The sequence below is a fragment of the Corvus kubaryi genome, unplaced genomic scaffold (assembly GCF_017639235.1).
Source record: "Corvus kubaryi isolate FWS band 111438036 unplaced genomic scaffold, C.kubaryi_AGA036_p1.0 37387, whole genome shotgun sequence".
NCBI classification, from domain to species: domain Eukaryota; kingdom Metazoa; phylum Chordata; class Aves; order Passeriformes; family Corvidae; genus Corvus; species Corvus kubaryi.
The window spans coordinates 2,814,280-3,065,675 of record NW_024581129.1 but is presented as its reverse complement, the minus strand read 5'-3'; the positions used below and the strand labels follow the sequence as shown (position 1 = coordinate 3,065,675).

Here is a 251,396-nt window from a genome sequence, read left to right as displayed (position 1 = left end):
ACAAGGAAATTACAGCAGCATGGGTATGGTCTATGTCTACATTAGTAAAATGAGAAACTCCAATTTCCCTTTGGGGAATTTAAAATTATGGTTTTCCTACTGTCATAGAAACTGTCAAAAATAAGAAGTAATTCATGCAGAAACCAAATGTTTTGATACATGCAAAGCAAATATTTCCTCAAAAAATTTCTCTCGCCAGGAATTTTGAAATGTTGGCCTAATGTGGAAGAGAAATTCATCTGAACATATCCTCCATGAAACAGGATGTCCAGTTGTGACCCAGGGCTGCACTGAAATGCTCTTACTGATAAAATTCCAGTGGTCTGAGCACCATCAAGGATTTAGTGGATGTGGCCTTAAATCCTTTTATTATCATAGGCTTTATGTTATATTTAAATAGTTCAGTCTTTCTGCACCTCGTATCTATGCAGAAATTGTCAGGACTCTGCAGATCATAGAGCTGTAGATGAAAATCATGAGAGGATCTAAAGATTTCAGGTAGGGCTGAATTGCCAATGAAACAAAAACTCTACAAGAAGTAGGGTGAATTCTCTGCTCTGGGAAGCAAGGCTGGACGTGGGATTTGGGGTTTGTGGCTCAGCACAGGTAGCAAAATATTCAATAGTCTTCTGGGTGTCTTTATCTCAACTGCAAAAATTGTGGAGAGGGGGAAAGTGCACGGCACTAAGAAAAGCCCATCTGTCTAAAACATACGCTGAATAAAATCCTAATCTGCCTTGTTGATTGGTATGAACACGTCTTCTTGTTTTTCTTTCATCTGCATTGAAAAAAGATGCAAGCAGAGATGCATCCTGCCCTTCAACCAGCATATACAGCAATCAGGATTATGTTGTTTTCATACAAGTATGGAAATTAAACAAAGTACTGCTCTTCTCTGTCCTGTTTCTGCAAGTAAGAAAAAGCAGACCCGGCTGTAAGATCTTCTGTGTAGTGCCTGCCATGTTCAAATGCTCTTGGCAAGTGTGTGAAGTGTCTGTATCACTTCCACAGGTAAAGGCAATTCCTGGTGTTTATTCCCTGATTTAGAGCTGTGTGTGATCTCCAGGCCCACAACTGGGCTCTGATCCTTCACCCCCCAAGTCAATGGGAATGCAGACAGCTGGAAATTTGCTTTCTTTCTGAGACCAGTGTTTTTGAGCATCTCTGCCCTCCTTGGAAGAGGGAAGCTGTGTCTGGGAGTTGGCTCCAGCTGAGACATCCACAGGTACATCCCTCCAGCTGAGCACTGCTGGCACATGCCCCAGAGGAGCCCAGCAGTGACTCAGTTCCTTTCTTTCTCTGAAGTTCCTTCATGAAAAGGTGTGTGTGTTAAACTTGTGATCTTCTAGCCTTAAGTTGTCCCTTCCAGTGGTGATTTTCCACAGCAAATATCTGGACCCAGTAAGCCAGAGATAATATTTAACCACATTGTTCCAGATTTGATTATGATGTGATCTATTCTGGGAACAAGGACCATCGTTTCAGTACATATTTATGAGGGTGGCGAGGTGCCCAACAGGAAGCATGATGTGAATCTCCAAAGCAGGGCAGCCCTCCAAGGTGGTTTAGATTAACTTGTGTGCACCATGCAGTGGAACAGGGGGCAGCAGCTGGGAGGCTGAATAGGTACACATGGGCAAGAGGTATTTTTCCACTCCTGCTGCTGAGCCCGTGCTGGCTCGAGGCGAGCGCTCAGCAGCCCTGTTAGTCCAGACACGTCCCACGCTGGGTGTTTGAGTGTGAGCAGCAGCACAGGGAGCCCCTCAGTGCTGGCAGGGCATCCTGTGCCTGCAGTGGAGGCACTGACCCTTCTGTCACCACAGGGACTGGCCTGGTGCCTGTTGTGGGTGCCCTCTGCACCCTGACCTGTGTGTGTGCTGTACCCAAACACCATGAGTTTGTTAGGGTCTTTCTCTCAGAAATGCTGTGTGGCAGTAGGGCTGTTATGGCTCAAAGCCCGTGGCTCTCCCAGGTGTCCCATGTGCCACAGGCAGGTGGCTCAGCTGAGCTGCGGGGTCCAGCCCCTGCTGTGGTCACACACTGCTCTGCACCACCTGGCTGATAGAAGGGACATTCCAGCCTGAATCCAGCTCTTCAGGAGCTTCATTAGTAGATTCCTACTGTGCTGTCATAGCCTTCAAACTGCCAGGAGTGGTGATCGCTGCTGGCGGCGCAGGTAGGGACAGGCAAGGGCTGAGTTGTTTCATCTCCCCAGCAATCCCAGGGGCAGCCGTGATCCCAAGGAACACGTCGGTGCCTGCAGGGAGAGCACTGATCTGCACAACGCCCAGAACCAGGCTCTGGATCTTGTTCAGAGAAGTTTTGGAGGGCTGTGTTTGCTGAACAGAGTGCTTAGAAAATCTGTGGCAAAATTAGGCAGAGCATCATGGAGATGTCTGCCAGGGTCTGGGAAATGTCACAGTTTCAGGGGCAGTTTTACGACTCCTTTCAGTGGTGTTATTTCATTTTGTAGTAGAAGCAGGGTTACAGTGTTAGTTTATGAAATAAATAGATGCATCAGTAGATATTAAACAAAGGACAGATGGATTTTACTGGTGCAGATATGTCTTGGATCTCAAAGAGGAAACAATATTCATTCTCAGAGCTATAATTAAGCAAGTGCTATGGGTGCAAAGTTGCACTTAGTTTTATCAAGTACCAATGCAGCCTTTTAAAGGCAATCCCAAGAAAATGCTACCTGGGAATTCCCATGTGCCTGAATTAAGAGGAAACAGAGTTAAGTATGGTAAAGATGTGGGAAACACCCTGAGGCCCATTTGAGAAGGAGAAACCACATGCTATGGTTATTGTCTGTGCTGAGAGGTTCTGCCCTTTTTTTACTGCACTATCCAGATTAAAATGTTTGTGCTGACCTGCAGCACTGTGCATCTGATTCTGCTCTTGCTGATGTCTGTGGCAAGAGTATATTAGTAAAGTTTGGCTCCTTGCCACTGGTGTGATCTTCCAAGCATTCACTTCTCTATGAAAGGCAGGGAGAAGCAGAGTAGCCTCATAGGCTCCAATGACCATTTCCAGCACAAAACCTGATGCAATTAGGCTCTACTTGAGTCTGTTATAGTGAAATTTTACTGCCAATATTGTGCTGGGAATGTACTATGGGCAGTGGGAATGCCTGGCTTGTCCTGCTGACTTGGAAAGAGGACAAAGGGTGTTCAGGATGTGTCTGTGCTGTGGGATGCAGCTTCCCACATGGCCAGGGCAAACAGAAGTGGCTTTAAGGTAATGAAATGAGTTGCTGCACTCATAGGGATGGCTCAAAGAAGTTTTCAAGGACTTTTGGCAAACAGCATGTCCAGTATGGACTACTGTACCTATGGCTGTGTGTGACAGCAAGGTGAAATCCAGCTGGGGCACAGTGTGGTGCTGGGACCTTCCTCTGCACCAGAGGCACCCAGAGAAGTGCCACATGGATAGGCTGGAAGGGTCAATGGTCTGTGCCAGCCATGAACATGTTTTCCCCCCGGCTCTCAGATGTTTTTCTGATCCTCCCCAGATCGTTGTTCATGCTCCAAAATCCTGCTGGAGCCACCAGAGGAAAACAAGTCTTAGGGAAAGGCCTCCAACAGTGACACAAATTATGTGAGGATTCAAACAAGTCCTAACCTGACATTTTTCAAAGTGAAATGCAGGACCTGCCGCTCGCTGATTGCTTCTGGCCTGTAACAGCAGCTGAAGCGCAAACAACATCATTTGCCATGAATGATGACAAGGAGAGAAAAGAGAGGAATGGGGAAGAAGTGAGGAAAAAAAGTAGTATTGAATCAAATTATGGAGGAAAACCAGCTTCTTCATGGACAGTTTTGATGAAACTATTAATTTTGTGTGTATGCTTAAAAATTATCGTGATACATCCACTGCCCATGCTAGAGCTAGAAAGCTCCTTATAACAATTACAGAGGATGCAGGAATTCTCTTCCCTTCCTCAGCAGGGCTCGTGGCTGCCACTGGAGCAGGGAGACATGAGGGCTTCCTGCAGTCCATGCCAATGGAGAAGGTTGACAGGAGTTCCCCCAGGATGCTCAAGGCTGGGGTGCCCAGGGCTGCCATCTGAGAGGGCTTTGGGCAAACAGAGCCCATTTTGTGCAGCCCATCATGGAGATTTTCCCTCTTCCCCCAGCAAACCAGCCAGCAGGCTCTTCCTCATGAGATTGAAACTCTCTGTGATTGCAGGGGGAGCTCTCACAGAGAGGGGAGGTTAGGTGCCACACCTCCAAGCATTACTCAAACCTTGCAGAACTAACTTCTGCAGGAAACCTATAAAAATAGGGAGAGAGGAATAAAAACTATATTGCATTCCAGTGGAGCCAAAGACCACGGTCTCTTTAAATGTTATTAAGTCAATAATTAAGTGAATTTGGAGTGTGAACTGTGTATCCACTTTAAATGGATTAATGATATGAGAATTCATACAAAATTGCTGTGTTGATTTTATGTTAATGGCTTTTTTGAATATAAGCTGAACTATTAACCAAGGATAAGTGGAACTAATGTGCCAGCATTACTATAGAAATATAATTGAAAGGATGGTCTGCAATTTGTAAAGGGCCTTGTTTCTCTGGAGTGGGTCGGGAGAACAAAGGCTCCCTTGGACGGATTGGAAGGATGTCAGTGGGGGCGGGAGGGCTTTACATGGAGGGATGCTCAAAGGAACTCTGAATGGCTTAAATAAAAGCTCGGGGGAGGGGTGTAATTCAGATATCAATAGTGACACTGGAGACACCCAGCAGAGCAGGGTATCTAGTTTAAGATCACCAGTTTGCGCTTTAAGTCTCTCAGGACATTCCCAGGATAGCTGTGCTTTATGCCAGCAGCCAAGGAGCAAATATTCCTAAGATCTTGAGGATAAATTTGTGCCTAAAGCTGTGTTTCACACGAGTCAGCCTTTCCCTTCACTTCATCCCATCCTGAGTGCAGCATGGCAGGGACAGGGCAAGCACAGGAAAAATTTGTGTTGGTTGGTAGAAGGAGTAGGAATGGCAGGAAAAATGAGCAGAAGGAAATGTAAGCTGGCTGTCAGTGTGTTTTTCCAAACAGCAAAGTCCGGTCGCTTGTGGAATCCCCATTACTTGAATCATTTAAATATAAACTGGATAAAAGCCCTCAAGAAAACACTACGGAGAGTTGACTAGGGTGACCCATTCAGTCTTTCTGGCTCTTAGTTCCTGGGGGTGTGGTTAAAATATAGGATTGAAACAGCTGCTGAATGACCTTCTTTGTTCTCAGCCTTTGATCTTTTCCCCTCCCCTCTCAGAGGCAGCATCCAAGGTGCTGAGTGGACAGCCTGGGTGCAGCCCACAAAGGCAGGAGAAATTTGGGGTACCCAGGGATCCTGAAGCCTTGAATCTCCCCTCACTTACGGCTCTTTCCTTGCTCCAGCGTGGTTCCTCTTGATTTCTGTTGGGTTAAGATCAGGCTCAAGGCATTTGATGGAGATAATTTTACATTATGTTGTGGTAATATCGTGGCAGTCCTTGGCAGTAAATTGGCTTTGGGGGTGCAGAAGTGAGGGTTTAAGGTAACTGTGGCAAACTTGCTAACTGGGTGGAAAATGTGGACAGTTTTCTGCTGGATTAGTGGGTTGAAGTGGCCCAGTGGGATGTCCCATAAGGGAGGAGGTGGGAGCAGTGCAGGCAGGGGCTGAGGGGAGGAGGGAGCAGAGTTCCCACATTTTCCAATGGCAGCCAGTGGATCTGCTCACATCCACCATGTAACTGCACGCCGTATTCGCCTGTCTGAAATTTAGGGATAAAATGTGCATGGATTTCAGGGCTACTGCTAAAAAGCCACCCACAAGAGGAGATCTGCTCTTTGTAAAAGCGAGTGCATTCACCTCTGCCTCTCCAAGGACTGGCTTTAAACCACAGACTTTATATTTTGAGGTGAAGCTGTAAGTTCTCTGTTGCTCTTGTGTTCTTGCCAGTGATTGAAAAAGTACTGATGGGACCTGGTTGAATGCCCAGATGTCTGTGAGAGCCATTGATTCTTTAATGAGGGGTAGATCAGGCTCCAGAGGTCTGTACATAAAAGCAGCAAAGTTTTGTCAAAAACGACCAAATCAGTGCTCTGAATTTATGGGCATTATCAACACAGAATTGGGTGGGTGATTAGAAGTGTCATTTATAATATAATGCTGCTGATAGTTAAAGAAAATGTAAATAAATCCTTAGTCATGTTGTGCATCCTTGTAAAGCCTGTCTGCCAGAACTACAAACAAACAAACAATAGCAGCATATGGGTGTTTGGAAAATAAACTGCCTGATTAGCTAATCTCATCTCACTGAGGTTCAGTGATAAACTGGAGTGTACGTATTTTGTCGTTTGTTACTATAAATATGATTGCATTTCAAGGTCAGAATTTTTATTCCTCTAACTCCATAAAGAAGCACGCTTCAAAGAACTCAAAGTTATTTTGTGTTATGGATTAAAAATACAAGATATCTAAGTTTTGGGTGAAATTCTTCCATTATTGGTTTGAGTCTGACTATTAGTACACTAAATCTTGATTTTTAAATTTTTTTTTTTACTCAGAGTCAAATGTCCACATTTCCAAAATATTCAGTGCACTTGGAAATCTACATCTTTGTGTACAAATTTACATTTGCAAATTTACAAATGCATATTTGCATATTTAAACGTTCAATTTGTCAGAACTCTTCTCCCATTTATATTAACATATATATTATCAGGCTCAGTGCTTCGGGTCCCTTTCCTTCTCTCTCTGGGGCAAAGCTCAGTGCAGCTGAGCATAATTCTCCATTTGAGGTGGGATGAATGCTTCCTTAGTGCTGCATTTTGATACATTTGCTCATCTTCGTTGAATATCACTTTATTTCACCAGCAGCCCAGTCGAGTAATGGACATTCCAGTCTTCTATTTTGCACTTAGGGAGTCATGCAGTTCTTAACAGATGGGAAGATGTGTGAGTAGCTATTCATAAAGGGGAGGAGGAATGACTGCAGGTCAGCCCAGGAGCAGGAGTGTGGCAGGGTGGGATTGCCAGAGGCTGGGAATAGCTTTGATTTTTTCACAGTACCAGGGCTATGTATCCTTTCACTGCCAGACATATGGGAAGCCCCTAATGAGGCTTACATTACTGCTACTTAATATGCAAGTTGTTCCAAAGGAAGTGAAACTTGCAGTGGTAATGAACACTTAAGCAAAACACATTTTTCTTCACTGGCCCATTACTATCCAGAGATAGTTAATATCTGCTAAATGATTTTTCTCTCAAAGATAATGCCCAGAGAAGCTGTTAATGCCTCCTCCCATGCAAAACTTATGTCAGGTTCTCTAAAAGTAGGAGGTTGACTTTACAACCACAGTATCTGAAAGCAAAATGCAAAGTCTGGCAACCTTTCCACTTGCCTTTGGTGCCTACAGGGAATGCCTGGGTTATGTTTTTGAGGTTTTCTCCAAAGTCATCAGAGCTAAACAGTTGTGTTCTGTTTTGTTTGTTTTGATGGTTAAAATTATCAGTTAATTAAATGCTTCCAGTAGGTAACACTTTTATAAAGATGCCAAGCATCACAGGAGTGCTGTTGTGGCCGCCAGTGCTTGACCACGCCACGGCTCAGCGAGGGAGCACACACCCGCAGCCTATCTGCCACGATGCTTTTGGGCAGAGGCACTTCCTCCATGAGCAGTGATAGCCATTGTCTGACTGCTGTCAAAGCAGCTCTTCTTAGAGAGGCACAGACAACTTGTGCACAACCTCCTGCCTGCCCCCGAAACACGGCGGTGCTGATGGTCATGTGCCTCCTCAGCGTCACAACAGTTGGCCCTAACAAAGAGCCCCTTTATGGGAGCTTGGCTGCTGTATGAGCAACACAGAGATCTTGGCACTGTCAGCAGCATCACTTGGCCACAGCAGACTTCAGCAAACCCTTTCTGAATGCTTGAGGAGGGAATGGGAGCCCTCTCTTCATTGGCAAGCCTGGATGCTTTGAAGAGCAGTGACACTGTGGATGCACCCACTGCGTGCACGGCCCCTGGCACCTGGACAGGCAGAGGAGAAGCCCAGCTTGGAAGCTGGGCAACTGCAAGAATTTCATCATATGTACGTTTAACTTGCCCCTCTGGGTTCAAAGCTGGTTAAATACAGGCTGCTCTTTGCCCCAAAACAGCATTTCCTTGGCTCAGAGCTGGCTCTGCAGTCTTGTGGAAACCAGAGGAGAAGCAGATAAGCTGTGTGCTTTGGGACATGCTCTGCAGAAGATGTCCTTGCTTCTTGCAGCCTATCTCATCCTGAGAAGAGCAGCCAAAGATGCTGTTCTTCCTCTGGGAGGCTCCATGGAGGGGAATTTCCTTAAGGAAAGAAAACTCTTCTTTCTCTTCTCTGCCTTTCCAGTTAGGACCTATCTCCTTCCCGTCTTCTCCCTACCATCCTCGTGGCTCTTTCTCATTCAGTGCCAACAAGTCTTTTCCACCTGAAAAAAATTACTCAGGTTGCTGTTCTGCCTCCAGATAGAGAGAGTTTGTATTCCCAATTTCTTTAATAATCTAGACAGTTAAATTAGAATAATATTAAAGGGCAGTTTAGAAAGGATGAAAAGCAAATAGTGCTGCCAACTTCAATAGAAAAATATATTGAGTCAGGTTTTCATGAATTACACAGTAATCTTAAAAATCACAGTTAAAATGACTAAATTGGTCCCTTTTTCATTTTGTGTTCTGATTTCTGGGTCTTTAGGGTATAACCATAAAGTCTAGAAAATTACTGTTAATAAGAATTAAGAGAGGAGCTCGTGGAGTTTCTCATGTCATTGCACGCCTCTGGCAGCCAAGGCTGGAGAACACTCAGAAATCATAAGATTCAAGATAAAAATCATGTGAGTTGGCAACACTGCTCCAAGACTCCCCAGAGACTCTGTACCTTCTTCAGGGAGCATAGCTGTGCTTTTAAAACTGCAGCATTGCCAAATTAATCAGGGGAGAGGATCAGATGGGATAAATGGGAGGGAGTTTTGCAATGACTCGGGTTTGTGGCTGGAGGAGGCTGACTCATGGCTCGCTGCAGCTCTGGTGCATGTCCTGTCATGCTGCTCATTCAGGGCCCCAGACACGTCTGAGATGAGATGAAGGCACATTGTACATCCTCCTTCCTTTGGAGAATCAGCAGAATTGGTGTTTCCTGGGTCAGGGAGATTAAACAGCTTCTTATCAGGAGAGCAGCCTGGCAGCAGGGAGTTGAAATCTCTACATGATCACGGCATAGGAAAGCCTTGTTTTCTTCCCTCAGTAAAGGGAAAGGCCAATTTTCATCTTCATCCAGCCTAAGCCATATTTCTGAAGTTAGTTAAACTCCTGTTTGTGACCACAGAGTTATACTTAGTCTGTCAGACCCTATTGATTTCCAAGTGTCAAAATTTTATTGCAATATTATTAAGTACATTATAGCTGTTTGAATAGTACTTTCAAGGCTCTGTTCCCTGTTTGATCTGTGAATGATTTACAAACTGCTGCTGGTTTCTGAGCGTACCATTAGTTTCTGGACCTTGTAGTTATTTGGAAATGTGTATAATTCAAGTGAATCATTGACAGCACGCAAAGTGTTCCCATACAAAGGGAGATGCTCTAAAGCACAGAGGTGCTACACGAGTGACAAACAAACACTGAAAGACTGGGAAAGCTCAGCTTCCATGTCCTAAATGTAAAACCTTTCAGGGGACTTATTTACTATTTGTGGAGTGTAATCAGCCACCTTGCTTTTGACTTTGTGATTTGATGGTTACAGCAGGAAAATGATGTGAAGGGAAGAGCAGATGGTGAGTCCGACCACCACCAGCCAGGCAAAGCCTGCATCTTGCTCCTTGGGGTCCCAGATTGATTTTCCCCATAACTATAACTGATGCTTTGGTCAGGAACGTGGAAGGAATTTTGACTGTCATCGGCAGAACCAAGGTGCTGTGAGCTCCCCATGGGTGGAGGAGGAGATGTTTCCAGGTGTTTTCAGTGCTTGTTCACATGCCTGTAGCAAAGGGGTTGAATTAGATGTAGCTATTTGACAAACTATGGTCTCAAAGTTGGTAGCTGTGGAAAATCTAGGGAAGGTGCCCGAGTTTACTCCAAACTGAGTCCACCTGAGTCCTCCACTTCACTTGGAGGAAGGCTGGTGTGCAGTGTGCAGCTCTGACTGAGACTGCCATGTGCTTGCTTCAAATATCCCTTAAATGTGTGTAGCAGGATTTAATTTTTTTGCTTTGTGACTATAGTGCTAGAAAGATAAGGGGAATAGCTGTAAACACCTGGCATGGGTTGGAGATGGATGGAAGACATGTTGGTACTTGTTAGAGACCAGTTCTGGAAACAGAGTTCTAATTCTCCTTTCATTGATATCGTACAATTTAGGGATAACTCCATGACAATCAGTACAACGCTGAGAGGAAAACAGAGTGAAAAATGTCTTCCCACCCAAAAGGAGGTGTTTCTTGGCAGATGCATTCTGGCTGTGGCCTGTAGGTTGCAGCAGTGTATGCTTTTCATTAGGACTCTCCACTTCATCCTTTGTTTTCCCAAAGTGGAATTCCCCAATGAGATAAACCAACTCGTATTTGGCTGTATCACTTAAAAAAAAAAAAAATAACCAGCCTCGATCTTGCTGGTGAGACAAAAGGATGTTGTTTCTTCAGCTTTTTGATGTGTGGGTGGGAGCTATGCTGAACCTTTTGGACCAAGTGAATCAGCAGCATGAGGTCCAGCAGCACAGGGGGGCCTTCCCAGCATGGTAGGAAAACAGTGGGAAAAAGTAGGACACACCATGAGAAATGCCAGGAAAAGCTGGGCCTGGAGGTCACATCCCATTAGGTCAATTAAAGTTCTGTGTTTTCTGTTATTTTTGGATCCAAAGTTTGCACAAATCCATGGGCAATGGATTTGTTAATGTCTGCGAATCCAATGTATCGTGCAGCAATGGAGGTGTGCAAATAATGTCGCACCACACACAGGACTGCAGTGAGAAACTGCTCCACTTGAACATGATCCTATCATGTGCTACAGAAATGAAAAACTTTAGCAGATGGCACTGATGTAACTCAGCTGCAAAGATAGGAATAAACAACAACGTCACATGTCAAGTTCATTCACTTCGTTGATTACTCACAAAATATTAATTATTTTTTGCTTTGTGACTGTAGAGCTAGAAAGATAAAGAGAATAGTTGGAAGAATGATGGCTAGTAGGAAAGAAAAATAGTACAAACCAAAATTGTGTGCATGTTTAAATGACAAAATGTTCTGTTTTGCACCAAGAAATGCTGAGAGGAATCCAGCACTTTGTAAAGCCAGTCATAAACATATAGGAATATACGAATGCCAATGGAAATTATTGACTGAACAGTCTCCTTTTTGGTGGGAAATGTTTTATCAATATTTATGCTGCTCTGCTTGAAATACTAAGGGCAGAATGGAAAAAACAGTCAAAACTCTGAAAAATTTAGAGCATGTTGTCAACTGGCTAAAAACCAGAAGTCACCATGTGATTTTTTTTTTTTTTTTTAAGAAAAAGCAGTCTCTGTTTCTTCAGATTCATTTGGCTTAGGGCCAGAAGGACCCTTTAGATCATTTACTCTGGCATTTTGTTTAATGAAGGCTAGTTACTCCTATATTTAGCCTGAAAACTTATATTTGGCTAACTTTTTTTTCCAGAAATGCAAATAGCGTCTAGTTTTGACTTGTATATACTGAGGACTGCAGAACCCACCATTTCTCCTGTATTTTCTGCAAGCAATTTATAACTTTCCCAATTCAAATGTGTTCTTGATTGCTCCCTTAAAACTGTGTCTTCACATTTCAGACCTTGCTTCTTGTCATGCTTTGCTGCTTTAGATGAAAGGTCCTCCAATGTTTTCTCCTTTTGTATGTATAAACACACTGTAGTTACCTTTCCGTTGTTTTGCTGCTTGGCCAGATTGATTGAATTCCATAGAAATATATATAAGACATTTTACTAAATTATTTTAGACTTGCTCCTTATTCAAGATTTCAACAGTCTTAAAAAAATGTAAGTGCTAAAACAGGACAGTTTTGCTGGTGCTGTGTGCAGAGGTAAGAATCCACCCCCAATTCTCTTCTTTTAGAATATCCAAAGGTCAAATTTGCTTATTTGCCTTTTTTTTTTATTCTTTCCTAGAATGAGGGCTCATATTCAGCTGCTTAACTCTTTCCCAACCCTCTGCTTCATGTAGTCCTCCTTGCTGTCTGTATGACCTACATTCTTCACTGATAGCTGTGAAACTTTGGATTTGGTTGAATTAAGCACACCTTGCTTTCAGTGCCCAAAATTGCTAAAGAATGCATATTGATCTCCATGATTAACCCCTTATTTTCTGAAGTTGGTCCTGCCTGTCAGATTACTGAGGCTTTGTAACCATTGGCTGTGGTTGCTTTGCAACCATATCATGCTACAAACAACCTCTCTTCTACAGATGTTTCATAATGTTTTTATTACCAGCATGTTGTGTTCTGCTGAGTCCTGTGACTCACCAAACTCCGTGTGTTGCATCTCTGCGGTCGTCTTTATCAAGCAAATTTGTAATCTCATCAGAGAGTGACATCGGATTTGTGTGATGAAGCCTGCTTGCCATAAAACCATGATTACCAGCGTTAATTATATTTCTATACTTGATTATTTTAATTAATTATCTTTATTAATTGGTGTTTTTATCAGCTTTGCCTTGGCCAGCTGGCTCAAACTTGAGCTCCACTTGACTCTTGGCACCACGCGAGCTGTCGTCCACTTTTCAGGAACTCCCTCTGTGTTAGCATATTTATTAAAAACCAGTTTCAGCAGGCTCAGTCTTTGTGGCTCAGACACTTCATGTCACTGGTATTCTCTGTGCCCTTCCTCTCCAGAGGCAATAGCTTTCCTAATAAGTGTTGGAGCAGGAACTCTCATCACAGACTGTCACCCAGGAATTGCTCTATGTCATGGCAGCTTCCACGTTAAATTGGCAGATGTTATCACGTCTGGGCTTTTCTGTCATTACTGGGCAATGTTTTAGTTCTGCTTCTTATTGTGTGGATAAAATGAGATGGTAGAAGCATTTCACCTAAAACTTCAGGACAGATATGTGAGATATATGAGCTTTAGCAACCACCAGTCTCCAGAAGTCTTCTCTTGTGTACAGATTTCTGTAGCTCTGCCATAGTCAGAGGCAGTGAATCACTTGAATCTGTCCCATACTGAAGCTAGCATTACCCCAGAGAGCTCAGCCACCAGGAATCTCCCAATGATCCATGCAGGCTTGCATCCATTTCTCCACCAGCACAGGCCATGACTTTGTTCCTGGGGAGCAATATCGGCCTTGTGTGGGCTGCAGTGGAGACTTGTGCTGTGACGTTTCCATGTGAGCAGCACTAAAAACAGCCTCAGGCGCTCTGTGAGTCTTTCAAACAGAGCTTCTATTTAATTTGGTGTGTTACGGAAAACTCTGGGCAAGTTTTCCACTCAGAGACATTATATTTTAAGGGCACTCTGTGAAGTACGGTGTTCTTTTTTTATCATTTATCTCTAGGAAAATAAATAGAAGTCCTTATAACAATTAAATATCCATCTGTTACTCTCAGGAAGCCAGGGGGATAATGCCAGAAAAGTAAACCAATCTTCTCATTAGTTGTTGGGTATTTAGAGTCAGTGATCAAGAAGACGTATCAATGAAACACATATTTTAGTTCCTTTGACTAAGGGAGAAGGAAAACCATGACAGAAGAACCATTTAGGTCCAAACCCTGGACATGATGGAAAAGAAATTAAATGCAAAATTGTCCAGATTCACCATGGAACCACCCATCAACAGATTCTCTTCCTTCTTGGAAGTGCCAGTGGCACTGTAGTAGAATTGCAAATGGATCTGTAGCACAGAATGTGTGATCAAAACCAGATTTGTGAGCGAGAGTGAAGAATTCTGCCAAAGAATCTGGGTAATTTAGTACAGGTTTAAAAATCTCTGCCTCAGCAATAAGTAGCAGTCTCATTAGCAGTGCCTCCCACCACTACACATCCCTGCCACCCGTTGTTCTGGGAAGAATCTCATGCACAAGCAATGGGTGCTCTGATTTGGGCTGTATTCACAGAATCGTTTCAAATCTGGCTAACAAATGCCCAAATCTTGACAGAAAAGTTGTGATATAAGAAGCACTTGTTAAAGCTGCCTGCAAACATATCTCTCATCATCCCCATTTTGCATACCCAGAGGTTAGCTCAAATAACTGACAATAATGCCAAGCATATCGTATTTATGCTATAATTATCTTCACTCACATATGTCACCAAACATAATGGTTTTCTCAGTGTTTTAAGAGTCTTTTAGAGATAAGGAGATGTGGAAATGTCTTCCTAACATGAGTTTAGGAGCATCTGAAAGAAGCTGCAGCTGAAGAGAGGCTGGGATATGCACAGCTGTTTGTGCTTCCAGCTGGTTTTTGTATATTCTCCGGGTGGAGCAGACGTTGATAGCTGCTCCCTTATAAAATATGTAACAGTACTTTATGACCTAATATATTTTCCAGTCCTAGGGCCTGATCCAGAGTCCACTTGGCTCCCTGAGCAGGCTTCCAGTGCCACCAGTAGAGCTCTATCAAAGTCTTAATAGACTAAGGCTAGTGAGGGGTAATTTGGGGCCATTAGCTTTGTAGGGTTGCATATGGTTCGGTGATGCTCCAACATTTGCCTTCAGAGCTCTAGACTCCCTGCTGCTTCCCTTGCTTGCATGAGCTGTTTTCCACCACCCTTCAGAGATTTATATGGGCCTCTTACGCTGTCTGAGGCCACTTGCCACCGAGTTGCAGCCGTGGTGCTCTCTTGCCTCCTTGGCAGCCTTCCCCAGGAGAGCTCCAGGCCCCACGGTGGTTGATAATGCCTGGTGACATTTTGTGGCTCTCCTTCAGCCTTGTCAGCCTTGTCATCCTTCCCTGTGTCACGCATCGTCAACTGCAGACTCCTAATTGCAACTTGATATTTAAGTTCATTGGCAAGGGTTGCTTATGGGTCAGTCTGTGCTTCCAAAGCCTCGGAGAGTGGAGCGACACTGGAGCTTTTTGTCAGGGGAGAGCTCTGCAGAGCCCTTCGCAAGGGACTCGTTTCCACATGCAGGGTGTAGCCTGAATTTGGGACACAGGGAATGTGAGCGAAGGCAGGAAGCAGACTGCTGGAAACAGACTAAAAACAGCCAGAGGGAAGGGGAAGATTCTGTGCTTGCTCGTGGGCTTGGAACTCAGTGCCCTGGTTGAAACCCATCTCTGCCTTCTTCAGGTCACAAAAAGTACGGCTCCAAAGCCAGGATCCAGCCCTTCTGCCAGCAAATTCTGTGTGCTTTGCTCATTATGAGCACGGGCTGCTTGAACAAACAAGCATTGCTTTGCCTCTTCTGCAGAAGAGTAGGCTCTGCTGGCTTTCCCCCACTTTGGATGTGATCCAAAAGGGCTAAAGCAATTTCAAAGCTAGTACGGGTGTGCCAAGTACATATACATCTCACTGGCTTGATGTGGTCGTGCTGGGGAATCCAAATATTTCACACCTACTGAATGTTTCTGGGAAATGTTGTTTCCACTCCTGCAGTTCCTGGTTTTTGCTCTTGTTTGTGCTTGTCCTTAGATCAAATGAGGCTAATGACTGAGGGATAACCATGCTTCCCAGGGATTTGAGAACTTAAAGGGTTGAAAGCTATTAAGAGACGTGCTTTGCTGTTGAATACACTGAAGCCTTTTGCTGCAGGGGATCATCCTAAAGGCTGTAAGAAAACAACAGCTCAGTATTTTGACAACGTCAACTCACAACTTTGTTTCAGAACAGTCTTTTTCTCATCCTAATGTAGGTCATGGCTGCAAGTTAATTTGTTCCATGTGCCATTATGATGTAGAATACATTCAGAAAAACAGTTTTTTCCCAGGGTGAGAAAAAATTATGTTTACTAAGCAGTTATAGTCCGGTTTATTTTTTATTTTCTCCCCTGTGCCTTCCCATGCTTTACTTCTCCCTCCTATCTTCTTGTTTTCCTCCATTAGTAGCCTGATACACACGACTGGGGTAACCAATTTGACTCCCTGTGCTCTCCAGACCTCTGGATGTGCAGGCAGAGTGAACCCATCCCAGTCTCAGAAGGGCTCCTCTGAACCCCCCTTGGGCTTTAGACAGTGCATAAACTGAGGCAGTGCCTTATTTCAATAAACCATATATTTGATTAATAGATTTTAAGGCTTGGTTGGTGATGATAGAGAGGGGCTTTACATGTGGCCTCTCCAGTGCTATTGCAGTGACTTTGCCCTGGGATCACAAATTCGTGCAGAAGATGAAAATCCTAATTGCTGTCACCTGAGATGAAAGCCCTGTAATCATGACTGCCTTCCTGGGACGATCAATCCTACTGGAGGTCACCAGACTCATTTTTTCTACTTGGTTTCTAAGTTCTCTTGCATATTTGAAAGAACTGCTGGAGCAAGGGAGATGTGGGGTTTGGGGTCTCATCCCAGTGGGAGCACCAGCACAGAGGGGTTTTAACAACTTTTGTCCCAGTCCCTTTCTGCCATCGCTCAAAACTTCACCCACTGCTGCACAGGCTCTCTGTGTGCCTGGAAAGGTATTTCTGGCCACTTCAACTAAACTAATTCAGGCCCTTTGAAGACTGCAGAGCCTGGAGAAAGAATAATTTTCTCATACATATATGTATATGTTGAACTTCTGTCTCGGTTTTTCAATTTTGTTTTAGAGTGGAAAAAATATTGAAATATAGTGAAACTATATGATAGATGTCCAAGTTGACAGTTTAAGCCTTTTTCCTGGAGTGTCTTTGTCAGCTGCTAAGTCAGCCACATGAAGAGTGAGGGTCACCATGATGTTGGGAGCCCTGTGCATGGCCTGTGCAATAAAAAAGGCAGTGAAAGATCACATTTTCCCTGTTTAGCTTTTAAGTTCTTTGTACTGCATTGCCAGGAAAACTTGATTTTCACAGCACATTAGAGGGCAGGTCTTCTGCTGTTAGAATGGTGTAGCTCTACCGAGGTCAGTAGATCTCAGATGGTTTGTGGTAATTAAGGGTGGCACTGAGCCTCAGCACTCTGTCAGAGAAAGCAAAATGTTTAGTTCCTTTAAAGAAGAATAGATGTGTATTAGCTGTTAAAATCTGGGGAAAAAAAATCTTGAATTAATATGCTCCACACCAGCAAAAGGGGAATTTTATCCCTTTCACCCTGCGTGTGAAAATGTTGTGCAGTTTGACAAGCAGTGGAAGTGTGATCAACAGTGAGACAGAGCCCGTGTGCCTTACAGAAAAGAAACAGCTCAATGAGAGAATGTAAATATTTATGAAAAGACAAAATAATGTATGCAAAATTATCTTACAATTGAGCCATATAGATGCTGTCACCAAGGATAATATAAAAAGAGGGAGACAAAAAAATAAATGCCACTTAGAGGGATTTTGGCATAATCTAGTAAAATGCATGTGGCTGCACAATAGAGTTTGGCTCTGCAGTTTTAAATTCAGGAAAATACCTCTCAGGATGATATTGGTGACAGCATCTCATACCTGTGCCCAGCAAGGTGCTGCTTTCCTCCCTCAGATCTGTCTCATGTTGTGCCACAACTTCCATTTCTTGTTAAGACAAACTCTCATCATTCTCATGGTGCTAAATTCTCTTCTCATTTGCATGGAAATGGAAGGACCGAAGGATGCTGTTCACAGGTCACAATGTCAGATTTCCAATCAGATCATCAAAATTAAAAAGCAGTTTGATAAGCCAAATTTTCCAGCTGAAAACACAGTATTTATAATAGTTGTAATCTTTGTAAATTATTTCTGACCCAGTTTTCATGTATTAATGTCCTTGCAGCACTGGCATTTTTTCTTTCTTTCTCTTTTCAGTGCCTATTTGCAGTTTCTTGCTGAGACATAAAACATTATCATGGAAATGGTAGTTTCCTTAGAAAGCAAATCCACTGGGATTTTTAATTAGAATATCTTTGTGAACATCCAAACCAAACTGCAGCACGCTGTGAAGTCTTGAAGTGATGCTGAGCAGTACTGCTCATGTTGTTATTTCACATTTGCTGTTAGAACTATTTGGCAAAGATTAGATTTCAAAATACACAGCTCAGTCACATAAAAGTTCTTGCAACTGTGGTGGAGTGAGGGAGCTTGAAATATATACAAAAACCTTCTTTGGTAGAAGGAGCAGGGCAAAATGTGCAATGAGAAATTATATTAGTAATGTTTAATTTATTATGAGGGCAATTTTCAGAATGCAATGTCAAGGTCCTTCATGTTTATGAACATTTTCTGCGCTCACCTAATAACTTGAGAGTCAAAGAGAATTTATCAAATTAATTTTAGTTTTGGCTGGAGAGTTAGACTTTTTAAAGAATGCTAATTATTTTGCCCAGACATTAATAAATCTGCAGTAAGGCCCAGCATGCAAAAGAAAAATGAAGGGACATTTTTGTCCTTCATTCCCTTTCTCTTGGAAGGCTGGAAATGCTATTTGTCTTTGCTGATGGTGCTGGGGACGGATTTTGGAGTGTGTGGGACTGGGTCCAAATGGCAGTGCAGGTTAGAGGGACAACTCTAACAAAGGTCAGTGTTATCCTTTGTCTGTGGGGAGACGCCATTGTCCCATGGCTGGAAATTTGAGGGAACAGCATCACCTTCAGAAAGCAGAAGCAGAGCTCTGGATGGCAGTGAACGTGTATCTGACACGGGTGGGTCTGCACAGATCGGCATTTTTAGCTTTTTCCTGAGCATCTTTTGATGAGCATTGCTGGGAACAGGTACTCCTGGTATGCTGTTCTAGTGCAGTCTGGCTCTTTTCAGGAGCTTTTCCTTAATTGCACAGCCACCTCAGCCACTGGTGTCCCCCAGGAATGGATATTACAGCCCAGAGGCTGTGTCCAGGCAGAAATCCATTTAACTAAAGTGAGAACCTGAGCATCTCCGACTCCCGTTTGCCTCACGGGCAGCTGAAGACATTAATCATCTTGCACAGGACCCTGAACATCTTTCATAATCCTAAATGAGGATAAACAATGAAGCTGATTTTATTTTTTGCAGAAAAGTGGATGTTACTGAATGTGAAGCTGAGAACACAGTTTAGTCTTTTGCTGCCACCTCTGCAGGGAAAAATGTAATTATATTGAGCTCTAAGTAACTTTGTTTGGGACAACTTATTTAGTCTTTGTGAAAGTACCAGTCCATTCCCCAGAGCATTTAAAAATGAGTGCTGGTGTCCAGCCTATTGCCATGGCAGCCCTGTGAGGGTTTATGTGATACACAGCACACCAGAACCTTCCAATAATTCCTCTCGAGGTTAATATTGAAAACAGAGCTCTGCAATCCAGGGTAATACAATATGCAGAGGTACAGCAAAGCCTGGGCAGACATTTAAAGTGAAGGAAAGTAGTGGACAGAAGCCAAAAGCTCAGCTTTTCTCCATTTTTATTTCCTAATAAATACAAATACTCAACATCCATTGCTCTCTCCTGGAGTGTCACATGCTTGGATTGAATGCTGTGAGTGTCTGTTTCTGCTATCAGTGATGGATAAATTCCCAATGAACTACTTCTAGACAGCATGTAGACTTTTCCTAGGTGGCATCATTCAAAAAGCTTCTTGCAAACTCATTTTAAGTGACTAAAGGATTAACAGAGTGAGACACAGCGAGGAAAGCAAGCCCTGGGATTTGAAAGCAGCCAAAGCAAACACACTCTGGAAAATAGGCCTGAGGATCCTTGATACCTTTGAGTAGTTTGGGGGTTTTTTTAAGAGCTGGAGTGCTAGTCCTCCTAAAATAGGTTATGGGTGGGGCTCAGGAATCTTTCTCAGCCCTCCAGCTTTCTGTATCGTGCATTTTCTCCCCATAGGGACAGCAAATTCTCTCTTTCCTGAGCAGAGTCAGTGAGGGGTATAGGCTCAGGGTGAAATCTCTCCTGCATTACCTGATATCAAATAGGCATCTGGATTGACTCCCAGGTCCATTCTCATCTCTTTCAACTTGCAAAGCCATGGGAAGTGTTGGGGAAGATGAAACAGGAAAACCTTGTAAATATGATTGCCTGACAAAAGATTTTGGGAATATGAAAACTACAGGCAACATCGAAGTGAAAGCCACTTTTGAAATACCAGGTCTTAGTTACTGAACAACTAGAAAACAATGGTATGGCCGACTGAAGGTAAAATCCCCTCTTGATGGAACAATACCCTCTGCTTGCAAGCAGGTCCAAGGGTCAGAGCAGACCCTACTAGCTCAGCAGAAGGGGTCCAAAGAGTAGTTTTTAGAAGTTAAGATGTAACACTCTATGGTAATATAAGAACTCTTATAGGCTGTATGTAAATGCTATAGGATTTGTATCTTGTATTAGATTGGTTAGTGACAATTAGAATATTCAGTACAGAAGATGATTTATTGTATTGTAACCAGGACTTCAGACACTTCTTTTCTCTCTTCTATTCACTCCTTTCCTCTATTCCTTACTTCCACTTCATTCCTTTCCTTCCTTACTTCCACTCTTGCTCTTACACCCTCTCTCTCTCTCTCACCTGCTTACTCTCTTGGGCCTGCTCAGAGCTGAGTCTGGCAGCTCTGAGCAGTGCCCCTATACCCACGCCTTTACAATAAACCGACTGTGTCCCAAGACCTGCCTATAGAGATCTCTCCGTCTCCATCCGTCCGGCCGTCTCCGTCCCGGCTGGACCCCGCTGCCCCATAACCTACAGGGAAGAATCCAGGAAAGAGGTGGAACACCCTGTAAAAATTCAGAGTGCTCACTACACCCAGATACTTAAGATCTGAAGGCATTGCCTAAGGAGTTTGCTGTGCAAAGGAATTATGGTTTAGAAGGCAACAAAAAGACAAACAAATTTAAGTTGATGGACAGAGGCATTTGTAAAACCACCTCCTTTCTATCTTGGCATAAATTCTCTCTGCTCCTCAGTTGATGTTATGGGCCTCAATGGAGCAAAATGCTTAGATCATGTTCTTTCACAAGATGTAAATGAAAACTCAAAAATACCAGGTGAGGCCTTGATTCTGCAAAGAAATGACACACATGGAGCTGTCTGCTGGTGTGCAGTCCCCAGGGGTTGGTGCAGCTCTGTGCAAGAGACGCTGCAGAAGGAGGTTCTGCCCTCGAGGGATGTTATCACACACCATGACAGAATTCACGCTGCTCTTTCTGCTCCTATGAGCTAGGAAGAGCTGAGTTGGAATTTTCCATCAAGATCCTTTTTTCTAAAGAAAATACAATTTCTGAAGGCGGCGGAGATGGTGCCTTTTTGCAGTTTTAATTGGAAAAAAAATTTGCCTTGGAAGTTACAGGCTCATGCTGCCTTGATAAACACAAATATATTCTGGCAAATGGAACAACACTGACGTGTCATTTCCTTGTGAGTAAGTAGCAGATCTCTGAGTATTGGTGAGAAGAATCAGATTATTCTTTTTTGGCTACCTCACACTAGAGAAAATTTCCCTACTAGAGCATCTTTAATAGGCACCTCAATGCTTGCACATAAATCATTTAGAGTTTAAAGGGTTTTCTGAATGCTCTGAGAAAAAGCATAGAGGAAAGGAGTCCTTATCTGGTACTTGTTGATATTGCAAGATTTTTGCCCTACTTGATAACGGGGAACAGACCCAAAGTGTCTGATCTCTGGGTCTTTACATGAGAGAACCAGCACTCAGTGTGCCAAAGTACACATCTGGCCAGCAGGTTAACACATTTGTGGGAAAAGGCATGTTCCATTCCAATTTATAATACACAACAAATGCTTGTTGGTTTAAAAAAAAAACCCCACAGCCCAAAACACAAAGATTTGCTATTCGAAAAGTAAATTGTATGAGGAAAGAAAGGGGGGGGAAAAAAAAAAAGGAAAACTTTGTTTTATTTTTCTATGGCAGCCATATTCCCACACAATGGAAACGGTAAAAAATCAAGCTCATAAGGATTTCTGATGATGGGATAACCATAGGTTCTTTGTTCTGAATATTAATTGCTGCATTAAAATGGACTCATAAGAATGGCAGCTTCAGTGTGAGTAGCCAGGAATAAGAAACTCAGCTTCCTAAAATGACACCTAATGTGAAAGCTGTCCAAAGGACATTATTCCATATATACTCCAGAAAAGGCCCATTTGCTTTTGAAGCAAAAGAATGGGTAAAAAATGCAGAGTGCCCAGAAACTTGTTCAGGAGTGGGCTTGTAAATAGGTTTGGAAGTTGGTGCTTCTTTTTTTAAGAGCCTTTATAAACCAGTCAAGCCAGTTCCATGAAAATTAGCTTTTGCTGGTTTCATTTCCCTTTGTGGAAGAATGTGGATCATGAAAAAACCCCTCTAAGCTGCTGGAATCATTCTTTCCTGCTCCAGAGAAAAGTCAAGGTGGAGTTTTTGCCCTGTGCATACAACCACGGTGTTGGCACCAGGCTTTTGCCCACTTTCCCTAGATATGGATGCATTTGCAGATTTGCTTTCAGTCCCATGAGCACATGGGGAGTAGTTCTACCAGCTGTAGGGAGAATACTCAGCATCTACCCTTTATGCTGGAGTGAAGCCAAGATTTTGATAAACAAAATTTAAATGATATAGATTAAATTTCCATTAACTGATTCTCACTTAACTTATGCTGATTTGATGTCAGTGTACTTCCAGGGATATACAAACAGAATTTGAAATGATGAAAGCCCTTTGGGAGATGAGAACTGAAAGCAGTGTAATTTTTTTTTCCAATGTAAGTAAAGCTGGCTTGAAACTAATTGTATTAGGCTTTATACCCTTTCTGCTAGAGCAGCTGAGGGTATGAATGTTTTAAATTAGTGAGAGGGCAGTTTCTTAGTGGAAATGAGCCTTGGTGGCTGCTTAGACAGACAGGTAGGGAGAATAAATTCAGCACATTTCATGAATGCAGGCGTCCAGGTAAAGAGGAGAAATCCTATTAGTGCCCAGTTAAGAGAATGGCTGTATCATGAATTCAGTGCCTATTAGAGGATCCAGAGGGACTCCCAGCATGCAGATGCAAATCCACAGGAAATTAGGTCCCTGAATTCTAGTGCTCAAGGAAATCACTGTTTTTGTGGAGGTGCTCTTAAATATGAATGGTGAGAAATTGGTCTCATTTATATTTCTGTAAATCAAGAATAACTGCAGAGGAAGGAGATGGAGTCATCATTCTTAGATATTTCGACAGCTCCCATGGCCTCAGAATCTGAGTGTTTCTATATCTACGTGGATCAATTGCTGCCTGTGAGCTGGGGAGGTGCTGATATCCTCATTGCACAGACTGCACTGAGACAGAGAGAGACTGGAGCCTAGATCTGTAACAAGATTTAAATATATAATTTCTGTTGGTTTCACTACAAATCAGGGGACTTTAGATGCTCTGTAGCAGGCAGGTTTTTTTTCAAGAAAATAAGTGTTGGAGGATGGAACTGAGCTGACATGTTTTGCATTCATGGTTACCTCTTTAATCACAGAGCCCACTTCCCCAGCTGAGGAAGACTGTGGCTCTTCCTCACTGTGTAGTAGCCTGCAGGAGGCAAAGGGGAAGGAAGGGGAGAAGGATGTTATTGTTTTCCCGTCATCATTTTTGGAGGTGATCAGATGCAGCATTCTGCACGAACGGGGTAAATAACAGAATCCATCGTCTGATGGCAGCTGCTCATTTGCACTGTCTCACTTCAGGGTGTTGTTTCTTGCTTGTGTTTCCAGAGAAATTTCCTCCTTGGGTAATGATGAAAAACTAGTCACAAATCAACACAATTCAGAATATATGAGAATCATAAAATACTGCAAAATAAAGCAAACAATACAAAAGCTCAGTGCTTTCATCGTGCAGGGAAAGGCCTCCAGAACACCAAGGAATTTTGGAACTGTTTCAGAGACTCAGAAATCATGAAACTTGGATATTTTTCATCTCAAGGCTTTTCCTTCTCTCTTTCCTCTCTCCTCCCCAATGAATCACTCAGTAAAAGAGTACATTACCTGGAAACTCAGCAGGAGTCTTGGCCTTAGTAAAAGAGAGCAGATTATAATGAGTATCATACTAAAGAAGAAGGAATAAAGAGCACTAGCAGCCAAAAAAGATAGGCAATTTGAGGGATATGATGTAACTCAGACAAGATGTCAGTGATGGGCTGGAAATAAAACAATGTCAGTCACTGTGAATTAATTATTCTTCTATAAAAACAAATCAGGGGAGCAACATAGCACACAGCTGTACTGAGTCATGAGGTTTGGCTGTCAGACAGGGAAATGGTCACTTCACACTGCCCCAGGGCATGTGGGAGAGGCCGGTGGGTACTGAGAGTCCCGTTGTAGGGTAGGCAGGTTGGCAGAGTAGTGGAAAAATTGCAGTTTCCATTATAATCCCTTTGTATAGGAGAGCTTATAAACCCAGCCAGAAAATTTTGCTTTAGGCTGTAACTGAGCTGACAAGGTCTCAGCACAAGAGTGAGTGTATCCAGTGCGGAATGCTCTTCACTGTGGAGAACGAGGTTTGATTTAATGAATGAGAGAAGGTAAGGCCATAATTATTCTCTTGGAGGGAAGGAGAACAAGCAAAAGATTTAAACACACACAATACCCATTCACAGGACTATTGGGAAGTGCAGGTATATGTTACATCAGTCACAGATGGACCTGCAAGACCACAGAACTGCTGCCCTGCTTCATGGCAGAGTTTGGCTTCAGGCGTTGCTTGGCACTTTCAAATATCTGAGAAAAAGTCCTGAATGTGCCCAGGCCTGAACTTTGTCTCCTCCTTCAAAGCAGGACTCATTTCACCTTTCTGTTGCAGCCTTGACTGTGATAATCTCACCCTCCTCAGATGGGGAAAGGTGGAGGTGAAGAATCCCACCCGAGTGTCCACAGAGCAGAATCTGCCATCACATCTTGCTGCCACTGTCCTCCTCTGGGCAGCTGTAGCACAACAGCCTGTAAGTGGTGTTGGAGATTGAATTGCCCAAAGCCCTTGGGGGTTTGTAATGATGCTCCAGCGTTTTTTACAGATAATTCGGAAACAAATCTGTGCTCTTAATCATGCCCTTTATTCCATGCTGACAGTGCTTCCTATCCTAACAGTCAGCATTCATTAAAAAGCAACCATTAACTGCAGAGGAGTTGAAACAGGGACAGGGGCATGTATTCAGCTGGGTGGGCAGGATGGGTGTGAAGTTTCTATCTGCATCTTTTCTAAGAAGAAAAATTTCACATTTTTCCCCTCCAAGCCAAGATTTAGCTGAAGAGGTGGGTTCAGAGTCACACTGTCAATTCCCTTGTTGAGCATTTGGCTTGTGCTGCTAGTGAACACTTGGGGCTTCTGAGGGCTTCTAAAGTGAACTGCTGCAGGCACAGATATAATATTTTACAGCAAAAAAAAAAGAAACCAAAACCCCCTTTTTTAGTGTTACCATCTTCTGGGCTTACATTGTATATATATGGAGTAGCTGATAGCCAAAGGAGATGACTTTTTTTGGCTGGGATTTTCAGAGAGACTCAGAGGAGCACCATTAGCAGTTATCAGTGATGACAAATTCCGTTGGAGCTGTAACTTTCTCACAGAACAAGGAGGAGTTTAACAAGTCACTGCAGGGGGAACGAAGCACTGAAGTTGCAGCTCTTTGAGTGCCCCTAAGAGCTGCTCCTTCCCAGCTACCCAGTAAGAGAGCAAAGCTTCAGTTAAGAAGTGAGCTTTCTTGTATGCAGGAAATGCTGTAGCAGCTAGAAACAGGCAATTACTGTCAAATAATCGAGGGCCCAGAGGTTCATGCTGAGGGTAATCCCTCAGTAACCCCTGCCCACACCCTTTGAAGATCCCAGGCTCCGACTGCTGCACAGGCACAGGGGCTCAGCAGTACACAGAGCTCCCAGAGCCTGCAGTGAGCACATCTTATTCTTTCACCAAAAGCTTCCTGTGAAATTTTTAAGCAGAGGCAGATGGTGACATCAACGTGTACATCACCACTTTGTAGCATTCGGGGGTTTTGTTGTATTCACGAGTGTGAGACCAAGTGAGTCACTCGTGCCTTCCTTGGATGAGTGCACAAGCACAAGTTCAAAGTAGTGGTGGAACCTGGTTTCTCCAGTCCCCTGTTGTGCTTGGACTTGAAAGAAGAGCTTTCTCTAACTCCCTAACTTGCAGGTGTAAGGGAATCCCTTTCTGCTTGTGCATAGCTTGAGCAGATCATGCATTTACCTGCTGCATGTATTTTTACACATATTTTGGAGTCCTGTGTGAAATGTGCTCCAGTATTTGCCACTGAGTAACCTAAAACCATCTTGGAACCCTTTCAAAGGATCACTAGCAAAAAAGCTTGTTTTATCTATGTACATATGTTAGTCTGTGATTTCGAAATGTCTGCTTTATGGATTTGATCCATCTAGATATCCTTAAACAGCTTTTCTCTCAAGGGGTCCCTGCAGTCTGCCAGCAGCTCTGTCATGCTGGGATTTATCCCTGTGGATTATTATAACCCAGAGTGGGATAGGGTGATACTAATGGCGCTCAGAAGTGCCCCTGCACTGGTAATTGCACAAAATGCATGGGGCAAAGGGGCAGCAGAGCTGCCCACTTGAAGGTATTCACATCCCTGTGGGTGATATTTAAATTTATTTAATTTATTTAGCCAGGGTACACCTTAGGTTAATGCTGAAACCAAGGGCAGTAAAGGTCAGACCCCTTCAGTGGTGTGTCCAATGAAAGTACTGGGTTTAAATGGAGCATCAGTTTCCCTGTCTTAGGTGAGGACAGAGAATAAATATGTTTGTGAATGATGAGTGGCCTGAAGTGCTATCAAAGGTTCCTTTCAGGCAGATGTGCAAAATCCCTCTATTCTCTGCCCCCCTCCCCTGGCTCCAAACACAGATATTTCAAGGTTATAAATGGGGAGAAAATCTCTGGAGAGGAAGATATTGCAAATAAAATCTAATCTATAAATGTCTCTCCTTAAAGGCACAGCCCAAGCTCTCCATTTTATCTTCTTGACAAAGCAAAACAACTCAATTTTGAACTTGCTCACATTGATTTTATATCAGGGAATTCCACCACTTTCTGGGAGTTTATTGATCTAAGTGAGATCAAAATCCATGCTTTTTCTTTCTTTTCCTTCAAAATTCTTTTTCATCTATTGATTATGGTTGTGTGATGTGGCTTATTGGCTCTGAGCTAATAATGACCAAGTGCTTTGGGACAAACCAAATTGCTTAATGGGCCACAACACCACAACTGATCCCTATAATGACCCAGAAATTAATTAAAGTAACCATTCTCATGCAGTCACGTACCAGGCAGTCTCTAGGACTGTCACCCACCTGGCTACAGTATTTAAGACTATGCAAGTCCAGGTGTTGAAAATTTGAAGGGATCATCCATGTCTTACATCTCTAAGTGGGGTCAGCAGGCCGTGACCCTCAACACCACCCTGATGGGCCAGGCCTCTGTAGCACAGTGAGGATCAAGCCAACTCTAAGCAATAGCAGTTTCTTGCCCTCGTTTCTTCTTTTTTTTTTTCTTTTTTTTGGGGGTCAGATGGTTCACATTTATGAAAAGACATATTTCTTCTTGATCATTGAGAGATAGTAATCATTTCTTGCAGTGTTTACAAGTCTTGGTGTTTTTTAAAATATATTTACAGCTCTTGGCTTCCTTAGTGAGCAGATCCAGATGTAGGGTAAAAGCTGCAGCCCAGGGAGGGTGTGTGCCGAGTGGAATTGTAGCTTGTTCTTCCCAGCCCAAAGGGAGAAGGCCATGGATTAATTGTGTATAATGACATAAACCCTTGTCAAATGGCATGCAGGAGCTTGCAGGGCAAACCAGAGTCCAGGCTCAGATCTGGAATGTGCCAATGGCAGGAGCAGCTCTGTCTTGGTGGGAGAGTGGAGGAGTCCTGAGGCCACATGAAGTGAGTGTGTGGCAGCTGGGGGCACTGATGGGGTGCTAGACCCCCCTCCTTAATGCCTTTGGAGAAATCCACAAGCACATACTGGTCTTTGAGGATAAAATGTCTGATTTCTTCTCTGCTCTGACTGTCCATTGAACTTTGCTTGTTGACCAAGTTGCCCCTGGTTCACAGAGGCTGCAGTGAGCAGCAGGCTGGGCCCCATGTTTTTGTAAGAATGTTGGGTTTTTTTTCAGTATCCTTCTTCTGTAATTCCACATGGGCCTCTTTGTCCTTTCAGTAAAACCACTGCAAACCAGTGAATCCCTCCCATGTCCAGGGGTGTGGTGCAGAATGAGACATGGTTCTTAAAGGAGTCAGGCCAGGAGGCTTAGAAGTGAACATGGGTGTGGGAAATATTGAGGCTGAGGGAGCAAAATGCTTTCACAGAAGATGAGGAATACACATTCATGGACAAATCCCCTTTCCATCTTCCAGCCTGCATGTTAATCTGATCAAAGAGCATGGTCCATTCCACATCCATACCTATCCCCTCTTCCTCTACCCCCAGGTTTCTGTGATTACTGGCAATACTCCTGCTGTTAGGTGATGTTTTCCTCTGGCATACAGAGTAATACTTCTAAAGTTACCCAAGCAATCCAATTCCCAAGCCCCTACTGCTCCCTGTGGGGTGAACCAAATCTGGGGCCCTTTGGGACATTGGCCTTAAAGTGTCTCTGTAATTTGAACTATCACACTGATGCAAAATCACCATCTGCTGTCTCTGCTCTGTGTGGTGCAGATCCTCTGAGCTCAGAGTCATTCAGGAACCTCTGGAGACTGTTTCATTGCCAGGTGCTGAAATCCCAGAAAAGAAGAAATTAGAAATCAAAAGGGGGAACCAGAATGGCATGTGGTGTGGTCAGGGTGCAGGGGAGGAGCAAAGTCAGGCAGCTGTTTCTGTTTGGAAAATTAATTTGTTTCAGCTGTAAAGTTGATAGTTATCACCTGCACAAGGCTTCATCAAGAGCCATCAGTCGCATTCCCCTTCTGTCGGCTCTGTAGCCTTCATTTTGGGTTGGCAGGGAAGGGGTTAAGTGTTGCTCTTTAGCAGAAGAGAGGCCTCAGCTGTGTGCCCCGAGTGCATGGGGTGCCAGGGCAGGGACAGCTGTCCTGAGTGAAGGGATTCCCTCACATGTGAAATTAATTTGCTCCAGCAAACTTGCTTGACTGAATTCGGTCTGTGTGGAGGTTGGAGTTTGTGCAGGTTTGGGGTAGGGTGAAAATTGTGCTTTCTTCCTCTCCTGTTTATTTTTCTCTTATGCAGGTTGTTGGGTTGAATAGCAGAGTTTTTGGAAGCTGGCTTTTCTGCAGTGCTCTAAACCTAGGATTTTTTTGGGGGGTGGGTACTGTTTGGATGCTGATTCTGTGAAGCTGTTTTCTTACTCTCTCTGCACCTTTTCTATGGAAGAAAAATATCAAATGGGGAGGAGATGTCTCAGGAAATTAAACCAAAGAAGGGAATAGGAAGGAAAGAAACAAATACTGATGAAACAACACAATAGATCTGAGATTAGTTAAAATGTCTTAATACAAAGATTTCTACCAAAATGTCCCCAGATTTCTGTATTTGAGCAAGCGGTCCTTGTTGGTATCTAAACCTTTAAGCACAGAGTTACTTTCCCCAGAGCAGACTCAGTCCTGGTAGTGGGAATCCACTGCAACCCTTCTGTGCTTTATCTGTCCTGCAGGGAACGAGGCTGATGTCACCTGGCTGTTTATTTCTGCAAGCAGAGAGAGGATTTTCAACAGTATCCTGGAATCACAGAGCTTTATAAGGTATGGATAAATCCTCTGAATTGCTGGGAGAAGGGCTTTATTTTAACTCCTCTGGCCGGATATGGTCTCTGCCTTGAAAACACTGCACAGTGTGAATGAAGAGTGAGTGATCTTGGGTTCTCTGTCTCTTGGAAGGAGCAGTTGACTGTATAGGGCTCATTAATTATTGATGCACACGTGTAAGAGGGAAATAGGGAGACTCCTCACCCTGTGCAGAACAGCTCTACAGAAGGAAACAGATGCTGGATGTGTCTGTTTAATCACTCTGGGGCAGATGCCCGAGGAATGGGCTGAGCCTTGTGTCTGTCTCTCTGTCTGGAGTGCTGTAGGCACAGGCCAGATGTGGATTAGCCTTGCCAAAGAAATAGAAGGATAATTGGGCTTTGGATGGCCTTTTAATTCCAAGACCACCCTTGCCTTACATTTCATTCAACGATAAAATGGGAAGGTACTTTGGTGGCTGCAGAGTTTTAAAATCAGCAGCCTATCATCAAGCAAACACTGGGGTGCTGCTGGGGACCCTGGAACTGTCAGGGCAGCAGTAGAACCAGTCTGCTCTGTCCTGGTGGGTTGTGTAATGTGCTCAGACAAAGAATTACACACTCAGGCAGCCTCCGTCCATGAAGGTGGCTGAGGGCTGCTCATTAGGCAGCAAAGATGAAAGTGCTGTTGCATCCCTTAATTCAAGGGCAGTAGATGAGACTGGAATCGATTGTTCAATAGTGCTGGAGATAATAAAGTTGAGATTTCATAGTGCCTGCCTGGGCTGGTCTGGGGACACAGACCAGTGCAGAGCTTTAACTGTGCTCACAGGGAAGAAAACTCTGTAATTCCCTGGGAGCTTCAGTAAGTTCAGCTGGTCCCTGAGTGCTGCTCCGTTCCTTGGTGTGTCTATCTGCAAGCAGACACCTCTCATGTCCAAGGGGGTGTAAATAACTTTAGATGGGATTTTCTTCTCAGAAAAGTTAGGCAGGACAAGGACTCAGGGTGGATAACCCTGGAGAAATTAAATGCAAAGGTTTGGCATGTTTCCCTTTTCAAGTATATCTGAACTCTCCTGCCATGAACAAAGACCTATTTTAATTTTCTTGCTCATAAACATGACTCATTTTTATAAACAAGAAGAGAAAGCTTATTTCTACTTCTAAGTCTTAAAGTGCAATTAGCAAAGGCAATTCAAGGACTTGCCCAGCACTCAGGGATAGCAGGCACTGACCAATTAAATCCCTTTAGCTTTGAAAATCTGATTCCTTAAACACAAAGGAAAACTGTTACTGCTGTCTTTTCACCCTATTTAAAAAAAATTAGAAAATATTTAGTTTAATTTGGCACTAATAAATTTTCAGCCAATTTTATATAAGCCATTTTCATCTTCAAAGTCTCCTTTTTGATCTATCACAGCTGTTGTAGTGACACACACCATGATCAATTTATGTCCCATCTTTCCGTGCCCAGCAAAGGCCATTGTGGTGCTGTCTGTGCATTGTGGGCATAAATTACTGTATGAAAAGCTTGTTTTATTGATGTTGCTGTTTACTAATGTTACTTTTCTCCAGGGGGGTGTGTGTGTTTCTGTGTAAAAACACAGCAGTATTATATCCAAGAGATGGGTTTGGGTGTAATGAGAAAATGACCCAAGATTTAAGCCAAAGCCAAGAGACCGAAGCTTGTGACTTGTGGCTTTGATTAAAATGCTGTTTGTGCAGCGTTAGCACACATGGCTCCTCTGCCAAGCCACTTCTTGCTGCCAGCTTTGCAGTGCTGCTCACTGTGCTGGTGTCACTGAGCTGTGCTTAATTAGCTGAACTCCTACGTACGTGCAAACTTCTGATTGCACGGTGGCGTTCTGCAGAACGGTTCGAGCCTGTTCTGAATTTATACCCTTTTCTAGCTGGATTCAGATCACTTCTCTGGGAAATGCAAGCGCTGCATGTCCAAGCCCTTGGGTTTCTGAGTGATTAATTCAAATGTGAACCAGTTGGTAACAGGAGTGGCTCAGTGGTCAATAGAACAACACTCAGCAGTCATATTCATGAACCACCAAATAGTTTTTCAGGAAATGCTCAAGCATGTAGTTAACAGGTGCCAAGGAGAAGGAACGCCTTGTTTGATGTGCTATACTGAGCAGGAGAGTTATTTGTCCTGCTAAAATGGTGAACAGTCTTCCTGTCCCATCAAAGTGGCTCTGCTGTCCTAGGTGGCCTAATTTCATCAGAGAGAGAAGTTTATAGGACAGTGTGTCACATGCAACTCTGATGTGTTTTTTCCTGGGAGTAGCTGAGATGATGACCCTGGAAGAAGATCCTAGAGAGTATTCTGGGTCATCAGGTTCTGTTTGGTGCAATTTCACTTCACTTTCTGCAATACTCTCCTTTAAAGCTGAGTTGAGCCTGAAGGAAGATTTTTGAGAGGAGGGGGTGAGAAAGGTAGAACAGGTTGGGTTAAAGATATCACTGTAGGATGTAGCTGGTCTCCATACAAAAATACCAGTTTTCCCCTGAAAGTTACACTCCTTGTTGCCAGTTCTAGAGCAGGGTAAGTGGCCAGGGGCTGCTCCTGGGCTGGAGAAGGGCTCAGGAACCACCACATGACTGAGCTGCCTGGCTGCTGCTGCTGCACGTCACCCTCTGAGATCCACCACAAAATAGCCAGCAAGGAGTTAAACACAATGCAAAAAATAATGCTGCCCTTATTCTCTCCTTTCCCCTCCTCCTCCCATGTGCTTTTATTTTTGTCTTGAGCTAAGTAGAAATGCTGGTTTGGTTTTTTGTTTGGTTTTTTTGTTTTTTTTTTTTTTACTTTGGCTTAACTTCTGTTGTTATTTGATTTTTACACAATCCTCAGGTACCTAATGAAATTGCCACATGCTCAAGGGAAAACAAGTTTCATAACAGAATGACAGTAAAACGTTGCTAAAATCCTCTAGGATAGAGGAAGGATTAGAAGAAGAAAATGCAGAATAATGTAGATATTAGTTTAAAGGCAACAAAGGGTTCCTAGGCCACTGACATACCAGAATCCACCAGAAGTATTCATAATTACTAATAACAAAAGGCTGCTCTATTATGGCTATTCCATTCAAACTAAAACACATGTAAAGCTTGTGTGCTGGTGAGTGTATTTTGATGATAGGTCTGGTTTAAACCTAATCTGCTGAAATGCAGACAGGATAGGAGCAATGCTTTCTCTAGGGATCAACAACTTTGTCCCTGAACAGACTGCCTTATGTAAACACCCATAATTCTGTTAAAATTCATGCAGACAGCTCGGATTAAAAAGAAACAAATATCAAGCAAATAAACAAAAGTCATGAGCAACAGGGGCTGGTAAAGTCATTGTGGGAAAAAGTGCTCTTTGAAACATATGCCAGTGTATACTAAATCAAGAAAATTAATATTAAACACTACAGGTCACAATATTGAACATATGTTCCACCTTCTGATAAAGTATCTAGAAATCCTCCTTCCAACAGTGGGCATCTTTTTTAGTGTGTTTTTTAGCCTTAAAAAACCCAGCCCTGAACTGATAACTGAGGTGTTCACCACTACTTTGGCCTTGACTTTTCATAGCACTGTACAGAGTAACGGTTCTGGCTTGGAGCTTGCAGCTGGCACTAATTTGTTCAGCTGGGAATAAAGGTGGTTTACCCAGAAGATTTGGATAGCTGTGGTTACATGGGTAATATTTTAACTCAGTAAGGATAGAAATGAAATTTCTCAAGTATTTTTTCCCCTTCCAGCGTCTTTTAGTTCATCAAAAGGGACAAAAATGTTGTGTCTTGGAGCTGGCACAATCACCTGGGGAAATCTTGGACTCTGCTTTAACTGTTGACATAGGGAGAAAATTCCTTCTCCATCGGTTTTTTTGTTTGGTTTTGGAGGGGCTGTTTGGGGATTTTTGCTGTGGGGTGGGTCCTTTTGGTTTTTTTCCCTCTTTTCCTTGTACTCTCACACTTAAATAGATGATGGGGGCCTGTGGAGAGACTGAGGTTCCACGTGTTCCCAGTGAATATGGTAACATTGGATGTTACTTAAAATTTCTGGTGTTTCTGCTTCTGCCACTTGCCAGGTTTTTATCCCTGTTAAACGTTCTGGGAAAGGTTGTGTGTGAGATGTTCTGGAGATTCAACAGGACTGACTTCAGCCTTCTATTTTTAGGGTAGGCTTCAAGACTTTGGGCATCCTACTTGGGTTGCCTTTGCCACAAGACAGGTCATCTTTAATGTGGGCATTTCAAGAAATATTCTCTACCTTTAGACGAAGGGACGGGGAGGAAATCTGTGGGAAGCTTTCCAAGCTGGCGGAAGAACATGGGAAAAAATGACTGTGGTGCTGGAATCCAGCATGTGGCCAGGGACCTTGGGCTGAGGAACGTGCTGAGGGCAGGCTCTGGGATTCCTGAGCCAAGAAGTTGTTTGTTTTTCTGGCTGTGTTCAGAGAAACCAAACCCTGTATGTTTACAAGTAAATGAGGTTATACCACAGGTGCATCTGACAGGATTCTGTAACAGAGAAGAAAAATAAAAGCTTACAAGGTCTGGTTAATTGTGGTAGTTCAGATAATACACTTCAAAAGAGGAAAGTTTAATAACTGTTTAAGCAACTTCTTGTTCAAGGTGCTTTCTCTTTCAAAATTTCTGTTCAGTGGATTTTCATGGATTTTCTTACTTGGGACCACTGAAAGTTGACTACCCCTGAAGTAAAAGCCCTTCAGTGGGGGTGCCATCTTTTCCTAGTTCATGACCTTATCTCCAGGTCCTACCTGTGACCTCAGGACAGGACTCTACTGTGACCATGATTTACATCTTATATGAGAGCTCTCTGGGATAAGACTGAGAGGAAAAATTGGCAAATCTTGCATTCAAAAAGCATTTTCTGAGGGCTTGGTATTTAGCTCGGTTCTCAATTTCAGCACTGCTTACTTGTGTTGGAAAAGTTATTTTTGGTTGCTTTCTGCGCTTCATTATAATTCTGAAAATGACTAATTTGATGTGACATTTACTAATGTAGTATGATCAGACATAATTTGATCTTATTAACTTAGATCGTACCGTATTAGCAAACATCGGATTCTACTTGAGAAATTTACACATGCTGCAAATGTGGGTACACCTTGAAATCATACTGTATTAGTATAATTTGTCTCCTTAATGTTGTACTTGGTAAAGAATGTCAGGAGATATTGCAATTTATAGCTGCCTACTTACAGATCTGCAAAGATTCAGATTGGCTCTGCTGTTGTCATATTGTTCTATCACTTAACAAAAACCCCCTTTCTCAATGATACAAGACCACTGCAGTTCAAATACTTGATGTCTTCCTTTCCTTTGGAAATGCTTTCATTGCCTTGCATTTTGGTGTCTGAAATTGAATAAATGAGTGGAATAAAGAGCTCATCTTGTGGAATAAAGAGTTTATCTTCCTATCCGTGTGTGATGATGGCCAGTATGGCCTGAGAAGGTTGCATGAACTGGACAGCAATAGATACTGAAGTGTGGTGCAGCTGTATCAGCTCTAAATCAGCCCCTTAACCTGTGTGCTGCTGCCTTTTGCTTTCCTGCTGGGCACCAACCAAGTTTTTAAAAAGACTAAATATTTGTTGATATTGTTTATGAAGGAATGGAAAGGCCAGTTGCCTTTTATAACCTTGTGTAGTTGAGACAGTAACTCTCGTGTTCAGCTCTCCCATTCTGCTCTAGAGCTGTGATTTCTCTTTGCCAGCTCAGGCTGTAACTCGAAGTTTATCTCCTGTGTTCCTATGTGAGATTCTGTATCCTTTCCTTGGTGGTGGTTTGTTTTTTGGGGTTTGTTGTTGTTGTTGGTTTTTGTTGTTGTCTTGGTATTTTTTGAGGGGGAAAGGAGAGCTTTTTTCCCTGATCTTGAGGAGTACTGGGAGCATTGTGCATTCCCATCTGAGCAAGCTGGCTGTAACTGGTAAAAAGACTGGGACTGGGATAATTTTGCAGTGGGCTGCCCATCCCCACAAAGGAAGTGCTTCCACTTGAAAAGTGAAAAAGGCAGGAGCAATGTCTGAGCAGCCCTGCAGCTCCTTTCCCAATGGTTTTCCCCCACTCTAGGGGCATTATGGTGTCATTACAGCAGAAAAGAGGGTTTCTAGCAGAGAGAGGAAGGCTGAACACCTGAATTTTACACAACTGCCCCAGTGAGTGCTGGGATTGTGTGTGTGGCTGGACAGGAGGGATTGGGGTATGGGATGAGCACCAAAGCAGCTGGTAATCCAGGATGTCTGATGAAAAGTGCAAATTGCTTCCCATCTGCAGTGGAAAGAATTAAAAAAAAAAAAAAAAAAAGGTTAAAAATAGAATTAAAAGGAGCAGTTAAAAACTTGCTGTAAAGGCTCCAGTTCTGACTGCCATGATCCACTGGCAATCTGCTGTGCTGGGATGAGCCAGAATGGGCTGTGCATGCACTAAACCCCAAACCTCCAGGCTGAGCCTGGCTGAATTCAAAGGGAGCTGCTGGGACACACCTGGCTGTGTGAGCAAGGCAGGGTGAAGGCTGAAGCTTAAGCCTTAAACTTCAGACTGCAGGGCATGAGTGATATGGGGTATTTGACTTCTTTTTGTCTGTCAAAACAGAAGCTGTCAAAAGAACTTTTATTTTTCCATATTCCAAAATCTTTTTGATTTAGATGTCAGGTTACCCCTTTGATGTTACTTTTGCAAAACCCCTCAATAAGGTTATTAGAAAATCCTCACTGAACCTGTACAATTTTACTGAACAAAAACCTGAGCAGAGAACCTACAACAAAAAGGGTGTTTGAGCTCTTTTCATTGACCATGAGTTTGAAATAATATATTTAGTTTTAGCCATACTACGACTTTGATCCAAAACTGATAATGTTGCATCTTTCCCAGTGGATTTTTCTCTTTTGTGTTATTTTTTCATGCTCTATTTGGAAAATAACAATCAAGGCAATTCCAGGCTCTTAATTCCTTTTATTTCCACCCCATTGTTCTGAACACTGAGCAAATCCAGCTAGTTGCCAGCCTGAGTTCCTGTTACTCTGATGTTTTACATCCCTGAAGACAATGCTTTTGTCAGGTGATTCCTGTGTTTCCAGGTGTACCCCAAAATAAGTAAGATGCCTTGAAACTAAACAGCCTTCACTTCACTGTTCAGTGATGCAGACATGCTAAGGAGCTGCTGCTCCAGAATACCTTCCTCATCCCATCACACAGGGGGTTTTGCCCATAATGAATTCCACAGATGGACAGAAATTGGCAAAAACTTGCCTCAGAGTTCCACCAGTTCTCTCAATTTTCATTTCAGAAGAACCTTGGCTTTATTCTTTCTGACTTTGCCATATCTATCTATCCATCCATCCATCCATCTACAGTCTTTACAGGTATTGTGTTTGCATGACAATTTGATCTTCTTGTGTGTTTTAACTGGATTGGCTATTTCAATTTAAATTGAAATTCACTGTTTTGATGAGGTGCTTTGTTGAGGTTAAGTTTTATCCACTTCTTGCATTATTTTTTAAGGTAAGTGCTGGTATATGTCTAAGTATGGACAAACATTCCATGTGTCAGCTCCAGCATAAGTAACAGAAACTAACAGGGACAGAAGTTGGGGAAATGTCATCAGGTTTTTGTTTTAGATGTTCTTCCTCCGGTGTGGTGGATTATAATTTCATTTATATGTATACAGATAAATACAATAACAATTTCTAAATACAATGCATCGTTTTGTCTGTGAATTTATCATTTCATTGAGGGGGTGATTATTTCCAATCACTTGGATTCAGCATTTCTCAGAGTGTCAGAAGAGTGAGGGGCTGTAAGATGTGTCAAATCTCAAGGTTAGGTTGATCCTTTGGGTTCCAGTACCTGCCAGGACAAAAAACTCTACAGTGTCCTTCTCTCACACACCAGGACACTCACTCTGGAGGGTTAGTCAAGACTAAGTCATTCTCCTGTCCTTGAGTTAATGAGTGACTAAAGCAACCAGAAACCAAATTAATTTTCCCCATTCTTTAATGTGCTCTGGTGTTGGCTCTCCAAGTTTATATGGCAATTTCCATGAGATCTATAAAACTCTAGTGGAAACTTTTTTTCAGGAAAATTCACTATTAAGGGAATAAATGGTCCAGATGTTACAAAGGTTGTTTGGGGGTTGAGTAGTATCAGATCAAGTCAAGACACAAAATAATTCTGCACTGTTAATGAAATGTAAAAGAAAGCAAATTATGGACATAAAGAAAAGGCCATTTGGAGGGGGGTTTTGGTAAAATTATAGAAGTGCCCCATTAATTTCATCTGCTAGTAGCTCAATGGAGGGAGAATATTCACACAGTATTTTGTTTTATGCTGGTATTACATCAACCTTTGTGGCTGTGACCTGCTGTTAAATACAAAACAGGTGTTGGGATGGAATTGGGCCTTCAGATTACACAGACATGTGGACTATTAATTGAACTTTGCATAACCAAGCTTCTGTAGATTCATATTTAAATGCTGCTCGTGACCATTTAAATAAAATTTCAAATTAAATCCAACCCATACAAGGAAAAAAGTGAGCAAGAGGGGCTGAGATTTGATGATGAATTATATGTATTGAATGGGCAGCCATGTGGAACAGTTCTAAATTATAAAACCCCTAACTGGGGCTGTGATTCCTTGTCTTGTGCTGCACACAGAAGTAACTTCAACTAAAATTCACACTCTCAAAAATAAATACAAGAGGGTGGGCTAGAATATCTCTTTTCAATCCAGTGTCTGCTTTTGAGCAATGGTGTAATGTTAGGTGCCTCACACAGTAAAATCTTATTTATCATCTATATGGAAAGGTGTGAGCGGTGTAATAAAAAACCTCCTGGAAAAATCTTGTTGGGTTGTTTGGATGGACCTTCAGTCTTCAGGAACTGAGATTCCTTTTAACTTCATGCTATGGTGGAGCAGAGCCCTCCTCCCCCACAACTACACCCTCAAGTCCAAGTGCTGTGCTATCACCCAGCAGAGCGTTGGTCACTGGTGGCAGCAGCAGCAATGATGCAAGGGTTGGGAGGATTTGTGTGGTGTCACACCCAGCTGACTATTCCTGACTGGCTTCTTCTTGAAAGTCATGACTGGCAAGGAAAGAGGGGCAGGAACTCCAATTCCTTTTGATGCAATTAATTAATTCCACCTCTACAGACAAGTCAACAGGACTTTATGGGCTTATTTCTACTTTTGAAGATGCATTTGCTGAGATAAATTCTGTATTCCTCCTGCCAGACAAAGCACTGGAAGGTCCTGTTCCCTTTGTAGTGCTGGAATCTTTGAACAGTTCTCCATTGCCTTAAGTATTTTGAAAATTAATTACTTTAGCTCTCTATTTTTCTGGGCAAAAGAAATCAGAATATTTGTTTGAAAACTGCAGTTTTTGTTACAATAAAGGTACTGCTTTGCCCCAGTAGACCTCTGGTTACACAGAGCTGCTGGTAAGGAGAAAGCAATGAATAAGCATGGAGCTATTACAAGTGATTAGAGCAAGATTAGGCAAAAGAAAAGCATCCCTTGCAGGGAGGGTTTGCCAGGGGCAGTCCTGAGTGAAGTTGTGGAGCCTCTCTCCTTGGAAATGGTTAACATTAGATCACAGATGACACCTGTGATTGATGCGGTATCTGTACAACCCCTGTGACCTCTCCACGTTCCTTATGGTCCTATAATTCTGTGTTCTAGCAGTGAAGCAGAAACGTGGATGAAATACCAGTTTTAGAGCAGCTCCAATATTGACTTTTACCTCCAAGGTCAGGGGCAATGAAATATGGAGCACTGGACCAAAAGTGATCCCCTACATCAATGTGTCAAGTCACCTGCTGTTGAAAAGCTGGGTTATTTAATCCCTTTTGTGATCTTTATAGAGTTGATCTCTAAATATAGTTAGTGTCTGTGATGGATATGTTTAAGACAGATGGTTGTTGAGGTAGTAGAGATGTGTATAATGCCTATTCAGAGGTCACTGGGCTGGCAATCACAGAATTACTGGCATAAGTAAGAGCATTCCTCTGCAGAACTTTTCACATGCAAATGTCTCATTCCTGGCTTTATCACAGGAGCTTTAAAATACAGTGAACCAGTCAGTGTATTCTCCCTTCAGAAAGGTGCATGATGATAAATGCTATCACTTGAAATTATTTTTTTAAAAATCACTACAGTTGGAAAGAATGAAATTTGATTCCACCTAATCACAGATGTTTAATATTATGCAAGTGAGGCTTTTCATCGGTGCAGGCTTTTTATTTTTATGGTGTACTTTTATTAAAATATACCTAATATAGATATTGGAAATGCATTTTTCAGATGTAGATTTTCTTACAGGAAGGTATTAAAAGATGAGGCAGTTTTGGATTTACTGGAGCAAAGGCGTCATTACTTATGTCACACCATACTGCTGGATGGAAACATGTTTAGGATTTTTGGATGCTTTGATTTCAGTGAATTCTTTTCAGCTAGAGCATCTTGTTTGTTGAAGTTGAATGAAGGAAGGAGGATTGTGGGAAGGCTGTTCTACCAAGAACAAGGTAAAGATCATTGTGGCACTCTCCATGGATTAATCCATTAGTCTCTATTCTTTGTGTTTCCAGAACATGAATGCTACAATCCATTTTAATGAGAATTGTGTTTCAAGTACTATCTATCTGACACAAATTTTTGGCATGGTGAGAGTCCACATGTCTCTTGTGGGCAGCAGGATCTCTTCCATTTTAGCAGTAACTACATTCAGAATCTGTGGCCTATCTTAATTTGAATTCAAAGCTGAGGGGTAGGTCCTGATCAAAATTAAATTGCTTTTCTGAATGAATGACAATTGTAACCATATTATTTAGTCCTGAAATTGGCTCCTTTGTTCAGAGAAATTAAGGCTTAAAGAGGCATCTGTAGAATCACTCCAGGAAACTGAACATCCTCCCTCTGGGGAAAAAAAATAGTTAAAGCATTGATGGCAAGATAATGAAATAAATATAAAAGCCATTTCTGATTTGAAATTAGATTTGCTTGTTTTGATCTAGAAAGCTGGTTTGTCTTACACCCTTTTCTACATGAACACTGTCTTGAGCTATTTTTCTGCTTACGTAGACCAGCTCAATAATATCCAGGCAATTAAAATGTTATTCATTTATTTTTAGTTATATATCTTGAAAATTAGCTTCCTTCTCATATGTGGCAAACTGAGTCATAGAGAAATAAAATGTCCTGGTCACAGCTGTATCAGATTTGCAGAAGAACTGGAAATTGAGTGCAGATCTCCTGAAGCCTGGTGTGTGAATCTTGATGTGTGAAAAATAAAACATAATTCAAAGCCAAGGGGGCTGCTAAAAAAGAAAATTGGATTGTAACCTCTGTCCTGACTTCTTCCACTTGCTGCTCCTAATCCTAATTTCCACTCTTTGCCCCTAATCCAGGACTCTGCATGAACACAAGAAGGGCCAGCATTTTTGTTGAGGTGTTTTGAGCACCATAAATAATTCAGAACTTTATTTCTATGTTGCTCATGCACAGTCATCACTTGGGATCCACTAAAAATAATAGTGAGGGTGATGATTAGCTTCTGGCGTGACTGCATGAATTATGATGAGGTTTGACTGGGTTCTAGATGCCAGAAAATGTTGACAAATGTAGCCCTTGAACTGTGTTTTTCCCATGTGGTTATTTTCCAGTATATCCTGAACTCCTGCCCACATAATGGTTGTATTGTCTTTAAAGGATGGAATTCTCCCCTGCTGTGCCATGGCTGCAGTGAGACAAGTACAGGACTGTTCTCCACCCTGCTTCTTCTGTCTGATTGTAGTTGCATTGGTTCAGAAAAGTGAGGGGTTTTTAACAGACAATCCTATGGGATGCGGCTGTGCTTGGATGAAACACCCAATTGAAGGCACTGGGGAAGGACTGGAAAGGGATGCATGATTCGTGTCTGCAGCACTGCTTTGAAGGGTGCTCTCTGTCAGGATAAACTGAACACAGGTTGGGGTGTTCTGCCCTGGCTGAGAGCAGAGCCATTGCTGTTGTCTAACAATTAGTGCTGATGCACTTGGCACAGCCTGTGTGGCTGCCCAGGGATGGGGTAGCACAGCCTCTGGGCATGACCCCTGGGCTCTTGTTTTCCCTCTTCAAAGTGGTGCTTTTGCATCTCAGACCATGGAAAGCATTCTCAGAAAGAGCTCTAATGCAGGAGAAAAGGCCTTTGGGGGGGCCAGGGCAACTATGTGAGGACTGTAAAACTTGGTGTGTTTGGTAACTAACAGCACATAGTCTGAGGGAGGCTTGTGGAAGGAAATTGAGAAACGCCTTGCAGATGGTGAACTTCAGCCAAGCCAATTCCCAAAACTAGGCTGCTGCAGAATGACAGTCCTCGAGGTCATGTCAAAGATGTGAAACTGCACGGGAATAAACCCAAACTGCAGTCTGAAAGGTTGTGTAGGAAGCTCCAGTTGTGTAAGAAACCCGAGATGATGCGATACTTTCCATAAAGGAGAAAACCCTTGTTACTGAGAGCAAAGCTGCTGAAATTCTCTCTTCCTCTCCGCCTTTCTTGTCCTTTCTGCTCTCATTTCAATAGCCATTAGGTGATATGTTAGCCACTGGCTTCAAACTACTGCAGGGATCCCCGTGAGGAATGGCAGACTTTCCCACAGCAATTCCAGAGGGCTTAGCAGAGCTTGTTCACCCTGGTGCTTTTCCTCAAGCCTTTCTCTCTTTCCCTATGGCAGTCTTTTGCCTGGTGCTCTTGCAGAGACAGACTGCTCTTAGTATGTTTACTGATTTGCAGCTTTTCCACTGGCAGCACATATTCAATCAGAATTTCATATTAGTTTAGCAACCCAGAGCAAAAGTGAAGGCCAATATTACTGGAATATGATTACTGGAATGCACAGGCTTGCAACACTTGCTGTAGCAGCTTGCATGCTGCTACTTAAAATCTCTAAACTTTTATGTATAGCCTAACCAAGAAGGATGATAAATGCTTCCATCCTCAGAGCTTTTAAAGGCTGGGTTGGAGAAACCTCTGCTAGGAATAGATGTGATGTTGATTTGGGCATTGAGGACATGTATTGGGTGACTTCTCAAGCACTGGTGTTCCAGGATTTCTTGCCCCTTCAGAGGGGAACAAAGGAAGGACAGTGGTGTGGGTGGTGTAAATAGGTTTCTCTCACCTTCTTGTATGACTGTGGCTGTTTCCAATCACTGTGCAAAGGAGAGAATCCATTCTCTCTGCTCCTATTGCACATCAGCTCCCAGCTTTTCTCCCATGCCCTGACTGAAGGTGCAAATAAATCCAAGCAATCTCCTGATTACCAAAGTCAGCCTTTCACCAAGGGAGAGCAGTGTCATGCTGTCTGCACACTGTTGCACCTTTGTGTCTGCTGGCACTTCCCCAATCACCCTGGTCCCTCTGGCAAAACCGGTTGTGTTTGTCCAGAACTGCTCCTCTCCTCCTCAGCAGATCCTCTCCCTGCCAAAGAGGAGGTTGGGCAGCTGCCCTCCTTCATTCCCCAGCTCTTCTGTGAGAGAGCAGCTCAGATGCAGACTCAGGTGATGACACACAGTATACAGCCTGCAGCAAATGTAAAACTGGCTCGAGGAGCCTCCAGACATGTGGAACAGGTTGTGGGGCTGGTGGAGCAGTCAGATGTCCTCCGTGATGTCTGCCGGAGTCCTGCTGCTGGGAAGGAGCAGAGGCTTGGAAGGGTGAATGAACTGGGAGCAGAGGAATTAGGAATATCCTTTCATGGGTGTGAGGAAATTAAAGGCAGCAGTGTCTTAGCCAAAATAAACGGAGGATGGGGCAAGTGAAAGCTGTGCAGGATGCCCAGGGACACGAGAACCAGGTGTAGTTACCATCCTGCTGAAACCAGCAGCAGGTACAGCCCCTTCTGGATGCGTGCTGGGATGGGCTGGTGGCACTTCAGAGACCAGGGCATGGCTGTGTGAGACCACAGGGAGGCAGGGACAATGGGCCCTGTTAGCTTTCGTGCTTTGATAATGGTCCATCCTAAGCAAAACTGGGATGTCAGACTGGGATGGGAAATGGAATCCTGCAAGTATTGGCAGAAAAGATCTTCTGTGCTTGCCCTGGTGCCCCGAGTCATCTGGATGTTAGTGTTGCTGTGCTCAGCTGTGGTTCTCTTGGAGTTTAGGGCTCTGTGAATGCAGCACAGTTTATCCCAGGAGGAAAAATGTGTTATTCTTAGCCTATTATTGACCTTGTTAATTACAGTAACTGATCTACTATTAACTTTGCATTGGAGCTGTAACTTGGGAGTTTGCAGCTAGAGAAAATGCTGACTCAAAATCACAACCATGCAAAACACTAATAATTGGATGGGGTTTTTATTTCTTGAGTTCACCAGTGATTTGAATATTGGTGACAAGTAACTGTTTCACCTGGCTGTGTTTGTGGAACAGCTGAAAAACTAAAGCTACTCTATAAAGCAAAGGGATTTTCCCATAATGAATATTTTAGCAATTCATGTGTAATTATTTGAACTTCCTAAACTGTAAATTATACTGCTACAAATTCATCCTTTCTAGTTATACAGGAGTTTCATGTCGTGGTGGTTTAGAGTGCATTAACTCCCTTGAAAATCCCTCACTCATTCCTGTGCCATTTATTCTCCTGCTCTCTGTAATGAGTTAATCTATTTTGAATGAAGTTGAGTTGCTTGCTGTATGACTATGCTGTAAAAGCTGCTTCCAGGTCCCATATCAGCTGGCTGGCACAGCCCCACAGCCATTTCCACAGGTTATTGCTGCTTCGTGCGCAGGCTGCACAGGAATTTGTGTGTAGGTTTTACCTCCCTGGGATTGTTAACAACAAAGACAAACCTGACAGTTGGTCTTCAAAGCTGTGCCAGCTTGGGGAATACCTGAGTGTATAATTGCCTTTAAAATCCTTGCCATTTACCTCTACCCAGCCACAGAGCAGCTCCCACCACAGACCCAGAAGGAGGACCTGCTCTATGGATTCTACATGATTCAAGTCTAAGAAAATCTTTCCTATTGACATTTGGGGGTAGAGGGGAGTTACTCAGAGGTCCCTGTCTAAAGCAAATCCAGACTCCTAGGCAGGTGATGTATGTGCTGCATCCTTGATGTTCTTGTTATTGGAAAATGATGAGAAAGGGAGGTAAATGACACAGACCCTGCTGTCCTACCTGTGAGGCATGTAGGGTGCTCAGAATATCTAAGGGTTTCTGCTAATGATAAGCCGTCATTCTAAATGCTGCAAACAGCTGCAGGTGCTTTATTATTCAAGACAAATCATTGCCTTCATTTGTTTCCATCAGAAACTGACTTAGAGAGCACACCTCGGAGGAAGGGAAATGAAATAAGTGACTCTTTTGACAAGAATTACATATTACTGTAGCTTTGGCATTATCAAGATCTGGTTTATCAGTATAACAAGATCATGTGTTTTTAATATAAGACTGAGATATATTTAGTTCAGAGGGAGAATTTTTGAGAAACATGAAGAGGGAAAAGACAGTGATACAGGCAAAAAAAAAATGGAAAAGTTTACAGCAGGAAACTTTATGTATGAAGAAGTCTCCTTGCTTTTGAAACTAGAAAATCAAATAATGGGCACATATTTTGCTACCAGATGCTTAAACTAGCACTTGGTCTGACATATCTTCCAGAGTTTCTAAAACACAATTCCAGGTCAACAGTTTGCAGAATTTATGTTCAGCTCAGCCCTCATTCATGTGCTGAAGTGTTTTGCTCAGCCCTGGCCTGCAGATTGATTTCTAGCTCCCATCTTTACCAGGTACCAAGTGCCTTGAATACCCTGGTGAATAGCAATTAATGACACTCAGCTACTTCAAATGCTGGGATAAATTGCAGCAGCTCCCAAAAGTGGCTATTAGAGCTAATCAGAAAATGCTGTACTTCCTGCAGAAAATGTCAACTTCTTGTTTTTGTAAACGAAAAGCAATCAGGAAAAGTTCTCTCTGCAAGGAAAGCTCCTTTAAAAGAAAACTGCACACGTCTCATAAATATTTGCTCTGGTCAAAACCCCAGATTTCTGTCAGAATGTTTTGGGCTGGGTTTAATGGTTATTGCTGATACTGCCAAATACTGTGATCCAGTTGCAAGGAATTTTAATAGGGGCTCATTTTAAGAACGGCATCCCCTCGAACTGACTCTGTGGCCAGGGATATTATGGCTTGTGAGATTTTGGGGTAAAGTATTGCAAAGCAGAATATCAGTGTTTAAAAAGGATGACACTGTAAAAGCCTCCTGAGGCTTAAAATTTATGACTATCTGCAGCACAAGAGAGTTGAGTCAAAGGCAATATTTCAGTGCAAACAAATCAAATGTGATTGTTTCTCTGAACTTGAACCAGATTTAGATGTTTTTTTTCAGGTCTGGCATGAGTTCAGCCCTTATTTTGTTAAAATTGTGACGTTAAATGAGTTTAAAGATTTCCTGCCTAAGACTTTGGCATACAGAAGTGAAGTGCACTGGCAGGTGCTGCTGTCGAACTCTGGTTTTGAAAAATGCTGCAGTTTTTATTTTATTTTAAAGGCATTAAAATAAATGTTGTTATTGTGTTAACAAATCTCTTCAGCTATTTCTGCAAACCAGCAATTTGCCATATTCTATTTCTATGGCATATTTTTATTGGTGCAGACTGGACTTCCAGAAAGTATAACTGCACTTGGTTTTGTTATCATTAATATTGATAATTACTTCTGGGACAATATTTAATTGCTTTTGAGTTTTGCCTCTCAGTGAAATTTCTAGAGCAAGTTAGGTTAAATTTGCAAAAGGTGTAGTTGATAATAATTCACCATCCTGGTAATGCTATTTTACAACATTAAACAATATTACATTGTATGCTATTGCAGAAATAAAACTTTACACTTCAAAAATTAATCTGAATAAGCCAGGTATTCATGCTGCTTTGTGGAGTTATGTAAGAATGAAGGTATCAAGATGTTTATTCAACCATTTTATCTGACTATTTTCTAGGGATAAAACCAACACCTAAATGTTCATTTCAGCCAGTAAACAAATCCAGAAGTCTCAGATTTCACCTCTGGCTTAAGCTACAAGAGGAGTAGCACTAGTGTAAATAGGAATAAAGTTCCACCTGTATTCTGTTGAACTATTTGATATCTGATGTTTGACTAAGTCCCTGTGCAATAAAAGCTTGAAAGGTTGGTTTTTCAAAACAACCGCCTCCCCCAGTGACCCTACCCTCACACACAGATCTGCTTGGCAGAAGGGCAGTAGCTTTAGTCCAAGTTTTTAATGACTATGCTCAAAACTCACAAAAGCCTGAAGCTCTGAAAAGCAGTTGCCCGTGGAGAACGACCCCATAAAGTGCGTGAGGAAAGGAGAGGGTCCGTGTGGGGGTTCCAGCTCCAGGCAGCCACACTCCCACATCCCCTCAGCAGCTTGGGAGAGCATTTCTATGGAATTAGAATGCTTTTGTGGGAGGCAATTACCAGCCATTTTGGACATGGCAGGGCAAGGCAGTGTGATTCTTTGCTGCCAGTGCTGGGCACTGGTTGCTTGCAGCCCTCTGGATGTTGTTTTATATAACATTGCTGTTTATTTGGGGTTTATGTTCTTCCTATGCTTCCAGGTGTCAAAGTGGAAGCTCTGCTGTGTTTTCCTTTTAGCAATGTTCTGGGGGAAAAAAAGGAATTTTTGTGAGAAGGGAAGAAATGGAGATGGAACAGCTTTTTAAAGCTTAGATTCCCCTGTCCAAAACCTACTTATTTCCTGCAGTGCCATAAAATAAACCTAAGCAAACAAACTTCTGTCCAGCCAGTTTCTGGCTAAACCATGCAATGAAAATTTATTCACTCCCAATTGTGTCTTAGTTTTCTGTCCCTCTGATGTGTGAGTTGACCCTGATTGCAGCACAGGGATTATATACTCTTTGGTGTTGACTGCATAGATCTTGTAAATAAAGCTTGTAAATTGTTTGCTTTGACTCTTTGTTCCTTGTGAGATGTGGATGTATTTTTGTGTTTAATCAGAGCATGCTCAGATGCAGAAGCATGTTTCATGAATAATGGCTTTATTCAAATATAATGAATACAATTCTTATGAATTCTGTGAGTTTTGCATTAGGAGAAATAAATGGCACATAGAAAGCATTGGCGAAAATCTATTTCAGTGTGTGCATTTCTCATTTCTTATTCACCTCAAGTTATTGTGATATCTTGCACCTTCTCAGAACCAGGCACATCTGTAACTGTGCTACTGGCTTTCAAATATAACCGAGAAGTCAAATTACTCAAAAATTTAGAGTACAGAATTTAATATGGAAAGGCTGCTTCTTAATAGCAGTGCCTGTTTTGGGGCACTTTTGCCTGAATCGTCAGATGGGTAAATGCATAATACTGAGAAATATTTAGAGGGGGTTTCTTAAAATACATAAATTAGCATCCTAGGCAGGATGGGATGAGTGACCTTGGTCAGCCACAAAGAGTACTGTGCACCCTGTTTTCAGTTGCTTGAGATTTTGGCAGACTTCTCTAGCTGGAGAAAGGTAATAAGTTGTCTTCCTGGATTAAAGTTTCCTGTGGAAGTTACCCAGAAATCCCAGTGAGAAACAGCATTTTTTCTAAAAGTCCAAACTGAATGCTCCTATGAAGGTCTGGTGGAGCCCTTTTGTTTGACCAGTATTGTGTCCTCATTCCAATGATGCTGTGGTCTCATGGAGAATAAGGGGGTGTGGTTCTACCATAAATATTTTCAGACCTAGGAGGATAGGACAGGGATTTCTGGCCATTTCTTTGAGTGTGGTGGTGGAGTACATGAGCTTCAGCAATAAAATCCAGCCTAAAGTACTTCCAACTAGATTAAAATCTGGTGGAATATGCTTTAGCATATTATTACTTTCAGCAGCACATGCAGCATCCCTGTTAGCAGTTATTAATTTTGAAACAGTCAGTTTAGCTTCACAGGAATTAAACTCTCTTGAAGTACTGCTGCCTGGTGTTCAGGATATGAAACACTGTTCTGTACAATGTATTTTATTTCATTCCTGTTGGTCCCTAAGGAAACAGCTCAGAAATCACTGCCTCTTCCCAGGTAGTGGTTTCCTATTTGAAGCAGACATATTTGGAAATAGGCAGGATCTTGGTGTCCATGAGGTCTGTTTGAAATGGCAGCTCAGAATAGTGAGTTCATCCGTGGTGTATGATGTCTGCAGAGGTGGTAAATCCATCACCTCCCACCACGTGGGGTATGAGGAGCTTGCTCCATCTTCTGGTGCTCCAGTTCTCCCCTGCGTTGTGCTGGCTAAATTTTATTCTTTGTATTTCTCATACCTTTGGGTCTTAACAATTTCTCTAAACAAGTGGACTTATTCCCAGCATATACATTGCATGAAACTACTGTTTTGCTTTCTCAACAAAGAGTAGGCCAATGTTCTGAATTTAGCAAATAAAGCAGCTTTTTAATGTGAAGAGTGTAGAGCTACCCCAAGATTCCATATGTGAACGGAAAGGAAGCCTTGATCTCCCTTCCAAGGGCAACACATACTCCTTTTTTTTTTTTTAGGAAATTACCACAGCTGCAGTAAACCTGATCCCACTGAAATCAATGGAAGTTTTGCTATTGGATTTGCCAGCAACTCCTTCCTTTTCTTTATTTTACATCTAGGACACGGTAGACAGAAAACTTTGGGGTATTGATACTCTGATTTTTTCCCTTTTGCTAGGGAGATTCTGCATTTACTTATGCCACAGATTAAAAATGTCATGGCAGAGCACTATCTCAATCAACACTTCTAATGATATGCGATTATTCATAGCTTTTTGAAAATGTCATAAGTAGTTCCACTTCACATGCTAACATATGCTTTCCAAACAAATACTAATGAGTTATCTTGGTTCTCAGTTTCTTACAGTAGAGTTACAGGTTCCTGAGTAAAGAAGGAAACAATATTTAAGATATGGAGAAAAGTGTAAGTGTAAAGAGATTAATCAGTAAATAAATGCAGATGTCTGGTGTTCAAAGCTGTCGTCCCAGGGTTTTATCTATACTGCTTAAACTGATCTGAAAAATGTCTATTTGCCTTGCAGGATGAAATGCAGTATAGATTTTTAAGCGTAACACATCTCCCTCTTTAAACGTGCAACAGACTGAACACTGGCAAAAATGCTGTATTACAATAAATGATACCCCAAATAAATGTAGGGTCTGAAGGGAAGGTGTATTTCTCACTGGCAGTGGTATGAGTTACCTCAAGCTGTGTGCCAGTGATGTCAAGTAATACTGCTTACATCATTCTCAGATTTTTAGAAAACAAACTGTCATCTCTGAACTGAAGATTACTCCTGTCATCTGCTATATATAATAAAGGAGGGTGACAGCAGCCAGGCTGCTACAGAATGATGAGCTGGGAGGGAGAGATACTGCTGGAAATCATCTGTGTGGCAGTGACACTTTAACCCTTTTTGTCTGAAAGATGCCCCGCTGGAGATGGAGACAAGAGGGTGGGAGGGACTCAGGGCTGTGCGGTCACTTCTGAAGAGCTCCATAATTCCACCTCCTGGGAGCTGAGGATGATGAATTAAATGTCACCAATTGCATGAATAGGCAGTCAGGAGGGCCAAAAAGAGCTGCTGAATGAGCTAATCACTCTCAAGGTGCCAAGGGAGCCTGAGCACCAAACTGCACCCTGGGCTGGACCATGTCGAGATCACCTCTTGCTAAATGTGTAGGAGGGAAAATTTAATCTCTTACTTGGTCAAATATTTTGCTGCATGCTTCAGGGAGCATCAGCATTTCTAAACAGCCTAGTTTGGACCAGAATTATTCCTGGTTGCTATACATACAGAGTCATCTTCACATGCTTGATTCTCACAGTACCTTCTTCCTTGTGGGATTGAAACTTGCTGTGTTTAGCAATGATAAAGCTGAAATGCTTTTTTGTGTAGCACAAATAATAAACACAAAACCAGCCTCAACAGCCTTTAGGGCAGTTGTACTGTATCACAGCTATATTGTTTATATTAAAATCTGAGTGCTTACTGCAGGGATAACATCCCAGAACAACCCTGTGGAAAATACCTCTCCTCGTCTCTCATCACAGTAAATTGTAGTAAGAGAATGTGTCTCTATTTGATGAAAAAATATCTTGCAAGCCTAAGGAAGAGGTAAAAATACACTACCAGCAGTTGCATAGACTCCAACTAGATTTTCTGGGGAAAAAGTATAGGTGAGAGTGCACTGGCATTTGGAGAGCAGGATTTTGCATATGCCAGCTCATTACTCAGTACTGTTGTAAAGCACGGACAGTTTGTTGCTGGAAAGCTACCGGGAGAAAAGCATCACTGATATTCAGGGTGTTTATAAACAGTGTGACTACCTGCAGTTGATGTACCCAGCTCCTGAGAATTACTCTGTGTGTTTCAGCCTAATTAAATGCAATGCTGTCTTTTTTATATTTTCAGTGGAGGTTCTGCTAAGGAGTCTTGTGACAAGTATTGTGGTGTAAGGGTTAGATGTCTAGATGGTGGATAAACACAGATGCAAGCTTTAGTTACATAAGCCTTTAGAAAGGTTATGTTTCATTGCTTTTCACATTTCATCTAGTTCTTACTGGGGAAATGCTGTACTATAGAAAGATCATTATGCAGATCAAGAAACATGAGCGTGTTGCTATCACGGGAGGAAAAATATAAATAATTAAATCCTGTGCCACCTCTTTCACAGCCCTAATCTCATTAATATAAAGCAATTTTAGAGATGGAGAAGAGCTGATAACAGCATTGGACTCATGAGATATTTCTGTTTTCCATCCATCAGGCAGGTAATTGTGGGAGTTATGACTTTGTTAGGCAGAAATGTACAGCTCTAAAGAACCGATAACTGAGCATCTCTGCTCAGCAGACAATGGAGCAGCATCCAGTAATTGAATACATCAATAAGCTTTCACATCTCGTATAACTTCAGTGCCCTGGACAGGATAGCATTAGACATAATCATATTTTGATCAGGAGAAAATAGAAGTTGGATGAAATAATATCAATTTTATTTACAGGGCAGAGAAGAAGCCATCCAGTCTGTGACAGAAAAATGATTTTTTTTTTTTTTTTTTATCTGGCTTTGATCTGGCTCTGGGCTTTGAGTTGGTGGTAAATGGGTCTATAACTCATTTACGCCAGCTGCCAGGCTTTTTCAAAGCACAGAACATTAAGCAGAATCCTGCTTCAAGGAATAAATACACAATCAACATAATAAATGGTGACAAAAGAGCCCCAGCTCATTCTTTACAGTTTTAAGTTGCTACAGCCTACATGAAACACTACAGATACCCAGCGCAAACAGTGCTTATTGATTTGTGGCATTCTTGGGCCAAAGAGCATTTTTTGTGTAAAATATTAGAATGAGAGTTTAAGGGGGCTCGATGGGGTTGGGGAGTGTCTTTGTGTGAATTTTGTTTGCAGTAACACTTGCAGAGTGTGGCAGAAGAGGAGAGATTATTGTGGAAAGGCGAGGGGAGGGCAGAAGAGGGGTTTTTTATGGTCACAGCGAGGCTGCAGCCTGCGAGCCTGGCCAGGGCTGTCAGGGGGAAGCCCACAGCTCCTGTGTTCCAGTGGGATTAGGGCTGGAACAGAGCAGGAGAGCTGCTCTCTGCCCGCAGAAAGCCCCGAGTGCTGTCTCCCTTGCAGGAGGAAGGGAGCAGAGCAGCCCAGTCCGGATCCTCCTTGCCAGAGCCTGCATTTTGGGGAGCTGGGCTTTTGCTCCCTGCTAGCCTGGGGTGCAGTGATTGCAGAAGGCTTTGAATTCCTTATTCCATGTAGAGCTGTGGTCTTTGAGCTGCATTTTGTGTGGAAAACTGTGTTTTTGAGCCCAGACTACCCTTCAGGTCTCTTTGTTTTCCCTGCCCCCTGCTCAGAGAGGTGCGTGCCCTCTTCAAGACTCTTGTAATCTCCTTCTTACATAATGCTGCACTTCACTGAGGCTGCATTGTGTACTTCTGTGTGGATAAAACAAGCACTGTCATGATGCTGCTTTACAGGGGCTGACAGCCATGCCTGCTCTGCTGGGGAGTAAAAGGCTGGGGTTTGGCTGTGGACGGCATCAAAGGCTCCAGAAGGAGTTTACAGGCTGGGAGAGAGTTACTGAGCAAAGCTTTTTCTGACATGGTCAGGGGATGTGCATTTTATTCATGAATTACAGAATTCTTTTTCCATTTTTTTCTGTCTCTATTTTATTCTGTGGCAAAACGAAGCAGTGGGGTTTGCAGGAGGCAGTAGCTGAAAGATGGGATCAGGCAAATGCTAAGAAGAAAGCACACTTTCAATCTGAGTTGGAATATCCTTGATAATGAGCTTTCAAGTGAAACAATAGAATTCTGTGGCTTCCAGTCAAAGCAGAGCCAAAAAGGTTTTATCCTAGCACAGGTTGTGCCCTTAAAATCAGAGCGCTTTGTTAGAATCATAAGCAAGAATTCAAAGTGAAGTTTGATGGCTTATGTTACATAGGTGTGACCAGAGGATCCTCTTAAAACATGGTTTTCTACATTAAAGCATATTTAATGATGCAAATATAATATCATGCTTATTTGTTCCTCTTCTTAAGAGCTATAATAATAGGACTGTATCCATTTTCTCTCTTTTCTGCTCTCATCTCAGTTTCATTCCAGTCTGAAATGTGAATCATTATCCTATGGTACAGACTATTTGCCTTGGAAGATTCTAGGAAGAAAATAGTTCAATTACTTGAGCTGTTTTGGATAGGCAGGATAAGTTACTATGAAATCTTTTTCACAGTCGCTGATTTTTTGCAATAAGGAGCTTGCTTTGAAATAGTTGGCAAGAGACAAATCAGGATTTAAATTTGGGAAAAATAATGGAGATTCTTCTGCACCAAGTGAAAGTATTCAAGCAATGTATTTTTTAGCATGGCTGTTCCTTTCATTTCTGTGAATTAGGAGTCTGGTGGGTGACAAGCTTTGGAGGTGGAGTTTGCTGTCCCTACAGCCAGCTTGACCACTTCAGAGAAAACTCTCACTCACTATGTAAAAGGTCCAAAAATGCAATGTAAGGCTCCTATGAGCTGCTGAGTGGTAGGAGAATTACTTTTCCTAGTTTTACAGGAAACGTTGAGGTTTCCTGTCTCTTTTGGGCTAGATTGTGGCCTTCTGTTATATAAGAGGTGGAAAATGATGTTTTTACACACACACACACACGTGCACACACACAGAGCCCCATTTGAAAGAAAATTACTCCAAACTGTTTTCCTGGAGCCCCAAGGCAATTGCAAAACTAAGAGAGCACTTCATTTCAGTGAGCACCAGCAAAAAATATCTTGGATACCGTCCTATGATCTGTAAAAGCACTCATTCAAACAGGTAAAATGTATCAAGTCCATTGAGACCAATGGGTCTGAGATGTCCTTCCTCCTGCTGGTGGGTGTTCTAAAGCAAGAATCATTGATCAGATTCCTAATCTGATGTGTTACTGCTTAAATCATAATGTATGAGCTACCACAAGCTGCTGAGGTCGCATCAACAGAGGTGGTATCATGAAACAATCAGATTTTTGCAAGCACAGTGTGAGTAGGTGAGAAAAACTTGGCTTTCGAGAGTCTTACTAGCAGGAGTGCATTTTAGCTGTGCATGCTCAAGTGCAATGTGCCATCACACCAGGGATTCTGGATTCAGTCATTATTCATCTAAAATTTTGCTTTTATCAATAAAATTTTTCTCAACACTGTATGTTCACTCCTTGCATTTAAAATACAAAGATACAGCAAAATCATTGTTTCAGGTTTTCTACCTGTCAGGATGTTGCTTCATCTCTCATTAATCTGTGCAACAGGTTGATTGGCTTCAAAATGTCCTGGGGAATAAAAGAGAAATGTCTGCTGTGTTATTTTGTGCTGGGTGAGGGAGAGCTGCCTGGTGAGAGACAGATCACAGTGATTTATCCCAGATTTGTGTTCCCACAGTTCCCTCACACTGCAGTGTGCTGGTGAGCTCTGAGCTCCCACAAAAGTGAAAGACTTTATCTCAGCCATAACTCCTATGCCTTACTTGAAGCAAAATGTTTGGCTTTACTTTGGGGATTCTTAAAAATTATCTTTCACCGCATGCATTTGAGTTTGGAAAAAAAAATCCGGGTGGTTTGGGTGCTGTAAACCAGCAGAGACAAAGCGCTCTGTGCGTGGCATTGGCTGCTGCGAGCAGAAGGAATTGGTCATTCCAAAACTGCCCATCGGGGTGGGTTTTCTCATTGCCACATTGGCCTCTCACAGCAAGAAGTAGGAATTCCTTTGAGAGGTGACTTTGAAACTGGGGGAACAGGTCCTGAAGACTCACTGGGAGTAACTTCAGCCTGGGTACAACTGCAAGTGCCATTGCTGAGTTTGAAGCATGAGCAGGGGAAGGTGTCTGTGAGGGTCTGTGACAGTGTCCTCAGCCCTGGTGGGGTTCTTGGGGTGTCCTGAGAACGGCCAAGAGTTGGACTTGGGAGTTCTTTGTGGGTCCCTTCCAGCTCAGGATATTTTGAGTCTTCTTTTCCCTGAGTCATCAGCCAAGTCATGCTCAGCCATCAGTGACTGAGAACGCCAGACACTTATATTTAATATTCATCCATGGAGAATACCCTGGAGCTTGTAATAGCCAAAATTAATAATATCAACTTAAATAAGGCAAACAATCCCTGTGAAAAAAATTACCTTTAAGTAAACTTCAGAGGCTTTTTCTATTTTTTTTTCATTTATGTGCTTTTCTTAAATAATGGGAAAATCAGGGTGTGTGGTTGAAAAGCTGGATTGTAGCTCAGATAATGACAAAATTTCTGATCATTTCTATAATGTAATGAACATGCTTTCCGAACTGACAGTTTATATGCTGAGTTCAAAATGGCTTGAAATTAAAATTTAAAATAGGACATTAAGCCAGGAAATAAATCTGAACAATGGTAATAGCCAAACTGTAGTGAAACTGGTTAAGAAATCACATAGCTGTGGAGCTAATTAATAGTTCTAATAGCTGCATCAATAGAGGTTTCATGCTAAATATTACACTGATGTTTATTTTCTCACATCTCTAGCAATGTGCATCATTAAGGCAGTGGCCTTTATTCTGGTTTTAGGTAATTCAGTGCAAAAATCAGCACAACTTAAAATTCATTTTGGTTGGAATGATAATAATACGGCAGTTCAATGACCAGCTTTGCTTAGAGATTTATTCTCTTAGATTAGTTTCATGTTCTGGTTTTCTCTGTAGTGGCTAAAAATTTTTCCCAATGAAGTAAATAAGCTTGAATGAACTGGGTAGGTTTTTAGTTTGATGGGAACTTTAATCTCATTTCTGTCTGCACTAGATGACAGAAGTGCACTTAAAACACTGGTTCAATTTAGTCTACAAGTGCTTTAGACTGGAGAATAATCTGTAATTAACTGAGTATTTACTAACTTTCTACTTAGCTGTTAGTTTAAAGGCTTCATTTTAGTAAACTGAAGAATATAAGTATCCTTGTAAATAAAAATCCACTTAAAATATTCTTCTAGAACTACCCTTATTGCTCATTTCCACAATGGCTTTGTTTGAGCATTTTTTCCTTTTCATCTCTTCTTTTTATCCTTGTTGACTGCAGAAAATAAAAAATGACAAAAATACAGAGCCTTTTAGGAGAAAGCAGGCAAAACCCCTTTTTTTTGAAAGAGCAGACCTTTCAGCTTTTCAAACTTCCTATGATTTGGAATCTTGAAAGATATGTGTTTATACACATTTATTTATTTATTTATACAAGTGACAGGCAAACTGGGGGCACCTGCTGACAGGGGTTGTGCTCTGTTCTCTATAAGCAAAGGGCACTAGGACTTGGCAAAATCCGGGGAAGATTTTCAAAAGGAATGTCACCTGGGATTTTAGAAGCCACAGAATTCTTGAGGAGGGTTTAGAACAGGAAAAAAAATAGAATTCTGTGCTTACTTCTTAAGTATTTGCTGGAGAAGAAAAGAAACAAAGTTAAATAGGGGTTATAATCTCCCTTATTGCTCTGTAAGCGGTCAAGTAAACACCAGTCACAGAAATGCAGGAGTTACCAGAGGGAAGCTTTTGCTAAGGCACCCCTGGGAAATGAGCCTCTTCTGCCTAGGAGACAAGTCAGTTCCCCCCAAGCTGCTAAAACATACTAATGAATTTCTATGTATCACCGAGTCACAGAATCATTAAGGTTGGAAAAGACCTCCAAGGTCTTAAAGCCCAACTTCTGACCGAGTGCCTCCATGGCAATTAAACCATCTTGTGAAGTCTTGCATCTGCTTGGGGGATGTTGGGGTTTTTTTAACACTTCCAGGCATGATATCTATTATCTTGTGCCACTTGAGAGGGAAAAGTGCTTTCCAGCTCCCATGTGCAGATTCACTTTTCGAGGCATCAATACTGTAACTTCCTTCCAGTTTAACTGCCATTTATGCACACAGTTAAAATATAAAAGCAAGCACCTGTCTATTATTTTTAATTACATTTTTCCAGACCTGGAACAGAAAAGTAAAATATCCAACCATTTTAACCCTGATGTTAATTGTTTTGAATAAAAAAGTGTACCACCTGTCAACTGTAGCAGAAAACATATGCTCAGTACAATAATGTGCAAACCAAGTGCTACACAGCTCATCTTCAAAAGTTACTCCCTTATGATTAATCTTCCTCTAATGGACATGGAGCAAACATTGCCACAGAGTATGGTTTGAGTTTTCAGAAGAACATATTTGCTATCTCGTGTGAAAAGCGCATTTTCCATACACAAGCAGTCCTCAAATTATTTCTGTGTGTGCGAGATGGGAAATGAAAAGTTGTCTTGTTTTGGTGGTGAAAGCTTGTTTGCTGGGATTTAAAACTTTGCCTCTTCCCATAAGTGGGAATAATTGGCAAGGGTATCTGTGAAGCCATGATTTCAGTCCTCTCCGAAATCCCTCTAAAGTGGTTCCCTTTATTCACCTTTGTACCCAGAGGCTTGGAATAAATCTTCGTTACATTCATGTAAATAGATAATATCTAGAAGCGTGTGAGCCGGGTGGGTTACCTGCCTCTGGATGGAAAAAGCAGGGTTCTGTTCCCACATGCACAGCAAGGGAGTTTTGGCCAGAGGTAAATAACTTCAGACATGTCTTTCTCCTTCACCAGCAAGGGTGAAACCTGACAGAGAAACTGCCTTTCCTGAAGTGCATTAAATACAAGATCATCTCTTCAAGAAATTAAACCCTTGCAGCATAAAGACATTTTTCTTGGTCTTTATTGTCCCAGTTTGTGAGGCTGAGTAGAGAAAGGGCAAACAAGGAACAGCAGTAATGGAAGAAGTAGAATAGCAAAACAAGTACATTAAAAAAAAAAAGCTCCTAGATTGTCTGGTCTCAAAGACTGCACTAACATATATATATATATATATAATTTTAGTATAGCACTGAGTGCATTGGGATTTAGGTGTTGATTTAAGGGATCTTTTGATTCCTGAATGGTCTGATGATAACTTGGCATTTAAAATTCCTTCTGCTCGTGTTGCCATCAGTAACAGACGTGTCCTTTGTAGTGATGCTCTGAGAGTGTATTTGAGCATTTTCAGAAGCACCCAGCCCCAATAGACACAATTGTGGCTGGGAAAAGGGGCTTTGCTGCTCTGTAAGAGGGGATTTTGTGTCATTCCAGTGGGGGTCAGTGGAGGTGGGCTGCAGGGGCAGCCTCTGGCTTTGGTGAATCGTAGCCCTGGTGGCTGAAACCTGAACGGCCTCTTGCAGCAGCGTAAGGGGGCTGTGTGTGACAGTAATCAGCTGAGCTGCACTCCCAGAGATTATTTTTCAACAACACCGAGTGAATGTTTCATTGGTAGTAAACAGTTCTACTGCCTGTCAGACCCTGGGAAGTGTTGTTTTGATTAGGGAATGAAACCAAGAGTTTGTCTGGCAAATACGCCTGAATTCTGAACACCGATGCAACGTGCATTCCCAAATTCATGTTTTTTGATTAGTGAAGAAGATTTTGAGTAGCATTTGTTGATGGACACCAGCAGCACGTGCAGAAATAACATTGTGTGGGGAAAGACATCTTAGTTTGGTATTGATCAAGGTACACCTTGTGTAACAAATACTGAAACATAAGGTGTTATTCAAGCTTCAAAGCAAACACCAGCCAAGTTCATGCTTTATTCAGCATCATAAGCTACATTTTTCAAAGTCCTAATTATGTTTCTTGTGGTATTTCTTACGCTGAAGCTTTGGAAGGAGCTGACTCCAGGTACTCACAGCTGTCACCACAGCTCAGTTCTAATGCGATGATCTGCATCCTGGTAATGGCATGATCTGAAGTGATCTCACGCTGCTGTATTTTAAAGCTCAGTTAAAGTGCCCACTAAGAAATTCATAAAGCATGTTGTCCACATTTACTCTCAGGTTAATGGAAATTTCTCTGTAATGCAGCAGAAACCCTGTATCTTATCCTTTACTTAACACATTCCCTGCAGGGATGTTCTCTAGGTGTTAATGCGTGTGAGCCAAGAGGAGGTAAATTTGGTTTCTGTAGACATCAGCTAATTTGCCTTTTTTTCTTTCTCCACCTTTTTTTTCTTGTGTTTCTCATAGATTTTTCCAAGAGAGAAATACTGAGTTTGCAATGCCCCTTGGTCCCCCTTGTCCCAGCCCATCTACCTTGAGAGCCCTGCATGCACACAGTTTATATTCCACTAATGGCTTTACAACAAGGGGTGCTTAAAGGCTTGGATCAGTCAATCTATGCCTTTATTGCAAAACCAGAACAAAAATCCAGGCAGAGGTAGATACATATTGCTGTGCATAACTGTGTGATCTGTTTGACTGTGATGTTGTTTGAGGCAAACTAGTTCCCTCTTCTAAGGTTTAACCCCAGAAGATGCCTCACGATACTGGGACAAGTTATCTTCTGTTTATGGCATAGAATTAAAGGAGGCATGACTTCAATTGTCCTTGTTTGCCATCTGAGCTTTAGAAACCTGTCTGTGCCACATGTTGGAAACCTGGGAGAAGGAGCTGTAATCCCTTAATCCTGGATTAAACATCCTGTGTATCTCTGGGATGACATTCCACGTTAACATTGCAGTTGTGAGCTCTGTGAGCTTTCCCCTGAGGGACAACTTGGCACTGTCTGTTCATGCAGTTGTCCAAAACTACATTTAAATGTCCCCTTTTTGAAGCAGCCCTGTGTCTGTTGGCAGACTCAAGAAACCCCCTGACATCTGGGGCTTGCAGAGTTTTCTTCAGTTGCAGTAGATTTTGTGGGATTTACCTTCATCCCCTTGGTCCCAAGTATGATCACCTGAAATGTATTCATGAAATACTTCTTGCAACAAACAGTGACCGAGCACAACAGGACGTGTTCTGCTGAAAGGTGCTGTCCCATTTTTTCCAGTTCATCCCATTGTGTGCCCAAATGCCTTGGAGGTGATGCAGAAGTCTCAGAAATTAGGTGTCATTTAGGAGAGAAGTCACCTCTCTGGGCATAAATACCACAAGTGCCACAAGACAGGAAAAGTCAAAGAGGGGAGAGCACATGGAGAATATTTTAAAATTTCTCCTTAAAATCAACATAATGAAGCTGGTTTCTCCAGCTAGCAGTTAAAAAAATTAAACATCCTAATAATCCTTGAAAGCCAACTGTGAACAGCTTTTGCAAATTGTTTTTCTGTGTGTTTATGTGCTTCTGCTCTGCAATATTCTTCATGTCCCCACATAGTGGTATTTTCTGGTGCCTGATTCGATATTTTTTCAGTGATCAAGTGCTTCGGCTATGAAAAGGATTTTAGTTCTGTTATGAAGCAGTCAATAACCATGACTGACCTTTCAAAACTCGCAGGCCTTTACTCCAGCCACTTTGAAAAAGTGAATCTGTATAATCCAGTTGTGTTTCTTGATAAGTGGCCTTTAAAAAGGGTATGTAAACAGCAGCAGAGAGCTGGCCTTTGGCACAGCCTCTTTATCAGTGGGCAGGTTTCACTGGGGAGTAGCGTGGCTGTCCTGTGCAGAAGCTGACATTCACTGGCATGGGTGATGAAAGTATGGCAAAGCCCTGCTCTTTCTGCTCCTAGACCATTGCTCCCTGTCCCAAACAACACTTTTTCTTGAAAACTAAATTTGCTAAGCAGTTTTGAAAAAAATTCTGAATGTTTCTGAATAATCTTTGATCATACCTGAAGGCTTCTTAAAGGCTTTTGAGGGGGTTTAAACATTTCTATTTATCCAGGCAGTTGTTGGTGCCCCACAGCAGCTGTAGGGAGGGGAATAAATGCCTGGGCTGACCTTCTTCGAGTCACCTGGTCCTAGTGGCAGCCCTGTCTGGATGCTCCCCCAACCCCCAGAAGTGGATGGGAGGAGGTGTTGGAAAGGGAGAGCAGAGCTCAGGAGCTGTGGAAGGAGGGAAAGGAGCTGCTGCCCCTGGAAGTGGGACAGGTCTGCAGGGGGACAGACTTTTTTGCCTGTGTGCCTCTGGTTTTTCTACAAGATGCAGAAAAACAAATTCTTCCAAAATGATAGCTTCTTCCAGGCCACTGGCTCTTAACCAGTATTTTGGCTCCAGTTAGGGACACAAGCTTTACAGCACCAAATTTTATTTCTGCTGGGCAAATGGGCAGCAAGCACTAAGGATTGGCACTGCCCAGTGCAAAAAATATTAACAACATTTCTGATTGTGCTTCCCAATTCCCCCAGTGTCTCTTGGACTGTCTTCCTTCAGCACCAGCATTCCACTGCCCCTGTTCCCATAAAAAGGCTTTCAGTTTATGCCTCCTCTGGTCTGCAGCCTTGGCTTTACCACTGGTACAGTCCCATCAACAATAAATTTTTATTTATTAAATGGCTCACATGCAAATGTGCCAAGAGAAGGGCTTGGAGAGAGCACTATCCACGGGCTGCTGGGGAATATAAACCTTTCTTCACAGCAGCAGGAGCAGCTTGCCAGCCTCCCAAGCAAAGAGAGCAGAGTTATAACGAGGTCCCTGCCTTAACAAAGCTTTGAAAGCTTCTCTTCAAATTCTTCACCCTCCATGCTTCTGCCTTGCTTTGAGATATGAATAATTCTTTATCATGGACAACAGCTATGTTTTCTGAGAAAACATTTTATGATGTCTGCCTCTTCCAGAAATAGCACATTTCTGCAAGGGGTCTTGCAAAAATAAGGATTTTTTTTTTCCTTGCGAGTGAAATGCTGATTTACTGATGCTGAAAGCATCCTTGTTGAAAACAGCTTATTTCAGTAATATTTCACAGTGTCAGGTGCACAAGTAAAAGGGAATCATCACATTAGACTTTAGCAGTGGGTATTTTATTGCTTATGCCTCCTGTAAAATCAGACTCATGTTTTGCTCAGCGCAGGAGAGGCATCTCCTTACAGAGAGCCTGTTGATTAATGGTCTGCTAGGCTGCCATTTATAAGTGGTAACTTCACTGCTGCTATATTGGCTGGATTTGCTTTTGGGATATAATTAAAGGGAAAATAAAATATTACTTGAGACATTACTGAAGCGATGGCATTTTCCACACTCTCCTTTCAAACCTGTGATAATTAATTGATGTCTCATTATTAGATCATTATGAAAGATGGGCTGGGTGCGAATTGCAACTGAACCTACAGCATCATCAGCTAACACACTAGTTCAATGGTTCATAAACCAGCTGTGCAATTATCCTAACGTGACAGATAATAAATATATAGTGTGGCTCATTCCTATCAAAGGGGATCACACAAGCAAGCTTCCTCGGTAGAGGGGAGTAATTTTTGACTACTTTTTCTAAAGAACTTATCCCTTCTGCTTGCTTTTGTGCAAGTTGCTGGGTGTAATACCGTGAGCTTAAGTGGGAAATATGTTTCCAAAGCATATTCAGGAAGAAGTTATTTGCATTCAAACTCAATACACTTATTTTTCTGCCACTATTTTGTAAGTTCACGTCAAAACTTTATATTTGATTTACCTGTATAAATCTCTGAAAAGCTGAATTACAAGAGTCAGGAAAGGCATCTTTAAAGGACTTCCTATGGTGACTGTTGCTAAGGAAACCTTCATATTGCACCAGGTTTTGAGATGCCGGTAGCATCTGAAATACACAGCTGAATCTCATATATTCAGATCCAAATTAAGGGTGACAGGTAAGGGGGTATAAGTCACTGTGTGTCCCAGTTAGGGAGAAATAGCAGATAGGAGCTGGATGCAAAAAATACTCAGGGATTCATGATTTGAGAGAGTAGATGCTCTGTACTCCTGAGATTCTGAGTTTCTGAGCAGACGCAAGCTGCCGAAGTGTGCAGATGATGTATCGACCTAGACAGGAGTGCCTAGCTAGGGGTCATACCAACATCTGGGTACAAAGGGAGTTTAACTGCACATTAGTGCATGTTATTAATGAATGTTGTACTCGAATTATGCAAGGGAGCTGCGGAAGTTTCCCAAAGTGGGGCAATTTGCACAGATGCTACAAGTGACGTCGTGTGTTTTGGCCAAGGGCAGCTGCTTGATACTTGGTGTTTCTTTCCCCCTGCTCCCATTTATCTGCTTATCTTGGATCCATCTTCTGTACAGGAGGTGTGTTACCCTCATTTAGAGCACAGCTGAAAAACAGAGGGACCCAGACAGTGACTGGCACCCACCTGAACCCAGAGCATTCTGTCTCTGCAGCTCCAAAGACAGGAAGTTCTCCAAACAGGGAATTTCAGTTGAAACTCTATTTCTGTTGGCCTCCTGCATCCTTCCTCTCCAGGGCCTGAGCACAAGCAAGTCAGAACAGGTCCAGAAAAACAGAAGCCTTTGGCAGCTGCCTGGGAAGCACGAGACTGTTTAATTGTGTAAAGCACTCATGCATGTCTGAGAGAATGCTTGGACTTGCACTTACAAGAAATCTCCTTAGAACTGTACTTAGTAGCTTAACAAGGAATAAAATACATACCTGAGTATCCTCTCCACGTGTAACCCTGAGTAGAAGTTTGCACCGAGCTAGGAAATTAAACTTCTGCGAGTTGGAGAGGTAGCAATTGCAGCTGATTGTGGAAAGTGGCTGTCAGAGAGAATTTCTTCTTAAAAAATGAGTTTCGAGTGTACTTCTAAGCATGGCATAATCCATGAAAGTGGGATGAGTGCTGCTTCCAGAGCATCTGTAGACTTGGTTCTCTGATCTTTGGGAAGTTTCACTATCATGGAGGTAGAAATCACACCTCTTCACAAAGAGATTCAGGTTCTTCAGCAAATTCTTTCTGACCATTGCTTGGCCCTGAAATATCTGAACTGTTTCTGTAGAGACAGCATCACGTTGGTGAGCAAAATGCAGTGCTAGAGCCCGAGCGACTCTTGAATTCCTGAGCACGTGTTGCTGCTCACAGGCATAAATGGTAATAAAAGCTATCTCAGAACACCATAACTAATTGTACACGTTTTTATCTCCTTTGTTTCACTTCTTTTATAATGTCATTTTACATAAGCAAGCTCAAAAATAAAATTCATGACAGCTGAGAAGTGTGGCAAATTCTGAAATATATTTACACTACTCAAACATCGAAATGCACGTAATGTGAATATAAATTTCAGGGACATGCTAAATAAAAGATTATAGCTGCTTTGTAGGATGTAGCAACAGATTTTGGGCTCTGTGCAAGGAAAGGTGTTTATCCCTTAGGTGTATAACTAGACATTTTTGCGTGTAAGTAGCTGGCTTTGTGCTCATGCAAATCAGGTACAAAATCAGAGTGTTTGCCATGCATAACCTGACTTCTCACGTTAAAAGCTTGTGATTTTGGCTGTTTTGCAGAAGTCTAGGTTGTATTTTCTCTCATACCAATATAATCAAGCTAATATTTTTACTGCTTCTAGGATCAGTGCGTTTGGTTTTTTGTCCCCAGCAATGGTATTTCTGTTTCTGCAATGGCATTTCTCTTCTTGAGAAAAGCTAAAAATAAATTGCAAGACTGATCTGCTGACTCTGGAAAAATTGTTGCCCAGGCAACCTGATCTTCTTCATAACTTTATGGCTTCAGCCATCTGATGGTTCCGGTAGGCAAACCTGTGAAATCGTCAATGTTTCCATCCTGCAGGAGCTCCCCTTGTTGTGAACAAGTTTTCATTCACAATTACGATGGAAATGAACTTGGTTTTCCTTTGGGAGGAAAACGATCAAATTTTAGAGGTTAAGAAAGCAAAATGCTGATGGAAGTGATCTTTAACTGGATGGGGCAGTTCAGAATTTTCTTCTGTGCCTGGGGGAGCCCCAAATATTTGGAGCCACATGGCTGGACTGTGCAAGCTCTGCTTCTACCTCAGAGCAGCCTGAGCATTTTGCACCCGTGGATGCTGATTTTGGAGCAAACTGGCTGTCTCTTATGGAAGCTGCCCCCTGTTTTCCCTAAAACTTCCTTGCAGTAACACTTCTCAGCAAACTCCAGCTAGAACTCCTCCTGCTTCCAAAAACTTGGGCAGAAATCTTAAGAAATGTCATAGATTAAATTGTAATTTCCAAAGCTTTGTGGATTTATGCCATGAGACTCAGCCACAGGCTCTCAGATGTCACCATCAATGAGAAGATGCCCATTGACTTAATGAGAAATAAATGGGCCCAAATCCACCTGTTTCAGCTGCTGCACAGAGCTACACTTTCAGTAAGGGAAAAATACTGGCATTTGAAGCATCAAGGATGCTGCCCCTATTTTTTCTGGAAGTAGATTAAAGAAACAAGATCAATACAGCATGTACCATGTCCTGAGAACTTACTAGCTAGTTATCCACCTTATTAAGAGCAAAAATGAAATAAAGCTCAATTTAATTCTGCATAGTTTATTCAAAGTGAATAAATGAGCAGGCAAAGATTGCTGTGTTTATACATATTTCATAGAGGCTTTTGATAAAAAGCAGAACTAACCATTTAAGTTTAATTGCATCCAAATAAAGAACTATTTCCCACGACTACTGAATAATACAACATTGTTTTTGTTCCACTGTGTTCAAAAACAAAGGCATTTCATTGTAGCTTGGGAGGTAAGATGTAAAAGCCTTTATTTATATGTACTGGGGAGAAGGGTGGAAGGAAAGTAATTAGAGTCTGACAGACAAGACTGGCTAAACCTCAGACACTGGGAGTGATGTGGTTTGAAATGTGAACATCAGATAAAGGGGTTTTAAAGAGTTAACAGCCCTGCCTCTACAGTAACTGCAGCAATATTTGTTCAACCAGAGGCAGTTATGATTTTTTGTATTGATAGCTTGTACTGTGAAGTATGAAATTCCCCAAAGATTCACTCTATATGGAGTTAGTACAAGAGACTCCACTGCTCAGTCCTCCCGGGAACTGCAATTGTTGCTAACAAGGCATCGAGAAGTGAAACACGGAAAATTGTATTGCACACATGCTTTTCCATAATACCAGAAAAACAAACAGGATGTTAGAAATTTGTACCATTCCTATGAGCCTCAGCATACCTCGGGACACAGCAGTATTCTCCCTTTCTTTTGTTGCTTATTTACGGTGTTTTATACTCAAGGATCTGAATGCTGAATCTTTTTTACACAGTCTACCACTAATAAGATAATTTTTTAAGCAGAAAGGAGAGAAAGAATGTGGGAGAGAACTCCTGCCAGTAAGTGTGCTTATGCAGATGGTCTAAATTTTTGGCGAAAGAAAGTTTTCCTATTTTAAGGTGAACTGTTGAACCCTGAGAGCCAAGTCTGTCAGCACGAGCAGCACACGTGTTTGCTTTATGGTTGAGTGTCCAACTGGGAGCAAGTGAGACAGTTGTGGGACTGAGATCTCAGTCTGAGAACAGTTAAGGATACAAGGAGAAGACTGAGGGCTCTGCCTTGTATCCCCTCTGTCCTTTGACCCTGGACTGAGGGCTGACACTGCTTCAGCTGCACAAGTGACAAAGGGAGCAGGTCAGTCCTGCCAGGCACTTTTGTCCAGTCCCTCCTGTTGAATTAAATTGTTGCTGCTTTCAGCTCATGCTGGCAGTGCAAGTGCTGAGCCCAAGAAGCAGATGTGCTGCCAGTTTTCCAGCTCCTGTAGGAAAGCTCTTTGGAGCCACCACTGCTGCCTCCAGGAGGGCTGGCAGCCAGCTCTCAGGTGTGATCAGTGATGGGTGTCACAGCCCAGCTGCCACTGCAGGGCTGGCAAAGACAGGGCTAAACCTGCTGGGCCTGGGGATGCCTGGGTTTGTCCAGCACAAAGCTGCTCTGGCCCAGCAGCCTGTGATCACAGTGTTGAGGTGCAGTTGTGGTGGCTGAGCCTTGCTGAGAGCCTGGGATTCACAGCCTGAGCTGAGCACAGTGTCAAGGGGTTTACAAGAAGGGTTTGGTGCTCTGCCTGCAGAGCATGTAGACCAAACAATTTTTCTTATGTGTAATGTTTTCACACAGTCCTGTTCATCAGCATCTCAGGATTGTGCTTATTTCTCTTCCCTTGGTTTTCTTATTAAAACCATGCTCGAGAATATAATTACTCACCCCCATTTTGCAAATGTTTTTCTGATCATTCTCTTGAGCAAGTCAAAGCCCAAAGAAATCATCATTATTAACCATCCAATTGATCTGTTCAGTGTCAACATGGCTGTGTTAGCCTGGGGACTGCAACTAAGAACAGAAAAAAATCCCCAAGCCAAAAGGCTTTTATTCCTCACAGAAAACATCTGGCGCTTTGGGCTGATCTATTGAGATGGAGGCAGGCTCTACTCACATAGACTGTTGCCTCAACTGGAGATAAATTATACTCTTGCAGAAAGACTTTTAATTAAAAGGTGATGGAAAATTTTACTTGTGAAGTCCAAAGTGACTCCTATAGCCTAATAAAGCACACTCACTACTAAAACTTAACAGATTGTCTGTAACATTTAAATCTCTGTTTTAAAAAAAAACCACTAGCAGTACAACTGTTTAATCAAAAGTATTTTTTAACACCACGTTCACTTCTGGAAATATTGATTAGTGCCTCAATTCTTACAAAAGGGCAGAACAAAAATGTGGAGATAAACACTGTTAATGTTTCGTCTGTTATTTCTACTGAAGTATGCAAACCATGAGCTTGGCAGGCAGCAGGCTGGTGGGAACACTCACATTACTCACAGCCAGAGAAGCTGAGCCCCACTGAAGCCAGGGCTTTGAATTATAGGAGGTGACTCTTCGTAATTTCTGTGGTGGTGCTGTTTTCCTTCCCCTGGCAGTGTATTTAAAGACAGTTAAGGCTAAGTGTGCTGGTACTCTGACCCCGAATATGGAGTGAAAATATGTTAAATCTGCCCCGATTTAGTAGAAAAGCAGTGCTTCACACGTTTATGGCAAGCACCATGCTCTGAGTTGGTGATTATCTGAAGGGAAAAATGTTACACTAGCTTTGACTTCCAGCCATGTGAGAAACTGCCCCTGTTTACAGCAGGTGAAAATGGGTCAAACTCGAAGATTCAAATGTTTTTGAAAACACAGCTTAGAAGTATTAATTTTTCTGCGGTGTTCCTTCCGTTTGGATCCAACCAGACCCAACTGGCTCAAACTGGTTTAAAGCAGCTAGAACCAGATCCAACCATTTCCAACCAGTTCAGTTCCCCAGATCTTCACCATTTCCCAGGTTAAAGTCTTTTTCATTTCACGTGTTCCTTCAGTCCAGATAACATCAGTTCTAGCAGCTTTGAGAGGTATCAGAGGTACAGTTCAGGGTAGCTGGATCTGAAATATTTGCCAGGAGTATTCTTCAGGTGCTATGGTCCATGTCCTGACAAATCAGCACTGGATTAACTCCGTGTACTTGCATAACAAACAGCTCATCCAGAAAAAATACTCTCGCCATAAATTACCGCGTGTGCATTTGAGCACCGTGCTTGCTCTCCTGATTAACTGCTCGTGTCCATTTCGGACTGCACTGTCCTTGTTTCAATTCTTCCATCTCCCTTTCCACTGAAAATTAGAGCACTTGGTGGAGCTCTCTTTTGTGTGCCAGTTTTGGCCCAAGGCTCTGTGACTGATGGGAGCCAGTGCTCAGATGAGCTGTCTAACCCCACTGAACTAAAGACACACCACTGAAATTCCTCCCACTTCAGCTGGAATATCGTAGTAAAAAACAGCATTGCACCTATGAGAGCACAGCCCGGTTAGAACTCCTGAGTCCCTTTGGGATTCTCCCAAAGAAATGTGCTGTTCTTTACAGCTGTACTGGCTGGAGCAGCCCCAAAGGATGCTGAAGGTACAAGTAACAGCTACCAGGAGCTGAGTGCTGGATGTGCTCTCTCAGGGTTTTTGAACACACCAAGAACATTTAGTTGTATTTTCAGTTAATAGTCAGGATTTTCTTTGACTTCAGAGTATGAATCCCATTAGATTTCCTTGGGAAAGGAATGGGTTCTCTCAGGCAACATCAACTTTTTCAGTGTGTGCTTGGTGTGGAGTCTCCATCCAGCTCCCGAGTGGTTTTTGAGTGACCCTCTTGAATAGATCAGTCATTCACACACTCCTTCAGATGCTGGTCCTTAAAACCCTCCCTGCAGCAGCTGCAGCAGAGCTTCTCAACATCATGGAATATTGCAGATGATTTGGGATTTTCATAGTGTCCTGGCTTGTGTTATCCACAGTGTGGCCAGCAGGACAAGGGCAGTGACCACCCCCTGTACTGGGCCCTGGTGAGGCCGTGCCTCAAATCCTGGGTTCAGTTTTTACATTCATTGAATGTGGCAAAGCAACCTCAAACCAAAACGGTTTGGATTTCTCTAAGGATGAAGGGGTGATGGCTACAGGCCAGCAAAGTAAAGGTCTTTACTTGACTTCAGTGGGGCTACTCCATTGTTTGAAGTACAGGAATTACCAAATCCCAGACACTAAAGCTCATGGTTTGAGCTTGCTCTGCTGTCAGAGGAGCCCAGCGGCCTTTTTTGGTTTCTGTCTAAATGCCTTGTGTCCAACTGGAAACATCTCCTGCAACTGCAGGTCTGCCTTACCCCACAGCAGCCACACTGATCTCTGCCAAACTGTTCCTCTCTGCAATTTTGTCTTTCTTTTGCATGTACAAATACGAAACAAGATTAAACCAGTAAAGTCATTTTTATGTGACCTAATGCAGTTTCCATAGAGGCACTTATGCTCTTTCCTCCCTCACACCATATGAGTTCCTAATGAGACATTAATTGCTTATGCAAATTTAGAGTAGTAGACAATGAGTGTCGTTGTACCAAGAGTTTAAGGGCCATATAACTGCTCTGGATGTTCGCATAATTCCCATTAACATTAATTGGAGTTGCGTGCAGATTAGAGCCTGGTATCTTCAAAAGTTATAAAATAAACCACTGAATATTAATAGGGTAACTTGTAGCTATGTATCTTTCTTATAAGCACTTTGGATTTTATACTGTTTGCTAGCGAGTCATCTACTGTTAAAATGCTCCAGATGGCATTGGAAGTAGTTCAAAATACAAAAGAATTATTTTCACTTAATATGTCAGGAATGTGAAACTTTACCCCACATGGTTAGAAATAGACTAGAGGGACCATATATTTTAACCCCTTGAAAACTTCTGTGGATTGTTTTAAACTTTGCTGGTAAAGTGGAGACAGGGAGAGGAACGAAAGTTGCATTTCTAAAAGTAACTCATGGAGATGTTGAAAGGAATTAATTCAGCCACTGTCGTCAGGGTCTGCTGATGAGGAACTGTGAGAACAGTGACTAAAACTCTTTGACCAACCAGCTATTTGACACATATGCTGGTAGCTCCAAGGCTATCTCGGTTGTCTGCCTTAATAACATCTCTGCTCTCATTTCCATCTCTCCCTGCTCTTGCTGCTCCCATGTCATTTTATTTAACACATTTCTCACAGCCCACTTCCCAGGCAGCTCCGTGCATCCTTGTCCAGAAGAGCAATAATGCCTCTGCTTGGAGCTCGTTTTTGCCATGACAGATTGATAGACAATCCATGTTCATTCCCTGCTGAGAAGCCTCATTTGGCCTGTTTAATGCCAGATCTTTTTAGGGTGAGCACTGGGAGCCCTTTGCCCCGCTCTGCTGAGTGCTAACTCGGTGTGCCTTTCCCCGCCCGTGGAACCGCCAGGGTCGATGAATTCAGCAAGCGAGGCGCAAGCTCTCGTGAATTTATGAACGCCTGTGTGTTTTATAACAACTCTGGCCACCTGGGAGATTTTTCAGTTGTCACAGGATCATGATGATGGAAATCCAGAGCTGGGGCTGTGGCAGTGCTGCTCCCACATCTCTTGTTACCAGCAGCCGTGACTGGCACCTCGCGCTCGCTCACCTGTGCAGAGCTCCTGCCACCCTCCCCAGTCCCCACCGCCTGTCACAGCCATTCCGGTCCACTTGCAACTGCTCTGCCTGAATTCCAGCCCCTGGTTAGCCCCTGGGATGCTGTAATTTCAGGAACAGATGTGTCACTGGGCACCTGAGATGTTCATGAGGTCAATTAAAATGACCCGCGAGACTAAAGGAGTTAAATAGAAAGTTTAGCAACCTTCTATTTGATTAGCTATAATTGTCTGCAAACAATGCATAATATTATTGTAGAGTTTTTATTATCAGTTAAATTACTAGAGGAGCTTAAATTTTGCTCAAAGGAAAGTGCTTGGCAGCAGAATCTAAACATCTCACCTATAGTGGTGCTTTCATTTAGAACAGCAAAATAGTGGATTTGCCTCATGTTTCAATGCAGCTGAGAGTTCTTAGAGCAGGAAGATATGGCCATTAACTGCTATTTTCTTAATAATAGCACCCCATTGTTAAGCAAAATGCTTACCCCAGTTGCATTCAAAGCACTAGAAATCCAAAGTTAAGGCAGCATAAAATGGGTTCTCATTGCATTCAGATGGTAATGTATGGCAATTCTTTTTGCACTCCTAGCATGTACTTAGTATGTTAAATGAGGTGAAATAGGAAAGGGGAAATAAAAAAAGTTATCAGAGGAAATAATAGTGCTCTCCATGGTGCTCCTTGGACAGTATCAAACAAAGGAAGGGTGAGAAGCTCTGATGTGATGAATGAGTCTGTGGTATTAAGGCAGAGAAATGCATTTTATGGACAAATATACATATAATATTAAATTAATAGTAATAATAGCAATATTGGGGATTTTTTCAGTTGCATTTTGTGAGCAGTAGCTGATGAAGCTGTAAAGGTTTGGACTGCTGTTCTGTGGGGACAACTTGCTCTGAGACTGTCAGACTGTCCGCAGTTATTTGCTTTCTTGTAGTTTTAAGTGAAGAAAGCTGGCAGGACAAGGAAATGTTTCTATTCCTAAGTACATCAAAGCAAACCTTTCTCTTGCTAAACATCTGAGACATCTTTCCTTTCTAATGCAGTTACATGGAATGATGGGAGAAAAGCAAATTGGAGGGGGGAACAAAATTTAGCATTCACTCAAAGGAGAACATTGCAGCAACTTGGGTAATGACAAAACAGCCCTACAAGGTGCCAGCTCTAGAGGAGCTGCACGGTGGAGTTCTATTAAAAGGAAAAGAAAAATGAGGAGTTTGTCCTGGATCTATGAAAACTCATTCATCAGGGAGAGGATTAAGCCAAACGACTCACAAACATCATGCAAGTGCTTAGAACATGCTGTAACCACTGCCAGTAAGTCATTTCAAAGACTTCATCTGTTCAGTCCTGGGGTTACCTTGGTGCCACACGAGCCCGATGCCTCCCTGCTGTTTGATCACCAGGATTTTCCATCAGAAGTGACAACTCCAGGCAGGGAGGAGATAAGAACTGAGAGTCGTTTAAAAGAAGAGGATCACAGTGTTTTTAACTCCCCTCCTGCTCCGATGCTGTGGGTCTCTCAGTTAGCAGAGAGGTGGGGCAGCAACCCAGTCACCGAGGAACTGAGTGCCAGTTTCTGCATTTGTCCTTCCTATTCCCAACCCAAAAGAGTCCCTTCCATTCTCCTGGCAATTTGTGATGCCTTTGTAATGTGGGTTTCCTTGCCACAGGCCGTCTATTGCAGGTTCCACAGGCACACCTTGATTTTTCTTAGTGAACGCTTTAGGTGTCCCCTCCCCTTTTCCAGATTTCAACCTGGGGGAAATCACCCCACGTGCACAGACTTTTCCTAACCCAGCAAGACTTAAAGGGCTTTGTGCTGACTTCTCACATCTCTTGCTTGTCTCTTTCCATCTCCTAAAAACATTTGATCTCTGACAGCAGGTTTCACCAGGATTTAGCTTCCCATGCTTTTAATATTTTAAGAATGAGAGGGGAAGTAAATTTTATATTTTTAATACAATAAGTGTAGAAAATGGGTAAAATGGGATCACTATTGAGAGCAGTAATTAAAATGTTGAGGATAAATGACTGTGCTTTGATTGACGTTATTCACAGCTTTAAAGGTCAGATTGCAACAAATATATGGGATGAGTATTAAAATAAAAGATACTTTTAATGGCACTGGTGAGAGATTACTGCTGTTCTTCTTATTATTAGTTTCCTGAAAAAGAACAGTATAAGCACTTAATCTCCAGGGTTAAAAAAAAAAAAGAGAGAGAAATCCCGAACAGAGAGATGACACATCTGCAATTTAGTTTAATTAGTCTTGTGTTCTGCACCTGAAAGTGCACAAATTCATACTCTGCTTGCAAAGAAACAAGAGTTTTATTAGTAAACAAACAATCATTTCCCACTTTTTTCACTGCATGCTCTGCTTTTTTCCCCCGTTTCCCTCTGGAGCTGCAGGAGGCACTGCAGTGTGTGAGCAGCACATCCTATGGGATGCTTCATAAGCAGATTGCAAAGCTCTCCCTGTTAGAGGAGCAGAGGGAGGTGTTGTACCTCAGGAGATTTTACAGATGGTGATGGGCTTTGGGGGAGAGCACAGGCTGAGAGTGAAAGAGCTTGAGACACCTCCAGAAAACTCATCACAGTGTAGACTTGTTCTCTTCCCATGCTGGCAAGATCAGCCCCTTCCCCTCTTTTTTTGTCCTTCCAAAGTGTGCCACGAGTGTGACCCTCTGTAAAGCCTCTTTCATTATACCTCAGTCTCCCCAAAATCCAGACATGTTCCTGGCTGGCCCCAGCTCTGCCTAAGGCAGATCCCTCCTTCCAGGGGAGCAGTCTCCTGCAGATATTCAGGGTTCTGTGGGTAGCAGTGCTCTACATTACAGTGCCACTGAGAGCCACCTGCAACTGAACTGCAATTTCCTCACCCTGCAGCCTCCTGTCTCAGCTTTATACCTCTCCCAAGGCTCAGGAAATTCATTTATTTCACTTTTGGGACAGATAAGCATTCCATTAGTGCTTACTCTGACCTTTGCACACAGCAAGGTATTTGCTTTTCCTAATTCTAGCATCATTAACAGTGCCTAAGTTTTCAAATCTTCTTACACCAAAAAGCAGTAATGGTTATCTGCTATACTTGCTTAATGAGTCATAAAATGAAATGGCAGATGATTTGTTCTGCATACAATTAATCCAATAGTTAAGTAATGGCCAAGACTGCTGAAAAAGGACAATAAATCCAGTAACCCTGACAACTTCTCAAACTATTGGCTTTACTGATCACAATCAATTAGATTTTTTCCACCCTACTTAAAGTAAAAAGGGGAAAAGTTTTAGCTTTTTTGTATCCTTTATGAAGTTTCAATAGCAATTAGGCTTGTCTATGCAATTCTGAGAAGTGCTGGCTGTGTTGATCTTTGTTTGTTTTAATCATGTTAAAAGGGTTAAGCTGCATACTCCAAGAGCACAAAGTGGAGCTCTGAATGCAGCAGAGTGCCTTTATCCCACTAATGAAAAGAAATTGCTGGACAAGATTAGGTGCAGGCAGGCACTCTAGTCTCTTTGCTTGATTGTGTCTAACAGGAGCTCCTACAAGCAATAAACACCAATCACAGTGAGAAAAGCAAAATCAATTAGTTTGGCAAACTATTACTAGTGATAAATAATAGTATTCCTAAAACTGATCCCAAATTCTCATGAACTTCACTCATGGCACAGAATCCACTCGTGAATGGCGTTTTACAAGGGCAGGTGTTGATACTTCATTTTGCTGGCTGAAAAGAAAACTTGTGTCCTCCTCACCCCAATCCCATCCCTTGCTTCTCCAAAATCGTCATTAAAATGTGCATACTTGCAAGGCTGGTGGAAATTTATTAAGCTGATGAATACATAAATAAACAAACAGCAGGCAAAAATGGGTTCCTCTTGTCTGGTGATGCTTTATTGCTGCTTTTATTTTAACTGATTGAATTTAAGGAATGTTTCATTGTATACCACATACAAATGACAATTTGATTCAGGCTCTAATTGTGTAAGTCTCACTAGCTGTGTAAATATTTTAAGGTTTAAAAGTTACATTTTTCATAACTGTGTCAGAAGAATTAGATTCAAACATTGCTCAATATTGCAACAATGCAGGCTGTATAAAGGGAAACTAATAGACCACATTTGTTCTCTGGAGAAGAGCAGTTGCTGTGAAGGCAGATAGTTATTTCTGAGAGAGGATTTTTAATAACTAAAGTGTATGAAATATTGCTGTGTGCTTCAACATTACTCCTCCTCCATGCTGTATGTGCTTTTACTATCATAGAATTTCTACGTGTTCCTCTCAGTCTCTAATCCTGCACCCTGATTTTTTAATTGTCTCTATCAGACTGGTCTCTTCCTTCAGCCCATGCTACACCACCCTCTCTCTTGGCACTTTTAAACCTTGTTCACAAGCCTCTTGCAAAACTCTAAACACAATTTTGCCCCCTATTTCTGCCCATTTTGCCCTCTGCTCTCCAGCCCTTGCAGCTGGGGAGGCAGCTGAGTGTACAGGGTCCAGCACACGAATCTCTGCCCTGCTCTGCCACATGTTTGTGAAGAAGTGGGAAATGGAGGGAAATAGTGGTTTATAGTGAGTTGTCACTTCATCACATCTTTGGGTACATAAACGCTGGCTGATTTCTTCCCTTGGACTTTTCCTAAGGCGTAGGAGTAGCTCTCAAGCAAACAATTTTATGTGTGACCTTGGACAAACCACTTAATTTTTTCAATAATTAATCTCTATATTTGCACAATGTGCTATGTTATCTGTTTCAGTCCCAATACCATGTAAAGGATTGGTTTTGGCTGTGTCTATTTTAGAACACTGCAGACATCACTGAATCCTCTAAGGCCCTCCTGTAACTTTGTGGGAATTTCAGCATCAGTGTATGTTCAGGAGATATTGTACAATATACCTCAAAAGTAGTGTTGGGAATGTAAGCAAAGACTGGGTGAAAAAGCATCAGCAAATTGTCAAGACTGGGAATGCTGAGGCAGAGAAATCAATCCATAGTTTGACACTTGGTTGATACAATTTACTGAAAGGATTTTTGATTCCTAGAAACAAGTATCAGAATAACATTGCACTACATTTTTTTCCCAGAAGCAGCTAATAATAATTTCCTTTATAGTTTTCATCAACTCCATTATTATTTTTTTCTCTATTTCTTTTGAATTAATCCAATTTTTTTGCAAATTAAAAATTTTTGCTGCAGCAAATGCCATATTTGTAAGATAGGGGATGCTCAACCCTGATAATAAGGCAACCTTCTAAAACCATCCAAATGAGAACAAAAAAATCTCACAACTTATCAATGAAAGCTGCAAATATGTGTCTTCATCTGGGGAATGTCTTGAGTGAGGTCTGTTTTTACACAGAGACCTTTAAACTCCATTTGGAACAGTAAGTGAGCTCATGTGGAATTGAAATCTCCCTCCAATTTCATTTATTCTTTCTGTGCTTGTGCAGCAATTTAAAGCTGCAGCAGTTTTCAGAGTGTTGTATGAGGTGTCCAAGAGGTAGAGCTGTTCCTGTGCACTCTTCCCCATTGTCAGCTGCAAAAGCCTTAAAAGTTAATGTCCACTGAAACTGCTCTGGTTTTACTGCCACCTAAATGTAATTTGTTCTGATTTATGCCCCTGTAAAATGGGTCAAGGCTGGTGAAAAATAAGGCCAATATATTAAGTTCTTGTAGAACAGTTTGTGGATGTAAACATTTGAGATCATGAGTGCCAGTGCATCTTATCACCAGGCAGATGTTGCTTATGCCAAATGAGAAATTGACACAAATCTTCCTACTGAGTGTAAATAAAACTGGATGTGTTTTGAGGGGAGAGCCAGCAAGAGGTGCTCAGTTTTGAATGCAGGTTACCCCGTGTATTTTTATTTTAAGAGAAGACTTATTCACAGCTGTCAATTTTTGAATCTCATTTATGCCTGGCTACATCAGGGCTCATTCTGTAGACAGCAGCCCCTGAAATTGTTGGACAGCTGAATGGAAGTGTCTCTGAGTCTTTCATCTTTCACACTTCAGACATGCTTTCAAGCCACCAACACTTTACATTTGCTTTTGCATATTACATTTTAAAAATACATCTTCTCCGGTAGTCCTATGAATGTATTTCAGCCAGGATATGGATAACTAGCTCCATTCCTAACTCAGACCATTTGAACTTGTCTTTTCCCCTCCTACTTCTTTTCCAGTGACTTAAGGCTAGATGATAAAGTTCGTCAGCAGAGTCTATATGGTGGTTTTTAAGATTTCTATTTTACCTGCATTTTTTCCATTTGAACAACTGCTTGGAGGAAATTTTTATTGAGAAATTGTCAGGGGCGATGCTGGCAGGAACAGAAAGCTGGTGATTGCCCTTAGGAGAACATGGATCACTGAACTCTGAATAATATTTGCAGTAGGGTTTGTTTTCACATCTTCAGAGTCTGAAGTGCTCAATTCATCCTGCAAAGCCACAAGGCTCACACAGGGTCTGGCACAAACCGGGAAGATGGTATCACCTTGTTTCATCTTGGGGTTAGCGTGAGAGGCTGGGGTGCAGAGGACCTGGTGGGAGTCAGAAGATTGAGCAGAGGCCTGCAGTTGTCTCCTTTCCTTTCTCAAGGGGCTGCTGGGCTGTGTTCCATGTGAGGGTGGTGTTTCCATCAGCTGCAGCTGGAATGCAAGACGTGGTTTTTGATATAGCGATGCCTGCAGGACAGGGGTGATGCCTGACGGTGGCATGGGAAAGCAGCACAGACTTTGTCTTTTGGAAGACGTGGATTGCTGTGGTATAATAAATGTTTTTCCACTCTGGAGTATGCAGAGGAGTTGCCAAAGAGGAAGATCCATGAGCTACTGGCTCCTGTTCAGATGGGGCTTTCAATTTCTGTTGCTCTTTATGCTGAGCTGCATTTTCCAGTACTGCAAGTTACTGCATGTCCTGCCTCCCTCGCTTCTGAACTTAAATATTTCCAGCAGCTGTTCCAGCTCTGCTCCCACAAGTGTTGGCTCTGCCCTGAGCACAGGAGCCCCCCAGGTTTTCCACATGCAGGAGGCAAAAACAACAAGACAATCTGTTGACCCGTCTTCCATCATTTAATAGAAATAATCAGAGAGGCAATCAAATACACCAGAGATTTTGCATCTCTGCTCATTTTTCCTTCTTCAGGTCCAACCCCACACCTCCCCACTGAGGAATTCATAACTGGATAAATAAACATTCAAATCTCCTACTTATGTTTTTAATTACCTCACAGATTAGGCCAACCCTGTCCTTATTGACCTGGTCTGTTGTCTTTAAGTGCTTCAGGACTCGCTTTGCTGGATTTATTCAGGCAGTCCCTGGAGAACCTCTTTTGAAATCTGGATTTGCATAATGGATGGGAAATATTGCGTGTCTCCTGTAAAAGATCAGGAAGTTTGTCACAAGCCCAGCTACTGCACATTTTAAAAGGTTATAAAGCTGCTAGGTGTGTGATAAATGCTGGTAGAAACACTGGCTTTGCTGCAGCATGAGGGAAATTCTTCCCTGGAGGAATTTTTACAGGGTTCCCAAAGCTGTGCAGCAACTTCCCAGCAAATATTATTGTGAAACAATTGCTTGGGGATTGAGTTGTGTTTTGTCAGCTGGGAATTTATCTTTTAATGTTGAACTGCAACCAGCAGTCAACACTGACACCTGATACAGCTACTTTATGTGTCTATCATGAGACATAAGCAATCCACATCTTTCCTCTCTTCCTTTTTAAAGGTCATTTTCTTTGCTTTTCCTCCAGCAGACTGTCCCATGACCCACTGAAAAACCTGAGACAGGGAGCTCTAAATTGCTTGGATGGGTCTTCATTGGAGGTTTCTCTCCAGGACCAGAGGTCTCCTCTCGGTCCTGGCAGTAAGCAGTGACCTCACCACAACTGGAGTGCACAAGCAGGGAACACTGTGGTGTCTTTAAAAACTCTTTCTTGTGAGACAGATAAACATAAAAGTGCTTTTTATGACTCTGAGGTTCCTGGTTAGGTTGTCTGGGGCTGGACCTAGATGGAGAACACAAAAAGGGATCTCCAGCCCAGTTCAGTGTAGCAGTGCCCTGATTTGGGCTGAGCCCTGGGGAGGTTGAACGTCAGGTGGCCACTCCTTTGAGAGGGAGCGAATATTGGAGGGGTCTTCCTTTTGGGGATCCTTTCAGTGAGAAAGCTGAGCAAGGCACCATGTGGGCAGCCACTGTCAGAAAGCAACCAAAAATATGTGCAAAGAGATTATTTTCTTCATTGCTCAGATGGCAGTAGAGCCTCAGGATGACTCAGAGACATCCCAAGGAAAGCAGAGCCTAACTAGAGAGGTTCTAGGATCAGCAGCACCGGTGGCTCTCAATTACAAGGGGATCCTCTTGTAAGATAACCATATAAAGGTATGATTTTAGGAGTTTCTTTCATCTTTTCTGCTGGAGGCCCTTGTTTGAGCAGCTGTGAGATGTTGCAAGGCTGCAGCACTGAGTGGAGAGGTTTCAATAAGGATTTGCAGTCCGGAGCTAACTGCAGTCCCCGAGTTGGATTGTTTCTGTGCCCACATGGCTATATTCTTTGAACTGTGCAATTTTCAAATTCTTACCTGCACAGTAATGGGAGAGCGTGGGACAGAGCTCATGCTCTGTGTTGATGGCAGGAGACAAGGGAAATTGTAGCTTTCACTGTTTGTGCTCCTGACTTTGTCCTTTTTGAGAAGAACAGAAGCACTGATGTTGCAGACAAACATTTCTCTCTAAATTAGGTGCTGGTAAGGTGCTGAAAAATTAACTTTGCGTTCTTCCAAGCCCTCCTGTTAAAAGACCTATACAATATAATTTTCTTTTCTCTCTGTTCCTTCCATGCACTTTCAGTTAAGCAGCTTGAATATTCATAGATTTGGATGAGCAGAAAAGAAGCTTGTTTCTTTCCACATAAAAATGAAAGGGGAAATTACAACATACTTTCCATGCTGCTGGTACACATTTCAGTTAAACAGCAATGGTATATATGCCTGATTACTTTCCTGTGGAATAATTCTCATGAAATCGTTGATATTAAAATTCAATATACCGTTTTGACTAAGCATCACTGGGGATAGCACAATCTCTCATTATTTCCTTTTCAGCACAGACGTAGCTCATAGTATGGGTATGCAGATTTTTAATGCAGCAATAGAATTGTGAAATTGAGCTATTTTTCAGCTATCACAGAATTTAGCAGGCCTGATGAATTGTGTCTTATAGCCACTTGATTTTCTCCCTGTTTTTTTAAAGGCCTGCCCTGTGCCAACTTTTGTTTGTTATGTCAAATAGGAGGCATAGGGAAGCATTCCCATGAAAAAGTGTGTCCACCAGCCCAAAGCTTTGATTTACAAATTTATTCTCTCAAACCACCTCAGCTATGGGGTAAACACTCTGCACTGAATGTCCTGCCTGGCATACAGAAGGCACGGGGCAAGGGGAAGATTTGTGTCTTTTCTTGTGGCTGATGGATTTGGGGACCCTCCCTTCCAGACTCCCAGACTCAGAAAGCTGGGCTGGCAGATGAGATTTGGGGTTTCAATTATCATCCCAGACTTTCCTATCTGGAGGTCACAGGGCCCAGCTGTGCACATCGTCTGCATCCCTCTGGAGGGTCCTGGACCAGAGGTGCAGCATCTCTGCACTGCTGGAAGGATGCAGCCCAGAAAAAGCAATGCATGAAACATCCAGCATCTCTGTGTCCTGAGACAGAAATCTCTACAGGGAAAGACGGGCAGCAGAGCTGGATTTCTGTTTTCCAGGATTTAGTGTGCCAGAGTAAATATGTAGCAATTCATAAAAATGCATTGCAGGTGCTTTTCTTTCCAGGTCAAATGTTGCATAATGCCACCACGTGTTGGAAGTATCTGTTTCCAAAATGTTATGTTTTGGTAACAAATATTGCAAAAAACAACATAAAAAAACAAACAAACAAACAAAAAAAAAAACCCAAAACAATCAGTTTGTCCCCTATAAATTTTATGGATTTTTGCAAAGGTTTGGAAAAATAAAACCTTTCCTAAAACAACAAAGAGCAACCTTAGACCATCAGATTTCATGGATTATTACCATGGTTTTAATGACAAGGGTTAACCAGTTTAGTAATCTGGGTCTGACAGCTTTTCAGAGTAAGTCTCTCAGTGCTTTTGGACTAAATGCTTTACTCAAATTTTGGGAAACCAAAAGATTGATTTTCTTTGCCTTTTGATTAAGAGAATGGGATTTGGACATGAAAATCCGATTAGATGAATGTGGGGGGTGGGAGGGAGATGGGGAGAGAAAGAGATGGATGGCACACGGCTCTGCTGCAAACAGACCTTACTCTGAAATCTGGACAACATCTCTGCTGGCTTTCAATTAATTGTGAAACAGCTGCTCCTCTCTCCCTGTGCACTCAGACAAAAGATCATGAAGTTTTAGACTTACCAGGTGATAGCACTGAAAACTCACGAAAAAAAAGAGAAAACTTGGAGCTGATGAAAATAAATAACAGGAGTCTTAAAAAGTGAGAGAAAGCAGTATTTTGTTATCTCCAGTATTTCTTGCAGTTAAGTATCTCGAATGATATTATGTGCTTTACTATCAATAAACCTTGCAGCAAACTCCATCTGTCTGTCATTCATAAAATGAGATGTTACCATTTCACAGAACCATAAACCACATAAAAGTCAAAGTATAAGGATCCAAACAATTTCTAAGTGAAAGACTCTTTGAAGCAGCTGCTTTCCTTTATTATTAGAGACAATTATACTGTCAAAACAGCAGAATATTAGCTTTTCACATGCCTGGTTCACCTGTTTATTGAGTGCTACCCAAGAGCAGACGTGCCAGATGCACCCTGCCAAGAGTGATGGGGAACAATAAGGCTCTCCACAAATCTGGAGATTGCTCTCTTTGTGCAGAGCAATCAACCATCTAATCCATCCAAGAGCTAGCAAGGACTTGGGAAAAATGTTTTAAAGGAGAAAAAACCTTGCAATGAACCCTTATGACTCTGTCCTTGCTTCGTAATTTCCTTCTACGTCCCAGCTGTGTGGTGCTGTCCTGGGGTGAAGGATGCTGGTTCTTTTTCTCAAAAAACTATAAAATTTGTGCTTATCTCTGCAAATTCCTGTTGAGCAAACCAAAAAGTAATCTGTTAGAAGCTGAGCTTCAGCCTAATGAGGGCTCGTGACAGTAAGTTCCATGTTTGTGTCTTGAAACAGCAATACAATAATTGCTATTTTTATATCCATAACCTAGATTTAGGAGCAAATGGACGAGAAACTTCCATTACTGAGATCTTTGTGACTCCATGGCAAAATGATCTTCTGGTGGAATTTCAGGGATTGTTTCACAGCAATACATTAAAAAGCAGCTGAAAAAGCTGATAAAAAAAAGCAGTTTTAGTAGATGAAAGACAAATGCATATTTGACAGAAAAATTCCAGTTTTTCATCTATCTTGTTACCTAGAATTTTTCACAAGGGAGACCTGAACATTGCTGTGCACTGTTCAATTAAAATCTACCAAGATTTACACTAAAAAATTATAATGATATTCCTCTTTAAGTATGTCTTCACAACTTTCTGTGGTTATTGAACTTGCAACATTATCTCTTATCCGGGGAATGCTAACCATGATAAACAAGGAAATAATCAGGGCCAAATGTGAATTTTGGCAGTTGTTTTGGATTTTCAACATTTGGTACGTTAGGGACGTGCACAGATCAAAATCCTGGAGGCTCTGTAAACATTGTAGCCCAGAAGCTCATATGTATTCTGAAGCTTTTATTTTCCTTTGTGACCACAACCTGGTTGGCAGTGATTAGTGGTTGTTATGATTTCATCTTGAAATACTAACTGCAGTTAAAAAAAAGAAGTAATAAATTCACATAGAGCAAAGTATGTTAACCAGTAATTGTTTAAAGTTAGCACTTCTCTTTGCAGCTCTAACTGAAATTGTCCTCTATAAATCCATATGAATGTATGTGTGTGCATGCATGTATCCTGGAATATGGGGAGGGGATCTGAGATTTGAGCCTGGCAGAGGGATGCTGTTGGGCCACTCGGTGTGACAGCTGAGCAGGTCACCAGTGAACTGCCTGAAAAAATATAAATAATTTACTGAAATCAGTGGTTTTGTTTTATGTCTGCTTAGGAAAGGGCTGAAGACATCTGGACCCTACTAGCAAGAACAGGCCACATGAAAATTGGTTTTAACACAAGAGAAAAATTACACAGCTCTTGTTGTAAGTACATAATTTTTCTGGTGTGGTTTGAAGTTGCCTCTGCACTCCTTTATAAAATGAGGATTAAGTTGTACTGTGTTAGCAAATGGCTTTTTCTCTGACCCATGCTGTATCTACTGGTGACACATGAAGTACTGATTCAGGTAGACTGGGATCAGTTATGACTGAGATTAAATATTTGTTTTCTTGGACTATGTGTTTCTTGAATGAGGAATGCGTGAAAGGACAAGAAAAGCAAATTCTCTTCTAAAGGGTAACACCATTACAAACTGGAAACTCATTAAAAAAAAAACAAAGCTCAGACCAAGCTGTTTTCAAAACAGTGAATTTAGAGTAGCTACTGAGGTATTATCACATTGAGAGAACCCAGGCTGTGCACTTTGTTTTCCCACATTTCTGAGCAGGGGTAAGAGCCAGTTTGTCTCAGACTTTCCTCAGGATGAACACAAGGATAACAGAGCCATCTGGGTCTCAGCAGCACCCAGTGATGGGTTGTTTGTGTGCTGCTCACAATTGTGACATCTTCTAGGCAGCATCTGGATCCCACTGGAAACTTATCTTCTTTTTGACTTATCTGGTAGCCTGTGTTATAAAGAGGGGGAAAAAAAGGCATGTACAAGAGTTGCATTTACACAAAGGCAGCACTGGAATTAGAGGGTTTTTTTAATTGTCATTTGGATGCAATGAGGAGGGTAGCTTATCTACAAGAAGTCAGCATTATTTTACTAAATCAGCTCTTAACTGATTGTGTCATGCAGTATTAGGTTCATTCTCCTCCTTTTCCCTTGGCATCTCTTATGCAAGTCAATAATCTGTCCTCTGATTGTTAAAAGACTGCAAATCACTACACTTCTGTTATTTACCAGTCATCTGAAACTCCCACCCACTGCTTATTCTCTTCTGTGTGTTTAACTCCCAACCACCCAGAGTATGTGTCAAAATAGGTTTTCAACGTATTCTTTGAACAGCAGCAATTAATTGCTGTGATTCTACACATTCCAGAAAAGCCCAGAAGGTATAAACTGAGACTTACTCACATTTGCTAGGTGTATGTAGCAGATTGTACTGACATCCTAGCAACACAGTTAATTGGATCTATTTCTTAAGTGATTCTCTCTATAGAACAAATATCTGAATTAGAGGAATGCCTCCTGGTTAATATGATGTGCTTCATATTTTCTGTGTTCAGTACTGCTATAACTAAAATTGTAATATTCAAGGTACTGTGATGCTGATAGAAGGGAAATGTGCACCCTCATCATGCAGTATGATATGGGCCTTTTAAAAGAAAAATCACCAAACCTGCTGATCCTACTGAGATCAGCGTGTGGCTTTTACCAGTCAATGTTTCTAGGTTATTCAGTTTATTAGATAAACTAATACTGCAGAATGGGGGAATAATTCTATTTACTGTCATTCAGACTGGCCAATTTTGCATAACACACACGTGTATGAGCTAACCGTGCCAGCCAGCAGCACACACATCTGAATCTTGGAAACTGTGTGATTTCCAGGTTCTGGGAAAATTTTGTAGCCATTTGCTTTGATTTCCAGAACCACTGACTGGCTCACTGAGAGCACAAACTGCAGTTGCTGAAACCACTGCCCAACTTCAGCTTTTTCCTGCCTTTAATCACTGGAAGGAGGTACATGGGAGAGACATTTAGATGATGAAAGGATCCTGTCTGTTGAATTGGCAGTATATTTAAACAGAAAGAAGGCAGAAAATTAGTTTTTCTCTGGTCTATTTGTTGTGTATTTTCTAAGAGATAGTGGCATTAAAGGAGCATTTGCCTGAAGGCCTCAGACAAGATCAGGGCTCCATTATGTTTGTCTCTGCAGGGGCCACAAAAGAGAAATATACTAATAGTAGTACTATTTTTTTTTATTATTATTATTATTATTATTATTCCTATTATTATCTTTCTCCCTAAAGATAAATAGTCCCACCAAAAGGGCAGGAAGAATAAAGTATATATGGAGATGGAAAAAACATCCTGTGGAGATGGTTTCAGGATAAGGAATGGAGATTATGGGATGGACACTTGGCCACCAGTTCAGCAGGACCATAAGAGCTGGGGAAGTTTGTGAGTGTGGCCAAGCTGGGCTTGGCTTGCAGGTCTGCACCAAGGAAATCATCTGGGGCTCTGCTCTGAGCCAGTACTAAATGAGATTTAGGCTTTTCCGTTCCAGACCTCCACTCTGGATTCACAGAGATGCTCTCCCCCTTTTCCAAATTCAGTAGCTGACACCTGACTTGGTGGGCTCCCAGAAGCAACCTGGTGTCTCCAAGGGTTGTGTGGATGTTTGGTGATGTCTCTGGAATGCTTTGTTCCCCTTGGTCTAAGCTTGGGGCTGGGGGCCCAGGTCTGCAGCCACCAGTCCTGGGAGTCCTCCAGAGGGTGGTTATGTGGGAGGACATTTCTCGTAAAAACTGCTCATTACCACTCTGTATCTAGAAAAAGACATTTTAATGGGCAACTGGCATTTTCTAGCAGTCAACTGCTCATCATAAAGTTCCTGATACACTTTGGGTTTGGGATTAACCTTCTTAATCAGGATGTCTTCTGTGTGATTCTGCAAAATGCTAACCTTCTGTTCCATTTTGGTTTTATAGTTCCACTGTAAACCTTTCCAAAAATCCTAAACAACAAAAGGCCAACAAAACAAAACAAAGCAGTCTTGTGCTGCTTTCATTTAAATATTTCTTAACCAAGCAGATTTCCAGTAAGTAGAATCCAGAATTATTTTGTTTTAGGAAAGCAAAACAAATCCATGAGATAAATAATCTCTCATTTTCTCTTCCATTTATTGTTTTTTTTAAGTGCTTGGGAGAAGTCTTAAGCCTTGTGCTTTCCCTACAATGGAAGGGAGTTCAACCATTTGGAGGAAATATGTTAAGCTGATGGCAATGAAATGTAATGACATTTGCATAAACTAATTTATACATTCATTTCAGGGTAAAAGTGGAGCCAAAACTTTAAAAAAGTAATCCAAATTGCTTATTAGATGTTTCTGAAACATAGATAACTTTGAATATCCAGGCCATTTGTCAGTGAGTTCAGTTTGTGTATTATATTTGCATTGAGCCAGACTAAAAGAATTTGGTTTTGATGAGGAATTTGTTTCCTAATGCAAGAATTCAAATCCTGTCACCCTACTGACCATCAGACATTATTTTCATGTTTACTCCACATTCAGTTTCAGTGGGGGACCATAAAAAAAAAATAAAAGACAAAAAAGAAGACAAAAGGAGCCTTCTGGCCTTTTTAACATGTGAACTCTATCTTCCACTCTGATATTCAAATAAAGCAACAGCGGATGTTTAAACAGAGCTTTCAATCCCAAGCACTCCTTGCCTGTTTGTTTAATTACATTTCTGGAAGGTTACAGCTCTCCAGCAAATCTGGGCTCTGTTTTCATAGGCTTCTCAAATTCTCTGCTTACTTTGACCCTGCAGCTTCGATTCAGTTCAATAATTCGATACAGAACAAACCCAGTCAGCCCTGCTGAAGCCAGTGCCAGCTCTCTTCCTCGATTCACCAGGGACACAGTGGTAAAACAAGATTTTCCTTTTTATTTTCACATTCTGGGCTTTGTGTAACAGCTCCCAGCAGTTCTGACACACACATCCTGGTGTCTGGAAGGTGCTACTCATCACTCAAAGTGCAATAGAGAGCAAGCACATCCCTTTGCGCCTTTCCCTGCTCTCATCAGAGTGTGGCAGGTCATGGGGAAAATCCCCACCAGCACCTGAGCATGGAATAATTCAAAGGGCTGGTCTGCAGAAACAGCCAAAAGTAACTTAGGGAAAAAAAAAAAAAGTAAAGTCAGCGATCTTCACATTTAGATTTTGGTTTAGGACATTAAATATAAAAGGTCGCTATTGCAATATCTGCCCATACCTCATGCTCACAATTATATCTGTATTTCACCATAATTAAGTTCACTGGCCCTCCATATATTTTTCTTTCTTCTTCATCTGCCTGGCTTATCACTTTATCCTCACTCTTGTCTAAAGGTCCTTACAGTTCCATGGGAAGGGAGACCCTTTTATGTTAAAAACACATATCTAAATCTTTGTAAATGTTGTATATGTTTCCTGCTGAGGTCTGAGTAAGCTTTCTCAAATAGGGTCTATTAGCATTTTAATAGCATACTCACACTAGGAAATCTTTTTGTTTCACCAGCCAAATATGAAAATATTCTGTATTTGCAAAACAGTGATTTGATGCCAGTTACCCATCAGAAATGATCCCCACCACATGGAAAGTCAGGCCATCATAAACATCATAACATTACATAAACATTAACAGGAAACAAATAGCTATCAAATGATGTACAAACCTCTGCTTACAGATCCATACCCTGACAACTCTAAATAGTTTCACTCTGTGCTTATATTTGAATTGCAAACGTTGGTAGATGTTGATGTCTCAATAGTTACAATGCAATTTAACACCTCGTTGTAGGAGCATACACACATAGTCAAAGATAGTTGAATATTTTTTTTAAATCTCCTGGGCAAATATTCTCCCCCATGTTGTCTTACTATCAAATATTTTATAGCCATGAGATCACTTTGATTCCCTTTGCCTGCACAGGGAAAGATCCTGTTCAGGGAAAGATCACACAGGGAGTTGTCTCTATCTGATTCCTTCTGGAAGTGGATGTGAAGAGAAAAATTTTGACAGTGCAGATACACTTGCCCATTTAGCAGCATCAGGGCAGTCTTGTCTTTTGCCCAAATTGCTACAGCCCTGCCTCCAATGCAGAGAGCTGAGGAAGAAAGTGGCATTTTTGCCTCAGAAGACAAAACAGGACTCAGTGTTGGGTTTTTTGCTACAGTCCTTGGCAGAAATCTTAAAGGTCACATTTGTTTCTTGGAGGTTCTTTGTTCCAGAATCTATCCAATGAGTAAATTCTTCTGTTTGCAGTCTGAGCAAGATAAGCAAATGAGGAAGAGCTTGAAATCCCTTTTGCTGCCCTGTGATCTGATGGCACAAAGCCCTATGCTTTATATATGATTTAGAAGATGAATCAAAGCTTTGTTTTCCAGTGTCTCTAATTTGTATGAAAAGATATCATTCCTGTAGAAAAATCCAAGTCTTGCTCCTGCACTCTGATTCCCCAAGCTCAGCTCTGCTGTAGGCTACACTCAACCTTGAATCCATAGCTGAAATAGAAAGGTCCTAAAAACCATCAAAGTAACAAGTTATATTTTTGCAAAAATGACAAATAACTTTGTCCTCACAGAACATGGAAACAACTTTACAAGCAAAGCAATTAAAAAAAAAAAAAAAAAGGCATTGTTATCGCTTGAGTATATTATAACCCTCATTTGAAAAGAATTTCAGTCTGGTTTGAAATCACTCTGTGCATATGTTACAGAAAGTCTAGAGACATTTTGTTCCTTATTAATGAAGCATGAAGAAAATGGTACTGAGTATATTTTGTTAGAAGTTTTGGCATCCTCATACATGCTGTACATTAAGTCTTCCCTAATTAGATTTTTGTAAGTTAAAAGGCTCAAGGAGGGCAAGCACACATGACTATTTCTATAGTCACATCGCTTTTCTCCTCCAAAATATTCTCTTTTGTTTGGCACACTTCATCCTAAGGTGACCTTTCTGGCAGCTGAATGGAGGCAGGAGAAGCACAAATTGATCTCTTGCCTTGCAAATAGGGAAAGAATATTGGAAAGCATGAGTGTTCTGGTGCTAAAAAAGGTGGTTTTTTTCTTGGCAGTGTTTATAAAAGTGTGAAGTGCAGGACCTCTTAGAGATGGCAGATGTGGGCAGTGATAGGTGCCAGCGAAAGTGCTTAGGGAACTTTCCTCCACCCTCCTGTGAGGCCACAGAAGCTGTGGCTGCCCCACCCCTGCCAGTGCTCAGGATCAGGTTGGACAGGGCTCACAGCACCCTGGAGACCTCTCCTTTGGTCAAAGTGCCCACGAGACAAATCCTGAGGGTTTGACCTGTAGGCAGAAATCTAACTCAAGAGAAAGCTGGTAGCTTTGCTCCTGAAGAAATCAGCACATTTCTGCTGTTACTCCTACTGGGTTTTTTGTGGTATAATACAAAACTAATGAGGGTTTTGATATGGTGAGGGTCAGGCCCACTATTACAGCCAGCAGTTATAATTCGGCAAAAAGAAAACTGCAGCATGGTAGTTCCAGACCTGGTTTCAAGGCTTTAGAAACTTTTGAGGGTAAAAAGGTCTAATTTAATGTGCTCAAGGAGGGGAAACTTTCCCACTGCACAGGACCAGGGCTGTGAACTCGGTGCAATGACAGAAACCAGAGCACTGCAGGGGCAGAACTCCAGCGTGCAGGGCTGGAGGAGTGGGTGAGCGTGGGAAGGCTCCCACAGGCAGAGCTCACAAAGGATGGCAGCTCTGAGAGGAGGCAGTGCCACTTGCTCCCCAGCCTGAGAAATCACACCTGAAGGATGCTGAGCCCAGTGAGCCCTGGGCAGGAGGAGGCCGTGGCTGTTGGGGCCACTGGCCAAGCCCTGCAGCTGCCCTGCTGACCCCTCTCGCTGGGCAGGGGCACTTTGGAGTTGCCATGTGTGGTTTGTGTGCCTTTCTGTGTAACATGTAATCCCCAGGAACTTCTGCTCGTGTTTATAAGTCAAACTATAACGAAAAAGTAAATTAAAGCCTTTCTAATTTAACAAAAGAATGAAAAATTGCGCTGAGAAAGGGGAGTTGGGGGGGAAAGGAGCTTTCACTCTTTTGGGATTTGAGAAAATTAGTCCTGCAGTATTTTTTCTCCTGAAGAAAAGGAATATTAGATATATTAACTTCATCCTTTTGTCCTTTCCTCTCGGTGTTCTAAATTCTTTGTATTTAGGAAAAGAAATGCTGCAATCTGACCATTAAACTGATACTTTATTTCCCATTTTATAGAATTTTAATGCATATTCTTTGTTCTGCAGACTATTTTCTCAAGAAGCAAAGCTGGTTACTTATATATAAAATTAATTGTTCTATAAAAAGCAACAGAACTAACACAGAACAGACTTGTGTGAAAAACCTTCTCATGTGTGGCACGTGGAGGTGTGCACATGTGTGTATTTTTCTGTAGGAGCTATGTTTTAACATTCTAATGAAGTTATTACTTAGTATTGGTACCTGCAAACTTTTTTTTTCAGATTTATTGTCTGATAAAACTATTCCCTAAAAAGGGCAAAGGTTCAGATCCCTGAGTGTTGGACTGGTTAAACATAAGAGGGAATTTTAGGACTGTGGGTTTTGAAGATGTTATTCCTCTCCAGTGTGTGTTTTTTAGCTCTTTCATTCAGGTGCCTTTTGTTGTTTATTATATAGAGAATATGGGAATACAGCACTTGGCTTTGCAGGAATGGGATGCAAGTGCTCCCAGAGCTTCTGGGCTGCTGCCCCTGGCTGAGGCATCTCTGTGTGCAGTGGTCCTGGGGAGTTAAACCTGCATGGAAAGGGAGTGGGAAAAGCAATTTTTATCCTCACTCAGCTGTCAACAAGAAGAGACACTGGCAAAATAAAGGACTTGCCCTAAAGTTGAGACTTAGAGCAGGTTTTCCTGGGGCCAGAACTGATGTCTGTGCTGCAGGGGTGAGCAGCAACCATCAGGAGCAGCGCAGTGTGTAAACAATTCTTGTATTTGCTTCCTCAGAGAGCAGGAGCTGGAGGAACCTTTCTCCCAGGGTACCCCAATGTGCTTTATTTTCTTGGGCTGAGATCTCTGGAAGGTGAGGAGGAGTGAGGAAGGGCAGTTAAGCAGTGCAACAGCCCTTGGTAGAGAGGTTAAGGGGGCCAAGAGAATTACTGACCTTAACAAAGCAACAAAAACCTCTTCAAGGTGAACACAAAGATGGTGACATGTCCCATAGCCAGACTCTAAAAGCTTTTTGTGGATGCCTTCAACATTATGAGTGCTGAAGGAGATAAGAGTGACTGTGGGTACCTCCAGGGACAGAGGGGCTGTTACTGGAGGAGAACTGGCCCTGAATATAAAGGACATGACCTGCTAGAGAAGAGCTTGGCTGTTTGACATGACAGTGGGGTGGCCTGAGGCAGGACAGAGCCAGGGCACTGGACTCAGGGGTTGCTGCAGGCCCTGGCACCCAAAAGGTATTGAGCCCAATCAGCATGGCATGGAGATAATACACCAGACTTGATAGGACTACTATTTTTACGAGGCAGTTTTCAGGAAACAGTTCCCAGTGATAGGAAAGAGATGAAAAGTATCGTAGAAATTTAGTGCATATAATCAAAACTTTTATTTCCTCGTTTTGGAGCTCTGGATTTATGACCAGAGCTGTCAGGTGGAGGATGGCAGCTCTGCACATGAAGTGACCTTTGCAAACCTGGCTTTGAAAGTTTGCCTTTGGAAGGTATGGAAGAAATTCCCCTTTTCCACTCCTTGGAAGGAGGGAGGATGTTCTCTGATCAGTAATGTTTTGTAATGGGGATCTTTTCCTTAGTGCCAGGTTAGTACTTAGCAGCTTGTTTTTCTCCAGCCTGTCTCACCCCAGGACAGCAGGGGAGTGAGTGGGCACTGAGGGACTGGCATCCCTTCGTGGCAGGAGCAGGACTGTCAGCAGTCCTCTGATCGCTGCCTCTGGCACTTAGAGAGGTTTGGTTTCCTGCAGATTTGTGTTGCTTCTTTCTGTTGGACTAAAGTCACACATGGTTCAAAACTACAGCCAAGCAGATCAGTTTTCCCCCCCCAAAATACAAGTTCTGAGTGGGCTTGGCTTATACTCAGCCTTGTGCTGAATTAAACAGAAAAGCTTCAGCCAGCAGAAAACACGGATGAATGATGGTTCAGTTCAAAACAACGCCCTTGGAACTTTCCTTTTGAGGAAATATTGAGAGGAAAGTAAAACAACATCAAATAAAATATCCCCCCCAAAAATTAAGCTTCAGTTTTGGTTCAGCATGAAAGGTCTTGTGGAAAAGTTTGATTGGCTTTAGGTCAGTCCAAAATCTACAGTGGACCTCTCGTACTGCCTTGATGCAGCAACTGGACCAAGAAGCCAGCTAGTGACACTGTTCAACTCTTGGTGAAACTTTCTCCACTAGTTCCTTCTAAGTCCACTTGTTCACATGCAAAAAATATCTAAAAATTGCTGAAGTGGGCATCTAGGCTTGATGGAAAGGATCAGAAACCAGGCCCTTTGCAAGACCCTTATGACCCTGTCTGCGAATGCCAGGCCTTCCCTTCACATTTCAAGGGCTCTTTGCAGACTTTGGCCACTTGACTTCTGCTCTCTGCCCTTACCAAAAACTCATGGAGGTATGAAAGAACAGCATTACCTGACACTGATTTCAAGGCAAAATTCCAGATTAAAGCCAACTTCTTCAATATGCCCAGCTTTGAGAAGTCAGAAGTGGATGGAGCTTTTAACAGACATCTCTGAAAATTAGGCTGGAGATTCAAAACCTGGGAATGAGACCCCTGATCCATATGAACCAAGTGAGATTAGTCCCTGATTTCCTCAGGTTTCGGCTCCTGTTCTCATTCTTTGCATTTATGCTGTGCTCTTTTCCACAGCCTAATAATCCATCAGGCTCTGAGGCTTTTTATGCACAGGCTTAAATTTGAGAGTATTTGTTCTCCAGCTGAAATAATTTTGTTCTGATGGCAGAAACCTGTCTTTTGAGCAAAGAAGAATGAACAAAGAAGAAAGAAAAATGCTTTTTATGACTTGAAACATTTTAGGCTTTTTTTCAGACAAGCTTCTCAGATGTGCCTATCCACACTGTCTGTCAGTTCTTCAGTAATGCATTTAAACCCAATATTTCACCTGCCTTTGGCAATGGAATTGTGTTAAGTTCTTGTACCTTCTGTGAAAGTAGACAGCTGGCCTCAGTGGAGAACCTCTATTAATTTACAAGAGAGGAAATGGTTAATAAGTTCACTTTTTCTAGATATCGGAGGATCCATGTATGGCAAATAGAACTTTAACTCCATTGCTCTCAGAACTATTTCTTCTGTTAAACAATGCCACTGAAGGTCTGGACTCATTATTCCTGAATTTTCTGCTCCACAGTTGTGTAAATCAACCCACCTCCTTTCCTCCCAGTGAAAATACATGGTTGTTCAACAGCTGAGGATCCCAGCACACCATTGTGGTGGGCAGCAAATATTATCCAGTGATTTCCCTCTACTTCTACCCAAAACAGCAGTGAGAGAAAACACTGGAGTATCTCCAGTGCCTATGTAGGGGTGCAACGTGCTCAGTGCTTTCCCCTTTTGGCTGGGAGTGGAACTCTTTCCATCCTTGAAGGGAGCTCCTGTCCTCTCTGTGCTATGCAAGGTGATGATAGCAACATCTGCAGAGAGAAGGTTTGGACAGTGCAATCTCTGAAAGGTATCCTGAGCCAGAGCAGGCAGCTGAGGTGAGCTGATGGGCATCACCTTCCCTGGAGAAACTCAGTCTCTGCTTTTAAATGCTTGTTGTTTCTGTGTAGAGCTTAAAAGAGAAAACAGCATCACCAACACAAAAAAAAAAAAACCCCACAAAATGTGGAAATAGTTCCATCTGTATTTAAAAACGTGTCATATTCTGCACAGGGAGAAAGCCCAGGGAACGTGCCAGAGTGTGGCTGAGCTGCAGGATGGCAGCTGAATGCTGAGAGCAGGGCACAGCACAGCTGGTTGTACCTGAGTCTTTGTGGGAATTGCATGTGGAGACGAGAGTATGTGCTCTGAGTGAAAATGCACCTGCAGGAGTAAAACCATCTGAATAGAGCTGTTAACTTGCAAACAAATGGAATATTGAACTAACCTAAAAGTGACATAATAGAGAAACAGTCAGGGACCACATTGGCATTGAAGTGGCTATTTTTAGCTTGTATTTACTAATTGCATAGGAGTAGGAAAAGTAGGTGTAATTACAAAGACAAATGTTCTTGGTAAGTGGAATAAGCTTTTTTTCTGCATGGTGTCTCCTTCAGAGGAGCTCATACATTTATTCTAGTGTTTTTCTAAGAACAGAAGAGCAAGCTTACTAAATAGGTAGTAATTGGTATGAACTGGGCAGCCAGTTAAAGCTGAAAGCACTTGTACCCACTTCCCTCTTCGTTATATTTTTGTGTCATGTAGATGGCAGGAGTGCAGTAGCCTGACAATTTGCTTGATTAAAAGTGACATTGTAAACATAGTCAAAGGCAATTTGTGTTAGAAACTATTTTTGATAAGAAGGTTGTCCTCTGTAGTGTTATTAGCCTTTATGAGATGAAAGACAATGAAACCCTAATTTGCATATAATTCTGCTCAGTATTTTTTAATAAGGCTTTGTGTGTTATTCAGCCACGGCTTTTGATTTGCACAGATGGAACCAAGTGCTGGAACATTTTCAAAAAATGTAAATGTAAGGATTGTATTTGGGGCTGGTTTCACTTTTCATTTCAACAGCAGTCATGCAGGCAGGGAGAAGAAAGGGGCAGTCAAAAAATATCCATGGGCTATATAGTGCCCTCAGACCATGCTCAGGTCTCCCACTGACTTCCCTGTCTCCTGGCACAGCAGTTATTGAGCCAAGACACAGAATTTATATTGCTGTCCCCAAGGTTATGTGCTTATCAATCTTTTTTTTCAAAGAAAAAAATAAGCAGCTAACAGAACGCACCTCACCCCCCTAAAAAAAACCCACTCAAAATGGGTTAACCAAAAGAAAATTCACATCCATGCTTCAGAGGCTCAGTTATTCCAGACAGTCCAGGTTCCCAGTGTCATCATAAGGAACTAAAGATTAATCATATTTCACATATTATTGTGGAGGCTGAAACAAACAATATCATCTTCTCTGGAAGTGATATTTGTGAGGCAGTGCAGCAAGTGTCTTTCTGTTGTTCTCTTATCAAATTTTCTGTTTATTAGTCCAAGGACAATTTTTCCCCAACTGCCAGCACTTCTAATCAAACTGGGAAATTTCAAAATCAAGCCAATGGACCTCGTGGCTGAGAGAGGCACTGCAAAACCCCTCTCTTTCTCTTTATTTCTGCTGTGTTGACTTGGCAGAGGTAAAAGGTACAAATCTTTTGTCCTGCCAGGAATATCAGAAAATTCTGTTCCAGTTTTAAACTCTGGAAGTGCACACCATATGTATATACACTTAATACTTTCAGCAAAGGAAGAACAATTTTCCGTGGCATAACATGTTACTTACTCTGCTGCAATGGTTGACTGGACTCATGTAATTTTTCCTCTCCCTACAAAACTGGTTGGGGAAATTAATTTATGCAAATCTACAACCAAGATACAAAGAAATAAGCAACAGAATAAAGGAGATCCATCTCCATGTTTGGATAAGCCAACACAAAAAAGATGCTCAAGCAGCAGGTCTGCAAAGTAAGTGAGGACCACTGTAACAGCTTTCCCAGCTTTAGCCACGCTTCCAACGTGGCTGTTGTCATTCCTTTTGCTGTTTCCTTTAAGCAGGACCTGCCTCTCACAACTGGCAGGGTGAGGTGGGGGTCCCTCTCACACACCACCTTAGGACAGCTCTGACTGTTCTCCCTGTTGGCTGTGTCAACTCTTCTGGCCTGTGCAGGCACTCAAATCCAGCTCTTTACACAGTTCCTGCAGGGGATTTGCATGAGCAACTCTTCTAGTGCTCAGGAAAAATGTGTTTTTTCAGCAGGGCTGCAGCCTGGAGAAGCTGTTTTGATGAGGGACATAGAGGGGAAGGCTCCAAACTGTTAATGAAAAAATAATTACTGCAGAGTGCAGTACATCTGTAGAAATTGGTTTGGGAAGATTTCCAATTCCACAGATTTGTCATCAGGTGTCATCCTCATTTCTTTTATTCCTCTGCTCTTTCACTCTTTGCGAACCAAGCCAACAGCTACAGCAATGTAACTGAACTTTCAGCCCATCATCACCTGCCTGCTTAGAAGAAAAGATAAATGAGACACTGAAACTCCTCATTTTCCTTGTCCCTATCCTCTCCATATGCTCCTTTCACATGGGAATTGTTCTGTGCAAGTGTCAGTGGCTGGAAGGGGCATCAGGAACAAACCTGTACAAACTTAGGTGCGAGTTTGGGAGGACATAGAGGAGTGGCAAATTCGGCGAGGCAGGATTAAACAAAAAAATGAGGAAATGCAGGTGGCAGAGTGCAAGGGTAGCATTGCCAGCTGTGCACTTAAAACGAGGGGGGCAAATATGAGTGTTACTGAGCAGCTGCTGCTGGACAGCAATATGGGACACTGGAAGAACAGCAGTGCGCACCTCCCGCGTGTGAGGCTCCAGCATCACCACCTGCTGCAGCCACGGAGGTGCGATTAGAACCTGAGCAAGAGGGAAAATAACTGCTTTGTATGGCCACATTTCAAGGCACTCAGGAAGGATAATATCCAAGGTATGTCTGTTGGGCAGAGACGAGGAAAGAGAGTCTGCTGGCAAGACAGCATTAGTTCCTCAATTACCATCCCCGGGGAGATGCCTCCGGCCTTTTGGTTGAGCAGAGCAGCCTCAAAATGTGGTTGCCCCTGATTGCTAAGAGCTGCATGCTTCACAAGCCATCCCCTGAATTCGTGCCCTATTTTTATCTTGGACTGGTTGCTTGCTACCTTTGGTATGAATACTGAAACTCTAATTCCAGTGTGAGCTGGAATATACATTGGGAATGCTGAGAGGTGGGTTAGGAGCCAGGCTGTGAGGGAAAAGCTGTGAGCAGCAAGGGGATGCTGAAGTAACTGGGAGTGAGGATCGTGATGCAATGTAAAACAAAGAGGAAATTCAGGCTGTTCACACCCATAAAAGCTGATTGACAGCAAAGAGGATGGCATAGGGTGAGTTGGTAAGGGAACAGCACTGAGGGACTGGACTAAGAGCTGAGCAAGGTGGCTTATTTTGGGATTGTCACACACGTGAGAGCATGGAAATAATTACCAACTAAGGATTATTTTGAAAAGTTTTGAGGGAAGATGGTATGGGAAGGTAATTGGTTAGACGGGGCTGGAGAAGAGGAAGAGTTGCAGCAGAAGATGCTGAAAGTCAGAACTCACCTGAGCAGTAGAAGTAGAATTTAAATTAGCAGGATTGGAAAGGAGAAAAGTTGGAAGGACATGGGGTAAGAGGGGGTATCAGAGACATGGGAACAGCACAGTCAGGTGACCAACAGAAGAAGAATATTTGGGACCAAAATCAGTAGTGGGCAGAATAAATGAAGATGAAAGAAGGAAAAATGGTAAATGCATGAATTGGCACGAAAATGTGGAATGTAGAAAATGGAGGATGAAGATTAGAAGATATAATCGGGCATTTTATCAAAAGAAGATGCACTTGGAAAATGACACAAAGCTCTCTACAGAACACTTTTTTCATATCCACTTGGTTTTATTTTTTAAGGAAAAGAACAAAGCAAAATGGAAAAAAAAAACCGCTTTTAAATGTCCTGGCTGTTTAATAGAGTGGTTGGGACATTATGTTAAGAAAATGCCGTGCCTTTGTAAGCTATTTGAAGAAACCTCAAAGGGATTTATATTGCATATGGACAGCATCTTGACAGTCCTCATGGAGGAGAAAAAACCTCATAATTTTAAAATAATGAATTCTAAAAGGAGAAGCTGTCCCAAATTTCTAAGGGTATTTCCGCAGTGCAGTGTAGTATCTACTTTAAGAAGAGCTGAAAGGGTTTATTCAAGGGTTATGAAAATTATGTTCCCTTTAAAGTTATTTATATTTAAACACTCAAAAATCATTAGTCACTTTAACAAATGTTGGCCACTTTTTTTTGTATGCTACATTTTTCTATGAGTACTTGTGTATTATGCAAAAGACACGGTGTTTCTGAGCCAAGGGCTTTTAGTATAAATTGAGTGGGTTCTAAACTAAAGCAGAATTATAAATAAATGAAATTTCTTGCACATCTTACACTTTCTCTCTTCCCTTCCAACCCTCAGTCAGAAAAATCTAAAGCACTGAGGATCGTGTGCTCCAGAGTTTGTCAGAGTAGGACTCAACTTCTGCATAGAAAGATTTCTTGCGTTTCCACAATTCCCAGTTTGTATTCCCATCTGGATCTCTGATCTTTGTGGAGCCAGAAACTTTGAAGGCAGTGAATTACTTCCTATCTGCTGGAAAATCATGCCCATTCTCACTTCATGAATCTACAGCAGACAAGAAGCTCCTTCACGGCACTTCTGTTTACTCCATACATAAAAAGGCTCTGTTGATGTTTTAGGCTCCTGTTTGTGAAGCCAGAGCGTAACAAAATCTTGCTTGTGAGCTTAGATCCTCCCTCTCAAAGGAGCATGCCATTTGAACAGGAAACTGCCAAAGGAAAAGGAGAGTTTCCCAAATGAGTACCTGTGGAGGGGGAAGTGCTAATCCCCTCGACGAGCTCTGCAGCCTCCAGCCAGCCCCTGTGTGTGTGACAGGGGCACGAGGCTGCCTTGGGTTGGTGGGGAGCTTCGTGGTTTGGGGTTTTTTCTTTTCTTTTTCTCTCAGCAGAACTATCCTTGCGTTTTACAGGGTGCACAGTGGCACAGAGTAAACATTATCCAGTAGTACGAGGCATGAAATAAAATGAGGAGAAAAATCAGGAAACGCAACCATTTGTAAAACAGACCAAGGCGAACATTTCACTGCGTGGTGAATCTGTACCTTTAGACCTTTTTAGCTATTAAATCACCCTCTTTCTCCTCATAATGAAGATTCAGTTCTGAGAGTTAATGTACAGCTCATGCATACACCCAGATGGAAATGCAATACGTTTTGATAACCATATGGTACCACATGAAAGATAGTCAAGTATAAAGATTATAACAACCCAGAAATTAATTTAGTGCTGAGCTTGATCTAGATCCTACTAAAACCCAGTGTAAGCTTTTTCAATGACATTTGGGTCAGGTCTTTCAGGTCTTTCTGTGTTCTTTGTGTGTGACTTAAGATTATTTGTCAAAGGTCAGCATAGCTGAGCATTAATAATAGATAGCTTGAAGCATTCTCTCCCTTTAAATCTGCCCACAAATCACCTTTTGGGATTTCAAGGGGGTTTTTTACTGGTTTGCTTTCCCTAAAACAATAATTAGATAATGTTCCACTTGCAGCTGTAATTTGTGCTAGTAGTAATGAGTGGTAAAATGTTCCTCCATGAATGACCAGGCGAGAGTGATGGTGAAAATTCAGAATTTAAATATAAGATAAAGTACAGCAGATTATAGACTGGCTGTGATTCTAGGGCAGTCTGTATTCTTTGCAACCAGGAAAATAGCACTGGTTATCTAGAAAGCAGGTAATTTTTCCCTAGGTTTTGGAATACCAGTCATTTTCAAAAGATTCTGGATTCTTTCTAAGAGCAAGTTGTGGTGACAAAAACACAGGCCTTTAAAAACAAAGGACAGGACCATTGTACGAGTGAAAGCAATTGCCAATAAAGAGGCATTAGCTGAGTAAATATTGCTACCCAGCTCCACTTAATTAAATGCTTTGCTGAACACATGCAAGTACTTTTATAGACACCCAATATGCAGGGGAATGCCAACTGGCTTACTGGATTCTTATTTAGTATTTCCTGTTTTCAGGGCTGAAACATCTGAACAGAGCTGCTTTGTAGCACTTCCCTGAGCTCTGTTGAATGCCAATGTTCAGGGACCACAGTGTCACTACCAAGCAGACACAGGAAAAGCACAGCAAGCACTGAGCAAAATGTGGGTTTGCTCTCCACAAGGCCCTCAGCAACACCTTCCACGGACTTACACAGATGGAATCCCTTTTTCTGTGTGGGCTTCTGCACTGCTCTGAGGTCAGAGCCATGGATTCCTGCCAGTTCTCCATCTCTAACACAGCAACTCCTGTTAATAGCCTGTATCTCTCTGTTACCAGCCCACCCCTTCTGAGGACTGCAGAGCAGAAGCCTTTTCCTCGGAGAGGCTGAGCTTTGGTGCTGCTGTGCTCTGTCTGGGGAGCATCACTCCTGCACTGGCTGCAGTGGCCATGGCACTGCCTTTGCCATGGAATATCTGCTGGACACAGGCCTCCTGTGTGGTTTTAGCCTGTCTCACCCTGCCTTCCCAGCCCCCTCCGACCAGTGTAGCCACTAGCTCAGAAGCAGCTGCCTTGGACAGAAGCCAGGTTTTTGACTAAAGAAGATCAATTTAAACGGATGTTCATCGGAGTTTAATGATCCTTGTTAGCTCTGTGCCAGGGGGAAGATTGTCTCCTGACACTTCTGCAGGTATCATCACTCTGCAGAGGTAAAAAGACAGCAGGAGAGGTCCCCATCCAAAATGGAGCTCACAGGCTGACACGGAGTCCCTGTTAATCACATCTCAGCCAGCTGCATGCAGACTGATTGCCACCTTGCACACATTTCTAACGTGAGGTGTTCAGAAGGTCATTGCTTATTCTTACTGCTGAAGGGGATTCAGGTCGTATTATGGGTATTTATTGTTCCTGAGGATTTCTAGTTTTTTATTACGGATGCTTGTAATCAACCTGCAGTGTTATCTTCCAGCTCAGCGAGTAGCACAGTTTGCTCAGGCTGCTTATTTCCAGAGAGCAGGCAGTGTACCTACCACCCAAGACACACAAACAAATTCGTTCCCAGTAGGATCATAACCTGCAGTTCAGGGAGTCAATTTTTCTGCAGTAGCTTCAGTGTTCCGTGGAGTCTCATTAATGCACATTTTAAAAATCTGCACAGATGCCTGAGCAGGCATTAGGAACCTCAGAAAATCCAACCTTTAGTTTTGTATTCGATGTGACTTGACTTTTTGTGGTGTATGATAAGGAGGTGAGACTAATTGCTGTCAGAGCTGAATTCATTGGAGTTCTGCAAAGCACAGATTTGTGTTAGTGTGGCCGTGGAAATGTTATGCTCCGTGTGCAAACGCTCGCAGGTTCAAACCTTATCAAATGTGTCACAGAACCAGTGCTCCTCTTGAACCTGTAAACTTTTCAAAGCTATTAACTTTTCCTAATTTACCTGTCTGTACACCGGGGTCATGGTCCCAAGTTCTTGCCTCTCTGCATCAGGGTATGTTCAAAAGGGTAGAATACAGAAAGGGTCCATAGGATTTGAGCAGCAAAATTGCTTTCTTTGAAATCTCTACCTCCAACCTTCTCTGGGATTTTTTTCCTTTTTTTACATCTTGGTAAAAGAAGTATATGAGTATAACAGTCCTTTTTTTCTTTAAATCAACTGTTGAAAGTGATTTGCTCTGATTAGGCTCTCAAGATTGCTCTAAGTTACAAGATTGTTGGGTTTAAAACAGCAGGTGAATTTTCTGTGCCACTTAATCCCAGCAGAGTTCACACTTTGCTTTCTAATCCTGAAATACCCTTTCTCCCTCTTGGATCTCTGCTATCATTCCTGCTGCTGCAATGGTGATCTAAGCATCAAGTGAGCATTCAGCAGTTCCCACTTTTGCAGGACTTTGCAGGACTGCAGGGGATATTTTTGAAAAGCCAAGCCTTCATTCTTCTGAGGTGAATACACTGAAATCCCCCATAATTAATGGTGGATGGGATTTTCACCTGTAATCTTAAGAGCTGAGAGGATCAGGGGAAACTGTCCTGGCGCAGGGCTGTCCATCACAGCAGGTCAGTGTGATGGGCAGAGGGGAGAGCAGAAGCTCCCAGAGCAAACCTCCTGGGGCAGGGCAGCTGGGAAGCACAAGGGAGTCTCCCCTGGGATTTTTAGGTTCATGGTGGATATTCTCTCAGCCCTGGAAAGGTCTCAAGGTGCTCAATAGTTTTTTACCTTGCCCTTCACCAATCTGAAATGAAGCCTGTGGGTTCTGTGTGGTCCTTGATTCAAAGGGAAAGCAGTGCTAAGCCTTGAAGTCTGTACAGTCCTCTAAGATGTGACAAGTGACAGGGTGCCATTGCTGTCCTGAGGGATGACAGGGCTGTCCTTTGCATCCAGACTGCTCCAGCGGGTTTAATTTCGTCTGATAAATGAAAGGCATTAAGAAACGTCTCCTGCCCTTTGAAGATACACCAAGAAATTTCTCTTGGCTTAAACACAATATAATGAGGTTGTTAATCCCAGAGTTTACCCTAAAAATATGGGGTTTAAATGGTTTGAAAGTGCACTGCAGAAAAGCCATCAAAATGGCTTGGTAATAAACAGGCACCTCTCATCATGCACCAGCAGAGAGAGGCCTCATTTCTCAGCGGTTAAATAGTAGCATTAGAGATGAGCCACTCTCTGATTTTGTTTGCAGGGTAAATGAATGTCCAAATATATTCTTACTGAGGAAGAGCTATCTCACCATTACTGAAAAATACATGCAAATGTTAGGGTTATAATCTGCTTTAACCAAATAATGCACAACAATTAACTGTTAAATTATTGATGTGATAAAAGGCAAAACAGCCGCTAGGCACAGGAGTTTCCATGACTTCAACACTGAATAATGAAAACTTTCTCCCCATTTTTGTCAAGAGTATTATTAAAATGTAATTCTTCTTTTTTTTTTTTTCCCTTTGAACTTTGAAGTCTATTTAAGGAAGGCCATTGGGGAAAATTTAATTGAATTGGGAAAGCTAGCTGGCATATTTACCATTTCAGGGGCCAAGCTGTATTTTTGCAGTGAGAGGTGAGTTGGGTTTGCATTCAGAAGAGCAACCTGTCCAAAGTCAGCCCTCAACAGCAACAAACCACAGGGGCAGAATCTGGTTATTGAAGAACAGCTACGTGGCCAGTGAGGCTTATAGCTTTATGTCATCTGTAAGACTACTGAGTCTCTTTTTGCATTGATAAATAGGTACAAGAAGGCCACTTGGGGTAGTGTGACAGAATTTCCTGTACAAGGAAAAACAGAAAGTTTGGGGTTCAGTGGCCTTTTAGTTTAGCTCAGAGAAACAGATTCAGACCAAATTAGGTGATTTAATTACGTGACCGAGTGCTGAGGAAGGGCCTGGATTCTCCATCTCTCAGTGTCCTCAGGTCTGTTACACAGAGCCCAGACTGGGTGACCAGATGGCCCTGAGGGACTGTGACCAGGACATGTGTGGGATGGGAGGGATATGGGGCATCCAGTGAGGAGTATTTTAAGATTTATGGCACAAACTGCAGTTTGTAGCAGCTGGAGAAGGTGGGATGTGGGGCAAAGCTGATGGCAGGGTCTCACCAGCTGCTTTTTCCCAAACCTGGAAATGTGATGTTGTACATCCCCTAAGCACAACCCTGCCTTAGGCAGGATCAGACCATTGCTACTAACTTCTGGATTTCAGGCAGCACAAAGTCTTAGTACCTGGAGATAGTGGGCACAGACAAAAACCCCTCACAAGAAATAACATGTTGGGAACATTTGACAAGTTTAGTAACTGTGCCACAACCTAGATGGGGGTTTTGTTTGTTGGAGACTTGTTTATTTTTTCTTTTTTTTTTTTTTTTTTGCACGAGTCTGCTAAATTATTTAGGGGCTGAATTTTAAAATTAGAAGACGAGGCATTAAAAAAGCGATGAATATTTTATGAGGGGTTCTGGGATTTTGTGGTATCAAAATACACGTTGCAGCCTTGGAGACTCCAGCATGGAGCCACAGGAGCACTCACTCCCCTCTGTCTGACCCTCGGTGCCCATCACAGCTGCAGCACAGAGCAGAGGGGTCCCTCCATCCCCCAGTGCATGAGGGAACCCAACTGCATCACCTCACATCAGGTTTCAGTAGTTTTCCTTTTTGGTGGTAAATAGGAACACAGTATTTTGTCTCAGTGGAGTTCCTCCATATTCTGTGAATGATTTTTAGGTGAGGAATGTGGGGTTTGTTTTACAATACCCAACAGGAGAGGTGAAGGGAGATGCAAAAGCCATTTGAGACTGCTCCCAGTGGCACCATGGGATCAGCAAAGCTGCTGGGCGGTCCAGGGATGCTGGAGAAGCAGGAGTCTGTGCAGAGACCACAGGAGTGGGAAGCACAGGCTGGTAGGGATAGAATCTTAGGAGGTTTCTCTGCAAGCAGGCACAGCAAGAATAAAATTCATGAGCTTTCCTCGAGGACACCATCAGGTATCCTAGAGAGGTGTGTTTGAGCAGGCTGCTGCACTCTGAGGTCTGTCTGTACCTCAGTGGATCCCTTGGCAACATTTCAAGTCAGCCAAGATCTGCAGCAAGTGATGGCTACAGCCAAGCTTTCTCCAGAGTAATTTACCTGTGTCTAAAAGTATGGGAAATAAGTTCTGATGACACTTCTTATGAATTAGCAGGCCTTGCTCACACAAATCAGGAACTCAATACAATATTCAGGCAGCACATTAAATCTCCTTCTAACATGCAGCATGCTGAGACATTCTTCGTTATTAGCAGGGGTACGAGGAGCTGGAGAAGTGCCAGCTGTCCCCTCTGATGGCAGCAACGATGACACAGGCAGAAATAATTAGTGTCTGCTGCACGGCTGGCGTGGACAGTGCTGTTCTTCAAAGCTCCCCTCCCTCTAGGTGCTACGCAGAAATCCTTGATAATTAAGCAGCTCTCGGTGACACTGCAACATTAATAAACCCTCAGGAGCTGCATTTAATGTGATGAGCAGGCACACAGGCCTCAGTGCTGGCGGGATGGTGCTGCTGGGGATGGAGCCTGGGCTGGGGTAGCAGCAGCACAGCCCCTCTGGGTTCAGAGGACCCGCACTGACAGTCTGCCCTTGCCTGCAATGTCAGAGCCAGTCCTTGGCCTTAAGCCTGAGAAGCAACAGCCCTTTGCTGTTTCCCACAGTCTTTGACTACAGTAGTGGGGAAGAAAATATTTTTTGGCAAAGAAAGGCTAATTTTGAAAGGGGCTAAATTTTCACCCCAGAATAGAAGTTGAAACAGTATCTTGTGAAGATCAAAAAAAACCTGACTGTATTTATTTAATTCCTTGTTTCATTTTTTCACACATCTACCTTTCCTGCTTTGTTTTCCAAAGCAGGAGACAGCTCTGTGCAAGGCTGATCTTGGTGGGATATTCTGGCAAAAAGTTCTGGCAGTTCTCTGGTGTACTCACCACCACTCTCTGCTATTAACCAGGCACTGAGGGCTGACTGCACACCTGGGTTTTTCGAAGGTTTTTTTCAGGAATAGATTTTCAAGAATTTTAAGACCCATCCTTAAGAAAAGACCCATTTTCCTCAAGAAAAAATTAAATGGAAAAAAAAGAAAAAATTGAAAGATGAAATGAAAGTTTTGCTCTGCAGATCTGATTCTGGAAAAGGGGATAAGTTTCTTGCTGAGAGATGACTTCACAAATTTACAAACTTAGAGGCTTAGGGAGAGACAGCCCCTCAAGCTCCCCCAAACATGTGTTTATGAGAGCCAAGGCTGTTCGTGATTACTTAGCACCACAAATCAAAGCATCCTTTTACACAAAACAATTCCCTGGACCAAATCAGAAGAAGGAGTTAATTTTTTCTGACCAGATTATGCTGCAATTATAATGTGCACCAGAGAATAATTTATTCCTCCATTGCAATGCTGGAGATGTTTCCTCACTTCTACATCATCAATTTCTCCTGCTATTGGCAAATACTGCAACAAAGAGAAGGAAATGGTTTCAAATGTGTCCATCCTACTGACATGGATTGTAATGAGCATGGAAAGTGGGCCAACATTAACTCTCATAGTGTCAGTAGCATAAGCCCAAGTGCCAAGCCATTTCAATTAATTATGTGCTAATAGTCTCTGGGCTGGTGCAGTGTTCAGCATGCTCTATGTGCACGAGTTATCCTCATCAGTTCTATTTCTTCCTTTTTGAACAAAAATTAGCAGTAATCCTTCAATTTTGTGGAAGCCTTCTGTTGCAGTCCAAAAGTCAATGCAGCATTCAGGCTTCATATGCACGTTACCATTCCCTCAGGCCCTCATTGAGATGGTATTTTTAGGAAAGTTAAACACCATCAGTAGCCTGTGTCCTGCTCTGGCATAGCAAAGTCACTCCAGAGCTGCTGTGGGTAAGGTTTACAGCTACTCTGGGGCACCAGGCGGCCAAAACAGCAGAAGCACGGTGGCAAATAGAATCCTAATAGCCAGAAAATCATAAGAAAGGTTTTTCTTTAGGCAGATATGTTTTCTAGTTTGGGGTTTATTTAATCACCTCTTTCCAAGGAATGGCTGTCTTGGACTCTCAGGCATAGGCTGATGGAATATCCCTCGTTGCAGTTAATGGAGGAATATCTTCTATGGACCTTTTTCACTGTGAAGCCAAATATTTTAGGAGAGCCTGGACTGCTCTGGAGAGCTCTCAGTATGATTAAATACAGCACTGGAGGGCAAGCAAAGTATGCACGTGGTACTGTGGCAAAGCCCCTGGAATTGTTGGTGGTTCCTGTGGCAGAAATCTGCCCTGGAGGCAGGAGCTCACAATTCAAAGCTGATTTGGAAGGATTTGGGAATCTGCTCTCTGGCTTCTGTTTTAATTGTTGTTTAGCTGTAAACATTCCCTCAACCCCGACTGCATGGCAAATATCAAAATCAGAATAATTAAATGATTGCAAGTCCCAATGAAGATCCTAAATAAGCAAAAGTCATTCAAAGCAGCTGGCTTCAGGACCACATCAGGCCTTCCTACCTATGAGACTGCAGCTTAAAAATGAGATACACTTTTCTTCCAGCTCCCCAAATCATAGATAACAAACAGATATTTAAATATCTCTTCTGTCTAGGCAGAAGTAGTAATATCACTACATTACTACTCAGCATGTAGTAATACAGTAAGTGTGCAGGAGTCATGGTTATTTTGACCATTCTCTCTTCCAATTAGTATTTATTTTGAAAAAACAGATCATAGCATTCTGTGCAGGTGCTGTGAGGTAATGTGTGCTAGTAACCCAATACAAGATCATCTCTTTCTCATGCAAGGTCATGCACATACTGGCTGTCAAGCTTTTTTCTTCTGGTGGGCCTATTCTTTGCCTATGAAGAAAACGAAAAGGACTCTGGTCCAAAATCTGCACTCCTGGTCCACATATTCATTCCATATAAAATAAAATCTCTTTGATTTTTACTCCCTCACCTACTTCAAAGACCTCACTTTGTTCTCAGGGTACACAACCCCCCAGTACTTATATTTTCTCATGAGCACAGGGACCTTTCCATAGAGGCAGGGACAATGTGACATCGAGACCGTGAGAAGCCATCGCTGCCCCACTCCTCCGTGGAAAGCTGTGATTTGGGTCAAGGCCGCTCTCTTTGCTGCTTGAAATGAAGATGAGTAGAGCAGGAGGACAACTCTTGGAAGGTTCTAGTAGTATATATCCAGAGACTACCATCCCTGTCAGAAGGGATGGATGTTTCAACAGCCAGTCAGCCAATTTCACGCTGAAATTAAAGTTGTCAGTCATCAGGTGGCCTGCTTGGTAGATAAGTGATATTACAGTTTCACATACCCAGGCTTTTTCCATTGGCCAGAGTTTGATGCAGAATCCTTGCTGGCATGCCATTGACACATAAAATGTAGCAATTATTGCTAGCATTTTTATTCTCAAGGTTTTTTGGCACATTGAGTTCAGATTCCCATTTGCTTGGTTTGATGCACGTAAACAATCCAATTTTTCATCAGTTCTGCTCAAGAGCTCATCAGTGATTGCGTATGGGTGTAATCAAGTAAGCATCGTTTACTAAATCCAAAGCTTAGTTCTTCATTTCCATCAGTTCTCACTTCTTTTTATACTTTCTAGAACAGCTCCATATTTTTACTTAGCGTTAGTCAGGATTCTCTTTTGTTTGTTTGTTTTAATCTTACTGATATCATTTCAGTGGTTCTTTTTTTACTGCTTGAAGTGTAATTCCACTTTCCCCACATAATTTCCTTGCAAAGCCAGATGGGCAGAAATGGTTCCATGCCATGCTGAAACCCTCCATCCTATTTATACAAGATAAATCTTGTTGCTAAACAATTCTGAAGAACGTGTTCACTATATAATATCTACTGAATTTGTCAATCAAGTCATTCTTATTTCATCTTTCATCATTCTGCTGTTCTCTACACACTTGTTGTGGAGAAGGGGGAAAAAACGAAGCTGTAGAGAAGATGATGACAGGAATCTTGTGAGACAGATGAATTTGTCTACCATTGTTTTCTGCTGATGGTGACAAAGAGATTTATGGGTTTTTTTGGTCACTCTTTTTTTCTCTTCTCCCAGAGGCACACAGAGCTGCCTTGGGTTAAGCAGAAAAGCTGCTGGTGCCAGTGCTGAGGAGCAGAGTGCAACCCCTGCTGCTGTGTGTCAGGTTTCCCAGCTGACTCGTGTGCTCAGGATTCCGTGTGTCTAAATACTCCTGATGTGCATCTCTGGAAATACATGTGTGGAAAAAATACATTTCTTTCATTAGGAGAGCACACTGGAGGTTTTGGGAGGACGTACTTGTAGCAAGTTATCTGTGCTACATATCGGATATCTTTATTCAAGTACAGCTCTTCAAAGCAGCCTTTCAAAGGGGCAGAAATTCCCATTGTGGTGCTCAAAGACAGAGGCTTCAAGGAGAGGGAGTGAAAACCCTCCCTGTGCAGTCAGGCATCTCAGCAGACATGAGCATTTCTCCCACCTTCGTGCTTGCCTGTTGCTGCCCTGCTATGCTGATCACACTTCTGAAGGCTGACTGTACTTCTCATTTAGTTCAGTGGCAAAAACCCATTAGCACAAAGACAGAGGCTGATTTTTCTTTACCCGTTTGCCTCCTATGTCTTTCAGAGGTTTTTAGCTCAGCCTCCTCTCTTCTTTGTGTCATCACCACTCTCAGAGATCAAGAGAAGGACAACTTGGGCTGTGCAGCACTAACAAAGCATCAGTTTTTCTGCTCGGGCTTTTGCCCCAGCCCACGTGCCCAGGAGTGAGGCTGAACACCAGAGCCTCTGCCTGGACAGGAGAAGATGTGCTGGGAAATTTCCAAGGCTTTTCCTCTCTGCTACAGGTACTTTCACGCATGCCTGGATCAGCTCTGTTCCTTAATTGAAATCATCCTGTCCTCAGCACGCTTAATCCTCTCCTTCGTGGGAGTCCCTTTCCCTCCCTGAGCTTTCTGCTAGCGTGTTTGCAGCTGAGTGTCACTGTTATGGGAAGTGGCACACGCTGCCTTCCACTTTTTAATACTTCTTTCAACTGAAATAGAAAGCTTTTCCCCATAGGCCTTCCTATTTCTCCCATTTTCTGCATAAATGCTGTATGAAATGCTGGGATCTCCCTGTCATAGGTTAGCAAGCGTAGTCCCGGAAGGGACGTCCTTGCTAAGGGGTGCTTACAGTTTCCTCTGGGAACTGACAGAACCTATCAGCTGGCCAGTTTGAATATGGACAATTCTCTAAGCCACTTAAAGTTGTGATCACCTCTGTGATCCACATTTAAGAATAGGCAAACTCCCCCTCCAAGCTCTCTCTCGTTTCCGGCACTGGGACAGGTGGCTGCGGGCCCCGTGTGGGGGCCAGCGGGCCCGGCCAGGCCCTGCTTGGGCCAGGCCGGGCCGGGCCACGGCCATCCTGAAGCCATGGACCTGTTCCAGCCATGGAACCCCCCCCACTGCCTTGCCGTGGGCAGCCGGAGCGGCTCGGCTCTCCCCCCTCTCCACTGCGATAAGAAAAATTCAACATTCCAGCTGCAAAGCTGCAAGGCCGAGGTGAGAGTAACCCTTTTATTGCTATGAAGAGCTGAAAACCTGAGGGAAGAGAGAGAGGAGATGCTTAAAGCTGAAATTCTGTTGTGAAGCTATGATATATCAGAGTATCCTGTTGTAATTTCATGAAGATATGGGGGGTGGAGTGTTCAACTCGTGAGCAAAAGCACCTGCGCTGAGATAGGCAGATGCTGACGCAGCTGTAATTTCATGAGAAGTTTGGACAGGGAGAGATGAACCAGATGAGGACTTTTGCTCCAAACGGGAAAGGAGAAAACCTCAGTCCGTAGAGATGAACCAGATGAGGACTTTTGCTCCAAATGGGAAAGGAGAAAACCTCAGTTCCTAGAGATGCTCCCAGAGATAGTCCTAACGATGAAGATGATGAAGACCCTTTGCTCCCAGGGAAGGAGAAGGGCCTCTGTTTTTGTTTCTGAACGGCTCAACCTTAAAATTGTACCCCAGAAAACTTCAAGAGTGGACCCTCGAAAGCAGTTGCGGGAAAAGCTGCAAGTCGGGGGAAAGGACTCACACGCAGGCAGAGAGACTCCTCTTCCTAAATGGACTGAACAATATTTGGAAGTGGGTGGCTGTCTCGTTGTGATAATGTTTTCATAGCATGAGCAAGAAGAGACTTTTCTTTCTAAATGGACTGAACAAGGTTATTATGGAAGTGGTAAACAGACTGAACATCTTAAGGGTTGTCTTTTCACATTGTCAGTGGGAGAAGGGAGGAAGGTGGGGGGAGGAGGAGAGTTCTGAAGGTGGTATAATTTTTTTTCCTTCTTCTTTTAGGTCTGTTAATAAACTTCTTTATATTCTTTCAAGTTTGGTGCCTGTTTTGCATTTCTCCTAACTCTTATCTCACAGCAGATAAACAGTAATGAGTATTTTGGACCAAACCACTACACTAAATTGGTGTTTCCGCCCGGTTACAAACCGAACCCGCGACACTCCCTCATCTGGACCCAAGTGCTTTGTGATGAGTGATAAAAGATACCTTAAAAATTATCTGTTCTAGTGCAGTGAAAAAGACTTCTGCAGTTTTGCTTTTTTTCCCCTTGCCTTAGACAGTCTCTCCCCATTTTTACTAATCTTGATTTGAAAGTGCTTGAAATTCTGCTTTCAAAAACAAAAATGAAGTCTGAAAAAGAGCACCAGTTCCTCCTGTCTTAAAGGATCCAACTCCCCAGCTTCCCTTGATGATAGTTACTTTATTTGTTTTACCATAATTCCTTGTTCATTCTTGCTATTCTCTTTTTTCTTTTGCTGGGCTATGGTGCAGGACTGCTGTTTCAAGGTTCGCTTACAGTAGCAGCCAGGAAATCATGTTCTCTCCACAACACTCAGAGTTTCCAGCTCCCAAAGGTCATCTGTAGGAAAGTCTGTGTGAGGAAGTACAAGAAAAGGTCTGGAAATGATTATCCAAATCCGTGTAACTGGTTCATGGAGGCCACACAAGAATAGCCATCCCTGTTGGGTTTAAGATGGAGAAGGGAAGAGATCTCCTGGCTCATGGCTTTCCATATTAAGCAAGAAGAGTGTTGTGACAATTAGCAGAAGTACAAACTGAGCTTGTACTTCTCAAATTACTCATTTTCACCAGCTCTGAGGCCCTGATTCAGCAAAGTGACACAGCTGAAGTCACTCTCTCCCAGCAAGTCTCACCAGCCCAGCTAGAGCACAGCTCTAACCCAAGCCTTCCCTTGCTAGCACAATTAGAGAAAATACCCTGATCTCTTTGACTGCTTCTTAAAATAACTTCAAAGGGATTTTTATATGGAGAATTTCATGTGGGGAAACACTGCAACCAAACAGCCAGGTGTTTTAAGAGCCTCATCTCAGAGGAGTGGCTGTGTTTGCTGCATTATGATCTTGGTAGAGCCTTTATTGTAATGTTCTAGAGGTCAGGTTGAAAATCCTGATTTGCATCTCAAATCCTTGCTTATAACCCAATAACAAAGTATTTTTTCAGCAGTTTGCCAGTGCAGTGATTTGTTACTTGACTGTACAGGTACTTAATATGAATAGTTAATACAATTTGAGTGCTGTATTAGGGAAAAAGACATGTCGTTTGTAGAGCAATGTGGTGGAAAATCCTCTCGTAGGAAGAAAATAACTTAGCATTTTTAGTGCTGGATGAGCTAGTCATGTAAAAATGGTATTGGAAACGTAGAAATCTGCCATTCTTTTATGCTATTTCCTTCATAGTCATTATTTATGCCCCTGTTATCTTAGTCTGCAGTTATTTGTTTAGTAACTGTATGTTAGTAACTGTAGTAGAAAAGGTACCTTTACCTTTATGGACTGTTCAGCTTGGGTCCTGCACAGCATAAAAATAGAGCTTATCTATTCATACTGTCTTATATCAATAGGCTAAGGCATCATGTTTTTGTCCTCCCCACTCATCTTTTACCATGGAAAAATGATAATTAGTCAGAAGACGTAGGGAACAGCACAGTGGAAAGTCCTTATGAGTAAAATATGGAAAAAAATGTGACCTTAATAAAGCAAAAAATAAAAGAAGTTGGAAGCCTTAAGCATCCCTTAAATAGTTGGTTTTTACAGCTGCAAAAAGGGTGGAAGAATAGATTGATAGAGGCAAGTTGGACAATGGTTAAACAACATAAAAGAGTGTTCACACATTAACACAGCGTGGGTTTCCTCTCTGGGTTTCAGGTATGAGAGTGTGCATCCCACACAGACGTGGTAAATAACCCAGGGCAGTGGTGGCAGAGGTGTCTCCGTGGGTAGGTCACAACCCAAGAGCTAAATGAGCACAACTGCAGCACTTCTGGGCTAACCAGGTGGCCATAAAAACCTGACCTCTTGCTGCTGGGTGTTTGCATTGTTCGTGGCCAAGAGAGGTTGTTTACTCAACAGAGTTAAAAATCTGTGATTGTTGTTACAGCTTTGTTCAGCGAAAATTACAGAGAATTGTTTCCCAAGACTGTGTTAGAGCTGTGTTTGATCACACTGATTGCTGGTGCTTTAACAACCATTGGTATTAACAATTACTCATAGTTGCTGGCACTGTTTGAAAAACTTCTCTTGCCTCACACAATTTGTTGACAAAGAAGGCTGTTCTCTGCTAGATCTCTTGACCTGAAAAGCTCTCCTCTCTTTTTAAGTTTTGTAAGTAAAATTTCAGATGCATGTAAGCAAATGCAAGGAAAAAGGGACAGTGATTTATTTGGGTTTTTTAAAAGTTGAAATTCAAGTGAAGCACATTTTATGTATGAATGTCTCGATAGAGATGGACCAAGATTTCTTTTGTTGTTTTTCAGATAAAGTGAGTTGACATTATAAAATTGCATCTTCACTTTGACAGCAAAACCATATCCTGCCCAAGTCTGGCTATTATCTCAATATGATGATAAGGTTTTCATGTCACTCCATTCTTTGAGAAACAAGTGTCAGCTCACTTTGACTCACCACTGAGTCAAAATACAAGTTCACTTCAAAGGCATCCTGCCAGAGCCCCAGACACAGAGGCTGTGAGTGAAGCACAGTGACCCCGCCATGCTCAGTCAAGCTGTGATTTTACAACAGCAATGACATGCCCGTGTTAGCTGGCAACAGATAATTCCTGAGTATCTGAGCTGTGGCTCTAAGGTGTAATTTAAGGATTTTTTTTTTTCATAAGCAAAAAATATTAACCAGGGATGTTGGCTTCTGTGATTTTAAACAGTTTGTTAAAAAAACCCAACACCTCACAAACATTTGAACTGGCCTTTCTCCCTGATTCTAGTTAAGAGCTCAAATAACTCTCTTGAACAGGACATTCCCAGGTCAAGTCTCAAGTGAATTCCCCCATTTATACCTCCTCACTCTCCCTGACCCTTTGCCATCACCACCTCCGTGTCAAACTGCCCATCACCCAGCACAGCCACGCTCCTGTTATTGATGCACTCAGTGGTTTGGGTGCAGTGATACAAAGGGAGCACAACCCCACTGACCCGTGACTGTGTTTTCCAGATCTCACTCTCTCACCAGCCACTGCCTGGTTTCACTTCTGAGAAACTGGATCAGATAAAAGTTCAATTGTTTTGCACTGAATTGCAGCGAAGCAGCGCTGTCAGTTTAATTAAACTCCTAACTCGAAGCCTCTGATGAAGGTGCTCGGGAGCAGACAGTGGAAATAAAACAAATGATGGCAGAGTTGTTCCTATCAGGGCTGAGGTGTTCTGCACAAGGGAATGGTGTACAGAGAACATCTCTGCAGCTCACTGAGCCCACAACCTCTGTGATCCAGAGCACAGGGAGCAGGGACATAAACTGGAAAAGGTCACACGTGTTGGGTTGGACCTGTACAAATTACTTTAGAGGGAAACTTTGTCCCATACAAAAGATCAGCTTAGGTTAGAACACAAAGCTAATTTTTCAAAGTTTTTAGTGAATTTCAAGAGCAGAGACCATGTTCTGGCTTGTTGAACCATGTCAGATATAATCTGTAAGGATTTTAAAGAAAAGATTCCTAGAGGCATTTCCTGGATAACAACAAATCTCCCAAGTGGGCTTGAATCTGCAGAAGAGGAATCCACTAAACCCACTAAATTCATGGCTGCTTACTTATTGACCAAAGCCCCTGGGCTGTTTCAGCTCCTGTGTTAGCCTGGGAAGGTGGGGCTGAAGGTGTGAATTTAATTTCTCTGGCAATCCTGTCTCTGTCTCAGGCTTTTCGTGGCTGATGCAAATCTGAGCTATGGGCAGCACAACGGTGAGGGTGACTGAGCACTGGCATGGGCTGCCCGAGGAGGTTTTGGGCTCTCCATCCTTGGAAATATTCAAAAGTCATCTGGAAACAGTCCTGGCCACTGACTCCGGGTGACTGCTTGAGCAGGAGGGATGGACCAGATGACCTCCACAGGTCCCTTCCAGCCTCAACCATCCTAGGGACTGGAGCAGCATCCTCTGCAGAACAGGCTCAGAAATCTCTGTTCACTCCTGTGATGATGAGCTACTCTGTTCACCCCCCATTTCCTGAAGTGCATCTGCTTTTAGGTGGAAAGTCTAGGAAATGAGTGACTATCATGCTGGCAGGTGGATGCTTTGGGGAAGTACAAATGCTGCTCCAAAGGAACAGAGAAGTCTTATTCTGCTTTAACCTCTCCTTTTCTGCCCTGCAGAGAATCAGTGGGGTGTATCCAGCCAATGGGTCATCTCTGTGGATGTCAGAAGAGGGTGAATACTTAGGAATTATTATTTGGTTAATTTTGCATCTTTTCTTCCCTTTGGCCACCTAAAATTCTACTGAGCAGAAGACAGCTTCCCTGGAAATGAGTCATCCTAGCAAACCCTTCTGTGAACATCTTTTGGGCTGGAGTATATGATACAGATAATTTACAGCGTTTGCTGTTCAAGACTGTAACTGTTTTTATTGGGCCTCTCAGTCTTGGGCAATACTATGATGCTCTTCCTGGAGGGACAGTAAATAAATCAGATGTTTACCATGATGAATCAAACATTATGACTTTTAAAAGCTTTCTTTTCTGAAAGTATTTGCTGTCTTTGGTTGAAACATATTGTTCATGCCAACACATTTCCTAAGAAGCCTGCAAAAAAACCCAAAGACAAAACAAAGGAGGAAACATATGTTTTAAAATGGGAGAGTGGCTCTTCTGAAAACATTTATATGTCTAAGTCTCCAAATATGAGCAATTTTTTCATTTTATTGAGACAGACTTGCAGCCCAACTAGATTTGACATGAATAGTAAGAAAGACCCTCTGAAATCTGGCACTACAGGAGAAACAACATGTTTGTATCCAAAACATCCAGAGGGGAATTATGCAAAGAGATTAGTCATCACTGGAGCAAAGTCTTAACTTCAAGAGCTGATTTACGCAGGGCCACAGCTCCAACTTCTCTTCCTGTGCGTGTTCCCTTGTGCAACAGGAAAAGGCTTTTGCCACCCTGCAACTGATGCTGGCTGAGACTTGACTCTGATCCAAACCAAAACAAGTATTTGTGCATTTGTGAATTGCAACAGCACAGAGCTGACCTGAGGCTGGCCATGAAATACCAGCCCAGGCTGGTAACCAGCAAGACATCGAGCCCTGACTCAAGAGCTGAGCTGACCCATCAGCTGTGCCTTCAGCTGGCCACACTCATAACAATATCTGCTTTGCTGGATGGAAGTAAAACAAACACAGCCTGAATGCCTGCATAAACTGAGATGATTCAGGATTGCTCTGTCACAAACCTACTGTGAACTTTCAAATATTGACGGACAGCACCCGTTTCTGGAACACACTAAAAGCTGTAATTATAAAACAGCTTGTGGTTGCAGAGAAAAGTCTAAAATCGTGGTGCAGGGGTGTATGGGTGGCTGAGAAATTGAGAAATAATAAGAAAAAATCAAATTAAAGGAACCACAGGCTATGTTAGTTTTAAAATATTCATGGCTTTGAAAGAAATTTGGGAATGGTCAGACTCTTAAAGCAGAGATTACAGAGTCTGCTAGCTTGCCTTTCTGGCAGTAGGTGTTGACAACAAGGGCATAAAGTTGTTCATAATATTAGAAAAATAGGCAAAGCATAATTTAGTATGTTCTGTGGCTTCTATTGATTATTTCTGGGCTGGAAAACAGTCCATAAAGGAGTTAATGCAATTACTACAGAGGCAACTCCACTGTCTGTGCTTTCTGCTGCTGGAACCATTCCTTGTCCCTTGATAGGACAGAGCCGACTCCTGCTCTATCTGGAAAAGGAGAGTTTCCCATCTGTGTTGCCTCCCACCTCAGTTTAACTCCTGTGAGCTGCTCAGGGAGTTCCCTTCTGCCTCCTGATCCTGGTGGATGGCAGGTTTTGGGCTTCGTGCTTTCTCTTCCCTCTGCTCTGCCTGACCCAGGGAGCAGCCCGGGATGTGCAGGCAGGGATGGCATGGGAGCATCTCTGGGCGCTCAGCCACATACAGGGAAGAGCAAAGCAAAACGAGGGGGTGTTCAACATCCTGGGCCATGCAAGGGCTGGAAATGATAGTTCATTAACGAGAGGGAAAGGAAAACAATTTGGTTTTCTGAATCGCCCCTCAGCAGGTGGGAAGGGGTTTCCAGTGGGCACAGACACACTGCTCCCTTGGGAAAGGGCTCTGTGGAGCAAAGAGCTTGTCCCTGCATGCTGGGGGGACAACACACCTGGGCAAAACGGCTGCAGGAAGAAAAGAGAAAGAAAGTGACATTTAAAAAACCAAAACTGAGAAAGGAAGCTCAAAGAGGAGGAATGATGGCAGTGCTGTCAGGAGCCAGCGACCCAAAGACATCTGTCTTATCCGTGCGAGACGAGGGGATCTGATAACACACAAGGTGATTAAAAGCATTGTCTTTGCACTCTGTCCTGTGTCCTCTAACAGGTGTATGAGAAACCTGCAACTCCTCAGCTGCTGTTTGGGGCTGCCAGCCCAAGGAGCTTTCACTTCCCATTCATTACTGCCTCGGTGAGCTGCCGGGAAGCCACGGAGCACAAAGCAATGCCACTCATGCTGCTGTCGCTCCTATTTTCTGCTCCATGAGCCACAGGGGAGCAAAGCAATGCACGAGGAGGACACAGCAACCAGGCTGTCTGGGCACCTCGTGACAGCTGAGATTTACCCTCCTCTAAGGCAGCTGATGGAAGAGGTTATGGCTGAGTTGCTCTGCGTCGGTACCATTTGGATTTGGAGAATTCACTGTTTGGGGCTCGTGTGTTTTATTGAGTAGCAAAAAAAAAAAATCCTTGATTTTTCTGCTGTGCTGCACAAACATTTCTGATGAGAGGTGCAGGGCTGGCAGATGCCTGCAGAGTGAGGGAGAGCCTTTCTGCACATGCTCCAGATGGGATTGGGCTGCCACATGCCTTTCTTGCCTGCATCGCTGCAATTGGCCATTTTGCCTGGTTTTGGAAAACAGCAGGAGATTCCTTTCCCCTGATTAAATGAATAATTAGATCTATTTCAGTATTTACAAGAGACTGCTAAACACTATAATTTCAAGAAAGCCAGGAGAGCCACCTCACTTGGGGTGATGCCACAAGTGGGGTGTTGCCCTGTGGGTGGGAGTGAAGAGCCTGGCTCAGGGCTGTACCTGGGACTTTCTCAGTCTGCTTGAGGGTAGTAAATCAGCTTCTTAAATGTTGTTCTGACTGCTCAAAGTTCAGGCCCAGCCTAAGGTCCTCCATTTGCAAAAGCATCTTGTTTCTGAACATGTCCTTTAGCCAGTCACTGTGTCCTGCCCATGCTGTGGGCAGCTGGGCAGTCCAGGCCAGCACCTGGTACCTTCTAGAAATCGTTTTCCACCTGGCACCTTCATGCTTCAGGGGTGTGCTGCAGCCAGGGCAGTTTCTGTGGAAATTAGTGTGCATCTCTTGGTTTTATGCTGCTTTCTCACAACCCCGTGCTTCTGTGGCTTTTATGTTGCAGCACTGGGCCCCTGCTCCCACCTGTGAGACTGAGCCATGACTGTGCTTGCAGACTTGTTGCTGCAGTGTGACCTATGGGGCTTGGCTTTGAAGAGGCTTTATTGATTTGTCACTGAGGAGGGCAGTGATAAGCCATCCTTCTGGCTGGCCGAGGTCTCTGTGTCTGTAGCCTCAGCACGGCATCTGCTGCAGTCCCATTTTCTGCAGAGAGGTGAAAGTCAAACGTCTTTCTGAAGAGTCTCAGGGTTTGCAGGCCAAATCTCATAGCTCTTTTCAGCAGGCAGTAAAAACAAAATGTGAGCTCCGTAGGTTTGGGATTTGTTACTTGTCCGTGACTCTGGGCATGGCAGGACCTCGATCTGCACAGGAGGACCTGACACATCACCTTGGGATACCTCAGGGCAGTGGAAATGCAGTCCTTGGGATGTATTTAAGGTGCCCTGCCAAAGGGAAAAAAGTTGAAACATGAGACGTTGTGATTGTATTTTTTTTTTTCTTGGACAAAAACTATTTGAGGCAAATTTGTGAAATAGTTTCACACAGGAAAGCTGGTCAAAACTTGGAAAAGAAAACAAAGTAATTTAGTCCTTTTTTTTTTTTTTCTCCAGTCCAAAATATCTGATTTTTAAATGTGTCCATGATATTTTTATCATTTTTTTTTCCTGGATCAAACAAACCAACAGTGTTTCAGCTTGAGGCTAAGCAAGAAATCTTTGATTAGCCCCAAATGATGGTGTTTTGTTGTTCAGTATTTCATTTTCCTGAGGCCAGCAACACAATCATTTGGCATCAATCAAGAAAAAAATGCTTTCAATTCTTTGCTCATTTGTGGTCTGATAGATCCTCCCTGCTTTCCTACCAGTTTGGTCTGTCACACTGTGGGACCTCCACATTTTCAGGGTTTGTGCCTCCGAGGCTCTAGAACTGGAGAAGCCTGAGGCACCCCTTCCTGTCCTGTCTGATCCCAACACCCACTTTGTTCTAACCATAGTTCCCCTTCCCCCCATGCAGCATGAAGGAATCACACCCAAATACAATAAGAATATTTAACTTTCCATTGCTTCAGGCTGCAGTAATTAAAAAAAAAAAAAAATCACTTCTGAGAAGGAATTTATTCCATTGTTATTCAGAATTGGAGTAGTAAAAATAATAATGATGAAAACAAATACTAATAGCCAGACAGGGCCAGTGCCAGGGGCAGGCAAAAATCACTGCCAGGAGCAGCAAAAGAGCTGTGACCCAGCTGTTCTGTGCCCTGGCTAGCAGATGTCTCCTTTGCCTGTGGAAAAGCCCTGGAAAGCTCATGCTGCTGCTTCAGAGAGAAAGAGAAAAGGCTGGGGGGCACCAGTGGCTGCCAGATCCCTCCCAGTCCTCTCACCTTAGGGGGGTCAGAAACTCTCGTGTGAAGCCTTTGAGCTGCTTCCCCTCATGCAGTGTTTTGCACCCAGGAGTTTTATCAACTCCCCTGATAATCCCTAAATCTGAGAACAACAAAACAGGGCATGCCTCAGACTTACATCTTGGAGCATTTTGCAAATAAATTGGAGGGTTTTAGTAATTCCCTTTAACACAGGAAGCTGGGTAAAGGAAGGGTTATTTTTCTGACCCAAATGATTCTACCAGGCAAAGCTGACTGCAACGTTAGCCTTCATTTATCGAGCCATGATAGCATCCAGGAGTTGATAGCAGTGTCCATATTCCCGTCCTATAGATAAGAAATAGGATAGTCCATCAAAGTGTTTATTTGTACAGCAAGCTAGAAGTGTTACCTATTTTTGAGTGTTACTTATTTTGGGGTGTTGTTTTCAGGGTGGGGGGGAAGGGGAAAGAGTTAATTTATAATAAGTCATGCAAATCCTAATGTGGTCAGCGCAGAACCTCAAACCTGGTGAGCACTCAAAGGTTGTAACCCAAGTGTGTAACCCAGTGCAGGGTTTTTCTTTTTTCTTCTTCCCCCCCAGGACACAACAAAATCTCAAGAGATGTCAGACATGGGCAGGGCAAACAGCTGATCTCTATTTGCACTTTGGGTGTAGCTCTCCGTGGGTGGGTTTTTCAAAATGTGTCTAAAATTGCAAAGGAACACAAGTGCAGAAAGCTCCTGGGAGCTGTGCTAAACCACTTCCCTCATCTGGATTGACTTAACAAGATCAAATACATGTGAACAGGATGAGGACTCACAGGTTTCAACTGCTGCTCAGGAAATTCAGGCTAAACATTAGGAAAAACTTTCTAACAGTGAGGGCCGTTGCATATTAATAGAAATTGCTGTGGGAGGTTGTGTACCCAGTGCCACTGGAGGCTGTTAAGAACAGGTTAGAAAAACATCTGTCAAGAATGATGTAGGCAGAGTTGGTCTTGGCTTGGGGAAGAATTATGAATTAAACGAAGCCCCAAGTTCCCTTTCAGCCCAATTTTCTCTGCTTCTGCAGTATTGCATAGTAGTGGTTGACAGATAAATTATAATATTGCAAATTTTTTTTCTTTTTTAAAGTATATACTTTAAGTATATACTTTAAGTTCTCTCTTCAGTGTAGCACAAATACAGGTTTCAGTCAGGAAAGGTCCAAAAATAAACAAATCTCAGAATTATTGAACAGGCAAGCAGGAGCAGCACTCTTTTTTTTTTTTTTTTTTTTTTTTAAGGGAATAAATTTTCAACAGGGAAAAAAGAGGAAAAAATGAGGCCCCAAAGAAGATGCATCAACTTGGAGATGAGGATAGTTATATTAAGAAAATAAATCTAAAGTGTATCAAAAGTTCATACCTTTGGGGAGAAAAAAGCGGGAAAGAAGAGAAGGAAAAGCACAGATATCATTAGGACAAAACCCTAGAAAAGGAAAAAATCCTAAACAAATTAAATTATACATCTAATGAGCACAAACAGACATCTTCTTTCAAAAGAGATTTAACCCAATTCTTCAAAGAAACAAAACCCAGCAGTAATTAGTAAGTGCTTTTATCTCTTCTGGATTACAGTACCCAATAAAGCTGAATTCCTAGAGGTGATGTTCCTCCTCCCAGAATATGAATCATTAGAAGATGTTGTGCAAGGCTTTTCCTGCCTCAGCCCAATAGGATGCCACCAAAGTCGGACAGCTTGGGCTGTGCTTATTCTGCATATCAAAAAATCAGCTGTGGCCAGACCCCAAACGCAGAGATGAGAAAAAGAAACTGGGACTTTTCCTTTGATGTTCTTTGAGTTATGAATCAGGCCTTAAAATCCTGCTGGTCTCCTGTGTTTTGACACAATACTAAAGTTTTGTAACTTCTTCAGCAGAGTGAAGCCGGAGGGTAACGAGGGAAGGAAATGTGGTAAGTAATAACATTTATATTCTGTTGCTTTGCTTGGGTGCAAGTGCCCCGGCCACATAAAGCAAAACCAGGCCCCTGTTTAGAAAGTGCACGTTGTGCTATGGCCCAGACAGGTAATTCCATGTCCTCCAGAGTGCAGACCTGTATTTCACATCCCTTGAAAATGCAACTCCAGCACTCTCAGGAAGAGGAGGAGGCAGATCCCTGTCATAACCCCAAGGCCTGGGAAAAGCTCTTATTTACTCTTTGTGGAAATTTCATGCCAGGACTAACCCACAAGTGACTTCTGCTTGCCACTGAGCAGCTTTTTTTGTGACATGAATAAATACTCCATAAATCCCTGATGGAAAACTCGTCATGTCTCACACAGAGATGTGCTCAGGCACCAAGTATTTCAATGTGTATTTGACTTTTCTTTCTGCCTTTGAAGTTTCCAGAGCATCCTCTGATCCTGCAAGGGAGATGGGAGGCTGGTGGTCCAGGAGGGATTTGCCCCCAAGTGTGGCCATGGTTTTACCATGCAGAGATGGGCATAGAGGGTGGGAAAGCCCAGCTAAGCTTGTGCTCTCTGCCATCCTTTGGAAAAAAAACCCAGAAAAATGAATCATCACAGAAATATAGGTCAGGGTGGAAAAACACAACTCAGGAAGGTTTTCAAACTACTTCAGAAAAAATGAAGATCAATTCCTGAGCTACTGCCTTTTGACTTTGCAGCCAGGAGACGTGGTACTGGTAACCCAAAATCTGCATGCTGAGCTGAGTGGATGTTAAGCACTCAGATAAAGAGGGGCAGACGTTGCCAAAAATTTTCTCCAGCCAATTCTTTCAGCCCAAACATTCTCATTACTCTTCTATGGATTCAGACGTTTCCCAGTGGGTAGCTTCTCTTCCTTTAGTTCCCATGTTCCAAGAGACAAAGTTAATCTGTCTCCACAGAGGTGCCCAGGCTCTGTGCTGTCAGCAGGGTTCATATCAGTGCTATTAATCATCTGGTAGTTGCTGTTCTTTCATTTCCTTCTGCTAGCTCGTGTTCTCAGCTGTCCTCCTCTGCTCTGAGGCACACATCTCTCTGCCTGACCTGCATGGGCAGCAGCGACAGGCAGCTCCAGGCTCTGTGTGGGAAGGGAGACCTGCTGGTCCTGGGGAGGTTTAGCTGTGCCTGGGATGTGGGGCAGCTCCAGCCACCACAAACTCCTCACCAGGAAATCAGCTCCTGCTGTTGGATGGCATTTCAGAACTGAAAAGTTGTGCCTTGCCCAAGCTCACAGCCGTGTCCCCTTTGCTGCTGTGCCATGTTGCAGCCTCCAGCTGGGGAGCTCAGTGTTCCTGTAAAGCCCAGGAATATGCTCACCTTCCTCACTTTTTTCCTTGCATAAATACATCCTGTATAACTTTAGGTTTGGGGTGTTTTTAATCACACATCCCAGGGTAAGAAGGCGCGTTTATTTTGTCCACCACAGTTATGACACGGTTTCTCTGTAGTCTTTACGTACATCTTCCTCTTTATACTTCTATTTGTCCTTATTATTGGGATAAATCCTTGAGATTAAATGAGATTAAGTCATTTTGAACGATCTTATTCTTATTAGTATTGAGATAAGTCCCTGTCATTAATAACACAGGTAATTATTGGTAATATTGCCACTTGCTGTTTATACACTGTTGTGTGTGCACAGTTCTTTCCAAACAGGTAAAAATTATTGCTCTTATTTTATTACAGTAAAATTCACACCTCTTTTCAGGAGGTTTGGCACCATCCAGAAATGCCATAGTTGACAGCAACCTGAGGAGAGGTGGGGTGAGGATGCCCTGGTGGCAACCTGAGCAGCAAAATGGGAAACAGAGGTAAGAACAGCCTGCAGCACACATAAAACAATGCTCTTTGTGTATTGTAGATGCATCTCTGCAGGGAGGCAGCTTCCAACCAGAGGAGCCCATACATATAACACTTATGTTCTTCACTGTCACAAACTATTTGAGCCATTATTAGGGTTCATTCAGTGCCCTGGGTTGTGCATGGAGGCAGCCAGGATAACCACAGCACTTGGTCCTGCAGTTACTGTGTCTGGTACGGAGTGCTTGTCTCGAGTGCCTGGGATTTTAAAATTTATTTATTTATTTATATTTCTACTCTATTTAAGCATTGTGGTATCTCTCTGATACCTCTATCGACCAAAGTGGCATTACTTTTGCAACAGAAAAACCCCCAGGTCTCATTTAACTTTGTCTGAAAAGTAAAATGGGTAAATCAAAAAAGTGTACAGAATAAAGGCCGTGAAGGCAAAGGCAGAGTGTTGAGGTTTAGTGGCAGGATGTGTCTGTCTGTTGAAGCTACTTTAACTATGCTTCAAAATTAAAAAGTAGAGAGCCTAAAAATAAATTACTAAAAGCCTTTTCTTATCCCTAGGCCACCTTCAGAGAGGCAGGAATTTTGCTCAGACTACAGGTAGGTGCTATGTTGCTGATCTGTACCAGGAGCTCCCTTGTTCTGAGTCCAAAACTGATCTCAGAAGCTCAGACCAGGCCAGGTTAAGCCTCCCCAAGTCCAGCATTTCTCTGATGAAGCTGAAGTCCCGGTGAGTGGCCACTTCCTGGGCAATGAGATGCTGAGCAGTGGGACCAGGTGCTGCCTCTCTGCCACATTGCCACACTTGTTCTGTCGGCTGCAGAAGGCAGCACTCCTGACACTGCTGCAGCACAGAGAATGCTCTCCCCTAATTACCAGGAGCAGTGCTTTAAGAAGTTACAGCTTCCTGGAATGATGTGAAAAACGAACCGTTTAGAGCACAAGTGAGTAATAGGCAATTGCAGGCTGGAGCATCTTTAATCACTTTCAATTTTAAGTACACTTTTGAAGAGCGTGACTCATTATTACCTGGCAGATCATGATGAAGTTCTACATTTCTGGTAGCCTAGCTTACAAATGAAAACAAGATTTTTGTCTACAGGGTGTGCTGGTTGGCAGTTTCTTCCCCCAGAATGACCAATGGCCAACATGTTGTCAGCCAAGGTGATATTTCTGCCTGAAACTTTGGAAGGGAAGAAGCCACACCACCTGTCTGGAGTGGAGGGGAGGGATGAACCATGCTCCAGCCACAGGCAGATGCCGTCATCCTGCCCTGCAGCTTCCTGGGAGGAATGTCTGGAGCAGCAGGACATGCACAACTGTGAGTACTGCACTCCAACTGGCCCAAAATACCTGAAGCCATGTTATTATCCCCCTTCTTACTGCGCGTCTGCAAATGCCCTAAATTCATTACCAGCATGTTGATGGAAAAGTGTTTTCCTTCTAATCAAAATATTGCTGAATATGTTTTCCCACTGTATGCTCAAGACATTTCTTGCCATCAAATGGAGTTATCTTCTCCCTGCTCTTGTGGCAGTAGCAGCCTGGAGGGGAAGGGCAGGCACTGGCAGGGCACAGGGATGGGCATCTCACCCCCCCATCCCACATGTCCAGGCATTACACACTGCAGTGACCTCTTGGGGAGCAAAGCGAGAGACAGCAGCCCAAGAATCAGGCAAATTGGATGTTTTTAAATAGGATTTATGCTTCTGGAGCAGAAAAGGACAGTGTTTAAAGGACTCCCTGCACCATCAGGAACCTGGCCACGTATATGATTGGCATTTGCACTGCTAATGAGACCATTTCTATTATAATGAGCTCATTACTATTTTTACTACTATTGTATTTTGCATGTTTCACAAATCATGCAGGGAGCTGTATTGTACTTCTACTTTCTCTTTCTACCTTGGAAACTCTCAGGGCAGTCCCAGTGGCTGCATAACACAGAAGAATTAATTAACCCCTGTGGAGAGACCAAGAGGGAGTGGCTGGTCATAGCAGGAGAAGGAGAGAAAGCAGGGGATGGAGTCATGGCTGGAAACTAATTCAGTGAGGAGTTCCCATGCTGCACTGAAACCCAGTGCCAAGATGTTTTTATGAATGCATCTCCCACTCAGGAATGTCTGTGCAAAATTAGCCTGCTCCTGAGGGAACACTTGGCATATAGATTATGCTCTTTGTCAACGTTTTCTTGCAAATATTGATTTGGATCAGATTTTGTTTCTCTGCTATTTTGCAGTATTTTGCTTTAATAAATTTTGGATATGCTAGAACAAAGACATTTTGGCTTTGTAGTAATGTTCAAGTTTCCAGTGTTGCTCAACTGGTCTGATTCACGTCCCTTGAGATGCTCCTTTCCTTTCTCAAGTTCCAAACATATGTTCAGTAGGACAGGCCCCAGAGACAGGTCTCGCTGGCTTCCAATGATTCTGTTGGCTTGGGTTGCTTTGGCTTCAGCTCCTTACCATCGGTAATTCCAGTTGGCTCCTCAGTAGCCACTGCCTCAGCTCTAACTCTCAGGGAATGGCCAACACCCTGGAAATCATCCCCTGCTATATTTCAGGCTACTTGGCTTCAACAGTGCACCACAAGATACAACTCAGAGACAGAGGATTAAAAGGGGCAACTCTGCCCCTTTGGAAGCTTCCAGAAACCTCTGGAAGTGAAAATGAATCTTCAATGCAAATCAGCTGCTGGAAAATCACATTGCCCTATCATATGGCTGCCACTGATAGGTGTAAGCACAGCAGGTCCTGATGGAGCAGAACAGACATCAGGATGCACAGATGTGGAGGGGGTTTAGCACTCTGAACTCATGCTGAAGGCTGTCTTTCCATTGATTCCACAAAGAGAGGACAAACCCGTGGGTTTGTGTCACGTTGGATGTCATTGACTGCAGCACCAGGATGGTTTAACCTCACCAGACAGGTGAGAGTTGTCCAGAGTGGGAATGGCCATCTGCCAGACTGCATTCCTCATCTACATATCATACCTTTGCCTTGGCCATCAGCAAGGAAGAAGGCTGTGCTTGGATTTTTCTGTTCACAGCGACTCCAGATCCAATTTTTTTCTTACCTGTAAAATTCAGATGTATTCTGAAGTCACATGTGAAGTCCAACAATTGCTTAAGAAAACTAATTTCCACCAAAGGACAAAAAAAATAGTAAATGTGTGAGTACATCTGCCTGTTGTTGGAGCTACCAAGCTGCATTTTGAATTTCGGGTCTGTTATTTTGTTAGTTTGACGTTGTAGCTCTCTGACAAGCTCCTTCTGTCTCACTCATCTCCTCTGTGTCCTCTGGCTGCTGAGACATCATCACTCTTTCAAGCCCAGGGTTAGGGCTGGCTTGCTTTTAATACTCAGTAGACTTTGGTGGCATCTGGCAGTAGTACTGCCAGCTGTTGCAGAGAAGATGAAGAAAGGACAGCATCAATGTTTTCTTAAAAAAAAAAAAAATAAACCCAAGCAACTGGGTGTGTTCAAAGACACTTTCTCACAAATTTATATTGAAGAAAAATTTGGATAAAAAACTTCTGTCTTTTCAGACGAACCTTTTCCTACCTTGCTTGAATAGCTCAACAAGAGCAGAGGAGAAAGAAATAATAAATATGTAGAAAATATGCTGCCTCTCCTTCAGGGATTCAGTAATTACTTAAGTGAACCTAAAGTCTGTTTTTCCCAGCATCTTAGAAATGTCTCTGTGTTGTTCTCTTGTGAGCTTTGTACTGCACTGATATTTTGTGTTTAATAACATGTGGAGTGAAATAGGAGAATTAACGAGAGTTTTGCTTCTGGCGAGATTATCTACAGAATCTGCCTTTGGCTCGATGTAACAAGTGTCTTTTCTGCAGGTGTCTGTGAGTGCCTTGCACTTTGTGACAAACTGCTCTGGGATTTGAGGTCCTGCTGCACAAACCAGCAGGATCAGCTGAGACTGGTCCCTTCCTTAGGAAATTGTACAAAGGGATAAGAAAGAGAGGGAAGCAAACCGGGACCCTTTAAACTGGTTCCATCCAACCAAATCCCAAGGGAGTTCCTCCAAAATTAATGCAAATCTTGATCTCTCCGTTTTCCCTTTCAGCTGCTCTCAGCTTCCACTTCTGTGGACAAGAAGAGCTAATCAGGGTTTTAACATCAATAAGTTAATTTACCTCAGTGTTGTTCATTAGACTCCTTCACTTTAAACTGGAATTGGAAAGGGATATGGGGCACTTGCCATACCGCTCAAAATCTGACCCTGAGTACAAATCTGCAATTGCACTTCAGACATTTGCTTTGGAAATCCCTCATCAAAGATTTTCCCCTGTTTTAACATTGGCATCTTTATCTGGAATAAGCTGAAGACAGTAAAAATGCCCCAATTTCAAATTCTTCAGATAACTCCCTCTCTTTGTTTTCACTTTGCTATTAAACACAGACAGAAGTAGAGTAGGGGCAAAGAAAGCAATCCAAGTTGGAAGGTTTGGCCTTTCAAGGAAGATTAAATTTTGTTTAGCTGCAAGCCTGCCAACTGTTCCACATTCAAAGGTCTGTGGGAATCACTGAGACTTTGGGGCTAGAAAGCTCAAATTCCCTTTACCAGGAAAAGAGATGGCATCATATGCAGATCCCTTGCATGAGAAGTTTGTTTCAGCCTTCATTTTCCTGGGACAGGCAAGGAAAGAATTTTGCATGTGGCCCTGAGAAAGCCCAGCAGGAACAGAGACTACAAAGACCAAGATTCTGCTCCCATCCAGGCAAGAAGAAAACTTCAGTTTTATGGGGAAAAAAAAAAATCTGATTTTCTCTCCTTATTGCCCTGGAATGGAGAATTTCCTACTCTTTTCACAGGTATTTTTTAATAGATAAACAACCCATCTTTCTCCTTCCTGCAATCCCATTGGTGAGCTTCATTTGGCCAAACAAGGAGTTCAAGGTGTACCATGGGGCTCAGAGGGAGGAAAAGTGCAAGAAATCCTTCCAGGAAATAGAAAGCAAGCAACAGGATTTCATCCAAGGGCTCCCTGAATCCAGAAAACAGATGGTGATTGAGTTCTGTAGCAGCTCATCTGAAGGACACAAAAATGAAATTTTTTCCAGGAAAGTCTTCATGCCAGCAGCATGGAACTTCAAGGTAGGATGCACCAATATATTTGACTGGCTATTTATTTACTTGTGACTCAATTCCAGACTCTTTCAAAAGTAATTAATGTGGAGTGCACATGAAACCGTACTTGTTTCTTGCCATGACAGCTTTTTGTCCTTCAGCTCCTTGGCCACAGGAATTCTGCAGTTTTCAACACATGTGGGTCTTAACTTCACATTTCAGTCCTTCATTACCCTTCCCCTGCCTTCTCAATCCACAAGAGTCAGCAAAGCCTTGTGGAATGTGACTAACATTTAAAACCTAGCTGGGTGTTTCACACGCTTCCTCCTCGCTGTGAGCAGGATTTCACTTCAATTAAGAATAGACCCCCTCCCACTGACTTGGTTCCACAACCTAATTCAAGTTTTAACCCTGTGGTGCTGGTGCTGTGTATTTCCTGGCCGATTTGGGGGTTTTCTGGTAATGTATTTCTTCAAAGAGAATAGATTTAATCTATAGATTCAAACTGGGATTACTGAAAAAGGTCACCCATGCACCCCCTCAGCCCTGCTCATCCTCACAGTCTCTCATTTAATTTCAACATCACTAAAGCCTGAATTTTAATATTATTTGTTATATTTAGGGCAGATGAACTACCCAGTCAGAATAAGAGATTAGAAATTCATTTTTTAAGGCATTATGCAAAAACATAGAAAAAATTTGACCTTGGCTCAAGCACTCTGAGACCACTTGTGTGTAATTTAAAAATCAGGACAAGAATCTCAAGAGAAGAAAATGAAATAATGCTAGCAAAGATCTTTGAGGTTTAATTTTTTTTTTTCCCCCCCCTGCATGAGAGATTCTGCACACAGAAACCTTGAGACAGTGGCTGGCTCCTTTGTGAATTCAGGTATTTGTACCAAACGAGATTACTCAGGAGCAGTAAGAATGACTCCAGCTGCTGTATGCTGCTAGAAACCTTTTGAATGGATAAGGACATAGTCAGTAATTACAAGGGAGGAAGACCACATGGCTTAAAGTGACCAGTTAGGAATCAATTCCTGCTGTGAAAATTTTTGTCCTTGTTTTACAGCATGTGTGGAGAAATGAAAAGCGTGCGTATAAAAATCAGCCTTGCTTCGTAAATAGAAAATAGGAAAGTTCATTCAAAAATGAATAATGTAGCCAGCATGGTATGAAATCCCACTGTTTTAAAATAATACCTAATTTAATTGCATCAATCTTTTAAAATAATTAAGAATGTGAGAATAATCAGTTTTCCTTTCATTGCAGACCTTTTTGTATGTGTTCTGAAAACATTTTTTATCTGGTTTGCTCCCACAGCTTCGGCTTTAAAGGTCGTTGTGTTTTATCAAGATATCATTTTGTGATGAGTTTTTATTATTCTCAGTGGCACTAACAGCATGCAGTGGCTGATCTTTCTTCAGAAACAGTAAAGGAAGTACGTGATTTATCCATATAACCTAAAAATAAAGGATATTCCTCTTGAATTTTAATTTAGCACTAATTAGCTGAGAGTTTTTGCATATGTATTTAGAACACAAGGAAAAGCTCTGGCCTTCTGTGTTGATTTTGTTAGTGAGTTTCAGGAAATTAAACAACTCAGCCTCAGAAAAAGAGGAAAGATGGATGCAATAAAAGCTGTAGCAACTGAAACTGTGATTTTTAGAATTCAGTGATAAGGAGAATGACACTGACACATCTCTGAGGAGTCCAGATTGCTCCTCAAGAGCTGCACACCTCAAAAGACAGCACAGAAAGCAAGTATAAAAATACTGAAACATTCTGGATTAGGGGAAGCAAATCACCCCTTGAGAAGAGGCAGGCAGCACTTCCTTGTGCTCTCACGGCTGCCCACGTGCTGTGGATGGAACTGGTGCTGCAGGCAGGGCACAATTTGCAGTATTTCAAAAGCACATTGGTGTCAGGTCTTCTGCGTGAGTAGTGACAGATCTCAGGTTTCTCAGCAGCGCTGTCAGCTGTGAAACTCAATTTTTTCCTGCTTTAAATGCACCTGCAGCAGCATTGTCCCTGCTTATGGCCAGTTTTTCTTATCCAATACCAAAAGAATTGGCTACAAGAAGGAGTGAGGCTGAAAAGAGAATCGAGAGGACAGTGTCTCAGGGCACATGCACTGCCTGTTTGCTGTCCTCCTGCCTTCAACAAGGCAAAGTCAGGAGTGAATGCTGTAGAGCACTGGAAAAGTTACCAAAGCACATCTGTGGAAACTGTGTTGTCATCACAGACCCCCTGTCAGGCCCAGGTTTTGAAGCAGGGATGGCAGGACTGGATAGAGACTGTGGAATTCTTGAGTCAGTTCTCAACGCCAGCAAGGGCCCTGTGATTCACAGGGAAAAAAATGCAGCCTGTCTCTATTCAGTTCGCCATGCATAAACCACATAAAACTCTCTGCAGTGACCTCCCACGATTTTGGTTTGTTTTGTTAAGGAAGATTTCCCCGTGCTTGAGCCCCTGTTATGGCTGCGGTAAGAAATAGTTTACTCCAGAGCAGTTCATAGACCTGGGTGCTTGTGTTTCTTTGTTCTTAAGATACTTTGAGCATTTTACTTTTGTTCAAAGGATGTTTCTTCTTTGAGATGAAGCCATTTGCTTTGTTTTAGAGCAATTTCATATCCTCTGTTTTCTCCCCATTTTTGTAGATGAAGCATAGGCTTGGATCAATACCCCCTCCTTGCTGCAGGGCAGCATAATAACTGAAAGATGGTTTTATAATTGTTATAAGGACACAGGGATTGTTTCGTTTATGCAAGGGAAATGTGTTGTTAAGTTGTGTGATGATATGAGTTGAGTGTGAGCTTTCTCTACTTGTGTCAAAATGTCAATATTCCAAAAGCATCTTACAGTCAGCAGTTTCAGAGGGCAGGTTGTTTGCAAAATAGCCTCACCACTGTAATCCAGTGACACATAAATCTGATGCTCCCTAACTTCCAGCACTGTCCTTTCCACATCCAGAGTTAAATGGATTCTACTCCAAGAGCTGAATCGTCACCTAAACTGCAGTGCTTGAAAGATTTGCTGTTACTGAGGAAATTGGTCTCCTACATATTTCTATTGAATAATTTCCCGAGGACCTATCTTCAGTGCATGCTAATACTATATATTGCAGTGTTGTAGCTTCTGGATAGTCTAATAGACATGTAATCTTATTTTAGCAGAAACCCACATGCTCATAGGCTTGTACAGAGCAGTAACTGGCTGTACAAATAGTCCCTCTGAAATCAACAGGAAACCTTGGCCAGGTATTGCTTCACATATTAAAGTATATTCACAGCTCACTAGCTCACACCAATGACTTCAGCAGAGTCACTTCTCAGCTTCTATTACAGCAAAGCTCAGGGCCTTTTCTGGTGGGCAAAGTATTTTTTATTTTGTGTAATAGGAAAATGTGAAAATTGCAGTTGAACACAGTAACTTTCCAATGCATTTCAGGCCTCCTTCGGCTATGTTCATGAAATCCTGGTTGCTCAAAGGATCTTATTCACAGTTACTTAATTCTAGAATTATTTTTACTTTCAGTGAACCCCATGGTACTTATGACAATACTCCTGCTCCTGCAAAGGCCAATTCTTGTGAATGATTTTGGATAGGAGGGAAAATACAGTAAATCATGTCTGTTACTTAATAGAACCATGGCAATTTCTTGGACTGTGCTATCCATTCCACTTCCCTGAGCAAACTGGAAACCAGCAGCAGACACCATTTCCCGTGCTTTCTCACCAGCTTCCTTTTGATCCTCCATAATTACTTTCTGCCTCTCTAAAATTTCTGTAAATTTATGGGTAGAGGGTGCACTTTGCTGCTGAACAAGGCCAAAATAGACACCTCAAAAAGACAGAACTGCAACCTTGTCACTGGCTTTCATTTGTGGTGGATGATGAGAAGAGGGGCAGTGACAAGTATTGGCCTTGGCAGGCGCAGTGAGGATCACCCTTCTCTCTGATGTTCCCCTCACACTCAGCACAGGAGCTGAGAACGTGAGAGGCTTTTCCTCAGCATCACTGTTGTGCTGTGCCACGCAGCTGCCATGTCCAAATGTTATCACAAGGACCCTTCCTGCCACCCCTGGACAATCCACTCCTATCACAAAGGCTTTTCAGCACAGATCTGCCAACAATCCCAGGCCGGGCCTGTCCCTGCCCTGTGACAAGCGAGGGCACACATCCCCTATTGCCTGGCTGTGATGCCCCAGGATCACCTTGGCCTATCAAGGAGAGCTTATCACTCTGATAAGCGAGGCCAGGGACCTGTCTAGCAGCCTATTTGTAGATGCACTGCGTGGACTCAAACCCAAGTGTGTGCTCAGCTCTCGCCCAGATAAAATAGCCTGTGATGAATGCCACAGTAAGAGCAGCGAAGAGAAGCACTGTGAAGAGGGTTTGGAGGACCTGATCAAATAGCTCTGGAGAGCACTTGAAGCAGCCTGTCAGGAAAACGTGGCCGTGCATGCGTTCCAGAGCGTGTTCCGAGGGCTCACTGGCCTGTCTGCTGCTCCTTGGAGCAAACTGTTCTCTCCCACGACGAGGGCTCTGCAGGAGAAAAAAATGCCAGAGCAGGTCAGGTGCCAAAATCAACCCCCGCTGCCTTTGTTCACTTTGCCAGATACAGCTAAATAATGAACTGCATTCATTTAGTACCAGCCTCTCTCACCTCCTGTCGAGTTGATGTAATAGATGTACTACAGATAAAACAGGTGCAAATAGTGCTTCATTGTGAGTCAATGGCACGGAGAACTTGAAACAACACACTAACAATGAAGGCAATTTTAGCTCTGTACAGATTCAAACTCACCAGAGGAAGCTGGGTATAAATTTCCTTTAGCTTGCATTGCTATGTGTACTTTACCCTTGTTATTAGGTAAAACCCATGCTTGTTTTAACTGTCCCTCTCTAATTTATTGTGATTTAGATCATTTGCCAAAGCCCCAGAGTCTATCTTATGGAAAGATCTATTAGACTCTTTCTCATTCAGGAAAAGCAGGACACGGTTGGATTTTGGGGTTTTAGCAGTCCCAGTAGGTTGGCATGACGTTAATTCTCACCCCCCAGCATGTACAATATCACCAAGCATCCACAGACGTCAGCAAAGGAGTTTCACCATCTACTGCATAGCAAAGGATGCTGTGGTATTTTCTGCCACCATATGTGAGACAGAGAGACACAAAGAAATATTTCAAGGAAGATATAAAGAAGTGAGAAAGCTTAGGACACAACCTGACTAAATAGTGGCACTGTGGTCTTGCCTAAAGCCTAAACAGAAAGCCTTTTTGGCTGAATGCTGGCTCATGGAGGCTTGGTGTTGGATATAAATGTATTTTCTCATATTACTTGATTTCTATTCTAAGAATTAGGATTTTATGTTATTTTCAGATAAACAGAACTACATCAAAGATACCTGACTATCATCATTCATTTTCTTCTAAGGGAAACAACAAGGTTTTGTCTATCCCTTAGGGACAAAAAGAAGCTGTGTTATTGAATGCCTCACCACATCAGTTTCCTGGTTTGTTTGATGGGATGACTATGATTTACAGGATTTCTTTACGAGACTCAATTAAATATAGAATTTATAATATTCATGCAGTTTCTGTGCCAAATATACATAGTGCTGATACAGCAGGGATCTCAAAATATCAACCACCTGCTTGGAAGGAACAGAATTATGAATACATCTCCTTAAACAATAATTCATCATACTCAGAAGCCTAAAGTTAAGCTGTTCTAGAGCCAACACAGCTGCTTTATCAACTTATTTGGGGGATCCTGCTGACTTACAGTGCTGGGCATCATGCTTGCATCTCGTAGCTAAGATTAAATCCAAGAATGGCTGTGGCATGAAGGATCCCAGTTTCCAGAGGGGAATCATGAGTGGTGGGTGACATGTGCACGCTTCTCGTGCAGTGTGCCAGGAAGGGAACTGTTCACAGTTAATGTATTCACCACGTCTGTGGGAAACCAGGAGAATGTTTGCACACCTCACTGAGGACTGTAGGGAAATATCCCCTCTCCTTGAGGATCCTCACCCTTCACCCCCTCTAAAAGATGGTGGTGGGGTGGAATTTTTTCCTGACTGAGGTCAGCTGAGGTACCAACACAACAGAGCCAAACAGACACCTTTTTCCCTAGGGAAAGCTGCTCTACCCACAGTAATGAAATTAATTTTAATCCTCATGACTTCGTGAGAAGACTTTGATCTCACATAATTCAGCTTTATGGGGCTTTTTTCCCAGACAGGCTAGGGCTACAGAAGTGAGACAGATTGAAAGCCCTCACAGCTGAGCTTGGAGGACTTACAGACAGTCCAGGGAGATATATGTGTGTAGCAAAAACGAATCACAGGACCTGAGTGGGGTTCTGGAGGATAAAAAACAGCACCACAGCGTGATAGAGGCTTTGAGTCCATTTTCACTGTGCAGAGGCAGAATCCTGCTGTGCCCATTCCAGACAGGTGTTAGTCTAATTGGTCTCTTCTAACTTAGATTTTACAGCTTCCCTTAGCAGCCAGGTTCACTGTTTAAATATCCTTCATTAGGAAGCTTTTTCCAAACCTCTAATTTAAAATTTTGCTCTATGTGGAGCCAGGAACCTTTTTGCCCCTTTGGTGACCAAGGCAGCATTTCAGAAGCACCTTCTTTGCAGACTTGTTGAGAATTAGAAGACCATTATCACGTCTTTTTATTTCAAAGCTCTACAAATTCACCATTTTCAGTGTCATCCTTGCGAAAAGGAACTTTTTTTTTAAATTCTTTGTAATGCCTGTTGCTCTCCTGGAACCAGGGGTGCTTTAGCCCTTTCTGTCCCTTTCTCACTGACTGAATGTATTTCTGGATGGCCACTTCTGGGAAGGGGGCATCACAAACTCTCTTAGTAACTGGGACATCATTCTGCCTAATGAATGTTGCTAAAATGTTCAGACATGCTGGGATAAAAGCCTCCTGAGGGAATTTTAAACAGAGTACAAAAAATTGCAAATACAGTCTGTTGAGAAACACCACTTTTACCAGTAGTTTCCATACTTCAACACAGCTGCTCATAGCAAAAAAAGGAAAACAGCCCAAAATGCACAATCCTGCTCATTTTACCTCAAGCAGGTTTGCATTATTACTCTGTCTCCAGGTCTTCCTTTTGGGAGCGTGTTCCTGACCAAGAGGTTTTCCAGCCAAGTGATGGATATGTAATCCAGCTCTGAAAGACACAGACACCTTTGAGGGGATGATTACTGCCTGGCCTTTGAAAATCACTCCAGACCAAATAGATCAGGCCTGTTTATATTAAAGAAAACCTGTGCCACTGTAAAGACAGCAACCACCCTCTTATTTATCTCTAGGAAATAACCTTTAGGGGTTTAACAAGTAAGGAAAAGGAATAGTTGTTTCAACCAGACTGTTACTGCCTGAAGGATCCAAATAGACCGAGGGTTGTTTTCAGGAACAAAATGCAAAACAAACTCGGGATGGGATGAGAACACAGCAAGAAAACTTCAGATTTATTTGAGATTACAAGGAGATTTGCCTATCTCATCCAAAACTCTCTTCTAATTAGCATTTTCATCTCATCTACTGTCTCATTTTACCTTTTGCTCCCAAATAGTGCTGGAGGCTTGGTCCTAGGACAGCTCTCTGACATCCACAATGTGTGCCTTCCCCATTTGACTGAAGATCCATTTCAGTGATGCAGAAAATTAATTAGGGCATTTTATTTCCTTCATAAGTAGACCTATACACTAAGGCTGGAAATCTATTAACTCTGTGAACAAATAAACACAAAATTAGGTTCCTTTTCCATGATTTCTGAAGCTGATAGCAATAACAGCTATGAAGGAATCTCAACACAGAATCTGCTGTTTTAACCATACTAGAAAACATTCTCTGTACCAATTAGAGAGATTACTTTGCTCCCAGTGATGCAGAGAACTGAACAATCAGGCAAATATACTAACCAGATGTCACTTTATCAGACAAGAGGAAGGAGTATTCTGTGGCAAATGGAAGACAGTCTGTGGGATGCCCATTGGCTCATGCAAAAATTTGTTTTTATTCCCATAATCGCTTTTTCTGTGGTCTTTCCCCAGCCTTTGCTCATGAGCAGCATGAATAGATGAAAGGGCTCCCATTTGTGTATTTGTGGCTCAGCTGGGCCAGTGGCCACGTGCCCTGAGGAGGTGATGGCTGTGTACAGGTGATGCCTCACCTCACCTGCTCTGCAGGTGCACCACAGTGAAGCATTAAAATGTCAGGAGGCAAAAATGTGGATTCATGTCTTCAGCTCCAGTCATTCCAAACCTCTACGGGGCTTGTCAGGGCAAAACTGACAAACCACTGCAGATACAGAAAGAAATGAAGCCACAAAAGGGATTCACAATAACAGCAACCAGGCATCAGCCCTGTGCTCAGATGTTTTTGTTCAACAAGCCTTTGGAAACATTAGTCATGTTCAGGTTTTCAGAAGTGATATATTTCACTGGATTAAAACCTTTGTGATATTAGGACTCCATGAGTGAAAAATGTTCTTTCTACCCATATCTAATAAATATATGTTTGAGGCTCAAGTTAGTTTAATGCGAATTCATGCTCAACTGTGCATGTGATGTTTGGATATAAACAACATTTTCACATTGCACGATATTACCCTATTGCTCTTGTGTCTTTTCTCAGACTAACCTATGTATCTTTCAGGTATTTTCTTCTTGGGGCTGATTTGATAACTTCAAATGCGTGCACTAAAATTCACTGTCTTTAAATTGGGCTAAAGGCATCAAAGTTAATTATATATAGTCCAGTTAAATTATTTTGACTGAGCTAACCTGCTGTAAAGTGGCATCTTTTATTGCAAAATAGGCCAAAAGATTTTCCACTCTGTATTGTTGGTGAGGTTAGAACAACCAAGCAGGCTCCAGACCCAGCACCTGCTCACCTGGAAATCCTCTGTGTTGTCTCAGCAAGCAATTCAAGGTAGAGCACAAAAGAAAAGTCATCCTACTCAGGAATGGAACATAAAGCCCCTTTCTGCTCAACTCCAAACATGTGCTGAATGCTCCCCAATCATTTTAGCTGGTTTTTTGTCCTTGGCTTCTTCAAGACAAGAGAATGAATCTCAGCGCATTTGAATCGCAGCAGCTGCGATGGCGAGTGATGAGCATTTATTCCAGCAGGAAGTCCTGCCCAGAATCTTTCCTAACTGCAAGATCCCTCTTACTGCTAAGCAGGATATTCCATGCCACATTATGCTAATGTAGTGGCATGTTTCCAGCAAGTACAATTTGTCCACAGCACCACAGTGGCAGCGATGACCACGATCCCCTAACTCAGCCACCCATTGCACCTAATAATTGTTAACTGCATTTTGAAATCATCCATAGGTGCTCCTCCTTAGTGGCCACAGAACTAACAGATCTGTTAGACTCCAGGAATAAGAACTGCATTCTTAAAAAGGTAAATTAGTTGTCTGGGGACAGCTTAATCTATCTGCTCATTGCAGTGTGAATATTGTCCTGAATCATAAAGTGCTTTTAATTAAGAAAAGGTTAGGTCGAGCAACTATGTCTTTATATTCTTTTTGTTAAAAATCTAAAAAAAACTCCCAATCTCAAAACAAACAAACAAAAACCATTGCCATATTAAGGCAGTGGAGGATTAAGCAAAGCAGTATTATTAAAAACTAAGTACAGGTTTTATTAAGGGGCGGAAGCCCTCTGTCCAACAGGAAGGTTCTTGGCCTCCAAATCACCTTGCATTTCCACCGCCCATTTCCACGCTCCCCAGCCAGTCCACACCGCAGCTCTCAGCTCCCCTGCCTACTAACAGATCCTCTCCTTGATTTGTGCAAAGGCAGATTAGGCAGAGAGGTAAGAGTTGAGAGAAAAAATGCTTCTCTGCAGCAAACGCAGCCTGCAGACCCCGCTTCCCCCAGCACTGGGTGGCAATTATTTCTGTGTAATAGGCAGTCACCCCCTGACCCTCCCCTTCAGCATGCAATGCTTCCCCTGTCAAGAGCTAATCCCTTTGTTAGCTACTCAGCTGCACATTCATTTAGGAGGGCTAATGACTTACACTGTTCCTTCTCTGCAGGATTTCGATGGACATGTAATTAGAGGTGAATGGAGTCTTCAGACGTACAGCAACCACGAAAGCCAGCGGCAAAGTCAAAGTGTTTGTCTAATTCTGCAGTCGGCTCTTTCAGTGAACGAAACCATGTGGTCAGCTGCACAAAGAGGAGAAGAAAGTAGAAAAGGAGAAGCAAAAAAAAAAAAAAAAAAACAAAACACCAACAAAAAAAACCAAAATCAGCCTTTAAATAAAAAAAAAGTGGGTTGCCTGGCACTTACAAAGCTCCCAGATGAAAAGGAACGTGTTTCAATATATTTTTGGTCAGGGTGCCAGAGAGCACGTTGGAAGATAAATGCCAGCAAAGAATCTGTCCTTCTCATACAGAGGGAAGAAATAGCTAAAGGTGGAAAGCTTTGTTTTGAAGTGCTTGAGATGCTTAATCATTAGCAGAATACATGTGAGAGCTGGAAAGCTACAGAAAAATACATGAAGGTGAACTGAAGAAATGTGTGCCACAACACTGGCGTAAAGATTTGAGTATTTTTTTACGTAAGTCATCCACATCTGCCACACCTCAGGAAACATCCTGCAGCTCTTACACCAGGTGAGTTTGGCCTTTTGAAGTCCTAGGGGGGTTTTTTGCACATGTATTAATGTCAGTGGACAAAGTACAAAAGTGTAACAGGGAGCCATTATCTTGGTAGATTTTAGATGAAATAAAACCTCTCAACTCTGATTTCTGGACAAACTACAGAGAAGGTCCCGTTTTGCTGCAAGCCCTCACTTCCTCTCCACCACACAGGGGTTTGTGGATGATCCCAGCAAGAAGGGCTGGCTGCCAGCTGGCCATTTATGTCACTTTTGGCAGCATGGCACATCATCACGAGGCCTGGTGGTGCTGGCTGAAGGCACAGCAAAGCAGGGAGGTGCTGCAATGGGCTTGAGGCTCCCCCCCAGCACAGACACACAGATTCCAGCTACCAGGTGATACCTGCCCTCTGCCTCCCTGCATGGTGCTTCCTGCTAATTTCTCACACCTCATGTGGCTGCAGATTGTTTTCTGCTTCCCATAATTTTTGGCAGGGTTTGGGGTTTTTTCTTTTATATTATAATTTTTTTATAAACTCCTCCTGTGTTTTTGGTCCCTCATCACTGGTTTCTGGGCACACTGCTTGGCCACCCTTTTATTGAGGCTGCACAATGTCCCTGCCGTTGACCATTTGTCCATTTTGGAGCAGGGAATCTCCATTCTCCATATAGATTACACAAAGTGCATCCTTGGATGAAATAGTGCTTGTATTAAATAACACCCATTCCTATTTTCTCAGTTACACAATAAACAGTCAAAGTGATCTTTTTATGAATTAAAGTAAGACACCTTCACTAGTGCTCTGAATTCAGAAGCATAATTTCATTAAAAATGAAAAAACTGAGTAATAATTAATAATTGTTTTAATTCAGTCTGGGCTTATGAGCTAATATCTCTCACAGAGTTGTCTAATACAATTATAAACATAATTTCATGCTTAATGAAATATAAATGATGCGATTGAATGGTGCACTCCAAAGATATCTCCCTATCAATCAACTGTCCTCCCAACACTTTCATCTTTCCCGTGTGCTTCAGGTAGTGATTTGATTTGAAATGTGGCTCTTGTTTTGATTTGATTTGCAGACAGCAAGCAGCAGATATTCCATCCTGTCCCTGAGGACGTCAGTCTGATGGTAAGGTGTCATCACAATTTAAACTGGGTGTCTTACTGCTGGTATGGGGCCGTTTTATCTCCTGAGATGGGGATTCAGAGCCCTGCCTCTCAAGTGAGCACAGCACAGCCTGTCCTCACCCCTGCAGCAGCAAAGCCCCACATTGACTGCAACAAGCAAACACATCCACGAATGTCTCTGCCTTCATGGCAGCCTGTTTGCCACCACACCAGCAGGGACAGGACGATTTGCTGCTGATAACATCAGAAGATGACTGTGGGCCACCACATTTGATTTTCTGGGTGACCTGGGATCTGCTCATAGCCACACATATGAATGTACACTTCTTGCTATTTTATTTTTTTTAATTATCATCTTTATCACTGATATCACTACTCCCTTTTTGAATTATAGCAGTAATTTCTCTCCCACTTTGGCCAGCTGGCTCACAATGCCCAGTGGTGTGATTGTGGAAAACCTTGTGTACAGTTGCATGACTTGCAGCTACAGATAGGTAAAACTTTGTAACACTTGCTCACTAATTTCTTGTGTTTGCATTCCAAGAGCCACAGTGATGCCCATCCTCACCATGTGCCTACAGAGTGGGAGGAAGAAATAAAATTAATCCCTCTGGATCAGAGCTGTAACGATCCTGACAGAAGGACAGGGGTAAGAGCAAAATCCACCAAACAATAATTCTTGCTGAGGTTTGGGTCTGTGCAGTAAATATATGTTTTATCTTGCTGGGGCTTGGATATAATTGAATGGAAGTTTGTTGGAAAATTAGCCCAGACATGCTGAAAGCTTCACACAACTCGAAACCAGGCAGCTTTGCTTGGTTCAGGTTTAATTATGAATGGTTCACTCAGCCCTGGTAATGACTCACATTCACTAACTAGCCTATACATGAGATGTGACAAAAGTGTAGCTTAGATACACAAAGCATAATTATTTAATGATGAAGTAAAGTTGATTAGGAAGCCTTTAAGCTATTACACTCTTAGTAGGGTATTTTGCAGTCACTGAATAAATGAACATAATTTAATTCTTAAAAGCTGTATAGCTCCTGCTGCTTTTGGAAATTATATGGAGCTAACACGATAGGCTTTTCCCATTATAGAACTCTATATGCTACAGCAAACAGCATATAGAATGCAATGCAATGCCACTAAGAATAAGGAAAACTGTTCTTAGTGACTATCCAGGCTAAAAATGATAGAACTCCCATATCCACTAACAATCGTGAACCTGACAAATCAAGCTTGTAAGCCTGTGGTGTGATCTGAAAACCTAACAAGCTTCCAAGAAGAATCTCTGTTTTAAAAATACGTTCTTTCTTCCTGGATTCTTTTTCTTTTTTTTTTCCCCTCATGATATGTGCAAGACTAAACAGCCTGAGAACGGCTGTGCCATTGAAGGGACATATTTATATTTTATGTAGCTGTGTTCCAATTATGAAATTGATCCATGGATAAAAATCCCTTTAGGGTGGCCATTAATGAGATTGTCTGCTCTGAGTGCATCCAGTAATGAGATTAGCTATGCATTTATCCTGAGCAGAGATAAACCAAAGGCAAGTTTGTGCCAAGATAAGACAGTTTTGAATGGCAATTAAACATGGGACATAATGTGTGTGCAGATATCTGTGGGAGGCTGCAGGATGGGAAGTTGGTTTTCATCTGCAGAAGTGTAAGAAGTGCTCCTGAGTGTAACAGGTAGGGAGAAATAGGCTTTTCACAGGAGTGAGATTAAACTCAATCTCAAAAATCAAAATATTTGAATGTGGAATTGACAAACCAGTACTATAAAATGTGCACCCTGGCCTTTTTTGGCTTTTTCTCCACTTATGAAAGGCTTCTAAACACCCTTGACCATTGCTGGCTGCTCAGTGAGACAAGACTCGATCAACACTCCTGGAGTTCAGAACACAGCACCTTAACAGCACCCAGGCACAGCCTTGCACCTTGCCTAATGCAGGCAAATCCAAGAGTGATGCTCTGAGACAAATGATCTCAAGCATTTCCTACAGGATTTGCAGCAGAAATGCCCCTGCCATAGTCGTGGCACCGTGGGACACAAAACCTTGCACCAGGAATTAATCAGGGACAGTTTGGGTAGTCTGGAGGAGCAGCCAGAGCAGCCCAGGACTGTCAAATACCCATTTTTCATGAGCTAAATTACTTAAGAAATTTGGATATTTGACACTTCAGCTAGGTGTATTCAAAAGGAATAAACAGATTTCTGCTGTCTATTCACAGACCTCGAAGGAATGGTTGTAAGTTTTTAAAATATCCACTAAATGAGTATTCTATTAAGTGGTGACTGCACAGAGTATATGCAGGAAATGTGTGTGACTGGGGAGCTCTTGAATGTAGCTGTGTACCACAATGAACCTTCTGTTAAAAAGTGCAAAAAACATATGTAGGTGTTATTATATTTAGCATTTTTCTCCCCGAGTAATTTATTCACAGGTAATTACTTGTTTAACTTATTTAAAGCGGCACAGAATCGAGTTCTTATCTGCTGCAGAAAGCTGTTGGATTCCCACCTCTCTCAGGTAAAACACCTGGATCCTTCCACACCCCATCTCTTTTGACAGAAGAACACGGTCAAGCAAAGCCACCCTACAATTTTTCACTCAAAAATAATTCATAGACCTGCCTTTTTCTTAAAAACCGTATTAAAAAGCACTAGAGGAATTCAGTAATTTAGCAAGAAATACTGGATTTAGCAGCTTCTCCCGTTAGACTCTCTGTTCCCTGCCAGGACAGCAGACTCTTCCAAAGCCTGTCCTTTGTGTCACATATGGTCACACGCTGCTGAGCACTGACGTTCATTCTCCTCACAGATACTTTGAATCATCAACTTTGTTTTGCCTCTTGGGTTCCCTCCTTCAGAATTCTAAAAAATCAGCTCTCTTCTAAATTAGCATCAAAGATTTGCTGGTTGGGTACAAGATCTCTCAGCTCTTTTTGAAAACTATGCTAATTTTGCTTTTCTATGTCCTTCCTTCACTGCCCCCTCCTGTAATCAGGATCCCGAAGTGTGCTTTCTGATGAGGATTAAGCCATGACCCATGCATGATTGCAGGAAATAAGCCTTTAAAGTGTGCCTAAGTGCTCTGCTTGTTTGAAGCTACTGATCCTTAAAATAGATGTCTGTAAAAATGTGTAATTTCAAATGTTTCTGCAGATATTGCTCCAGTGTGTGTGACAAGGAGACACATCAAGCCAAGTTATATCAGTTATGCTCCATTATATCATGAACTGAGACAAAGGAATCAAAATACACAGTAATACTTCAAATGAAAATTCAACTCTCGTACAGATTCTTTCCCTAGTTACCACTTGCGAAGCATCAAAATATTCCTCTTGATTTTGGGGGTTTATTTTAGCTATTCACCAAAAATCTTTTCTGTGTAAAAGGTATTTCATGTATTATGAGAAAGGATGAACAATTATTCCTTGTCAATATTCTCAATATCTTTGACGATTTGAAGTCCAGAGGGTCTGATGTTCATTCTTGTATGGATTATTTCTTCCTTCCAGACCCACCTTATTTTCTTGCTCTCCATCCTTTCTTGTTCCTGTCTCATCTTTTCCAGAGAAGATGATCACGAGTGGGGTTTGTGAGCTGGTCCACTACAGACTGATAAAATTGTAACAAGAAATGCCATTATTTTCTTCTCTGGCATTTTCCACGTTATTCCCATCACTGTTCCCTTGGTTGATCACCTCTCATCTTTGAATGGCTTTTGCAGGAACCATACACAAGGACTCAGAGATCTTTCTCCTAAATAAGTTTTTATAACAAAGCTGTGTGAACTAAGAAATCAACCAAATCAGAAGAGGCAGGTGGGGAAGAGTCCTTTCTTTGTCTCCCGTGGCTCAGTGCACAAAGCACTTCTGGGAAGCATCAGAAATCTGGGAGAATAGAGCAAGACCAGGACTTCTCCAGGAAACTCCAGTTGTTGGTTTTTGTGACCTTTCTGATCAGAGATAACGTGAAAAGTAGAAGAATAGATTTTTTTTCTTTCTTTCTTTTTCTTTCTTTCTTTTTCAGGGGCCTTTTGTCCCTTTGGGGATATCAGATATCGAGAGCCATCATTGGAAGCTCAGTGTAACAAGATGCCCTAGAAATCCTAAGGTACTCTCTGGCATTTTTAAATCCTCAAAACTCACTAAGCTTAGTGGCAAAGCTCTTTAAAGTATTGAGTATATTGATAGAAGTAGAATACTCTTGCTCCCTCCTCATCAGTCTCTCAAGGCTCTTAGTACACAATTTTGGCCTATTTAATGTTACTTTAATCTTAACCAAGTCAAGATAAGGTCAGATATTTCACCTTCACTGAAGTTCTCAGCCCTCTTATGCCTGTGTGCATAGAAACCTGTGAGAAAAACATTTCCATCATTTCCACAGCGATGATCAAAGAAAAATCACAAATGCAATGGACTTCAAAGAAAAGGGCAATGGCCCAAACCTAGCTCTGAGGCAGTGTACACGAAATCAGCGAGATCTGAACTCAATTGCCTAAAAACAGCTTCCAGTTTGCAGCACTGGCTATTTAAGGGAGCACAGGCTCGAGGTCTTTGGGTACCTGCTGCTCCCTGGGGTGGCAGAGACACGTCTGCAGAGCTGCTCCTGCAGCTGCACTCACCTCTAGGCAGGGAAGCTTCAGCAGGAGGGAATTTTAAGTCTTTGGCTTCTCATGTGTGCAAATTGAGAGTCAATGGGAGAAACAAAAATCAAACAAAAAAAACCAGTCCAAAGAAGAGAAACAGAAAAGGAGATGCCATTCTCTGCAGCACCTGTCCCTGGGGATTATTCTGAGCCTGTAAAATCCCCTCCTCACCTTCAGCAAGAACATTTATATTCCCACCAATGCTACAGGGGGAGGGAATATGGACACTAACTGCTCTACAGGGCACTGGGAAGGCAGTCCATGCCTTCCCTCCCTTCCTCAGGCTCTGCCAAGTTCAGAACTAGCAACCACACCACAGATGGGAGAGGAATGGGGCTCTGCTGCAGCCTGGCTTGTATTTGACATTGTCTACCAAGGGGGAATGGTCCTAGCCTTGGAAAGCTGCAGCTACATTCTGCTGTGGGCCCAGGCGACGCCCTCCGGCAGCAGTTCCAATGCTTTAAGCTATTTATTTGCCAGGGTATGCTATTTAAATCCACCTTACTAATGTGCATCGCTGCTGCCAAAGGCAATTTTCTGCAGGAGCTTGGGGAAGAGGGGAGATGGGAGAAAAGGATGTATTCCCCCCCCTGCCCCGAGCCAGCAATGGAAAGCTGGGAGGTGAAAACTCAAGGGTTTCATTTAACAGAGTTAAAGCCTCCATTTCTGCCCACTGTGGTGCCTGCACAATCATAGAGAAATATATCTTGGTTAAATTTTTGATGAGCTTTCGGCTGCTCTAAATAATTAACCAGGACCTCTCTCATTTGAACATGGGTGCAACTTTTCATGTTTCAAGTGTTTCCCGCCTTAATCACAAGGGAATCGCTCGAGTTATTCAGGTCGGTCAATATATTTATTTATTTTCAACATCACCAGTCAAAACAAATTTTGAGCCTTTATGCAGGGAAGGGAGAAAGCAGTTTCCTTTTGGTCTCACTCCAGGTAAATCCCCAGGAGAAGTATGTGTCTTGTTTCCTGTAGCTGAATAATAGAGATTGATAGGTTAATCAGTTCCAATACAACTTACAGGGCAAGAGTGTGCACTCAAATCCTAAGTTTTGACATTCCCCAAGTCCAGGATGTTTCAAAGATGTTAGTGCAGGATATCACAGTGCAGTTTTTGAAAGACAGATGCATTAATAAGGATACTTCTGTATCCCCTCATGGAAAGCAGAGGAGACTGATCCTGCTGTTGACAGGCTGCTTGTATGACAGTCTAACTACTGAAGTCAGTCCTGCTCCACCACCATGTAACAGCATGGAAAATGAGGGCTTAAAAACACTCCTTCTGTCCCATCATCAAGTGTCACAAGGAGCTGGGCTGTTGTTTTATGCAGAAATCAGACTATCTTGTGAGTATATGAAGTGGCATTAGGTGTATTAAATATTGGATTCAGTCCCTTAATGAGGGACTTTGATCTTCTATCATAAGACTCAGATGTGAAAATTTGACGCTAAAAGCAGATTAGTAAAAAAGCTCCTTCCTAACCATTCCATTCTAGTGGTGCTCAGTAAGTCACAGACTGAGCCTTGAATTCACAGAAAAAACCTGCAATATGAAATTAGCTGTGTTCACTCTGCAAGTGCAGTTATCTGCAAAGGGGGAGGAAGGGGCATGGAGGTGAGCTGGTGAAAATTTGGCTTCAAGTCATTTTTCAGCATACCTGCCTGTGAGCTTCAATATCCCATCCCAAAAACGGGACCCACATCAGCCTGTCTCAAAGACATCACAGGAAAACAAACATATCTAAAATTGCAGAGGGCTTCAAAATACCATAGACAAAGGAGCAGGCTGCACTGTCAGCTGAATTTCTAACAAATGTCTACCCAGGGCTTTCAAACTTGTCAATAAATTCAGGATTAATGATCTCAGCTTGTGCCATTTTGTAACTCGTTACTTTAGGCACAAAGCTGGTGAGCTTGTTTAGTCCTACATGACTTTCTTTTCTTCCTGTGGATGGTCACTGCAAAAATCCAAGCCAGTTATTTCCCAGGAGCTGGTTACTGTTGTTTAGCTTTTACCATAACTGAATTTCTGTATATTCTGCTTTCACTAATTTGTCCCCTTTTGCAGTGAAAACTGTCATAACTGCTCGATTTAAAATGCAGACTGCCTGAGAAGGAGCCTCCTGAGAAGTGACAGGTTTGGAGAAGTACTTCGTGTGCAGGAGAGCATTTTAAATTGAAAGCTCTCAATTCCTGCAATGACACTGGCAGAGCTACATGCTATTAAAACTGGAGTCTTAAAGGATTTTCCTCAAGAAATGTTCTTTGGTGCTGGTCCTGTCTTCAAACAGGTTCTGCAATTTGTAGACATAGGTCAAAATTCACTTGTTTTTCCTTTGATGGTATTGTTGTCAATGCTTATATTTGGCCATAGGTGCCAAAAGTATCAACCAAGATGAAGATCAAAAGCATTAGAACTGGGTAAAGTGCTGTGGTTTCACTGTCTCAAGAGTTTCTTTGCTCCAGCTAAGCATCCAGACATTAAAAGCTAACTCAGAAGCATCATCTTACAGCAGAGACAGTGTAAGATTTTCTTCTTTTATGAGAGCATTGCACAAACCAACCGTGTTTGTGAGCCACTCCCGTGGCACATGAGGCAGGAGAGGGGTGCTTAGTGCAAAGTGAGCCAAGGAGCTGCTTTTCTTCTCCAGCAATTACTGCTGACCCCAACTGTGGCCAGCTCAGTCAGGTGGCCACACGTCCACCACCCTCCCAGCACTAAGGACACGAATTTGGCCTTGGGCCTACACACTTGCTTTTCATCTTCGTGTCATCTTTGTGTGACCCCAGCAGGTCACAAAAGGCATCTGAGACTCCTCCAAGGTTTCCATCTCCCTCATCGAGATGCACTAAATATGTTTGGAAAGCTGGCCTTTAACCTGCCTTTGCAGCAGTTCTTGCTCCTCTTTGCCTCTTTTCTATCGAGTGCAGTGTAAATGCAATCCCTCCCTCCACAGCAGCCCCCCGAGCTCTGTGCTCATGGCAGGGTAGGACCCTATTAAGAAGGATCATTTTAGGAGCTCCTTTACTCTGAATAAGAAAAGCAAAGTCCCCCATTATCTCAGCATCTATTTGGCAGTGCTGGCTTAGTGGTTGAGCTCCATAATCTTAAGGGTCTTTTACTAAAAGATTCCATGATCTTATTCAGTCTTTTTCCAGATTAATTTTTATATATCTACATACGTTAGGTCATCTACTATTTCTGTGGGCTAATGCATTGTCATATGTTCTATTTCAGTAACACTGAGTGTGATTTATTAAAATGACACACCACACTCTAGTCTTCAATGCAGGGCTAATTTGTTCCTACTTTTTATACAGTTCCTCACATAATTTCCAACATTCAAGAGAATAAGTATTTATTTTAATCACCGTGCACTGCATATCTAATTTTTTTTCCTAGGTGAAATTTCCTTTTAATGGAGGATGGGTCATGAGAGAGCAATTATATAAGTTATGTGCACGTTGCAGAATAATTTAAAATCAGCTTTAGGTCAATCTTTTTTAATTATCTATTTTATCAACGGTTTTTGACTAGCAATTAAAATAATTGTGTTTGCCTAATACCTTGAAGTGTAATTGCTTTTAGGTGGCCTTTATTCTGATCTCAGTATCACTGCATACTGCGCATGTTTGCATCTGTCTGTGTGGTGACAGATTTGTGGTGACAGCTGGTATAACTTATTTATAAAATGACAAATTATTTTAGGATTTCTTGAAGTTCACAGACTGTAAATATGGAGAAACACCTGCTTGCTGCAGAAAGCTGAAGAAGATCTGCTAAGTCAAAGGGAAACTGTGTGAATTGGTGAAGAGCGCTTCACTAATGTGACAAAATCCCGTGGGCCATCCTTATGCTGGTCCAGGTTGCAGGCAGGGCTTCATGGACATAAATTTTAGCTACAAAGTCCCTGTTGCTGAAGTCAGATGTGACCAGGAGGGTTCCCAAAGCCTCACCTGGAGCCCACAGGGAGAAACAACCTCCTCCTGGTGTTCAGAGCAGGAGCCAAGTGGAAGTGCTTTGAGTGGCATCTGGCAAAGCCCCTTCACAGAGCCCAGATGGAGCCAAGCAGTGCCCAAAACACACATGTCCTTCTGTGTCCTGCAAGGAAAAATCCTCTCTGTGCTTCATTTTGGGCTTTCTCAAGCAAAGACTGCAGCAAGTGGCCCAGGGCTGTTTCCACCCCAGCCCTAAGCGTGCCAAGGCTGTCATGGTCACTGCAGTAGGAGTCTCCCTCTGAAGCCCCCTCGTTAACAGAGAAGGATGAGTTCATCAGCAGGAGGCTTCACTGGTGTGGAGTCTGGGATGTCCAGCTGATGGGCTATAGAAAGAATAGAGAGAGCCTCTGGCAGCAATTAGCCCCTGGTAGAAATTCCCAGCAGAAGGAGCAGGAGTAAACAGGTGAATTGCCTCACAGGAGCCCTAAGCAGGCAGAGCAGTACTGCAGGCACAGATTGAATTGCACAATCAGGCACTGAGCACACAGAGCCTGCTGTGCATCCCTGCAGCACCAGCCATGGTCAGTGGCTGTGTCCTGGGAGAACAGACAATGAAAATAACCCACTACACCCCAGCTGATGGGGGTTCTGCCTTTAAAAATAAGTTATCACATGTGCCTGAATGAAGCCTACCTAGACACAGCCTTCTAACAGACAGATAAACCACTATGCACCTCTCTCAGGCGGCTATTCTCACAGTCACTTTCATACATAATAAAGATACTTATCAGCATCACTTTTAAAAGATGATATTGGTTTAAATTTAGCATCCTGAAATCCCACTCATAGAAACATCCATTTATCAGCTACTTAATGGCCTCTTGCTTGAAGGGCAGCTTCTTTTCTAATCTGATGGATGGTTTCATATTGTCCAGGTGAGTTCTTAGTTTCATTCAGCAGCCCTGGGTAAGTTAGGATTTTTGGCCCATAATATTCTGAATATTATTCGGCCACCAGTGAACATCAATGCCTAAGCTCTGTGCCAGCTCTGATTACTGTTGTGCACTGGTCAGCCTGTTGGGTACAGCCTGCAGGATACATGGCCAATGACCACTTTGGTGTCAGGCCAAGTGTGGCCTGGACAGGAATATTTAAAGTTTCAATGCTCATAATAAAGCAATATAGCAGCATATCAATTACAACGAAATTAGTTTCAGAATTGCTGCTGGATGCAAATGTACATAGCATTGACATTTATTTTCCTACCAAGAAAGACTTAATTTTGTTTTTGAGAGTGACTAAGGATATTGGCATAGCACTTTGTGTTTTTCAAATTGTCTCTATTTGAAAAATGAACTATCCCTCAAGGAAAATTAAATGAACCTTTTTCTTTGTTCTTTCAATCCTTCTGCTGGAAGCCCAGTGCTGTAACTGCATGTAAGCCAGAGATAGACAGGTTGCTCCTTTGAGCATTGATTTCCCAAGAAGCATATAGACAAAAAAAACCTCTAGCAGGAATAAAACTGAACAATTCAGACTACCCTCATTGTCAGAAGAAATGCAGGAACTTACTGTGCACATGAGGGGATAGGACTTGGTCAGACCATGTGGGGATGCACAGGAGGTTGCACAATTTCAGGAATAAAAAGAGAGAAGGGGATAAGTGAACTGGCTCAAAGGTAGTGGCAGGGAGACACAAACCCCAGAGATCACCCCCACACCTGGTATTACCCCTTAGAAAATTTCTATCTCCATTTAGGGCCTTTCATCCTGCTTGCAGCATCAATTTCACTGAACAGAGCAGTGTTTCTGAGTAGCTTGCTCCTGTCAGACTTTGAAAATACTGTGGAGTGTTTCTCCATCAACAGAAAACCTTCCTCCTGGCTTTATCTGTCTCGACAATAAGAGTGCACAGCACACAGGGTGTGTGCAGCTTCCCCCAGCCCAGACCCAGAAGTGTTGGGGTGGACTCACCCTCACATCCTTGTGCTCAGCCCTAGAACAGAAGGGCTGCTGCCATCCCTTCTGCTCTGCAGAGACTCACCTTATCCTCTGCTTCCATGTGGTTTTACATTCCACCCCTTCAGTCACGTTTTCTACCCGCAAGCACATTTTGTGCTTGTTCACTTTGGCATCCTCTTTGTCTGAGTGTGAACACACAGGTCTATGCACACTCCTGTGCTCTTCCTGTGCATTTTTACACGTAGCTATATGTTTGTATTTCACTTGTGATTGTTTCCTTCCTGCTGCACTGAAAAGCTGTAAGCATTCCAATTTCTTCTGGCACGTAGAAGCAGCTATGATTACAACTGTGCTAGTCCGGTGATAACAGCTGACACATCCATTTCTGATCACAGCTTCTCTGGGCAGCCTGCCTCTCACTCTCTATTTGGTAAGGAAAAATAAGGGTTCTTCACAAAAGATAAAACTGTGTCAGCTTGCACTCACCTCGGGAGATGCTGAGCTCTGAAGCAGGTGAGCTTAATGCTAGGATTGAAGTCACACAGTGTTAAGCTGAAAGTTGCAAACACGTTTTTAGGTACATTAGGATCAGGTAGTTACAAGACTCTTAAAATAAACTCCAGAAGTTCTGCTTATATAGTAAAATGATATAGTTAAGCTGAAAATAGATTGGAGTGACATAAAAACATATGTACTTATGTGAAAAAGACTTTTTCTGTAATCACCCTCTGTCTTCATATAAACAGATGCTCACAGCATTTAATCCTGAAATGGTACAAATCTGAAGAGCACCAAAAACCTCAGATTTCTTCAGCTGTATCAATATTACAGCTACCTCTATGTTATCATATCAAAAGCAGTACCAGGATTAGAGACAGGTCATTTGTGATCTGTATATGAATGCATTGAAGTATACATGAATCTAAAAAAAAAAAAAAAAAAAAAAGCAGCTTCATTTAAAAAAAAAAAAAAAAAAGGCAGCTAAAAGATTACCAGAACTCAGAAAGTGATATTGAAAATTGACACCTGAACTGACTGGGAGGGTGTACTGTGACACTGAAACTCCGTTTCTAAAGGATTGGATGGATAGATTAAAAGGGGATAACACAGATGATGGAGATTTCAAAACCAACAATTTCTCTGACATTGAAAAGGATTTCCCCTTGCACAGGCAGCTGCACTGCCAGGACTGCAAAAGGGAAGCTGTTCCCTGCCTACTTTACATTTCAACAGTGCTTAATTTAGCTTAACTTCGTCCACTGGGCCTGAAACTGTCTCAAGCACTTGAGAGGTTCTGCAAGATCAAACATAGATTTTCATATCTATTTGCTCTAGAGTTTATTGTGTATTATCAGGAAAATTTGTGATTGGAATCAGGCTTTACTGGCTGAGAATACTCACAGTTTGTCAAGAGCCCTGCATTTACTGCCCAGCATGACATCAAAATGCAGGACACTGACATCTTCTCCCTCAGCAGTGAACTCACACTTCAGCTGCAGGGGTTGAGGGTCTGAGGTCAGGACAAAACAGAGATCATTACAGAGACACCCCAGGTAGCTCGCTCAGACCTGTTCTGACAGGAGGGCCGAGGTGGCAGTAGGTCTGTCTCACCCCCAGGTCTTTATCTCTGCAAGTACATACAGAGACAAGAGCAACCTCTGTCCCTGTGGGCAGAGATGTGGGTCCAAGAGCCATCAAGGAATGGACCAGCCAGAACCAGCAAATGAACAGAGCCAGCACAGTGCCATGAGCTGGTTTTGACCACAGAGCTCCCCTGTGGCTTTCAGAACCCCTTACCCACAAGTTCCCAGTGGAGCCCGTTTCCAGCACTGTTTGCTGCCGTCGGTCTCCTGGGTTTTTCTCCAGCAGACACATCGCAGGCCTGTCCTTCCTGCAGGACCTCAAGTCATGCCAAAAGCCATGCTGTGCACCTGTGGCATGCCCCAAACCTCCTGCAAGAGTAACAGCCCAGCCCAGACAGAGCCACTGTGATGTTTTGAGTCCACACAGCACAGAGTGCTCTGCGTTTCTGTGCCAAGCCCAGCCACTAACTGAGCTCGGAACAGCTCCAGGGGCCCTGCAGACCAAACACAATTCCAGCGAACTGTTAGAGCTCCTTCTTGGAAAGGACCACTAGGACTGCAGAGCAGGGTGAGATGCCATTTGTACAAACTGTGTCGCCAACAGCGCAGAGGGACTTGCAGTCTGTGGTGAAAGCAGCGTCTGGGCAGCACACGGAGATCAGCTCTTCTGAAGTCCTTCCAGACCTGCTGGTTCCTGTGCAAGTGTTTAAAAGTAGCTGGGTACATGGACAAGTCCCACTGCATGACTTTTTGGCAAACTGAGTTGGTTTGAATGGAATGGAGCTTAGTAATCAGTCCTGCTCTACCACTGTGCTGTTCAGAACCATGGGCTCCATCTCCACAGAGCTACGACAAAGAGCTACCACCCTGCTCTGGGACTCAACATTCAAACACAAATAACTCATATGAGATGATTTTTCTTTCTTAGCTGTATCAGAATGCACTGGCACTGCTTAATCTTTTGCTGATTGACTTTAATGTTTGGCTTTTAAAACAAGGGCATGCTCAAGTTCTTAAATTCCAGGAGCACGAGCAGCGAGCGAAGTGCTTGCAAAGCAGCTTTGCTGACTGCACCTGCTGGGGTTCGCTGCCATGCATCACTCCTGGGGAGTGTGTGCAGCAGCAAAAACACCCAAGTGCTGGGGAAAATTCTGTCTGCATTGCCACAGCTTTTCAGATTTTTGTAATTTTATTTTTATGAATATGAAAACACGTTTATAGTATGTTTACAAACACGTGTGAATAATTTTCACGTGCTGCCTTTGAAGAGTGATGAGGGAGTTTAACATGGAAGGGCTGAACAACACCTGGTGGTTTCATACAAGATGCTGAAGGTGATGTTTCTTGCATAATAGATCACCTGTAAGAAACTGAATGAGGCCCTGAGATGGTTTTGAGATTTTAAATGAAACAAGGTTAAAACCATGCGGTGTTAGCTTTGTCACGTTAAATGTGTTTTCTGTCTCTGCATACACTTATAATTCTTCTTCTCATTTTCACAAACACAACTTGGAACAGACATGCTCTAGGACCACAGTAGAAACAATATAAATAATACAAATAAAATCCTCTATACAGAAAAATAAAGACAAGATTAGTTTATACTTCCATCTAAAACTTACCTGGCTGTCCTTTAATCATGTTACAGGACACAAAGAGCCATAAAAGTTGCCACCTTTCTTAACTTGGGAGAAATGCAGAATGGGTACATAACTTTGTGAAGGACAAAAGGATCTGGGTTCAGGTGATGGTTCCCATCTCTGCCACAGAGCTGCAATATAATGAACAGTTCAAAGGTGTCAGAATCTGTAGTGAGATTAAAGGCCAGGAGCAGCACATACAACTTGTAAAAAAGAGAAAAAACAGACAAAGCTGCTTCCTATCACCTGTTGGATCTGGCTGCTTTACAGCAATTTTAACTCACAAGAGCAATTTAATAATTTATTCTGGACCTGATATCCTATAAACAGCCTCTCTGACTATTTCAGAAGGAGCAGATTTCCCAGCACTGGAGGGCTGGATACCCTTCAGACTGGGCACCCACCATTGCAGAGGCTGGTATTTAAAAATTCAGACACCAAGAATTTTCAGTCTTTATCAGCACCCAACAGACTCCTTTGTTTGAATCTTTAATTCCACCATTAGGCACAAAAGTCTGTTCAAATAACGTGGATTTGGACATTTCACCTTTTGCCTGTTTTAAATTATCTTTATAAATCACCCAAAGAGTTACTGCCTTAGAATAACCTGACTTACACCAGCCTGGATGCAGCACCTACTCCTCTGCAGGTACCACTTGCACAGCTTTGTTCTGTGCTACTCAATTAGCAATTTGTCAAATACCCCTCCCTAATAATATATTAGATATCAACATGAAGAACTCCAACTATCTCTCTTCTCTGCGTTCTCAGTGTCTGAAGCTGTGCTGATTTATTCCAGAGGAGACAATGCTCCTTGGAGAGCAAGAGCATGGATACAGGGTGTGGCATGGCTGGATGACCCCAGCCTGCAGAGGCATAGTGGCATTAAGGTATATTTCGTTAATTTTTCCCCCCTAGGACATTCTCTTTGCTGGGCAAGGCTAGTGAGTGACAGCCTTATGTAGACACAAATTTAATTGCTGATTTAGATACTTACAGTCCAGGCACAGATTCTTCTTTCATGTTGTTTAGTCCAAATAAAGCAAATCTAAAGGAAGAAGGAAAGGCAGGAATATTCAGTTGCAATGGGAAGCAGAGCTCACTGCCCTGAGATTATTGCCCCAGGCACGGCTGGAACAGATTCACTCCAGCAGTGTCCTGCCACACTGAGTGTCTCCTGCACCCTCAGGTCACCACCTTTTCATCCTGCCACCCAAAATGCCCTGTCAGACGCCACTTAGCAAAAGGCCACGAGTGATCCACGGCCCCCAGCACCAAGAGGGGTCGGGAGAGGGTGGTGACGCTTGGGCACAATGTTCTGTGTGGCTGTGGCTGGTGCCACGCGGGCTCCAGGGCTCAGAGCTGCCCCTGAGTCTTTGGCTGAGTTCAGAGCTCAGCAGGGAGTGGTGGCTCCAGCTTCTCCCACCCACAGCACTCCAAGTGCCACAGCCCATCACTGCTGTCAGCTGCCAGGCACAATTCAATCGCTTTTGCAGAAGCTAATCTCTTCACAGCAGCGTTTATACACAAATTAATGAAAGATCAGAATATAAAGATGTTCATTTTTGATTAGTTGCCCATTTACAGGAAATTCAGTTAAAACCGTTTAGTTTTATCCTCACTAGACAAAATAAGCTCGACAGGATATTTTAGCCTCTGGATTACGTAGATAACGCACAGAAATGTCATTTACGTTTTCATTCTTTTCACAGAGCAACAAACCCATGCTTGCAAGCAAATTAAAATTCAGAACTTAATTGGATTTTTATATTCTCTTTAAACAGGTAATATTGTTTTTCTTCTTTTTATTATTGTATCTGAGCATTGGGTTTCATTTTGAGAGTGTGCCACTGAAGGTGAGAGGCCCTCTGTGCTAAATGGTTCATTTAACACCATTAAAATCTACGTTTCTCCAACATGTTTGAGGATTTAGATTGTTGAATGCCAGCATTTCAGTATTGTTAAACAACAGAAAGGCTATGGAAAATTACTTTCTTGGGTGTCGGCATGAACACACTTATGTGTGCATGTATACAGCCACACAAACACATGCATGTACATTGTTTATCTGCTTGCCTGTGCACACATACACTTACACACCCATTTACAAACGTGTGTGTGTATCTGTGCATGCAAATGCAGACAAAACGTTCCAATAATTTATCCCTGCATGGTCACAATTTGCCGTAACTTGACAAGCCATTTGAGAAAAAAAACCAAAACACATATTTTGTTTGAGTATTTCTGAAAACTTACTATGGTATGAAAACATTGGAAATAATTCACTATTCCCTTTTTTTTTCCTTCTTCTTTCTGCTTATCATAAGCTTTACCAAGGTGGCACTTTCTGATCCTGTATATAAGAACTGATCTCTGATGGTGACAGTAAAGCCCAGGTCTCCCATATCCCACTGAGGTGAAATTCTTATTAAAGCAGAGTAAGAAATATCTGTGAGAAAACTTCACTTCATATTTTCATTGAAGAAGATACTGAGAATGGGACTCTGGCAGGAAACAGCATTTTTAAGGATGAGCAGAGGGAAAAGCCACCTTGATGAGGTCACCTCCAGGTTATATGGTCATTACTTACACTCTGTGTTGGAGAGGAGCAACACAGTGCCAACAGATCTGCACTTTGGATCTCACAGCACAGTTCTGTGACACTGGAATGGAAGCTTTCACTCCATACAAGTCATTTGATTTCAGGAAAATATCTGAAGTAATGAAAATGTTAGGTGATGAGAACATTTCTTGGCCAGCAGCTCTGGCTGCTCCCCTGAGCGCTCTTGGCACAGTGGGAATCAGGGAGGCCATTCCTGTTCCGTCCCCAGGAAACAGGGCCCTGCTTTATCCCAGGGTGACAAAAGACTTATTGCAAACATACATCTTCCCACTCATCTAGTGAACGCTTCATGACCCTGAGGAACTCGCTGAAGTGGAAGCATGATTCAAAAATCCTCAGTGCTAAACAAACAGGCTCGCACTGATCCCAGTTCTTCCTCTCCTCGGGTTACTTCTGGTCAGCGCAAGTCAAACATCACACCCACACCTGAAAACCTCCCCACTGCAGATCTGTGTGGGGTGAGGCAGGAGCAGAAAGGCATTGCTAACTGAGGGCCTAATTATAAAACTGCCAGTACCTTTGGGAAATAACTGACCGCAAATGTCAGCTCATCAGCAGGGTTGGAGCATTCTTGCTGAAGTATAAAATTCTCAGCATTAAAACTCTGCACTTCACATTGTATCATTTTCAAGTGCATGCCTTAAAACTGATCATGCCAGACATCTTCCCCTGTGTTTTCCCTTCTGAAACCAATGATGCCAGTTTTAACACCTGCCACGAGCACATAGGTGTGTAAATTAAAAATGTACTTTGCCTCCTCAGTGTTGACCTTCCCTACAGATTATTACTGCACTTACATCTACCTGAGGCAGAACCTCCACACATTCAGTGCAACAAATCCCTTGCATCATTTGAAGATTTGCCCCTCATTTTATAAGTCATGTTTATTACAGATTGCAACATGAGTAAGGACTCGGAATTACTTTTCAAAAATTAACCTTCTCCACACAAACAGACTTCTTTATTACCTAAGTAATAAAGAAGTAATCAAAGAATAAAAGTCCCAGTTTGGTGCTACTTCTTCTTCAGGATTTTGCCTGGCTACTTCTCTGCATTCCTTGGGAATTCAGAATCAAGCATATGAGTCTGTCAAAAAGCCATTTTTTCCTTATTTCTGCCCAGAGTAAAAAAAAAAAAATTAAATGAAGGTATAACAGGAAAATCTGCTCCTATCAGGAGACCAAGTCCCACTTTGTAGTCATCAAGGCTTTGTCTAATTCAAATTACTTTGGCATAACTGTCAAAAGTTGCTCTTCCCTGCTGATTCATCTCAGATGTGTGGCATTTCTCCCTTCTGATTAGCCCAGAGATGGACCTGGCCAGCCTCACTCACACGTGGTTCCAGCACAGCTCTGTGCAAGGTGGGGCAGAAACAACAACTGCTCTCCCATCCTCCTTGCCAGCCTCACACTCGGCTGAGACATCCAGACAACATGGACATGAAAGAGGCCCACAAAAACAGTCACAAAAAAAGTCATTTTTCGTTGTGAAAGAGTTTTCTAAGCGTTTTTCCCCCTCTCCCTTTCTTTTGTTTTTGCTTTTAATTAAAAAATTTTCTGGTATTGTAGAAAGTCAAAGTTCTCTTTAAAGCACAACCTCATATGAAGATAAAAAGTAAAACACAGTTGGCAAGAGAATTTTTCGTTTGTATCTCCAATGTGTCAGTTGGAAATCCCCAGTGACAATGCTGATCCATGTCACGATTAAAAACTCCATAACCAGTGATGGATATTGGGATTCAAAGGTCTGTTGAAATTAAATAGGAAGTACAAATATATTTCTCTTGCATTTGTGGTTTTCCTTGCGCCATTTTTAAAACAGTGAAGACTTTCTGAGTATACCCAGTATCTGTTTCTCTAGCTGTGGTTTAAGCAGTTAAAATCAGCTCTTTTTATTCTGTGCAAATGACTGGAGTGGGCTACAGAGCACTCAGCACCCACAAGCCACATAATTCTACTAGAGCAAGGGATACCCATCAGCTTCTGACTAGGCACTTTAGCTAATTGTGCTAATAAGACTAAGTGAAATCCAAGTGCCCTGCAAAAGGAAGAGACATTTATCAGCAACCCTCTGTAGGGCTGGAGGAGGGAATTATTTCTGTTTTCCAGGTGACAGGGAAGGCTGGCCGGGGACTTACCCAAAGTCACACCAAAGTCCGTGGTTCTGGCCAGCCCCTCCTTGCCTTGTAGGGTTGGGGCAGCTCCTAACCCCAGTGCATAGGTAAATGTGGGCTCTGCAAGGAGCCAGTGGCTGTCAATCCAGCAGGGAGTTGTTACTGATCACTAAAATCCAACTCCCAAAAAGATTCGTGGAGGTGCAGAGTTGTGCAGAAAGCAGCTCGTCAACAGTGCCAGCAGAGAGGAGAATTCACTGTGAGACTGCAGAGCTAAAACACTTCAAAGTGTCAAGGCAAGATGACAACCGACAGGCAGAGTTGTCTCTGCAGAGTCAGGACGTTTCATGGAGAACACATCCCACACAGTAATCCCGGTGGTTTGACTGCAAACACGCTGCTCACTGGCACAGCCAGGGCAGGGCCCAGGCTCCCAACAGATGTGACACCAGAGGAGCTGGGACAATCCCCGTGGTGATGGGGGTGTGGGTGGGTGAGCACTCAGGTGCTGCCCAGAAATTATGTGTGTTGTAATTCTGGACTCTGTGGCTCTCTCACAGTGTCTCCTAACCCCTGGGTGCACCTGCTCTGGAATAAACTGCAAAGCTCAGATACGCGCATTTCAAATAAATTATGTTTCTGAAGCATCATCAGCAGTACTTGGGAGAAAAAAACCCACACCTTTTCCCTATTCTAGAAAACCTTGTGTTGTTGAAATGGTTTTCTTCTTGAGCATCTAATATTGATGCTTAGGGGAAAAGCAGCAGCAGGGAAAGGGAGCCAAGAAATACCATTTCTAGTCATAGGTCAGAATCCCTAGGAAAGAGGAAGCTGGTGCTATCCTCTTCACTAACAGGAAAACAGAGGGAAAAACTTTCTTACTTTCTTTCACTAGCTAAAAACTAATTTTATTTCATTAAATTATACTTTAAAACAGATGTCAATGGAGTGACCATAAATCTGACTCCTTGAAGGCAGTCAGTTGAGCAAGGCTGGTTTAAATCAAGAGGTTTTTGTGTGCCAATGTATTAAAGTACTTCATCCAGCTGTGTGATTTTATAGTTTTAAGGTTACTGTGGCAAGAAGTTGATGCCCTTCATATCATCCCTGGACAAGCCCAGTATAGGCCAACACAGCTATACATTCTAGAGTTCCCCAAGTATATGTATTTTTCACACTTCTTCCCTCCCACCCCACATCACCCAAACCAGAAAATTCTACACAATACTCATAGCAACCTCAACACCTCTGGCACTAAACCCCACAGAAACATGCTGCAGGAGACACCAATGTTCCTTGCACTTATAGAAATGTGGTCAGGTACATTAATGAGCCATTACAATTTGCCACCTGCCCGTTGCTGTTACAGGGAGCTGTCAGAGGCACGGCGTGCTGCGACCCTGCTCTCGCTTGCAGAGATCCATGTGATGCCTCGAGACTGAACCTGCTTTAAAACCTTCTGCCTGGTGAATGGAGTAATTTGTAGCAAGATCTAAAAATCATGGATTTTCCATACCTTATCTCCAGTCTAAAATATAAGCTCAATATCTCTAATGCTTCAGAGGCAGGGGATAAAGGCGGAACGTGCCCTGTACGGGGTTTGTGTGCGCTCCTCCTGCCGATCCCATTTGTTGTTTCGCCACCTCACCGCCCCACGCAGCATCTCAGCACCAGCAGCTCGCTGCAGGGGTATCATCCTAATCAGAGTTATCAAGTCCATCTTGATTTGTACACGATGCTGCACACCCCTGTGCAGGCTGGGGACCATACATCATCCCCCCTGTGCCCCCCCAGACGTAGCTCAGCTACTACTGCTCAGCTCAGATCGAGTTGTGAAGGAAAACAGAAGGTCAGCAGTGGCTTACAGCAAATCTGCTGATTCTGTGCCAAAACATTACTGCTTCTCCCCAGCAGTCATCCAGCTCCCTGGTAGATTTACCAGCTTACACCTCTTTTCTTAAACTGGAGCTCAATAAAGTCATCACGGATCCACACTGTTTAGAAACTCAGGGCATTTGCTGTTGGACCAACTCTAAAAGTTTTGTCAGGAAGCAGTGAATGAGCCCAAAATTAAGCCATGAAATACACTGTATCCACACATTACAATACAGGAACTGACAGGTAACCATAAACACCTTCACAAGTGTTACACCAACAAGTACAGCCTAAAGGGGAGGAAAGATTTTTTGGTTTTTTCTTTTGTCTGGACTTCTGAGACATAGCCCTTCTTTGAAAATATTGATTTAGAATTCATTAAGAAACAAGAGCCAACAATATCAAACTTTCTCCTCTTTCTTCTTGAAAACCCAATCACAAGTACAGCATGATTTTAAGGCACGAGAGATTTTGATTTTTCCAGTAATTCTGCTATGTAGTTGTGCTGCTTTAATTAGCTATCAGCAGCACTTAATTTATTTCTAGGGTATTGTTGCCAGCTTTATACATATCTCTACCAACCAGTGAAAAAAAAAAAAATCACAAAAATAGACCTACAAAAATTAATCTTCCTGTTCCCTCTGCAGAGATATTAAAATGGTAATTGCATTCTTTATACCTCTAAAACCTGGTTCTACTTCGAGATACTTATCTGAAAGCCCAATGAAATTGTGTGATAGCAATTGTTGATGCTACTTACACATTACTGGGGGTTATTGAGATCTGATAGTAATCATGATATTGTAAAATCTTCACACAGTGATGCCATAGTTCATCAGTGCCTTTGATTTTTATACTGCTGGGTGATTGCCTGGACAAATAAACTCCACTTATTAATTCTTAGCATCATATTACCTTTATTTACTATAGCACGAGAAAAAAAATCTTGTCATTTCAAAGGTACTACACCCAGCTGGCAACACAGGAGTTTTTTAAAACCCCAGACCTCAAACACAGACTGCTTCCCCACGGGCACAGGTTGTGTGGTCAGATCCCACTTTACTCCTTACTGAAATTCACTTCCCACAGAAATCCCTTCTGCTCAGAAGCCCACGAACTGCCAGGACGTGGCTGCAGTTGGTTGCTCTCCCCTTGGAAAGATCAGACCCACTTTGATTTCAGCCTTATGGGGCTTCTCAGAGGAACTCTGTGATGTGGGGTCTGGCAAAACCAGCCTCCCCTCATCGCTGGGATGTGTCACCTTCACACACCAAACACTCCACAGACAGGAAGGGTGGTGGAGTTTTGCCCTTTGATATCAAGTTATCTGAAGATTTTTTCCACAGACCCATGCCTAGAAAAGCTAAGCAAGAATTATCAACAGCTTAGCTGGAGGCACCTTCCTTACTTGTGACCCAGAGAGGTTCTCCAGCAAATGGAGGTCTTGTGGAAATTCGGTATTTTTTATTCCAGAGAAAGCAGTATCAAAAAAAGAAAGAAATGAATAGGTTACACTCTTAAAAACTCCTCTAATATTTGGATTTATTTCAGTGTTGTTTGGCAACTTCTCACAATAAGCAGTTTCAAATGCCCTAAAGTAATTGCAAAAGAAACCCTATTAAGAGACCCTGATGAGGGAAAACTATTAAAATTGAATATACACTTTGCTCTGATGAATCTCCCCACTTCATTTTTGCAGCAAATAATATAGTTCCACCTTGTTTTTCCCTTTCACCAGAAGTGTGAATTATAGTCCTATAAATTCACCCTTACTGTCAATTAAAGTGAATAAACATTGTGTGAGCAAATTAGGAAGAGATACAACAATTCAATATCAGGGTTAGTTATGGAGAAGACTTTTTAATGAACATAAATTGATATAATTAAAATAAATTTGCTTGTATGTTCCTGAAGTAGATGCCTTGCAAAACAAACACTGGGCCAAAGCTATCTTTCCTCAGATTAAATGGGAGCTTCCTGCTCTCTGGGATTTCAGAGATTTCTAAGGCTGGAAGATGCAGCCTACTTTGTTAAAGGAATGCAACAGAAGAGATAAAAATTCAGCTTTTTGTTAAATTTCATTTTTCTCCCTAGCACCACCTTCTTTTTGCAGAAGGAAAGGAGTAAATAAAAAAGCCTTTCAGCATTATTTATCCTTTAGAGGCTGGCAGTCGATCGCTTCTCTGAATTCTCGTTCTTGCAAGTTGTGATGCTTGTATGTCAAGACCACATTTAAAATCAACATGCAAGGTGAGAAAAGCATCTTTTACTCTTACAAAATCTCCCTCCCCCTCTTTCTTTGTGTCCCTGGAATAATAGCAATAGGCTAACATCACTTTTGACTGTGTAAGGATGCAAACAATGAGCCATGTGAACTAATCTATCTGACAGTTCACCATGCTTTTCCTCACCTTCTCTCGGGCTTCTCTAGGTTCCCAAGCTGAAGCCCCACTGTCTTTGTCAGGCATATTCTCCAAATCAGCTTCCATTTCAGGAGTTCTCCTTCACACAGTAAAATTATTCTGGCTGGAAAATAGAGAAAGGATTTTTGTGTGTGCGCAACAGCATCATTGACAATTAGTGCCTTTGGCATCCCCTCTACAGTGAGAGGAATTTCACTCTGTGGATAAATAGAGAGCTTAGGTTTCCAGGGCTGTCAGCCCTTAACAAACAATAAATGCATGCACCAGTGTAGAAGGGAATATAAATCAGAACAGCAGCTTGAAGGTTCTTTCTTAATAACAAAATGTGTGTTTATCTCCAGGAAAAGAAGGCCCAGCAGCTAGCAAACACCACAAAATTCCCACACAAGGTGGCATTGTCTATGGCTCTTAGAAAGGTAAAACATGCTTGAATAGATGTCGGTGCTCTTAACACCAGAGACCCGCACGCTTAGAGAGAGGCAATCACAGCACACTATTTCTCCCGAGGCCCTACAAACTATTGTTCCTTATAACTGCAAGCATAAGATTCAAAAACCTTTTCACTGCCTTGATGAGTTGGTTTGCAAACTGGCAGCACACCAGCCACTGGCTTAGGCTGCGTGACACCATATGGACCGTCCTTAAATCCCAAAGCACACGTCTCTCCGCCCTTAGAGGATGATGCCTTTGATAAAGGCAGATAGCTGGGAAGCCTGATTCTGTGATTTACAGAATGCTTTTAGGGTGGGGCAGTTCTGCTCCTTTCACTGAATACCTTTTTCCTCCTCCCCTTCTCTCCTCTGATTTTTCAAGGTTATTATCTCAATGCTTTTTCCTTGGCACCAATTCCTCTGAACTTGAGTTCACAATGACTCACAGCAGGGAGGCACAGAGAGATCCACCACCAGAAGCTTTCTCCCTGGAGGAGCTTCACGATACTGCCTTTTATGTAGCAAGTTGAAATGCTGGCTTAATGGCACTCACCTCTTAAACATCCCTTTCTCTCATTTCTTCACCCCAGGGACCCTAGGCATGGAGATGGATCTCCACTCTCCCTATCCCACCCTGCCCACTGGAGAGGTGTGTGAAAGTCGGGGGGACTGTCAATCTCCAGGCTGCAGCCGTGACTCCCAGCACTGGTGTTTGGAGGGTTGAACTGGTGGGTTCTAAGCCTCAGGTCAGCCTTGTGTTCACCCACCAGGGAAAGCCCTTAGGAAAAAAACCAACCCATCTTAGCGAGGTGTTAAATTTGGGGACGTTTTCCTCGGTCATACTCATCCCACAACCCCCAAATTCAGAGGTGCAATGCAGCAGAGAAGACAGTACAGAGGCTTTGGCTGTGCTGCAGTGTGGGCTAAAAGCTTCTCTTCTGAAGTTTGGTAGAAGAACCCTCTCATAGAAACCAACCCTCCTTAGCAGAAGATCCCTCCTGTTGCAGCTCCAGATCGTCCGTCCCTCCTTGCACTCCCACATAGGAGAGCACAGATACTAAGGATAGACAGCCATAAAATATGGGAAGGAGATCGACTCCCCCAGTCTCGTTGTGGTGACAAGAGTACAGACCATCCTGCCTCCATGTAGGCTGGAGCCCAGAGCAGGCTGCCAACAAGATACGGGGCCATTACCTGTGACTGGAGAGTCCTCAAACTAACCCAGGAGTCATTTAAATCTATCTACTGCTCCTTCTAAATTTCTCTCTTCCAAAACCCACGGCAGGTGAAATCCAATACCATGCACTGACCCACGAATAGCTATTCATTTCAAGAAATCTTTCACCTGAATCGTTTGTTAGAAGCTTCTAAGGAAAACACTGAGTCATAGAAAGTGTAAGTGAAATGACAAGTTGGACTGATTGCACACAATAAATAAAGCACCTGGGGCTTCAGTGTGCCACAGCTTTGTTTGGGTGAACAGGATAATGATGTAAGCCTAGCAGTGGTCCAAGATTACAGGCTACCACTCAGTTCTTCTATTAAATTCACCATGTGATGCTGAGCCTTGACTCCCAGCTTCTTTTTCCCTTCATGCATTTGCTTCTGTGTTACTCATTTGCGAGAGAATGACCTCAGAAGAAGGTCTGTCTTCCTCCATAGATGCTCTATCTCTGTTCTGGCCCTAGCACCGCAATCCCTTGATGGCATATCTAGCAATTCTCTTAACATTTATACAGCTATTACTGATAGCAGTTATAAGAATAGAAATCATTTTGCATTTTACAATCTCGTGGCCCATATAACACTTTGGTGCAGTTCAGACATTAGTCACACTAAGTCCAACATCATAATGGTGACATTCAACCCCCATGATGAGTAGACACAGGGTGCTGGTTGTCTGCTTACAGCAAAAATTGTTGTTTACAAGGTACTGTAGAGATGGCAGCACTGCATTATTAAAAACATATTAAATTAATTAGATTCAAACAACCAGCCCCAAGAACAGAAAGGAGAACGGTGTGGAGCTGTCTTTACAGTTGGCATTTAAAGACGAATCCTCCTCATGAAGTGCAGCACACACGCACAGATGGGGCAGGTCCTTCTCTGGCTTTCTCTGTAACCTTTATGGGAGCAGACAAGTGGGAGTGTAGAAAAAGGGGACTTTTCCTCTTCTACCCTCACGCACTTTAGCAATCTAAGAATAGCACAGATTAGTTTCACCACTTTCCAGCCTGGATTGCTCCCCTCAGGGATGAATGCGTGCAGAATGTGTCAGCTGGAAACACATCCTTCCAGACTGACAGGGGAAAGGTGAGCTGCATCCATGAACACCAGGCATCTAGGGGCTCTGAGATGCGAGGGCTCGGGCATATGAATGAAACAGAGAGAGGGTGCAGCAATTTGGCAAAACTCTAAGTCAAAACACCATAATATTGAAAAACCTATGCAACCCCCCCCCCAACTTCCCGGTGGAGGAAATCAGGGCCTTATTGTGGAACTTTCTCCTTCATGCCACAGATGATCTTTTCCTTCAGTATGATGTGATCATGTGACAGTATGAAGTGAAGCTTTCTGCAAAACGACAGAAATTTCAAGCCTGGCTGCACAGCAGAGCAGAGGAACACGTGCCCTGGCACAGCACTACCAGCAGTCTATTGGCAACAGGCAGCTGGATTAGGTATAAACCAAATTAAAAGAGGGTGGAGAAAGAATATACTGCCTTCCCCCAGGGCACATCTCAAAGGCTTCAGAGCAAAAGGGGTGAGCACAGCCACCAGCTGCTAAACTGTGCCCTGTCCTGGGCCAGATGCAGAGATATCCCCCAGCCCCAGCCTTCAGATCTCTCAGGCACTGCTCCAGTATCCTGTCCTGCTGCTGTGCAGAAGGAGAAAGGCTCATTTGGAATTTCTGCCTTCCCTCTGTCAGACTCTTCTTGAAACTACTACAGCCCTGACACTGCTCACGTCTCTTCTGCTCAGCATAATCCCTGAGCTAATTGCTGTATGGGAGAGGCACCTCTTCCCAGGCATGAGGCCATGCTTGGAACATGAATATTTCATAAATGAATACAGACTTTTCAAAAATTATTAACAGATTTCTGCAATCCATATTCAAGGATTGCTGTAAAATAAGGCAGAGCTGTGCTTTCAGGGTCTCGCTTTCCACTCTCAGACTGATCCTGACATTATTTAAAACATGCAGCTACAGGCTTATTATGCAGTATTAATACAACAGATCTCAAGGATATTTATTGACTGCTGCTGCTAAGAAGCATTTTGAAATGCTTCCTTGACTCCCATTAGATCCTACACTAAGGTAACATTTCCCAGGAGTTTATTTGTATTTCAGAGAAGAACACACTGACCATGTTCACTCTTTCCAATATTTCTTTCAGACACAAGGGATTATTTACCCATGCTTGTATGCAAATATCTAATTCATTTTGTTCTTTTAAAATGCTGGTTAAATACAGCTTTTCAGGGACAGAGAGTCTGTTCCAATTTATCTTAGTTGAAACTAGGACTATAAATCTCTTCAGTTTCCTTTATTGATCTTAGACAAAATTACAAATATAAATTACAGCTGCTGCAAATTAAATGTTCTAATGACTGTGTTTGAAAGCAAATGCAATGGTGTCAATAACACATTAGATAAGAAACTGTGAGAATAGTATAAAGCCACCATTCCCCGCTGAAAGCAAAAGGATTTCTGTGGAAACTCACAGCCAGGAGCTCCCTTCTCCCACAGCCACATTCTCTTATCCCTGATTAACATATAAAATTAGCTACACCAGATCTACAGGACTTGCACATGGTTTGATGCAGCCATCAAGAAACCTCATCAATTGGTTTGATAGACACCATCACTTCAGAGCCAACAGCCTCGAAGAGAGCTGTTCCTGAAAGTCTTTCTTACAGAAAAATGGCAGGCTTTGGCTGAAATTGTATTGACACCCAGAAAGTTTCTACACTGGACCAAGACAAGAATCCAGAACTGGCATGTGAGGCTGAATCACTGCATTCAAAGAGGCAACACATTCCATACAGCCCATGCTGCAGGAGATAAATGTATCTCCAGCTCAGCTGTCCCACCAGCTCCCTTCACTCCTTATCTCACTGAGAGCACAGGGTCGTGCTTTACAAGGACAAATATCAAGTGATGCTGTTTCAGGTACGATACCTTTCCCATGAAGGAGCTCCTATTTCACAAAGCAGAATAATCGTCAGTTTTCTACACCGCTGACACTTAGACCCTTAAGCACAAAAGTACCTGTTTACCAGGTCATGAAATTGCAAGTATAATATCAGTGGCTGTGCTGCGCTTGATAGAGCTGTAAAACATTTCATTTTGCTGCCTAGTGAGCTCAAAACCCCCGACACTGGAGAGGAGACAACATCCTTGTTACCATCAAAGTATTTCAAAACACCTACTTTTCTGTCTGTGATCTGTGGACATGCATTTTTCCTTCACTCCAGCTCTGCCCCTCCTTTCTGATACAGACAGCACTGCAAATATCCAAGAAAACTGATTCCTTTTATGCTTTCTTAAGTTTTATGTGATCACAAAGCCTCTCTGAAGGAGTATAACTGTGTGTAGTCAAGGTATTAACATTCCTACAAATTTTGTGAAATAGGCACCTTGGTAAGTAGACAAATGAGCTCTCAATTTCCCCAGAGGTAGATGCAGGACACGGGCTGTGGAAATCCTGTTGTCTTTGCAGCTCACAGAACTAATTTCTTCTAAGCAGAATTCAGCTGCTTTGATAGACACCATTGATTCAGGGCCTCACTGCCATTAAAAGTGTTGCTACTGAAAGTCCTGCTTGTAAACAGACCATGAACAGCCAAGACTGCATTGACTGTGAAACCACAAAGACTTTGCACTCTGGACCAAGCAGCAATTCAATACTGGCATGAACTGCTGGTCAGAAGGGCAGGTCTGACAGACCCTCCCAGCCTCTGAGCTGTTCCACAGATGGAACTTCTCCTCTGTGCTTAAAACAGGCAATAGACCCTGATTTTTTGTTCCTTCATCATGTAACCTAACAGACAAAAACCAACCAGCTGCAGCACCAGTCTTTGTATACTGCTTGTTCTCTGGTGTCAGCCAAGCTGCTGCTGGACAGAAACCTCCACAGATACCTGGTATCACTGGCATCTCTGCATTTTTGGAGGAAGGAGTTGGATTTTATTTTTTTTTCTTAAAAGCATTCAGAGAAGATTTCCAAATTCTTGCAGTGATTCAGGTACCACCTTCTGCTTTAGTGGTGAAATTAGTGGGCATCCCCATCATGTTCTAAACTTCTTGTCTTGGCTGGTAGATCTGCATCTCCAAGAGGGAAGCAAAGGGGCTCCTGTGCAGGGCATGGATGGTCTCTGACCTAGGGAGAGCATTTATGGAAACTAGAACTAGACTCTGACATTACTTTTTGCCCTTTGCTGAATATCAGTTTGTGGAATTTCATTCATGATTTACTTTGACCTTTAGCTGTGCTTGATATTTTCTTATACCAAAACTGGACACTTCAAAAAGAAAAATTCAAGAAAACATCAGCCAGCAAGCTAAACATCCACAGGAAGGGCAGATCTCATAATGAACTGATAAAAACCATCCCTTCGCTGACAGCCTGGAAAGATCCTCCCTAATTCAACCTCAAGCTGCCCAAAGCAGGATCTTTTCCCTTAACACCACTGTTTGTGCTGATTCCCTCTCAAAACCCTCAGGTCTTTAGGGTAATAGTGCTGTACATACCTGCCTTTGGGGAGATTTTTCTCCTCTCCATTAATGTCAGTGAGCCCAAGCTACTCTGTGTGCATGCATTCATGCAAATTTCAGTGAGTATCTTCCACAGCAGTATTCTGCAAAAAATCATTTTCTGGATGCAAAAGTTCAGCTGAGAGAATTCTCAACATCCAGCAGTAAATGCCGTAATCTCAGTGTTAAATGGCAAGGAGGCAATTACAAAGATCAGGTTAAATACACCTTTCACAATCCCTACAAGCTATAAGGCTTAAAACGTTTGCCCTTTGAATTGTAACTTGGTAGCACAGGGTCTGGGTGATAGTGAACCAGATAGGAAAAAACCTGAGGTCCCTGGCCCCTCACCTCCTGATATTTGCAGAAGGTAAAAGCACACTCTTTTTGTTCAAAACTCTCATGGGGTTTTGCCCACAAAAGAAACATGAACATGTCTTTGATTATATTTAAATATTTCAGAGAGGTGACCAGACTTTGGAAGTTTAATTACCTTAAGCCATGAGAGGGCAGAGAATTGAGGGCAGTGACAAAGAGAATGAAAAGGAGAAAAATGAACTTTTTTCCAGGACAGTGGAATGTTACTATTTATGAACCTGCAAGAGAATTAGAGCTGAAATAATTAGACAGAAAAAGAGATTTTAATTAATGATGGTAATTCTTACAAAAGGAACCAGATTGCCAGCCCTGGAAACTGCCAGTTCATTTTATCCACGATGTCAATACAATCTCAGTGAGACTATTTCAAAGATCCCCAGCACAGGACATTATCCTGAGCTGAGAAGTTCAGTGTCTGATTGCTCATGCACCTCGTCTTTTGCTGCAGCTGAACATTGCAGCATGAATAGTTGTTCACTAAATCAATCCCGTGGTACAAGCAGATCCTTTGACATGGGCCAATTGATCTCTAACAGCTTGAATCAGATTACAACAGTGACCAAGAATCACAAAACCTACTGAAATAAATGTAAAGTCACTTAGGTTCAAATGACTGCTGCATCAGGGTCTCAGCCTGAGGAATTCACAGCAGATTGATCACCAGCTTCCACCAACACCTAAGTAACCCTTAAAAAAAAAACAAACCACAGCAACAATGACAAAAGGGGTAAAAAAGGAGCCTTTCATTCAGATGATTCTGTTTAGAGACATGAGTCCCTTCATCCCAGCCCTTATGAGTGTCACAGCTGTGAGAGACAGGAGACATCACATTTTACAAAGAGCAGCAACTGCAGAATTTGTTTCCAAACTGGAAGGTGAGGAGGAAGTTGAGGTTTTTTTAGTAGTTGATAATAAAGTCCTGGAGTAATGAAACACTAGCAGCAGCATTTCACCATCTACCTTTGCATCCTGTTCTCCATGCTTTTGCAGCTGGGTGGAAAATTCCACCTCCCAGAAGTGCTGAGCAGACTAACAAATTTGGAGTACTAGTTCCCTGGTAGAAGAAGGACAACTAGCCTGGCTTGTCCCTGAAATTTGATTTCTAGTCCCCACTGGCTTAGCAACACAGCTGCCTTAAGCTAAACACCTCGCTGTGGTTCTCGTAACATCCTGTGGCAAAGAAAGCAATGATTTTCACTACTTGAGCCTAATATGAAATAGATTAAGTCACATGTATCAAATTCACTTTAACATGAGTATTTCTATTACCTGGGTCAGAGAGTCTGTGCAGTCACTCTTCAAAACCCACTGTTATTAATTCAGCAATTACAGCTTTATGGTAGCAGGAAATCCTCGGTGTTTGAGCTGGGACTGGAAAGCTGTAATTCCGAATGGGACATGACATGAATTACCAGATTGCTGTAATTTTTCAGCTTTTCATGCATTTTCACTGCATTTATTAAAAATACAGCAAGTAATTCACTTTTAATTATGCAAATTCAAAGACAGTAAGACAAGAGATGGATGAGGTTTTAAATGCCTGCTCTGCCTGGCCACCTGGGGTTAGCCCAGAAAATCCACCAGCTAATCAGGTAACCTGGCCCACCACACTGCTGCTTGCCTGGGCATACAAAAATTACCTCTTTTTAGAATTCTGCACCACCACAAGAGCACGGAGCATAGGAAAGAAATGCCAAACAGAGGGAAAGCTGGGTAAAGGCAAACCTTCTCAACCTGCCTTCCCCTGTTCCTTAGGTGTTTAAGGTCAGCTGATATACAGCTGCCCTCACATCTGACATCCCATAAAACCTCAGAGGCTTTCAGGCTTTCCTCATGCTTTCTAATTTGGCCATTCTTATCCTCAGCCACCATTTTACAATGAAACGAAAAATTAGCCCAATGCAGATACTAAAAATAACTTTTAACTAAAATATTCAAACCAGGGCCGTAGCGTGCATCAGCTTCCACGTCCTGCTGCCCTACCCTTGGCTTCTTTTCTGTTTCTTAGCAAAATCTAAGCCTGCAACCAGCTTTTATATGCATGAGTCCATACACAGGTCTGTGAGTCTGTTACACTGGTCTCTTGATAAATTGTAAGATGGAAAGTGCAAGTAATGACGGCTTGTTAAAAGTCTAGTAGCTGTATCTAATAGCTAAAGTGTTCAGTGTGGTAATTACAGAGGCGAGAGACTGCTGAACACGTGTGAAAAGGGAAATAATTGGAGTAGCAGTAATGCAAAAGCTTCTCCAAGCCTAGAGCAATTGTTATTTTGCCCTCCTACTGATGTGCTACTTATCGAGGACACAGTGGTTAGAAACCAGCTCTCTTTAATGAATCCTAAATTCAGGTGTTTTCCATCCAGAAACCCCAAGGCTTCACATCCAGTACATCCACAGTTTAGGATGCAGAGGTAAAATTACTCAAGCACCTTATTGCCTTGCCCTGAAAGATTACATCTGCCTCTTTTCCCTGGAAGCCCGGGAGAACTTTCATGCAAGCACATTAGCAATGCAAATCTCCAGCAACCTACTGAAAAGAGGGTGCTAAAGACGGCGCTCACAAGACACTGCTGTGCTGGGTTCTTCACATCGATATTTACAAACCGGGTGGAAACTTTTCATTTTCCTCTAATCTCTTCATCCTGCCATCCCCACACAGAGATTTCACTGCTTTTAGTCTTGCTTCTTTAAAGGTGCTTTCTTGCAGCTTCCTCAGCAGCCATTCCATGTGCTGAATTCTTTCAGACCTTGGGTGCCTTTTAGATAGAGTTTCAAAAGCAGGAATCTTCCTGAAGGGGAGTGGGTGGTTCAAGTGGGTTTTTTTTCTGTCACGTCCTTGGCATTGCTGTTACAAATCTCACTCAGATATGGTATCTGCCCTGCAGCCCTGGAATTCAGTCTTATTCTCAAGCTTTTTGAAGCTCATTGCTCCATTTTGGCATACCTGCTGATCACAGCCTTCATAAATCTGAGCAGAACTGAGCATTACCTTCACCTTACAGCTTCTGTAGAAACCTTAGTCATGCATTAGTCACTTGCGGTCTCAGCCACCGCTACTACTTTTAAAATCGTATTAAACTCCTGCTCTTCACAGAGTGAAGCACAGGATTAGCTCACTTACCTGTTTATCTGCTCCGCTTTGACAAAGATGGGTTTTGTTGGGCGGGGGAAAGTCACCATTTCAGTCACTCACCAGCACGTATCCCCAGCCTGTTCCCTGATTGCAAAGCCGTGGGAGGACTTCTCCCTCGGCCTCATCAAGGAACACTTCTGCCTAATGTGACACAACCTCTGAACAGTCAGTGTCTTTATGAACTCACCATCAAAGCAGTTTCAGTCCAGGGAGCTAAAGATCTGAAACTCTGCAGTGGGAAAAGCAGCTCTTGCTCACTGTGAAGAGAAGAGCTTGAACTCCCCTGCTTCCCAGTCCTGCTAAAGGGAAACCTGATCCTTATTTATAATCAGGGGGAAATGAAGACCACAAAATGAGATGATGACACTGTCATTAAGGATTCATTTTAAACTGCAGAACAAAGCACAAACAATATCTTGGCTTGATGGAGATTAAAGACTTGTGTGGATTCTCCCATTCTCATCTGATCTCACCGTTATGTAGTGATGGTTCTCATAACTCTTAATTTTAATTCTGCAATACATGTCTGCTGCCAGTTCTACCAACCAAAGACTGCACAAAGATCAGCTTGTAATGAGAGTCAGTTCAACCCCACTTACTTTCCTCGTGTCAGTGGTATCATGGAGATCACTTATAAACTTGCATGTTAAGTAAAGCAGTTAATTATGCTGCTGTACCGGGTTCAGACATAAAAGGCAGAATTAATAACAGGGTTAAAGAAAAGGCTTAGAATAGGAGCTCTGTATGCAGAAAAGGGGTTAGCGTGACTTAATGTCAGCTTGTAAATAGAAAGCATGGCTAATATTTGGTTAAAAGATAAGATTAGGAGTGTTTGCTATTGATCTGAATGGCTTATACCTCTGATAAATAGAAAATAAACATTTTGATGAAAAGGAGCAACAGAAACACCAAGGCTGACCCTTTGTGTAAAGTACGGTTCTCCTGAGCAAATATGGCTATCAGACTGAAAATATCCATTTCTGTGCTTGTCCCAAATGAATTCTCCTACAGTTAGAGACCAAACAGACCCCTCAGGATGCATCTCACCTCCTACAGAGCAGAGCTGGGGGCCTGGCTCCAGTGTGGGTATCTACAGCCAAACACTCATCTGGGTGATATGGGATGGCCTCACATGCCTGGGCACTGCCTGGGTATGGAGCCAGGGTTTGAGTGAGACAGTAGCATCCAGGTCTGTAGAAGTACTGGAGGAATTTGTGGGTACAATAGGGCAAATAGCAGTTTTGCAGAGGGCTGGAGGGATCTAGTGTTCATTTCTGGGGAGAAAACAACAACAAAGCACACCAAAAAACCACCCAAACAAGCAACAAAAGCAAAGCAAAAAACTTTGCGAACCTATTTTCATCTTTAGGCACCTGAACACCTTTCCTCAATACCCACTTAGAGCAAGCAGGAGTGCAGGTTGGCAGGCAAAGATTAGACACTTTCAACTCACAATTCATTTCTCAGCAATTATGCTCTTTCCCTAACCCAGGACAGACTGTAAAATGACTGTATTGTCCTGAAAGACTAAATCAAGTAAGCAAAAAGGTAAGTAAATGTTTTCTACATGACTGCTGCTATTTCATTAAAAACCCTATTGAAGAAAAATGAAAGGTATCCATAGGTACAAAACCAATTTTTAAAATTCTTTTTTGTTTGTTTTCGTTTTAATGATCCAAGGCATTGTTTAAACAGCAAAGCTATGATAGACTTACTTAGCTGATTTCTTTCTGAGTGCACCAGGACCCTGATCTTTCTGACAATGAGCGCTACAGAAATCAGCATTAGAGAAGCTGCTGTGAAACCAAAGTGTATTTGTGCAGCAATAAAAAAGAAAGAAGTGGGACAATAATGAGCAACCAAATAGTAACACAGTTAAGGGTGCTGCTTTGCATGAGACAAGTGACTATTCTGAACTCTGAAGTGCCAATATAATGAATCACAAGAGCCCACTGAAATGAGAGCAAACATATAAATTCTTCTTATTTCAATATGTACAAATAGCAAAGCAATTTGGGGCTGTTAACCTCCACAGCTTGAGGACAATATGTTCATCATTATTGTATAGCAGTTCCCTCTTCAGAAATTCTCTGTTGATTGGTTTCGGTGTTGCACTGAACATAATGTATACCTGAGAGGATGCTCAGTATCAGACAATGCTAAGTAGCTCACAAAAAAGTGGACAATTTTTTAAAAAATAACTAGGAAAGGAAGCAAATTGTTACATTATTGCTGACAATGCAGATTATAAAAGCACATTAAAAATATTTTGATTTTTGCTTTTGCGTGGATTTCATTGCTCCTCCTTTTCTAAAGAGCTTAACATTTTTGGGTTTTTCTCCTTCATCTGCACTCCATTTTCATCTCTACATCCCCTACCTCCACAGCTCCACCTGAAGTGCACCTATTCCCAGCTTCTCTGCTCTGTTCTGAGACATAACCAAGTCTTCTGTCAAAGACACCCAACTGCCAGCAACTCAATTTGACTAGAAACTCATTTGAAGAGCAGGTGCTGATGGCCAGTGTGAGTTTGGTGAGGTTGGCTGGGCACACGCCGCTCCAGGTGACCACAGTGACCACTGCTCTGTCCTCTCTCCTGGGCAAGCCAAGTCATCTTTACTCAGGCCTGGAAAAATACCTTGGCCAGTGCAAATTTTTCCTAGACATCCCTGAGGGATGACAGGCTGCAGTGTCCTCCTGCTGCCACCCCTGTGGAGAAGGTCAGCCATCAAGGGAGGCAAAGCAAGGTACTGCAGTGCTGTCCTTGCAGAAGGTGTGCACCATAAATAACTCATGCATTAGAAAATCTGCTTCTCACCTCTGAGTGCACAGGAATTGCAGCCACACTTTCTCCCTCAGGGCTGTGATTCTGGGCCTGGCTTGTGCAGAACTCACCCCTCAGCATTCCCCACAAGGGGCACGCTCCACGAGCCAAGGGGAAAGCTCAGGCCCTGGACAGAGCTATACAAATGGCAAGAACATTCCTCCTAGAAAGGGCTTTCTCAGTTTACTGAAACTTTGGGGGAACAAATATATTGTAATCTGGGTATGGAAGTGTAAACTGTAAAAAATACCTTTCTTTTTAGACCTGTTAATAGTCAATGGAGAGGCAGGAAACATGGAAAATGTCCAGAATTCTTCAACAGGCAACTGAGTCTTTTAAGAGATACCCCAACACACAAACAGCCACTTGCTCAGTTAGAGGAGGAGAAAATACCATAAAGCTTAAGAAGCATTTTGCTCAGGAAATCACATCTTTCCCCATTTTCCAGCTGACACATTGCATTGCAAGTCTGTCACAGCACATTACCTTGGTGATGTGATGTAATGCAACATTGCTGATGCAACCCAATCTGATGTGTCTAATGTGATACATCAGGTACAATATTTGGGAAGATTCTTCTGAAAACAGCATCCACAGAAGAGCATTTTTCCCCATCTTTGCCAATTAAAAGAGCCTTTTCAAAGAGTTGTATCACTTGCAGATAATTGCTTTTTCACAGGTAATTAGCAAATACAATTAGTTGTGGGAAAGATTTGCTTTTCAGCAACTCACACACACAAAAAAATGAGAAAACAGATGATCATAGCTGACATATAACTGTGTTCCAGAGGAGCAGGACCTGAGTAGGTGTTACTTACAGGGCTAGATTGTGCCACCATTAGGCTGATATTTTTTCTCCCCCATTGACAAGTGAGAATTGAGGTTTTGGAGTTCTGTGTTTATAAATTTTCATCTGGGGTCCCTAACTGGTGTTGTGCTCCCAGGGAAAATAACAGTAAAGTCATCCATTTGTCCAGAGATGCATCAAAATTCACAAAAAATTAGGAAATACCTATCAACCTTAGGAACGTTTATAAACAGACTGGGAGATAAGTTTGCTAATGTCTGCAGTAGATAAAAACCACCAAAAGTGAAATCAAACAAAGATAAATCTCTCAGCAGACACAGGGGGACACCATAATGAATCCAGAGTGATTTATTCCAACATAAGCACTGGGCACTGCAGGCTAATTCAGGACCACCTGAAATCCCCTCCACTTGTTTCCATGGAAAGCTGCTGGATGTTCACATACAGAAGGGACACAGCCCATGACCCAAACTTCAAACAGTCCCCCAGAGTGAGGATGTTTGTGAGCAGAGGAGGCAGCAGCTGCAGGGAAAGGTGCTGGGTGATGCCACACTGAGAACCTGGCAGCAGAAGAAACCTGTGAGCAAGCCCACATCTCTGCTGGGTCACTTGACCAAGACAGGGCAAAAGAGAGCTGAAGCTCCCACAAGCTTTTAAAACTGATTTAAAGGAGGCCTTCAAAGGAGGAGTCAGCACCAGCTCTAAATGCTTTCTTTCCATTTAGCACCTTAGCCTGCCCTGCCACAGCCACACAGCTCTCCAGCTGCCTCGGGAGTGTGACCTGCAGGGAGAGAGCAGCAGGGGACTGGCACAGAGACACAACACCAGGCCATTTCGCTCTCTGCTTGGGCTGATTTTTCAAGTGTAAAATGTAATTCAGATCTCCATAAAAAGCTATTTGCTCTCTAGTCTCAGGGTTCTTACACCCAGTTTCAACCATGAAATCCAATTGGGGGGGAAAAAAAAAGAAAAAAAAGCAGCCTTATGCTCAAAGTCTGAAAATCCTGCAAGGGCCTTCCAGTGTCAGGCTCAGCTGTATCTTAAGTGGCATCTGAGCAGTCGTGTTTCTCTTCTCTGAAGGTGTGGCAGAGTGCCTTGGCTCCAAAGAGCCACACTTTGAAAGCCCAGCACACACACCCTGAAATTCCAGGTATTTATTGGATATTTCTACATCCATGGAGCTCTTCTAACAGAGGGATCAAAGACAAGCTTTGGGGATTTTGAAAATATGACCCAAAATGCACATGGCAAGTGTACAAATTCATCTCTGAAATGTTGAGTCCATGCAGCCCCTCAGGGCTTCTCAGCTCTGGCCACTGACGGCATCACAAGCCCCTGTCTACAGCTGCCAGACCAAAAGGGGCTTTATTCCATAGGAGAAAAAATATTTCTCACCCTTCCTAATCCACCCGTGCTTTCCTTGTTGATTCAGATTAGCTGACAGCATGAGTTCTGAAAGATTTATTGCATGATTTGGACTTTCTTTTTCACTGTTCAATTTTCTTCCCTAGCACATGTGCAGGTTTTTTTCTCTTTTATGGAGGCTTGTATTTAAAATTATCTTAGATCACTGAAGGATTAGCAAAGAGATTTTTGAAGGTTTGAAATTTGGTCTTCCTTCAGGAGAAAAAGTTGGGTCCATATCTAAATTCTCCAAATTGCTTGAATGTGAAAATTTATCAAAATAATTTAGAACACAGATTGCAATTTCTGCCAGTGTTTCCAGTGAGCTATTTCAGGAACAGCCTTTCTCATGTCCTAATATTTTCTAAATTAGGAACCATACGTGGAGTAAAGATACAATAATTTCTCACTATTCTAATCCAGAAGTAGGTAAAACATTCAATTTTCACAGGTTTTAGCCCCTTAACTAATATCTTTTATGAGAAAACATGCAATAAAAATTTGTATTTCCTCCTCTGTCTTGCTCCATTGCCATAAGTCCCACAGGCATAGGGTTAGGTAAAAAAAAAAAAAAATCCTTTTTTTAAACATAAAAGAAGTTTCAAACTCTTCTAATTATGATGTAAAGCTTGAAAACATGATCTCTATATATTCTGAAGCTTCTGAAATGAGAATTGTTATCTATTATATAATTTCCTACGTTTCATCCTTTTTTTTTCCTGCAAGATGTTAGATATTTTTGGAGGCTTGAAATCATTCTGAAGAGCCAGGAGTGATTTATGTGTTGCACCTGTGCATTGCTCCATGCACCCAGCACGCTGCAATGCATCACCTGTCAGCTCATGTACCAACCATTTTATCAACACACGAGGCAGGACTTAAAAGAGCTTTTCCCAACCAAATCCTCCCTTTGGATTTTCAGATTTTTCTCTCCTGGCATCTGATATTATCAAGCGTGACAGCATGCTGCTCATGAAGAAGAAACCACCCCACTTTAAAATCTTTCAGCTGTCCCTTACATTAATCACTTTTTGCTTTTGTTAAGTTCAGGCCACATGTCTGTGTCAGTGAAATCAGCCTCTCCATGTGAAGAGCACAGTGTGGCTGCATTTATTTCTCTAGAGAGCCAAGTTCACCTGATATTCTACTTAATGTTGGGAGAAACGATGGCATGGCCATCTGCCTTCTAATTAAGAAGATTATTGTAGCTCAGAGACCAGGAAACCTCATCTGTATCTCCTCACTGTCACATCTGTGGCTGGGGAAGGGGGAGAGAAAATCTCTTTGCTACTCAGGGACTTGGTTTAGCAGAAGTTCACTGACATGGGAGTCAGTTATCTGCTCCGATATCAGGTAACAGCACCACCTTCTGCCAACAAGTTACCATCTCTTTAGCAAATTATTAGGTCCATTTTCTCTCTACGATTTCAGTAGCTTTCTCAAACGTTTCTGATAGCAAATTTTAAACCAAAATCCTTCCAGCTATTTTAAAACACCTCAAGCTGTCCAGAAGAGACATAGATGAAATTATTGAAATTTACTTTAAAAAATACAATAAAACTAAATGTTCTAAAGCTAAAAATGATCTGGTTCAGCAAAACACTTAAATACACGCTTAACTGCACAACACCTAAATAAATCCTCAAATGTTTTTTTGCTGAAGCAGGGCTTGAAGTACCATTGCAAGATTACCAGTCCTGCTCCTGAACTTTTCCATGGCATTTTCAACAAGATTTAGGAAGCCAGGCAGGACCACAGCACCTGGCTTAGCCTAAAAATAACATTTGGTTCCTATTTTAGCTTTCATCCTGTGTCAAAGGAGAAATGACAGAGGCAACAGGAGAGAAAAACGGAGCTCCCAATAAGAGAGGCATGAAAGGGATAGGTCTCTCCTGCCCAGGTGGGAGTTCAGCTTTCCCCCCTGGAGTCCTGGAGGGGCAGGGGAGAAGGTCCCAGGCTGCAGGTGAGACCCTGTGTGCCCAGACCTGTCTTCCTGTGGCACACACCAGGTGCATTTGCAAAGAGCTGCTGCCAGCAGCCCACAGGTCCGCACAAACCAAGAGGGAGCTGCTGGCAAGGGGTGGGGTGACAGGACAAGAAAGAATGGCTTTAAGCTGAAGGACAGAAGATTTAGATTAGGTATTAGAAGGAAATTCCTTCTGGGAGGGTGATAGGGCCCTGGCTGAGGGAAAGAAAGGCTGGATGGGCACTGGGTAATGCTGAAGAAAGACTGCAGGGTGCCTTGTCTCAAACCCAGCAGTTTCCTCAAGCCCTCCTGTCCAAGAGCAAAACCAGTGGCAATACATCTCCCTGTCTCTTCATTTTTCTCTGATTTCACTTTCCATGACAGGCAGGGCAAGCACACCTGACCACGCTGGTGATGGAGAATTCAACTCTGGGTAACGAGCAGTGCTGCTGGGAAGCCTTGGACAAACTCTGCTTTCTGCCAGCACAGCAGTACATAATGCCACAGCCACCCACTGTAGAACGTCTTCTCAACCACTTTCTCTGAAATAATCAGCTCTTTCCAGTGCTATCAGTGGAAACACAGGAAAGAATTAGCAGCAGGCAGACTCCTGCACCAGCCAGCCATGCACATGAGTGTACCGAGGCATGGCAAGCACTGCACTAAGCAAAGCAACATCTGCCGTGTGCTGCTCTCATAGCCACTCTCCCAAGGGAAAAGTGAGAGTAGAGAGGGTTTGGTTATGGATTTTGATCATCTGGGGTTGTTTATCACATGAGCTGGAAAGTTTTTTTCCATGAATTCTTGCATCATATTTGCAACTGCAGCAGATATCGTTTGGAAACGCAAACAGGGCCTGTCAGCAGGGAGAAGGCTGGCAGTGGGAAATACAGCACATTTCCAGGCAAACTGCTGTAACTACTCCTTAAAGCCAATCCTTGGTTTCTAATAATGCTGAGGGGATTTTTAATTGGATTCTGGTGTTTTCCCTAGCATTCAGCAGCAGCAGTGCCTGAACACTTTGCAGCACTGAGCTGGGTGACAGCACTGGGTAATGAGAATTACAATGCAAAATGGGGGCATTAGATCCTGGGAAGGGAATTGAACAGCCTCTGACTGAGCCTTCAGAGAAAACTCACTTCCCTTTTGCTCCATGGCAAATGGAGTGTTTTCCATCTTTCCTCCTGAGCCCCAAGCCTCTATGAGCTATGATCCACGATGCTGACGGGGTTCCACATCTGGTGTAAAACTCTTGGCACTTCCATGCAGCGAGGACGTGTGGAGTTGATGTACACCAGTGCCCAGAGGAGGTGCTCCTACATCTCCTGCAATATATTCCCATCTACTGTTCAGGGGAAATACTCCAAACCATGTGCAGAAAGTCAGAGTGGGGTCTTTTAACAGCAGAAAAGCTGCCAGGGAGGCAGCAACCTCCTTAACCATAACTTTAGATGCATAAAAACTGTTTAATGTGTCTTAAGGCCTCCATCTATGCTCTCTTTGTACTTTACAGTTAGTGACTGCCCTGCCTTCAGCTTAAGTTAAATGTTTAATTTTTAGACTGCTAAGTTTCAGAGGGGTGAATCTCACACAATGCATAATATAGTTACTTTGAAGAGTGGTACTGCGCTTTAACCACAGGAAACACCCTAATTCCTGGCAAGATGGTCCCTCAGTGTGGGAAGCACACCTAGCTGCCACTGGAGCCAAGGGATCTGGGAGAGATTGTGTCAGCAGACACAGAGATAAAGAATAAAGCACTGATGAGCCAATCAATAAACCAGTGATTAGGGTTGTTTGGCAGGTTGGGGGTGTTTTGGTACTTTACTTGTGGGGCTTTTTTTCCTAGGGATTTGAAAGAAGTTTGCTTATCTAAGTTTTAGAACCATTTAAATGAATCCCATTCTGTTCAAATCAATGAAAGTCTTGGTGAGACAGCTGTAATTTTATGTGCATGTGTTTTAGTAAATTAGAGGGTTTAGCCTTAAGGATTCACTTTAGTGTAATCTACTAAAAAGATAAGTAGAGCCAGATGTAGTGTCTAATAAACTGCTGGACAGTTGCAACTGGAATGACAGCCTTGAAAGCAACTTTATAGCATAGGCAGCAGATTTTCTGACTCAAAGAAAGTAGTATTTTACATAAATCGTTGTAAATATTTTATATTTACAATTCAAGAAGGAAGGGCACAAGAAGGTTAAAAAAAAAAAAGGCTGAGTAATTGGTAACGGTTTTATCTTGTTCTGTTGGTGTGTATCCATGGAGAAATACAAACTGTATTACAAACCATTTAACTAAATTAAATTCTAGTTAGCATCTGGGATCCCATCAATAAGTCTATATTTCTGAGGAGCCACAGACTGGTGGCAGTAACAGACACATAAAGATTTTAATAGGTAAGTAAATTTGTTTTGCATTTCTCCTGCTACCAGAACACACTTTAACAGAGTAATTAGTGGTTAGATATCTGACTATAATTAAGAAAATTCTCTAATCATTAAAAATTCTCAAGAAAGATCCCATCAGTAATGTCTGCATATTCTGAAGCACATTTACTCAGCACCAGAAACAGTTGTCACCTGGTTCCTTGCTCCACATAAATCTTTAATAAGATATTTTCATCACAATCAGAAAGTGATTTTCAGGGTCACCATCAACTTGTGATCATTTCTTATGTCCTTAGACACTCAAATTGAAAAGAATAAAAGGACTAAAAATCAATGCAGTTTAGCTATAAATCCCCAAGAGCTGGGTTGTGTCATAGTGGCTTTATCTGCTAGTCCCAACTCCTTATTTATAAACCTCCTGGGTCCTCATGAGGGCTGTGCATGGAGTAAGTGACTACAATAAATCCTGAGAGAGAAGCACTTACCCAGCCTAACCAGGCTTTTTATGTCCCCTTTTTTTGTGTTGGGATAACTCCAAGTGTGACTATCTTGTTCCTAGCACCGTTCCACAGGTGCACACGCCCTCCCAGGGCTGAGCTCAGCAAGGTGGACCTAAGGCTTGGATGTGTCTGCTCATCCTTCCTGGCTGAGGTGCAGCTGGATCCGAAGCTGGAGCTTGTCAGCACGCCCAAAACTGAACCCAGCTCTTCCAAAATCAAACCTACTGCCTTTTTTGTGCAAACCCATTCACTTCTGGCCCACAGCTTGCCACTTCTGAATGGTTTGGGGACCAAATTCTCATTGAAGTCAGTGGAAGTTGAGCGTGAACATGGACTGATGACATTGCAATTGGATTTTGGAAACTACCAAGCAAAATAAATCTGGTAGTGTGTGACATTTCAATTCCAATGGCTGTGCCTCCAGCTTTCTCACTGCTAGTAGGTCTGAATCTTCCCAAATGCTAACTTGCCAAGTTCAACAAGAAATCTGTAAAAATATTAGGCCCATTTCTTTCTGATTATAAATAATCACCAGCAATAAACATTTTTCAGGGTGGAAGAAAGGATTGCAAAGTCACTGCAAAGATACAGAGCAAAGCTGATTCCTCCCCCTCAGAGCATCCAGCACCAGAGAGCAGGTGATGGGGATGGACTGGAGAGAAGAGGGGAAATAAAAAACCAGATTACAGCACTGAATCCAGGGGATGTGCGGGCTACAAGAGATTAATTTTGTCAATAAGGCATGGAGCTGTAATTTGGAACACCCTGGAAAGAAGAGATTTCAGTTGGAAAAAACCACACCTTTCCAGCTCACAGCCAGATGGTGAGAGCTACAGGATTTCACATTTTTGGCTGTCAGAAAACAGAGCTAATGGTAAGGGATTTGTTTCATACCACCAGTGAAGAACTCAAAGGCTAACTCAAACAGCAGAGACTAAACACAGAGCCTGGGCACAACAGCAGCTCTGGACCTAGAGCAACGTGCCTTCTTCCCACACAGACTGACATCTGGCAAACAGCTGAATGGAAAAACTACCAGCAGCTCTACATTTGCTGAAATACTTCTCTTGTCCTCTTTTTTATTTCTGTATTTTTATTTTTTTCCTGAATCAGCAATAAGATTTCATCCTTATTGTCCTCTCATTGATTTCTTCCTCAGAGGCAAATGACTGAATTTCTGGGAAATAAATAAATAACCAAATAAAATAAACCTGAGAGGCAATCTGCATGTAAATCAGCACTAGTCATTGGCATTTGAGACTTGAAAATGAGCCATCCCAGTCCCAGCTGTCCCCACAAAAGCTGATCTCCTTTGTAAGACAGAGAACACTGCAAACGAACAGAACCAAGGATGAATATAGATAAGATGTAAACTCTCTTTGCTTGAAGCTTTCCCTAGAAACTCCTTTGTTCCCAAGCACTTAGGAATACTTTTACCTACTTTTGCTGTTGATGGAAGTTTTGTCTTTGGTACTTTCCTTCCAAGGATGCAGCTCCCTACAATTCTTCCTGAGTTGTTTGCTCACACTGGCAGCACAGAAGGCGGCTGCTTAAACTGGGGAATATGTTCATCATTCCATTCTCTGCACTATGCACACCTGTAGTAAAAGCTGTTAAGTTACACCAGGTTTTCTTACTGTTTTTCCAAATAACTTTTTCACTGTCAATATTCTAGCAACATTCAGACAACGTTGCTTTTACTAAAAATCAAGAGATTTGGGTTTACAATGCAAACACGACTGGAGATTGTGCACAGTTCTGAATAGCACTAGGAATATTTTATTTGGCCAAGTCAAATTGCTTAGTTCTACCTCTTGCCAGTATTTTTACTGAAAACACAGCTCCAGGTATGGTTCTGTGCTGCTCTGATCTCTCTTCCCTGCTGCTGTCTGTCCAGGGAGGGACATATTTTGCCATCTTCCCTAGGAATTACCCAAAACCAGGACAGGATTTCTATAGCTTCCAAAGCCCTAAAATCTTCAGCCAGTTCCTGTCCCAAAATACAGTGGGAGATGCTGCACTGTACGAGAAAAACACCTTTCCCAACACTCCCTTATCAGACATCAGGGAACATCACAGAGCTGCTACCCCCAATAGCAGTTCCCTCAAGTGGGCCAGCAATTAAACACAGCTCAGTGTGCAAAATGCAGCTTATAATTCCCTTCTAAGGGGGATATTTCCCTTCTCTTCTCCAGGAGATGTGGCCCTGATTCCACTATGAGTGTTTGTGAAGTATTTACTGGAAGTGCTATCTTGGAAAGAATCTTCCCCTTTTGGTGCCTCCTTTTCGTCAGCAAAACTGAAGCATTTCCATGGCCTTCCATGCAAAGAAAGGTCAGAAATGAAGGCACAAGGGCCTGATGTGGGGGGGGCCTGACTGATGTGGGGCAGGGACAGCTCCCAGAGGAGTCTTTCGAGATCCTGAGTCAATTTTTTACCTTATGTTTTTGGGGTTCTTTTGGGTTTGTTTTTTTTTTTTTTTTTTAATTAAGAATGCAAAAAACCATAGAAAGTAAATCCCTACTTTTGAACACTTTCACTTTAATTACAGATAAAATACCTCCAAATTCCCAAAGCTCTAATTATGTGCATAAATTCCAGCATAATGCAAGCTTGGTGTTGCTTAACAGAGCAATGAGGTTATGGAAGAATGAAAATATTGATTTTCTTTGACAGAGACAAGGAGGGCTCAGCTTTTGGGTCCTTGCAGTGGTGTTATCAGCTTAACCAAGTCTAATTAGCTTCACTCATTGTGAAGTTTAAATACAAATACAAGAAAAGTCTGATCAACAACCCAGAGCACAACCAAAGGCTTAGAAACACTTGGCTGTATTAATTTCCCCTACCCTTTTTCCTTTGCATGTTTGCACACCAGCAACCAGAGATCAAAGTCTTTTGACCCCCTAAAGGTAATATACTCTGAAAGGCTGGAAAAATCCACCCTCACAAAAAGCATGTGAAGTGTCACATGCATGGTACTGAGAAACCTGCTGGAAAACAGTTCCCCAACCCCAGCTTGGATGAGCTTGTGTCCTTCTACAAGGTGGCTCTTCAGAGCACAAATGAATGTCACACCCTCAATGTTTCCATCACCATCAGATGGTATCTGGAAATTAATTCTGCCCTTTACTCTGTTGGCCCAGCTGGTGTTTAGGTTCCACTGATGGAATTTACTAGTTTTTGTTGAAAAGACAATTTCTCCACTTCTTTTCCAAACTCCTGCTGGCACCCTATACCCCACAATGCTTTTCCTAGCAAAACCTCTCTATGAAAAAGTCAGTTACTGCAGCACATGAAGCATTAATACTTCAACATGCCAAATAAATCATAGAACAGGACAGAGTATCTCAAAAAAAAATATGCCATTCTTCCTGGTTTTCCTGCAATTGTAGCTATTCTGTCATATCCAATCAGTTCACCCACTCCAGTGCACACAGAGAGAAACCCAACAAAGAATCTCTTTTCTCAAGAAAAAGAGAAATGAAATTCTGCAGTGGGCAAGGAAGGTCACTACAGTTACAGAGTGGGCAGCAACCCTGCTCTCCCAGCACAGGTGAGCACCACTCTCCTTCCCTGCCCTCATTGCCATGATCCTGTCAAAGGAAAGGCAGGTTTCTTCCCAGAACAGAGGCAGGATGAGCCTGGGGGCCTCCTCCTTCCCCGCCCTGCAGTGTAACCCCTCACCAAAACCATCAAGAACCCACCACCCCTTCACATTAACCCAGGCTGAGGGCACATGTACCTCGTATCTTGCTCTTCTCTCAAGAGCCACATAATGTGTACGTGATCCCTGCCCTACCTAAAGCAATCTATAGGGCTTGTCAACGAATTTTCACATTTTAAATTTTGAAAGCACAGTTCTGCCAACATTTCCATGATGCTTCGCTCCTTCTTCTTTTTCAGTTTTATTCATGAGCAGTTCCCACCAGTCACCATTTTTTAAAAGAGGATTTTACAGCACAGCATTGTTAATTTTAGCACCTATGTGTTATGCTGCTATGTCTGATATAACCAGTGCTGCTGGAAAAATGGAGAAAAATCAGACAAAAAAAGTATCTTTTAAGGCAAACTAAGCAAATTTCTTCTGAGTTCTTTGGCTACCAACTCTCTCTCTAGCTCATATGTGAAACGATCCAAGCAAATAACATTATGCTTTACCAATCACACTGACCACCAGCGAGGGTTTTGCCTCTGTCACAAGATACCCACTATGGTGGAAATCGTTTCACCTGTATCCCAGATCAGAAAATGCCCAGACGCCTGTAATCCTTTCCATTGTTTTGCAGTACTCAGAGAGATGTTCATCACCAATCATAAATCCATGGTGTTGTCACAGGGAACCCTGAGGGAATCTTTTGACAAAATCTCACCAGTGTTAGCAACTGATAAATTGCCGTATGTTAGAATAATTCCCTCTCCACTTCATTTCCTCCTGGGGCATTTCTAAAGCAGCCATACCTGGCTCATGGGGCTGTGTAATTGCCTGATAATTATTAGATTAATGGCCCTCCAATTTGTAGGTGCTGCTCTGGCCTCTGCTGTGACATCAGCACTAAGATCCCAGTGAACTGGCCAAGGCTGCTGCCACGCTGCAGTGACAACCTTGTGATGTCAAGGGGTTGAAATGTATTCAAAGCAATATCCAGGATCTGGGATAGGAATAAACTTGGAATCGTCCTTGAGCACCTGCCTGGGAGGTCATTACATGGGATCACACTAACAGTGGATGTCCCTGACAACAAAGAGTCTGGGAAATGCACTTTACCAGCCCTGAGTACCAAAATACTGCCTAAGAGGCTGGGGTTTGGTCTGATTCTTTCTGCCTTGCTTTGCTGTTGGTTTTATTTCTGTTTTTAACCCACGAGTACAGCAGAACTGCCTGATTTGATGTGAAGGAATGCAAAATTCAGGCTCCAAATGAACCTCCCTCCCATTTGTGGTCATGTGTATTACTTGTATGCTGCTTGATTGTTTTTATTTGTTTTTTCAAACCCAAGACAAAAGCCTCTCATTTCAGCACCTTGTTCACTTGCCTTTTCAGCCATCTGGGTGTTGCATTTTGCAGGGTCCCAATTTAGCTGTCCTTTATTCTCACTAAACTAAGCAACTAACAAGGGAATGACATCAGCACCGATTTCTGGTGCTAAAAAGAAAAGCAGTAAGAACAAATCGTAACTTGCACTGAATAATTTCCAAATGCTTCTGACTCTCTCCACTCAGTCATATGCATGAAACCCTGCTCCTCTCTTCTGAACTGCTGCAGGACTTTGTACATGAAAAATCAAAGGGAGATAGTTCTGCAGCTGTCAAATGCAAACTTCAGTGATAGCCAGCTCTACGCGGTCTGAATCAAACAGAAGCTTCCTGGCTTAGTTTGGATTGCCTATATCCACAAGTTTAACTTTCCCTAATGTTGCTGACATCAGTATAACTTTGTCTTTTGAGGCACTATATGGATAGCTCCAGGTCCCGTCAATGAGCTGTGTCCCTTTGAAAGAACTTTTGGATGAGAAAATTAACAAAGATGTTTTGGGGGGAAACAGGTTACTTTTGTTGTTTACTCTCTGTCCCAAGTGAGCTCCCAATACAAAACAAACACCTTCCACCTGGCCTAAGGAAGCTGACTTTTGTCTGGCTGAGGCAGCAGCATAGTTGCTTCTTTTGCACTAATGAGCAAAAAGAAAAATGAAGAAAAAAAGAAACTGGCTTCTGAATGAATGGTGAGTCAAAAAAAGGACGTGCAGAAGGATGAACACAGCTCCCACAACAGCTATCCCGTGCCAAGCCCCAAAAGGAGCAAAACAGCTGCAAGCAAAGCCAAGCAAGGAGCCAGGTTTTGATGAAGTGTTTGTTGGAGATATTTTTTTTAATTCATTTCAGAACTTGTCATCTGGGTTATGAAGCTGAAACTGAAAGGAACCTTTTGGGTTTTTTCTAACAGTAACAGCTGCTCTTGCTAGCAAACACCTGCACTACCTAGCGATATTTGGTTACCTCTGTGGCTGCTGCTACCAGAAGTAAGAGTAAATAATTTGGTAGAGTTCCAGAAGAAATTAATTAATTTCCTTTGGAAAAAAAAAAAAAAAAAAAGGACCAGCACCTTGGCTTAGAAATATTTGAGCCTTTGCCTATTTTCTTTTGGCTACTTTTTGCCTGCCTTTGGCTGATCAGGCCAGTCCCACTGCACTCTGATGATCATTTCCACATGCAGAGCACAAATCCCTTGCCACAACTTCCGACATTTGCTCCTACATCCCTTTGTGGATCTCCAACTGCGATCCACACACTTACATCCAACATTCTGCTGATCTCATCACCCTTCAGGTGCCAGTTCCTTCCTGCTCTTGCAGTGCTCCTGGTATAGGTGCTCACCTGCTAAGAGCAAGAGCTGTAACAGATGGACAGCATAGCTGGAGACAGATGCCCTGTTCATACGTCACCCTCCCCTCTGCCCCGCCGTGCCCCTGTGGCACTGGCTGGGGGACATCTGTGCTTTGCTGGCAGCTCTGAGGCTGGAACCACGGGGAGGTGGGCAGTGAACCTCAGAGCAAGGCAAGGGAAGTGCAGTGACCTGGGGTGCGGGCTGGAAAAGGCCCTGTGCTGACTGATACCTGAACTATCCACAGTCCTCGGGGCTGGGGAACGTCCTTTAAGAGTAGAGCAAAGGATTTTGCATTGCTTTAATTCCAAAAATGTTTAATACCATGAGTAAATGAGAAAACACTGACCTCTGTGATCCAAAGTTCACTTCTGCAAGAAAACCAAAATGGGAACTGCCATAGAAGAGTTAGTGATTTTTAACAGTGTAGAGGAGAGAAGTCAGATTACTTTAAATGGGTCATGACCCTGTCCAAATGCTGCCAGAACCATCCCAGCCTCAGGATACACCTGCCCAAGTAGTCTTTGCTTCTACATTGTTAAGTTGTACATGCAATAACGTAGGTGCCAGCTGTCCATTGCTGCTGCTTTTGATCTGCAGTGTTTCTTGTTATATTAACAGTACAATACACACAGGTTCTGCTCTGTTTCAACTGGACTCCTTCAGCAGAATCTGATTTTGGTCAGTCAGAAGTGGGAGAATTCCTGTCTATCTTCAAAGGCCACCAGGCAACAGCACCAGAGGGGAAGAGCTCGTACTGTGTGAGTTCTTCCCCTGCAGAACATCTCACTTTGCAAATCAGATGAGTACAAGGACAGAAAGCCTCTGAAATACTCAGGCTCCAAAATCAACAAAGTAATGAACTAGACTGAATGTACCCTTGTTTGCTAAAAGCATCTGTTTAATTGTTATGGTACAGCTCATGCTAGTAGGTGGATGTTGGGCATCAGGTACATTCCACTGAGCTTGTTCTGAGTCCTTCCAAAATGCAGTTTGAAAGATGACAGCAGAAAATCCACTGATCGTTTCCCACTTTGGAACACTTTCCACATACTGATGGTGTGCTATTCCAGTCTTTTCATTCTGGTTTGCAACATTTCTGTAAGAGGCTTTGATTCAGACAATACCCATTACTGCTGCCTGCTGATACAGACCCAGAGAGTGAAGATTATGTTGTATAAGCCTGAACATGAATAGCATTGGTTAGTTAGAGCAGCCATTGGCAACAGTTCAGATACAGGGGGAGAAAATTCTGCTAGTATCTACTGGACATAAATTACCAGTTTAAAACTAGCACCAGTTCATAGATTTAAATGGATTTTTAATGGACTCCAGCCTCACGATTAAAGCAATAAGAGGATATGATTCCTCTATCCCCAGTGGCATCATAAGGGCTCCATTGACATGTGCCTTAGTGATTTATGGTTGACTGCCTTAATCAGAGCTCCAAGCACTGTGGGAAAATGCCCAGGCAGCAGAAGACAGATCATGCAAAAGCACTTGCTAATTTGGCTTTCTGAGCAGTATTCACAGGTATCAGCCTGCCCGTGCTCAGACTGATCCTGCTCCAGAGGCTGCAGCAAGATCACTGGGTCAAATCCTTCTATGCGTATCAGTCACCCACCAGTTTTAACACCAGAATTGCAATAATCTCACAAGCTGCCTTTTCTTTGGATTTTTTTTTCGCTCCATAGCCGATACACATGAATATGGCTCTGCAACCTTCAGCACTTTTACAATGAAGACTTGGTGCGGCAAATCAGAAAGGCAAAGGGGCCAGATCACAGACACCCTGGTCTCAGTGGTCATGCAGAGTGTGCAGAGGGGACATGGACACAAGGGACAGCACTAACACTGCTGCCATTGCACAAAAAGCCCAACAGCCTCGCTCTCTCTCAGGCACGTATTTCTCTGCCTGCTCTGTGCAGCAGGTTTTGTACATGGCATTTACTGCAAGGGGCTTGAGAAGACCATGACAACAATTATAAGAGTTGGGGTTACTGGGAGATGGCAGGTCTCAGAGGGGGGAAGCTGTGGATGAAATCCCCCCAGCCCTATAAACCACACGGAGAACAGGAGTAAAGGGTGTGTGTTGAAAGAGGGGTCACTACTGTGGGCAGTTCCTGTATTTTATCCACTCACTCATTCCATGACTCTGTTAAATGGTTAAATGGAAATACTGCAAATGTCGTTTTCCAGGAGTTTATCCTTGCTTTTGATGTCACAACCGTTAGAGCACAATCATTCTGAAGCGCTGTGATTTCTTTCAAAAATCAAAACGATTGCCACAGTGAATCTTTCTTTCCCCTCCACAGGCAGCGTGTCTTACCGTAGCTTTGTCCCTCATTGGTAAGTCAAGCTGTATCTGAGATGTCAACTCCTGTCACACTTATCTATGATTTCATGCATGTAGCAGTACAGGATTTTAGCTCACAAGCTTTGTGACTGCCCCTATCTTTTTAGTTTGTGACTATGGTAACTGTTCCATAAGTTGCTCCCTAATAACCATAAAATGAAGCAGATAGTACAGGAGATATCTCTCATTAATACCCTTTAATTGATTCTATAATCACACTGCAAATTAGTGTGGAACAATCAGGAGTGCTACCATTTTCACTTAGGTGAAAATTTCTAAAGCAAAGGAAGTTAAGTCAAAATAAAGCATAAAGTTATTTGAAAAAGCTTAGTATCACAAAGACAGAAGTGATGAGGTTGAAACAGCTCCAGTTTCATCAGAAATCTCTTGACTGGCTGTGTCAGAGCAGACTATTTTTTTCTTTCACACAAAAGCTGCTGGGACTAGGGATTCAACTCATTGTGATAAAAGATTTTATTTTTCCTTTTTTTTAATTGCTAAGTAGGCCAGGATCTGAGATGGTACCAACCACCACTGTGGTCTCAAACTAAACAGAAACGCTGATTAGTCTGATGAAACTTGACCAAAAGAATTTTGTTCTCTATTTTGCTAACAGACCATGGAAATTAAAGCAAAGTTCTATAAACTTTCTCCAAATAGGCAATAGTCTAGATCTGTATAAAAAAGAATCACTAGGTAATTGACACCAAACTAATCAAGAAGAGTAAAACCAGCTTATGAACCACTGTTACCACTCCCCAGAGTCCCAGCACATTTTAGAGGTGTTCCAGCTCTGAGCTACCTGCTGCCAGAAGAGAGAGCAGTGCCCTGACATCCTGGCTCCCTGTGGGATGCTGAGATGCACACTCTGGTTTAATTCAGAAAATACCTACAAAAGCACAAGCCCTGACACAGCGACACATCCACATTTTCCAGGCTTTAATGGTGTGTTATTTATTGTCTGTGCTGATTAGAAGGATTCCTTTTCAAGTCTTTTTTTAGCTAAAAAGTTGTACACAGGCACCTGACAGAGATTTGGTTTTACAATTACTCTGAGGTTCCTTTAACTGCTCAAGTGGCTGAGGGATTTCCTTGTAACCAATAGTCCTGGTATCCTTATCTTTCCCCAGGGATAGAATTTTAAAATTAGCTTGCTTGCTTTTATCTCAGACATAAAGCATACAACAAACAATATCCTGACTGAAATTTGAGTGCTTTGGATGTTTTACTGGAGAGGCAGAACAGAGGTGTCTGGAGAGCGTGGAGTGCTCGCTCACTGTCAGCCTCACTCCTTAGAGAAAAAGGCAAATTAAAACACTGTGATCTTTCAGAGACTTCCAAGGTCCCTGTCATTAGCAATTAGCAGGACTGCTGAGAAATACCCAGAGCTGAGTTACACGGAGATGCATCCTCTTCTAAGAATGGTGGCACTGTGGATGTCATCCCTGAACACGCACAAGGTCGAGAGCCACGGCACAGACTGGTGAGCAGCCACCCCCCCAAACCCAGAGGCTTCCTGCAATCTGCTCTGCAGCACCTCTGAGCTTGGAGCATGGATGTGTCATCTTGGATTTCTCTCCAAAGGGAAAACAGATGAGAAACATGAGAAAAAGCACCTACCTTGTTTTAGCTAATGAGGGTATAATTCATGAGCAAGGTAGAAGCTCAGACTGAAAAGCTGATCATCCTCCCTTCAGCACTACAAGGGAGCACACGAGTTAATATTTCAGGCATGATCTGAGGTGGCAGAGGGTGGGTGAGGTGCTGGGGTTGGCACTAATGCTATTCTGACAGGCTGTGACTTTCTAAGTGCAAAACTCCAGGGCTAGGCTAAGCCCCGATCTCAGAGCCGACAGTAACAGCATTGCTGGAGATCACAGCCACAGAAACATGGAACTGCTTGGCTACAGCTCTTCTCCTTTCCATAGGCACTTAACTTGTCCTCTCCTGGCAGGTTCACGTGTCACAGGGAGCGAGGGAGGGATGAGGAATGAGGATTTTGGAGATTGCCAAATAAATTATCTCTACTTGGAATCACCTGATAGGCAAAATAAAGGTTGAAATCCTCCAAAAAGTTCCGTAGTACCCAAAAAAAGGATTGAAAAAGTGGTCTGAGACACCCACCAATTTATCCTTTCTCAGAGACATTCAGATTTCCTTTTTTTTTTTTTTTTTTTTGTTCTCAGGTTAATTATAAATTAATTCAACCAAAAACAGAGCACTTCTAAATATCTATCTAACTAGTGCTCCCTCTAACTGGGAGAGGGCTAGGGAAAACAACCTGCAACTTTGAGCTGAAAATTCTTCTTTTGACTTCAGTGGTGAATAATTCATTCTAGCACTACATTTAAACTCAAAATGCACCATCAAGGACCTACAAAAAGTCAGAGCCAAGTGGCCAAGCAGTAGCTCAGCCCTGCAGAAGCCTTACTCACATCCAATTTCTAAATATCCATTTTTTACAACGTGAATCACTGCAGATCACAACAGCTGGTCCCAACTGGCCCCACAGAGTTTTGCACAAACATTATAAAACCCAACACCCCACATTCCCCCTTTCTAAACACCACAACAGCCCAAACCCAGCCTTCAGGATAACTGAAAACTTCAGCCACCAAAGTCTCTTCTTTATTACAGCTTCTCAGCAATGTCCACTCCCTCAGCTCTGCCTCCCGTGCTGCTGCTGGGAGCTGCGGAGCTCAGACACACACACACACAGAGCTGACTGGATCTGCTTACACCACTCACCAGGGCTCTGCTGCCCTCACAAGCCCTCAGCACTGACTGTGCAAGACTTATCCTGCAGAAGTATGAATTCAGGAGTCCTCTCCTCCCTTTTCACTGGCCTGAGCAGTGCCCTGAACAACCCCAGAGAGGTCAAAGCAGAGCAATGTGCACACACCCCTGCATGTGATGTTAAACCCTTTGTAGGGCCAGGCAAAGGGGAAGGAGATGCAATCTGCTGAGGTACAGGAGCACTTCAGAAGTCGCAAAGCCACTAAACAGAGCATGGATCAATTTGTTATCTTTACTTTGAGTACAAAACAGGAGTAGTAAATTGACACCACCAGTGTCACAGCATGGTTTCTCTTGTCATACACCAAGGCCTGAGGCAAAAGCTGGAGGATTACCCAAAGACAGACTCATAGAAACACAGTAGGACCATAGCATTAAGTAGATTTCAGAGTGACATAATAGAACTGTTTTCCAGAAAAACAACACTTGTTGAATATGAAGCCTGTTTGCTACCCAGTAACAGCCTTGAGGGGGGTTTCTGAAATGCACTGGCTCAGTGTGCTGAGTGCAACTCTCCTGGCTGACCCAGACAATGCACAAACTCCAATTCAGTTACAAATGACCCTATATTTCATACCACTTTTGACTCAAATATATTCGTGGAGACAAAAAGTAAATTAATAATCTGAAACATTTATCCCCTGTGTAAGTGAAACTGCACTTGTGAGGAATCTCATTTTACTGACTCTCAGGCATAAGATTAGCTCCTCAAGCTGCTGCTGTGCATCTGATCCCACAAGGTTTCATGAATTTCTAAGCCAGAAGTCATACGAGCCCCAAAGAACGGAGGTCGCAGATTCTGGGACAGCCCCTTGAGCAGCTTGAAGAAAATCAGTTTATCATTCAGAAATTCTGTTCACCAAGAGTAAAATGAAGACTCTATTCTTTTGCCTACTTTTACTATAGATGTTTTTTTGTTACTCAAAAAAATATGGAGTCACAAGTTATTCAGATCCTGGTATAGCAGCCACAACGTCAGGTCTAAATTTATTACCAAAATCACAAGAAACCTCTACAGTCCCCAAGTATTCCAGCAGAGTATATAACTATCTAGGAGTGCACAGAGACAGTAATTAAAATAAGAAAATGAAACATGAATTTCAACAGCCAATTTAAATGCAAGCTCTTCAAATGTGGTGCACAGAGGCATCCTGCAAGGGTCTGGGAGGTTGGCAAAGCGGATTAGTAAATGCAGGCAACTGCACTGCCATGACCAGAGCATCTCATCTGCTGTAGAAATGCAAAGCCATCTGGAGTGACAAGCTGGAGAGAGTAAAGGTCCCCCAGGCCTCTGCCAAGTCTCTATAAAGTGCTAGGAAAATGATAAAACAGAATATGAATCATTTAAGAGCAAAACTATATTAAGAAATGAGTAAGCATCCACTCATATTTAAACCGAGGGGATGAGACTAACGTGGTTAATGATTTAGTACAGGTCAGGTTAGACTGAGAAGTGGGTCTGATTTTTCTGCCTTTTAAGTACAACCTCTGAAGGGCAGAAAAGTACAAACTCAGCCTACTTCCCCACGCTGTCCTCAGCTGTTTACTGATACACAACATTCCAGCCAAGTCAGTAAGATCCAGAAAACAAAGGTGAGATTTTCCAAAGCATTTACAAATATTAACATTCAGCAATATTTGGGCTTTCTGTAAAAATCAGGCTCTCATTTGGGATATTAACTGACATGATTGTTCCAGAATATATCCATGGAGAAATAAAATTTCTTTTTTGGGGGGTAGAGGCCTTTGTTCCTGAGGACACTGAAAGAGAAAAGGTGATGCTCTGGAACAGCATGGCCACAAACATTGAGGTAGCTTGGAAAAGGCTTGTTTCCTGATGTAGGTTGTAGAGATGAGGCTTAAACACCTCAGGCACTTCTGGCCATTTCTTACAAATATCCTAGGATCCATCACTGGGACTCTGAGATAATTATCAGAGCCCTAACTGCTTAAGCAGCCATTGCAGACAAGACCACTTGTTAACTGAAACGTTCAGCCATAAATTGCTGCATTCCATGGCATGCAAACCTCATTTGTGGAAGCCAAGGACATGGCTGGGAGACACATGGAGTTGTTAGTGATCCCATGGACAAGAATTTGTCTTCCCTGCATCCAAGGTGCAACTGCTACACAACCACTCTCTGCTTTTGGTAAGATTTCGCAGCAACAAGACTTTTATCATGTGAAAGTTGCAGGTTCTCTTTCTCAGATGAAGGCATGGCAGAAGGGTTGTATCCACAAAACAAACCGCAATGAAAAATTATCACAGCTGCCAGCAGAGGCAAGAAGGGCTTCACACTGGGAAACCTCCCAGTATATGCAGGAATGGACAAAACCAGACTGTGGGGCCCAGCTGGGGCTGCTTCCCAAGGAAAAAGTGTCATGGGGAGGGGAAGGATGAAGAGTGAAGCATAGTCTATACTAAAAACAAGCAATTTGCAGCAATCAGCAGGTCTGCAGCACTGGAAGGAAGCCTCAGAATTCTGCAGCACAGGAAAGACCGACTGCAGGAGGAAAACAAAACCACAGGGGAGATTCCCCCCCCTTAGGCAGGACTTCACCAAAATTCTGCCAGCCCGTGCCAGGCAGCATCTGCTCCACAAGCCCCGATCACATTTGTGTGCTACTGCACAAATCTGTTCCACCATCCACAACCTGCCAAGGGACAGTGCCAGCAAAGGCAGGAAGGTGGCTAGACACAGCAGGAGCCTCGGGCTGGGGCACAGACCTGCACCCTTGGGGCCCCACAGCCCAGCCCTGGGATGCATGGGACCTGGGGAGTGGGCAGGCAGCAGCAGGGCAGCGTGACAGACCGTCAGCAACAAAGACTCTCTCTCTTTTCTTCATGCCATGGACCAGAGAGATTTGGTTTCTCCTCCTGGTAACCTTAATGAGACGGGTGTCCCAGAGGAATCCCTGACTGCAGGATTTAGCACAGCCAGTTACAGGGTTTGCTCTTGGTGCACATCTAAAATGCATTTGGTGAAAGGAGACGTGGCAGGAGCTGCGCTCACAGAGTCTGTCCCACACATCCCTCGTGCTTCCAAGCCACGCAGCAGCCTAAGGCTGTGTCTGACACAGAAACCTTCTGTGTGCTCAGTATTTGTGCTGATCAGTCAATGACAGCAAGTTCAAAACAAAAGATGTTTAGTCCTTGAAAACCAGCACCATATATTTACCCGTGGCAATAATGACAATGTCAGTAATTCATTTTCTGGGAATTTTTTTTTTATTTTTTTCACTTTGGCTTGAGATCTGTCAGTATGCTGGGGGATGGTTTTCAGCTTTTTTTCAGCTTTTCAGATTTTTTTCAGCTTTTCAGATTTTTTTCAGCTCATAAGAACGTATTTATGTTTGTACTTCATTGCTAAAATGTTCATCTGGGGTTTTTAGAAGTGCTCCTACAACAGAAATTGAAATAGGCTTCTGGCACAATCAAAGCACTTAATCCCTTGAGCTTTTTTAACAAAAAGAAATGTCATCAAAATTGATTTTCCAAATATTGGAGACAATGGCTTTGTAATTGATAAAGTATTTTTGACAAAATTATTCTGAGCTATTCCAAACCTCTCTTTTTTTTCTTTTCCAGTGTTCTCTCTCACATGGAATAAAAAAGTTTATAAACAATAACAAAGCAGAAACAAATATTCAGAGGACCAGCTCTTTCGCAATTATAGTTTTTAAAAGTACTTTTCTGGCTCTCATGCTGGACTTTTAACACATGTAAATGCACGGCCCTTCCCAGCTGAGAGCACACCCTGGCTCAGTAGAAAAACAGGCTACAGAGACTTTTCTGCCCAGTGAATTCAGCTCCTGGAAGAAAGGGACAAGCAACCTATTGACGTTGATCAGGAGAGCTTTCCTTGTGCACGTGGGAGTCTCAGATGATATTTCAGAACAATTATGACATGAAACACCCAAAATGCATTCCTAGAATAGAAATATTTCAACAGTTCTTCAAACTCGAGTTTAATCTGGCCACGACACAGAAGTCACCTCCTGCTTTCTCTCCTGTTTCAGCCTCACACAAATCACTGTGACTTAAGAGTGGCGAGAAAGAAAACAGTTTTCTTCCTTCCTACAACACATCTTTTCTCTTTTGCCTTTTTTTGAAGTCAACAGGTCACTTCTCATCTCTTGTTGCCTGTGTTGCAGAACCACTGAGCCCCACTGGCAGCTGGAGTCCAAAGCCACAAAGATGAGGAATCACTGGATATAGGTTCCCTCATTTCTCGTGTTTGTAAATGAGAAGGCTCGAAGAGTCAGGCACGAAGCACTGCTGAAGGTGAATGCCAGCTGCCTGATTACCGCTCCCTTTCTTTTTTTTGGCATTTCTAGCAGTAAAAATGAAAATATAACTGGTAATATGTTTCCAGTTACAAAACATTTGAGATAATAACTTAAGCCCTGAGGCTCTTTGTCAAATAAACGTTGTTAACCTGCCTTGACACATGGGGAAAAGCAAGCTGCAGAGAGGAGGATGATTCACCTGCTTTTACTGAGAAACCCCAGATCCTGGTCTGGTCCTCTATAACCTTCCCTAGAAAGAGAGAAGTGAAAGGGAATATGTTAAGGACACTTTATGTAGGCACTAAGCTACATGATAAGCATATAGGGAGGCAGACAGGCTTAACTTTTCAAGAAGCCACTTCTTAACAAACTGACTTTTTTGCTCATTTTGACCTTTCAACTCACAACCACAGAAACTATCACTCAGAAGTTACCTGGATCTGGGTGAAAATGCTCTGCATTTGACTCTGTTTTGAGCTTTGCTCCTTTAAAATGCAAGCAAAGTAAAAATTTCACCTAAAGCATTTCTTCTTTTCTTTTCAAGGCTGCCACAGAAACATGCAGTTACACCATGCTCCACGTTCAGCTTCGCTCCTGACAAGAAAGCTGCTGCAGCAAGGAGCTGACTCGTCAGGTCCCAAATCTAGGGACGGGGGGGAAATACTAAAAATCAGAAAATCCGGTCAGGAGGGATTTCAGACTCTTTTCTTTCTCTTCCTACAGGGAATCTAAGAAACCTGCACTGAAGAACACCTTCTCTAGGATTGTATCAACTCAGCAAAACTGCCTGAGACCACAGAACTTTTTTGCTGATTATTCTGTAATCTGCGTCACTTCTTCTGAGTTCCCAGAGGTGATCAGTAAACAGAATAGTGATTTTTAAATATATTTTTCTGCTTGGCTGCTGAACCACATGCACTCTCTCCCTCTGCTTGAAGTCTTCCTGGAGACTTGCAGGAGTACATTTTTAGAGCTCTTTCCCAAGTGACTGCTCAGAGCGCTGGGCAGCCTGGCGAAAAACATCCACCTGCTCCTCAGCAATTCCTTGAGAACTCCTTCTCTTCCTCCTCACCAGTCAATATTCAGATCTTTAGCTAACATAGGAGAGCACTGAAATCAACTACAGGGTTGTACAAATTTACGAGAGCTGAAGATGTTGCTCCCATTCTTTCATTAAGATTCTGGGATAGCACCTCTTATTGTTTTAAACTCCAGTCCAAATTAGGGCTGATCATATAACCTGTCACACAACACTCTCCTCTCTAAAGTTCTGGGTTCCTCTCTGAAAATATAGGATCCCTTATACATCACTTAAAACAGGCAGCATTTTTCACAGTGGTGAAACACTGAAACATAGACATAAATGACAAAAGTGCTGTGCAGTGAGATAATAGGCAAAGTGCCATTGTGGGCACCTAAATCTCTCAAACACAAACAAGACAACACATTTACACACAAATTAATGATGTAATGGACATTAGTCAGTGAATGAGAATCATGAAATATTTATTTTATGCTGCTGCAACTGCTAGTGACCAATTAAAATTACACCTCTAAAACACAGGTGACATCAGAACAGTACCGGTCAAATAGAAGTCACATTTTAGCACTTGAATGCTTGGCCTTGAGGTCACAGAACACAAAGTATAATTTTTAATTACCAATTAAATGTACAAAGCTACTGCTTTTCATTTAATGGCTGTGTTTCTGTTTTCTGAATTGGGGCTGCTACCAGCTTGTAACATTTTGTTTGGGAATAGCCTCGAGATGCTACAGTGCTTTGGAGACAAGTCATAAGCTGCAAAAAAAGTGGTAGTCAGGACTTTACATTATTTCAGAGTAGTCTCTCCTCATGGGATACTGATCTATAATAAAAAACCAAAACACTGGCACGGTATGTATTTACATCTGAGCCAGCTTGCTTGGGACACAAGCATGGAATCCAGTTTAACACTTCCACAGTAAAAGTACAAATCCCTAAAGGAAGATTTTGAAAGAGCTGGCTGCTTTCTGCTCATCAGTGCATCAACAAAAAGCAGTCACCATAAAACTCCCATGATCTGCCTAGAGCATCCCATACGCTGCTTTCAACACCCAGGAGATCTGTCAACAGCTTATGTCAGGTATCTGCCATGCAGAATATGATGTAAATCATGTAAATCTTGTAAAAGTTAGTTACAGCTATGCCCTACATTTGAGGGGAGTCTTAAACCTGTAGTCATATGTGAATTCTGGGAGATTAAAGTCCACTTGGCATATGCATGTTGATGCAAGTCACCTCTGGGAAGCATTTCTAAGGGAAATTCTCGTATCCATCTTCACCTTAGATATATTCCCATAAATCTGAGTGACAGTAATCTGACAACACCATTGAGATTCAGTCCCTCTGCAAGGAATGATTCATGGAGCACTTTCCTCTTCTCGCTGAATTCCTTCAGTGAGAGAGAAGCATACCTTGCCTATCTCCAAACTGATACATTGAAGAACCAGTATTTTGAATTTCCACAAGTATTTCCACTAATTCAGAGTTGTAAAAAGTGGCTTAAGTGCCAAAAGTAGGCCCTTCTCACCTCTGCATAAAACCTGTTCATTCACAGCACCATATAGAAGCAGAAATTTGAGATAAATGAGGCAATAAAGGAAAAGAGGAAGGAAAAAAAAAAAAAAAGGAGAAGGCATAAATCACCAGGGGTGATCCTGATTAGAAAGATGTAGGAGCAGCAAGGTTGGGGCTTCCACAGGATCATGTTGGCATGGCTTTTCCAGCCCCAGTGTTCCTGGAGCTCTTTGAGTCTCTCAAGCCTAATCCTAACCAGTATCTGTAATTAGTTCTTTAAGCACTACCATTACAGCTCCTTCCAAGCTGCTGCTTGCTTTCTACCTTCCAACCTTAGGGGAGACATGATGAATGTCTTTGAGGCAGCTACAAAAATATAGGACAAGAAATGCCAAGTTTAAATGGCAATGGCATGGTTTTGTTGGATCGTAAGGATATCTTTCTAATACCAAGTTTGATGGAGCCCAGAAATTGATTATTTACAGAAACTGCTGGATCTGTGTCACTGAAGGTTTTCAAGAACAGGCTGTACACTTTGTGTCATGCCCTATTCAGCTTTAGTTGAGTCTGCCCTGGGGCAGACTCAGGCTATGGGACCTCTCAGTGTTCCCTCTTGCCCTATTATTATTTCCTGAAAAAGAAACTCAACTATAACCTCGAAATAAAGCATTTCAGCTGCAAACCACAAGTTTAGCATAAATTCTTTCTCACAGATGTTCTTTCCAGAACACCTGTGTTGTATCTACTGTCTTCCCAGTAGTCCACTGAGGGCTCCTCAGGCAGTGGGAAGACTCCAAACCATAGCAGTTCATCTTTGAGAAAAAAAAAAAAAAAAAAAAAGGTGGATGTTGGCAAAAGCTTCCCAGCTGGTTTCTGTTCCTATGAATTCCCCAGAGACTCACCCAGATTTTCCAGTTAAATGATTCTGTCCCCATTGTACCTTGGAGTAACTATATGTGACCTTTGTTACAACAGTGTTTTTCCTAATATGCAGAAGTTTGGAAGAACCACTCCTAAGAAGAATTCAATGTCAATGATGGCTTCTAGCTTAGGAAAGATAATTATGCTGTTAAGAGGCATCCTAGGCTATTTATTATTTATTTCAAGGGTACAGTGCTAACTGAGGAAGTTTGCTCCTTCTTTCGCTTCGTACTAAAGCAACAGCTCTGAGTTGTTTCACCCAGCCATGCTGAGGCCTCCTCAGAGTTAAAAACACCACTTTCAGAACACCTCAACACACCCTCTTCTGTACAATTCCTGTAATACACATACAAATTTGTTAGTCACTGCACGTGAGTTTATTTTCCAAAAGAAATTTGCCATGAACTGCACTCAGCCAAGGAAATTCACACTGGAAAATGAGTATCTGAATGCTTAAATCCAGCAGATCTCTGGCAATCCCATATTCTTCCATGGCATTTGAATATGAATCATTTTGGTGTTGTATCAAGTACCTAATGTTCTTTTAATGCTGAGCTTCTCATCTGAATTTCACTGGGACTTATTAAACACAGGCTTTTTCCTATCATGATTACAGTAACTATGTATAATTATGTGCGTAGGGTAAATATGCTAATTGTATAATTGCAACATTCAAGTAAATCCTGAAGAACAGAGAAAGTTCTTAGGGCAGGCAGGACACATATTTATAGGTATAACACAACTAGAACCACTCCCTTGATTTCCCATTATTAATATTTAGAGATAAATATAATTTATCTAGCATCCAGGTGACCCTTCCACTCGAAGTCTGGACAGTGATCCCTTCTGCCATGAGAATGGGTCTTTAAAGGTACCTGTAATAAGTGCAGAATAACTCTGTCCATCCAGCAGTATCATCTCTATGCTGGAAGCAGGACAGCTCAAAGGTTAAACTGAGTCTGCTTACTAAACTTCTAAAATCTGCAGAAGACTGATTGAAAATGCAGAATATTATCAATAATTACTTTGCTTTGTGGGGGAAATCTATTAGGAAAAATGAAACAAAAATTGTGCTTAAGTACTCAGAGGGAGAGAAATGGATAGAAAATTCTTCGCATTACTGGTGCTTTATTTTCTTGGAGAAAGAAACAGGCAAAGAAACCTAAGAAAAGGTCCAAGTTTTATTTCTGGCAAGGAATTGATTACTTGATTACAATGTTAATTACTTCACAAACTTTATTTCTCTTACTGCCTCTGCACTTAGATTGACATCTGTCATCGTGTATTTGAACATCAGCCAGCAGGCTGGGATGCTGTAGTCACTTGGGTGTCCCAGTGCTGTCGTGAGTTCTGTTCACACAGCATTACAAACAAAAGCTGAGGTTTGTTTCATAAAGGTAGGCATGACCTTCAGGGAGGCAGGGTGGGTGGGAAGAGAAGAGAGGAAAAAGGGATTTATGTTTGTCTCTGAAAAATGGGAGAATTCAGCTGGGATAAGTTTCCCATTGATTGAAGAAAAAAAAACCCAAAAAACAAAAAACCAAAAAAAAACCCTAAAAACATCCCAAGGCATTAGAAACGAGTGAATGGAAATGATGCTGTCAACAACTGTGGTACTGCTGGGAGCTCTCAGAACACTATTTAAAAACCAAAAACATTCAGGTTGCAACACTATTAAAATAATGCTGATGCCCATGAAAACATTTATTTATGAGGCAGAGGGAGACCGGCTGAGATAAAACACAACTTAGCACCCTGACCTGCTATTAGCACTGTGGAGTTGTGTCAATCCTGACACAAGCCAAGATCACTGGACTTGACCTTGGTGGGATTCTGTCAAAGGTCCTTAAGGCAGAGAGTTCACCCACACCTATTTTGCAGAGCAGATCACACCAGGCTTGCTTCACCCTTCTGTGCCTGTGATGAGTAGCAGACTCTACGGCATATGTGACTTCTTTACACAGATGACACGCACGGGTTCAGTCAGATACGCAAAAATCTTTGCAGCTCACTAAGGAGGACCACAGCTTTGCTCAAAGGAAGGTCAAGAAGAGGTGTGCGAAATGTTGGCTTGGCACAGCAAAGGTCCACCAACGTACAGCATCTGGTGAAGAACGTAACATCACCCCAGGAACCCGGTTATTGATGACTTTTCACGCTGAGGCAACTCAGCTCTGAACATCTTTGAACACTGAAATAACAAGTCTTCAGGTTCTCTGTGAATCAGACCTAAACCATCCTAAAGTGGCTGTATCTACCCAGAGCCTTTCAGAGCACTGGCTCCCACTGTCACCCACTTGTAGGTACAGATGCCCTAGTTAGTGTAGGTGCACTACACCCCTGCATCACAAAAGATCTGAATCCATTCTTAAATTACCACTTGGGTCACAGAGAAATGAACTTTTATGCTCTTCCAATTTCCCAGAAACCTGAAGTACTGCACATAAGAAATAAATCCTCCTAGTCCGTGGGATCCAAGCCAAATTCTCTTATTGAAAACACATACTATGTATTAAACCACAGATCCCTCAGTGTCACTGGCCTATTTTCATAACACTTGGCTTACAAAGGCCCCAACAGACAGCAGAGAGTGAAATTGCCTGATGACCTCTTCTGCTGACAGCCCCTGTTGCTCATCTCAACTGCTTTTGATAGAACACAGCACATTCTTTTAAATATTTTATCCACTCAGTGATCATGGGTGAAGGAAAGGACTAACAAGAAATGACAAGTGAAATAACTACATTTCCGGACCTGACAACACTGTTTTTAATTCTACCAGGGCTGGGGATAGGCACTAAAGTACGACTTTGACAAGAGATTAAATAAGTGAGTTTAGGAGTTAAATTACATTGTACCCAACCTGATCTGCAAGTTCATTTGGAAACAGAAGGAAGTAAAAGAAAACAGGCCAAGGAATCTGGTGCTTCCTTGTATGGCTCCAAACGCTCTTTTTTTCTGTGTGAATTTTGTCTTGTAAAAATGCACTCATTTCTTCATACTGAAACCTGATCCAACCAGAAAGAAGCAGACTATAATGATGATAGGACAAGGTGTCTAACAAGATTAAATAAGCTAAAGTGAGATTTCCTGATATGTCTAAGAACAGTTGTGTACTCAGTGTCTGAAACACCTAAATGCAGTTGTTTGGGAACAGTCTAATGGATGTTCCTATAGAAAATAATTGTAAAATATTAGTAGCATACTCTACTTACATTAATACTGTATTTTACCTGTAATATTTCTCAGCTCTATTATTTCTTTAGTCCCTTATCCTAGGCAGACTTAAATACCTGAATAACAAGCAAAAGGGGGAGGTAGCAGGGAGGAGTGAGAAAGTTTGAGGGAGGTGGAATGGAAGAAAGATTTTCCTCCCATGAAAAAATTGAGATCTTTCAAGTTCCCATGGCAAAATTGCAAGTTTATCATCAAAATGTGTCTGTGTTAATTGTTGTTAATTTCTGCTTGTGCAAGTCCAATATCACAAGATAAATATCTAGGTGACATTGAGCACCCTCTCACAGATCCCTCTCAGGAAGCCTGGCCAAAGCTGTTGAGTGAAAAACGATTATTGTATTCTAAGCTATCTTCGGGTAGTTTGGAAACCTGATTTCACTGTGCTTTAGGAAGAAAGATGTTTAAAAAAATAAATGAAAGAATGAAGATTTCTTACACTGCCAGTGGTTTTGGGCTGTTTGTGGAACTGCAGAGGTACAGGTGAGGTGTTGCTTCCGACTGCCCAGATTCTTTCTCCTTGTAACCAACTCTTTCACAAAGGCACAGAGACCCTTGTACCTTGCAGATGTTCCAAATCTGAGATTCTTATACTGAAATGTGTTCCTTGAAATCAATTGTCTGTCAGAGGCCTCAGCAGCGCTCAGTAAGAATGTCAACCTGACACAGAATTGCACCCTGGGAAGCAGCTCTGGTATAATCAGCCCCCCGGCACAAAAGCAGACAGAGCCTGCTGAGCTACAACAGTTCAACAACAACGACAACAAAAATACTGAAAAAGGAACAGACCAAAAAAAAGATCTCTGGGCTATGATGTCAGCCCATTAATGTACCAAGGAGAAGGCTTGAGCAGCTCCAGGAGTGAGAGCGCCTGCTCCAGGTGCACCCGCAGTGACATGGCCCATGCCTGCCTCCAGTGCCAGCTCTCCAGCCCCTTCTCCCCGTCCCTGTCCCCCACAAAGAGAGGAGATTATGGTTATAAATTGATACTATAAAAAGCAAGTGTGATAGGATCAGAAATTAGGGCAATGCTTCCTCAGTGGTCATGCTGAGAACAAACTTCTGCTACCTCCAGTGAAGCCTGAAAGCTACCTAACGACCTGACAAACCAAATCATTAGCAGCATTTCACCTAGGTCTTAAAATATTTTCATTGCAAATGACTCTCCCATTAGATGAATGCCCCTTGCAGAAAGTAATTACCCTTTCTTTGAACTTGCATTTCAGAAATTTGAAACAATGAAAAAAAAAAATGACAGAGAAGAATAAGCACATACTTTTTATAACTTCTCCCCCTTCCCTCTGCTGCTACCACATCAATAATGGAGCGAGGGGCAGGTGAACAGCCTGAATTTTCAGCATCAGAGTTCAAGGAGACTGCAAAAGATGTCACGGCCAAGAGGTAGCTCTGACCAGCCATTCCTTTAGAAGAGCTCCTGTGACATATGTGAGCTGACAGGACAGTCCAAGGAGCTGCCAGGGCTCACTTGGGTCCTTGCTGAAGCTCTGGGCTCTGGGGGCACACGCCAGAAGACACAGCACAGCACTGCTGGCTCTCTGTCAGTGCACTCCCCATGCAAAACAGGACACAGTAATTCTTACAACTCATCTCAAACATGCACCCTAGCTGAAGGCTGGATTTTCTGAAAGGTTTGCTTGCTGCGTGTCCCAGCAAAGCTGAGTGTGAAAGCTGACAGGAGACGAAGCCACACGATCTGGGCTGACATTTACAAGTTCTTCAGCTCTCAGAAACAAACATCGACTTGTAACTCTGCATCAGCAAATTATTCATTTATTTTCTTCTGTGTGTGCATCTGCTGAGACATACTGGCTAAAATTACAGTGGGTACACCTTCTGTGTATGTGCACATACGTGTGTGTATATATGCATTAGCATCCAGAGACAGATTTAAAATGGAAAGGAAGAAAATGGAACTGTAAATTAATAACTATCTTAATTCTTTGTTTTAAATTAATTTCTTGATCATTCACATTGGGTTTGGCTCAAAATAACAAGCCCATCTGTCTGAAGAAGATATATCCAGATGCTAATATCAGGACAACAATACAAGACTATGCTATTAGGAGAAAAAAGACTATTCTCTACACTAAGAAGTCAATATATCTCTTCTGTGAAAGAAATAAAGTGTGTATCTGTCTCTGTATAGGATTTTTCTGGGCTTGGAAGAAAGCTATTACAGAGGATGAATCAAAAACAAAGCAACATTTATTGGTGCTTTCTTTAAGGGGAGAGAAGAGAGAATAAAATTTGGTTTATCATAAAATATTTACATGGCTTTTTCTGTAAATCACAGTAGAGAGAAAATAATAGGACAGAAAAGGAAAAGAATGTTCAAACAAAGATTCTGAAAGTGATTTTCTTCAGTAAAGTTAAAAGGAAAGGGAAAAAAAAAAAAAGAAAGAAAGAGACTCCAGGCACCATTTGAGTGTGTTGTGTCCCATGCAGGTTAAGGAGCGCTCCCTGCACACCCAGCCCTACAGCCCTGCCATCAGGTGTCTCCAGAGGTACAGCACCTTCCAGCCCAGCTTTCCAGAGTCCTAAACACCCCCTGGCCCCGTGGTGACACAGCCCTGGGCTGGGTCTCACCCTGTTGTGCAGAGGAGCTCGGGGGAAAGCACAGCCCTGGGCACGCACAGGCAGAGCCCAGTCCTGGGGCTCCCTGAGCACCTGCTGGGAGAAACCCCTCACCTCCAGCACAGACAGCACAAATCAGGAGCTAAACCATGACTACACCATTAGCAGCCTCCTCCTCTTCCACATAACCCAGCATGTCCTCTGTCATCCTCACACACTCATCCTCACATGGTGACAGCACAGCACAGCAAACTCCTCTGCACTCGGGAGCTGTGGGAGCCCTCCTGTGCTGGGGACACACAGGACAGCTCCAGCTCAGCCCCACGGGAGCCAAGGCAGGTCAGGGCAGTGCTGGGCAGGTGGAAACCCCGGCTCAGGGTCCCCAGGGTGTCCCCAAGCTGCACCTCAGAGCACAGCTGGAGGGAAGCCTTTTGTCACCAGCCACATCTTACAAATCTCTCATTTATACCACTGCAATCACAAACAGTTTGGGGTTTTTCAGCTGGGTTGATTGATTTCCATGCGTTTAAAGCTAAGCAGAGGTATAAGAGTGTGAAGGATCATGGCAATAATTCAGATCTAAACCCCTCTGGATTTTAAACAGATTCAGCTTTCACTATGAGCATTTCTACCATCTCTACTAATTGCACCCAGTGGAATTTTCTGGAAGTACAGCTTTAATTTCAAGGGGAGAAAAAAATACATTACATAGACTTTTTAGACATTTGAATTAAAAAAAACCACCACAAAAACAAATCAAGGAAAAAAAACCCACATAGTTTTACTTAGAAAACTCCACAACATTTTCTACTTAGCTACTTCCAGCAGATTTTTGTCCACTCCAACTCTAAATTCTGCTCAGAGCTGCTAATTTCAGGAGAAAAAAAAAAAGAGAGAGATGCCATATATCTGATGTAATTCAGATATTGCACTGCAAAAAGTGTCTTTAAAGTGCAGATTTGGGCAAAGAACATCCTGCAGAGATTTGATGAGAAGCTTTTACATTTAAGCGATTGCTTTTGTGTTGTATACAAGGAGGACGAAATAGCTATTCAGCCAGAACAACAGTGATCTATTATGCCAGAGAATGGAACATCTGAATATAACAAAGATGATCTGCAGCACAAAAAGCGCAGTGGATCGCTGACATCTCCCCTCTGCCAGGTAACACGCACAGAACGCTTCCAGCTCACCACCAGTTACAGTTTGCAGTCCGTGATGGATATTTACTCCTTCTTGTCCCTCAAGTCTGTTTTCCAGCACTGTCTTAAGATAACAGGACTTTGTAGGGGACAGTCAAAAATTGAGATAATGACCAACATAAGGACTATAGCACTTTTTGTAGAGACTGTTTCCCAACACTTGCTCTTAATTAGAGTTGGAGAGTGTCCCTAAAAATGTGCATGTTTTCTCTCCTCTCTATTATCTGTCACATCACATTTTTGCTCAACAGAATGCAGCAAACCTTGGGAGCGATTTGTGGAATATATTAACATAGTTTAACGCAGTGTGCATAAGATTTACATGCCAGTGCTGTAAGAGAAGGTGATAGGTCAGAATAAAATGGATGATTAAAAAAAAAGTTGATTAATTTCTGTGGCACTATTTCAAAAAGATCTATTGGAACGCAAGACTCGACTCACTCCTTGCGAATATCTTAATTACAACAAGGCAAAAGGAACAATGCTGGGGCTGTGATCCTCCCTGCTCCACTGTGCATTACTCCTACAAAGCTCAGGAGCAGTCAGTGATTTCTCTAATGTGGGCCCTCATTTCAGCTCTCATCCTACACACCCGTGCTGGGTCCTCCAGCTCAGCTGTCTCATCTTGGAGCCCTCATCTTCCTTTGTTCCAGCCACCCGAAAGCAAAGCTCAGCATGTTCTGGGGGGTTTTCCTCTAGAAGGATGGGATTACGTGTTAGAGTAAATCTGCTTTTCGTAGACTGGCCCCCAAGGAGAGGCACAGTGGCTTTCACTTGAGCATGTCAAGGCTGAACAATACCCAGATATCTGCACAGGATGAGACTCAGTCTCAGTGAAGCCGAGGGGAATTTTTTCAGCCATTGCTTCCAGTGGGGCCAAAATTGTCATCCAGTACCATCAGCTTCCTGCGGAGGGGCCAGCACTGCCACAGCCCCTAGGCCTGGCCGGGATCTCCTGGCTTTTGCTGCAATAGAAGCAGTAATCCATAAAGGTAAACCTCAATTCGTCCTGAATCTCAGTCTCTCTCAGCTGCCTGCTCATAATTCTGAATAAAACACCAGCCAGTAACCCCCGAAGCATCCATCAGGGCGTGTCTGCCACTCTCCCAGTGGGTTGCTTCTTTCTGGTGGAACTAATTGACCTCTGACCCATTTATTGCTTTAGTGCCACCAATTTATCACCAGTTTATTCATCAGCATCTGGTGGTCGGAAAATTGTATTTTACATTATTATCTCTCAAATGGATAGCTAATGCTGCTTAATGGGGCAGTTATATGTTATTATAGATTCATTTTTTCTCATTTTGCTAATGAATGGAGAATCTCCATCAAATAAATATTTGCCAGTTGGCTTAATATCAAAGCTGCTAATTAAAAACAGAAAAATGCTCTATATATGGAGAGCTGAATGGTGGTAGCATGTGAGTTTTAAAGAAGTATCATTTCAGCCACACTGTATTTGCACAGAGGCCAAATTGGCAATCAAGTGATCAGTGTGAGGAAGGTTGAGCTGTATTTACATATTGTCTCAGTAAAATGCTGCTGATTTATTTCTGTGGTGCCAGACACAATACGAGCATAGCTTAAATTGGCTTCTTTCCTGGTTTTTACAAAAGAAATGGAAAAAAACAATAAAGAAAAACATGGAAATAAACAAATCTTGGACACAGTCCTAAAAAATCTGATTCCTTTCACCAACTCACATAACTGCACTTTACAGTGGGGATGGGCAGAGATAGTGTGACCTGGCATGCAGAATTCATGAAACATCTCTGCATAAACATGTGAATTTGGAGTAAACACATTTCAAGCTGACAAAGTGCAGCACTGAAGGGAGAGCAGGCTGCACTTCAGCGTGTACGCCCCGGGGCTCAGCTCCTGCCCCACATCTGAGACCACTCAAGTCAAGGCTCTTACATGAGCTCCCCAATCCCAAAGGACAGAGAGTTTACAGTGAAAAAGTTATTGTTTTACTACATACCAAAACATGCACGCATCTGTGGCTGTGGGATTCTTTTCTACGCTGATGTCCTTTTCTACGTGGTGTCAGCTGGTAGTAGGCAGTGCGCAGAAAGCCTTCAGTATTTCTTAGAGTAAAAGTCTTTTCTTCTCAGGTCAAGATCCTACACAGGGCTTAGAAAAGCATCTTTACAAACAAAACTGCTGACTTGCACCGTGCAGGCGTGTTTTGTGTGCAGGGCAGGAATACGGCAGCAATCCTGTATTCCAGGAGCTTACAAATAACTGGGTGTTACCCTGAGTCCGACACGGCCATTCACAAGCCTGATTCACACAGGAATTCAAGTGGGGCTTGCCAAAGTGCTGATGTGAGCATGAGGGAAATTGAACCTGCATTTCTCACATATTCCTTCTATGAAAAGGTGCACAGAGAATGCTGAGAACATTTTTCACCCCCTCGTGTGATGTCTAACAAGAAGCTGGGGGTTCAATGTAAGACTTCAGTATTTAGCATAGCTCACCCATGCCACGTTCTCAGCACAATCCACATCATCTTGAGGCAAAGCAGTAAAGGCGTAACAAACACAAATTATTGTAATAGTGCTATCAAAATGTGAAAATCTCTATTTTTCCAAAACCAAATAGAACATACTCTAATCTAAAGCTACTGAAGCACACAGAAGCTGTGCCAGCTCTAACATATCCATTGGCTTCATGGGCCATTAAATAGCACAAATAGCACTATGAATTATTTCTGAAAACATCAATACATTTCTAATACCCTGGGCACAATTCTCCTAATCTTTGGGTGTGCACTCCCTGAGCCTTGGTCCCAGCTCAGCTCCCCAACACCCTGTTTTTCCATTTCACATAGTAGATGCAAGTCACTGGAGCAGACATAGCCCACACAGCCCCGAAATTGCAATTTTACTGCTACACTTTCAAAAAATTACCAAGGGTGCTGAAAGCATGGGGTGAGCACTCCTTTGAAAAGTATATAGTGAAAAGTAAACACCAAGGCCCAGGAAGTCATTATAAATGTGTTTGGGTTTATTTACTTTGAGAGCTCTAATGCATTCTTGAGTGAAGAAAATAAACCAAAGAAAACAGAGAAAAAAGAGGGGGGGACAAACTGTGTCAGGCAGATTTACATGAGTTTCTTCTGCCACTCGTTTCTAGATCCATTGGCACACAGATGATAGAAGCGCAGAAAAATTAATGCTTCATTTACACAGTTTATGTGAACCTAATGCAGGAGAGTCATGAACTCATCATTTCTAAGTAAAAAAACCCTAGGATACATGCCAGGTTTAACATCACACTTAAAGGGCACCTTCTCTTGAATTTTGTGATGGTTCAGAAGCACCTGACTGCAATTTTTTACTGAGTTTGGAATTTGTAATGAATTCTCACATGAGGCTTTTGTTGCAAACTTTCTGAGAAACAGCTGTCAAAATGTAAAGTGAATCTCTATGCTGCCTCTTTCGCAGTGCAAAATAACTTGAGTTTTGCAAGAAAAGTGCCTAACTTGGCCCAAAAAAAAGTCACCAAAACAAAAAAAAAAAAGCCAGATCATCAATAGGTACTGAAACACACAACCCCCTTTAGCCAGGAAAGATCTTTTCTTTATGGATATATAAAATACATGCTCTTGCAACAAACCTGAAGCTTATTTATTGTTCCCAAGTGGCTACTGAAAACTCCTCAAATGTTGTTTGATGAAGTAGTGATTCTTTTCTGTCTTACTGGTGTAAACTGAATATATCTAAGAGCAGAATATACTGGCAATAAAAAAAAAGGTTCCTTTTTTTTTTTTTGAGATCTATCAAAATAAAATATACTCAGGAAGCTTTGAAGTTAAATATATTTTTAAAAAATCTTTTGGATATTGCCTTTTATTTCTAAGAGCACAATTTAAATTCAGTCCGAGGGTTTGCGTGAGACACTTCAGGTACTCTCTGTTCCAAGTACACTTGATTAATGTTGCCTTAAAAGATTTGCTGAAGAATTGAGCAGATGTAATTAGAGGAGAGGTAGCTCATACTATACATAGATCATCAAAGGATAAGTATGCACAGAGGAGATAAAGATTCTCAATACAATTGCAATAATCTCTGCAGATTAAAAAAAAAAAAAAAGAAAAATTACAATCATAATTAGGAGAAAGTAATGAAAGCTTGTGTGAGTAAATGATCCAGATTGCCTGGCACTTTATCAGCAGAGCTGTCGCACGCAGGGCACGATGGAAACATTGCTGGGGCTGAAGGGAAGCAGGCCAGGTGCAGAAAAGCTTTGCAGAAATATTATCCCACTGTTTATAGGCTGGTTTCTCCAAAGCAGGGACCCTGCAGGTGGCGTGAAACCAGGACACACCCTGCTGCATGAGGCTAGTGAATAAGGAGGAACTGCCCATCGTCCATCGGGACTGCACTTCCACCACTGGCACAACATTTTCCAGAGTACACAGGGTACTGCCTAAACCCTGAATTCCTGTGGGGGTGAAATCCTGCGTGAAGTTTCTACACTGGGCTCAAGTCTGAGTTTTGACCACTGAAATTCTAATGGCTGGAGGTGACTCAGCTAAATCATAGGCTCTTCATGCTAACTACCCCTGTCACGACTAGAACCACTGCTCCTGGAGGTGCAAATGCATATGTAAATACCAGAATGACTCAGGGCCAATAAGAGTACTTTTATATTGAAATGCAAATTTTTTAAACAAAATAATTTTTTTGTTTAAGTCTGCCAAAATTCATATTTTTTCCATTAAACATGAAACACTGCTTAGTGCAGTTGAAAACAGGCCATCATATCCCTTCTGAGGTTGGTAATTTATGTTAAACATGGTTAGACAAACAGAAGCCTATAAGACCACAACCAGTAATAGAATAAACATCTTTTCAACACAAAGAGGAAACCAGCACTTTGATGGGACACAAATGGCCTCATTACTGCATGGGCACAACTCCATATTTTATGATTTTCTTTCCTTTCCACTAGAAAGAGTTAAGAGGTAAAGAAAATAAATAAGGTTCACTAAAGCAGTGTCACAATATTGAAATAATTCAAGTGGGTTAAAAGTCAAAGTGAGCTGCAGGCAAAGCGGGGTGCAGGCTGCTCAGCATTACGGTGCTTCCTACACAGGACACCACAATTCCTTGTTCTCCCATATGCTTCATTTGGGGCATTGTGAACATAACACAGGACCAGGTTTCTAAAGATACCTTCATGCTTTTAATTCTCAAGAGGGCCTGAGACAGTAGGCATTTGTCTAATCTTATTGCACAGACTCCTCCTACAGTCCGTACTGAGAGGCAGGTATTTCCAAAAGGTGATTGTCCCTTCTGCCTTCAGACAGAAGGGTTTGTTTGGGGCTTTTTTTCTGGAAGAGCATTTCTTACAGCAAACCTTTCTGCCAAACAACTCGACACGTCAGACAGCTACAGGCAAGTCCCAGCCCAACTGTGAAAAAGCACCTCGTGCCTCAGAACACCAGTGTAAATGACAAATACCTCAAATATCACAAGGCTATGGAAAGAGATCATAAGGCAGAGATTTGTGATAGAAGAGAAACATCTGCCTTTTGTCATGAAGGGCTTGCTCAGCCTTGGCACCATTAGAAAGATCTCCAGCCAGGTTACCAAACACAGGCTGGTAAGTTGGAAAGGGACTTGCACATCCCAGAGGCACAGCCCCAGCAAGCCCCTCTATCTGGATATGGACCAGACCTCCTCTGCCCAAATACAGATGTCCCTTGGCCTCTTCTGCTGGGGGACTTGAACTCTTACAAGGAAATACAACTCTGACCTTTCTGTCAGACAAGGTCTGTTCCTGCTAAGAGATCCCAGGCAGATTCATACCCTGACATCACTTCAGATGCAGAGCAGTTAGCAACTGCTCCATACACGTTTTGCACTGATCCAAGAACTCCAAGAGAAATGCTTTGTTCGTTTGTTTTCACATCACTGACCTTTGCAGTGACAACTCAGCAACCCACAGAGCTACCCATCCATGCCGTCCTGGCTGGAAAAAGGCTGGCTGGGGTTTCACAACAAGAGAGCATCACACATGAGTGGAAGCATGCTCTCCTCTCTCCACTTGAACTCAGGTTCGGGGAGGGTGTCTCTAATTGAGATGTGGCAGAACAGAAACCAGCAAGACTGAAAGCCACCCTGTTCCCACTGTAGCATAACTCTCTCCCAGTGCAGCCTTCCAAACTTCTTCAGGATTTAGTTCCGTGCCCAATTAGAGATGCAAAATAGTAAAAGCTAAAGAAAAACATCCAAGAGCACTCAACGTTGTATTCACTCCAAGGACTCTCTTGCAGGCTGGCAGCCAAGGTCACCCCATCCCCAGACAACTTTCTTCCCTCGTTCACAATCTTGAATCTTTAATTCCTCCACCTAAAACAGGGAGCTAAGTGAGTTACTGCCCATCAACTGCAGCTCAGGGGGTTGGCTGCTCTGCAGGGAAAGAAGGACATCCTCGAATAGAAGGAACTGAGCTCAAACACCAGCTCTAAGCGCCACTGTCCCTGCTGGTTTGGCTCTAAGGAAAGTAGGACCAGGTTAAAAGGGAGAGGCAATACCTTTCAGTAGCTTGACAAACAAAAGCAGGCAACTTTGCAAACACACGACAGGCTCCAGCTAGGGCACTTTGTCTAACAAAAGATGTTACATTACCAACAGCTGTAAAACTCAATTTACCTCCATCTCTTAGCCCATCACTGTCCCCAAAGCCCTATTATTGTTGTGACATCACAAGAAAAGCAGGGATCTGGGTCAGATCATTCACAGAGAAAACAACTCTTTTCTTCCTCCAGTAGCTCTCACCAGCACAGGAAACAGGGAGCCCTCAGGAGGAGGGAGGGAGGAAGAAAGGAGGCAGCCCCAACGCAGGAAACAGCTCAGACCTGGGCTAAGCAGGACATACAATTGCAGCTTCACTTCAGAACATGACCTGGGTTTGGATTACAAAGGTACTTAGGCACCCAAAAGTACAGCTTGGCGGCCTAATTTGATTTTCAAAAGAAAATTAAGTGGATTAGGGGTTAGATTTTTTTTTTTAAGGGATTTAATTTCCTTCAGGGACAGAGGAGTACCCAGTGGGAGAGTATTACAACTCAATTAGGATTATAACAAAGAGCTTATGTTTGTTTTCCATATTCACACAATTTATAAGGGGTTGAAGGAATTTTGTACAAATAATCAAATTATAGCAAACCTAAAAACACTTGGTTTCTTCTGATAGAGATCAGCTGTATGAAGCTTCAGGCAAAACAAAAGTTCAGAATGTGATCGCTACCAAAAAAACAAACAAACAAACAAAAAAATTAAACAAAAAGAAAAATTTCAGGAAGTTCTGCTGCAACAATTACCCTAACCATTGGGTTTTTTCTATGAAATATTGGTATTTTGCTCAAGGCATTTACCCTCAAAATCTAAAAATCACCAAAATACCAACAATTATTTCTTTGTTTTTGTTGTAAATACCTCAAAGGAACCTCAGCTTTTGGTCCCTTTTTTTTACCCTCCCTAGTGAGGAATATCTCATCACTGCATTCTTCCACAGTGAAGACAACCTCTCTTGGTTCTCCAAGAACCAAGTTACAGAGTTACACTCTGAAACAAAAAAACTGTGCTGAAATCCACTGCCCCAAGTGTTACCTCATCTGATGTTGGAAGGAAGGACAGCAAGCATAATCCTGCCATTTTTCCTGAAATCCTAAATTCTCCATATTTATGAACAATTGCCAGAAATAAATTCTCCATATGACATTAATTTCTTCTTTGGCTCTTCATACATCTTCTACAGAAAACACCCACCTATATGAAAAGGTAACATTGACCAAAGTTGATTTCCACGCCAAAAGCTTTAATAACAGACTGAGACAATCTTCTACAGATGTAGGAAAGTAAAACTCAGAATCAGGAATTAAGATCTCTCAAGCTTCCTGGTACTTCTGTCTAAAGCAAAACTATTACAGTCTAACCCTTTATTTCGTAATGAAATACATTTGGGAGTTGGGGAGCTGACAGAGGCCTGAGCCAGGACTTTGCCCCATGGCTATTTTGGAGCTTCGGTCTGGTTACAGATTTTCATTATGCTGATTTGTACATATGCTCCTTAAAAGCTGAGAAGTAACAGCATAACTTTAAGAATTCCATTTTCACTGTGGAAGGGTGCAAAATTCCTCCCCTGAGTTAGGAGTGTTATCTCATTGAATTTGAAAACAATAAGTTGAAAGTGCAAAATAGAAGAAAGGGGGAAAGTTGTAAGAAACAGGTGGAAAGACACTGAAGATGTAGGAGCTCTGACAAACCATCTTGGCATATAGTCCCAGTGGTGATGAGAAATTGTTCTGAGTGTTTTGTTTATTTTTTTACATGGCAGAACAAGAAATGTACTTGAGGCAAAGTTGTGGAGTATTGTTAAATTAGCGGGCTTATTTTATTAATACCCACGAGAATGTAGTGATGAGAAAGAATTATTCTACTACACAACCAGCATAAGAACACAGAATAGCACGTGTCCCAGCCCTGCAGCCTGTGACTTGTACCCTGTGCATGTGAGTAAACACCCCACGGTTCAACATAATGTCCTCAGCTAGTACTTCTATCCTGGGAATTACCTGCAATGCTTTTTCTTCCCATAATGGATAAATCGGGTGACCTTTATTTATAGCACATCAAATCCAACAGACTATTCTCTGCATTTTGGCCTTGGAATGAAGCATTTAGCTATGTGTGTTTTCTACCTTGCAGCCTCATGAATTAGGTAAATGACTTGGAATCAATTAACAAGCAAAACACACTTTAGCAAGGCATATTCTTTAACAGAAACTGAACTTCAATGTCATTCACCCCCCAGGCAGTATTTGTAGCCAGCAGAAGAAACCTAACATGCACAATTCTCTTGCCAAGAAGAGCGAAAATTAGAAACATGGAGGTTTACTTAAGCAGATTCAAGTATCCCTGGAAACAGGTAACTAAAGCCAGACAAACCCTGCATGCTTCAGCTCCCAGTGTGTTCGTAAACCAAATTCTGGTTTTCTCTTTGCACGGTTTGGACTCTTGCCGGAAGAGTCAAGTTAGATTAATTTAAATCTCTGAATTCAAATTTCACAGGAAAGAGAAGAGAAGGCTATTGTGATGTGATCCAGGATGGAGCAGATGCAAACAGCCCAGGTTTAACTGAAAGATGCAAGCCTGCACGTCAAGTCACCTCAGGCACAGATTTCCTACCTGCCCTTAAAGGTTCTGCAAAGGGCACACATGCACAGGGAGAACAAGATCTTATAACGTCATCCCAAGACAGGGCTGATTTGTGAGTGTGGATGAGATGTTCATGGTTTGGCTTTCCTACCTAAATCCAATAGTTGCAATTCTATGTGCTAGTTCAATATTGGCGGGTTTGTATTTTCTGAAATTTTGCTTTAGACACAGAAGGCCTCAAGAAAGAGCAAATGTACTGTGTGCTTTAATTTATTCTCATTTTGTTACCAGAGGGAGAAGAAACCTCACAGTTAGACTGTATTAATCTGTCTTCCTACAATGCCATTAGTAAAATGTCATTTTGATTTGAACCTACTGTGACCTACTTGAGGGAAAAACTCCCATGCTGTATACACTATATATCAGTGTGTATACATATATATATATATATATACACATATATCAGAGAACTTTTCATTAGCTGTTAAACTGCATAATGGTGTTTATATATGAGCACGGCTTAATTAGCTGCATAATGAAAAGTGCAATGAAAATGCAAAAGGGATTGGAAAGGCTGAGCTGCAAGAGGAAACCGGATCTTGACACGTCTTGGGAATGCTAAAATTTGTGTAATAAGGTCAAAGTCTCACCTCCCACTGATAAACACAGCATTGCATAAATAAATATTATGTGTGGGGTCCTTATCCGACAGACTCATAGGCTCACTGAAGAGGACAAGGCTGATGGATTGTTCCTCAAACAGCAGCAGTGCTCTGCAGCGATGTGGTTCAGATCTGCACTTCAGCTGGCATTCAAAAACCAGCTACCACCCTTTTAAGTCGCCGTGGTGGAAGAATGTTTTCATAGAAACACGTTTGTGTGTTGGAGAAGCTGCCCCAAGACACAGAATGTCAACTGTGACAAGTATGAGAGAAAACAACATCTTTTAGTCCAAACTAGAAGGTTTTGGTGCTGAATGTGAATGGAGCAGATTCCTTATGAGGGAAGATGCTGCCTAAGGCTGTAGCTCCTGGAGGAGGATATGCAGCTCAGGGACTAGCCCAGCAAAGGTAGGGTGGTTTGTCCATCAATGACCTTATCAATGTCCATGCCAGCTTTCCAAGATCCCGATGTGTAACTCAGTGAGCTCTTCTGAGTTACTTTAAAAAGCAAACAAACAAAATAAAGCCACAAAAATGACCAAACAAATACGTACCAATAAAGGCACAGCAACCCCATTTAATTCTATTCCCTATGTATGCCAGAGGCTAATTAGGACCTGGCCCTCATCACATAATTGGGATCCAGCTTTGCACTTCAACAAAACACAAAAGGCCAAATTCCAACCCAGGATTTTGTTCTGGCCTACCCTAACAGCAACAAAAAGCTGCACAGTTGAGATCTGGATCAGATTCAAAACTTTCCCAAAATGTATCTCTTTTCACATCCTGATTTTTGAATCCAGCTCATCTCTAATTATAATTATCACACAGAATGTCAGATCTCAGGTTATGCTCCTTAAATTTCTCTCTATAAACAATTAATTAGCTTGCTGCAGCCTTTCTATTAATAGCTTGTACATATAAATTATTCTCATCTGATCAAACAAACAAAATTCCAACTCTGTTTTTTGTCTTCTGATTTTCCCTAGTGGTCTGCAGCTGTCAGGCAGACAGACACACATGTGTGTGCTCTTCATATTTGGAGATAAAAATAAGATGATGGGGCTAATTGACAAAGTTTTTTGGACTGAATTAGTGTTTGAGGAATGAGGTTTTCCCCAGAAAATGTCTGAAAGCAGCATTTCTACCAACTTAACTCCAGCAGAGAGCTGCCTCCCACACCAGCTGAAATGTTGTTCACCAATCAGCATGGATGCCAAGGTTTGAGGCATCATGCTATTATGGGACAGGATACATACAGCTGCCCAAATTAATTTTGCTGACAGTTCTTCCAGACTCATCCCATAGGTGCTGACAGGCAGGATCAGGCCACAGCTCCAGCTGTGCCACCAGCCAGCCACCTCTTGTCTCCAGACATGTTCTTTGCTTCCCTACACAAGGTTTTCACCTCCACACTGGAGATGCCCAGGGGAAGTGTGCAGCCAGTCCTCTGCCACATCAGGGCATATTCCTGGGACTTGGCTTCACTTACAGATGAACTGGATTTACACAAAACCTCCTTAGGCATGTGCCAATGTGAGGTAGGCTGTGTGTGTACATATATATATGTATAAATATATCTCAACCAGACCAATAATTGCAAGAGTCATGAATGCACAACAAAGCAAACCTCAAGTGAATATACCAGAGGCAGTTACCAGAGCCACCCCTCCCAGTCTGTGTGCACCCCACTGTGAAATGTGCACACTGAGCATCTTTGTCTCATGCCTGTGTTGAGACTGAGTAAGGAATATTGGTAAAGCACTTTGGAAGGTTGTCAACCAGTGCAGCCAAGCGTTATGCTCATTTTGAAGCACCAATCTATATGTTTTTCCCCCACAATCTAGCATACAATCATCATTGCACCCAGCCAGAGAGAAGAAACTGGGATTATTGGATATTTTCATGTTTCACCTCACAGTGCTGCTAGCAGAGTAGGAACAGCAAGACACCGATTGTCTTTGTTTTGTGGCCTTGAAGGTCAGGCAGGCAGCACTCCAATTACCTTCTTCAGACCCAGCCCAGGATAAGAAGAGCTTTCCTAAGCTTGTTGTGATTGTGTCACCCCCATTAGCCCAGTGAAATGCCCACAAGCACACCACACATCTCCAAGGTCCACAATCCCTTCACGTGTTAATTGCTGCTTTTCAGAAAAACCACCCTGAAGCCTCAGTGTGTGAGCAAATCTCTTTATCAGCAGTGCTTTAAACAACCCCTTCATGCTTGTGTGGCTGTCCAGCAACAGACCTGGGGGGCCTGAATTCTGCTTCTGGCATGATTTTTGGGTGTCCTTGGGCAAGTCCGTTTTTCCTTGTTTTGAATTTTACTGAGGACAACTGTGTCACGAAGAACAAGCAGGTAACTTTTAGCATCCAGGTTTGGAAATGGAACCAAGGATGGGGTAGTTACTGATATTGGTTTCTTATTTTTGTGTATCTGCATCATGTTTCAATCAACTTTTCTCGTTTCAGACATTACTGTTCATTTCCCTCACATAAGATGTCCCTGACACACGAGTTTTCCTTCTGCTTTGTCAAATTAGTTACCTTTTGACATTTTATGTTTTCATATTTCCTGAAGGCCACCAAAGCAGTAATCGCTGAACTAAAAAAACTGTCATTATTCTGGAGATGAAAACCTACCTTCTGGTTTTCTATTTTGAATCACTCAATAACATGAAATGCCAACTTGCCTTGTTGACTCTTAGCCCCTTTTACTTCAGTTATTTAAGTGGTTTAAAGACTCATGCAATAAAGTCACATAAAGTCTCCATTATTCTTCATTTATCTATGCTAAACTGTTTTAGTCAAGAACTGACATTGATTCATTTTAAGTATCATTTTATCTGGTTACATTTGCTCTTGGAATTTATTGCTCTTCTCTCATCCATGCTTTGACCAATACTAATCTACTCTGTTTTTCATTTTCTAGGCATCCCACAGAGTTCAGAACATTATTGATATTCAGGATTCATCTGTTCTAATTTGAGTTTCTCCTAACTATGACTGCAGACAAAGGCAACTTTATTGTAGAAAACCACTAATTGGAAATAGAAAAATACACAACTTTGTTAGACTGTATTAATTCTTCTCCTTCTCTCCCCAAAGCCATGTTGAGCTATTCTGCTTGTTGGATACCCCAGACTAAGACCTGGGCATGTTTGAGCCTCACCAACAAAAGCACAAATCCCAAGCAGAGACAGAAAAACCATAATTAGCAGCTGTTGGGTTTGTTCCAGTTGGTAACTGCGATAAACCACACCATCCCCAGGCAGGGTTTTCTGTCAGTGCAGCCACCAAGATCTGAACTAAACAAGAACCATCTTTTTTTCCAAACAGCAAAGAGGAGGATGCAGCGGAGAATCATCCTAGGAACTTTCCTGGTGGGGCATCATACAGAAGCAAATATGTGAATACACAAAGCAGGCAAAATTGTCAGAGGCAGTGGAGAAACTCAAGCAATTGACTCATTGATTACAATATATGGGGGGGAAAAAAAGGGAAAAAGAAGTTTGGTTGGTTTTTTCAAATCCATTAGACCTCCATGTGGGAGGAAAGAGAAGGTGGGGTCACTGAACCAGCACTCTGCTCTAGCACAAAAACCATGGGGCAGGGTTGTGGGTTCCCTCAGCAGGGAAGGGACTGCTGGTTTCCATACATCCATCTTCCATCCTATTAGAAAGGAAGTTGGGATTAAATCCATCCTCCAGCCCCCACACGCTGCTTGTGCAGAGTTTGAACTCTGGTATCTCTGAAGCAGGGGAAAATAAAAATGGCCCAGACCACAGAAGAACAGCCAGCTTCTAGGGGACCATTTCTTTATCAATAAATATCAGCCCATTGTTACAGATCAGATTATTATCAGCATCATTGTTAGGAAAGTATAAAGTATGGTGAAATTCTTATTTAGGGAGAGGTCTCTGAAAAACTGATTTTTCCTTCCAGAAACATTTTTATTTTTAAAGAAATACTTTCATGTTATACTCTTTTTAATTAAGAGTTCAACAGTAGTCCAGGTGGAATTAGTTTTTAATCTTAGGTTCTTTTATTTTCTAAAATATGGGTTTAGGGAAAAAAAACACAAAAAAAACCAACGTTTTCTTTGCTTTCTCCATTATGGATAAAAATTCCCATCTACCTCTAACTGATGTTTAGCCTCATACATCTCTCTGCAGCACCAATCTCCAGGCAAATCATGCTGCAGCTGAAGGTGAAGAGAGTTCTCAGGTGTTATATCAGTATGACACACTGAGGATGCGCTGGGTCTGTATAGCACCAACACAAAGTGATGCTCCTACTCTCATTAACATAACTAAAAAAGAAATAGTAAATATAAATGAGACTTTCACCTAATACAGGAAACATTCATCTGTAATTTCTCCATTTGTTCTGCCTTTTTTTTTTAATTCTTCAATTTACTTTTTTTAATTTTTACCCTAGTTCCTCACCTTGCAAGTGACATTATGTGAACACTCCTTGCTCTGCTAAATATCTGCTTGGCAGACCTATGAGGACATTGTCTTCTCACCTGTCCATACAAAGCTTAGCATTGTTGGGAGAAGTTTAGATAGTTACCAACACAATAAATTGTGAAAATTAACTATAATGGTGTTACTGCGATTAGATTCCCTGGTGCAGGATCTGCATTGCATTTTTTTGCAACTGCATAGTCATCTATTTTTATTAATAAAGGTAAATTTAGAAATCAGTATGCTCGCTCATTAAAATTCTTATTTTGTGAGCAGGTTTATTTTCTGCATAGTAGGTTTTTTCTCTGCTATTTCCCTAAATCTTTTTCCAGTGTTAAAATATTTTCTAGAGAAATGGTTTGACATTTTCTTTGGTGTGTATCTATACCCCAAAGAATTCTTTAATGGCTGTTTATGTCTCAGAGAAACTAGTGTTAAAGTGCAATTTTTCAAGTAAGCAACATGCTGACGCTCAGTAAGTGATACAGATTATTTTAGATGGGAGTAACTGAGCTGGGTAATTCATCTAACCTACCCAACCTGACAACTCCTTTCATTATTTTAGAGCAGTAATTGAGATGCCAGAACGTGTGATGATGATGACATAAGATGACAATATGGGTCCACTTCAACCAGCCTGCACATCCTCATCGATGAGTGATGCCACAGGCTCACACCTCAGCCACACACAAAGGCCTCTGCTGCCTCTTCCAGAGGGTGAGACAGCTCTAGGGATTAATGTATGACTTAACCTGAACTCCTTTTTCTTGCTGCCATAAGCAGTGAGGTGCCCCAGGAACTGCCCTGAAGGCAGCAAAGGGCCAAATGCCACAACTCACCCTTCCCTGACCTTGTATTTATTGTGGTGGTGGGAGCTCTGCTGGCTCACTGCTCCTCTTCTATCCACCCTTGTCTCTCTGAGGACTGGGACACCCCATCCTGCTCACAGACAGAGGCGAGGCAAGGCTCTGCCCGTTCCCTTAAATTCACTCCCATACCAAGGGGAGGAAAGGAAAGAATTTAGGGCACTTTCCTCCCTCTCCCCCACCTGCACAGGCTTACGGCCCTGCAGCTTCTGAAAGCAGCTGGGGACACCTCTGCTTTGCAGACTTCAAGTCCACCCTTCCTGATCCCCACCTTTAGCAGCCTCTGTACACCTGAAAATCAGGTGAGATGAGGAATGCTTTGTGCTCCTTTGTCTAGCCAAATATTTGCTTCCATTTAAATGGGCGTTTAATCTTCACGTTAGCAGTTTTCTCTCCTAGAGTCACTTCTTGTTGCAAAAACTCCTCCTGTATTTTTAGGCAGAGAGCCACAATCAAAATGATGCTCAGAACATCTAACAGCAGCTCTAGTTTAACGCAGGGATGCACAAATAGTATATGATATGAAACAGAATGGAAGCAGTAAATAGAAACATCAGCCAAGCAGACACTGTGCTGCAGTGAAATGCTCTGGGAAAAGCAGTGGCTGTAGGTAACACACTGCATGTGCAGAATGCCCTACAGAGATTTCAAAGATCATTAAAAATATATGAAAACTGATATTTCAGTGTCTCTATATCTAAGATATTCCCAAAGATATTTTCACCAAGCAGAGACTAAAAATAAGCACTTCAGCATGAAAATGAAAATATCTTTTCAGCACTGCTGTTCTGGAGAACTCAAGTTTCTCTGGAAGTTCACATTTTCCTCCAGAGCATCATTCAGCTCTGGAAATGAGGTAAAAATTGTAGAGCAAGACTTGCAACTGATATAAAAATATTATGGAGGTAATGGGGATCAACTACAGATATGCTGTGCAGAATCCATATGGATCTGCCCCAGATTACTGTAAGTTCTAAGCAGCACAGAGGAAAAATAGAGCCACAGATATTCAGGATAAACCACAATGGTGAAAAGTTTATTTCAAAGAGAAGAACTGATATCCAAAGTTTCTGCAGCCACAGACACCTTTAATTAGAAAGCTTATTTCACTTCCTGCATATTCAGAGAACTACACACTGGCTTCAAGCTGGTTTCATTTTCCAATCTCATATTACAGCAGGAGTTACACATAAAATGACAAAAAGTTTTATCAGTGCATTTTGCCAGAGCAAGAATTGTGCTTTTCACAGTGAGGTGTGACTCTGGAAATATTTCCCTCCAGCAATCTCAGGCTATTCTCTGTCACCAGAGGTCCAGGAGCCTGCACTGGGCAGGAGGAGGTGGCAGAGCTCCCACAAAGCCAAAGTCAATTCCCTGGCAATTCGAGCAGATGCTTCAGCAGCTGTGGGTGATGCACCCAGGGGCTGCTGGAAGGCAGAAAAGCTCAAGGGCATCATTTACCTCTAGAGTCAGGGGGATGGAGCAACTCCTTTCAGTATCATGTAAGTGGCATCAGGAGTCATTAAACCAGGAAGATGATGACATGATTAATTTTTCTGATCACATATCATACTGCCCAAGTCCTCCCTGGTTTTTCCCCCTCTGGCACATCAGTTAATTTATATGAGGAACTCTCTACTTCATTTCCTTAAGGATATAAGTAAAGGAGAAAAATACATACCAGATACATTGACTGCCTGCAATTTATTTTTACTCTGTTACAAAAGAAATCATTCCACTGGCCACAGAACTGCTCCTTGTTCCAAAATACCCAACCCACCTCCACTTCAGAGGGATTTCTTTGCTCTGTTTTCTTCTTAAGTCCTCTTAAAACTTAGAAACACATGGAGAACACTCATCTTCACCCCCCTGAAGGTTCCCAGTTCCAAAATTACATCATGACCATTGCCATTTCGATCTGAATGAGGTAAATATGAATGGAGATATATGCCTCTGGAATGCACATCCAAATGGATCAGGTCAATAGAGGGAGACCGCTTTTCTTAAGTCCCATCACAAAGTCATGATGGTTTGGGGGAAAAAAAAAAGAAAAAATCCAACAGAAAACAAGCCCCAAAACACACAGACATCAGTCTATTGTTACAGGCCTTTGACTTATTAGGCTAAATAGGGGGAGAGGATATCTGGTTTTGTTATAACTTGGAGAGAGAATAAAAAGAATCCTACATTGTCATTGATTCCCAGCACATGGGTTAAATATTTGAAGCAACCTTTGCTGGAATGGTTCTCTGAAAAGAACATTAATTTCTTCAACTTTCACAGGCAAAGTCAGTGATTGACATTTCAAAATAAAAATGGCTGGAAAGAATATAAAGCCCAAACAATAAACCTTTCACTTAACACACAGCTTCACATGGGCTGTTTTGACACAAAGCCCTTCTTCATCAGGGTGAAGCTGGGTATATTCCCTGTGTCCCAGAATCTTTAAATATTAACAGGAAGGAAGAGATGAGAACTTAATCTGTTCCTCACTAGGGAAATTTTTAGCGCCAACTTCTCTACCCAGGGGATAACCAGACATTCGGAACTTTGAACAAAAAAAAAAAAATCTCTCTTCCCATTCAATCCATTCTTGTCTTGACTACAGAATAAAACACATGTTGCTAGAATATGAAACAAGATGTGCATAAAACAGAAACAAGGATGTGCAATTGTCTGGTATAATTTCTGAATTCCAGCAAATTACAGTTAACCAGACAACAACAATTCCATTTTGTAAGAACTTTCAATGTAACCACAACAAAACGTGGAGAATATTTTCCAAATGCTTTCTGCTTAACATTGGAGCAAAAATAATCCATTTTAAAATATTGCCACCCAAAAAAAGAAAAAGGGGGGGAAAAATGTCCACTTCCTTAATAAAGATGGCTTTCCATCTGGAAAGAGGATCCACAACTATTTTAGCTGCTGTGAAGCAATACAGAAAATTCAAGCTTGTTTCTCATCCCAGATCAGTGTGGCAGTGAAACAACTTCCCCAAGCCTTCTTTTACTCCCTAGATCCTCACCTCAGTGGATTATTGAGGTACCTGTCTTCACAAAACACTACAGCTCAACAGAAAGCATATTTGACAAAGGGAAGTTCTCTGGTTTAGCCAGCACTAGCAGAAACCTCTTGTCCCACTCTTCCAGAAAGTTAAGGAAACTGTTCTTATAAAAATGAATAACCAACGTAAGCAGAGTTACCTGCGTGTAGAAGCAACATCAGGCTAAATTCTTCCCTGTAACTGTTTGTTGCTGCCATAATTCTGTCTTAAGTACAAATGACTGCACTGCTTTCAAAGAACCTTTCAAAGAACTCGCTATAAACGCTTTTTGCTGGAGGAGAAGATAAGTGCTAGCAGCTATAATTCAAAAGCAACAAAAGCTGCACACATTCCCTAGCAACACAACAAACGTGAGACCTCCACTTATAACAACAACAACGAGCTGGGATGGTTCAAATTGGTTTTTCCTCCAAGAGCAGAAAGAAAGGGAAAAAATATCTGATATCTTTTCAATGAAACAAGCTGAGCAGTCACATTAGGGAATGATTCGGGGTTTTAATGTGTTGGCTAGGCTGTGGACAAGGGATTAGACAGAGTAAAATTTCTTCAGCTCAGTGAGCATCATAAGGAGACATTTAAGCAGGGATGTGTGAGACGCGAAGTCAGTCACTCCTCACAGCTTCAGGGACAATCCTGTGTCCAGTTTGCAGCATCACACTTTGGCAGAGATGCAGACCAGCTTAGAAGGATGCCAGCATAGAACAGTCAGGATGAACATGAGTCTGGAAATTTTGCCCCCTGAGGCAAGACAGAAAGAATTGGAAACTTGTTAAGTCTAAAAAAAAAAAAACAGTTGGAAAATCTTGGAAAAGATGACCTGAGTAAGAGTTTTATCTCGATTCTGTCTGTCAGTGACCCTGAGTATACTAAGACTGAAAAACAAAATTGCTGAAAATGTATGAGAGGGTTTTATCCCTGGAAATCTGGATTTTGCTGGTGAACTCAGTCTTGCCAGTAAAAATTCCCTCTTGACATCTCAGTGGATCAGAGAATTCACATTTTAAAGCTCCTTGCCCAGATCTGAGGAATATCCTATGCAAAGCAGGCAATAACAGACAATCCTGTCAAATTTGTGAACCTGAGACTTCCAAAGGTCCCCTGAAAATATGGTCCCCTTCCTCAAACTTCTGATCTTAGACACATCACTGCAGAAATAGCCTTAATGCTCCAATTCAGCTTGCATTTAACTCTCATTTAACTAGTCACAAGTTCCATGAGACTGAATGGATTTAGACATACTCTACTGAAATGAATACTGAAAGTAAAACTCCCATAATTTTGGAAAAGTTCCTTTGAACAAAACATGTATGGAGCCCACAGAAGTTGTAGTATGAACACTTGTTCTAAAAGCCCAACAAAATTGAATGTGGCACCTTTTAAATAGATTTCTCCAAACATATTGCCCTATAGCTACAAGAAATGGCAGAGTTCTGCTTGCTAAATTCTACAGCTGCATTCAACAACTCACAATATACAGCAAATCAAAGATACCTCATTGGCTTGAGTTAGGAGGAGGAGGAGGAGTGCAAAAATGCACAAGTGCAAGAAGAAGAAGAAACAGGGGACCAATTCAAATGAGTCTGAAATCTTGTGTATTTTCAAGGCCCAGAATAAGTGCACTGGTCCAACACATGCAGGAAGCATTGCTAAGGGATCATGGGTTTTACTAAAACCCTTTTCATGCTGAACTCTAACGCACTGTGCTCAGCCTACCTGGGCCAGCAGACATCACTAAAATACAGGTGAAGGGCTGTGGGCTTCCAGTTCACCACAGTCGTGCTCCTGACCCTTGAAATTATCAGCAGGGCTGGGAGGGCAAGAGAAGCCTGGGACAGAGGTGGCACACAGCCTGCACAGACCTGACTGGAGCACAGAAGCTCTGTCAGAGCTGGACTGGAGGGAACATCAGCACCTCCTTTGCACAGACTCGCCTGGAAGAGCTTGGCAGCCTTCAACTCCCATCCCTCCATAATCTGTAGCATTACTGAGGTATCACCAGAGGATATTTCAACTTTCTTTTTTTTGCTGTCCTTTGTAGCACAGCTCAGAAAATATAAATCGTAAAATAGCATGAAAATCATATTTCCTCTCTGCCTCTGGAATGATTTCATCATATCTGTCTCTGTTCAGCCTGTGAAACAGCTAATGCTCTTCTCTTATTTTCAGTCCTTTCATGGATTTTAGGTTACCTGTACTATGGACCTGTTTACAAAAAAGCACCAAAAACATAAGGTGGTGACAGGTTGTCAGCCTGAAGAGATTTAAAACAAAACAAACCCTGACCCAAACTATAAAAACAATCTAGGCTTTTTGCATTCCCCAAGGTCAATATTTCAAGTTTGAAATTCAAAGGTGAAGATGATTGTTTTCATAGTTCAGTTTTTTGGAGAGTTTTTTTTTAATTTTAAAAATTTATATTCTATTTTAACCTGTTCTGCTAAGGAGACAGCACAAGTCAAATACTGAGTAATTAAAAAAAAAAAAAAAATTAAGATGGGGGTTCCAGTATGCAAATAAAGGGCATGATTTCAGAAGAATTTGAGCACCATTAACTTGACCTCCTTAGAGGGGAAGAGGTTTGAGAAGACCTGTTCATGGTACAAAAGCTGCCTTAGGAGACAGGAGACATGTAAAAACTGAAATTAATGGGATTTGCTGAGATCCCACCTTCCTTGCTAATGACACTTCTTTTATAATGACATTTCTTTTATAACACTTGTATGCAGACATATTATCTTTGGAAATAGGATGCTATGTTAAACGGAAGCATACAGAATTCAGAGTAAAACAGGTTATTAGCAGTAGATATTATGAATTTATTATCTTTTCTTATTCCTAAATATGCTACCTTACCTTTTGCTATAATCGTTTCCAATAAGACTGTCAAAGTCATCTTGATAACAGATGTGCAGACCTGTCCTAGATGCAATGACTCTGGTCTTTAAATTCACCATGATTTGCTCTACAGGGATTTAATTAGGAGATGTGCTCCAAGGCACTCACTCCCCATTTCTGCACCTTCTAAGACTGACCTTTGATTTGTTGATTTTCGATTGCTTAAACACATCCTGAAACACATTTTGCAAACTGAATTAATTTTCATTTGCACTTTACCATTTGTGCTAAAATGGGCCAACACTCTAACTCTCTTTTTAAAGGCTGGCTTCTAAAAAAGAAATTCTTCAAGTCTAAATCATTCAGTGTAATGTCTGTGAAATGTGCATAATGGCTGTTATTAGGAGTTGTTGTCTAGAGAAAAACACAAAATACATAAACCCACAAGAATTCACAGTCATTCAAAATCTGATTTTCCTCATGGATAATCTAATTTTAGCTACTAAAAGGCCATCATAGCATTAATACTAATGTTTGTATTTCACATGACCTAAACTGTAGCTTAGAAAAACCCCGGGCAACAACTAAAGCTCAATTGCTGTCCTTAGATCAATATGGGAAAAAAGTGAAATCTAGGAAGAGAGAAAGCAGGGAGGGAGGTACAGCCTGCTGCAGGTTCTGCCTGCAAATTGAGCTCATGGGCGGTTATTCACTTGAAAGATGGGCTTCAGAGCATCCACCTACACCAGCTGTGGAGATTTTCCCATCTGTTTCTCACCCCCTGCAGTGTCCACATGTCCCACACATCCTGGTGGTGCAATAGTCAGCTGGGAACACACAAACCATCCACCTGTGCTCTTCCACCATGGCTCCTCCTCAGCAGTTAAGGGAGCTGAAATGTTGCTCACGACACAGCAAACTTCACAAACCCCAACTAACGCTTCAGAGAACTCAAAACTTCAGAAACATTTCCCTGGATTTGCATTAACACAATGTCAATAGAAGCTTTTATCTTCCATTCACATGCTCATCAGATATTATGACTTAAGGGAGATTTTAGCAGTTACATCTTTGTAAGCAAAACACCCACATTGCTTAGCGAGCACACTACTGTTGTTCTTAATACAAAGTGACTCCTAAAAGCCAAAGCTGGAGACACAGAGACAGAAATGTCTAGAGATTAATTTTTTAGTATGTACTGTAAGATTTCCTTTGGACTTTCGTGACAGTGCCTGCACAGAGAAACACAAACATTTTCTCAGATAGAAAAATCAACTAGGATTTCTCTTCCCATGCCACTGAGAGGGCATGTGGAATAGCAAGTCCCGTAATGACACACCCCAGGTCCCTGAGCAGTGGGTGCTGGGCTGGTTGCAGAGAGCAGGGCAGTTCAGGTGTCACATGGGGGGAGGTTTTGATGGGCACCCAGAGCCCATCATTTATAACACAGCACCTCTGTGCCTCCCGTGGTGTCCTGTGTTTGCAGGGACAATTGTCCCTGAGCATCTGCCATCTGCACACCTTCAGACTCACCAACCTACAGCTCCCCTCCCACAGCTGCACTTCTCCATGGGCACAACTGCAAGCTCGTTTAACTGAGCCTAAAACTCTAAACTTAATTGCACCTGCCAAATGTTTCCTTGCAGAACTCCAGTGCCCCCTAACAGCCAGACCCTGACAACGTCTGGATCGAGGGGTGTGACAGCTCAGCCAGACTTAGACCTGCAGCCAGGTATCTTCTGGGTCTGTACTGTTATTTGCAAGTAATAACTGGGTATAGAATGAAAGACTAAGCCAACAGGCAATGCTTAAACTGCAATTAATGTTTGTCTCCCCGCCACACAATACCTGCAAGGTAATTCAAGATAGCTGTGAATGAAGCAAGAAGAGCTAATCCCAGGTAAGTAACATATGGATGGAGAACTCAATTCAAGCTGTAAATATGCTGAAAAGTCTCAACTCTACTCAGGTTGCAAAAATTTCATCACATAACCATAGCTTCAATATAAGTTTATAGTAGTGGAGGAGTATCACTCTGGCACTTACCTTAGGCTAGTATCATTTCCATTATAAATGCATAATGCATATAAGCAGTTCTCTCTTTACCTTGTATCCATTTGAAAAATAAACCTGGCATTTCTGTTATTTTATGGATTTTCTAAGAGCTGGAATAAGCAGCGTTTACATGAACAGAATATAAAATCAATTCCATCTTGATTACATTTGACTTCAATGAGTACTAAGTGATGCTTTTTCCATTTAATCAGGGAACGGTGTTGAAGGTACACTATTTGCATTTTAATAAAAATTCTCCCAAGATCCAAAAAGTAGCAGCACTGCTAAGTGCCTAAACATTAGGAATTCATCTTTCTTGATGAATAGTAAGATTTAACTTGTTTAGATATTATTTTGCTCTTAATTGTAAGACTTATTTAATAAATAGAAGCAGGTTGAAAACCACCAAGGTTTATACCTACCTGCAAAGCAATTTAAAAACCCCCCTTATGCAGAGCTTTCCTTGGCTTTTGTGCTCACACACAACTACATACACGTGTTTACACATGTGCAATCACACACTTCCATGTGCACATGCCATCCAGTTTTGCTGCAGGAAGCAGCAAATGTCCCTGGAGGACTGAATAAAATCACTTAAAATAGCATAATATTTGAGCTGCTAGAAAAGTAATACAGCACATCATTACCCTCTAACACCAATAAAGGATGAAACACGAATGCAGAGAACACAGTGTCTGACTTGTTTTACCCCATGACAAGCATAATGTTTTTTTCCCAGTGTCTAAAAATGTTGAAGTGGGCCAAAACTAATCCTGATATAATTGCATTAGTTTTAATGGAATTGTGCTATAGATTAATTCATGGCAACAACTAAATTATAACATTCTCTTTCTCCTGCAGTGGTTGTATTCTGAACAGTCAAAAAGAAAGAGCAGTGGGACCACAAACAGCAGTGAGTTTCCCAAAGTGTCTCTCCTGAATTATCTTTTAAATTTCAAAGTCACGATAAAACTGAAAACTGGAAAATTTCTATCACACTGCCCTTTCATAGCAAACCACAGGTTTGCCAGCAAAGCATCCAAAATTTGTATCATGAGGATTACAATTCAGACTCTTTAAAAGAAGGAAAGAGGTGCTGATTTCTGGTTGAAAGCAAAGCCCACAGACACATAAAAAGCAGTGAGGAGCTGAGCAAAGGCTCTGTACAAGGAATGACTCCATACTGAGATCTGGAAGGCCATTTAAGGGCTTTGAGTGCCCATTTCCATTACAATTAGTATTTAGTTCCCCTGGGTAGCTTTGAAAATTTCAGCGTAGGTGTGTACATAAGCTACATTATTACTGAATCCTAAAACAGTTCAAGGAACATTAAACTTTATGTGCCATGCTCTCAGCTGATGTTACTCAACAAAGCCCCACTGAGGTCATTAAAGCACTGGTGGTGGCTATCGGAGGATCTGACATGGAGCCTTCACATCTTACCTTTTTTTTTTGCCTAGTTTGTACACTTTAGATCAATAGCTTCATTACCAATAATGATCACTTGTAGATTCTTCACAACAACTCCAAATTAATTAGATGTTGCAAGGGTTCAATTGATTCGCTTGCATGTCACAGAATCACTGATCTGCCACCCCTCAGCAGTGCTGCCAGTTGAAGTTGTGAGTGCTCAGCACAGGGGACTTTCTCCTGAACTGAGCTGCAAAGAGTGAAATTGCTTGAACTTTAATGGAATGGCAGTGAAAAGCTTGCAAGGCTCCTTGCTGGTTTGTATTTCCACAGCTTGCGACCAGGTAAAGGGTAACAACCCCATCAGTCTCACAGTTCTGGCCCTCCACACTGGATGCAGACAAGCTAAAGAGCTCTGCCTCGAGTATGTCGCACTGCCGGGGCTTTTTCTGAATGCTTTTACTCCAAAACTGGGTTACAACCAACACTCTTCACTGGGAGAAGAGCTGCAGTGTCCTTCTAATCTTGTCCCTGTCCCCAACAGATTTGGAGCCATGATTTGGAAGAAAGGAGTCAAAACAAGAGGTCAGAGCTGGGAGTTTCATCTCAGTCTGACAGCTGTGATTTAGTGTCATGGTTACCAATAAAAGGTGAGCAACTCTTACAGCAAACAAGCATTTTGCCTCTATGGAAATCTAAACAAGGTGTAATATTTTGTAGCACTAATCCTTCATCATTGGTAATGTCTTGGGAAAGCATGATTGCTTTGAAAAGATGTTCCTGGCATTAAAATTAGACAGGACCCTAGTCATCATTGTTTAATCCAAGAATTTTTACATGAGCTTTGTTTCAGTGGTTAATGGTTTTGGGTTTTTTTCTGATTATGACACCTGTTTAAAACAGCAACATTTAATTTAATCAGCAAGTTCAAGCTCCAAACCTCGTCTTTTTAATTAAACACCATAGAAAGCCTGCAAAAAAAAATTACTCATTTGAGCACTAAAAGGAATTTTGGAACAAGTGTGCAAAAATAAATGAAAGTGTTAAGTCATAAGCTAATTAATTAAAAAAAAAAAAAACCTTAAAAATCTGCATAGCTTCCAAATTTGGCTAATACAAAATATCTACTCCTGCTACAACCCAATATAAAGAAACAGAAGCTTTCTGATCTGAGGGCAGCTGTTCCACCCCACAGCAGCTCAGGATCTGGCCCTGATTTGTACGCAGCTCTTCAGCCCACACTGATTTCAGATATACAACTTAAAGCTGACAGACATCTGGGGATCATTTTAAAGCAGTGATAATATGGGAGCAATCATTGTATTTCCCCTGCTACAGTTGTTCCCTGGAAATTCAGGAAACAGCACTAGAAGAAACCCAAAAAAGAAATGAAATGTGCATTTGTGCTGAGAGCACAAACCACAAGCTAAGTGGCTGTGACACAGATGTGTCTCACAACTCAGGGTGGATCTCACAGCAGACTCTGCTCCGTGCCTGTAGGCAGGAGTGTTTGTACTCTTTCCTTCTTGCTTTGGCACATGGAACAGATTTTATTTTCCTATTTTGTATTACTATAATTCCTTCCTCCCTTTGTCTCTTAGCATCTCCCACGTAACACACATGAGAACCTCACTTTACTCCATTCATTTGATACATCAAAGCCCATAAAGAATCCCAGATACTCCTGGCTGGGAGGAATGAAACAGTGATTGACAGTCAGATTCCTAGAAATGCTGGGCAACAAGAGCATTTGTGGTCATATCTTTCACCTCAAAGAGGTACAACACCTCCTTGGAGTATCTACAGGAAGCCTTCTGAACAGGGATGTCCCTCAATGCCCCCAGTTCAGGAGCTTTACAAACTCATCACAGCATTCCAGGTGACCAAAGCAGCTGCCACAGATGTCAGGGTCTCTCCTACCACGGGCTCCCACCACTGCTGCATTTTCACCATCCTCTCCCTTTTTCTGCCTCAATCCCACAGGTGTTGTTGGAAGGAAACACGAAGCTGTTTTACCCACCATGGAACCGTGCTGCCCCGAGCTTCTTGGTGCTGTTCCAGACCCTGCTGGCCCTCAGTGCTCCACTCCTTTCCTCCCTACAGGCAGCACTGCTATGGCAGCACCCATCTGATGCTCTACAGCCTTCACTTGAATATATCATACCTTCTGTTTGGTTTTCCACTTCTCTCTGAAGCATAGCAAGTCCTTTTAAGTCATTTTGGATGCCATTCCTGAAAGAATGTACACCAGGAGCGGAATATATTGAAAGAAGCACTGCATAGCTACACTTTCTTCTGTTCCTTCCTCAAAACAGGACTCAACTTGTCTCTGGTATCATCATCTTGGGCAACCACCTGCTCCACATGGCAATATCTCTCCAAGGCACAAGTCCAGTCTATCCCTGAACAACACACAAACTCTGCTCCAAGGGCTGTCATGCCTTGCAACATAACATAAATGGTTTCTCCTTGCCTGCATACTCGAAAAGCCCATTACCCTGCCTGAAATAAATGCCCTGAATGCACACACTGAAACTCAGTTGAGAAGAAATGTTTCTCAAATTAATAAGAGTAAATTAACTCCACATTAAGGTCACTGCTTCTGAATTTTTTTACTGGTGTTTTTAAAGCACTGTCTGATAATTGGGTATTGATTTCAATGCCCTATAAATTGACCTATCCAGTGGTCTTTGTCTCTTTCTTGATACTCCTCCATTACAGCACTGATGATGATAGTTTTAATTATTTTGAAACATCCTTATTTCAGAAGGAAGAAGAATCAGTCTTTACTGAGCCCTTTTTCACCACAGACCAAATCAAAAGGATATAATTACTTCCATGCTGATCAACATCATACTGGATTTTACTTTAGTTCCTACCATGAAACTCTTCACTGCAATTAAAAGCCCAGAAACTGACAGTATGAGCATGATTCATTGCTGTACAATCAAATCCCTACTTTATAAACCTGCCCACACTTCATGGCAGTACCACAATCCCAAAATGAGCCACAATCTCCTTACAGAGAGGTGAGCCAGCAGTGATGCTCCAGAGCTCATATGGAGTCTCCTTCATGTTTCAGTTGCTGTTATGTGCACCCAGACCCACACAACTACAGCAAGTTTTCCTATTCCCTCATTTTTCTCAGTGTTTTCACCAGTAAGAGCAAGACAGAGGGGACATGATCACAGCACATTAAGAAAGCCCTAGTAGCTGGGGCTTCTGAAGAGGAATTTGATCCCACACAAGAGTCTTATTAATGCACAGCAGGATTCCCTGTCTTTCACTTACACAGCACCAGACCCCAGCACTGAACAGGATTAAGTCTGAGATAGGAAGTGGCATTACCAAATAATATGCCTTGAAAGTTTCAAATCCCTAATATCTGTCACCTTTCTGACTGCTACAGCCACACTGCATTCTTCTTATTTTCTGTCCTTTTTATGATTATATCCTCAAACACCTCCACTGTTTCCCCACTCAGTGCTAGCTGCAATTTGTGTCCTCCAGTGCTTCAGAGAGGCTTTTTTAGAATTACAGAACTGGGGAGCATATCAAGGGACAAATAACCATTTAGCTCCCTCTCTGTACTGAAGGGGAATAAATATCCTGGGTATTGTGGGGGTTTTCCCTTAATTTGACGGTATTTTGAGGGCACTGAATTCATACCAGTCAAATCCCAATATTAACAGACTTTTGGCCAAGAAAAGATACTGAAGTCATAAAAGCATTGCATTGCCAATGAAGAGATCAGAGGGATGGGAAGGTGAGCAAAATTAGAGGGTAAAGAGGTAGAGATCACCTGGGAAATGAGCAGACCAGGAGTACACTCCCTGCAGCACATATGGGAGGTCCCAGAACAGTTATAACAGTACCAAGTTTTCCTACTGGACTCTCAAGAACTAAAATTAGTTTGATAGTCTTTAATTACCTCACAGAACAGGCTTTGAACAAGGTTTTCCCCACTCACCCCTTCCAGTCCACAACTCAGGCCACCTAATCCAGGGCAACACCCAGAGAGGAGGGTCACCAGATGGACTCACAGGAGGAGATGCTGCTTTCCCCAACTATTTGGGCCTCTGAAAGCTCTGACACACTGAAAACAAACCTGTGCAGCCAGAGCAGGGTGAGGCACACAGCTGTCACGCTGCTACCCTATATTAACCATCCCAATTCCTACAGACTGGCAAAGTTCACCCTTTTAGCTGCAGCACTAAGTAGTAAAACGTGTTAATTCCTCTAAATTTTTGTTAGCTCACTCTCCACAAACTCATTATTTTAAATTGTGTTATCTGTATAAACATTAAAACTCTGACTTCCATTACAAATCCTATTCTTGCACGACATTCATAATTTAAATAATATAAATCCCTGAAGCCAGGTTCCCTATAATCCCCCTGACAAGCCTAACTTGGAGCAGGGAAGAACAGAGTGCTGCAATGGTGATATGAAGCCCTGAGGCAGCAGAGGGACCTCTGCAGCACAAGGTAATTGCAGTGTTCACTGGAGCCGTCCTGCTGCAGGGGTGGACAGCTGCCAGGAACATGCAATTAAACACACATTGTTAATCTTCAGTGTGCTGGGCCAGAAGGACGCTGGCATTGTTCACACAAGCACACACACCTCCAGCACACGTGGACACTGCACAGAGCTGGGCATAACAACAGGTGGTATGTCTGGGAGATGCTGCTGTGCATTTTTAATTAGAAGCACATAAAAAGATCCTCTGTAGAAGATAGGGCCCACCTCAGTGTGCTCAGGACACTGGGTTGGGAGTCACAAAACACAAATGCTGAGTTTCACCATATGACTTGTGTCTCCCTGATCTTTAAAGCAGGGTTAACTTTGCTCAGGTAGAGATCGTGTTGTTCACAGCAGACAGCTTTAGGCATCATTACAGTACAGTCTCTATACTCCATCAGCTCCCCAGATACTCAGAGAAAAGCCAGACCCTCCAGAGGATAACTCAAAGGAAGAGTCTGAGCTGTAGTTACACCTTCACGTTCCCCTTCTTGCAGCTGAGAGAGCTGAGAGGGATCAGCATCCCAGGGCAGGGTACACAGCCTCTGTCACAGCTGAGGCTCTGCAAATATCTGGCAGTAGTAACTTCCTCTCCCACCTGTAGATGACAGATGCTACATCAAAAAACCCAACAAACAGAAACAAACAAACCTGTACAGTTGTTAAGGTCACTTCTGCTCTGTGTGGGGTTACAGATGCACTCAAACACCTGCCAAACTTGCCAGCAGCACTGCCTTGGAGCAATACATTTGGAAAAGACAATGAATTAGTTTAGTACCACACTGCCAGGTAGCAATTTGCTGCCAGGAAAAGGAGCAGGTGCTTTTCCATCCTTGGTGCTGCTGAAACAGGAGTTACCTTTGACGGTCAGGGCAAATATAAAGTAACCTGTGAGAGTCCAGCCAGTCTGAAACCCTCACTGTCCCAGCTACACTTGGAACCATTTCTTAGTTGCTATTGCCACGTGCACACGTGGTGCATCTATGGCAGAAAAATGTCCTTTTGGTCATTCTAACACATCATTAACCAAATCTGCATGTACACCTATCAGCACGTACACACAAGGGATGCAGCAGCTATTATAAATTCTTTGCTATTTTTCCAGCCCCTGATCATCTGTCACACCAAGTGAATATGACACTTGCATTTCTAAATGTCTACAACTTGAGTAGTATCTAGGATGAAACAGTTTCATGTGTTTTTGTCCAAACTTGTGCAATTGTCCCTAGCCTGAGGCTGTTGCATCAACACCTTGCAAAATACTGGGGTGACACAGGGCAATACATGACTAAAAACACAGAAAAACCTTTTATGTATCTGTGCAAATATATTTACCAGAGAAAATCCTAATTCAAACCAGTTAGAATCTGAAGCAAGGTTTAGGAATTCACAACAGAATTTTGCTTCTAGACTGGAAATAAAAATGAGCATCAAACAGACTAAAAATTTTCCTGTCACTGCGAGATGTTTTGTTGCTGGTTCATTTTGTTCTGGGAAAGAGCTACAAACCTGTTAGACTGCAAAGAACAAAAAGTTCATCAATGTTGGCCTCTGGAGGAAAAGATGCTGTAGGGACAGCCAAGCGTACAGCAAGGTTCAGAAAAATGCTGCTATGCAACCACAGTATTTTGTTCTCAAAGAAAAAATCCTGAAGAAAATTAAACTATTAAAAGCGTCCTGATTAAGTGAATAGATGGCCCCAGACAGGTTTGCATTATAAACATTAATTGCACATTAGCTCAACTAATTAAAAAATAAATACTGTACACGGCAGGAAGCTCCTTCTTAAAAGCAACTTCTGCCTTGGGAAATGAGCCAGTTCTTTTTAAAAAACAAAAACACAAGCCCTGGAGTGTCAGCGAAATGCCTGTTTCAGCAAGGGAGACTGAGAACACCATGGAGCAGATATTACTGCTGTGCCAACTGTGCAGAGCCAAAGTAGCAGCAAACACCAGGAAACACTTAATGAAAGGATCTCTTCATTCCCTCTCACTGCCCAACCCAAGCGAGAGCCTCAGATACCATAAATGAAACAACACAAAGCCGAAAAATAGTTCACTTGCTGGACTTTGGCAGAGGGCTAGAGCAGAGGCTTTGGGGAGCCAGTGGGGGTGAGAAGGTTGCTCTTTTCCAGGTGCTGGAAACTCTGGGGCAAAACCCAGCCTTGTGCAAGTGCCTCATCTCCTCACTCACAACCAGGATAGTGCCAAAAGTGCCAGGAGCTGCCTTGGGGCCACGCTGTACCCAAACCCTCCCTCAGTTTTCTCCCAAATCCCCACTGCTGCCTGCCTCAAGATGTGCCCCCAGCAGGACCCTACAGTATCACTGCAGCTTTTAGCAGCAAGCTCAGGGCTTGCTTGGGGCACACTTCATCACGGGAGGGTGTTGCCATGCTCTTCAAGCTCCCTGTTAATTGATTTCCAAGGAACCAAGCAAGACAGGAGATATTCAGGCTCTTGCATCTCAGCTGAGGTCAAGACTGAAGGATGTTGATGACCCAGTTCGACTGTGGGAGGTGGTCGTGGTGCTGATAAGCACTGTGAGGCTGAAAGATGCAATAAAAAAGGAAAAACAATAAACCAAAAGACACCCTGCAGGACATCACCAGAGCAAAGCCTACCTGGCAGGAGCCAGGTTAGCACATGGATGGCCTGAATTCCAGGCCAAGGCTCAAGACACAGAGGAATTATTCATCTAACAAGCAATACTAACCAGATTTGCACTTGTTTGCATGCTCTTAGCAAATGTGCATATGCAAGAATAAGGGATTGAAGATGTTTTCAACCATGAATATTAGCTTTTTATACCTATGTACGCACAGATAAAAACCTTTCCTTTTTCAGGCAGAGAAGCACAGACACTTTCACCAGGGTGACACTAAGTAGTTAATGCAATACTAGATAAAAATCAAGATGTCACATCAATTTGTGTGAGAAGAGTCGCACTGATATATCTGGGTTCACATCCAAGCTCTGCCATAGACTAGCTACATTCCCCCAGGCAAGGCAGCTCCTTTCTCTACTCCTTAGATCCAGGAGAAGCCATTTTTCTTCTGTCTTATATCTGTTCTCCATTTAGCTCTTAGGGGAAGCCACTTGTGCAATCAGCCTTTGTGTAACACTGAACACATAAAAGATCCAGTCTCAATTTAAACACTACTGTAAGGCAGATAATAAACAATCATCATTAAGCCATTAATTCACTTAACAGCCTTTTTCTCTCTTTCTGCCAACACACTTTCTGAGTTGGAAGGGGTTTTTTCAGCAGGGAGGTAAATTTGCACTCTCTTGCAAATGGAAAGATTATGTGCCAGTGTATTCATAATATTGAGTCATAATCATAAATGACTATTTGATAAATTTCTTGACAAGCACCACAGATCTTGCCTGCAAGTCATGCCACATTTTAGCAGCCAGTTCTGTTCACAGGCCTCAGAGGAATTACAGAGTTAGCTTGGATGTCATTTAGGTTTCACTGATAATCAAAAACCTGCTATCTAAACACACTAACTGCAGTATCACTTCCTTTGTGCATGTCATCAAATATGCATGAATCTCCTCTCTGGGGGATTGCTGCTGTGGACAGGGCACCTTGTAACACTGCAATGCATCCAGTGGCAGCCAGCAGAGGAATTGTGTCCTGCAGTGGAGCCTGACTATTCTGACTGAGAAATGGTTCCTGAGATCATAGTAACTGCTAATATTTTATTTTATTGCAATTTGAGGGGATTAGGGAAATCACATCCCCCAGCAGAGGCTTTACTTCTGGCAGGTGTGAATGTCATATTTGTGCTAAGCCTGAGGGAATGTTTAAGTGCACTGGTAGGGAACAAATGCATGCCCAGGAAGCCCAGGGCTGGTCCACATTGCGTGGAAAAGCCACACAAAGCAACTCCACCATGCACAGTCTGGGGAACTAGCAGAGCAATATATCCTAAAAGAAACAGGTCACTGGGAGACAGAGGCAGCCATGCTTAGCACTGCAGCTTCCATGGATACAGAAATCCCCACGTGGCGTGCTTCTGAGGTGGCTGAGCACACACAGGGGCTCTTGAGGTGTGCAGCCAGTGCCAGGCTAACAGCACAGCCCAGGAAAAATGAGGCAGAAATTTTCTTAAACAGCATCAACTAGTTTATGCGCCACTTATGGACATAAAACTTTCCATTCTACTCCTCCTTCTGCTGGTGTAATACCACCTCAGTATCCCTGTTACATCTCCAATACAGCTACAGATGAGCAGCTTAAAGAGCATCATGAAGCTCAGCCTCCCTCCCTTTCACACCAGCTCTTAAACATGCTCAGTGCTGTATTCCTGGCATAACTTCTCCCTTCTTGGGTTTGTCTTCACATTACTGCACTTAAATACCTTTCCATATCTTGCTATTTCCTTCTTGTTCAAAACCAAGCTCTAAAAATCCCTGCTGTTCTCCACAGTCACACAGACACACACACACAAAAACCGTGGTTTATGTCATATAATGAGAACAGAAAATAGCCACAATCTGCTAGCCCAGCTCAGCTCCCATAAACATGAAAGTGAGGGGAATTCACTGCTTCTCACTCCACCTCCCCAAATCCTGGCTGCAGCAGCTGCCCTGGCACAGGTGAGCACGGGCCACTCAGGCTCCAGGGCGTGTTCTCGGTGGCATGACACAGAGTTAATGCTCTGAGGAGAGGCTCTGGATGTTCCACATACAATAGAGAGCTGCACAAAAAAGCTTTCATGATTAATGGGAACTCTAACACCGTGGGAGTTAAAGACCTTCACTCTCAGCAGACTCCTAAAGCAGTCTCTGTGCAGAGGAGGGAATCAAGCCAGAACAACACAGTATTTCCAGTACCCTTTTTGATCTTCCAAAGAGTTTAGCAAAATATCTGAAATCCCAATGACATATTGGCTTTATGCTAGGCATGGGAGACACGGCAGAGAGGGAAGCACTCAGACTTTCTTCTCAGCAGAAGCCATTCTTTGTTAGTGATTATTATTTTATTACACTTCCAACTTTAAATTCAAAGAAACTTGCATCTCAAGTGAATTCCTATAGTTAGATTCCAACAACTGGCTGGTACTTAAGTTCCATTTACAAGTATTACAAAACACAGAGATAATTATCAGTGTTATCTGTGTTACAGGTCTAGGGGTCTCTTTTAATAAGCTTTGAAGAGAATGAAACCCCATGAAAGGGAAAGGACAGTAGGTATGGCAACAAAACTCTTGCCTTACCTCACTGCATGCAGGTGCACCAGAGGAAGGCAGAAGCCACTGCCATGGTGGCTTCTGCACCTAGAGGTGGATATCTGGAATGTTGACAAGCTGCCGACTGAAAATGCTCTAGCTCACCACCGTAAGGAAAAGACAAGGTTTAACTGTGGGAGAACAGGGTACCTGTTCACCAGACCGCATCAGTTATTTGCACCCACACCCTGCCCCTTTCCCTGGGTTCCTCCCAGCCTCGTGCTGCCAGCTCTCCCCTCTGCCAGCAGCAGATGACATTCCTGAGCAATCGCAGAAGCAGCCAGTGGGGCTCAAACAAATCCCCCCATACGCACCACGGTCATCCCATCTTTCTGCAGCCCTACCCACCCGATTTGTTTACGTTCTGGGGAAAGCTGGCAAAGCAAACAGCTGTGGGAAGAAACTAATTTGCCCCTTGTATATCTTCCTGTGCAATTTGGAGGAAACAGGCAAGAGCCAAGGGAAGAACTGTTCTGTTTGTTCATTCCTGCCCATGTTGCCAGACAGCCTCCTCACTGCGTCCTCTGCTGCAGTCCCCCAGGTACTTGTATTCATCCCCCTTGCTCCCAGCTGTTTATTCCACTCCACATTCATGCCCAGTTTTGTTCAGGTCCCACTCAGTGCTCCCAGGACATTTCAGACACCAAGCTCAGACTGTACAGGTTAAAAATGACTCTTTTGAGATGCTGAGGGTCAGCCCCTCCTGCTCTTCTGGAGGAAGAAGCAGAACAAGTGCCTACCTGAATCAAAATCAAAGGCAGACTGAACAGGGACCAGGACCTCTGTCCCTCCCACGCCCAGCAGAGGCAGCCTGTGCTAAGACACTAACACCCTTCATTCCTGCCATTCTCTGCTAAGGGAAAAGAGTTAATGTCAGCTATTTAAAAATTATTACCATCCATAACAGTGCACTTCCCAAAGACAAATAATGCTAACGCTGCTGAAAGAGTATTGATTCCATAAAGTGATCAGAAGGGAGAGCTTAATTATTTCCTGAGGAAAGAAAAAAAAAACATGCTAATACCACAGATCTCCATTACATAAAACCATTTCTAAGAATAAAAGCCTTTGTGTCAATTTCAGGTCTTCCTTCTTTCACAGCCCAATCCATATTCTTCAGACGGTTTGTTACAGCTTCTCATAAATCCCTTTAGAAATTTAATGCAAACTACCCTTATTTTAATAAGCATTTTAATTCCAGTGGGGGTTCTGTGTTCTCCAAGGCAGGCATATGCATGAAGTGCATTGTGTGCCTCCCAGGTGACTGCAAGAATGACTTTAACCCATGCACTAAATGATAACCAAAGCAATAATTCTAGTCTAGAATCCGACCCCAAGCTACTCTTTTTGGATGCAAATCTTCGTGTTACTGTGTATGTCAATGTTAATAACTGCCAAGAAATATGTTTTAAAGAGCAGAGAAAACTAATTATTGAGGGGACAGGGGAATGTCTTTGAGAATAAACACAGATTAGTGAGGCACCCTGATCCAGGCAGAAATCCTGAAGGATCTAGTCTGCTTCTAATCACAAAGGGTTGGCCAGAAGTGCTCACAGATGTGACTACAGTTTCTTTCAGATAGCCGGGGGTACTATTCCACCAAGCAAAATACACAGCCTGGGCAGAGTTAGATTTCTCCATTCTCAGAGCAACTTAATTAAAAATCTCCAAGTATCTAAAGAACAAGAATCTCATTGTTTCAGGATCAGCGCAGGAATTCATCAGGGATGGCCAGCTCCCCACATAAAGGAGAAGAGATGCCATTGCAGAGTGGTTTTATCTGATTTCTGGAAAGTATCAGCAGCCAGGAGGTCAACAATAGCTGGTTTGGGGGGTGGTGGAGGGAGAGGGGGTGTGTTTTGGGAAAGGTGCAAGGACAACACTCCTGACAGTAGCCAGGAGTTAGGTTTAGCACAGTACCATGCAAATGTAATAAAGTCTATGCTTTGAACACAGGGCTAAAAATAAAAATGGTCTTATTGTAAAAACATGTCAGGTCATCCCCTTTACAAGTAATTACTAAAAAGACACTCTCCCTAAAAAGGAGAGCAAATCACAGTACAAATCAATATGAGAACATATACAAAGGAAAAAAGAAAAAAATATAAGGCTCCAATTTGTGATTTACGCAGAGAGAATTCATGCTGCCAGAGTTAAATTGCCCTTGCTATTGCTAAGAATCTACGGATGACAAAAATCTTAACTCAGAAAAAGTGCATCCAACACAGATAATTCTGTATTAGAGCTCATCTCTGTGATAAGGAGTAAATTGATCACAAAAAAAGGTATTATCCAAAGAAGAAGTGATCATTACTTGATTGCATTTCTCAAGTGCAAACAAAAAACTTTTTCCTTTGCCAAGACTACTAATATACAGGCTTGCTGCTTTAAAAGGATCAATTTCATGAAGCTAGGAAAGGAAAAAAGGGAACAAAAGAGCCAAACCAGTTGGAAGAACGAATTTTATAAGAAAAATGTTACAATAATTGGGAACAGCTTAAGAACATTTTTCTAGATGTCCAGGAAAAACCACAGTCTGAGTCAAAGAAAGCTGTAACTATTAAAAACCAAGCTGGCTCATGGGGAAGCAGAAGCAGGTACAAATCATACGTGTAACAAATGCATGAAAGGCAAAGTTCTTACTTTTAATGCAAGTCAGCATAGAGAAAATGCCAAAAATATACAGAAAAACCATAGATTTCTCCTTTTATCTGTGTTAAAAAAAGAAAAAAAGAGACAATGGAAGGAAATATTTCGATATAATAAGAATAAAATGGAACTGAAAAGTGATACCCTTCCTCCAAAGACAGAAGTATCAAATGGTCAAAAGTAACACAGAAAAGGAAAATGTTTCCAGTAAACATATTGCCTGTATGTGAAGAAAATGAGCTCAATACAGTGATATGAACAAGTGAGTGTTAGCAGTTACCAGCCACAATAGCAGCCTTAGAGGTTTTTGGTAATTGTTGGGAAAAGGTTTCTTTGAAAGTTTACACTACATAGGGAAGACTTTCTAGACATACTTAAAGAAGTGTAAATCAACACCTCCTTGCTCTTGGCCTTTTATTGATTCTCCACCAGAGATATTTGGTTATGAAACCAAAAGGGTTTTCACATCATCTAAATAGAGTTTATTTCCTCTCTAACTCAGCAAATACTTATATATTTCTGGTACACCCAGCTGCCTAATTTGGCAAGGGTTGTCTCTTGCTGCTTTCAAAAATAAACACAGACACATGAGGAAGCACCAGACTAACACAAGAGGGAACGTCCTTCTGTTCTCAATGTCATGGCATGCCTTGAAAAACATCCTCCCTCTCTTTCTACTCATGCCTCTAACAAAGGCTTTATGAACTAGTGTTGTGAGAACTTCCAGTAAGAGTGAGCAATCAATAGTTGGGACCAGAGCAGAAAGTTATTAGCCTTTCTCAGCTTCTTCCTCAAGTTACCAGTCAGGTTTTTGGGAATCCTTTCCATACTGAAGATGGATAAATGCATGAATAGAGGATTTGAGCTTTTCCTGTCTGTTTATCAAAGACTGGTTTTTGAAATAAGCACTTTTCCTGCCGAAGGGTTCTGAAGAACCTGGTGGCCTAAGCAGCTGCTGCTGTGATGATTATAGAGCACGAAACCTACTGAGGGTTTGATCAATAGCTGGGATTGCATCAGCTCAGAACTCATCCTCTACAATAAACTCGTGCAGCTACCCAGGTGGAGTTAACTCAGTTTTGCAACTAAAACCATATCCAGAAAACCTGATTCTAATGGAATTAATCCATCATTCACTGGAGACCCCCACTTCCCCTCCTCCCAAAGCTACCATTTTTCCATCATTGCTAACCACTACCTGTCAGGAGTTGCATTTGATTGAGATGCGGAGGCATCAATAAAATAATTGCTGATGTCAGGTAGCATTCTTTGTTTAGTGTTCATTACCATGTATGACTTAATTAACAATGCCTTCACATCAGAATAAATCAGCTCTTTTTTTATTTACCTGATGTCTTCAGACAATTTCATGACTGTGACATGGGGGCTCCTTTATCATTTCTTCCAGAGCATTAGGTAGGTGCAAGGGATGGACTCAGTTTGAGAGCAAGACCCCCAAACTCCTGCTGATAGGCAGAGGAATGGAGGTGCAGATGGTGTTTGAACCAGTCTGAGTTTAGGGAAGCTTCAGAGATATGGCTTATGTAACAAAGGAATTAGAAAGCAACTTATTAGAAGTGCCAGAGCACAGACAAAGAAAATAAAACCTGGTAAATTAGATAATGTAATAACATTGGGGGTGTACAAAGAGCCAAGATGATGCATGAACCATCTCCTTATGACAAACTGTTGCACGTTTTTGAACGGAATGGACAATAAAATGTGTTCTTTTAAAATTACACTCAGAAGAACTAGATAAAGCTTCCCTCCAGCAGAACTTCCACTTACAACAGCTGAGGATGCCTGAGGTAGAGAGCAGAGGAAAAAAAAGAAACCACACTTCTGTGCTCCTCTCTACTCCCCCCAGAAAGGGAACAGCAGATTTTCCTCTGCAAAGAGCTTTAGTCAGACAATGATCTCACCTATGCCCGTGCAAACTCAGAATTACTTGGGATGTTAATAAAATCATTCCCTCTTTGTACTCCTGAATGCAAGATCCACTCCTGAGCTGTGTTACCTTCCCCCAGCAAAAAGGACAATACCAGGAGGCAGAGCCTTTTCCCTCTCTCCACACAGTGTTGACACCAGCTGGGACAGGCACTGTGATATTTGCTACTCAGATTCTCATTTCAAAACGCAGCTTAACCAGTGGCTCTAGATAACAGAATAGATAATCAAAAGGCAACTAATTGCCATCCAAGTCAAGGTCTGACAGAATGAAATCTGAGTACCAGGAAAACATCCAGGTAGGAGCTGTTACAAGAGAAAAGCATTATTCCCTCAGGCATAATCCAGACAGTGTTAACAACTAGTCACAGCAGGATTTCTTATTATTCACAAGAAAATGGAAGTGGTTTCATCATTTCTCAGTGATAGATGAGGTATACAGACGCAAAAAGGCAAGTTTTAGATCCAGTGTTAAGCAGTATTAGAACTGCAGGGACAGCTGACTGGTAAAAGCTACATTTGAAAAACAAATACTGGATTTTTGGAGCCCTTGTCTCATTCTTCCATACTTTCATCTCACACTGAAAAGGACCAACATTTAAGCCAGAGAGAGTGTACAGATACCTGTCCAATAAGCCTGAGTTCACAGATCTGTGTGCAGCTTCAAAAATACACTGAGAACCATCCTTATCTTCTCCCTTCACGTCCCTCAGCAGCAGAGGCTGCTCAGAACACTTTGCTCCTCCCTAAAGAGCTATTTACTAGATAGTTTTAAAAAACACCCCCATGTTGTGCCATGCCTGTCAATGAGTCACTGGCCTGAACCAACCTTCTCATAACCCATTTATTTCTTCATTTGCCCTAGAAATCTCCCAGTGTTGAGAGTAAACCCAGAGGAGGTGAGATTTTTCTCATCCCCCAAAACTTCTTGACAATGTTGTGATCTAAGTAAACTAGAAAAGAGTCTCCCCCCCTTTGAGGGTTCAGCTCAAATGCAGCAGCCCCATAGAAGTTGCTAGGGGGAATTTTTATTGAAGACACACTAACATCCCAGCAACCCAGTCCTCCTAAAAATAACCCTTGGGAGCGTTGCTAGTCTAATTTGGGTCTGTGACTAACACACACACGTTACAGTTGCTTCATAGGTTTCCAAGTCTACACTTCATATAGGCAGCAATAAAGTCTAAATAACTTTCCATGGGTTCATTTACCCTCTTTAGAAAACCTAGACACCTGGCTGCACCATGTCAGTGCTCATTTTATTTTTAAAAAATCAAGTGTTGGGGTTTATTGCTTCTGTTAATGTTTGGAGGTGACAAAATAAACATCTTAAGTGTTTATAACAGCTCTGTTGTGACAGATACACTGCAAAGCTCATACTTTTGTCTTGAGGGCTGCATTTCACTCCCATTCATCAGGAAAAGCTCTGATACAATTACACCCTCATCCTTTTATAAGGGGTAATATTGGCCACTGAAGCATTCATGTTGTGAAACTGCTACAACCTGCTTCTTACTCAACTGCAGCTGAAGGAATTCAGGAGAAACTTCCCAGGCATCCATAAAACCATATCAATCCAAGAGAAATCAAATCTGAACTGTGGCCTCATCATGCCACTTACAGCTTTTTTGCTCTCCAACAGGCTCACTAAACCTCAGTGAGTTTAAACATCAATGAGCCTCTGAAAGTCAATGAAAAAATGCTTCATTTTTCCAACAGATTTTTGGTCTCAATTTACTGCTTCGCCTCAGAACAGTGCCTGTGTTCTGGTCAGAGGAGCCATGGCCTTTGACTTGGAATCCTCCATCCTGGTCTCTATGAGTTAACCTTGCAAAGTCAATCAGGTTATGGCACCAGAGCACGTTTGAAGCATAAATATTTAAGTGGATTTTAGGTCTGCTGCTTGCTACAACCCAAAGTTTTACTTTTGTAAGGAACATTAATTCAAGCCCCGTATGCTCCCCTCTTTTTCAGTTTTAAAGGAAGCCTGAGGGCAGTGCTTTTACTTATTATGACAGGCAGAGTTCTCAGCATCTGTTTAAACAAAAACAGAACAAAGGGATTATATGTTGCCATGCAACCAATAAAAATGATACATTTTTAATAGCTGAGACCAGAAAAAGCAACTGCCATACGGGCTCAGAAATTTTCTAAAGAAAAAAAGAAAGAAAGAAAGAAAAAGAGAGTTAAAGCCTCGAGTCAAGTTAAAGCACTTTTCACCGGGGGGGGGGGGGGCACAAGACCTTTATTGCTATTATGATATAAACTCAGCATGGCTGGCAAGAGGACTGCTTTCAGCAAATTCTCCCAGTAGGCACAAGGGTTGTTGTTCTTCCACAAATACACTGGGTTTTTACTTTGTTGACCTTGCTGGGTTGGTTTGCCCCATTTCTTTACATATCATCAAAACACTTGACCTTTCTTTCTGTGGGATGGAAGCCAAAGCACACTTGGGACAGTCCAGGCCAGCTTCTGATGCCGGCACCAGAGGGCAGCTGGGTTTGTATCCCTGTGTGCCAGAGCACTCAGACTGACCTGGGTAAGACTGGGAAAATCAGAAAAAGGTCTGGAGCAGGATCAATGGAGTCAACTTATTTCCTTTTCATGCATCGATAATCTGACTGTGCAGCTTGGGCACAGTGTCCAGAAAACACCTAAAGGAACAGTTTCAAACAAGACATAGCTTGTAGGGATTGGGCAGCTTTCCTGATGCCTGCAGGGCAGTGCCCATCCAGAACACAGGAATTTGGGTAGTTTGGATATAGGCAATATTATTTAGCACAGCAAATGGCTGAGATCTGCAAGACCACGAGGCACAGCTAATGGAAATGTTTAAAGCTAACATGTTTAAGCCATGTTTAAGCTCAGCCATAGGTAGCTGTCTTAAGACCTCAATAATGATATAAGAAAAAAAAAATCTTTTAAATATTAACCTATCTGGAAAACCAGAAAATAAACTTGAAGCAATCCATTTTTACAAGATGAAACTGTTCCCAGGAGAAGAGTTGAAGCCCTGCCTGCAAAACTTCGTCTCCAGAGGATTTCAGCAGAGGTTTGAAACATCTGGAAAATTAGGCTGTTTAAAAAAGCACAAGACCCCCTACTGATATTTTGCTACTAGATACTGTCTATAAGAGCTAAATTGCTGTCTCATCCAAGGCTGTGGCCAGTGACAAGGATCTGACCCCATCCCACACAATATACATATTCCATATATACTTAAGCCCTGTAGGGGCCTTTTCCTGCAAGGAAAGAAAATTTCATCACCCTTCTGACTTCTGAAAGCAAGTACCTTCAAGAATTTCACAGATATATTTGTACCATTTAATAAATAATTTTAGATGACAATCTCAACTTCAGCAGTGTACAAGGTCACAGAATTAACCAGTAAGTAAGAAACACCTCTGTTCTCCAAAACCAATCCAACTTTTGACCAGCAGATGTGGCTTTGCATTCAGAAGAAGTTGAAAATGAAGCTTCCATAATCTCCTCCTGGGTCTCAGTCAAAGCTGAGCGGAGCTAGCAGGAGCTTTGTTTTAAAGTTAGCTTCCTTTGGATCAAATCCACACTGGCTAGCTTTGAACATCCATTCTCCAGATATCCAGCTCAGGTGGCATCACTTAGGAAAAGCTTGGACACATTGCAAATCCT

The 251,396-nt window shown here is 42.4% G+C and overlaps 2 long non-coding RNA genes across 3 annotated transcripts; one reads left to right on the top strand and one right to left on the bottom strand.

Annotated features, from left to right (window-relative positions):
• Positions 1-7,832: 7,832 nt before the first annotated feature.
• Positions 7,833-158,304, top strand: LOC121668980. Its single transcript, XR_006017583.1, has 13 exons — positions 7,833-8,077; positions 29,620-29,707; positions 83,063-83,153; positions 121,353-121,390; positions 123,111-123,235; positions 123,798-123,836; positions 124,339-124,557; positions 138,408-138,990; positions 140,062-140,111; positions 140,655-140,759; positions 154,676-154,794; positions 155,617-155,688; positions 156,232-158,304. It is a non-coding gene; the product is annotated as an uncharacterized LOC121668980 (long non-coding RNA).
• Positions 132,728-170,878, bottom strand: LOC121668981. Of its 2 annotated transcripts, none has more exons than XR_006017585.1 (9): positions 170,774-170,878; positions 162,927-163,041; positions 154,902-154,952; positions 150,292-154,035; positions 143,645-149,102; positions 138,390-138,540; positions 135,914-136,086; positions 135,423-135,542; positions 132,728-132,870 (listed from the first exon to the last, which is right to left on the bottom strand). It is a non-coding gene; the product is annotated as an uncharacterized LOC121668981 (long non-coding RNA). The 2 variants fall into 2 exon arrangements; XR_006017584.1 differs by having other exon boundaries at positions 135,423-135,525.
• Positions 170,879-251,396: the final 80,518 nt, after the last annotated feature.